The sequence below is a fragment of the Pseudonaja textilis genome, chromosome 6 (assembly GCF_049901715.1).
Source record: "Pseudonaja textilis isolate UNSWEBS1 chromosome 6, rPseTex1.2, whole genome shotgun sequence".
In the NCBI taxonomy this organism is placed as follows: domain Eukaryota; kingdom Metazoa; phylum Chordata; class Lepidosauria; order Squamata; family Elapidae; genus Pseudonaja; species Pseudonaja textilis.
In genome coordinates this window covers 7,146,718-7,435,075 of record NC_141995.1, presented here as the reverse complement: position 1 = coordinate 7,435,075, position 288,358 = coordinate 7,146,718, and the positions used below count along the sequence as shown (strand labels likewise).

Sequence of the window (288,358 nt, the reverse complement as noted above, 5' to 3'; positions counted from 1 at the left end):
GACCCTGGGGATGCTCAAAGGCCGTAACTGAAAAACAGTCATAAGTCACTGTTTTCAGTGCCATTGTAACTGTTGTAAGTCAAGGACTACCTATATAAGTATTTAAACTGATTTATAAATGTGGTAGTCTACAAGGCCTTCAGTGACAGGCTACTAGCCTGGTTAAATTTCTATGCCAGACAAGCTAGCAAACTGTGTTCATCTGCAGTTTGCCACTCCTTACCCACTGTTGGCCAGTATCCCCAATCACATCAGTAGTGGACATTCGGAAACCTGACTTCTTTAGTTGAAAAATTAAAAATAACTTCAGCCACTTCCTCTGTTCTTTAGAAAGCTTCTGGAACTTTTTTTTTTTTAAGGATGCAATGCAGTACTACATATTTCAGTATCAAGAATCAAAGGGTTGTAATAAGGTATCTTTAATACCATAAGTTTCATACAATTCTCTGTTAAATATTTCTAATGTAGCCCCTCCTAAATAGAGAAAGGCACATAATGATCTAAGTAAAGGTTGATGCTTAAAGATGTAAGATGTGATTTTTGTAGTTTTACTCTGTTTTCTCTAGTTGCATATAGAGAATACAGGAGCATTGAATGTTTACTGCATTAAGGTAACTTTTTGCACATCTATCTTGTACATTTCAGTTTAAAAAAAAAAAACATTTCACATTTCCGTTTAAATGACTTCAGTAGCCGCATGCTTCTGTTATGTGAATATCTCATTTGCTGTCTTTCCTTTTCTAGTTCCTTTTCAACTCTTGTCAATCGCCATTTTCAGGGTTTCCTTCTGAAAGGCTGGTGCGTTTTCATTTCACTGCTGGTTTTTTAACAGGAAATCAGCATCTGTTTCTCAGGTTCTCTTATGCCAAGATAAGAATACATCTTTTCAGATCACAATACATTCAGAGTTTGCTGTCTCAGTCCTGGATTTAACCTGGGTGATTAACATAACAACTGGCTACCCATGAAAAGGGTTTAACTTTACAAGAAATTACTTTAAGTAATCCAGTGGAAAGTTATAAAACAGATTTCTTGTTCCTTGAATAGGTCTGAATCTCATGGTCTCAGTTTACAGTTGTAAATAGGGAAGTAAGTGCAAATAAAACACAGGGAGATTTTAAGTCTGTTTATGCAGTCATAAAAGCCTGCAGTTAGTATGTGTTTCTGGAAAGTGTCCTGAGTAAGTTTTATTTGACTCCTTAGTAGTTTCTTGCATTGCTTCGACTTTGAAACAATTTCTGTTGTTTTCTGTTTAATTAGCCTTTCTCCCCATTCCTTTTGTCTGTGATTCCTTCCTTCCTTCCTTCCTCTCTCTGTCTTAGCTGCATTGTTTTGTCTACTTCCTTCCCGTAAATATTTTCTGTAGGATTCCATCCTTGCATTGAAATGTCTTCCGAAAGCTTCCCTTCAGTCTCCTCCAGTTTTATCCTGTTTGAATTGGTAGACAAATGAATTGTGAAGCACCACAGTTCAATTTATTAAGGGGCTCAGTATAAATTGTGACATGTTTATTCACGGTGCAGCAGTGGTATATCTCTGTGTTTGATCACCCAACATAGATAACCGAGTATCCATCCTGTACAGGGAGAGAGAATGTGAATTGCACAAAGTAAAACGTTGCGCACTTTGTGCTTGCCAAAAGAGACACTGAGAAAAGCTAGCAAGATGTAAAGTCTCGCTTTCCTTTGCTTTCTTGTTTTGCATACCCAGACATCCTTCAGAGTTTCCCAGGGACTGACCACAGTTAAGTCTTTTGGATGCATTGAGGTTCTTCAAAGAGATATAAAAGGAGTTGCATTGTGAATTAACATCCAACTTATTTATTTTTATATACTAATCAAAGCTATGTGGCTATCCATCTCTTGAAAGTGACTCTGGGTCACATACAAAAGTCCAGTAAAACCAATAAATAAATAAGACAATTGTTACTTAAGAGCATTGTATAATAATCATTTTAAAAGAATTAGAAAATTATAGAAGCAAAGCTAAAACTGGAAAAGAGAACAATAGATATTCTCTTTGATTTCCTATGTTTATTTCTTAAAACCTCACTTTGCTTTTTGGATTGATCTGATCAAGCTCTCATTATCCAGTTATTTTTCCTATATAGGTTATACGTATATGATCCCCTGCCATAAAGCTGTTCTTTGGATTGAAATGTTAAAACCCTGCGCATTACAAGGAACAGCTGAGAGAAAAATCAGTAATTTCTCTGGGTTTTCCTAAATTCTGCTACTAGATGTTCTTTGCGTGGGTGTAGGGCAAACATTCCTCCCTTCCAAAAATAAAGTTCAGCCAGTTCTTTTCATTAAGTTTGTAAGGAAGCTTTGGTGTTGTGTTATTACATCCAACAATTATTTCCGAGGCATCTGATCCTTCAGTGTTGTTTTAGCTTTTGCAACCACATACCAATATATTGTACACTTGGAGATCTCATTTACCAACTTTATGGACAAATCCATTCTTTTATTTCTTGTCCTATTTAAATGGATTTTGTGCTTTTTCTTTCTTTCAGGAGTGTAATTGTGGCTCAGCAATCTGAGCGTGTGATTTTGAAATGTGTTGAGTTTGTCAGTTTAATCAGAAGGCTGATGTTAGAAGGTCTCCAAAATCTACTATACCAACATAACAACGTTATTGGAATTGCATTCTTTTTCTCTTTCTTTTTGCTTTTTCCTTAGCTTTTTTTCTACATATATTAATTTTCTCCACTTTCTCTGAATAAGCCCAAAATCTACATTTTTTTCTCTTTTTTGGTCTACTAATATAGAATAGAATAGAATAGAGCTGGAAGCGACCTTTGAGGGCTTCTAGTCCAGCCCCCTACTTAAGCAGGAGAACCTATGTTATTTCAGACACATGAGCGTCCAGTCTCATCTTAAAAAGCTTGTTCTCACTATTAGGAAGTTTCTTATTAATTCCAGGTTGCTTTTCTCCTTGATTAGTTTCCAACCATTGTTTCTTGTCTTGCGTTCTGGTGTTTTGGAAAATAAGTTGACCCCCTTCTTTATGGCAGCCCCTCAAATACTGGAATACTGCTATCATGTCACCCCTAATTCTTCTTTCCTTCTTTCCAATTTCCATGTGGATAATTCCCATACAGTATATAGAGGCCTATCTGTCTATGGCATTATGTGTCGAAGCTGATAAGTGTCTTTTGCATTAATACTGTAAGCTTAAAATCTGTACCTTGATTGTTTTAACTACACTACTCAAAAAAATAAAGGGAACACAAAAATAAGACATCCTGTAGGGAGCAACCTTGCTTACGGGGGAGGAAATGGCCCTGATTCCCTTCATTATCTGCAGCTAGGAACAGTGTTTAAAAAGGGAAGTTGAACACAGCAAACCGTTGAGAGCAAATCGTGAATTATCTGGCATTGTCGAGGCATATCTGGGTTCCTGGTGTCTTCCCAACTGTGTGTGTTTTGCTGGCCTTTCAAGTCTGCAATTCCTTCTCCTGCCCTGTCAAGTTAATTACCGTGGCGTGGTTTGTATGAATTTTTATTTACAGTTTGTTTGTACTTTGTTTTTGTACTGAATTTCCTCCACTTAAAGAGTGTTCTTGGGAGAGTTTTTTTCTCCAGCCGAAGGTAACCTGGACAGTGGGGGCAAAGTTGGAGGTACTAAAGGGACTCTTCTTACTTATGTGACTGTTGCCTTTGTGCCACGCCCCAGGTCATCACAGGTTTCTTCATGAAGTTAATGCAGCAGTGACTTACACCTCTTTCTCTGTAAAAGAGAAATACTCTTTGCCAAATTTCGCTCTTCCACTTCTTCAGCAGAGTCCCTGTTCTCCAACTTGTACACAACTTCCTAGCTTTGATGACCATAGGTCTAATAGCTAAGGCACCTAGAAACTAGCCTAATCCTGCCTTAGATATAAAAAACTGGGTGACTTTGGGCCAATCACCAGGCATAAAAGCCAGTCACTTTCTCAGCCCAACTCACTTCACAGTATTGTATGGAAAATAGGAAGTAGAAGGAATATTGAGTTACTTATAAAATTAATAAAAGCTATATAAAAATGACCATTTTAAAAATAAATTATTTGAGGGAAACCTAATCTTTTTAGGGTAAGTATGGTATAGTAAATAATGAGGTTGTTATAAAATGTATGGATGACACTGAGAAAGTATGTGGTCAGCTTTTTTCCCCGAGTGGATTAATTAAGTTTACTGGCAGAGGATGCCAGGCAGACAAATAACATATTTTCTATAATGTTTACCAATTCACATAATTCACTGCTCTGACAGTCAGCAGCTTAGAGAATTTTAAAAAGAGATTTGAAAGATTCATTATGAACCAGTTTCTGGACTGTTTTTCCAGTTTGTCTAAGTAAGATCGTATTTTATCTTGTTTCTCCTTCATTTTTTTAAAAGAGAGGTTTGCAGCAATAGATGAAATAATTACTACTTACTGAACTCACTTTCCTTATCTTGGATGTTCTCCAGATGTTTCAATTTTAATGCCCAGATATCTCAGCATTAATTCTGGGAGTTGAAGTCAGCATATCTGGATAATTGCTTAGAATTGATGAAGGCTGAATTCAGTGGGCCTTAAAGGGTAAAATTTCAGGCAGAATATTTTCATTATTTAGTGATAGCTTTGTTCAAAACGAGTAATATTTTATAATCACCTCACTATAAACGCTTAATGTTGCTTTTTTTTTTTTAGTTTTGGAGGCCACACTATTACTTACGAAATTCAGTTATGTCTTACTCTTTGCTTGATTGCAGGGAATTAAAAAAAAAAAATCTGAGGTACTTTTCTTAACATTTGTACAGATTTTACAATAAAGTTAACTTGGTTGATCGTCAGAGAACGCTTTCTGTGTTTAGCTGAATATAAGTGACAAAATAATAAGGCAGCTACATGGTCACCGATATCCGAATTTTCATAATTGAGATTTAAATAAAATTCTGAGTGCATCTTTTACCTATTTTAGTTTTGGAAGCTGAATAGTCCGGAATGTATCAGCTGCTAAATATATGCACAAACTTTCTGCTGAAAAATGTGTCCCCTCATACTTTGCTTTAAAGTATCAGCAAAAAACTGGAAGTATGGTTTTGAATATGTAATTTAGGAAGGGAGAGACTAAGCTATGGGGGGTGGCACAGTTCCCGTTATCTCTATGTTAAAAGAGGAAGTAGACAACACAGCTTTAACAAACATTTCAGAGTTTTAAAAAATGTCGAAGGACCCTGCATTTGTCCTAAGGATGTTTTAGCGGGAATGAGATTAAAACTAACGCTTCCTTGAAGGTTTGGCTTCTATTAAAAACTAGAAATAAGGCAACCTCACTTGAAATAAACCTTCATTTCTTACCAGAACCATAGAGCCTGCCAGTTTGAAATTTGGCACGTATCTTCCTCTTGGCTTCTAGGTGCCTCGCTAAGAAAGGATTTTTTGAAATGACCATCAGAGTGTTAGTATATTATTATTAACACGTTCTGATACTAAAGAATTCTACTCTCCCTCCCCACCTGAAAAGAAATCTCTTCCAAATGTAAAACACAAGCAGAAGGAGAGGAGTTTCAGTTTCAATTTCACAGCACCAAGCAGCTTTAGTACAGAACAGTTGAGCTAAGCCACGCCCGGGCTCCTTGCTGTCTCCTTGCTCACACAGCAAATACTGCTTCAGTTTCCAAACAGCCCTCAACTCTCTCACACACTGACAGGGCACTAGCCAGATGCATACCAATGGATGCTGGTAGGCAGAGGCAGAATTCCCCCTCCCCCCCATTTTCCTCCCCCAAAATTAAGCCCAACCACATAGTTTCTTAGCGACGCACGGTTATCAAGATAGTAGAAACATATTATAGACTCTACATTGGACAGATAATTCTAAAATACATTTCCTGTGTAGAATCATAGGATGTTAAACCTGCCTATACAGGTAGCCCTCGACATACAACCACAGCTGAGTTCAGAATTGACGTTTTACTCCATTTTACGACTTTTCTTGCCACTTTTTTTTCACTGAATTCCCTGCAGATGTTAAGTTAGTAGCACGGTTGTTAAATGAATCCGGCTTCCCCATTGACCTCGCTCATCAGAAGGTCGCAAAAGGGGGATCGCATGACCCTGGGATACTGCAACCGTCATAAATATGAGTCAGTTGTCAAGCATCCGAATGTAAATCACAGGACCCTGGGGATGCTGCAATGGTCATAAGTGTGGAAAACGGTCATAACTCACTTTTTTCAGTGCTGTCGTAACCTTGAATGGTTACGAAACGAATTGTTGTAAGCCGAGGGCCACCTACAGCTGTTTTCTTTCAGAAATGATTTGTACATGCCTACTTACCCAGCATTTATGGGATATGCACCCCATAAATGTTTGGAATAAGATTATATCTCAGAATGCCTATTGCAATGCTTTGTAATAGACATTCTGAGATATAACAGGACCCTTAACACAGCCAAGTTTTTCAAGCCAAGTTGGATTGGAGCCTTTCTAAGCTCCAGGGGAGAATATTCCACAGAGCAAGATGTGATGACCCAGGGTGGGATACAAAATAAACACAGTCACAAAAACAGGTGAAGCCCCTTTTATTCCTTCACTTTCCTTCAAAGCTCCAAATATCCTTGACTGGAGACAGAAAAAACTCCCCCACAAGCAGTTGCGAAAAAGAGGAAATGCCGTTTAAACTAAAAATGCCTATAAATTATAAAGAGTAAAAACAACACAAACCACACTGAAACAATTAAGGGAACCAGGCAAGATAAGGGCTTGAAGACGTCCACCGATATCGGAACGCACACTGGGAAGGAAGCCAAACTCAGAGAGGAACGACAAACTGGAGATACCGTGTTTCTCATAAGGCCGGGTCTTTTTTTTTTTTGAGCCCCCCAAAAATGGCTAGGCTGTCTTTTCGGGGTGACTTAATTCCCCCCCACTTGTATCTTTGGGCAGGCGGGTGGCGACGGCTTGGTTGTTGACCTCGGCATTGGTGGGGCACTTTGTATCGGGGTCAACGCAGGCAGCACCATATCCGGGTGTGCAACAAAAGTGCTTCCTAACGGCAAGCGCCCCCCGCCATTTCCCCCCCCCCCATTTCGCATGTTTTAATATAGGCCTTAATTTGGGGGGAGGGGCTTAATTTCATTTCATGCCTATAAAACATGCTGGGACTTCCTATTGGGGGAGGCCGTATTGTTGGAGAAACAGGGTATTTCCACACTTTGTTTCCAGCACTGGCCCATACGCATGTCCGTCCTTTTAACCAGTTCTCACAGCTGCAGCCCATGAAGAGGATCAAGGCCCTTTCCTCCCCCGTAGACCACACCATTCATGTCTCTCAGTTATCCTCTCCTCCCCGCGTGCCATCGCTCAATGTCTACGGAGATTCTCGGTCATCCACAGTCTGCAAAAAAAACCCACCCCAGAAAGTCCAGGTGCCTCTTGAAAAAGCATCTTTGGGACAACCATGACCTGGATGAATCTCCATAGATACCTAGGGGGAGAGCTTTTTTTTTTTTAACTGCAAAATCAGGTACATGGGACGACCTGAGTTTAAACAGCAGCAGAGAACCAGGCCTAAAGCTTTTCCATCTGGGAGGTTGCTCAGTCTTAATTGTATGTTGAGTGGGGACTAAATATTTAGATGATTTGAAGAAATGCCATGTAAGCACAATAAATAATTTCCCACATTTTATTCATCGCAAAAATAAGATCATTGCTTTAACTTGCTGTGATTTTTCTTGCCCGTGCATAACTTTGGGCGTCATCAGTTTCCAACTGACTTAGGTTTTCCCACTTGTTGAAAACGAAGTGTATTTTTATTCTGTGTTTAGGAACCCTTTTACAGTAGCCTCGTCTGCACAGAAGCCATGGCCTGTAGTAGAGTCTCATGTAGCTGTGGTCATATATGAAGGGGAGTTATGCCAATCTTCCCATCTCCAGAAAATTCCACATTAATTTGAATGTCAATATTTGCCCCGTAGCAAAAAAAAAAAAAAAAATGGAGATGGAGAATTAGTGGAGTGTATATTGTTCCACCTTGGGAAAATTTAAATCAAACCCAGAATAGGGAGAAGTATATAATATAAAGCAAATTTCTTTCTAATGTAGGGTTTGCCTTTATGTAGCATAAATTTAATAAGGATGTTATAACACAGCAACATTTTCAGAGGGCAAGTATCAACGCCTAAGATACTTTTATTGTTGTATTAGACCAGGGGTAGTCAACCTTTTTATACCTACCGCCCACTTTTGTATCTTTGTTAGTAGTAAAATTTTCTAACCACCCACCGGTTCCACAGTAATGGTGATTTATAAAGTAGGGGACAAAACCCCTACCGCCCACCATGAAAGTTGCAACGCCCACTAGTGGGGACCAGTGACTACCACTGTATTAGACAATGTCCTAAATGGTGCTGTGGCCTAGAGATGGAGCTCTCACCTCACCATCAAGAAGCTGTGAGTTTGATCCCAGGTAGAGGCAGATTTTTCTCTCTCTGGGCACCATTAGGAGTTTTGCCGAACAAAACTCTGCATTGGCAACAGGAAGGGCATCTGGCCAGTAAGCACTCAACTCCATTGAGTTGCCCAGACTCCACCCTGCAAGGGATTATGGGGTCATTGAAAGAAGATGATTAGACAATGTCTTATTTTTTTTCAGGTTCTGGGCTTTTTTTTTCAGTTTCATTTTTTTTTTTTATTTTACAATATATCCATATCAATATGTGAACAGTGTGGCATCTGAATGTCATACATTTTAGTACAAATGAAAATAGTTACATTAATCATATTTTCTGCATTCTTCAAACTTACACAGTTCTAATGTTAATATACATATTTGTGTTAAATTATAGGTTTTCATTATTTTATTATTCAATGTTTCAATACGTTATTCCAATGCCAATCACAATATTATCTAAATATACCTAATAATACCATCATTCAATTTCTAATCTTCCCTCTGTCAACTAAAAAAACCAAAAAACTTCTTTGGTCTTTTTAGTTGCCATCAGAAAGGGAGTAGGGAAAATAGTGCATTCCTGAAATGCTTATGAAGCTTCTGGCACAGAAGAATATTACTGGAGAGCATGATTGATGACTCTTAGCTATGGATGTGTCCCATTGGAGAATATAGATCCAGGAGGTGGGGGAAGACTAGAGTCAAGGGGGAAATGAATGATGTATTTTAGTGTCAGCTGCAGCTAGAGACTTATGATTCGAATGGGGGTGGATTTGTTGGAGCCCTGACACCCTCTTCTTATTACTTTTGTCTTATTGTATAAAAATGCATATACTAATATTCCCCCCGCTGCTCTTATTTCTATTCCTAGTCCAACTTTTAATCGTGCCACCATTATATTTAAAAACAAATCCTTTCTAACTGTCAATCTCTTGTCCGCTTTCTGGTTCTGGACTAATTTTGAAGTTGGATTCCTTAGAAGGCTCTTTGCTTTTGGGGGTTACTTTGATTCTTCTGCCCATTATGTTTTGTTAATTGTTATTTTTGTCTGTCTTAATACTGTATGCTGCCTAGAGTTGTTTTCAGATCTGTTAAAATAAATACAGATAGTTTTCAACTTAAAACAATTTGTATAGGGACCATTCAGAGCCACAACTGCACTGAATAAGTGACCAGTCTTCACACAGTGTGCCATCCCCATGGTCAGGTGACCAAAATTTGGGCTTCCAACCAGCCAAGTAAATAGGAGAAGCCAGATTTGCTGAATGGCCACATGATTCTCTTAACAATTATGACAAAAAGGTCATAAAATGGTCCCAAACTCAATTAACAACTGGCTTAGCAATCAAAATGTTGGAGTCAATTGTGGTTGTAAGTTAAGACTACCTGCATGTGTTTTCGGTCGACAAAATATTTCCACCTCAGAATATTGAAGCCTTGAGGGGATTTGACCATCTTATGGATAATTATTTTCATCATTTTTTTAAAAAAAATCAATTGGGAGGGCTGTGGATGTCATCTAGGTTGGATGCAACAATGCTGACCTCTGAGAGACATTAATCCTATTTAGTGTAACTTTTTATATTGCTTGTGAAGGTGAGGGAAGAAATTTTTTTAAAACCAAGAACGTACGAGAATAGAATAATGAGATTATCTCCCTGCTTCTGGCGCTCAGCATCTTCTGAAGCCAAAATCTCCTTTCTCCCTTTTGCAGTGGTAGCCGCTCTTCTAAAACTTTTAAACCAAAGAAGAACATTCCAGAAGGCTCCCACCAATATGAGCTGCTGAAACATGCGGAGGCAACTCTCGGAAGTGGCAACTTACGGATGGCTGTTATGCTGCCCGAAGGCGAAGATCTCAATGAATGGGTTGCCGTGAACAGTAAGGAGAATTTGCTTTGGTTGTGTATATTTTTTTCAGCACTGATGCATGAGGAAAGCACCTTTTTGTGTGTGTGTGTCTTTAACATAATCCGTTCCTCCTGGCATTGGTCAATTGAGACATATTATTGTAGGAGGAAGTACAGGAAGTCCTTGACTTGCAACAGTTCATTTTGTGGCCATTTGAAGTTATGACGGCACTGAAAAAAGTGACTTATGACTGCTTTTCACATTTCCGACCGTCGCATCATCCCCAGCAGTGGTAGTGTTCAGCCGGTTCACGCCGGTTGGCATGAACCGGTAGCAAGGATTTGGTGTGGGTCGCCGAACCGGTAGTAACTTCTGGCTGGCCAAGCCCCCGACCCAATCGCCTCTCCCCACCCAGTCAGTCCTTATCGTGCATGTGCAACATCGCATGCATGCCCGACATCTCTGACTGCATTCTTCTCCGCCCAGTCACTCCTTAAGGTATTTCTTTTTTTCCCCCTCCCGATGATCAGCTTCAGCTGTTCCGATGATCAGCTGTGCCAGGATTCCCCTCGCTGTCTTACTGCTTCGCCCAGGAGGCTTCCCTGAGGCCCAGGAAGGCAAAAAAAATGGAAGGGGGTGCAGCACTGCCACCTGCCCCCCATATTTTGCCTTCCTCAGCTCCAGGGAAGCTTCCTGAGAGCAAAAATGCTTCCCCAGGAGGCTTCCCTGAGGCCCAGAAGGCCCCAAAAATGGGGGGGGGGCCTGCAAAAAAAATAAATAAGCCACACCCACCCAGTCACATGCCCGTGCCCATCTAGCCACACCCACCTAGCCACGCCCACAGATCCAGTAGTAAAAATTTTTGAATCCCATACTGATCCCTAGGGTCACGTGATTTACATTTGGATGTTTGACAACTGACTCAACGTTTATGACTGCTGACCATGTCGTGAAGTGTGAAAAACGGTCATAAGTCACTTCCTCTCAGTGCCGATTTAATTTCGAACAGTCACTTAACGAACCGTTGCAAGTAGAGGACTACCTGTATTTTACAATATTTCTAAAACGCTCATCATCGTGCATCTGGATGACGGACAGTCTAAGGCAGTGGTCCCCAACCTTTTTTGTACCAGGGACCAGTTTCACACAGAAACACTTTTTCAAGGACCGGCGGGGGGGACACTTTTTCAAGGAGGGGGAGGGGAGGAGTCGAGTTTGGTGGTTTGCTTGCAGATGCTTCATTACCTGACTAGATAACATCTGATGTTGTTACCTAGTCGGGTAATAAAACGTCTACCAGCAAACCACCAAGTTCAGGGAGGCTCAGGACAAGTCCCTGCAGGATGGCTGAGAAGCCCCGCCTCTCAGCCCTGCCTCCCTCAGCCTCATCCCTCAGGTGTCTGCCTCGTTCCTCTCAGTCGCTCTCTCACTCCTCCACCAGCCCAGGAAGAAACTGCTTCAAAGAAGCCGGCAGGGTGGCTTTTCCTGTCGGCGCAGCTCCTCCAAGCGCCGTTCACCCCCACCCGCCGCCCATGGTTCAATCCAGTGCTCCGTTCTGCCTGCCTGCCTGCCTTCGTTTCTGGTTGTTTCGGAGCAGCTTCGGCTGAGTAAAAGAGGCGAATAGTTATTATTCTCAGCCGAAGCTGCTCCGAAACAACCAGAAACGAAGGCAGGCAGGCAGAACGGAGCACTGGATTGAACCGCGGGCGGCGGGGTGGGGGTGAACGGGCGCTTTGGAGGAGCTGCGCCGACAGGAAAAGCCACCCTGCCGGCTTCTTTGAAGCAGTTTCTTCCTGGGCTGGTGGAGGAGTGAGAGAGCGACTGAGAGAGGAACGAGGCGGGAGGAAACTGAAGCCGCTGAGCCGGAGAGCAGGACGGGCTTTGGTTGCTTCCTCCCTCCCCTTCTTTCATTTGTGTCCTTGATCCCTGATCCCAGCAGCATTCACCGAAGGCGAAGAAAGCCGCCATTTTTTTTTTTTTTTTTCTTTGCGCCCGGTACCAAATGATCCACGGACCAGTACCGGTCCGCGCCCGGTGGTTGGGGACCCCTGGTCTAAGGAACTCTTAACGGGATAAGAGTGCCAGGGCAGAAAGCCGTTGGTTAGAAAACAGTTCAACGAAAACAGGAAGCGAAAATTAAGGCTATTCAGGGTGGCCTTCAACCCCAGAAATTTTCTCCCACTTTGAATTCACGGTGGGACGATTTGATAAGGCACATTTGTGCAGCACAAACATTAAATTTCACCTCGTTTCTGAACTTTGCTGGAAACGAAGCTGGCTTAAGAAACGGTTGTCTGGATTCAATCTGCTCCTTGGTTTTGGCAGCCACGCCAGCCAGATGTCCTGTCTGGATCCATGTTACCATGGTTCCTGATTTAGTTATTTTTAGCTGAAATGTACCAAAGAAAAACACAATAAGCAGAACTAATATTAATAATATACTGATTCTACAGTAAAAAAAAGAATGAATACTAAGTATTTGTTTACATAAAACTAAAGGACCATATAATAACATAATATGAATTCCCCTCCGTTTCCCCCTCTTCCTACTCATGCTTTTAAAGGAAGAATTAGTCATGTTTCTTTGTGGACATGTGGCCTCCGTTTACTCATTTCCACTGTGGTTTACTCACAAAAAAGACTAGGCAGTTTTGCCATTCTTGCCATTCCCTTCAGCTACTCAACTTTCAGTGAGTAGACTATCCTCATAGTTGATTGTTTTAAGCCAAATGGGTAAATTCCAAGAGCTTGAAGTCACTTTTTGTTCCAATAAACTGGGACAGCTCTGGTCAGGTTTACCGCTTTTCCTCTTCCATCATCATCATCAGATTGATGAAAGGAAAAAGAAATGACTGTTCTTATCATATATTGGTTGTCTTTTTTGCTTTAAAAAAAAGTAAATTGGCAAAAAAGTCATAAAATGGAACAACATACTTTCACTTAGCAGCCAAAATATTGGGCTCAATTGTGCTCGTATGTCAAGGACTACCTGTATACACAAATAAAGGTCACAAGAACTTTGTGTCTTCTGGACTAATGCACAAAAGTTTTTTGTCTGGATAAAAAATTTTATTTGATAACATATAAAAACTCCATTATTGGTTAACCCAGGGGTCTCCAACCTTGGCAACTTTAAGACTTGTGGACTTCAACTCCCAGAATTCCTCAGCCAGCCAGGAGACCCCTGGGTTAAACATTGTGTTGCCTGGGTACAAATATTTTTAAGAAATAATTATCAAAAGTGTTTACAACAATATTCATTACATTGATATTCATTCTATCGTAATTATCATAATAATAATACTAATATTTGCTTAACCATTTTAACAAGCCTCCTTTTTTTTCATTATTCCTTTTCTTATAGTTCCATGTTTCTAACTTCTGTTCTTGTCAGCTAACCATTGATAAAATATGGACTAATACACAAAAGTTCTATTCTGTGCTCTGAAGTTTTGAAAACTGTTGTTGGAATACATCCTGTCCTCCTTACAGAAGGGCGTGCATGGAATTACCTCAGTGTATCCAGAATTTGCAATTCCCCGATGTCTAGAGAGGAAGTCTGTATCTTCTCTGTGGCAAAGACATGGATGAGAAGCAGTCTTCATGTTTATATCAATGATGAAGAACAATTTTAAGATATACCAGCCGATAACCTGGCGTTGCCTGGGTATTTATTTATCCTAATCCTGTATTAGGCAGGAAAAGCCCTGATTTCAGCAACAATCCAGAACAAATGTAATTTCTAATGTTGGATTTTCCCCCTTACCAGAGAGAGCTCTTGTAGAGTACCATGAAGCTGTTACCATGGCAACTCCATAGAGCTGTACAGTAGAAGCCATTTTAAGGCAGTACGGTAGAAGCTATTTTAAGGCACAACAGGCTGTATCTTAACAAAACACACACCCCGAGGGGTGTTAGTGGTGTCTTACCCCCACAGTATTTGTTTCCAGAGAGTAAATAATCTGTGTACCAAGTTTGGTTGAAATTGCTCGTGGCGTTCCAGAGTTATGCTGGAACACACACACACACACACACAAACACAGCCATTATATATATTATATATATATAAGATTATTATGCAGATTACTAGTCCATGTAAATATGGCTGCTGGGAAAAAAGTGAAAAGGATGGCCAGAGGCACTCCTGTCATTTTATTTTAAAGTAATAGATATTTTTTTAATAGGCGATGACAATGCTATTTAGATTTGAGGGCTGGCCGCACAAGTGCAGAATCTCTTTGGAGAGGCAGATCATTTGGGATATTCAGCTCCTCTTTTCATTTTGATTGAGTTCAGTTGGGCAGAAATAAATAATCTGGATTGCAGGAACTTCCATTCATACACACCTTCCTTGAAGAAAGTGAATGTTTTGCTAAATAAATGATCCGACTGGCAGTAGATTAATGGCAGCGGCATTGAAAGTGTCAGGCTTTGTTTTCCCAGAGAGCCATTGGTTGTAGGACAGATATTTTTGCAGCCAAACTAAAACAAAACAAAAACTACAGAGGTTTGGCTTTTCAAGGCCAATTTACAGATAGAAGTCTGCAAACGACTTGAAAGAGCCAACTCGCAGTGAAAAGAACCACCTTCACGATTGCAGGATAGAATATTATCCTTGTGGTTCTCAAGGACATTGTATTTTCCTAGCTTCTGTACTGTCAGAACGAAAATTGTGTTTTTTTTAAAAAAATAGATACTCTGTTAAGGCATTAATTGATGAAAGCCTCAGTTTTGCACAGTTTTGTAAGCACCAGTTCTGCCGAAAAACAAATGGAAAATTTGCAAGAGCCGAACGAGAGCAAGCCACTCTATATAATGTCAGTAGCTTTCTGCTTGAATGATAGAGGAGGTGGTCGAAAGCATGAAGGATTTCTGGCTCTTTTTAGAAAGGATTTGCTCAACCTCTGCCAATGTGAATTCAATCAGAAATGTGGGCCTTTCGTGTCCAGGTAAAACATTCATTCCAACGGGCTTCATTAATTTGTCACTGGTTTGTTAACTTCTTGAAGAGATGCAGCCGCAACCTGAACTATATGCCAGCAAAAATACACTCTTGGAAAGAGCTGCAGGGCCTGCTTCAAATTGTTTTTAATCCTCCTCTTCTCCTGAAAAAACTTTTCAGAGTACACAACTCGTATAGTTACCAGAAATGGGCCAATGTGAGGGGAAGGAAGTTAATGGACCAGACTGGAATTCTGGAGAAATCTGTTATGGGCACTTTTACTTTAAGTAAATCTAATTTTTGTACCTGCAATTGTGTGAGTCATTCTATCCCGATTCTTGAGACCTTTCTAAAAAACATTGGGCTTATTTCTGACGACCGTTTCTTGTGGACCCTGTGGCCGAAAAAGACACAGAATGTTGTTTGGTTTGCAGAGGAATTTTTCCCCTAATAATTGCTTGCTAAATGGAATGTGTTTTTTCTTTCTTTCTTTGACAGCTGTGGACTTTTTTAACCAGATCAACATGCTTTATGGGACAATTACAGACTTCTGCACAGAGGAGAGCTGTCCAGTGATGTCTGCAGGGCCAAAGTAAGTACATCAGCCATGCTTACAAAATGTTGTTGTTAGTGGAGAAATCGTGTCTGACCCATCATGACCCCCATGGACAGTGTTCCTCCAGGCCTTCCTGTCCTCTACCATCTTCTGGAGTCCATTTAAGTCATGCCTACTGCTTCAGTGACTCCTTCCAGCCACCTCCTTCTCCTTCGTCCTCTTCTTCTATTGCCCTCATCGGGCTCTTCTCCAGGCAGTCCTTCCTTCTCATGAGGTGGCCAAAGTCTTTGAGTTTCCTCTTCAGGATCTGGCCTTCTAAAGAGCAGTCAGGGTGGATCTCCTCTAGGACTGACCGGTTGGATCACCTTGCAGTCCAAGGGACTCGCAGGAGTCTTCCCCAGCACCAGAGTTCAAAGGCCTCCATTCTTTGGCGCTCAGCCTTCCTTATGGTCCAACTTTCACAGTCACACATTGCAACTGGGAAAACTGGAGCCTTGACTCTACGCAGTTTTGTTGGCAGGGAAATGTCTCTGCTTTTTGGTATGCTGGCTTACAAAATAGAGGAACCAAATGTCAGCCTTTTCCCCATTTTATCATTGAACATATACTCTAATCAAGAAAACAAATTGTGCTCTTCATGGTTACCTCTTAAAAGACTGTGAAGCCTGGATTTATTTATTTTTTGTCTTCAAAAGTGATGTGTATGTTGGGCGGGGCTGTTCTATATTTGTGTAGTATATTGTGTAGTCTTCCTGACATTTGCTGGGAGTGGGTGGAATGGAACAAGACACTTTGTGCCAAGAATGGCACCCAGCCTTCTATCTCTTTGAAAAAGCAGCTTATTTTAAAAAGAGAAAAGTCTTATTGGCCATGTTTGGGGGGCACCCAAAATCAAATGCTCATATCCCAGGGCCCCCTTAAAAGCACCATAATGTCAACTGGGTGGGGAACTATGGCCCTTTTATCACTTGTGGACTTCAACTCCCAGAATTCCTGAACCAGCCATGCTTGTGGACTTCAACTCCCAGAATTCCTGAGCCAACCATGGCTGGCTCAGGAATTCTGGGAGTTGAAGTCCACAGGTCATAAAGGAGCCATAGTCCCCCACCCCTGAGGCAAATGGAGATCTATGGTTATTTGAAAAAAAAACCTATTTCACTTTCCTTCCATTCCAGATATGAATATCATTGGGCAGATGGGACAAACATCAAGAAGCCAATCAAGTGCTCGGCACCAAAGTACATCGATTACCTTATGACCTGGGTTCAGGATCAGCTGGACGATGAGACGCTGTTTCCATCCAAAATAGGTAACTCTGAAATGTGCGCTTTGGCACTATGCCAACTTAAAAATGGAATGGCCGTTTATGTTATTTCTGAAAGTACGGAAGGAAACAGAGCACCAGGCACACACACAAAAATATAAACTTCTGAAGAATACAGAATAATAGACGGGAGTCCACTCAGGCAGGAAACCCTACACCATTTCAGATGAATAGTTATCCAGTCTCTTCTTAAAAGTCTCCAGTGTTGGAGCATCCACAACTTCTGGAGGCAAGTTGTTCCATTGGTTAATTGTTCTCGCTGTCAGGAAATTTCTCCTTAGTTCTACGTTGCTTCTCTCCTTGATTAGTTTCCATCCGTTGCTTCTTGTCCCCCTTTTCTGTGTGGCAACCCCTTAGATATTAAGAGTGCCACAAAAAATATATTTAATACTGATTACAATTGGGCAGTTTACAGAAAGCCAATTTTAGCATGACATCAGAAAGATTCCAGGCGAGGTCGAAAACACATATAATTGTTTAGCAGTCTTTATTTAAAACCAGTAGATAATTTTGGAATAGATCATGTTTTTAATCCTTTCCCTTTAACATTTAATGATCTTTTAAAAGGACATTATGGATGCAAAAAGAAAAAAGGTACATTCTACCGCATGTGGTGGTCCTGCCCGGAGACCCAAAAATATTGGTTAAAAATTAAGCAATGGTTGCAAGAGATTATTAATGAACCAATAGAACTAGAACCAGAGCTATTTTTATTGGAGATATTCAAAAAGAAATACGGGAAAAATATTAAATATATAGCATTACATATTAGCGGACCTCGCCCGAGCGCGAGACAAACGCTGAAGAAAAAGAAGAAGAAGAAGAAGAAGCATTACATATTGTAACTGCAGCCAGAATTGCTTACGTCCAGTGCTGGAAACATACATGTATACCACCAGATGAATTGATCGTGCAAAAAATAATGGCTTGCGCTGAGATGGATAAATTAACTGATGTTACAAGATAAAGAGGAGACCGAATATTATAAGACTTGGGAAAAATTGTATGACTGGATTGAGCAAAGATAGATAAACGGATGATGAAAAAATTTATGATAAGCAACATATAAACTAATGTTTACATTCGCATAAATTGTATATATTTGTAAATAATCCACAAAATAGTAGTATAAGACGAATGCCACAAACTGTTGAAGTTAAGATATTTGTATTCTTTGTTTTGTTTATTTTTTTTTAAGTTATAAAAGACTAATAAAGTTTATTTAAAAAAATAAAAATAAAAGGACATTATGGGGAAAAGAAAAATAACACCACAGATGAGCTCTACAAAAAAAATGACTCCTGGTGTTCCTTGCTTCATGACCGTAATTGAGATCAGAAGTTCTGTCACCAAGCAAAGCGATCATAAAAGGCGATGTCATGTGACCACACTGCCTAGTGATGGCAGGTCCACCAGCCCCGTTAACCATCATTAAGTGGTTCACCCTGGGTCGTTATGGCCACATCACCCCGACTACTGGTTTCCTGCCAGCTTCCCCATTGACCTTGCTCAAGGGAAGCCTGCAGGGAAGGTCACAAATGGCAATCACATGATTGTTGAACGGTTGCTGAAAGCCCAGGTCGTAATTACATGACCACTGAGATGTTGCTATGGCCAGAATTTTGAGGGCAGGTTATAAGTCCCTCTCGTTCAAAACTGCTGCGGGTTCAAACAGTTGCTGAATGAGTAGTCGTTGGGTGAGGTGAAGGTCACCTATAGATGAAATTTCAAGTTTGTTCCTGAATGCATGTGTCATATTGGCTGGGGAAAACCCGACCCTGAAGGACCCGAGGTTTTCCCCACCCAAATCAAAACCCAAAGTTCTTGTCCCTAGGACACACGTCCATTTATCCATCACATGGTCCAATCAGGTCACAGTCTCCAGCTGGCTTTTGTCCACGCCTCTCCAACACCTGGTGAGGATGTTCTTGGCTCACACAGGAAATAATATTATTTTGGCTACACATCCCCCAACTATCTGTCTTCCCCCCCCCCTCCCGTTCCCACAGCTGCAACCCGTCTGGCTGTGGCAGCCCTGAAGATGCTCCCAAAATGGCTTCATGGCTGACAGGCTGCTCATTATTTCCTTAAGCTCTTTTGTCTTTTCAAAGCAATGTGAGATGCTTCTCTGCTACAAGGAAATACTTACCCTCCCTAAAATATTTTTTTTACTCCATCTTTTTATAGAAGTTGCTAAAAATGTATTGGTGTTTGTCCATTTCTGACTAACTTGGCAATCATACCGTTGGCTAATTGTATAGCAGTCAGTTGGCTAATTGTATAGCAGTCAAAAATAATAATAATTCTTTTGCTCTTTTTGCTTTTATTAACAAATTCACACATCTATAATTATGAGTCCCAAACTGAATTCTTCTAAAATTAGAGACTAGAGGATCTAGATTCTGTAAAATGGGGTTTTATCTATAGTAGGAATATCTTGAAGATGGGTTCCTTGCTAAATAAAATAAAAAATAAAAATCACTTGAAAGGCAACATCTGTCTTTAAAATAGATATATCCTGTTTTTATTTTATTAGTTTTTATTATTTTATTTTATTTATTCCCAATTCCAGATGATTCTAGGCAGAAAGCAACACACACACACACACATTCATAAAATCCAAAAATTAATTTTGCAGGATGCCTTTGGGCTACTGGGTTATGCCACTGTTCATGCCAGTCTCACATTTTGATTGACTGATTATGTGCCAACATATCAGTGTTGAATCTTAGCAACCACATACTGTAGATAGGTTTTCTCCACGAAAACCTTCCATGGACAAGGGTTTCTCCCCAAAATGGCTTGCAATATATCAGTGAAGACTCAGTCATCCAGGCCAAAGGTATCTAAAAGTTCAATCATGGCAACTGGACCAATCTTTGTTAATCTATTAATCTCATCCAAGCAACTTTGAGTGCCTTCAAGAGTTCCCAGGGATCGAAGAAATATGGCAAAAAAACCTCTCTATGACAAAATCAGTTGCCTACAAGGAAAACCTATATAAGATGCTGTACAGATGGCATGTAGCACCCTCCAGACTCACTAAAAACTTTCCCAAATTAAACCCGAGCTGCTGGAAATGCAAGTGAACACAAGGTACCTTCTTCCACATCTGGTGGTTATGCCCACAAATTAAAAAATATTGGACTAAGATAAAAACATGGATAGAGGAAATTACCCACTGTAGGTTGGAGTGGAAGCCGGAATTATTTCTCCTGGGAACCATTAAAGGAAAATATCCCCCTAAAATTAGATACTTGATTATACATATACTAATGGCAGCACAAATTGCGTTGGTGCAGCCTTGGAAGATGTCCACCACACCATCAAACAACATTATAATCCACAAAATCTTAGAATGTGCAGAGATGGATAGGCTCATGTTGAAATTAAAGGATAAGTATTATTTAATACGGAACAGAATATTATTTGGAACATTTGGTACCAATGGTTAGACAGTAAAGTATAATAAAGAAAGGTTACAAAAGGAATTTAAAAAGGGGGAATAAAATTGGAATATTAGCAAACAGACAGGATGAGGGAGAAGCTATAGAAATTGAGGAACTGTTAGAAAAAAAGTGAGATTTAGATAGACATTCAGAGTAGGATCTACAATTACATAGATATAAGGTAGAAACATACAGGAATATGTAATAATAAATGATAAAATTTGTGTTCCCTCCTCCCATATTTACGGAATATTAAACTATAGCACATAGTCTATAAATACTCTTGACGTTTGTTTTATATATATATATATATATATATATATATATATATATATATATATATATATATATACATACATGTATTAAGTGTTAATATGACAGTCTTGTTTCTCATTTGTTTTTGTTTCTTTTCCTTTTCCTTTCTTCCCTTTTTACTTGAATTAGTGACCTATAAAGATGATATAGCTTTGTTTATTAACATTAAGAACTGTGAATTAATATAGTTAATATGGAAAGAAAACCTGTCAAATTCTAAGTTGAAAGTTGTTGATATAATTTCTATTCTAGAAACCTTTGTAAAGCTTTTTAACATTTTGTTTTTTGTAAACTTTTTAATATTTTGAACTTTAATGAAGTTTTTTTTTTTAAAAAGAAAAAGAGTTTCCAGGGATCTATGCTGAGAGTTATTACCTCAGCGTACCAGGTTAGAGAAGACCTTGTCCATTTCATTCAGTTTGGACACTTAAATAAATTTTCTGGATAGTTTAAATATTTTTTTCTAGGACAATCCTGCATTTGGATATAAATTTGCTGGGTCGTTGAAATATTTTTGGTGGGACAATCCTGCATTTGGATATAAATTTGCTAGATAGTTGAAATACTTTTTTTTTTCTGGGACAATCCTGTATTTGGATAGTGCTTTTCCGGTGAACCCGGCCCTCGTATTCTTGTAAAGGGGGTAACTGGTAGAATCGGAATGATTTACATTTTGCTTGGTTTCTAGGCGTTCCTTTCCCAAAGAATTTCATGTCTGTAGCTAAGACCATCTTGAAGCGTCTCTTCAGAGTTTATGCTCACATATATCACCAGCACTTTGATCCGGTTATCCAGCTTCAAGAAGAAGCACATCTCAACACGTCCTTCAAGCACTTTATCTTTTTTGTTCAGGTAAACAAATACAGCGATCAGTGGCTCTGGTTTAATTCTGTACATACAAAATGATCCTTGTAGCTTTCAGCCATTTTAAGTGGGGGGAAACTCTTGGATTTTTCAGTAACTTAACTTAAAAACTGTTTACCAGAATCTTGACTTTGATGCTGTGCCACACTTGCATCACTTTAATTATTTAAATTCTGTGCCGCAGAATTGGGCACTTCTAAAAAATGCAGATATGTATATGCATAAAAGTAATGAAAGCAGGAAGTAACAATGCTGCTGTAATTTCAATCGTATTTCATCAACTACGAGATGAGAATTGAATGTGCAGTTCCACAGCAGAAGTTGAAATGTTTTAGGATTTGACATATGGAAACATCCATCTTGTGGATACAAAATGTTTTGTTAGTGTAACATCAAACCGAGAATGTATCTAAATACCAGATGCTCCCCATATTGTAAAGTATAATGTAATACAATGATGTCATGTTGATAGTTTACAATTGCAGATTTCTGCTTATAGTAGCAGGATGGATTAGATTTAAAACATTACTTAGAAAACTCAGTTTAATTATTAAAATTATAATTAATGGTTTTAGGAATATTCTGTAGTACCTTTTCATTAGTTTTTTTTTGCCCCTTTCGTACTGATATTTATAGCATGCATTTTAATTCCGCTGTTTCATTTATCACCACTGTTCCCCTGCAGATCTTTGAAATATTAAAACTGCATTTATTCAGAACGTGGAACATTTTCTTCTCAAAATTCATCAACAGTTGTTCTATCATTATCATTCAGTGCAGTGTAATGTGCAACTATCACAACTAATGGATTTCTATTTTCATGCACAGTGACAACAGACTAAATTACATCTATTTATTTTTTTCTAACATATACTTTAGCTCTTTCATTTGTAATTTAAAAACTATACCTTGACTTTTCTGCATATAACTTCCTTCCCCTAAGGTCAAACCACCTCATTCAGAGTTATACATCCTTCTCTTTTCCCTTCACAGACACACGGCATATCTATTTTTCTTGTAATTTGTAAATTTGTACAGCTTACTGTTTATAGGTCTTATATTCCCAAGCACAGTCATTTCAGTGCTGTCCTTGTCACCATAATGGGGTCATGGACAGTGGCCTCTGCTGCCCATCATGCTTGGACAATTGAGACTTTCACTTAACTCTTTTTTAGATAGATAGATAGATAGATAGATAGATAGATAGATAGATAGATAGATAGATAGATAGATAACCTTTATTGTCACTTTTTTCTGTGAACACACTGGCAAACATTAAAGAATGAAATTTTGATGCCCGCTGTCAAAAGGAAAATAAATATATACCCATTCCCGTACCCATACATGCATGTGTGTGTGTGTGTGTCCTAAGAGGTGGAGCTCTCGCCTCACAATCAGGAGGCTGTGAGTTCGATCCTAGGTAGAGGCAGATATTTCTCTCTGGGCACACTGAGAATATATCTGCTGAAAAAAACTCTGCATTGGTGACAGGAAGGGCATCCGGCCAATAACCACTCGGCTCCATTCAGTTGCCCCAATTCCACCCCACAAGGGATTATGGGGCCATTAAAAGAAGATGATGATGGTGGTGGTGTGCGTATGCATATGTGTGTATGTACGTGTGTGTGTATGTGTATGCACACACACATACACATCCTATATACAACCAACATACATTTTATACACATGCCCACACTCACACGCACATTATAAATATACACATCACACCTATGCATGCTCATGTATCCCCAGTAGGTAATTTCTGGCTTGCTGTGAATGCCTCTAGAGATGGATAAAGTATATTCCTGAGAAGCAGGACTTTCTGACTTTTTCTCCCTAATCTCTCCCATAAACTGATTTTTGCTTCCAGTGATTTAATACCAGTAGTTTCCCTTAAGCATCCCACTGAGACTTTGATTTTGTTTCTACTTCCCACAGGAATTTAACCTTATAGACAGAAGAGAACTTGCTCCGCTCCAAGAACTGATTGAAAAACTCACTTCCAAGGACAGATAAGCGAAAATGAAAATGGTGGAGATCCCGTTTGTTTTCTTTAAGCAGGCATGTGGGGTTTTAGGGATTTGGGCTGAAATTCTCTACGCACTTAAAGTTCCACGGGACTTAACTCCCGAGTAAGTGTGTGGAGGAGGTTTGCAACCTTACGTTCGTTTGTTTTAGAAAGGAAAGGAAGCTTCTGTTTTAATTCAGGCAACCTAGATCCATTCTCTGTGCTTTTTATTAGTGAAACCTCTTTCACTTAGTGAGATATACAGTACACACACACACAGTAAATGGTTTTCTGTTCTTGTTCATTGTTATTGTTGATTTTTAGCAGATTGTTGTGTGTTAATAAAGGAAAATGACATGCTTGTTGGGAAATGTGACACTGCTAGTTGGAAAGTGCAGGATTGCCAGTCGTATATCATTCTCAGAAGGTCCTTAAAAGAGACTTAATCTTCTCTAAGTGCCTTGGTAGATTCTCTTCTGAGGTACAAAGCACATACAAAGAACATTGCTGGAAACAGAAAACACAAATAGCTACCCAGGACATTTATTAATACTTCTTATATGTAATTTAATATGTGCAAACCTTTTCTAAAAGCCATAACGTCTGTCAGTGATCTCCAATTTTTAAGAGAAAGCAATGACTTTAGAAGTGAACATAAGTTAGGGAAAAGAAGTCAGCAAGTAGCTCACTTTATTTTTATTAATAACATACTGAGCTACCCATCTGATACATCTTTGATATCGTAAGGGCCAAGAATAATTTTGGGCACACCGCTTTTCACAATTTACATTCTGCCAAGATTTTATCTCATTTTGATCTGAAAGTAGGATTATTTTTTTCTCAATCTGTACTTTATCAAACTGAACCTTAAACTTTCCTGTCCTTTAAATCAAGAGTCCTGCAGTGGCTTCAAGTCGAAATAAAAGGGAAATAGTTTCTATGGAATAATAATATTAATAAGGAAATATTTATAAATCTACCATAGCAATTTTAAAAATGGGGATAAAACAGCCCTAGTCTTTCAACTTTTAATAAGAGAAATTGTCTCAGTCTACTTAACATAGAGTATACTTACCATTTCATTCATGCCTTCTAAATCCATAGCCCCTTTATAAAATCTCAGCTGTACAAGAATGCTGTAAAGGAAAGCATTTATCTCTGCAACATGATACAGTGATATTTTGGGATTTTTTAGTGGGTGGGCAATTAAAATAACTTACTGTAATTGGAGGCACACTAATTTTGATTAAAAATTTGCAAAGTTGTTTTGCTTATTTTCCTCTCTTTTATCATAAAATATTTAGAATTTGGGATAATCCCTGCTGAGAAATTCAAAAACAAGAAGCCTATTTCTAATTTTGTGACCTAGGATCATAAGTTATTGTTCTAAATGTCAGGGCAGCTGAAACTCACCAGTGGTTTGAGCATTAAATCCAAAATGTTCCCATTTGTAAAAAAATTTCGGGAACATCATACTTTTGTCTGCTTTGCCACAGTTTCAATGGACTGAGTGATACCAATTACTCTATATATCCTTAAATCCTAATCTTGAAGTTCACTTCCCAGATTATTATTGGGATTAGCTACACATCACATGAACATGTGCTGTGGATCCATATAAGAATATTTAAAGCCCATTAAGAATATTTAAAGCTCATTAAGAATACCTTAAAGTCTAATAAAGTCTAATATATACAACAATTTCACATAGAATGTTTTTATTGCATCTCTTCCGGATACTTTTAAGAACTGAAATAAAAAAATGCATACAGGATGTTCTTTACCCGAGAAGTAGATAATTAAAATTAGTCATATGAGAAAAAACAAAACAAATTACTATGCTTACACAATCCAGCTATACTCTTGATCCTTATAACCTGATAGCCTTTAATAACAATAGTTCTTCCTATGGATTTACTAAAAAAATGGAGTATGCTAACCAAAATCTTGGAAATGTTTCATAATGAGATTTGATCCTGGTGTTCGTAACACATTTTGTCAATATTTGATTTTAGAAGTCAGATTCCCAGTCCTGGTTTCTGAATCTCAAATTTGAAAGTTTAAATTGCTAATTGAAAAGATTTTTTGTTCACAGTTGGAATGTTGAAAAGAGTTTAGAGCTATGAGCCATTTTAAATACCTCCCATCTCCCATCTAGCGATTTTAAGATATCTGTTAAAAGACAAGAAAAATGATTAAGTATCCTCTCAACATTTTTGGATCTTGAAATATGTAAGACTTCAGAATAATGTTTAGTTACCGTAGAATATAAATTGGCCATAATAATTATCTCCCATCATTTTAGTCTTTAAATTTAAGGGACTCCTTGGAAACAATGACAAGAAATGAGGACTCCATTCATTGCTAATTTCCTTCTTGGATGATAAACACTTGGAGATCATTGACTAAGAGTGCTGTTGGGTTAACTCTTCTTATTGCATTGAAGATTGAAGCATTGACAATATTAAGACCACGATTATTCTGAACTTGATCAGCACTATAGAAGCTTTTAGTGGGATTGCTCCGGCAGTCTTGAAAATTCTTTATTGTTTAAAAGTGTACAGAGAAAGCTTCCTTGGTCTTTCAGTTGAATACAGGCATTGAAAATTGAACACTGTGGTTATTATTTAAAAAAAAGTCACAGCCTGGAATCTAGCCTTTTCATTTAAAAGGACACCATGGTAGAAATCATATATACCTTTTTGATACCAAACATTAGACAGGCACTTATTTTTCCTCCCCTTATGACCAGGCGTTAACAAACACTGTGTTCCTTCCATGAAGAAGGAATAGCCTTAAAATGTCAGAACTGGCTTCATTTTCTGTATCACCTGACAGTGTTCTCTCTTGTCTTGGTTACCCACCCGCACAGGTAACCTACCTTAATTAGATGAGGCTGACCAAGCCGGATGGACATAACTATAGATCCAAGTTCCTTAAAACCAGCTGTGTTGTGTTTTCTTGAGCCAGTGAGAGTGATTTAATCCAGAGGATTGACATTGGTGGGGAAAAAAGTTTTATCATCCTGGCCCTCAAAATTACAAGCCTACTTCACACATCTGTGTCAGGGATTGTGCTAATTGTGCAAGGATAAAAGTATCCTGCTTTTTGTCCACTAGTAGTAAGGTGGGCTTTAAAGAGATAACCTTTAAAAGGAAAATTCCCCCTTTTCAACCGCTTGCCAACATTTCTTTAACAGCTTACTATGCAAGAGTGAATTTTGAATATTCACTGGTAATCTTGTAGAACCAGAGGCTCCATTACGAATTCAGAATTGACACCGTTCTCTCAAACTTATCCCATAGGCAAAAAGTCAATGCTGCTATAGACTGGACTTTTTTTTTTTTAAATTCCCATGACTGAAAGCCTTTTCTTAGATTTCCATATAAAGATTATTTTTCTGAGGGGGGAGGGAAGTGTGTGTGTGTGTGTGTTGATTTATTTGAAAAGTAATTTTAAGACATATATTCTTTTCCCCAAATACTAAAGTGTAAGTGAAATGCCAGAATTCCTATTTTAAAATTGTAATATGAAGTTGAACCTGTCAGTTTTTCAGCTACAATGCTCTCATATTGCTTAATTCATTTTACGCAGGGAAGGTGGGGTGGATAAATTTCATTTCCTAATAGGCAAAAACTATTTGGGTTTTCCTAAACTGCATTTCTAGAACCACTAGTCACGTTAGAGGTATATTTCCATTTATGTCTATTGCACATGTGTTTCCTTTTTAAAACATAAATTCACTCCTGCGGTAGCAGAATAACTCCAATTTTAAGATGCTTTATTTGCTTATTTTCTTTCCCAAGAGCACTGTCCTTTCAATAGTTTTTTCATAGATTAATGTATTTTTAGGGAAAATTAATTTTTTATAGCCACTAAACTGTACTCATTATTTTTGTACACTTATTACTAGGTTATTTGGAACACAAATCTTTTGAAATGTCATTTGGTTCCATTTTTGAATTTACTCACTGATGTCGTGTTGCTAAATATTATCATGAGAATCAATGCATTTGAATATGTAGTGGGGTGGGGAAACAGATTTGAGAAGAAACTATTTCTGGTCCTTTCGGTATCTAGATAGATCTACCAAGGGTCCTTCTTCATGCAGCATATTAGAAAAATATAGGAGCAATCTTTTTTCTGTGCTCTCTTGGTGAAGAGTAGAGAAAGATCCCAGGGAAACTGGCTATTCCTTTAGTATAGCCTTCCAAATGGATCTATTGTGGCAATTACTTCCTTTCCTATTGAGAGAATCTATAACCAGCAGAATCAACCTGAAGCAACTCAACTCAAAATTTGAACACGTTTCTGGAGATGCGGAAAGTTTTTGGTTAACCTTCCAAGTTTCCACCGAGGAAACACAAAATCTGGAAGCTTTGGAAAAGCCATTTGATTCAGCTGATGAAATTAAGGGAGATCCTGTGTGCTAGAATTTATGCTGCATTAGGGATAGAAAGTTGACCTTCCTCAGTGATACCCTCTCTATTAAAAGAAAAAGGTAGCTGCTTATTAGAGAGGAAAAGGTAATAGTCAATGCTGGACACACACAAAAAAAAATCATTTAAAAATAAAAAATGCAACGTAATCTGTACTGTAAGCAAACTGTGCCAATATATTACTTCAGTTAAATCACTTAAATCAGTACCTGTTCTATCTGAAAAATGGCTTTTTAATGAAAAAAAAATGATTAAAAAGTTCGATGTCTGAAATTCTGCAACACATATATTGGAAAAGATGTAAATAATGTATACATATTGTTGTAAGTGATGGGATAAAAAAAAACTATATAAATTCTAGGCTTTTTCAGTAAGGAAAATGGATGCTGTTTATAAGAAGAAAAATAAATAGCTATGTTTGACATGACTGTTTTTTTTTCCCCTTCTCATACTTATAGTTTTAAATAGATGAGATTCATATGTATCTGTACATTGTGCACACCTGATCATTCCTCGATAGATGTGCCCTGCGATCACCTCTCATGGATTTGTTAACTGTACTGCAAGCAAGACGAAATGGCAATAAAACAAACCCATATCTATCCAGTTCCTTCACTCAAGTTACCAAAAGATTGATGTATAAATGGTAGAACAACTGGAAAGGAGATTGTGTGGTTGTTTTTGCCTAGACATAACAGACCCGTAATGAACCTCATTCATTTTGGATAATGATTGGATTCTTTTTATTCAGTATACACGGAATCAGAGGTGGTATTCAGCAGGTTCTGACCCGTTCTGGAGAACCGGTAGTGGAAATTTTGAGTAGTTCAGAGAACTGGCCAATCCCACCTCTGACTGGCCCCGCTCCCATCTCTTCTCTGCCTCCTGAGTCACAGCTGACTGGCTGGCTCTTCTTTTGTTGCCCTGCACAGGAGAACGGAGCTGGAAAGCAGGTTAGTGGGGAGGGAATGGGGATTTTACAGTATCCTTCCCCTGCCACACCCATCAAGCCACACCACGCTCACCAAGCCAAGCCCACAGAACTGGTAGTAAAAAAAATTGAATCCCACCGCTGCACGGAATACTTTCGCTTTTGATTTGGAACCAGATTCCAATAACATTTAGAATGAAAGTTTGGGTAGCATTCCTCACCATCTTTCCATGATGATGATGGTGATGATTCTTGCCCCAGCTAGTTCTACCTGGATCAAACAGCCCCATTTTGTTCCATATAGGAATCAACACTTTCAGGGTTGAGCCTGGACCCCTGCAGATTCAAGGCATTTTACAGATTTCTAGTATGTTTGTGGGTGTGTTTTCATGCCTGGGAAGATGGATGAAGAGTTGAATGCATGCCTACATTAAAGAACCCTAAACCTTCCCCAAATCATTTGCTAAGGGACACACACACACACACACCTGTTAATTACAGGTAGTCCTCAACTTAATTCATTTGGTGATTGTTTGAATTACAATTGCACTGAAATAAATGAATTGTGACCATTTTTCACACTTATGACTCTTGCAGCATCCCCATTGACACGTAATCAAAATTTGGACATATGGCAGCTGCTTTATATTTATGACAGTTGCCCAGGGTTATGTGATATCACCTTTGCAATGGGGAAGGCAGATTCATTTAACAACTGTATCACTAACTTAACAACTGTAGTGATTTGCTTAATAATTATGGCAAGAAAAGTTGTAACATGGGGCAAATCTCACTTAATGACTGTCTTGCTTAGCAATGGAATTTTTGGGCTCAATTGAGATTTTTAGTTGAGAACCACTTTCATGTGTAATCATCATGGTGAATTTCACAGAGCGAAGCATGCCTACCTTATCGTTCAGATAAAAATATTGGTTCATCTCATTTTAGGGAAAAATATATTATATCCTACTTACCACACCTTTCCACTTAATCCTCTCTTCATCCAAGTTGCAGTTTCCATATTGATTTTATTTTTAGCCTGCCTTTATTACTTTATAAATTCCTTAGTCAGGACAAGATGGACTCCTAGATTATTATGATTGGTTGCACAGTCAGCCAAATTAGATTTGCCATTTTTGTCCATCTCTTGAGATTGAGAAGGATCTAGGATAGGTAGGTATCGATATTTCTCAACACATGCTGGCTGGGGAATTCTGAGAGTTGATGTCCACCCATCTTAAAGTTGCCACAGTTGAGAAACCCTGGAGGTATTGTTGTTTGATAAAATCAAAGGTATCATTGCAGAATTTCCTCCACTATTCTAGTCTGTGGCTTTAAGATAAATACTGTTTAGCAAGATAGAGGAGGTATCTGCCACATATACTACACCCCCCACCAGTGATATCACCAATAATGACCAGTTTGGAACCATGATGATGTTGGCTAGGAGACAAACTCAACTCAAGCTCAATTTCTCTGCAACATTCTCATGCTGAAGAAGTCCAACATCTCACTCCCCGAGACAGAAATTTTCAACCTTGGCACCTTTCGGGAATTTTGAAGTCCATATATCTTAAAATTGCCCTGGGAAATCTATGAATTTATTGACACCAGTTTGTCCATGGACATGGCAGAAACAAAAAAAACACACTTTATATGCAGTTTCTCCTTCGCAGTGGATGCAAAGTGTTTTTTTAAATAAATTTTATTAATTTTCTATTCATTACATTCCTTAGTGCTTAATAAACATCATATTGTCTGGGTATTTAATTTGCTTAACAATATAAATGCCATTCTTACTCACTACCCCTTTTTTTCCAACCTCTGGTAAAATAAATTCCAAGTTTGATAATATTCTGTGTTGTCTTTCTGTTTGATTTTTAATGTAAGCCTGTCCATTTCTGCACAGTCTAGTATCTTCTTAATTATCTCTTCATCTTGAGGTGTTTCTTCATCTTTCCAATATTGTGCAACGATAATCCTCGCTTTCATTAAGACAGTAATACCAAATACATACTTATCAATTTTTTCTGATATAACCCCTAATATGAACAGTTCAGGTTTAAAATCTACATGTTGTTTCCCTTTTATCTTTTTCTAGCCATTTATGTATTTTGCCCGTTTTTTTTTTTTAGCACAAGTCCACCACATCTGATAAAATATTGCCCGTCTTTTGATTACATAGACGCAAAGCTAACTAGACAGAATAATGATTTGAAGAAAAAAAAAAGAACAACTCCCCCTTCTAGGGGGGAATTAATTTTGTCCGGGATGGAAAGGGTGCCTGCATCCAAGCAACCGCATCACAACTGAGCAATCGATGCGCTCGGAGCTCCCACTGCCTCTCTTTCCGGCTGAATCCGTTTTTCGGTCTACGATTAAACTTCCTTTTTTCTCTCTCAAAGTCGGCATCGGTGCCTGGCGGGTGAGTCCCCCCCACTTTGGTAATGCTGGGCTCTTTCCTACTAAGCCGCGCTGTAAACTAGACGGGGCGTTCGCGTTTCCACCTCACCTTTTCTGTCCCTCTCGGGCTCCCGTTAGCGGAGCCACAGAAGCGATTTGAGAAGAGGTCGCCTGACAACCAAGCGGGGGGAGGGCGAGCGGAAACTGGGCCAATTGGGCGGAGCTTTTCGCGTGACGTCACTGGGCGGCGCAGCCAACCTCGATTGTTCCCGCGCCAGATTCGAAATCCGGCGGAGAGGATACAAGCTGCATTTGGCATAGCCGGCGAAGTGCGTTCCCGCGGTTTTTTGTCCTTCCTGCGCTACCGTTTCTTTCTTTCTGAGGGTGGTGAGAGAGCTCCGTTTGGTTACCGGCGGGCCGTTTCCATGGCAACCCAACCCAAGCGAAGCCGGAGCACCGTGAAGAAGATCGCCATCGAGGGCAATATAGGTAAGCCCTGAAAGAGGGTCGCTCTGCAGTGAAGCCGCTTCCTTAAGTAGATAGGGGAACCCGTGTAAACGTAATATATCTTGGTTTCAGTCAGATCTGGCTCTGCTGTTTACCGTAAATTCACCGTGGTTCCTCAGCTACAGGGAGTCCTCAACTTACAACCCCAATTGAGCCCAAGATTTCTGTAGTTAGGTGAATTTTGCCCAGTTTGGAGACCTTTTTTTGCCAAAATTGTTAAGGGAATCACCGCAGTAACCCGGTTGTTAAGGGAATCTGGCTTTCCCCCCATGGATTTTGCTTTCGAGAAAGTCGCAAAAAGGGGATTGCATGACCTTAGGACCCATCAACAGTCGTAAGTATGAATCGGTCTGAATTTTGATCACGTGGCCCTGGAGGTGCTGAAAAGATTCTAATAGAAAAATGGCCATAAGTTGACATTTTTCAGTGCCATTGTAACTTTGAATGGTCACTAAACGAACTGCCGTAAGACAAGGACTACCTGTATAAATTAGTGAATTAAGTTAATTGGGTATGCTTATTCGTGCACTGGTGTATTATTAATTTTTATTTATTAAACAAAGTTATACTGCCGCCCAACTCATGCATAGGTGACTCCAGGGGGTTACAACATTCAAAAATTCAACCATATAGAATTCTTTATTTAGAATAGGAATAGAAATTCTTTATTGGCCAAGTGTGATTGGACACACGAGGAATTTGTCTTGGTGCAAAAGCTCTCAGGGTACATAAAAGAAAAGATACATTCGTCAAGAATCATAAGGTACAACATTTAATGATAGTCATAGAGTACAATAAGCAATCAAATCATACCAGGAAACAGTCAATATAGATCTTAAGGATACAAGCGACAAAGTTACAGTCCTACAATCACAAGTGGGAGGGGATGGGTGATAAGGAGTGATGGTAATAGTAGTGCAGACTTTTAAATAGTTGGACAATGTGGAGGGAATTATTTGTTTAGCAGAGTGATGGCATTCGGGGAAAAACTGAGTCCTCGTGTCTAGTTGTTCTGGTGTGCAGTGCTCTATAGTGTCGTTTTGAGGGAAGGAATTGAAACAGTGAGGGGTCTGTAGATATTTTCACAGCCCTCTTTTTGACTCGTGCAGTATATAGGTCCTCGATGGAAGGCAGGTTGGTAGCAATTGTTTTTTCTCAAAACCCGTAAGAAGTCCCCCTCCACACACCCTCTTTTTAAAGATTGGAACTGCAAATGAGATGTAGTCAGGATGACTACAGAAATCTTCTAGCTCAGAATGATAGAAAATAACATTCTACAATATTCTATATTCTAGCTCAGTTTGGCTCTAAATTCCTATTTTTAGTTTGGAAGTTGATGTCTGCAAAATGATGCACCTTCTTAAAACAGACATCGCTTTTTTTGCAGGTCCAAGTTAGGGAAACGGTTGTTAAGTGAGCCTGGCTTTCCCATGGAGTTTGCTTGTCAGAAAGTTGCCAAAGGATATCATCACATGACTCTGGGACACCTCAACTGTCATAAACATAAGCCAGCTGGCAAGCATGTGAATTTTGATCACATGACCATGGAGATGCTGTACTGGTCATAAGTGCTTTAAAAGCTTAGTTATGTGCTCAGGTATAGGGCCCCAAATGGGTTAAGGACCCCATTTCTTGGCTTGGCTGACAATTATTATAACTTTCTCAGCTGCTGTATATATTTATTTTGTAATTAATTGTTTTAGAATTGTTTGCCATCCAGAGTCACTTGGTTCAAGGTGGGTGGCTGTAGAAATTAAATCCATAAACGATTCCTTTTTCAAACTGGTAGCGATTTCTAAAGAGAAGCCCAGAATCTTACTGGTTTGATGAGTATCGTCTCTTCCTTAGCCGCCGGCAAATCTACCTTTGTGAATATTCTCAAAAAAGCCCGAGAGGAATGGGAAGTTGTTCCAGAGCCGTTGGCAAAATGGTGCAATGTTCAAGACAGCCACGATGACTCTGAGGTATGATAAATAGTGATTGTATGAATTGGCCACCATAAGAAATAGATTTTTGAGACAAAACCGAGAAGGGACAAGATACTGCATGCTGCTAGGTTCCATGTTAGATAAGTTGTATGACATGGATAAGCAACTGTCAAATTGAAGGGTGTGTCCAGAATTTGAGAACATGTAAATCTATCATTGAAGCAAAGCTGATTTTTAATTCTCACGTTAATTTTTATGAATGTTTAAACAGGAGCTGACAGCCTCACAAAAGAGTGGTGGAAACCTTCTTCAGATGATGTATGAGAAGCCGGAGAGATGGTCCTTTACTTTTCAAGCCTACGCCTGTCTGAGCAGAATCAGGGCTCAGCTCAAATCCCTTGAAGGGAAATTAAAAGAAGCTGAGAACGCTGTGGTTTTCCTTGAACGATCAGTTTATAGTGACAGGTAGCCATGTGGTTCTTGATAACAGCCTCCTTATGTCATCTCCCCTTAGTTCTGCATCTCATCCATCCTTTCAGTGTTTGGAAAAATTGAAAAGCTTTCCTCTTTCCAATCATGGAATTGGTTTCTTGATACTTGATTGGATTAGAAAAATTCAGATATGTGACGTTCAACTTCCAGCATTCTTAGCAATGGCCATTTTAACTGGGGGATTCTGGGAGATGAATTCTGAAGAGTACATACAGACTTTGGGGAAGGTTGGACTATAGGAGAGAGACAATATTGGGGGTGAGCTTCTGTCTTATTTCTTATTCTTTTGCTATAGAGAAGGTAGTATGCACAATATATATATTTAGCCTGTATGCATATACAGGTAGTCCTTGACTTAGGACCACGATTGAGCCCAAAATGTTTGTTGCTAAGTGAGACATTCAGTTTTGCAACATTTTACGAACTTTCTTGCACAGAACCATCATAAATATGAGTCAATTCCCAAGCGTCTGAATTTTGATCATGTGACCATAGGGTTGCTGCAACTGTCGTAAGTGTGAAAAACGGTTATAAGTCACCTTTTTCAGTGCTGCTGTAACTTTGGTCACTAAACAAACTACTCGTCAAGGACTCCCAGTATAAATTACTTTTAAGTAGCTACCCCTGAACAAACGCTCATGCTGTTGCCAGAGCTTTAGGATCCTGTCTTTATAGCAGTTCATTTACTCTATCAATTTCCATAGCCGCTCATCTCACAATTGCAGTGAAGAATTGGCAACAGTTTAAACTGGCTGTGAGAATTATTTTTGTTTTTAGGAACTCTTTTGTTCTAGGTTCAAAATAAAAAAATTCCCATCTTAGGATAATTGAAGCTAAATTGAATTCTTTATTTTTCTGGAAAGGTACATCTTTGCATCCAATTTATATGAATCTGATTGTATAAACGAAACAGAGTGGACTATTTATCAAGACTGGCACAGTTGGATGAATCAGCAGTTTGGATCAAGCCTTGAACTGGATGGCATTATTTATCTCCGAGCTACTCCTGAAGTAAGAAATAAAGCTTTATGAATACATATTAAAAAGCTGATATTTTAAGTTGTTGCTCTTTTCCTGTCAGAGGGCGGCATTTTGCTTTCTTTCAGTTTTGTCTGAAAATCCTATTCCATTTTTACCTTTTTTTTTTCCTTTCTTTTTAGAAATGCTTGGATAGGATTTATATCCGTGGAAGGGATGAAGAGCAAGGCATTCCCATGGAATATCTGCAGAAACTCCATTACAAACATGAAAGCTGGCTCCAGCATAGGACATTACGGTATTTTATTTCCCTGATTGTTTACGGAGATTCGCAGTCATCCAGGTCATGGTCGCTCCAAAGGTGCTTTTTCAAAAAGCAACTGGATTTTCTCTGTTTTTCCTTGAAGACGCTTCACGTCTGTAATGTCCAGAACTAAAGAAGCTTCTTGGATGAAAAGTGGAAGGTCTTCAATGAAAAACCAAGAAAGTCCAAGTACCTTTTGAAAAAAAAACATACAGATGTAGTTCCTGCTACATCTATCTGGTGACATTCTTGCAAAAGTGTGTTGCTTTGAGAGATGAACCATTCTGTCCTTTGAGATGACATTGGGCCCTAAGCAAATCTGGAGGTGGCTATCACTGGAAGTTGTGTCTTCCCTAGTGAACTAGGCAATTGGGAGGTCTAATTTCAGAATAACAGGGTTGGAAGGGACCTTGGAGGTCTTCTAGTCCAACCCTCTGCTCGGGCAGGAAACCCTATACCAGGCCTGTCAAACTGGTGGCCCATGGGCCAGATGGATCCACACCCACTCTGGCTCTGCCAAGGTAAAAAACCATCACTATATGTCACAATACGTCACGTGATGCGATTGAGTTCAACATAAATTGGACAACAAATGGTTGTCCAATCTATAGTCACATGAATTTATTAGATAAATAGATAAATAACCACTAGTTGAAATATTTCAGTCGGTGGAAATTGTCAGAGACTTTCCATTTCTAAAAATATATCTATTTTCATTACTGACTGTAATTTTAAAAGCTCTTTTATTGCTCTTTAGTACCGTAATTAGTGTGGCTATTAGGAATTATAGGCCTGGACAATTCTGGCCTTTAAAGACACATTAGCAAAGAGGTGGGTGATTCAAGGTAAATGGGGCTTGCTTCAGAACAGGTGTTATAGGATTTCTACATATTTTTGAATGAAATTCTCTACCTTTCTTAGGTTTCCAATTCAAATTGCAATTTTTTGTTGTTTACAGGACAGAATTTGAATACTTGCAAAAGATACCCGTTCTAACCCTGGATGTAAATGAAGATTTCAAAGGCAACAGAGACAAACATGAAAATATGATTGAGAAGGTAAAACTTACCAAAGAGTAATACTTTATTTGTTTCCAAGTGACTCTTAATAATCAAGAGCTTTGTCCTTGAATTTGTCTATTGAAATCTGCATGCCCAGCTAGGGAATACTTGGAGTTAAGTCTTAAAGTTGCTAAATTTGACAAACACCACGTTAGGGCATTGTTCATATACTGTCATAAAATACCAATTGGCATAATGTCCTTAAAGTCCTCAGCCACTAGTTAAGCAAATGCCCTTATTAGTGCTTCCGACAGCAGACATCCAACAAACCCAGGGTAAATTAAGATCAATTTTTTTTTCTGGTTATCATATTTATAGATCTTTAACTGTGTGCATATTCAGAATATTCTCACAACTCGGCTCCCACTTTTATTTAGCGAGTTTATTAAACTGCTACTTTCACTCTTTTATTTTGCAGGTCCAAGAATTTTTAAGTACATTATAGCATTTCCAGAAGTCTTAACTGCAGCTGAATGTTCCCCGCATTTGGATCAGTTATTCATTTTATCAATGCCTGATTTTGCTTAACCAGGTTCAACTATATTGTGTGGTTAAATATTGCTAGGACCTGGTTTTGTGTTTGCTGGGCATGAAAGTTTGTTGCCAAAAAGAACTGAAGAGAGGACTTGATATGAACAAGTGTCACGTCCTTATAGCATGAATGAAATACTTCGTTAAGTCTACTGATGTCTCTGTAATTAGCAAAACTTGGAGGGTGTGTCAAATTTCATCACATTTAATCATCTATGTTCCTGTGGGATGATATAGGGCAGCAACTCCCCCTATAAACTGGAGATAAAAAATGGTTTCCTAGCTTGCATTTGACCCTTGCATTATATCTTTAAGTGAAGCAAATTTCTGTAGCTGGATGGAAGTTAGCAAAAAGATGGATTGTAGGTAAGCGGAAACAGATTGCATTTCCTTGGAGTGTGGATATAATTGACGGGTAAACTGAAAGCAGTCACTCATTCTTTTCTGTATGTGTTGTGATGTCGCATGCCTGTTCAAAAGGAGCACAGTTTGCATTGCAGTGGTCTTGTACTGCTTGGATCTGATTAATTTTTTTCAGTCCTGAATCCAACTGTGTTCTCAAGGCAATTCCCCCAGTTTTCTAGCATAGTCTATCGACTTCTTCCTATAGAACAAAATGCCCAAAGTAAAACATTTATCGCTTCTTGGTATTCAAACTTTTGTTCTTTCCTTCACTCGGAAAGTCATGCCAAGCTATGCATCAAAGTTACAAGGATGCCAAACCGAATCACCTAGGTAAATCAGGACTATTTAATGACTTCTGCATTGCCCCAAAATGTGTGTTTTATTTAAGGTTTTATGTATTAGAATAGTCTAAGGCAGGAGTGTCCAACTTTGCAACTTTAAGATCTGTGAACCTGGCTGGCTGGGGAATTCTTGGAGTTGAAGTCCACAGAAAGTTGCAAGGTTGGCTGGACTAAGGCGTAACTGGCTGCAGCCAATTTGTATTTAACTGCTTTCTTGCTTCATGTTTATTGATTTTAACGCACTGCTAAATGTTCCACTTAAACTTGGGGAGTTCTCTTAAAACACTTGGACCTATTTTATATTGTCATAGGAATTCTGGAAAGGAACTTCAGAAGTAACAGTGTTAAAACTCTCTTTACCATTTCATGTTTTAAAACTGCAATGCATCAAATTGTATAGCCCTCTGAAATGGATTTACTCTTACATGGTGTCTTTAGGTATAGTCAAACGAGTCCATGTTTTTAGCCTCTAAAGATGTACAACATTTGATCATCTTGGAAACTTTTTTCCTAAAATAAAGATCGAAAACACCACATTTCTGTATCATTAATCATATAAATAAACCTTAACCGTGTGTCAATATAATTCTTAGGTGCCAGGCTGGATTTCTTTGGCTGCATTTCTTTTTAAAAATGCTAAGATCGCAGGACTTTAAAAAAGAAATTGAGGATACTTTGTGCTCAATATATTCTATACTGAAGCCTCAAGCATTGTTGGCTCAAACATTTATAGAATAAAGGAGTGTTTAGGATAGGGCAGCAGTCACACTTCTCTGCCAGGTCTGTAGCCACGGCCAGCTGGTCTGTGCATAAAATAGCCGTATCACCCAGCAACAATGCCCATCTGCCTCCTACTGAGCCCATAAGCATTCCTCGTATTCATTGTTGCCATTAAAACTGGTTTCACTGTCTGCAAAAAGTCCTCTTAAAAGCATGATGTATCAGTTGCAAAAAGCATGGATTAATGAGGCTCAGAGCAAGAAAAACCAACCAAATACCCCTTTAAAAAATCATCATCACCTCAGTAGCTTACCCAAGTGTGCCTGGCATATTTCCAAAACAGCCTTTGAATTTCTTGATAAATTAAGAGCTTGAAGAGAATGGTGGGCATAGGCAATGTGGTTTGGTTGATTTCATTTAGCAACTAATGAATCCGTAACAAGGCTTATGGAAGGATTACGGGGAGTCCTTGACTTAGGACCACAGCTGAGCCCAAAATTTCTGTTGTTCAGCAAGACCGTTGTTAAATGAGTTGTGCCCCGTTTTGCAACCTTTCCTGCCACAGTTGTTGAGTGAATCACTACAGTTGTTAGTAATATGGTTGTTAAGTGAATCCAGCATCCCCATTGACTTTGTTTTTGTCAGAAGGTCACAAATGTTGATAAATGTGAGCCAGTTAACCAAGCATCTGAATGTTGATCACGTGACCACTGGGTTTCTGCAGCGGTCATAAGTGAAAAATGATCATAATTCACTTCTTTCTGTGCCGATGTAATTTCACATGAATGGTTGCAAGTCGAGGACTACCTGTATGAAAGTTGAAAGAGCTTTGGACTTCACATAAACTCTCTCTGCCCTTGTAACTTTGGAACAGTCACTAAATGAACTTATAAGTCGAAGACTATCTATATTCGTAAATAGCCACTCGCTGTTTTTGTTTATAATTATACTTTATAAAATTTTTTTTGGGGGGGGGGTTTGCCAGCAGATTATTTGCAGTTATTTCTAAATCATGGCCAGAAGTCCACATTTGGAAAATCTTCCTCCAGCTCCTTCACCGTCTGTGACAACAACAGATGTCTCCCACGTGTTTCTTGGCAGGTCCTGCAAAAAAATTCCCCCAAACGGAGACTGTCGAACCACAGCTTCACAGTGGGCCACACAGCCACTTGGGAAAATGCATTGTGGTGCCACACGGGGCCGCTGCCGGCTCGCTCTTCACCAGCAGGGATTTTAAACGGTCGACCTGCGGTAGCCAAATCAAGAGAGGTCACTCTTTTCCTTCGCCCCAAAGCAGCCGCATTAAGGACTTTGTAAACGGCCTTCTGAATTGGCAAGGACTGGAAGAAAGCCGGAAGGATTTAAACAGAAATATGGTCTATATGCTGGGAATTCTCTGGCAATCTTTCAACTTCCCAGCTGTTCAGCTCTGCGGTGAGATGGAAATGCTTAGATAATGCTAATCCTGGCGTGGCTGCCTGAGAATTATCTTCCAGGCAAAATGTATCGGGCCCCCGTCCAAACAGCTGGCCCAGTCATATTTCTCCACAGGTTATCAAGCAGGAACAGTAACCACTATTATTAATATAATTAATAGAGGCACTCAGTAGTGGTAAGTCATGTATCTACCATAGAAATTAAGGCTTGCTTATCTTTAAGTACACATCGGACTTTCTCAGCCTTAAACCTACCAGCATTTTTGCATAAACTTAGGTTCTAGAAAAGGAAGAAAAGAATTCTACATTAAAAGTCTGGGAATTTTTGAGCCTTTTTATATAAAGAAAGTATAGGTAGATCTTGATTTACAACCACAGTTGAGCCCAGATTTTTCCATTGCTAAGCAAGGCAGTTGTTAAGTGAGCTTTGCCCCGTTTTCTGACCTTTCTTGCCACAGCTATTAAGTGAATCACTGCAGTTGTGAAGTTCGTAACACGGTCGTTAAGTGAACCTGGCTTCCCCATTGACTTCGCTGGTCAGAAGGTTAGAAAAGGTGATCACGTGACCCCAGGACACTGCAGGCGTCATAGGTATGAACCATCAAAGCATCAGAATTTTGATCATGTGACCATGGGGATGCTGCAATGGACTTAAGTGTGAAAAGTCACTTTTGGTGCCATAGTGACTTCGAATGGTCACTAAACGAGCTGTTGTAAATTGAGGACTACCTGTACTGGATCAGCCACAATTGGTTGATGTGGCAGGTTAAATCATGCAGCAGGACCTCAACTGGGTTTTTCTGATGTGGGTTTATAAGACACTTATCTTCTCCTTGTGACAGAAGAATGCTTGTGTCACAATTGCAGGATTGTCTTGCTCTTCTCCATAACTTTCTCATCCCAGCATCGTGTCCACGAAGTTCTAGCCTGAATCATTGCTTCCTCATTCTCAGTTTCACGTTTTCCAAATGAAATCAGTTTTTTGTCCTCACCCTCTTCACACACACAAATGCATAACACTGTTTTTCTCTCCCGGTGATGCGCTGCCTGCTCAGGAGCAACATTTCATCTGCTGATTTTTATCAGCAACCTGATCTTAATTCCTTCCATCGGTTTCCCAATCTCAAAACACGGTTCCTGCGGAATATTCCACCTATTGTCCTTTCATCACCTTAAACAACCTGAGCTGATCTTCGGAACACTAAACATGGTTGGAGGTGCTTGGAAGACATAATTTATATACCAGGTAGTCCTCGACTTAGTACCATAATTGAGCCCATTTTAACTGTTGTTAAAGTGATTTTTTTTTTACTTTTACAATCTTTTTTGCCGCAGTTTTTAAGTAAATACCTCCAGTTGTTAAGTTAGTAATGATTGTTAAGTGAAATCTGGCTTCCCCCTTGACTTTGCTGGTCAGAAGAGGGCAAAAGGTGATCATGTGACCCTGGGACACTGACCGTCATAAATACGAGTCAATTGCCAAGCGGCCGAATTTTGATCATGTGACCATGGGGATGCTACAACGGTAATAAATACAAAAAACGGTCATAATTCACTTTTTTCAGGGCTGATGTAGCTTTGAATGGTCACTAAACGAATCTAAGTCAAGAGCTACCTTTATTCGTAAAATTACAATAAGATCATTCTTGAATTATGGCCACTATTGAGCCCAAAAATTCTGTTGTTAAAGGAGAAGTTTTTAAAATGAGTTTTGCCCCATTTTTCAACCTTTCTTGCCACAGTTAAGTGAATCACTATGGTTGTTAAGTTAGTAACACCGTTGTTAAGTGAACCTGGCTTCTCCATTGACCTTGCTTGTCAAGAAGGTTGCAAAAGGGGATTGCGTGATCCCTGGATATTGCAAGTGGGAGCTTCATCACTTGAGACTTTCAAGAAGAGACTTGGGCTGCCATTTGTCAGAAATGGTGTAGGGTCTCCTGCTTGGGCAGTGGGTTGGACTAGATGACCTACAAGGTCCCTTCCAACTCTGTTAATCTGTATGGATAATGTCTTGACTGGCTGCTGGCAGCATAAGGGAAGAGCATTCTTTTTCTTATGTCATCTATCTTGAGACCAGTGAACTGGCTAAGTACATGCCAGTTGCCAAGCATCCGGATTTTGATCATGTGACCATGGAGATGCTGCAATGATGGTGAGAAAAACGATCCTAAGTCACTTTTTTCAGTGTCGTAACTTTGAATGGTCGCTAAATGAATGTCAGTCGAGAACTACCTGTGTTCGTAAAACTCATGAAGTTCATAGATTCCTTTCAGAGTCATCAATGTGCAACCAAAACTAATATAAGAGGCCATTTTCTAACATTTGATTACTTCGTGTGACACCTGCAGCCAGCCTATCAAGAAATTGCACAGCTGGGTGTCCAAATAGAGTCAGAGACGCTGACCCGATCTTGTACTTTTATATAAATATATTTTGCATTTCTATTTATATCTGTTGAGATAGGCACATCACTACATCGTGAGGTAAACCGTCAGGTAAATCACAGAACAGCCTACAGAACACCCAGAAGGAGAAAAAGGCGGGAAAAAAGGGGACCTCCCCTTTTACACCCAGCACCCAATCATAATGTAGATTGCCTCATGCAAGATCTAGCATTCTGCAGTCAATCAACTACAACTCTGTTTTCTGGCCCATTATACACTTTACTGTTCCAGCTATACATAAAACAATATAAAATAAAATAAAAATTGTTAAGTTAAAATTTAATTTTTTTAAAAAAAATTTTTTTATTAAAACATTTTTTCATATATAAATCATTTCCATTCATTGCAACGTTTCATGACGATATACATACTTTTACATAAATCTTAACTATCTGTACATTTGTCTATATTCCTTAACCTACCATTGTATCTTCATACAATGCATTCATGTCAAATAATAATCCGTTTCCTCTGTCTTTTATCTCCATAGTCAATTTATCCATCTCGGCACACTCTAGTATCTTTTCTTATCACATTTTCTTCTAGTGACATACTATCTTTTTTCCAATTTTGTGCGTAAGTTATTCTTGCCGCTGTTAATAGATGTAGCATTAAATATTCTGTTTTCTTATCATATTTTCCTGTTATTATACCTAATAGAAAAGTCTCTGGTCTTAGTTCAATTTGTTGTTTAATTATTTCTTTTGTCCATTTTTTGTCCTTATCCAGTATTTCCTTGCTACAGGGCATTAATTAAATTTCTTAACACAGCCCAAAGTCAATCCTTGTTTAGGAAGACTGTTTCTACCCAAGATGAATCCTTGCTTATGCCTGGGAACGAGATTGCCTTCAGCATGGGCCGTTCAAAGGTCTCGATTGCTTTCGATCCTGGATCTCATTCTTTGAGGCTGGGAAAGTATTAGCAAGGGATCCTAAATTTCATTTTCAGCCGATTCATATTTCGGCTGCCGATGCCAGCTTGGCAAAGTGCCTTCCAGCTGCGAATCTGTTCTGCAAACTTTCCTGCACCCAACCCTAGTTTCAACAAAGTGTGCTATGCAAATGACACCGCCCCAATGAGTAACGATTTTTGTGATCGTTTCCACCGTACTGCAAAAGACCCAGCAGGGAAAGTTTGCCTATTGCTCATACTGGGATGTGGTGTGCATACACCTGTCTACCTCTTGAGAAAAGCAACTCATTGGGGGTGTGGGAGTGGAGGATGAGGGGTGGGGGAGTTACTCTTTGGCAGGAATCTACCAGATTCCCACGAGGACTACTCAATGGAGTATAGAGGGAGTTCAGGATTCTGGGGTCCTGCTTCCTGCTGTTCGTTCTCATGGTCTAGGAATCAGGGTTGATGGGTGCTGGTGGACTGCCTAGACACATGTTGTCTCAAAGCAAAAATGGGCTTTTTTCTTTTCAGGGCTACATTTCCCCAGAGGGGTAATTTATCAAGGAGGAGGTTTTTTGCATGCCCATAGGATAGGATTAAAGAAATAAAAGAGAAGGGGCTATCTTCCTTCCTTCCTTCCTTCCTTCCTTCCTTCCTTCCTTCCTTCCTTCCTTCCTTCCTTTTATTTCTACTTCTTTTCTTTTCTTTCTTTCTTCCTTTCCCCTCCTCTCTCTTCCTTTCCCTTCTTCTTCCTTTCTCTTTCTTTTTCTTTCTTTCCTTTCTCCTTTCTCCCTCCCTTCCTCCCCTCCCCCCTCTGTCCCCTTCTCCCTCTTCTCCCACCATCTCATTCCCCTTGCTATTTTCTTCCCTCCCCCCTCTCTCCCCTCCTTTCTTCCCTCCCTCTTTATTTTTATTAGAATTCTGAATGCAAGAAAAATATACAAATTAAAGAAAAGAGAATAACAGAAAAGAAAGCAAGACAAAAGGGATGAGAAAGAACAAACAATAGATTAATTACTTCCATCCTTCTTTCTATTGAATAATTGCTATCTTATTCTTTCCCCTCCTACTTTAATCTTTTTTTTTACTCCTCAGATCCACAAATCATCAATTCAGTCTGTTGGCATCCATCATAACTTTGAATGGACACTAAGCAATAAGTCCCTAAGCAATTGGTCATAAATCAAGGACCACCTGTAATTCCTTATCGACATACTACCCTTCATTTAGTGACCATATGAAGTTAGGACACTGAAGAAAGTGACTTACAACCAGTCCTTGCACTTACAACTTCCACAGCTTCCCCACAGTCACACAATTAAAATTCCTTAGTAACCAGCATGTATTTCCACAGATCGCAACATCCCAGGATTTGGGGAATTATCAATTATAACCTTCCCAGCTGGTTTCTGACAAGCAAAGTCACTGGGGAAAGCTGGGTTTGCTTAATAACTGTGTGATTCACTTAATAACTGCAATGATTCACTTAATAACTCAGTGATTCACTTAACAGCTGTGGCCAAAAAGGGTCATAAAATCAGGTACTTAACAGCTGCCTTGCTTAGCAATGAAAATTTTGATTGTTAATTGAAGACTATTTGTACTAGTTTACATTCCTAATGGTTGTTTCATTTTTTTAGTTTTTTATTATATATTCTAAAATACAAAATAGTAGGAAAAATAAGGGGAGAAAGGGAAAAAGAAGTGTAGAAAAGAAAAGAAAAAGGAAAAAAAGCATTGACTTCTGACTCCCTTTGGTGCAGTAGAATAAAACAGTAACATCAAACCTCAACTTTTCACTTTTACATCATAATATAAACTACCCATTTCTATAACAACAAATCTATGAAAACCAATAACATCCAAAAATCAAAGTTTCATTTTTTTCCACCCCACCTCAAGCACAAAGTCCAGAAGTGGGTTCCAAGTAGAAATAAAAGTATTTGTATTTTTTTTTCTTTGATCAAAGCAGTCAATTTAGCTGTCTCTGCTAACCCCATCAACTTTTGCAGCCGTTCTTTCCATTTTAGGGATCAAAATGTCCTTCTGTTTTCGTGCATAAAGTCGTTCTTGCTGCCGTCAACATATATAACGTCAAAGTTCCAAAATTTTTCCCGAAAGTCTTTTTCCATTACACCCAAAAGAAAAGTTTCTGGTTTTATCTTTATGTGTTTCATGAAGAACTTAGTATCTGTCAATTTGTTAACTGTTCCATCAGTATGACAGGCCCGGAAAACTCAGAAAGTAGATTAAATAAACAACACTTCGCTTGTCCTTTAAAAGAAAAAGAAAAATGATGTTGCAGGAAGAACCGGTTTGCTTTGGTCACAGGACTCCAGGCTGAAATGAACGTTACTCAGGTGCATTCAGGGGAAACAGGTCATGAATTATACAGAAAAACTGGTTTTGCCTGCCTGAGTCAATTAACTGATGGGAAACTTGAGTTCCAAATTTTGAATTGATTGATTGATTCAGAGCTACCGGATCTGAGTTGCAAGCCATCATTAGATGGCAACTTATGATCTTACACTAGGCTACCATCTGGTAACAGCGTGGGGTTTGGCAGCTGTGATATGATAGCCTTGAATTGCAATATGAGCTATCCCTGAAGATTGGAGCTTTAATTTAAAAAAATCAAATGAAATCTAATTTGTAGCTACTTCTACAACCGTGTATGAAAAATGCATGGAAGTCCTCAGATTCTCTAGAAGTTTTGCTGCACAATTCAGGAGATCTTTTAGCTGGGATCTTTTGCCTAGGGTGAAGAAGACCGAGCTGGAAAAGAGTTGTGGGCTGCATCAAGATAATTGGGTTGTAGGCCCCCCGGTTCTCCTCTTCTTATTTTCAATGTATAGAATAACAGAGTTGGAAGGGACCTTGGAGCCTTCAAGTCCAACCACACGCTTAGGCAGGAAACCCTATACCACTTCAGACAAGTGGTTGTCCAATCACTTCTTTAAAAATTCCAGTGTTGGAGCATTCACAACTTCTGGAGGCAAGGAGTTCCACTGGATAATTGTTCTTATCGTCAGGAAATTGCTCCTTGGCTCTAGGTTGCTTCTTCCCTCACATCCTGGGCATAAATTGTTTCAACTCCTACCCTCAAAACGATGCTATAGGGCACTGAACACCAGAACAACTAGACATAAGGACAGTTTTTCCCCGAATGCCATCATTCTGCTAAACAACTAACTCTCACAATACTGTCAAATTACTTAGTAAGACTATTACTATTCTTCTTCTCATCCCTCCTATTACCTATCTCTTCCCACTTATGACTATAACCGTGTTGCTTGTATCTTTACAATTTGTTTTATTTGTTTTCCTAGTATGTTTTGATTGCTTATTAGTAACCTATGTATGATTTGATTGCTTATAGTAACCTATGACTATTAAGTGTTTAAAGTCGCTCTTTCCTTGAAAGGTTCGCTTTTATCGACAATCTTGAAAACCATCGCCGTCCCAATTTAAAATGTTTCCCATGTTGAGGAATACTGCATTCCAGTGAAAGGCAGGACTGCAGGCTAACTCTGTCCACTGTCTGGAGTTTGATTCTGATGGTACTCAAAATTGACTCAACCTTCCATCCTTCCGAGGTCGGTAAAATGAGGAGCCAGATTGTTGGGGGCAATGTGATGACATTTGTAAACTGCCCAGAGAGTGCTGCAAAGTACTATAAGGCAGTATATAAGTCTAAATGCTATTGCTATTAACTATTGCTAAACGGCTGTCCAATTTCTTCTTCAAACCTCCAAAAACCTTATTTTTTTTCCATGCGTTTTAAGAATGGCTGTGTTGGAGTGAAGTCCAAAGATGGAATAGAAGATTCACACATCAGCAGTTCATGGAGCTCAATCTTAGGAAGCCTCTCAAATCTCTCATCATGCTGTATATGAAGATTTGCATGCCGGAGGAACGTTTGAATCCATTCCCACGTGGTGCTTCTGAGCTCTGCAATTATTACCAGTTCCATATTATTTTCTTGTCATTCATGTCTTAATACAGCCTGACATTCCAGTTGCCGTTTTGGCTGCCGCTAGCTTAACAGATGGTAGCAGTTAATTATATCCTAATTTCTGTATCTCTATTCTATTTATAAAAACCTCAGGGTTAGTTTTTTTTTCTCACATTATATTTCATTCTCCCAGGAGACGGTTTCCTATCCAGGCTCAACAGCAGCACCGTATTCCAGGCTTACCCAGCTGGGCCCATTCTTGACTTTCAATGCCGTCCCACTTTGACAAGATTCTTGCACTGGGCCCATTGGCCCTGAGTGCTCTATGAGCGGAACAATAAAGAGGAAGGCATGTAATCATTCAACTGAATTGAAACTTAAGATTATTGACTTTAAATATGCTACCATGGTGATGGTGCTGGAGAACTGACATGGAAGACCCACCAGGAAAGGAATGGATACACACACAAACAAAAAACCTTCCATCCATCCATTTATCCAGCCATCTGTGATAGATAATTAGGTGGATAAGTAGATAGACAGATAATAGATAGATAGATAGATAGATAGATAGATAGATAGATAGATAGATAGATAATGATAGGTAGGTAGATGATAGATAGATAAATATAGATGGGTAGGTAGGTAGATAGGTAGATATCATAGATAGATGATAATTAGAGGTTGGTAGGTAGGTATATAGGTAGATACATAGATAGGCAGGTGGGCAGGTAGGCAGATAGATACCAATAGATAGAAGATAGGTAGGTAGATGATAGGTAGGTAGGTAGATAGATAGATAGATAGATAGATAGATAGATAGATAGATAGATAGATAGATAGATAGATAGATAGATAGATAGATAGATGATAGATAGATAGATAGATAGTAGGTAGATGATAGATAGATGGAGGGAGAGAGGGATGGATGGGTAGGTAATACTGTAGATAGATGATAGATAGATAGATGATAGATTGATAGAGATAAACAGTGATGGCAGAGAAGGAATTTGACCTAAGGAAAGTAGACTAATTCCAGATAGCCATGGTGCATGAAGGTTCCAGAAAGTTTATCATAGGCTGATTCTCTCCTCTCCCCCACCCTCTCATTTTTAAACATAATGGTTTCCTGTTACACCAGTCAGGAGAGATGACCTTTAAACTGGTCTGGTTTTACAGCTATTGAGATAACGGGCCAGATGTTCATAGGGGCTGGGTACCTGCAAGAAACCCATGCATTCTTGAGTTCGGATAAAATCAACATGGCTTAAGCAAGAATTTATGTGTATTATGTGGCTCTTAGAAAACACAGCAAATGATTTGTTACAAAGCAGAGGGATATAGAACTTCTGGAGGAACAAAAGGTTGGAGTGAAGTATGGAGGAATGGCTGGAATCTTCCTCCTGGATAAGCTTCCGAATTCATGGGAGATGCTCCATTGAACCACGAGTGTACGATGTTGTCCTGAATGTCATCATTTAAAACAGCATGTAGAGTGCTTTCCTAAATTGCTCAAAGTTCCAACTTTCTGGAACTACAGTATTTTACATCAACTGGAAATTACAAAGGAGCTGCAATGTTATTTTCAGATTGAAGATCTATTCCAAATACAGGTGGGAAAGAGGTGAGAAAGGGCAGTTAGATGATTCAGGGGCTGGAGGCTAAAACATATGAAGAACAGATGCAGGAATTGGGTATGGCTAGTCTACTGACAGGTAAGGACTGGGAGAGACATGATAGCAGTGTTCCAGTATATAAGGGGTTGCCTATTCAACCTATTCTTCAAAGCAGAGGTCTCCAAACCTGGCAACTTTGAGACTTGTGGACTTTAACTTCCAGAATTCTCCAGCCAGCAGAGGAATTCTGGGAGTTGAAGTCCACAAGTCTTAAAGTTGCCAAGGTTGGACACCCCTGCTCCAAAGCACCAGAAGGCAAGACAAGAAGCAATGGATGGAAACTAATCAAGGAGAGAAGCAACCTAGAATTAAGGAGGAATTTCCTAACAGTGAAGACTGGAACAGCTTGCCTTCAGAAGATGTGGATGCTTCAACACTGGAGTTTGGGTTTTTTTTTAAAAAAAAAGACTGGTCAGCTGTTTGTCTGGAATGGTATAGGGTTTCCCGCTTGAGTAGAGAGTTGGACTAAACGACCTCCAGGTCCCTTCCAAGTCTGTTATTCTATTATTAATAATTGATTTTATTATTTTTACTCGTTTATTTTATTCCTTGGATTTCTACCAGTCCCAGCTGAAAGGCAACTTGGTCGCTGAAAAAAAATACATTAAGATATCAACAGGATAATAAAAGAAAAGATCAATACAACGAGGCACGGTAACCTGCTCATGATAACGTACCAGAATAAATGAAAATTGCATGGAGCCCAACCATCCAATCATACTTGTCCCAACCTGCCCAGCCCAATCCAACTCAGTTCAACCCAGCTAATAGATGGATGGAAATATTTCATAATCCAAAGTTCTCCAAAATGTTTCTGTTTTTAACCATTTCCAGAAAGCCAATAGAATGGGAGATGATCAAATTTCCAGGGGCAAATGGACAATTAAGACATAATTTGATCTACCTCTCCCTCCCTTCTCCAAACCACAAAATTTATTTAACATTCTCTCTCACAGACACACACACCACACACAATGCAAAACTTCTAGGTCTGAGGTAATAATTCTACAATCTTCTCTCTGTTGGTAGCATCATCCTTTTTAATTTTTATTTTATTCATTTGATTTGATTTGTCAGTCACTTACAAGATAATAGGTATATTAAGTATAAACATGAGTAAGAATACAGAAAATAGGTATGATTAAATGGGGACAATAGGACAGGGACAGGAGGCACGATGGTGCACTTTTAAGTAGGTAGATGTCATATCTCATCTCCTCCCTCTTCTTTTTCATTACATTTGAGACAACCTCATGTTTGGTAGATCTGATTCAGTGTCCAGATGTCTAATGGATTAAATTAGCCTCATTCAAGAGTGTTCTAGAAAGACCAATCTGTTTCTTTCCCTCTTGGAAGCCTACTGAGGGGAGGAAGAGGAGGAGGAGGAGGATGAAGAAGAAGAATGGCTGAAGAAAGGCATAACATTGCTGCCCTCACCCCAAAAAATAGGCAGCAACTGATGGGCGATCATTAAACAGAGCTGATCATGCAGCCCAAGGAAACGATGAACTAGAAAAGCTTGAAGATGACCGACAAAAAATAAGGATCCATTTCAAACACCATTTGATTCAGTAATCCAGTGTTCTTTAACCTTGGCCACTTGAAGTTATATTGACTTCAACTCCCAGAATTCCCCAGCCAGCATCTGACTGAAGAATTCTGGGAGTTGAAGTCTTCACATCTTCAAGTTAGAGAAACCCTTTGGTAATCAAATCCTAAAATCTATTATCTTATTTAAGTCAAGAATTCTCTTAGCTTATAGCTGCCCAACACATGCAAAAAATGTACGAAAGCATCGATTAAAATGGAATACAGAACAGGGGCAAACTGTTTACTTTTATCTAGAGAGAGTTGTATTTTACCTGTTTCCACCTGGTTTGGAATAGGTTGATAACTGTACAAAGGTTTTATTATTGTGAACGATTTCGGAGATTGTTTGGTTAATTTGAAAATCAGGAAAGAAAAATTTGGTGGCTTGGCAAATAAATAAATAAATGCAGGGTCATTCATTCTCAAGTTGTGCCTTCCAGGTGAATGGGATAACAACTTCCATAAAGCTCAGCCAGCCTTGTGTGGGTGATATCGTGTGGGGTTTATAGGTATTGTGGTTGAGAAGACCATCACAAGGATCCAACATTGCAGGAGGCTGCCCTACTGCCCTTTATGTGGTTGGAAATTATTCTATAAATTGGACACATTTAGAGTTTGGAGTTTTTGTTGGATTACAGGCAAGCTCCTTTGAAATGATGTTTTTTCCGCCCCTCTCAGTACACAAACCACTCTTTCAAAAATAATCAGGCTACTTATAGATTTTCTTTCAAAAGAGTGTTTTAACCCAGAAATAAACTTTTCTTGAACACAGCGGGATTTGTTTTTCCCAGTTTGTATTATAGCTTCGTAAGAAACATTAAAAAAAATAGTAATAATAACCAGCACAAGATTGCAGGACAATACAAAGCAGTTGAGAAGCAAATACCGGTACCTCAAAGTATAAAAGAAAAATAACAGCAATTTTAAAAGAGGAAAAAATTAATGGAGTGCTGAGTCATTAGATTCCAAAAAGAGTAATCCTGCTGTGAATGATTTTAAATCGTTTTAGAATGTGTTGATAAAGTAATTAATTATGGAACACATATACATATATGGAGAGCTAAGGAGAGAAAGTTTAGAGGTAGTAGACATTTATATAAATCTTAAGCAAAACTAATGCATGTAACCAGGGGTGGGATTCAAATTTTTTTAACAACTGGTTCTGTAGGCGTAGCTTAGATGGTGGGTGTGGCCAACTCAACATCACTCACGTCGAGGCACGCATCTCCTCGCCTGGCCTCTCATGACTGTGGGGATGCTGCAACAGTTGTAAGTGTGAAAAATGGTCATGAGTCACTTTTTTCAGTGCCATTGTAACTTTGAATGGTCACTCCACACAAGCAAAGTACCAGCAAAGAAGGGGGGAAAAAACTCCAGAGACGTTCCTGTGAGACAGGAAGTCTAGTCCTGCCAAGAATGTAACAAGGGTTAATGGAGAGGCAGTTTCTGTAAGCAACACCAGAATGTTTCCTTCCTGCCTTCCTTACAGGATTAGCCCAGTAGTTTCTTCTAACAACCGGTTCTCCGAACTGCTTAGAATGTTAACAACTGGTTCTAGAGAATAGGTGTGAACCTGTAGAATCCCACCCCTGCATGTAACAGAACAACAGAGTTGGCAGGGATCTCAAAAGCATAGTCCAACACCTGCTTAAGCAGGACACCCTGGCCTATACCATTTCAGACAAATGGTTGCCCAATCTCCTCTTAAAAACCTCCAGTGCTGGAACACCTACAACTTCTGGAGGCAAGTTCTTCTACTGATTAATTGTTGTCACTCTCAGGAAATTTCTATGTTTAAATCACGATATATTTTTTTTAATACACATCTTTTGCGCTAGGGACACCACTAATATAGAATGAGGTGAGGATCGCCAGCAGAAGAGCAAGACGTGGGTGACGTTAGAAAGATTTTGCAGCTCTGATGTGTCACTGATTTACTGGAAAAGTAAGGAGAAAACCAATGGTTTGCTTTTCAATTCTAGTAGAAGACCTAGAATCATAGAGCCACAGGGCTGGAAGGGATCTTGGAGGCCTTTGAGACCAGGGTCTCCAACCTTGGCCACTTTAAGACTTGCGGACTTCAACTCCCAGAATTCCTGAGCTAACATGATTGGCTGAGGAACTCTGGGAGTTGAAGTCCACAAGTCTTAAAGTGGCCAAGGTTGGAGACCCCTGTTCTAGACCAACCCCTACTCAAGCAGGAGACCTTATCCACTCCCGGAGAAATGGTTAGTCCAAAGTAGCATGGATGATGTTACCTAGTTTGGGTAATGAAACGTCTGCAAGAGAACAACTAAGCTCAGAGACCTCCAAGGACAGAGGTGGGCTGCTTCAGGTTCAGACAGCTGCTCCTTGTTCCGATTCTACACGGTTTGAAGAATCGGCAAATCGGACCACTGGCTGGCCCCACTCCTGCCTGGTTTTAGGGCTGAAAAACTGCCTGAAAAAGGCCCCCCAAACAGTCCATTTTTCCAATCAAAATCAGCAGGGAAAATAACCAGAAAACAACCCCAAAACGGGGGGGGGGGGCAGCCAGTGGTGGAATTAGCCCCAACCAGCTGAATCCTACCTCTGCCTTTGAGGTGAGTGGCCAGGAGGCGGGGCTGGGTGTGATGAGTGACATCACCCATCCAGTCACATGACCCACCGGCCACGCCTACCGAGCCAGAGAACCGGTTGTTAAAAAAATTGCAGCGCACCGCTGACCAAGGACCCCTCATCTCAACCTTAAGCTACACATATTCTCTTTTATTGACGTGGGAGATTTCTTCCAAGGTGTTGTCGCTGTACCGCAAGCTGCAACTTCAAAAGTGTCGTTCTGGCATTTTATAAAATTGTTTATCCTCTTGTTCTCTAATTTCAAATGTCAATCTACTCCTTTCAGCACATTCCAATATTTTCTTAATGATTTCCTCCTGTGATGGTATCTTCTCATTTTTCCAATTTTATAAAATTTGGGATCTTTTCTATCAATGGTTAGATAACAAAGTACAGTAATGAAATATGTAGATTTCTAGAAAATAAGAAATATATAAAGATGTACTTTCTTATTATAACTACAAAATGATTTTAGGATAGATTTGGGATGATAATATGAACTGTTATACAATAAATTAAGTAAATTATGGTTATCTTGTAAAACATGAATGAATAAAAGTATAGTCAAATGATTGATTAATAATGATACTAAGGTATTTAGTTTTTGATTGACAATATGAGATTATATACAATGTAATTGTAATTGAAGACTACGAAATGGAAGCATAAAACAATTTGTAAACCAACCGGCACACTGTATGTACACCTATGGAAGACCAGCTTGATGTTTTTATGTTTTGTTTGTTTATGTTTATTTTTAAAAAACCAATAAATTTTTTTTAAAAAGTGTTGTTGTGGTAGTGAAGATTTGCTGCTCCCTTTGAAATGCTGCTGCTTCTCATTCTTGTAAATAAATTCCTTTTTTTCTGTGCATTTTCCTTTCCAGTTAAACAAATATTTTGGCCTTAAGACTGTGATTTGGTTGGAGTGACGCAAAAGCCTCAAACAGAGAGACAGGATACAGACTTTCTGGTGCCCTGTATGTGCAAATATGGGGAAAAAAGCAACACCAGAAGCTAACATTCTTCCTTCTTTATGTTGTGTTGAAAGGTGTCAAAATGCCTTTCCTTCGAGGATTCGATTTTTCCGCTGGGAGAGCTCCAGCGCAAAGATACGGACAACTGCTTGAAAGTTGGATCTTTTTATTTTTCAGGAAGGCAAGGGACAGCGAGAAGGCTGCGTTCCTGGGCTAGCTAGTTTCTTATGGTAGGTCCCTGGTTTTTTATACCCTTTTCTCCCTTTGTAAGTTGATTTTGTGTGAGTGTTTGTATTTGTGCCTAATGTTTCAAATCCTGTTTGAGTTTCTCTTTATTTCCGTCAGAGGGCAAACTCCGCCGGGTGGCCAGATTGTATTATTGGTTTTCTGTAATCTCTTTTAGCTTTAAGATAGTTTTTCATATTTGTTCTGTGGCAATCTCCTGTCTGGCCCTTTTGTAATTTATATTTTGTGTCTTTTGTCTGTTTGTTTTGCTTATTTGGTATGTCCTGTGTTTGTAAGGGTTTTCTAAATTACTTTTTTGTTTCCTTTTCTTATTTGTCTAGTTTTTTTAATTACTTAGGCTTTTGTCTATAGGGATTCCTTAATACCTTTTTTATTTGATTCCTTTTCCTATGTAAGTTTGTTTTCTGGCTGACCTGATGTTCCCCTTGGGCTTTTCCTGTTTTTTTGTGACACTGCTGTCTTCGTGAAGTTCCCTTTCCACACTTGTTTACAATCTTTCATGTTTAAAAGGATGCCATGAAATGTGTCAGCATGGGAAAAAGATGACAACATCATTTAGAATTTGGATTATTTAATTACTTGATCAGGCTATTTCATCATTTCCAGTTGATTGGAGTACAGTAGCGATATGTTTCAGAGTAAAACGTTTTGCAATCCACTTTAATTTCACAGGAAGGGCGAGGGGGAGAAATTTCCAGGTCTTATTTTCATATTTGATATAGCTTTTCCTTTTTATTCTTTTCCTCCCAACCAGTTGTTGGAAAGAGATTGTGTCTAGTTTTAAAACTGCATCTAACTTATGTCTGCAAGGAGTATAAATCCTTCCATTCCTCACCATCCAGTCAGAGCTGAAGAAGCTTCTGGGATGAGAAGCGAAACTTCTTCAAAGAAAAACCAGAAAGTCCAGTTGCCATTTGAAAAAAAGCATCTTTGACCTGAATGAGTGAGAATCTCCACAGACACATGTCTACTTTATCTGTCTCTGTCTTGGGAAGGACACTTCTGAAGACCAAATAGCAGAGATCAAATTTGCTGCATCTGGCTGATACAAAGGAAAACAATTCTGATTTTTTTTCTCAATGCATCCTTATGGGAGTCATAATTGGGCAGCTACTCAAATGCTCCTGATGGATTGATTATGTGCCATTTTGTCAGAATTGGCTCTTTGTCCAAAAACCGAGAAAGGCACCCACAAACTATTTTGAAGCAGTTGTTCTGACCTAGGCTTCACAAAATCACAAAGCAGACTCCTCATCACAGACCCTATCAGGCTTGGAGAGTTGCCAAGCCGATAGCTTCCAAGTGCAATGCTGTAGCAGAAAATACTTGGCAAGGAGTCAAGAACAAATCCTCACCCTAATTAAAGGAACTAATTGTCTCCTGCAAACCCCACTCCCCTTTTGCTCCTCTTTATTCCCTATGGGAGGGGCCATTCACCATCCACCTGTGCCTTTACTCCCGAGTCGACCCTTGTTCCTCAGCTGTTCCCTTCTCCTGGCAGCTCTGTGCATGCACACATCGGGAACAGGCTCCAGCTGTTCTTCTTCCCCACTGATCTCCAACTTCAAAGGCAGCTGATAACTGTCAGACGGGCCTGGCCCCATCTCTGCCTCTAATGCAGAGCCCTCATCAGAGCCTTCCCCAGACTCCAGGACTGGCCCATGTTCCTCCCCAACCTCCTCACTGTCCGAGTCTGCCACCAGCTGCACTGCCCACTGTTGGGCCACAACAGCCGTTTCCTTTGTTGTTCCACACCTACAGAGAGAAATCTTGCCAAACTAAAAGCAATGAACAGATAACGTGTCGACTTACGACACACAACTGACCACCCCCCCAAAATTTCCACTGCTAAGCAAGACGGTTCTTAAATGAGTTTTGCCCCATATTACAACCTTTCTTGCCACCCCGTTAAGTGAATCACTGCAGTTGCTTAGTTAGTAACACGGTTGTTAAGTGAATCTGGCTTCCCTATCGACTTTCCTTGTCAGAAGGTCACCAAAAGGAGATCACGCAACCAGGGGACACAGCAACCATCATAAATAGGAACCAGTTTTGATCACGTGACCACAAAGATGCTGCCATAAGTGTGAAAAATTGTTGCAGAAGGTCACTTTTTTCAGCGCCGTTGTAACTTCAAACAGTCACTCAACGAATGGTTGCAACTTGAGAAGCAGTCCTGCATTGAAAGTTGGGTCCATGAAGTTTCTAGACAGTTGTTTGAGAAATCTCCACGCTTAATCTAATAGTCATATTTTCTGTAAACCGCTCCAAGTTCAATTGCAGAAAATATGACTTCAGCAACAGGATGGTCAATGCCTGGAACACCCTGTGGTTACAGCCTCAACCTCAAACTGTCTACCGTGGACCTCACCCTATTCCTAAGAGGTCCTTAAAGGGGGCGTGCATAAGTGCACTAGCGTGCCTACCATCCCTGTCCTACTGTTCCCATTTACCTGTATTTAGCAATAGCAATATAGCACTTATTATATACCGCTTCATAGTTCTTTACAGCCCTCTCTAAGCGGTTTACAGAGTCAGCCTATTGCCCCCAACAATCTGGGTCCTCATTTTACCTACTTTGGAAGGATGGAAGGGTGAGTCAACCTTGAGCCTGGTGGGATTTGAACTGCCAAATTGCAGGCAGCCGGCAGTCAGCAGAAGTAGCCTGCAGTACTGCACTCTAACCCAGGGGTGGGATTCAAATTTTTTAACAACCACTTCTGTGGGCGTGGCGTGCCTTGGTGGTCATGTGACTGGCTGGACATGGCCAACACACTATCACTCACATCGAGGCACGCATCTCCTTGCCTGCCTCTCATGACTGTGAGGATGCTGCAACAGTCATAAGTTTGAAAAATGGTCATAAGTCACTTTTTTCAGTGCCATTGTAACATTGAATGGTCACTCCACCCAAGCAAAGTACCAGCAAAGGAGGGGAAAAAAACTCCAGAGAAGTTCCTGAGACAGGAAGTCTAGTCCTGCCAAGAATGTAATAAGGGTTAACGGAGAGGCAGTTTCTGTAAGCAACACTAGAATGTTTCCTTCCTGCCTTCCTTACAGGATTAGCCCAGTCATTTCTTCTAACAACCGGTTCTCCGAACTGCTTAGAATGTTAACAACCGGTTCTAGCGAATAGGTGCAAACCGGTAGAATCCCACCCCTGCTCTAACCACTGTGCCACCGTGGCTCATTTACTTCCTTTGCTCCTGTTTATGTTCATACCTACACTTGTTAACTTGTATATGCTTGACAAATAAATAAATAGTTAAACAAATAAACAAATAATCTTATTTCTGCAATCCAGTTCAAGGGAACAGTTGCCTTTATTCCTTTTCGATCATTTTGGAAAAGCCAGCTCCTGTTTTTAGCCAGGCATCAGTATTAACTAAATGCAGCTTCCTTTGTGCCTTTTCAAAACGGGGGTTGGTTGGAAAAAGACGATCGAAAGCAGTCCGAAGAAAGGCTCACTCCCCAGAAGAGGGCTCCAAAATAATAAAAGAAGAGCTGGAAGGAGGAGCCGTTCCAATCCAGGAAACGGAGAGGGAAAAGTGTTTCAGTGAGAGTGACAAGGCACCTCAGTGTCAGAACTGACTGGGCCAGTTTCCCGCTTCCAGGTGGGCACTCAAGCCTGGAACTCGCTGCATGCCCCCAGCAGGCACTTATGTGGCTTAATGTTTAATCCAGGGCTGTGGGGGGGACTAACCGACTGCAACAGGATGGCAATGACAAGTCCCGTCCCAAGATGTTCTTATCTTCTTGCTCTCTGTGTCAAATAATTTAATTATTTTCCTTCCTTCCCTCTTTCTTTCTTTCTTTTTCTTTCTTTTTCCTTCTTCCTCCTTCCCTCCCTCCCTCAGTCTCCTTCTTGCTCTTCCTCTTCCTTCCTTTCTCCTTCCTTCTTTCCTTCCCTCCCTCCTTCTCCTTTTCCTTCCCTCCCTCCCTCCATCTCCCTCACTTTTTCTTCCTTTTCCTTCCTTCCTTCTTCCTTCCTTCCTTGTTTCCTTTATCTTTCCTTTTCTTTCTTTCTTCCTTTCCTCCATTCTCTTTTCTTCCCTTTTCCCTCCCTACTCCTTCCTTCCTTTCCTTCCTTCCTTCCTTCCTTCCTTCCTTCCTTCCTTCCTTCCTTCCTTCCTTCCTTCCTTCCTTCCTTCCTTCTCTCTCTCTCTTCCCCCCTATTTTCTTTCTTTTTCTTTCTTTTTCCCCAGGATTACCTAATTGGCTTCAGCAATGGTATGCTATGAATTGCTACTGCAAATTACTACTTCAAAATTTCCCTGTGTCATAATGAATCAGCTTAGGAGGTAAACATAGTAATGCATGTTTACAATGTCCTACACCAAAATGAGATTGACTTACTTATAGCCTAGTCTGTTGTATAACAGAATAACAGAGTTGGAAGGGGCCTTGGAGGTTCGCTAGTCCAACCTCCTGCTCAGGCAGGAAAACCTATATCATTTCAGACAAATGCTTGTCTCACCCCTTTTTAAAAACTTCCAGTGTTGAAGCATCCACAACTTCTGGAGGTAATCCATTCTACTGATTAATTGTTCTAATTATCAGGAAAGTTCTGGGTTGCTTCTCTCCTTGATTAGTTTCCATCCATTCAGCAAATATGGCTGTGGCATTGTATGGCTTAACAACGGTTGTAAGTTGAGCACTTCCTGTAACAGAGATGCACAGGTCTATATATGACACAGTCTGCAAACATTTCTTGAATTACTGTATTTCCCCATGTATAAGCCACCCCTTTTTTCCAAAATTTTCAAGCCCAAAAAGTAGGGGGGTGGCATATACAAAGCAGGTACACTTTTTATACGTGAAAAATGCATAAAATAATAAAGTAGGAATAAACTGGTTTTCCAGCAGTATGCTATACTTTTTTTGTAAAAATTGTACGTGATGATACGATTACGAGTGCGAGTACGCGATAGAAATGCATACGCTAGGCATCGGCCTGAATGCTTCGTTCCTACTCTCGTTCCGATGCGTAGATTGCTAGCGTCGCCTGCACCGCTTTCGGCGTCATGACCGAAGTTGTAGATCTAGACGTCGAATTTTGTTTCTTTGTAAATTTTCTTTCTTCATAACTTGTTTCTCTAATAAAATATTTTTTTCAAAACTTCACAGTCCAAAAATTGAGGGGGGTGGCTTATACAAAGGGGGTGCTTATACATGGGGAAATACGGTAACCGTTCCAATCTGCTGTTTCTTGAGGTTGCCTGAAATACTGTAAATGAAGGTGAATTCCTCATTCTTTTGCCCAGTAGAGTTGTAAAATCCCCAAAGAGATCTTGCGTATCTTGCAAGGATGGAAACAAGCTTCCTGCACCAATAAAAAGGAAGAGAACATTTCAGCACCTTTGTAAGAACTGGCAGGTCTGCTTCATGAGTTTGCATAACGCCAGAAATGAAGCAAGCAAAGCTCTGGATCAGGTCCAATATTTGCCTTGTTCTCATTCCTGGCTCCGTCTTGATTGCTTCAGGAACTAACTCCACCAGGTAGACAAGGGATAAAGCACAACTCCCAATAATAAATCCTGCCAGTTCTGCCCAGGGGGGAAAAGGAAAAAAAAAAGAGCAGGAGATTTTTCTGTGCCAGGGCACTAATATTTCCTCACAGGCACTCCTTGGCTTACAACCACAATCGAGCCGGATATTTCTGTTGCTAAACAAGACCACTGCTAGTCTGCTTCACCTGTTCTATGGCCTTTCTCAGGGACGGGATTCAAAAATCCCAGCAACCTGGTTCGCTGTCCAATTGTTGGGTGGGCGTGGCCATGGTGGGCGTGGCCTACAGGAACTTCTGGGAGGGGCGTTTTTCACCTTCCCAAGGGTACGGAGGCTTCCCTTGGGCCTCTGGGAGAGCAAAAATGGCCTCCCCGGGCTCTGGAAGGCCTCCGGAAGCCGGAAACAGGCCCATTTCCGGACTTCTGGTGCTTCTAAAACGGCTCTTTCCCCACCTCCCAGTGTCTCCACATGGACCCTGCACTTACCTGCATCGAAAATGGGCCACGTGGAGACTCCTGAGAGGGGAGGGGTGGGCGGGGCCAGCCGGTTGGTTCAAATACTGGTTCGATGAACCAGAGGCAAATTTAACACCCAGTTCGCCTGAACCGGTCCGAACCGGTAGAATCCCAACCCCCCTCGGCCCTCTCTGGCCACAGTTGTTGTGAAATGCTGCAGTTGTTAAGTTAGTAACATGGTTGTTAAGTGAATCTGGATTCCCCAGGTATTTTGCTTGTGAGAAGGTCACAAAGGGGCATCACGTGACACCACGTCCATCAGAAATAGGAGCCGGTTGCCAAGTGTCTCAATTTGATCAGAGGATACGGCAATGTTCTTAAGTGTGAAAAACAGCCATAAGTTACCTTTTTCAGAACTGTCGTAACTTCAAATGGTCGCTAAATGAATGATTGTAAGTTAAGGACTATCTGTATCGTCCTTCTGGCTACACAAACCTTGCCGACACTCACAAATAGTTTAAATGTGGAGCCCAAACTGAATATACGGGTTGTGTAAAAGCTGTATAGGTAATCCTTGATATACAACCACAGTTGGGTCCAGAATTTCCATGGCTAAGCAAAATGGTTGTTAAGTAAGTCACACCCAATTTTACTATTTTTTTTTGCCGCCATTGTTAAACAAATCAGTGCAGTTGTTAAGTGAATCCAGCATTCCCCACTGACTTTGCTTGTCAGAAGCTGACTGGGAACATTTACAAATGAATCCTTGGATGCAGCAATTGTTGTAAATATATGCCGGTTCCCAAGTGCTTAAATTTTTATCACATGATTGTAGGGATGCTGAAACTCAGAGGTGGCATTCAGCAGGTTCTGACCAGTTCTGGAGAATCGGTAGCGGAAATTTTGAGTAGTTCGGAGAACCGGCCAATCCCACCTCTGATTGGCCTCACCCCCATCTATTCTCCACCTCCCGAGTCCCAGCTGATTGGCTGGGTCTTCTTTGGTTGCCCTGCACAGGAGAACAGAGCTGGAAAGCAGGTTAGTGGGGTGGGGTGGGAATGGGATTTTGCAGTATCTTCCCCTGTCATGCCCACCAAGCCGCACCCACCAAGTCACGCCACGCCCACAGAACCGGTAGTAAAAAAATTTGAATCCCATCACTGCTGAAATGGTCCTAAGTGCAAGGACCAAGTGTCGCTTTTTTCAATGCCATTGAAATTTTGAGCGGTTGCAAGCGAATGGCTGTAAGCCGAAAACTAGCTGAATGAATGGCTGTAAGCTGAGAACCAGCTGTATTTCCCCGAAATACACGGTTACAATATATTTTTACTTCAAATAAAAGTTTCTATTCAACGTAGAAAGCTTTTCTCAGTCCCCGCACTCATCCCTCTTGACTAATCTGCCTTTGGCTGTTTGTTCTTAAATCAGGGTCACCTACTTTTTGAGGATATGGGTTTGTTTCCAAAAAGTATGCCAGCAAAACACACCTCCAATTACGGTATACGATAGATAGTTCTTACATCAGAGCCTCAGAACGTTTTATACTTCCTGGATGAAAGGCTAACAAGTTTGCCTGATTAGTGTCCATTTGTGATTATTGTTACCCCAGGACACACCTTCCTTTATCGCTCACATTTTTTGGACTGAGTCATTTGGCTAGAAAGCCACAAAATTGATCTGCTTTTCTTAAAATGGTTACACCAGCTTAAGATAACTTCCTGGGCTGAAAACACCAGTCAATTGGTTCATAGACTTCCTGGTCCTTTCAAATATGCAACCAGCAATCAGGGGGGAAAATGTTTTTCAGTGGTTGTGCTTGTTTTGCTTTCCCATATCTCATGTTTACCAGATGTGTTGGACTACAATACCCAACATGCTCGATCTGCCTTGAGGAGCAGGAAGAATAGCCACAGCCAAGGCAACAACTTAAGATGAATGAAATATAAGCGTGGGATAAAAATTTTAATCTGAATACGGGCAGTCCTTGACAAATTGCCCAAATGGTGCCGTGGTTAAGAGTGCAGGTTGGAGCATTTCAGTTTAATATGGTTGCCATGTGCAACTTTGCACGCTGCCAGGATTCATTTAACGTCAAAAGGAGGTTGTAAAATTGGATGCAACTCACTTGTCAAACAAACGGCTTAGCAGTGGAAATTCTGGTCCCAGCTGTGGTCATATGTCAAGGACTACTTGTATAGGATCTCCTGCTTGAGCAGGGGGGCTGGACTACAGGACCTCCAAGGCCCCTTCCAGCTCTATTCTGATTCTATTTTTTTCCAGTGCAAGATATGATTGGCCAGGATTCAGCAATTAGATCTACTGAGCAATTGTGATATCAGTGAGAAGGATGCCTTTGGTGCTTTTTGAGTTTGGTTATTTTCTTGCAAAGGCTTCATCACCCACACTAGGTAACATCATCAGTGTTAGCAGAGAGTGAGGTTTGCTCCTCCCTACTAGCACTGATGTTGTAACTTAGTTGGGTCATGAAACGTCTGCAAGAAAACAACCCAAGGACCTTCCATGTGAACCCCGAGCCACAAATATTCTCCTTTATTGAAAATGGACACCTGTCTATCTTGGCTTGGCAATGGAACCATTGGATGGGTAGCTTCCAGAATTTGTCAAGACTATAAGCTAGATTGTATTGTAAAAGAATGATCTCCGCTTGCCTTGAACCCGCCGCTTATAAAACAAAGACTTGTTGGCAAGAAGGCTGAGCTTTTGAGGAAAGGGTGCCTGCCAATATCTGTGCGCAATGCAAAACAGACACTCAAGACAAAGATGAAAAACAAACACCAGAGAGACTCAAAAACATTTATTTCTTTGAATTCTTATTGATACAACACTCTGTAATCACCTGCATGGGTAATTTCTTTCTTTAAAGCTGCTAAGATAAGTGGCAGCAAAACGAAGCAATTAAAACCAGAATGGATAAACTGGGTGGAACTTGGAAAGCAGCCTGAAAACAGTAAAGAACTTTTTGGAAAGAACTCCTGTGCAGATTTTTAGGGTTGTGGAGCATGTGGCTATCATTCTAAGCAGCCTCTCTTTCTTTCTCTCTCTCTCCCCCCCCCTCACCCTGTATGTGTACATGTCTGTCAATCTGCTTATCCATCTATCTCAAAAACAATTGTCAGTAAAAAATGGAACTCTCTTTTTATCCAGTTGCCTGGGTGATTTTGCAGAACTGCAAAATAACAGAGTTAGAAGGCATCTCGAGGGTGGTCTATTCCAACCTTCTGTCCAAGCAAAAGACCCTTTACAAACAGTTGTCCAGGCTTCTCTTTAAAACCTCCAGTGATGGAGTATCCACACAGCTTCTGAAAGCAAGCTGTTTCACTGATTTAATTGTTCTGTCAGAAATTTCTACTCAATTCTCGGTTGGATCTCTCTTCCCGTAAGTTTTCAATTTTCTTGTCCGGCCTTCAGTTGCTTTGGAGAGTAAGTCAACTCCCTCTTCCCTGTGCGAGCCCTTAAAATGTTGGAAGACAGCTATCATGTCACCCCTAGTCCTTCTCTTCCTTAGGCTACACTTACTCAATTCCTGTAACCTTCCTTATATGTTTTAGCCTCCAGCCCCCTAATCATACTTGTGACTTTCTAGAGTCTCTTTTTTTGTATGGGGCAACCGAAACTGGACACAGTATTCCAACTTACCAGTTTGGTATAAAGCGGTGCTAATCTGTCCAATGGTTGCTGGTACTGAGTTTGTCTAATTTGATGAACAGAAGGTGACATGATAGTAGTCTATCAATATCTCAGGGGCTGCCTCAAAGAAGAGGGAGTCAAGCTATTCTCCAAAGCACCTGAGGGCAGGACAAGAAGCAATGGGTGGAAATTAATCAAGGAGAGAAGCAACTTACAACTAAGGAGAAATTTCTCGACAGTGAGAACAATTAATTAGTGGAACTGATAGACTCCAGAAGTTGTAAATGCTCCAACACTAGAAGTTTTTAAGAAGAGATTGGACAACCCTTGGTCTGAAATGGTACAGGGGTTTCCTACCTAAGCAAGGGGTTGGACTAGAAGACCTCTAAGAACCCTTCCATCCCTATGTTTCTATGAATCCTCAAGACAAAGGCAGAGCAGAAAGGTATAAAAAAGACTCCGTAGAGTCCTCTGTAGATTTATTGCATTCTCATTTGATCATTAGCTTTTCATGAAGACATTTTAAGTTAAATTTCTCTTTATCTTCTGGTGCAAGCATACCAAGAATTGGAGAAAGGTAGGAGAAATTTTGCTTCTATGGCCTTCTCTTATACGGGTAATCCTCAACTTACAACCAAATTTCCTTTGCTAAGCAAGACAGTTGTTGAGTGAGTTTTGTCCCGTGTGACGACCTTTCTCGCCATGGTTGTTAAGTGAATCACTGCAGGGTTTTTTAGCCAACCTGGTTTCCTTTGCTTCTCAGAAGGTCACAAAAGGGGAATCACATTTACCCTGGGACACTGCAACCGTCATTAAAGGCATGGCCTCTGCCAAGCATCCAAAGTTTGATTGCATTGCTTTGAGGAAGCTGCGTAAGTGTAAAAACCGCTCATTTTTTCCCCCAGCGCTGCTGTAACTTTGAATGGTCATTAAACAAATGACTGTAAGTCAAGGACTACTTGCGTGGTGTGGAAAAACAGGAAGGTCACTCCCACAATGCCTTCTTAAAGTGCCCTTGCACAAGACAAACACACGATGAACAGTTGCAGGAACTGGGCCTGGCTTGTCTAGTGAAGAGAAGGACCAGGGGAGACATGACAGCAGTCTTCCAATATTTGAGGGGCTGCCACAGAGAGGAGGAAGGGGTCAAGCTATTTTCTAAAGCACCTGAAGGCCAGACAAGGAACAATGGATGGAAACTGAACAAGGAGAGATTCAATCTGGAAATAAGGAGAAACTTTCTGACAGTGAGAACAATCAATCAATGGAACAGAAGTCGCCTTTGGAAGTTGTGGCAGCTTCATCCCTGCAAACCTTCAAGAAGAGACTGGACTGCCATAGGTCAGAAATGGGGTAGGGTCTGCTGCTTGGGTGGGGGGTTGGACTAGATGACCTACAAGGAGGTGCTTTCCAACTCTGTTAAATCTGTATTATAATATGTATCTTAATCCTCCTTAAACTGATTGCAGGTCAGATTAAGGCCAGTTGTTGCCCCAAATACAAGCCAACAATGGTGCTCTTGGGCTCTTCCATTGCTCAACTGATAAGGCTTAAGACACAACAAGTGTTGTTCACGGACCTCGAGTGTGTCAGTGAAAGAGTTAAGGGCATGATAGCAACTCTTCCTTTCGTGACCTAAACACAGTGTTTGTTTTCCCTAATAGTTAATCCATGGCTGATCTATAGGCTCACACGCTGATTACCACCACACAACACACTTTTGTTGTTTGCTTAAATGGCCCCTTTCTCTAGCTTTTGAGTCAGACCTTCCTCATCCCGACCAAACACCTGGATTTGTGTAATCTCACAAACCATACAAAAAAAACAACAACCACCCAACTTAAAACTAAACACGCCCTGCAGATATTTGGCCAATTGGGACTGCCGGGTTTGCAGCTGACCAGTTTGGTTCCTATGGCTTGAAAAACAACATTTTTCTCTGTGGCGATTTTGAAGGAATAAAGCCCCAGAGGGAAGGCATGAAAACAGCCAAGAATGTTTTGCACTCATGGCTTCTCTACGTATTCAGCAGGTTCTGACCAGTTCTGGAGAACCGGTAGTGGAAATTTTGAGTAGTTTGGAGAACCGGCAAATCCCACCTCTGACTGGCCCCACCAACCCCATCTCTTCTCTGCCTCCAGAGTCCCAGCTAATCAGCTGGGTCTCCTTTGGTTGCCCTGCACAGGAGAATGGAGCTGGAAAGCAGGTTAGTGGGGCGGGAAGGGAATGAGATTTTGCAGTAACCTTCCCCTGCCATGCCCACCAAGTCAAGCCCACCACTGGGTGGAGAACCATCTGTTTAGCAACCTTTTGAAGTTACGGTGGCCCTGAAAAAAGCCACAACCAGTCCTTGCACTTATGAGGCTTACAACATCCCTACAGTCAAAATTCAAATACAAGTAGTCCTCAACTTACCACAGTTCATTTAGTGACTATGCAAAGTTGTAACCGCACTAAAAGATGACTTTTGACCGCTTTTCATCGTTATCACTTTTGCATCATCCCCCCCCATAAAACCCCGTGATCAAAATTCAGATGCTTGGCAACTGGTTCATACTTATGACGGTTGCAGCATCTCTGGGGGGGGGGGGTCATGTGAACCCCTTTTGCGACCTTCTGTCAAGCAAAGTCAACGGGGAAAAGCCAGATTCCACTTAACAACCAGGTGACTAACTTTACAAGCTTCACTTATCAATTCTGGGAGTTGACATCCACAGGCCTTAAAGTTGACAGGATTTGGAAAACCCGCAGCCATTCAGATGACCTTTGCTGGTAGATGTCTAGGGAGATTTTCTCAGTCATCCAGGTCACAGTTGTCCCAAAGGGGCTTTTTCAAGAGGCCACTGGACTTTCTTGTTTTTCTTTGAAGACATTTCGCTTCTCATCCAAGAAGCATCTTCAGCTCTGACTGGATGGTGGGGAATGGAAGGATTTATACTCCTTGCAGACAGCTGGTTCATTTGCATCCTTTTAGAGGGTCATTGAGGCCACTTGGAAATTTATCTCTGTCCTCAGGGTCACCTGAGTGGTGCTCCTGGTTCCTGCAGTCTTCAGTTTTCATTCCTACTCCCACACCATGCAAAGGGTATTCATCCCAAATTGTACAGCTAAAAGTCTGTGGAGATTCTCAGTCACCCAGATCATGGTTGTCTCAAAGGTGCTTTTTTTTCAAGGGGCAAGTGGACTTCCTTGTTTTTTTTTTTTTTCCTTTGAAGATGTTTCACTTCTCATCCAAGAAGCTTCTTCAGCTCTGAGTGGAGGAATGGAAGGATTTATATTCCTTGCAAACAGCTGGTCATTTGCAAGGAGTCTGCAAGGAATATAAATCCTTCCATTTATCCACCATCCTGTCAGAGCTGGAGAAGCTTCTTGGATGAGAAGCAAAAAAAATTTTTTTTAATTTTAAATTGATTTGTCAATCTCTTACAAGATAATAGGTATAAGAATAAACATAGTTATGAATACATGAAATGGATACATATAAGAAAAATAAAAAAATATATAAAAGAAACAATAGGACAGGGAGGGTAGGCACGTTGGTGCGCTTATGCACGCCCCCTACAGACCTCTTATGAAAGGAGTGAGGTTAATAATAGACAGTCTAAGGTTAAAGTTTTGGGGGTTTGGGAAAGAAATTACAGAGTCAGGTAGAGTATTCCAGACATTGACCACTCTGTTGCTGAAGTCGTATTTCCTGCAATCAAGTTTGGTGCGGTTTACCTTGAGTTTGTGTCTATTGTGTGTTCTTGTGTTGTTATGGTTGAAGCTGAAATATTCATTGACAGGTAGGACATTGCAATGTATTTCATATACTGTACTTAGATCGGACCGAAGGCAGCATAGTTGTAGGTTTTCTAGGTCTAGAATTTCGAGTCTGGTAGCATAAGGTATTCTGCAATGAGTAGAGGAGTGGAGAACTCTTCTTGGGAAATATTTCTGGACTTTCTCAACTGTGTTAATATCGGATACATAATGTGGGTTCCAGACTGATGAGCTGTATTCGAGTATTGGTCTAGCAAATATTTTGTATGCTCTAGTTAGTAGTGTAATATTACCAGAGAAAAAGCTACGTAAGATTAGGTTAACAACTCTTAACGCCTTTTTGGCTATGTAGTTACAGTGGGCTCTAGCACTTAGGTCATTAGAGAGGAGTACTCCAAGATCCTTGACAGAGTTTGGATCATCAACAAGGTCTTGGCTATTCAGCCTGTATTTTATTTTCTGATTTGTTTTTTTGCCAACATGTAAGACAGAGCATTTATTTGTTGAGATTTGAAGTTGCCATTTGTTTGACCATTCCGATGCATAGTCAAGATCTTTTTGAAGGGTAGCAGTACTGTCTGTGGTGTTGAATAGCTTTACATCATCAGCGAAGAGAAAATGTCTTCAAAGAAAAAGAAAAAAACACCAAAAAGTCTAGTTGGTCCTTGGGGGAAAAAAAAGCACCTTTGGGACTTTTTTGATAGAGATTGGGGTTTGGGGGGGGGGCGCTATCCGAAGCACCTGTTCAGAAATAATTACGCCTCCCCCAGCCACCCCTTTCCTCTCGCCTTCTGGACCCAACAGCCTCCCCCCTCCCCAAATCCGGCCCGAAACAGAACCGGCACCGCTCCCTCTCAAACCCTCCACGGACCGACCGGTAGACGGACCGGGGTTCCCTCCCCTTTTCCCTCACCCGCTACCGACACTCTCGCCACACCAGAAAGGCGGACGCGGCCTGGCTCCTCCTTCTCCACCCCCCCCCCTCCTCCTCCTCCTGCCGGGGCCCCGTGACGCCCTTCGGCCTCGCTAACCCGAGGGCTGGCGGGGTGGGAAATGGGATCCGGGAGGAGGGGACGAGGGAAAAGGGGGACGGGCTCGCTGCGCCCAGCCGCGGCTTTAAACCTCGCACGGGGAAGGCTTTCGCCGCCCCGGACGACGCTTTCCAATCCACGCCGCCGGCGGCACCGCTTTCGCCGGAGGGGTAAAGCAGCTCGGGGTGGTGGTGGTGCTGGTGGTGGAAACCAAAAGGGGGGCTGGCCCCGCCGAACCTCGCACGCACGAACGCCCACCCACCCACCCCGCCGGGGGTCAAAGCCGGAGCGCTCCCCCCTCGCCAAAGACGCGAGCCCGTCAGCCGGTCAAGCGAGCCCGCCCGCCCGCCTTCGCTGCGCTTTGGCCGAGCTCGGCCGCGCTCGCTTGAGGAGGGTCTCCCCGCCTAAAACCTCCCGGCCCCGCCACAGCCGGTCAAGGGGGGTCGCGTGAGAAGGAGGAGGAGGAGGAGGAGGAGAGTCGTCTTCGGAGAAGCCGCCGACGCCGACGCGCTCTTCCTCAGCCCGCCCGGATTTCCGAAAAGTTGCCAAGAAGCGAGAGCGGCAAAAAGAGTCGCCAAGAGCCCGGCAGGAGGCGAGCTCTCGCCGGCTTCGGCCCACAGAGCTTCGGCTTCCCCGGCTCCGCTTGCCTCGTGCGGACCCTCCTCGGCCGTCTCGGTTTTTCGCCTCTGCCGCCGCTCCGAGCAGCCGCCAAGCTGGACGACCGGCGGAAAGGCGAGCCCAGGAGGTGAGGCTTTGGTTTGTTTTTGGGTGGGTGGGTGGGGGAGGCGGGCCGGGGGACAGATGAGGGGTTGTAGCCGGGCGCTTGGGGCTTTCTCTCCTTGACCCGTCCGAGGTCGACGCTCGCCGGCTGGAGCCCGTGTGTGTGTGTGTGTGTGTGTGTGTGTGTGTGAGAGAGAGAGAGAGAGAGAGAGAGAGAGAACCCGAGCTGACCCGGCTTGCCTAAAAAAAAAAAACGTGTCGTGTGAAGGCGGCCAAAGCGGGCACTTTCTCTGCAGCCGCAGCCCGCCGCGTCTTCATTCCCCCCCCTCTTTCTTTCTCGCGCGGGGCTTCTAGGGTCTCCTGTTTCGAGGCCCGGCTGCTTTGCTTCCTCCCGACAACCCTGCGAGGTAGGGAAATGAAGAGGAATCAGAATCGAGCTGGAAAGGGACCTTGGAGGTCTTCTAGTCCAGCCTCCCGCCCCGCCAAGCAGGAGACCCTAGACAGTTTCAGAGGCTACAGTAGGACAACTGCCAAACCCCAAGCAGTTACCAGATGGTAGCCTAGGGTAAGATCATTAGCTGCCATCTAATGATGGCTTGCAACCCAGTTCCAATAGCTCTGAATGAATCAATCAATCAATCAGAAAGAGAATAGAGCTGGAAGGGACCTTGGAGGTCATCTAGTCTAGCCCCTTGCTCAAGCAGGAGAACCTACACCATTTCAGACAAGTGACTGTCCAGTCACTTCTTCAAAACCTTCCAGGGGATGAAGCACCCACAACTTCTGGAGGCAAAGCTGTTCCACTGGTTGATTGTCCTCCCTGTGAGGAAGTTTCTCCTTAATTCCAGTTTCTCCTTAATTCCAGGTTGCTTCTCTCCTTGATTAGTTTCCATCCATCGTTCCTTGTCTTGCCTTCCCTTCCGGTGCTTTGGAAAATAAGTTGACCCCCTTCTTCTTTGGGGCAGCCCCTCAAATACTGGAACAGTGTTATCAATTCACCCCTAGTCCTTTTTTCTCTCTCTCTAGACTAGCCAAATTCAAATCCTGCAACTGTTCTTTATATGTTTTTGTCTCCAGGCCTTGAATCATCTTAGTTGCTCTTCTTTGCATTTTTCTCCAAAGTCTCAACGTCTCTTTTTGTAATAAAGTAGTGACCAAAAATGGATGCAGCGTTCCAGGTGCCGGCAGATGCCGAATTGGGGTTTCCCCCACACACAACTGTTGTTTGAACCTCTGCAGAGTGTGCCCACTGGCTGCTTTCACATGGTACTTTCATCCAAGTCGGGTCAAGATCTGGCAGCTCTGTTTGCAGAGCTTGCTCCTCTCAGTTGGCCATTGACCTCAGTTGGGTGTCATGCTGGGTGGTTTAGGGTTAAGGTGTGGGTCGTATAGGATGAGAACCTGGAAGTCAGACTGGTTAATCATCAGGTTTTAAGTTGGTTGTAGGAAGGCAGCCGCTGCTTTTGCATGCTAGGGGTTAGCTGTCCTCGGGCACTTTAGGTAGGCGGTAAGGGGTTGTTGGGAGTTAATTTCCTTCCACCTGGAGGCAAATGGCTTGGAAAGTCATGCTTTCGGCTTTACTTCTTGCTGTGGGTTCTTGTGATGCAAGAACTCTTCAAACACGCTTGGAGAAAGGCGTGGGAAAAGATTACTCTCTCTCTCTCTTTGCAGGGAAAGTTTTGCAGTGTCTTTTAGAGTAAGAAGAAGCTGGGACTGGAAGAAGGGCTACTGCAGGTGTAAGATCAAATTGGTGTGGTGGGAAAAAGTAAATGAGACTGGAACTTGGGAGAGAAGTTGAAATTTCTTCTAACCGGAAGAGATTTAAGCGGTCACTGGGAACAGTGGTATAAGTTGCAAAAAAGCTGACATATTTGGTGCTACTCTTTGGAAAAGATGTGTGGAGGAAATCAGATTGTCACTTGAGTAAGGTATAAGTCATGAGAACAAGAATCTAGAGATGAAAAGCCTTCCTTCCTTCCTCCCTCCTTCCTTCCACTCTCCTTCCTTCCTTCCTTCCTTCCTTCCTTCCTTCCTTCCTTCCTTCCTTCCTTCCTTCCTTCCTTCCTTCTTCCCTCCCTCCTTCCTTCCTTCCTTGCCCTTCCTTCCTTCCTTCCTTCCTTCCTTGCCCTTCCTTCCTTCCCTCCTGCCTTCCCTTCCTTGTCCTTCCTTCCTTCCTTCCTTCCTTCCTTCTTTCCTTCCTTCCTTCCTTCCTTCCTTCCTTCCTTCCTTCCTTCCTTGCCCTTCCTTCCTTCCTCCTTCCTTCCTTCCTTCCTTCCTTGCCCTCCTTCCTTCCTTGCCCCTTCCTTCCTTCCTTCCTTCCTTCCTTCCTTCCTTCCTTCCTTCCTTCCTTCCTTCCTTGCCCTCCTTCCTTCCTTCCTTCCTTGCCCTCCTTCCTTCCTTCCCCTTCCTTCCTTCCTTCCTTCCTTCCTTCCTTCCTTCCTTCCTTCCTTCCTTCCTTCCTTCCTTCCTTCCTTCCTTCCTTCCTTCCTTCCTTCCTTCCTTCCTTCCTTCCTTCCTTCCTTCCTTCCTTTCTTCCTTCCTTTCTTCCTTCCTTCCTTCCTTCCTTCCTTCCTTCTTCCTTGCCTTCCTTGTTCTTCCTCCTCCTCCTTCCTTCCCTTCCCTTCCTTCTCTCTGCTTCCTTCCTTCCTTCCTTCCTTCCTTCCTTCCTTCCTTCCTTCCTTCCTTCCTTCCTTCCTTCCTTCCTTCCTTCCCTTCCTTCCTTGCCCTCCTTCCTTCCTTTCTTCCTTTCCTTCCTTCCTTGCCCTTCCTTCCTTGCCCCTTCCTGTTCTTCCTTCCTGCCTCTCTCCTCCTCTCTGCCCTCCCCCTCCCTCCTCTCCTTCCTTCCTTCCTTCTTCCTTCCTTCCTTCCTTCCCTTCCTCCTTCCTTCCCACAAACTGAACATTTAAAGGCAGAAATATTTGCTCCATTCTGTTTCTTTTCTCTGGCAAGTCTCCCCTCAATTGTTTCCCCTCCCCCATGAGAGATATGCATATTTCGTTTTGTAAGAAAATTACAGCACACATGTGATTTTTTTTTTTTTTGTAGTTAGAAGAATTATCAGTGGAAGTGATCCACCAGGTTGAAAGCAGGAGAAATCACCTTCCCTTGTAAACTTTGATTTGATCGTGAGGTAGAAGAGCCGTTAAGGTGCCAATTGGACGGCTTTTATGTGTGCAGCTATGACTGGAGGAATTAATTATACAGCAGCGGGTTATTAATTAGGCTCATGCATCAGGCAAAGTCATGTTTTGATTAATCATACTTTTTGAGTAAGTTGTAAGCTGGTTCACATCATAATGTACCATAATCTAAACTTAGTCATATTTTGGCTTGTTGTGATCTGTGAATCAGGCCATCTTTTGGAAAACGGCACTAAATGATACATATACTTCAGATCTTTCTCTCAACCTGAGGTGTGGATAGAGGCCAAACGTTGACTATGAATAACTAAGGATAAAGCATTTTGGGGGAAAGCTATGCAATTTAGAGTAGGGCCTCAGCCTTGCAGTTACTCCTTTTAATGTACCTGACAAAAGATATATTTGGGAGAAAGACGGAGGAAAAGAAAACATGCTTTGTGTTGCAAGCAAGAAAGAAGAAATTATTTAGAGATTTTGATTACAGGAAGTCCCCAACTTTACAATCATTTGTTTAATGAATGTTCAAAGTTACAAGGGCACTGAAAAAAAATGACTTTGACCATTTCAGGATCCTGCTTACGTGATCAAAATTCAGATGCTTGATAACACACTCCTATTTATGACAGTTGCAGTGTCCCGGGGTGTGTGTGTCATGGGATCCTCTTTGGTGATCTTCTGACCAGCAAAACCAATGGGGAAGCCAGATTCACTTAACAACCGTATGATAAACTTAACAACTGCAGTGATTCACATAACTGTGGCAAGAAAGGTCGAAAAATGGGGCAAAAACTCACTTAACAACTTAGTAACAGAAATTTTGGGCTCGGTTGTTGTAAGTCAAGGACTAGCTCTACTGCAGATCATCGTGAACAGCTTGGAGGGGTTGTCATGAGGAATCACGATGCATGAGGTTGAGGTACACCCTGGTTGTGTCTAGAATTACTTGAATGGGTCTTTAGAACAGACCCTGTTTTTGCTTTCGACCTTAAACTGGAATTATTGTGTTTTCCTTTTTTATATAAAGCATTTGTCTTAATGTTGTTTGTTTCGGTAAAAAACAAAAATTGGAATGTTCAAAGCTGATTTTTGCCTATAGATCTTAAGGAGATCTTGGGGTTCACCACAAAAAAAGTCAAGTTATGCACTCACAGCTGCTAAGTTGATATTTTTGATATTCCGTGGATACCCCTAACTCTAGGATGGGGTCCCCAAACTGGGCAACTTTAAGACTTGTGGACTTCAGCTATGCTGGCTGAGGAATTCTGGAAGTTGAAGTCCACTAGTCTTAAAGTTGCCAAGTTTGGAGAACTCTGTTCTAGGACACCTTGTGTCTTTCTTTATCCTGCAAAAGAGTGGAATGTAAATGTAATGAGAGATAAATAATTAAGGTCCAAAATCATGACCATTCATGACCGGCTGTACATTGATGGCATCTACCAGTCCAGTATCTGATTTTTTTTCATATAAAAGACGTCACACATCAATGGTTAGATGGCCTAGACATTGGTATTTGAATATAGATTGGTTTAACATTTATATTTGTGTTTTATTAATCTAGGTGAAATGCTAACATATATTGCAAGTTCATACATAATATGCCATATGGCAGTGTTTGTCAACCTTAGCTACTTTAAGACCTGTCCACAGCCGGGAATTCTGGGAATTGAAGTCCACAGGTCTTAAACTAGCCGGAGTGAGCCGAATGCTAAATAAATAAGATTAAATAAATAAATGATAAACAAATAAAGCAGAGGGCGGGGAAAGTCTCAGTGAGCCCCATTATAGGTTCCATTAACAGTCTCACTGCTGGGAACTGGTTTGTTTTGGAAGGTAACACCATTAATGGACACTACTGTGTTTGTAAGAGCCATGGTGGAGCAGTGGTCAGAATGCAGTATTGCAAGCTAGTTCTGCCCGCTACCAGGAGTTCGATTCTCAACGGCTCAAGGTGGACTCAGCCTTCCATCTTTCCGAGGTTGGTAAAATGAGGACCCAGATTGTTGGGGGCAATAGGCTGACTCTGTAAACCTCTTAAAGAGGACTGTAAAGCACTATGAAGCGGTATATAAGTCTAAGTGCTATTGCTAGTGTTGAGCATTGCGAATATTACATGTAAAAGGCACCCCTCTGTCCCCATTCTCGCTTTTTTCTCAAAAACCAGCCTTCCCCAACTGCTGCATCTAACCTGTGCTGTGACTGCAACACTCAAAACTTCCAGCGAGCATATTGACCACGAAGATACTTGGTGAGCGCCGTGTTGGAGAAGGTTACTCTACGTATTTCTTGTACTTCCATTTAATTACAGCTTGATCTGTAGAGGAAGAACGAAAAGAACGTCTCCAGACTCTTATCTCAGTTTTGCTTTAAAACCTGAACTAAAGCTGCCTGGGCTATCATCCAGTTTGACTTTCAGGAACCCCGATCATAAGCTCCACAGGATTAAATTCTGTGAGTAATGACGCCTCGTTTCAGGAAACATCAGAGCTGGGCTCGAGAAAGTAAGAAATAGCGCGCTTTGATTCGATCCAAAAGGGGTGTTTGGCTGAAGGAAGCATGCACGTGAGTTCTGCCTTTGCAGGACTAGCTGTTTTTTGACAAGGCATTTGAGCCCGGGGCATTTACTCAAATGTTAACCGCCAGCACTTTGCATCATCACGACACTTCATATCAATCTGTGTTATTCTCAGACTCTGTTTGACGGGCACTTGGGAGAAATAGGGCACAGAGTGCAAAGGAGGTGCATGTGAAGGACTCATTCATGATATTGGAACCACCAGATTTTATGTATTTATATTTCTATCCCACTTTTGTTAATTAACTAGGTGGCAAATATATTCTCCTATTTTCCCCAGCATAACAGCCCTATAAGCTGGGTTGGGCTGTGATTGGCTCAAAGTCACCCGGCTGTCTTTCATGCCTAAGGCGGGACTGAAACTCACGCACTCCTGATGATTGGTCCAAAGTCACCCGGCTGTCTTCCATGCCTAAGGCGGGACTGAAACTCAAGCACTCCTGATGATTGGCCCAAAGTCACCCAGCCAGTTTTCATGCCTAAGGCGGGACTGGAACTGATAAAAGAGAATATTTGTAGCTCAGGGCTGAACTGCGGTACACTGATGATGTTACCTACTTTGGTAATGAAACGTCTGCAAGAAAGCAACCAAGTTCAGAGTATCAAGGACTCTACAGGACTGATACTCACAATCTCCTGGTTTCTCGCCTGGTACCTTAATCATCATACTTTAGGCTTTATTTTGAGGCATTTGAAGATCCTTCTTAACTGTCAGGACAACTTTGTCTATAGGTGCCAATGCTTAATGCAGAAAAAGTAGAATGGGGGAACACACTACTACCATTTCAGTGACGGCTGGGTGCATTTGTGTTCTAACAGAAGGGGAAAAGGAATTGTGCCTAGATATACATCGGTTGCTCCAGATACATCAAAATTAATCAATATCCATCTCAGGTGTCACCATGTTGTGGTAACCATCAGTGGCAATGGGAACTTGTTGCCTGCATGGCTGAAGGTAACAGTAGGGTGGCCATTCACGCAGTCCTTTTAAAACTGAGTTTTCCAAGGCTTCTGGTTTAGCTCGTGCAAAAAGTTAGACCAAGTTTGCTGTTGTCTTCAGCAGTTGGTTTGTTTGACATGCCATCTCTGGTTAACATTTTAAACCTGTTCCCATTAGGAAAGAACAAATGGAATGCAAGCCCATCAGCTGCCTGGGGTTAATTAAACTGACATCAGCTCTACATTCTAGGAAGACCTGTTTCCATAAGCTGCGTGAAATCCCAGCAATTTGTCATAAGGCTAATCAAATGTAGTCCACACAGCCTTTTCTTGCATATAGAGGAACACATTTCTTAACCTGCCCTTCACTTTCCTTTCTTTGGAAATTCCTGTTACGTCTGTGGCTCTAAGCTAACCCCAAGCTGTCACTACCCACTCAGCCTGCTGGTTTAACATTCTTTGTTCTCTCTCTTTCTCTATGTGTATGTCTCTCTCTCTCTCTCTCTCTCTCTCTCTCCCCCCCCTCCCGCCCAAATCGTTGTAATATTGTAATAAGCCTATCCTTTGTTAGCCTGCCAATCGCCTGCTCTGGACTTTGGCCAAGGCTTCATTGGCCTGTGAACTGGGAGGTTGCTCAGTTTTCCCCATATTATTTCTTGACCGTGCAGTTAGATTTATTTCCACTTTCAGTGAGGGTTTCAGTAACTTATTTTTGCTTTGTAATTTTCCTGCAGTACCCGTATGGTTTATGGCATAGCGGACTTCGTGCTTTGAGTTGGAGACATCTGAATTTCTGTGTTAATAATTGCATCTGCTCTTAATCTAAAGACTGATCTGCCATCTGCACTTTGGGTTTTCCTCCTGTGACTCCCATTAATCTAAATTACGTTATGTTCTTGATATCAGCCTAACTTGTAAAGGTCAGTTCTGAAGGCCTTGTCACTTTCGAGTGTGATCAAGAGGCAACGTTTATGTCTAGGTGTGGAAGAAAATATCCTTCGGGGTTCCGTTCCAAGTGGGGAAGAAAGACACTGGAAACATGGAGGCTGTTTTGGAAAGATGGTTTAATGGTGGACAGGCTTGGAACTTCTGGGTGAAAAAGAGAAGAGATGCTGAGAGTCCCTGGGTTTTATGCCCTCGGTTGGGATTTGAATTTGAGCTTGTGTTCTGATTGGTTGTGAGACTCCCATGGGGCCATGCAGGTACAACTCTGTAGGCTGTCCTGAGTCCCAGGTTTGTTGAGCCTTGCTGGATGATGATGTAATGAAAGGGCTTTGAGATTCCTATTATGGGTCTGCCTGAAGGAGTAGACCTTTGTTATGTAGAATAGACTGGCCCAGGCCTTAATGGCCCATTAACAAAGGGGTGGGGCTGAGTTTCTGCCACTCTGAGTTTCTACTTCTCTTTTAGGGGAAATATTCTGCCTTTTTAATCTATCCTAAAATATTTCATTTTTCTAGGAGACAGGTGGGTTTTAACTTCCAACATAGGCAAGGTTGATTTTCAGTGACTGATATCATCAAGAGTTGAATGCAGGAGGTTAACTCACACCTGCTTTGTATTCTTTTAAAATACAAAATATTGAGAAATAAAACACTGATGGCAGAAATAAAAACCTGCCATCTCTAATTCTGTGTAAGTCTTGCCTTCCTGATAGCCTTCTGGAAGAGATATCCAGTTATCTTTGCCCGGTCTTTTTGCCTTTAGGTCTTTGACATTACCAAATATTTTCCGCAGGGCGCAGATACTTTTGTTTTAATGGTGGGTATTTGGCTAGCCCATAATCCTATAAAAGTGTACAAAGTTAGCACCCACCCCTCTCCTAGAAGAATGAAATATTCTAGGAAATATTAAAAAAGGCAGAATATTATATTTCCCTGGATGAAGAAAAAGAGAAACGTGTTTTAAACAGAAATCAGTTCCCTGCCTCTCCACTTCAGCACCAGGGCGATGGGATCAGGACATGATGGGATTAGCCCTCTACCCATCTCACCACATGGCACCTGGGAAAATAGCATCACCGGCAACATTCAACCAAGCTACCCCTGCAGGACCCCATGGGAGTCTAACCAATCAGGACCCATTTCTTGCCACAGGAACAGGAAACAAGTTCAAAGCCCAGAGAGGACATAAAACCAAGAGACTCTCGACATCTCTTCCCTTTTCGCTCAGGAGCTCCAAGGCATGTGGTCCTGTCCACCGTTAAACCTCCTTAGCAAGCAACTTCCATGGTTCCAGTGTCTTTCTTCCCCTACTTGGAACTGAACCCAGAAGGATATTTTCTTCCAACAAAAGATTTTAGGTCGCTCGGTTTTATATTCGCTTGCGGGAGGTCTGAAGCAGACAGACAAATCCTACAATTGTAAATGGATCTTTAAGACCGCCTAGGAATGTCTTCGGCAGCATAATTTATATGAAAAAAAGAAGAAGATGCCGGACAGGTTTACGCCTCGGTGGCGCAGTGGTTAGAGTGCAGTACTGCAAGCTACTTCTGCTGACTGCGGGCTGCCTGCAATTTGGCAGATCGAATCCCACCAGGCTCAAGGTTGACTCAGCCTTCCATCCTTTTGAAGTGAGTAAAATGAGGACCCAAATTGTTGGGGGGCAGTAGGCTGACTCTGTAAACCACTTAGGGAGGGCTGTAAAGCACTATAAAGCAGTATATAAGTCTAAGGGCTATTGCTATTGCTATGCCTTCAGCTTACAGGTGGTCATGATGTGATCTACAGTTTGACCCGGGACCCTGCAGTCACACGGAAGGGAGGATGCTATGCCTCATTTATACAGAGTCCTGGCAGGTGCCGTGTGTGTGGTACAAATCCTATTCAGATTGTCCATTGTTGACTTGGTCGTTGAAAGCCTGGCACAGTTTTTGTGGGGTAATTGATATGTCTTCCTATGCCTGGGCGTTCCCATTTGGCTTTCCATTGGGAATCGATGTTTTTTTTTTCTTTTGAAGACGTTTTGCTTCTCATTCAAGAAGCTTCTTCAGCTCTGACTGGATGGTGGGGAATGATTCAGTCAGAGCTGAAGAAGCTTCTTGAATAAGAAGCAAAACATCTTCAAAGCAAAAACAAAGAAATTCCAGTTTCCTCTTTAAAAAGCACCTTGTTTGGGACAACCATGACCTGGATGACTGAGAATCTCCATAGCACATTTGGTGATAAGTTCAATTTTTCAGTGCTTTGAATGATCACTGAACGAATGGCTGTAAGTCAAAGATTACCTGTAATGAGACAACGTGATAATATTATTTCAGAGGAATTAAATGCTAAGGTGGTAGGAAGGTTAGATCAGGGAAGGAGTCCCCAGGAGGGGATATTTAAAGAGAAGAAAACAGGTTACATGAAAGCTTTTTCTCCAGTAATATTGTACTACTAACTAGAGCATGCAAAACATTTGCTAGACCGATTCTTGAATACAGCTCATCTGTCTGGAACTCCCATTGCATATCAGACATTAACACAATCAAGAGAGTCCAGAGATATTTCACGAGAAGAGTCCTCCACTCCTCTAAAATTTCAAGGCTGGTGGCATAAGGTATTCTGTTACGAATAGAGGAGTCTATCTTACTTATCTAAGTCTAAAATTTCAAGGCTGGTGGCATAAGGTATTCTGTTACGAGTAGACTTTGATATCTTAGAACTACGCTGCCTTCGGTCTGACCTAAACGTAGTACATAAAATTATCTGCTACTATGTCCTACCCATCAATGACTACTTCAACTTCAACCACAACAATACACAAGTACACAATAAATACAAACTCAAGGTAAACCGCACCAAACTCGATTGCAGGAAATACGACTTCAGCAACAGAGCGGTCAAGGCCTGGAATCCTCTACCTGACTCTGTGGTTTCTTTCCCAAACCCCAAAAACTTTAACCTCAGACTGTCTACTGTTGACCTCACCCCATTCCTAAGAGGTCTTTAAGGGGTGTGCATAAGCGCACCAACGTGCCTACCATCGCCATCCTAATGTTCCCTTTATATCCATTTCATTTATTAATAATCATGTTTATACTTATGTTATCTAATACATGCTAAACAAAATAAATAAATAAGTAAATAAGTACATAAATATACGAGGGAACGGAAAAAGCTGGGATAAGTAAAAATGTTAAGAGAAATGTAAGAACAAAACTTCTCAAAATGAGCTGCCAGCGGAAAGATTAAAATTTTGGGTGAGTTGATATCAGAATGGGAATATTTAGGCATTGATTTTGTAACAGTTGGGAGACCGCAGAGGAATTCGAACCATTGCCGAAGAAAGCAATAAGAGGGTTGAAGAAAATTGTGGGAAAAATGGCTTTTAGGTCAGAATGGGAGAGACAGTTTCACAGTCTCATAACTGAAGATAGTTTATGTTCACCTGTAGAACATATTGTCCTCCAAGTGTTGCTAGTAAGGACAGTTAAAGTTAAATAGAAAAGCTTTGACTAAGACAAGTTTTTTTTATCATGAACAATGAGACTGGTTTTGCCCTTTTTTAAAACATCCCTAATCTTTGCTTTTGAATGGAAAATAATAATAATGACGGCACATTGGCAGTAATTTCCACCTGTCAATTAATTACAAAAGGTCACACTGTTTGGGTCTGCACAGATACTCCACCAGTACGTTATGACATCCTAGGTCAAGTGTCTTCAAACTTGGCAAGTTTAAGACTTGTGGACTTCAACTCCCAGAATTTCTGAGCTAACACGACCAGAGGAACAAAAAACCAAAGCTGTCAAGTTTGAAGACCCCTGTCCTAGGTTCTTGGGAAGCATTTGATGTGTATGAAGATGAACAACAACTCAAAGAACCAGGAGATGTGACTTCACACTGTTGTTGTGCACATAATAATTGGATGTGGCACTGTCTGGGAGACAGCAGAATAGAAGAGAAGGAACTGTAGGCAATTATGAAATGCAAAGAGATGCAAATAGAAGTTGAATGTGGCAAGAGGAAGCAAAGGCATACCAATAGCAACAGGCATCATGGGTGCAATCCCAAAGCATCAGAGCAGCGGCCCCAAACCTTTGGGGCACCAGGGACGGGTTCGATGGAGGGAGTTTTTTTCTGTGAACTGGAGAGGCCACGGTTTTACATGCTGCCTGCATCCACAGATGGGGCTTCTTCATTTGTTTGGGTGGCCTGGTTTCTGGCGTGCCATGGCCCAGTGTTGGTTGGAGACCCCTGATCATTTGAACATCATTGGCATTGTCAGAATCTCTACCAGTCAATTGCAGAAGGCAGCTTGACTTGGAACAGCTTACATCCTGTGAGCTGGAAACCTTTAACACCGTGAAACAATATCACCAGCTCCTTGGGAAGGGCTCAAGTGATGGATTAAAAATGTTAAAATCCAGCCTAGATATTTGGCTGTTCCGTGCAACCAGCCATCATACATTGATTGCTACGGCTTTGATACGGAGAGTACAGATAGTCCTTGACGACCACAGTTGAGCCCAAAATTTCTGTTGCTTAGTGAGTTGTCAAAAGAGTTTAGGCCTGTTTTACAACCTATCTTGCCACTGTTGTTAAGTGAATCACTGCTGTTGTTAAGTTAGTAATACGGTTGTTAAGTGAATCTGGCTTCCCTGTTGACTTTACTCATCAGAAGATCGCAGAATATGACCCTGGGACACTGCAGCTGTCATAAGTACATGCCAGTTGCCAAGTGTCTGAAATATGATCACGTGACAATGGGAATGCTGCAAGTGTCATAAAAATGGTCACGTCACTTTTTACAGTGCTGTTCTAAGTTCAAACGGTCACTAAATGAACTCTTGTACATTTAGTATCACACGTATTAATAAAACTTGTAATAGTTCAGAAATCTGATACTAGCTGAACTTTGAAAAACTAAATATGAACAAATTGTGAGTTAAATTTAAAAGAGAGACAAAGTTTCTAAATAGCAAATTCTGCCATGGAGAATAAATACTTTGATCAAGTAATTCATTTATTTAACCTGGAATTGATGAGCATAAATAGAATAGAATAGAATAGAATAGAATAGAATAGAATAGAATAGAATAGAATAGAATAGCAGAGTTGGAATATGTACTATCTATTTTAATCCCCATTTATCTTAAGTTCAAATTGTTGCAGCTTGTAAGCAGCATTATTTAAAAGAATATGTGTAAATGTTGATAAAGTATTAATGTTTATCTTTATTAAAATTATAACTCCAGTGTCTAACCGTCTGTTGCAATTAAGACAGGCTGCAGAATACAGATGAATAGTCCAAATTGGATTATCTTCACTTTTGGACATAAAATGCAATATTTTTTAATCAACTCATTATAGCCCATAGATAGACATGCTCTTAGTTCTCTCTAACTTGAAAAGAGAAAATGAATCTTCACCCCTTTCTATGACAAAAAAAAATAATACTTCCTTTACTTCTGATATACGGTAAATGTATCAGAAATACAGTTACAAGACCTTCTCTTTCACAATATTTTTTAAAGAAATGCTCAAGGTTGGGAAATTATTATTATTTTTTCCCCAGGGAGGAAAAAGTTCCCCTTTCATTTCCTGGAGATTTGCGTAGCAAATTTGAATATTAACTTGTTGAACTAGATATCATGATTGCATCATTTTCCCACACAAAGTGAGATGTACTGTAGTTGAAAGGGAGTGATAGATGGGGGAAACGGGAGCCCAGAATCATAGCATGCATAGAGAGTTTATGTTTGTCCTCCAAGCGTTCTCGGCAACCTCTAATGGATGCAAATAGCCAATTGTCTGCAAGGAATATACATCCTTCCATTTCCCCACCATTCAGTCAGAGCTGAAGAAGCTTCTTGGAGGAGAAGCGAAACATCTTCAACGAAAAACAAAGACCGATTGCCTCTTGAAATAGCACCTTTGGGATAACTCTGTTTTGTTTCTCCTATGTCCTTATAACTTGGTTACTTAATTAATCCCTTCTCTGGGTTTGCATGACCTGACCGAAAGAACTGGATTAACACTACACACACACACACATTATGTCATTAACTATGTTAGCACTAACCAAATTTAGCCCGCTAGGGAAATGAGATCCATAAGGCTTTCATTGTTATGTGAACGAACATCTTCCCAGTCACATTTACAGAGACCGTATTTGCTCTGTCCTTATCTTAAATACTTGAGAATTAGTGATATGTGCTGGAGTAGCACGTGGGTGCTTATAGTAGTTGCTCTCTGAGTGGAGATCTTTAAGAGCAGGGTGACCTTAGCCTGTTGGTTGGCTACAGGAAAGAGAAACAGCGGAGGACTGATTTCTTACAAGGATATTTTGATAAGGGAAAAAAAAAACATCTGGCTTTTTCCTTTGATCAAAAAGAATGACAAAATGCGTACTATGTGGTAAATCGGAATAACAGAGCTGGAAAGGACCTTAGAGGTCATCTAGTGACCCAACCCCCTGCTCAATCAATACTGTATGGGATAAATATATTAAAAAAGTACTTAATGATAGAATTGAATTGGAATGGAATGAGTGTTTTATTTACTATTGTCTATATATATATATATATATATATATATATATATATATATATATATATATATATATATATAATCTTTTAAGAACATAGTGTGTATTCGTACCAAGCAGAACTCAATTGGAAGTTATGTACTATATTGAATGTTATAATTTTAAAGGCATAAATTGAAGTTTAAATAAGAGTTGAATGGATAAAATTAAAAGATATAAAGGTGTCATACTCTAATTAGTAACTACAGGGGAAAATTTGTTCCATGAGAAAAGATAATATGAAATTGAAACAGGACAGACGAAAGTATAAATATAATGATTGGAAAGACATTGAAACTTAGAAAAAGATATATAATTGAATTCAGATAGATAATTAATGATAAAGTTGAGAAAACCAAGGGGAAAAATTATGGAGAAAATATTAAAACAGTACTAAGATATGGAATAGAACATAAAGATGAATATGAAATTGAGTTTGTGTCTGTATGAAGAAGTGATAACCCGGGACCATGCTATTCTCAAAAAAAGATGTTTTATTTGTATTGTGTTTTTGTGAAAACCCAAGTAAAATTTATATTTAAAAAAAGCACTTTTAACTAGGCTTTTGCAGTGCTTAGCAATCAATTCAACTTCCAACTCTGTTACCCTGTTCTGTGAATCCCAGCATTGAACGAGCGATTAATTTCTTTTTTTTTTCAACCATGTGCTTGGAAGCAAGCGTGGATTAAGTCTCCCTGCCCATTCGAAACCCCCGTACTGTCTGTAAACTTTGTTTCGGGATATTCCCATGGCCCCATGATGCTTGCATAAGGCTTAAGTCCAACGATGCCACCATCTAATTTTGTGTCTTGGCTTCTCCGACAAAATCCAGTAAGGTAATACATGAGCTGGGTCAAAGCAGTGACCCACATGCAACACATTGCTGGGTGGAACATCTTGTGTTGGAAGTTAGAGATGGGATAGTTCAGGAGTCAACCTTCCCACCCTTCCGCAGAAAATGCCCAATTCTACAGGTAGTCCTTGACTTACAACAGTTCATATAGTGCGAGGGTCTTCAAAGTTGGCAAGTTTAAGACTTGTGGGCTTCAACTCCCAGAATTCCTGAGCTGGAGGAGGAATTCTGGGAGTCTTAAAAGCTGCCAAGTTTGAAGACCCTGGTTTAGTGACTGGAGTTACACCGACAGTGAAAAAAGTGACTTATGACCATTTTTCACACTTCTGACTCTTGCAGCAACCCTGAAATCCTCTGATCAACATTCAGATGCTTGGCAACTGACTCATATTTATGACGCAGTGTCCCAGGGTGATGAGGTCAACTTTGGCGACCTTCCAACAAGCAATGGGGGAACCTGATTCACTTAACAACCTTGTTACAAATTTGAACAACTGCAGCGATTCACTTAACTGTGGTTAGGTCAAAAAATGGTGCAAAATTTACTTAACAAATTTTTCACTTAGCAACTGAAATGTTAGGCTCAATTGTGGTTGTAAAATGAGGACGACCTGTGTAGGGCTGCAAACATCTGAATTACTGTGAGATGGCAGTGTATGGAGTCTTTGACTTACAATGATTCGTTTAGTGACTTTTGTTACAACGGCACTAAAAAAAACGGACTTATGACCATTTTTCTTATAATCCTTATAACCCCATTGGTTACATGATTAAAATTTGGACACTTGCCAGCTGGCTCATACTTACGATGATTGCAGAGTCCTGGGATCACGTGACCCCCTTTTGCGACCTTCTGGCAAGCAAAGTCAACGTGGAAAAGCCAGATTCACTTTACGGCCATGTTATTAATTTATCAACTGCAGTGATTCAACTTAAGGTGGCGAGAAAGTTCATAAAATGGGACAATGTTTATTTTAACAGTCTTGCTTAGCCATGGAAATTTGGGGCTCGAGTGTGGTCATAAGTCAAGGACTACCTGTAGCAAATTCGCTCTTAGCATCCCTCGTTTTAGCTCCTCAAGTTCCCATCTCAGACCTATATGAGGGATTCCTTGGGTTTCTTTCAGAATCTGGACATTGAACCTGCCGTAGATGATTAAGACAGCCTTGGAATTTGCAACTCACAAAGTGTGCCCCTGGATATGTGCAAATTGTTCCACACCTAGAAACACTTTGCTCCAAAGTACAGTTAGATCAGTCACTCCTTAACCAGAGGGTATGATCTGGCAGAGTTGACTTCTCTTTCTTGGCCTGTTTCTACATTAAATGTTGCACTCCGCTGTATAATATTTATGTAATAAACCATGAACCCAACAGACTTACCACTACCCAATTAACTCTTTCTCAGAGTTCACACAATATAGAGAATCTTCAAATTAAGAAAATAGATCCGGAGAAGTCATTCAGATTCAGTGCAAAACCCTAGATTATATTTTACTTTATTGGTTTAAGCAGCAATTTATCTGGTGCAGCTAGTACATGACTTGAACACTGGGCCCTATCTAACGAAATGAAATTCAATGTAGAGAAAAGAAAAGGCTTACATTTAAGCAAGGAAAAACAGAAGTACACGTATAGACTGGGTGCATCCAGGCTTAATAGCAGTAAGAGGAATCTTGGAGTCTTAGTGGACAACCAGCTAAATATGAGCCAGCAGTGTGCAGCAGCAGCCAAAAAAGCCAATGCAATCCTAAGCTGTATTAACAGAGGGATACAATCAACATCAGGGGAGGTACTAATACCACTCTACAAAGCCTTAGTAAGACCACACTTAGAATACTGCATCCAGTTTTGTTCACTACACTATAAAAAAGATGTTAAGACTCTAGAAAAAGTGCAGGGAAGAGAAACCAGGATGATTAGGGGACTGGAGGCTAAAACATACGATGAACAAACTGGGCCTGGCTAGTCTAGTGAAGAGAAGGACCAGGGGAGACAGGATAGCACTCTTCCAATATTTGAGGGCTACCACAGAGAGGAGGAAGGGGTCAAGCTATTTTCCAAAGCACCCAAAGACCAGGCAAGGAATAATAGATAGAAACTGATTGAGGAGAGATTCAACCAGGAAATAAGGAGAAATTTTCTGATAGTGAGAACAATCAATCAATGAAACAGCTGGCCTTTGGAAGTTGTGGGAGCTTTATCCCTGGAGGCTTTAAAAGAAGAGACTGGACTAGATGACCTACAAGGTCCCTTCCAACTCTGTTTATCTGACTTGCTGGTTATAATACCAGCAGTATCAACACATTCAAAGAGCCTTCTGAAAACATGACAATATAGGCAGTCCCAGACTTATAACCATTCATTTATTTGAAGTTGCAGTGGTACAGAAAACTGACTTATGTCCAGTTTTCACACTTATGACCATTGTAGTATTTGAATGATCATGGGGTCAAAATCCAGGCACTTGGCAACTAACTCGTATTTACGATGGTTGCACATGACTGTCCTGGGGTCATGTGATTTTTCTTTCTAACCTTCCCAGTTGGCTTCCAATGAGCAAACTCCATGTGGGGAAGCCTGATTTGTTTAACAACCACATGATTCGTTTAAAAACTGCAATGATTTGCTTAATTGTGGCAAGTCATAAAATGAGGTTGCAGTGTCCCGAGCAAGTCATGTGATCAGTTGTAAAATGGGGCAAAAACTCATTTAACAACGGTCTCCCTTAGCAATGGAATTTTGGTGGCCATAAGTGAAGGACTACCTACAATTTCGGCACTCTGAATTATAGTGTAGGTCTTATTAGAACTAAAGGTAATTAGGTAGTGCTTTAAATTGAACCCAGAACCCTTTTGCAGTGGCCAAAGAGCTGCTGCATTTTGGACCAAATGCATCTTTGGCCAATATTATTGGTGGTTTTCAGGAATTTCAATTCAAACTGCAAATTTGCAATGTTTTGCCTTCAGTCTGTAGGTCAGGGGTCAATTTGACAGCTTTAAGACTTGTGGACTTCAACTCCCAGAATTCCTCCTCCAACCATGTTAGCTCAGGAATTCTGGGAATTGAAGTCCACAAGTCTTAAACTTGCCAAGTTTGAAGACTGTAGGTCAACACCCGTGTGCCGGATAGGGGAACTCCAATAGATGAAAGCATAATTAAAAAAATATTAGACTGTGCAGAAATAGATAGGTTAACATTAGAGATAAAGGATAAAGAGGATACAGAATACTTTTAACAGGATTTGTTTTACAAAAAGTTAGATAGCAGAGGTAGAAATTAGAAGTTGGAAGAATACTGCTATATACAAGTAAATATTGCCATTATTATTGATATTATGTATTGGAAAATTGACCCAGACAATACACTGTTTATTAAGCACTTATGTATGTTAAGAAAGTTTTTTTTGTTTTTTTAGTTGCTCAATATTGGCAACATCCAAAGCAGTAAATTCTCTCCTTTTATTTGGAAGTTCCCATGATCGCAACATCCACATATTGCAACAGAAAACTAGTGTGATTTCCATGGTTTTGCTTCATGGAACTGTAAGGGGATGGAGTGCGCAGATCATTGGTGTAGGATCTGCTAAAGCACATGAAAACATTCTTCCTGGAGTAGGGATGTTTAGGAATGAGCTGCACACATAGTTTCTCTTGGCTGGGTCAGTGTGTGTTGTGAAATTCCATAGTTCCTGTAGTAGCTTCCGCATCCTGGTGATATTATCCGGAAAGGTATTTCACATAATACACAGTAAGAAAACTTGTTGTAGCCTGAAACTCTAGGGCTAAATGCTTCTGGAGCAAACTCTCAAAAATTGCCTAGTGAACTTATTTGCTTGAGCTGCGCTGATTGGGGAATCTAAAAATTGCAGTCCCAGTCATTCAGAGAAAGTTATCTAGATGACTACATCCAGTTGGAGAAGATATTCTGGGCTTGACAGACAAATAATAGAGCTGTTCAGGCGCTTCTGTTTGATTCCAAAAATACGCCTTGGCGCTTGTAATTGTGTGAACATAGCACAAAACTCCCCAACTTTTTAAAGCAGCTGTGTCTTTTTCCAGGATACTTATGAAGGGCAGCTATGTGACCTTGAAAATGGTTGTTTTAAAGTTGTGTGGAGGTCGTAAGTCACCCTGCATGCACTAGACTAGAGTACTAATTTGTAATCTATACTTTTCCTGAGCCCTATTACATAAAGGTATCTGATACAGGTAGTCCATTCAATGATCATCTGAACATTACAACAGAACAAAAAACCTGGCTTGTGACCGTTTTTATGACACCTGCAGCATCCCCATTGCCACGTGATTATAATTCATAATTCACTTAGCAACTGGCATGTATTTATGACAGTTGCAGTATTCCAGGGGTCATGTGATCCCCTTTTGCAACCTTCTGATAAGCTGTGATGACCCAGGGCGTGGCACAAAAGCAACAAAGTCACAAAAATAGGTAAAGTCCCTTTAATACCTCTGACTTGGCCCCCAATGTCCAGTTATCAGTGGCTGGAGGAAAAACTCCCAAGAGCAGTCTTTAAAGGGAAGAAATTCAGTCCAACCCCAAAGTACATATAAATTATAAATAAAAACCAACACAAACCACAGTTACAGCAATTAACGAGATAGGGCAGGATAAGGAATTGCAGAACTCAAAAGATGACAAACCACACACAGTTGGGAGGATGCCAGAACCCAGATAAACCTCGACAAACAAAGATAATTCACGCTTTGCTTGGTGCTGTGTGCAAATGCCCCTTTTAAATCCTGTTTTCCCAGCTGCAGCTAATGAAGGGAATCAGGGCCCTTTTCTCCCCCGTAACCCACGTTGCTCCCTTATCCGTTCCTCCCTGCATGCCCTAGGATGAAGAGCGGGTGGGCTTGGGTCTTCCTCTGAATGCCCAGCCGGACTGTGCCCAGTTTCCTCCACAGCCACCAGAGCCACACTCCCACTCCCTGTCAGCTGTTGGAACTCCCACTCAGAAAGCAACAGGGGCATGACACAAGCAAAGTCAATGGGGAGGCCAGATTCACTTAACAACCATGTTACTATCTTAACCTCTGCAGTGGTTTTATTTAACAGTTGCGGCAACAAAGGTGGTAAAATGGGGCGAAACTCGCTTAACGACTCTTTTGCTTGGCACTGGAAATTTTGGGCTCCATTGTGGTCATACGTCAAGAATAATCTGCATAATGCAAGTTTCCTATTTTCTGCAACAAGAAATGCTAAAGTTTTTAAACCTGCCTAAACTGAACACAGGGGCTCTTTCCCTCATCTTGATTTGGCTTAGTTTTGCTAATCTTGGTGAGAAGTATGAGAGATGGGACACCTGTTAATCTCCAGTCTGTGTTTAATATCTCAAATTTATATTGTCAACTGTAGAAATGAGAAATGTGTTCTTAAAAATGCAGACGAACAAGCAACTTCAGATGTTAGATTTTTGAATTGGTGTTTTGCCCCCAGTAGTTTTCCAAAAATAAAGGATAGATCAGGGGTCTCCAACCTTAGCAACTTTAAGCCTGGAGGACTTCAACTCCCACAATTCCCCAGCCAGCTTTGTGGGAGTTGAAGTCCTCCCAGCTTAAAGTTGCCAAGATTGGAGACCCCTAGTCTAAAGCAGTATTTCTCAATTTGACAACTTTCAGATATGTGGACTTCAACTCCCACAATTCCCCAGCCAGCAAAGCTGGTAAAGCTGGCAGGGGAATTCTGGGAGTTGAAGTCCTCCAGGCTTAGAGTTGTCATGGTTGGAGACCCCTGGGATAAATCCAATCTCTCTTAACTAGGATGGGGGTTACTGGTGGAGCACACCTTTGCTTTAATTCATTACTTTAGTTTTCTGGCCACACCTATTGCTGCTACCCTCACAAGAGGTATAGTTTGAGCACCAAAACATTCAATTAAAAAAGTGAAGAAAACTGTCCTTTTTTGCCTTTTCTTGTTTGCTTTTGTTAGAGGATAATTGACCGTATTTTGGTCGGCCTCTTAGCGCAGGTCATCCTGAGTTCAGTTTTGATTGACATTGTCAAGTATTTCACAATTTGCTTGGGCTATTAGGCAGAGCTTCAAAAAGAGAAAGGGGGGAAAATTGCAACTGAAAATTTTGTCAACTTGGTGTGTGATCTCCAGTATTGTTTTGCTTATTAAACGGCCCTTTTCTCCTTCTCTTTTGGTTTCCTGCAGCTACTTTATTTAAATAACTTTTTATTTGTTAATTCACATTGTTTCGGTGACCTCTCGTGGCTTTCTTTCTTTCTTTCTTTCTTTCTTTCTTTCTTTCTTTCTTTCTTTCTTTCTTTCTTTCTTTCTCTCTCTCTCTCTCTCTCTCTCTCTCTTTCTCTTTCTCTTTCTCTTTCTTTCTCTTTCTTTTTTGTAACATTTTATTAAATTATAGAATAAAATACAAAAACACAAAAGCAAATAGTAGGACACAAAGGGCAGGGGAAGGGAAGGGGAAAAGAGAAGTGAGGAGAGGGAAAAAAGGCATTGAATTCCGACTTCCTATTCTTGCAGTAGAATAAAGTCTTAACATTGAACCTCAACTTTTTACTTTTCCATAATAGTATAAACTAACCATTTCTGCAACAACAACCACCTCTTGTGGCCTTCAAACCTCTGTGCAGATTTCAACTCCCAGAATTCCCCAGCCAGCCATAAGGAACTCTGGGAGTTGAAGTCCACATGTGCTAAAGATTAAGAAGCCTGGATTAAAGGGTTGTTGTTAGCTCCATTAGGTCGACTACACCAAAAAATTAACTCCCACAGGAAGGCTAAAAAGTATGTTTTTTTTTTTAATTTTTAAATTTTTTATTGATCACACATTAAAATATTGGACACAGTGTGGCCGCCCTGGTATCATTTTTGCCATACATACTAAAGTATACTATACATACCTTATATACATTTATACAGTTAACTTATCCAGTATTGTCTTCTGTGCTATTAGTTTTATATTCATTGTATTATCCATCATATTCAATTATAATTATATGCATAACCTTGTTCATTCTACAAACCCTGATTAGTTTTTATTCTGCGCCTCTCCTTTCCGTTCCCACCATCGCCTTTATTTTTCAATTCCAAAGTCAGTCTATCCATTTCTGCAACCAATCAGTATTTTCTTTATCACTTCACTTTCTACGAGGATTTCTTTTCCATTACTGAGCAAAAATCATTCTTGCTGCCATAATAATATGTAATATTAGGTAGGTCACCTCGTTACTATATCTCTCTTTCGTAATTCCTAGTAGGAATAGTTCTGGTTTGTATTCTATTTTTGTCCAGTCATCTCTTCCAACCACATCTGAATCTTCCACCAAAACTCCTTTGTTGTTTTTTTTACAAGACTTATCACATATGATAATATCTGCCTGGTTCTTGATTGCATCTCCAACAATTTGGTGATAAATTTCTAAACATTTTGGCCAAAAGTATTTTTATTCAGATGAGCTACACAGATAGTCCTCAACTTAAACACAATTGAGCCCCAAATTTCAGCTGCTAAGCGAGACAGTTGTTAAGGGAGTATTGCCCCACTTTACGACCTCTCTTGCCACAGTTGTTAAGCGAACCATTGCAGTTGTAAAGCTAGTAACATAGTTGTAAAGTGAATCTGGCTTCCCCATTGGCTTTCCCTGTTAGAACGTCGCATGACCCCTCTAGGACATTGCAACCATCATAAATATGAGTGTGATGACCCAGAGTGTAACACAAACGAAACAAAATCCAAAATGTAAATAAATGTCCTTTAATGCCTCCAACTTGGCCCCACTGTTCAATAATTCTCAGTTGAGACAAAAGGTATTCAAAATAGTCTTCAAAAGAAAGCAATACAGTCTGAACTTAATGAGCAGATAGAGGTGAAATTAAAAAAACCCAAACAAACTACAGTGAATAAATTTCCACAATGGGCCAGGATAAGTAATTACCAAATTCAAGGAGATAACAAGGCACGGTCTGTTGGAAGGATGCCAACCAAGATAACTTTAGCCCCAAAATAAAACACGCTTTGCTTCTGGCAACGCTGTGTTTTAACCATCTCTCTTATATATTATTATCTCCAGCTGCAACTGATGACGGGGATCATGGCTGCTTCCTCTCTCGTAAGCCAAGTTGTTTCCTTCTCGGTTCCTCCTAGGATGCAGAGGGGATGGGCCTGGTTCTTCCTCTGACTGCCCAGCCGGCCTCTGCCCTTCCCCAGCCTCCTCCACAACCTCCGGAGCCACACCTCCACTCCCTGTCGGCTGTTCCTCCTCTCCTTCAGAGTCCGACTCTACCAAGGACATGACAATGAGCCAGTTTCCAAGCATCTGCATTTTGATCACATAACCACAGGGATGCTAAAATTTGTCAGCAAGAAATTATTGGGCTCAGTTGTGGTCATATATAGGCTGAAAAACGGCTTCTATCCCAGGGCAGTAGCTCTGTTGAATTCTGCTGTACGGTGCGGTGTTGGGGTTTTTGGGTTCAATGTGTGGAGAGTGAAGGACGTGTGTTTGTGTTTATTTTCATGATCATAATGTGCACTGAAGATGGTGTTTGATTTTGTTGTACGAGATGCAATGACAGTAAAGAAAAGTAAACGAATATGTCGAGGATCCCCTGATAGTTGTAGTTTTTAAACTGCCTTTACCAGCCCCATCAGTGGAGAATTTAATGCTTAAATGCTGGAAGATAAAGAAACGATATTTGTGTGAAATATTGTACAGCTGAATTTAATTCCAAAACTGGCAAATTAGTAAAGAATATACTTAGAAGATCTCCAAGGTCCCTCCTAGCTCTCTTCTGATTGATTGGGTGCCAAGGAGCTGCCATTGATTTCATTACACCGGTTGGCTTTGCTTTCGAGCATAATACTTCTAGGAAAGAAAAATAAGAACATGTGACTAGAAATCTTGGCACAACCGGGATCTCTAGTCCCAAGCGTACCACAGGGACACAGATAGCGGCGCCCTGTGAACATTTTCTAACCCAAAATGTGAAAGTAGGAATGGTGCAGCCTTCAGGCATTCCCAGAGCAGATGTAATAGGGTTAGTCATAGCAGGAATACGATCCTTATTTAAGACCTATGGCATGAGATTCGTTGAAGGCCGAGCTCGGATTTCTGCACGGAGCAGTAGACTAAACATAATTTTAGGTATTTGCCCATATGCTAAAGTTGGCTTTGTCCTTGAGGTGTTGGGTGTTGGACTAAAGGTAAAGGTTCCCCTTGCACCTATGTGCTAGTCGTTTCCGGTTCTAGGGCGAGGTGCTCATCTCCATTACAAAGCCGAAGAGCCAGCGCTGTCCGAAGACGTCTCCGTGGTCATGTAGCCGGCATGACTAAATGCCAAAGGCACACGGAACGCTGTTACCTTCCCACCAAAATGGTTCCTATTTTTCTACTTGCATTTTTTTACATGCTTTCGAACTGCTAGGTTGGCAGAAGCTGGGACAAGTCACAGGAACTCACTCCGTTACGCAGCGCTAGGGATTCGAACGGTCGAGCTTTCTGATCGACAATCTCAGCGTCTTAGCCACGGAGCCCCACGCTTACCTGGTGTTGGACTACAGTTCCCCAAAACCCAAGTCAGGTTCAACATTGCTGGAGGTTACCTTGGGAAAGGTGGAGATAGAGTTGTTTACAATACTACTTCGGTGGACATTATTACTTGGTGTCTGTTGGAAGATTCAGGAGGAGATTAAGTTAGAAACTTCAAGAAGGCATTTGATTTTTTGGGTGGTAGGAAAAGCAGACTGTAGGGAAGTACATGGCAAAAATGAGCCTCCATCTGCCCTCTGGGAATACAGGCAGTCCTCGACTTACAACAGTTCATTTAGTGACTGAAGTTGCAACGGCATTGAAAAAAAAGGGGGGCACAACCGGTTTTCACATGGACGTGAAAGGATCCCTGGGGTCACATGATCAAAATTCACACGCTTGACAGTTGACTCATACTTACGACAGGGTGGGTTTGAATTCAACCAAGTCAATTTAAAGCACGATTTAAATCACTAGTAAAAAGGCTTGATTTAAATCAATTCAATTTAAGTCATCATTTTTAAAGAGCAACTGTCATCTCTGCTGTGAAATTGTGTGAATGCATCAATGCACGGCATGTTAATCTCAGCTTGCAGAGCTTGGATTCATTGAATGGATTTACCCAAAAATGTAAATATTGCAGAATATATACAGCCTCATGCTACATAACTAAGCTCCATTTCATGCTGAATAATCCAAATTATTAATGTAGCTTAAACAGAAAACTATCTTTAGATAGATTTTTACTCCAAAAGCATTTTATTATTAAAATAAATTTGATAAAAATAAAAAAAATCTGATTTAAATAAAACAAATCCGATTTTTAAAAAACCATCATTTTTTTTTAATCCAACCTGATTTATGATGGTTGCAGTGTCCCAGGGTCATGGGATGACCTTTTCCAAGGAACCTTCTCATAAGAATCCAATGATAGGATGGCTGCTGTGAAGTACAGAATAGTCCTCAAATTTACAGCATTTTCATTTAGTGACTGTTCAAAGTTAGCAACAGCACTGAAAAAAAAAGTAACTTACAACCGCTTTTCACAGTTACAACCTTTCCAGCTTCTCCATGACCGTGTGATCCAAATTCAGAGACTTAGCAACTGGTTCATATTTATGACTGTTGCTGTGTCCCAATTTTGCTACCTTCTGACAAACAAAGTCAACGGGGAAAGCCAGATTCACTTAACAACCGGGTTACTAACTTACCATCTGCAGTGATTTCCTTAACCACTGGATCAAGAAAGGATATAAAAATGGGGTAAAAATTCAAATTTCTCTCTCTCTTTTCTTTTGGGCTCAACTGCGGTCATACAGTGAGAACAACCTGTAGTCCAATTTCCATCAGTCTTACTGAGTTGATTTTAAAATCTTTGAACCTACTCTCTCGTGTTATCTGGCCCTGGTCCTAGGGCATTTGTTCCATGGACTGGAGCAATAAAGAAATTCAAGATAATGGTTGTAGATAACCCTGTTATTAATTTCCTCTTCCTTTCCGTAGCCATAGAAGCTCAAGAAAAGTTGGGTGATGAAAGATTCGTGGTTGAATCAGTTTCTCTCACCAAAACTTGTTTGCGCAACTAAGGGGACTGCATAGCACAGAGATCTTCAAACTTGACAGCTTTAAGACTTGTGGACTTCAACTCCCAGAATTCCTCTTCCAGTCAGGTTAGCTCAGGAATTCTGGGAGTTGAAGTCCACAAGTCTTAAACTTGCCAAGTTTGAAGACCCTTAGCACAAGAGGCAGCAAACGCAACTGGAGGTTGATTTATTGTAGTTGCTGTGTTAAGGCTGTTGTAATCGTTATATCGTTTGTCTTTGTTTCTTGCTGGAGGGTGTAGCTGCTGCCCAGAGATAAAAAGTCTTGGCCCAAGCTTACCCTTTAAGCCCATAACCGAGTAACAATGACAAAGTCAGTTCAGATATTTTGATTAAGTCATGGGGTCTCCAATAATTGCAAGGGGCTCTGTGCCTTCTCAGCAGCGAAGCAATAAATAAGATACATATCAAGCTATCTCAGATTTTGTCTCCCATTTTATTTGCATAATCTCTCTCTCTCTCTCTCTCTCTCTCTCTGTCTCTCTTTCTTTTCTGAATTAATTAAGAAGGGCACAGCATCATGCTAACCCTTAAATCTATTAACTAAACACCTGGAATTAGTTGAGGCAATCAACTTGTTTAGAGACCTCCGTTCCAAATGCTTTCCTGGGGTTAACATCTTCCTGCATCAGGACTCTTAATAGCATATTTTAACGCTTGCATCATTGCAGGCCTCATTTGCATCCATTAGGAAGAATGAATCTGTGGCTCAAAAATAGAGGCTTGGTTGACGGATGTGTAAAAATTCAGATCTCCGTGAGATACGTCTTTTGCGAGGCTATTAGAGATCTCAAAACTGGCTGTGATTGAAAGCCTTCTTAGAATAGAATAGAATAGAATAGAATAGAATAGAATAGAATAACAAGAGTTGGAAGGGACCTTAGAGGTCTTCTAGTCCAACCCTCTACACCACTTCAGATAAATGGTTGTCCCATCTCTTCTTAAAAACCTCCAGTGTGCGAGCATTCACAATTTCTGGAGACAAGTTGTTCCACTGATCAATTGTTCTAACTGCTTGGAAATTTCTTCTTATTTCTAAGTTGCTTCTCTCCTTGATTAGTTTCCACCCATTGCTTCTTGTCCTTCCCTCAGGTGCTTTGGAGAATAGCTTGACTCCCTCTTCTTTGTGGCAGCCCCAGAGATATTGGAACACTACTATCATGCCACCCCAAGTCCTTCTTCTCATCAAATTAGACATACCCAGTTCCTGCAACTTCTTGCAGTTGAATCCTAGCGGCAGTGAGGTTGTGCAAGATTGTAATTCTCAGTCACAGTTGAGAAGTGGCCCAGCCAGTTCTTCTAAGTCAGTATTTCTCAAGTTTGGCAACAACTTTAAGATGTCTGGACTTCAACTCCCACAGTTGCCCAGCCAGCAGATCTGGGAATTGAAGTCCATACATCTTAAAAGTTTGCCAAGTTTGAGAAACACTGGGGAATTCTGGGAGTTGAAGTCCACACATTCTTAAAGTCGCCAAACTTCAGAAACGCTGCTCTAAGTGATGGGGATATGTTACCGTCAATCTGTGAAATCAATTATTTTATGAATGCCTAGGAAATTTATAGAACGCCAAAAATGGGACATCAAAGTATGAAACGCTTCTTATTTCACACGTTTCCTAGGCGTTCTATGCAATGCCAAAGGTTGTGATGACCCAGAGTGGGATACAAAATAAACACAGTCACAAAAAACAGGTGAAACCCCTTTTATTCCTCCACTTTGCTTCAAAGCTCCAAATATCTTTGACGGAAGACAAAAGAACTCCCACACAAGCAGTTACAAGAAGGAGGAAATGCCGTTTAAACTAAAAATGCCTATAAATTATGAAGAGTAAAAAACAACACAAAATAAGGGCAAGATAAGGGCTTGAACACGTCCACAGATATCAGAACACACACAGGGAAGGACGCCAGACTCAGATAGGAACAATAAACTAGAGATATTTCCACCCTTTTTTTCCAGCACTGGCCCATACGGATGTCCGTTCTCTTATCCAGTTGTCACAGCTGCAGCCCATGAAGAGGATCAAGGCCCTCTCCTGCCCAGTAGATCACGTCTCTCCCTTATTCTCACCTCCCTGTGTGCCCTAGGATGGAGAGGGGATGGGCCTGGTTCCTCCTCTGACTGTCCAGTCAGCCTCTGCCCTTCCCAAGCCTCCTCCACAACCTCCGGAGCCACCCTTCCGCTCCCTGTCCGCTGTTCCTCCTCTCCCTCAGAGTCAGCCTCCATCAGGGGCGTGACAAAGGCAAACCAGCAGAGTATAAGGTATTCCCTCTAAAATGCCATTCTAGACTTCCTCGTTGCAACAAGTAAGCCAATACAGGTAGTCTGTGACTTACAACACTTTGTTTAGTGACCATGCGAAGTTACAGTGGCACTGAAAAAAGTGACTTCTGACCATTTTTCACACTTACGGCTGTTGCAGCATTCCCATGGTCACATGAATTAAATTCGGACACTTGGCAACTGACTCCTATTTATGATGGTTGCAGTGTCCATTTTTGGTCATGTGATATAGTAGAACCAAGAAATTTGAAGGTCACTACTATTGATACTGGGTTGTCCAGTATTGTAAGAGGTGGTAGTATGGGAGGGTTGTACTTAAAGCTATACTTCTAAACATGTAGTTATCCAACGGCTTTCTTTTTTTAGCTCATATAGACATAAATGGATGATTTCAATTAACTTTGTTGTCCCCACGCTACACTGCCCATGAGTGATCAGGAAAGAGTTTATAATCTGCAGCTCAGTTTTGTTTTCTCAAATGTTGTCAAAAGATACAGCAAGGTGGACTACAGCTCCAGTATAAACAACATGATTGTACTTGTTAAATCACTTTGCACTTGCTGTTTTTTGTTCTGGAGCATGATAAAGCATTCTTCCTGTTGAGGAAGATAAGAAAATAACAGATAGATAGATAGATAGATAGATAGATAGATAGATAGATAGATAGATAGATAGATAGATAGATAGACAGAGACAGACAGACAGACAGACATAGATGGGAGGCAGGCAGGTAGGTAGATAGATGAGTGGTAGGTAGATAGATAGATGGGTGGTAGGTAGGTAGATGATAGATAAGGTAGGTAGAGATAGATGATAGATAAGATAGACAGAAAGACAGATGTGTGGTAGATAGACAGACAGATGGTGGTAGCTGGGAAGGTAGATGATAGATAAGATAAGATAAGGTAAGTAGGGATAGATAGACAGGAAGAAGGTAGGAAGGTAGGTAAATAGATGATAGAAAGATTAGGTAGGTAGGGATAGACAGACAGACAGACAATTAAGATATGTTAGTGTAGATTTTTTTCTACACTAGCTTTTTAAAACCTCTTGTAACTGTCAACCCCTTTGCATCAGCTGGCCAAAGCTATTATATCAGTGCTTCTCCACCTCACCACCTCACTATACGATGCGTGAACTTCATCTCCCCAAATTACGAGAAGTCCATACATACTTGCTGGGGAATGCTGGGAGTTTTATTTTTATTTATTTATTTGATTTCTATAGCCGCCCATTACAGCAAACGACTCCCGGAGGCTCCCAATTGAGTTGATATCTACATATCCTAAAATTTGCAGAAGTTGAAAAATAACTGTGCTACAACACACAGCTGTGTGGTAGGATTGTTTCATATCCTACCTTTGATTTCCTTTAAACATGGGAAGGGGCTTAGGAAGCAGAGCTGTTTCAATGCAAGGGTTTCCCCAGGTGTAAGGACCTATGCACATAACTTTCATTGACTGTTCCTTGGCAGCTCCAAGAGCTAGTGACAGGTAGTCCCCCAAGCTACGGTTGTAATGCAACCTGACCTTCATTGTAACTAGCGATGGTGATAAAACGATTCACCCACAGGACTGATCCTCATTTTTGCAGCGTTCCTGAAACGAAGGTCGGGGTTGTTAGGCTGTGATTGTTAAGCTGTCGGAGTTGGAGCTATAAACCCCAAGGTTCATCCCTCAGGATTTCAAGTTACAAGAATTTGAGGGAGGGAACATCAATTATCCAGCCATCAGGGAGTGATGGAAACTCTAACTTTACCACATCTGGAAGGCATGAAGCTAGGGGAAGCTGATGTAAATACCCCCGCTAAGGATACTCATGCTGCCAAGCACATACATAGTAAGAGGATATTGAGCATATGATCCGCCATGAAAGAGCTCCTTTGTAACCCCAGCGGGCAAGGGAAACAACTGTCTTGAAACAGTCCGTGCCTATCTCCTTTCTTGTTTGTTATTCATACCCTGGTTTGTCACCATCGCTCCACCTTTCCACATCTTCCACAAGATGACACCATATTCTGTTTTGGTTGGTCCTGTTTTAATTCGTGCTGATTAAGTAAGAAGGTTGTAAGAATGGGCTTGGTGGAGTGGTTAAGGCGTTAGGTTAGAAACCCGGAGATTGGGAGTTCTAGTTCTGCCTCAGGCATGAGGGCGAGCTGAGCGAGTTTAGGCCGATCATCAGGGGACTGTGAACTCTGATTGACTTTTGGCCAAACATTAGGAGATTGTGAGTTCTAGTCCTACCTCAAGCATGAAAGTCATCTGGGTGATTTTGGGCTGGTACTAGGAGACTGTGAATTCTAGTCTCACCTCAGGCATGAAAGTCAGCTGATTGACTTTCGGCCAATCGCCAGGAGATTGTGAGTTCTAGTCCACCTCAGGCATGAAAGCCAGCTGGGTGACTTTTGGCCAATCACCAGGAGATTGTGAGTTCTAGTCCCATCTCAGACATGAAAGCCAGATGGGTGACTTTGGGCCAGTACTAGGAGACTGTATGTTCTAGTTTCATCTTAGGCATGAAAGCTGACTGGGTGACTTTTGGCCAATCACCAAGAGCCTGTAAGTTCTAGTCCCACCTCAAGCATGAAAGCCAGCTGATCGACTTTTGGCCAATCACCATGAGATTGTGAGTTCTAATCCCACCTCAGACATGAAAACCAGCTGGTTAACTTTGGGCCAGTCACACACTCTCCTTCCTAGGAAGCAGGCAATGGCAAACCATTTCTGAAAACCTTGCGAAGAAAACTGCAGCGACTTGTCCGGGCAAACTCTGTGAGAATCGGACATGATTGAATGGAAGGAAGAAAAAAAAAAGGAGAACTGTATATTGGAAAAAAGTTGCATACGGTTAACCCTTTTCAATGTTCTTTGCACTACTTAGAGTCTGGCAATTAGGCCATTTAGACTGTTGGAAATGAAATGAAATAATGAAATGAAATAAAATAAAAAATATGGAGTTAGATTTCCCCGCTGGCCTGTAGATTGCTTCATGCCTTCAATTTCTGAGACAATGCCCACTTTGATCATGGCAAAGAAGAATGTTTCGAACCAAATATGTGGGCACCAGCATAGGTGAGCTGGAAGGAGGTGATCTAATAAACTTTTCAAAGAGAGGCAGCTGATGGCTATTGTTTTTGGAAGCATAAAGTTTGGGGGAGAGAATGGAAATTAATTAGTTGCATGTCTGAAGTACTTCATGCGTTTTTCGATAATCCTTACGAAAACATTGGTTGTATTTGCATGGCAGGCTTAACTGGATTATGGGTGGGGTCAGTGTCATATGAATGGCATAACCCCGTCATCACTGGAGTTAAAAGGGATTACATCTGGCTCAAAATAGTCATGAGTTATTTATGGCTAAACTAACCAGCTGTCCTATAGGGGTCACTCCTAGGCACTGGCATAAGGGTTAATAAAAGGGTTTAATTCTCCAATTCTTCCAGATGCTGGCACAGAGGCAACATTTTAGAATAGTCTTTAAAAAGGAAAATAAAAAATGACATGCCTGTTGTAGGATTATTTCTCCTCTAGTTATTTTATGTTTTCTACTTTTTAAGAATATTCATACTGGAGAACAGCCGGGAACAGCCAGGAATGGAAACGTACCTCTATCATTTTTCTCTCTACTGGTTACCAATTCGGGCTGGATCACAACCATTGTTTTACTATTTTCCCAAAAGATAAAATTGAACATAGTTTGGGAAAAAAAGAGACAAAACCAGCCAGCCAGCCAGCCAGCCAGTCAAGTGCAAAATATAAGGAAATGGCATTTTGTGAAACTAAGCCACTGGAGGAAGGGGAAAAAAGATCTCTCGCCTCAAGGCAAACACACACAATGCATTTTTAGGTAACATGCAGCTTGCTCCTAAGGCTGTAATTCTTAAATGTGTTCATGCCAGCAATGATGCCAGCAGAGCTCAGTACAAAGATTTCCATTATGTAACCTGCCTCTTAAAGAGAAAAGCTGATAAAATCTCAGGAGAGGTGCTGGCTTTTTTTCTTTAACCTCTCAAGAAGGATGTTGACAAATTGCAAAGACTTGCAGGAGTGTTTATAACAGGAAAGGAAGAAAGTTATGGAAATTGTCTTTATTAGGGAAAAAAAAAAAGGAGAGATAGCCCTGGAATGTATATTTTCCATTAGCCTGTTTCAGACTGATCTTGGATTTGCATCCGACACAGTTGTTTGTGTTTCAGGGGTCCATTCAAGAAACTTCCAGCTGATATTTTACATTTCAGTTGTTGCAAAGAAGCTCTCTAATGACTGGGCCATGATGAGGTGTACCTAGATTTTAACATAATTTCATACCCTCTCTAGCTCCTAGCAATGTTGAAGATCACAGAAATGTTTAATGTAAGTACACCGGGGGCGAATGCATATTATGTTTTATACTGCCAGGTCCATAAAATACATTGCCACATCTTCTTACTGAAAGCTGCCCTCATAATACAGGCATACCTGATTTTATTAGGCCATGCTATGTGCTTGAAACATTGCATTTTTAAACCTTTTTTTTTACAATAGCAAAGAGATTACAATCTGCTGAAAGGATAAGATGATGATTAACATTGTTTAGCAATAAACTACTTTTTAAGGTATGTAGATTGTTTTTAGGATATACCATACTACGGTGGCGCAGTGGTTGGAGTGCAGTACTGCAGGCTACTTCTGCTGCCTGATGGCTGCCTGCAATTTGGCAGTTCGAATCCCCACCAGGCTCAAGGTTGACTTAGCCTCCCATCCTTCCGAGGTGGGTAAAATGAGGACCCAGATTGTTGGGGGCGATCGGCTGATTCTGTAAACCAGCCAGAGAGGGCTTTAAAGCACTGTGAAGTAGTATATAAGTCAAAGTGCTATTGTTATGTATTATTGTACACTTAACAGATAAAAGTACTGTATAAACATACATATTTTTTCTTTGCCTATATATTTCAAAATCTCCAGAGCTTTACCACCATGAATCCTTAGCTAGGCATATTAGCCGTCTCCTGTCATTTAGCAGTAAGGGTTCAGATACTTCCTTGAAGGCATGATGGAAAGGATCGGGAGATCTTACAATGAATGGATTACTATGGGATAGAGCAGCGGCCCAAAACCTTTTGGGCACCAGGGACAGGTTCCATGGAGAGAGGTTGATTGTCCTCCCTGTGAGGAAGTTTCTCCTTAGTTCCAGGTTGCTTCTCTCCTTGATTAGTTTCCATTCATTGTTTCTTGTCCTGCCTTCTGGAAATAGGTTGAACCCTTCAACTTTGGGGGCTGCTATCACGTCCCCCCTCGTCCCTCTTTCCATTAAACTAGACCTACCCAATTCCTGCAACCATTCTTCGTAGGTTTTAGCCTCCAGCCTCCCTAATCCTCTTAATTGCTCTCCTCTGAACTCTTTCCAGAGTTCTCAGCACCTTTTTTTATTATTGTGGTGACCAAAATTGGATGCAGTATTCCACGTGCGGTCTTACCAAATTATTCTCTCTCCATAGACGGGCAGCCCCCCCAAAAGATTTTTGCAAGGACCAACGAGCCCTATTCTCCCCTTCCTACAAAATTTGACCTCTTCTGCCTTGTGGTCCAGTAACCTGTGCATCGTATCCTGCCCTTTTACACTGTTTTATAGCCCCTGGAAGGCTAGAAGGGAGATCTTATTTCACAACAGGGAGGGCCCCATCGGAGTGAAGGCTAACGTTTTCTCCATGCCTTGACGTAAAAGCTTGTGGCTATTAATGGAGCTGCTCGGTTTTTTTTCCCTTCCTTCCTTCTCTCACTGGTTGCTGAAGAAATAGCATTTCAATGGAGTCTTTTCATTGGTTACGTTTAACTCTACCCTTATAGTTTTTTTTTTTTAAGCTGGTTGACATTCTTTTCAGGAAGTTTTGCATGGAGGTTTGTTAAGTTTCTCCCCCGCTCCTTGCAGGTTTTGAAAGCAACTTTAGCAATAATCAGGGTGGTTGTTGTTTTTTTTCTTTTTTGGTAGCCATGAGTTGCAACGCCCGGTCCACAAGTTGTTACAGCTGTGGCAAGCTCTGAACTTTGATTCTGACACAGAACAGCAATAAACGTGTGTTCCAGGCTGTTGCTCAGGTACGCGCATACACACACACACACACACACATACATACACACACACACACACACACACACACACACACAGACCCACACATGGTTCCTGTGCAATTTTTAAAAAGTGAGCAAAGACGGAAGTAATGGTCTTGGAGGAAATTACATAGCTGGAACAGGAGTATAAGTAACCGTTTTCAGAAAGTGAAATGTTTGCAGGCTTTAGGCTAGAAACAGCATATTTTGAGAAGATCTGAGAGAGAGAGAGAGAGAGGGAGAGAGAGAAGAGAAGAGAGCAAACATTGTTCAAACCAGAATACTTTGCATTCACTAAACCGGTAAGAAATTGGCACAGATTTTGGGTTGAGCAACAGAAATCTTCCTGAAGCAAAATGAAAATGAAATAATTTTGAAGGTGAGATTTGGCTCTGAATATTTCATGTCGTTGTATTTAGTGCTGAATTTCAAATTTTGTTTCTGCATTTTTATAATTTTCCCTGGGCCAGCCCTAGCACTGGGCAAAGTTTGTTGAATTTTGCTGTTGGCAATCTGAGTATCCTGCTATAGTTTCAATGAATAGTGTGATTGTATTACCTTGCCAGATACAGTACAGATCACTTTACACTGTACAATCTGTTCTATTCCCTCTAAAATTAGGATGTTGTCTGTCAAACTCTAACATTACCTTTGAATGGTGGCTGTTCCTTATTCTTTTGATTGCCCACAATTTTTGAACTGTGGTTGGTGACATAGCACCATGTTGTTCTTGGTTCTTGGACTAGTCTTCGGCTGTTACCTGTCACTGTAGAACAGGGCCAAACATGGCCACTTTGAGACTTGTGGACTTCAATTCCCAGAATTCCCAGCCTTGCTGTCTGGGGAATTCTGGGAGTTGAAGTCCACAACGCTTAAAAGTGGCCAAATTTGGCAACCCCTGCTGTGGAAGATAGAATAAAATAGAAATTCTTTATTGGCCAAGTGTGATTGGACACACAAGGAATTTGTCTTGGTGCAAATGCTCTCAGTGTAACACAAAAGAAAAGATAAATTCGCCAAGAGCCAAGATGTTACACTTAACAAGCTAATGCTTATATTACAGTTTGTTACATAGTCAGCCAGATGTGGAGGTTGGATTTGGCATTTTTGTCCACCAGTCGGGTCCCTTCTCAAGAAGCTAGGATAGACAGATGTTTGATGGTGTTAAAGGTACTGTTACCTGATGTAAGCTGTTGGGAGAAATATCCATCTGGTTCAGTACCAAGCAGGAGAAAAGTCCTGGAAACGTGGAGGCTGATTGGAAAGATGGTTTATTGATGAAGAAGAACCACCAGGCACATGGTTCTGGGTTGCTGACCACCTGGAGTTGAGAGAGGGTGGCTTTTATACCTTTTCTTGGGCTTTTCATTTGAACGTCCGGTTCCCATGCAATAACACGTATTCTGTTGGCTGTTGTGAGATTCCTATGGGGTCAGGTTTGTCTGAGCTAAGTTTGGTTGAAGTTTGGACTACTCTGGGGATGGTGTAATGAAGGGGCTTATGTTCTGAAAGGGTTGGGCAATTCTATTGTGTCTTAATGGTTTTGTCCTGGCTTGGATCTTGAGTGAGGGCTAATCCCATCATCCTGAGGCTGAAGGTCTTTTGTCTTGTAGATGGGTTGGCCCAGATGGGTTCTTAATGGGCACCAAATATTTCCTGGGGGAGTTTCTGTCTACCTTAGGATCTTTATTTCTCTTCGAGGGGAAATATTTTATCCTGCCTTTTTAATATTTCTCAAAATATTTCATTCTTCTGGGAGAGGGCTATGTGCTAACTTTGTACATGAGCAAAGCTGCCTTTTGCAATTGACTGATGGGGAAATGGTCAACGCCAGTGGTGTTCCAGTGATATCCACTTGCACCCAGGGCACCTATTACTGTTGGTACTACCTTTGCTTTCTTTTGTCACAGTAGTTCTATTTCTGTTTGCACGTCTTAATATTTTGTTATCTTCTCCAGTTTTTTCTCTTCTATGTTGCTGTTTTCACGTACTGGCATGTCTATTATTATTTTTTTTTTTCAAAAGTGGAATGCCTTACATGTTTTGATCAAAGTAGATAGCAAGAAGCCATTCAGAGTTCAGTCGGATGACAATAAGTTTTTATTTTAAACCAACATTATCTTTGGATTGGTTTACAAACAAAAATAAATAAATTTTGGAAGGCCTTCATGTTACTGAGGTTTAATATCTTTAAACTCAGCCTGGCATAACTATTGCAACTCTTACAAAACCTCCAGTGCTGAAAGTCATTGTAAAAAGGGGAAGTAGTGAATTTGAGAGATCACATTCTGCTCTATTGTAATTTTACTTAGATATTTGTAATGAGCTATTAACACCTCTTGGCTCTATTGTAAGTTTCACTAAGGCATTCTTAATGGGTTATTAACACCTCTCTTAGTAGTCCATTTCCAGGCTGAATAGAACAGTTCTTTGCACAACTTATTTTAGCAGACAAAAGATCTCAAGATAACTTATGCTTTTCCAAGGTTTTTATTTGCAGCTGTTAGACTTTTTTTTCCTGTTGACAGCAAAATAAAATGAGCATGATAAGAGGCCTTTTTTATTATGTATGCTAGATTATATTTTATATTGTATCTTTTTTTATGCTGTCTGAGGCTATGGCCCGTAATAAAGTAAAATAGAAGTAGATAATTCATGAAAACAAAGTGGTGTTGCTTCAAGTGAAATCAATCGAAACGAAAACGCAAACTAAGGAAATAACTGGATAATTCCCACTGAATTCAATTAACAGTAAAGGAACCAGTTAAATCAGACATCCCCAAAACTCCTCAGTTTACTGATGCTTCATGAAGTTTCAAATTGTTCATTGCCCCCCCCAAAAAAATTTATTATATGAAAATAATTTAATAAATAGTATTGGCAGTAGTAATATCAACAACAATGATTAGTCCCATCGAGGTTGGGAGTTAATATGAGTCGTTTGGAGATAAGAGAGAGATGATAGAGATAGATGGAGATGATAGATAGATAGATAGATAGATAGATAGATAGATAGATAGATAGACGGATAGATAGAGATAATAGATAGATGATATAGAAAGAGATGATTGACAGACAGACAATCTTTGTTTCCCATGAACTGGATGATGTATCTGAAGGTAGACACTTCGCAAACATTATCCAAAGATCAGGTATTTGAAGGTGGACTCAGGATGGGGTACCTTTAAACCTTGGCTTCTATGGAGATGGGTTTGAAGGCTTCTAGTTTCCACTTTTTATTTCAAGTCATGGATTAAAATTCATCTGCTATTCCAAACAGACAGGTCTATGACACGACAGTGATGCTTTGGACCATCAGTCGTCTACATCTTTAGATTGATCCCACTGTTAGCTGAAAATTTAGGACCTATCATTGTTTAACGATCACCTTTTTGCATGGAATGTTGGTTATAAACAATAACCACAAAAACATTGATAGCGTTCGTTGTCTGAATACGTTGGCGTGAATCTCTTTCTTTGCAAGACCCAACTGATTTATTGTTTTAAACTTTTAAAAAGTCAGAGCTTTATCTTTAGGCATATCTTTTGACATCACTACAGTTTCAAAAGCTGCACACAGATACACACACACACACACACGTAACTGAGTAAAAACTAATTCTTCTGATACTTCCTCATTAAAGACATTTTTAAATGAATGATCTTGGGGGAGAAAGAGATTGTTTTTCTTCATTATCATATATCAGTGGGTTGTTTTTTTTTTAAGGAAATGACTGATGATGAATAATTTTCCGGTAAAACTTACCACTAATGGTGATTAGCGTTAGCAGTGCATTTGATTGGTGTTAAAAGTTTAAATGGGGGGGCGGGGGTGAAAATTCAAGGCTGTGATTAATTTTTTGGCCGAAAGATGGCAGCACTTCATCTGTTTAGCTGTTCTTTTCTCCAGATAAATTGTTCTGTTTCTATAAGTCTGTTTTTTTTTTTTTTGAGGGGGCGGGGAGAAATAATTTGCTTTTAAACTCTGTTGGGGATGCTTCACACCAATCAAAGAAAATATTAGTTTTCCTCAGTGATTGCAGGAGTCTTAATTAAGTGCGAATTGTTGTCCTCGTATTCTGCAGAACCCCACAGTTCAGTTCGTCCGAATTTCTAGGCCTTTAGAATGCATTTGACCGGATTTTGGGATTTAGTGGGAAGGGGAAGTGTCCTTCCATCAGAAGGAGAGGACCCAAAGGTAAGAACAAGCATTACAGGTAGTCCTCGACTTACAACAGTTCGTTGAGTGACTGTTCAAAGTTATAACGGCACTGAAAAAAGGGACTTATGACCACTTTTCATACTGTTTGCAGCATGCCCCGTCTTCAACACCATCAAAATTCAAATGCTTGCCGACTGACTCACGTTTATGATTCTACCGGTTCGGGCGAACCGGATGTTAAAGTTACAGCTGGTTCGCCGAATCATTATTTGAATTGACTGGCTGGCCCTCCTGGTAGTTCCGGTAGGCCACGCCCACCATGGCCACGCCCACCCAGCAACCGGGCAGCGAACCGGTTGCTGGGACTTTGGAATCCCACCCCTGTTTATGACGGTTGCAGTGTTCCTTGCCAAGCAAAGTCAACAGGGAAGGCAGCCTCACCTAGCAACCGTGTCGCTAGCAGCAGTGATTCGCTTAACAACGGTGGCAAGAAAGATCATACAGACATGATATTCTTCCGATTAAAATCGGAATTCCGATTTTTGGGGGAATCGCCCCCCCCTTTCCCTCCCCTTCTTCTCCTCCTTCCCCTCCCCTTGGAGGCCCCGAGTCAGGAGTTGCTATCGCCGGCGCAGCTCCAGTCCCGCGTTGCCTCAGGAAGGGAAAGGCAAAAAGGAAGAGCCGCGGCGGTGCTTTGCAACAGCAGCAGCGGCACCGGAGGCTCAGGCGCAGCAGCTCCCGGTTTTGCCTTTCCCTTCCCAAGGCAACGTGGGACTGGAGCCGCGCGGAGCCACGCCGGCGATAGCAACGCCAGACACCTGAGTGGAGCCCGGGCAGTGCAAGCGGAGGCCGCTGAGCAGCAGGAAAAGGGAGCTGGGCAGCCACGGACCAGCCGTCTCTTCGTGCAACACGCCACTGCTCGGCCCTGGCGACAGAAAGCAGCGGGCGCTCCCCGGGCGGTGGCCTTGGCCCCGCCCCCAGGGAAGCGGCTGCCCAGCTCTGGAGCTGATCCACACGTGACCGGCTGGAAAGGAAGAGTGTGTAGCGTTGGTGTTGTGTGTGTGATTTCTTGGCTCGCGGCGCGGGGTCTCTTTTGGCTGTCCCCGATTTTTTTTCAGAGGGGAATATCATGCCTGATCATAAAACGAGGCAAAATTCTACTTAACAATGGTCTCACCCAGCAACAGAAAACTTGAGGTCAATTGTGGTCGTAAGAGTGGACACCAACCTGTATAAGACTGTCCACTGAGAATCAGATAACAGCAGGCAAAGTATCTGCCAGTTCTCCCAGCTTTATCACACAGTAATCCATTCATTCTTAAGATCTCCATTGACTGTAAAGTTAGTCACATGTTTTTTAGTGAATCTGACTTCCACACTGACTATGCTTATTAAGAAGGTCGCAAAAGGGGATGGCATAATCCCAGGACATTGCAACTGTCATAAGTATGAGCCAGTTGCCAAGTGTCCGAATTTTTTTCATGTGACCACAGAGATGCTGCAATAATCGTTGTCAGGACTCCAACATGCACCCCCATTCAAATCATAAGTCTCTAGCCGCATCTCTCAGAGTAAAAAAAAGATTGATTTATTAGGAGTTGACATGTCGGCATTTCCCGGTTTCAGCCGACTCTGACATATCAATCATTTTACCCTTGACCCTGGTCTTCCCCCCACCCCCTGGATGTATATTCTCCAATGAGACACATCCATAGCCAAGAATCATCAATCATGCTCTTCAGTAATAATCTTGCGTGCCAGAAACGGTGGTTGCCAACGCAATTATCTGAAGCATTTAAGGAATGCACTGGTTTCCCCCAACTCCCTTTCTGCTGGCAGTTAAAAAGACCAAAGGAGTATTTTTTTTAGTTGACATTTAGCTCCCCTCACTTCTTGAAAGTTACCTGTACAACACAAAAAGAGAACAACTTAGGGTTGCGAAACCCCCCCCCCCCCAAGTTTGGTTGGTTTTCTGCATGGAACCTCGTCACAAGGCTATTTGGAAAGTGATCCTAAGTCCCTTTTTCAGTGCCAAACTTTGCAACTTTAGACTGCCACTAAACGAAGTGCTTTAAGTCAAGGACCACCTGCACATCAGTCTTACTTTCTTATTTATTATTGAGAGTTGAAAAGAAGCGATGAGCTGCGTATACTTGAAAGGTACGGAAGAGGAAAGGGGAGAAGAAAAAAAGAGACAGGAAGGACTGTATAAAATATTCATATAGGCTACAGCTCTGGCGCTTGGTGTGTGGCTTAATCCTCAAATGTCAGGTTTCCTTGAGGGCGACATGTGATACACAGCGTTGTTTTGCCACAAAAGTGTACTTTGCTGGTAGTAAGAGCCTGGTAGGCACCCTGGGCTGCATTCAGACCTTGCATAGACCTTTTCTATCTTGGGTTCATGGCCTTCTTCAGCAGATCTTCTTGTAGTCTTCTACTCTGCAAGGAGTCCTTGATGCAAACACCACTCCTGGCTTCCATGCGCCTGCCTTTCTTGTCACTCTGATTGCTTTAAAAAAAAATAAAATTGGAGGAAAGAAAGAGAAGACCTACTCAGCTTTGATTCTTCCTCCCTGCTGTCTCTCTCTCTCTCTCTGTCTCTGTCTCTCTCTCTCTCCCCTCACCCATCAGTTTTGCAACCTGCTCAGAAGGTTTGGAGCTGAACTGTGGGGAGCTGGCCAGAGAGCATCCCTGAGAGAAGGGGAGAGAGAGAAAAAGTCAAAAGGAAGGTGTGGCATGTCTGAAGGAAATGAGATTCTGCTCTCTCCTAACATGAGCAACAGCTGCGAGTTAATCTTCGGAGGAGTCGGGCCGGTCGAGGCAGCTGTCTGCAAGAGAAGTCTCCACACTACTCATTCTTTGTCTTCTGCAATTGCAGGATGGAGGATGAAGCTGTCCTGGACAGAGGCGCTTCTTTCCTTAAGCACGTCTGCGACGACGAGGAAGTAGAAGGTAAGAGGCTGTCTTCTCTTTGAGTATTTTAAGGTAGCTGTTTCTTTTCCGAGGCTCAGAAGTGTGTACATGAGACATCCTACAAGTGGAGTTTGTATACACCCTAAGCCTAGAACGCTACAGGGTTATCAATGTGTAGAGCCTTTGCAATTTTTTTTTTAAATAAAAAGCTTGGTTTGGAAACATTTGTGAGATGTTTTTATTAGATCTGTTAACAACAACAACAAAAGGTTTAGGGGTGATATTATAGCAGTATTCCAGTACCCGGAAGGCTGCTCAGAGGGGATCAATCTATTCTCCAAAGCACCTGAGGGGGCAGGAAAAGAAGTAGAAGATCCTTCAAGAGAGATCTAGAACTAAGAACTTAATCTAGAACTAAGAGAAATTTGCTGACAGTGAGAACAATCGGTGGGATAGCTTGCTTCCAGGAGTTGGTGGAGCCGGAGGTTTTTAAGAAGATATTGGACAGCCATTTGACTGGGGTAGTGTAAGACTCCAAGCACTACTACTGGGCAGAGGGCTGGACTAGAAGACCTCCAAGGCCCCTTGCAACCCTGTTATATTATGTTCTATGTTTAGATGCATTGTGGTGCTGTTGTTTCTCTGTGCTTCTTGAGATGGTATTTGTTTTCCTTGCCTGGCAGGTAGACTTTGGAATAGAGTTTCAGTACACAAAACACATATTTATTGAACTACATATGGTGCTGGAAAAATAATGGCCATTTAAAGACCCTGAACATGGCAGGGCTGGCTCTGGTATGTGAGATAGAGGGGAGAAGTTGGGAATTCTGTCTCTGAAGGAACCTGTTTCTGATTCTTTCAAAACCATCTCCTTTTCGTGACTTTTCTGTCTGGCCCACACTTCTGTCTCAGCAACACAGTTCAGTTTACAGAAGGAAAGTTGCCAGATTAACTTTATTTTTTTGGACAATTTGGGCCGAGAGTGAAGTTTGTTTATTACATTGCAATAAAAATTGACACTGTGCTGATCTTCAGAGACTTAAGCTCCAAAATTTTCCAGCCCAAACAAGGTGAATTACAAGGTGATAAAAGATAAGAGCCACTTGAGAGGTGTTGCTCCATATAGACAAAACTTACTGTATTTCACATCTCTGCGATTATTATATTTGAATTCCAGTCTTCTCTCTTTCAAGGCTTGCAGGTGCGTAGTCTTCACCTGTTTTATCATGGCAGCGGTTACCTCTTTGAGAGGTTAGCTAAGGTAGAAGGAGTAATATGTAGGATAGCCTCAGTCATCCAGGTCATTGTTGTCCCAAAAGTGCTTCCTTTTCAGGAGGCAACGGGACTTTCTGGTTTTTCTTTGAAGACATTTCGCTTCTCATCCAAGAAGCTTCTTCAGCTCTGACTGGATGGTGGGGAATGGAAGGTTTTATATTCCTTGCAGACAGCTGGTCATTTGCATCTTTTAGAGAGTCATTGAGGCCACCTGGAGGTTTAATCTGTGTCCTCAAGAGTTATCTGAGTAGTGCTCCTGGTTCCTGAAGTCTGCATTTTTTTCCTTTGGAAATGCATTCCTACTCCCATATTATTCAAAGGGTATTCATCCCAAATTGTATAGCTAAAAGTCAGTAGAGATTCTTAGTTCCCCAAGTCATGGTTTGTCCCCAAAGTGCTTTTTCAAGAGGCAACTGGACTTTCTTGTTCTTTTCTTTTGAAAACATTTCACTTCTCATCCAAGAAGCTTCTTCAGCTCTGACAGGAGTGCTACTCAGGTGACCCTGAGGACACAGAGAAACCTCCAAGTGGCCTCAACGACCCTCTAAAAGGATGCAAATGACCAGCTGTCAGCAAGGAATACAAATCCTTCCATTCCCCAACTATCATGTCAGAACTGAAGAAGCTTCTTGGATGAGAAGCGAAACATCTTCAAAAGAAAAAACAAAGTCCAGTTGCCTCCTCAAAACGCACCTTTGGGACATGTAGGATAGCACAATTGGATGGTAGCCTTGTTCTCTCTTCCCATTGATTCTGTCCAACTCTCTTTTTTGTTGTCCTTGGTGCTGTTCTTTCTTTGGGAATTATACGTGTTCAATAATAACTGTCTCTCTTTTGCTTGCCACAGAAATGCAAACAAAACATTCCCCATAACTGGGTTCAGTCTGGATTTCTGGTAGTAAGGTTGTTAGTTATACTTCATATGCCAGTAGGAAAAGAGATGGTTAGTTTGTGAAGATTTGTTTTATAGAGTATGTAGTCTAATCAGTATTCTATGCCCACCTCCTGACTCAGTGATGTAAAAAACAACAACTTACAGCTGGTCTGTTTTCCAATCATGGCAACTTCCAGATGTGCGGACTTCAACTCCCAGAATTCCACAGCCAGCAGGCTATTGCTGAGACTTCTGGGAGTTGAAGTCCACGTATCTGGAAATTGCCCAGGTTGGGAAAAATTAACTCTAAACAAAACACAAATGGGATATTTGTAGTCTAGTAGATATTGCTGTTATCCAGCATGTGACAGCCTTCAACAGCTTGATGGATGACCTGTATTGGTAGGTTTGATAGTCTACTTCTAGAGCAAGGGTCTTCAAACTTGGTAAGTTTAAGACTTGTGGACTTCAACTCCCAGAATTCCTGAGCTAACATGTCTGCAGGAGGAATTCTGGGAGTTGAAGTCCACAAGTCTTAAAGCTGTCAAGTTTGAAGACCCCTGTTCTAGAAGTTCATACATTCCGTAGTATTGGTTTATGAAGAGTGTTTACTAACACTTACTGTATATGCTACTTTACTCTCAGTGTCTTACAGCAGCATACATTGTAAAATCCAGACAATTAAAAGGAGCTTAATATAATATTCAATGTTTTGATGACACTGGCTAACTTAGGTAGTTACCAATACCTTCCATTTTCTGACCATCTAGTATTTACTTCCATTATGGAAATTCATTATGGTTCATTAAACCATTGCCTTATTATTTTTCATTCTTCAGAACTCATAATCACTCTGATAATGGAATAAAACACCCAGAGAGATACCTTAGGTCCTTTTGGCTCCTGTTAGTTCCTTGCACAGAGAGTTGAGAAGGAATAGTTTTTCTTTCATGTGTTTCCTGGCACATTCCTTTCTTGAAAGGTAAAATTGTGCTACATACCTAAGATGGTGGAGCTTTGGATATGTATCACAAGATAACCCAATTTGGCAAGGAACGGAAAAGTTTTGAAGGCCCTGTCTTTATCAACTCTTTTGATAAGGTTTTGGGCAGTTTTGTAATATGACTTCATAGAGAACGAAGGGCTCCAGATTTCGCAAACTGGTTGCTGGATTTTGAAAAGGAAACCAGAAAGGTTCACGTTTTTGTTTTTAAATCCCTGTAACAAGAAGGATGAATGCTGAGATTGATGCAGAGGGTTAATTAGAACATGATTATGGTGACTTCCAGTAATGAGGAGCTAAATGAACCACAAATCACTTGTAATGTTTAATGGGTGGTGCATTCATCAGATCGAGAGCTTTGAGGCTCTTATTTTTATTCTTATTCTCAGGAATTGCATTCTTTCCAGGTACTGTTGAGAATACTGGATCGGCTTTTTGTGGCTAGAGTACAAGCAGATTATCGTAACAATGCTTGTTTCTTACTTTCTTTATGATGGTAAGATAAGAGTTTCTGGGGAAGTTTAATTTGAGAGAGAGAATAATTGATGTGCTGCCCTTCAAAACATACCTTTTCAAGAGCAGTTTACCAAAGTTACCAAAGGTAGTTTCTGAAAATAGAACAACAGCTAAAATGAAAACATCTAATAACCATTATTTCTTTTCATTGTGGAAATGCAAAGCAAAGCAAAATTTGGTCCAGTTATTGCCAACCTCCTACAGCCCTGCACTTTAAAAGATTTCCCATTCAATCCTATGCAATGATCAGAACCACAATAAATTAAGAATATTGCGGTCCTCTTCTATTTCCTTCTCTCTCTCTTTGCTGTTTTTCTTCACTGAATTTTTTCCTCCTCCATTTGTCTATGAAGATTCTCAGTCATCCAAGTCATGGTTGTCCCAAAGGTGCTTTTTCAAGAAGGAACTGGACTTTCTTGGGTTTTCTTTGAAGACGTTTCGCTTCTCATCCAAGAAAGCACTGACTGGATGGTGAGAAATGGAAGTATTTACACTCCTTGCAAACAGTTTGTAATATGTATTCTTTTAGAGAGATGTTGAGGTCACTTGGAGATTCGTTGGTGTCCTCAGGGTCACTTGAGTGATGCAAATGGGTGTGGAGCCATCTTGGAACTGCTGAAAGGACCCTATAGTAGGCTAGAGATAGGTAGTGTTGTATCCCTCCCGCTTTGTTCAGAGAGGGCTGTTCAGTTTTGACACAGATGGCCTCTTTGACTCCTCTTTCAAATCAACAGTCGTCTCTGTCCAAAATGTGGACTTTGCTGTCTTCAAAAGAATGGACTTTGTCTTTGAAATGCAGGTGGACTGCTGAATCTTGTCTTCTCGTGGGTTTGTTCTCCTATGTCAACCACTTTATCAACACATGGCACAACATAGGGGAACAAACCCATCAGGGCAAGATTCAACAGTCCATCTGCTTTTGAAAGACAAAGGCCACTCTTTTGAATTGTGGTCAGCCACCCATATAATAATTGCCATTTTCCTTCTTCACAGTGTGAGGCTTAAATGGAATTGTGTTTTGCTCACTGGGAACTGATGGAACACTTGTGTGTGAGATTATGGATCAATATTTCCCTTAATTGTGGTGTTGCTTAAGCTGGGAGAGGCAAAAATAAATTAATCTCCGTTAAAGTAGGAACTGCCGATTGAAGTGTTTTCCCAACAGAGGGTTGTGGATGTGGTTTACAATATCACAGTTTGCCTATCGTTAATTTTATCTCACTGTACAGTACTTCTACCTTTTGGAAAATGCTTGGCCAAAAAACAAGAATGCTGTATGTGGCTGGCATGAAAGGTGATTTCTTCTCTGAGTGATCTGAGAAAGTTAAAATATAAAAGATATTCAAAGTCACCTTATTTGTCATGTAAGTCTACAAAGGACCATCAATTTTGGTCTCTTTTTTTTTTAGTCTAGTTTTCTCAATCTTGGTAACTTTAAGAAGTGTGGACTTCAACTCCCAGAATTCCCTGGGAATTCTGGAAATTGAAGTCCACACTTTTTAAAATCTCCAGATTTGAGAAACATCGCCTTAGTCAATTCACACCTATAAGTTGTGTTCTTCTATTTCCTCAGTTGCAATGTGCCTCAATGACACGTGTCTCCTTTTAACTGTATCTTCTTCTCCAATGCTCTGCAGCTTCGGTTAAATTTCAAGGAAAAAGAAAGTTCCACCCATTTTGAATAAAATATCGGGAATATGAACAAACAGTTAAGCACAGTCTCTTCAGTTTCAAAATCCAGAAAGATCAAAAACATTCCAGGAAAATTCTGAAAGACAGTCTCAAACATCCCAGGAGAAGAAAAAAAAAGAATAGAATAACAAAGCTTGTTTCACAGTAGAATAAATGCTTAGATCTAAGAGGGATGTCCAATCTTGGCCACTTTAAGAACTATGGACCAATTACTCCCAGAATTCCCTGTGCTGGCTGAGGAACTCTGGGAGTTGAAGTCCACAAGTCTTAAAGTGGCCAAGATTGGACACCTCTGTCTTAGATCAATAGATTGTTGTGTGCAACAGTTTAAAAGGCTTTTGATTTTTCTTTCTCTGCTGTTTTTTAGCTAGAGGGCTGTCTAACTCCTTCCTGGGACCTTTTGCAATCTGAGGTTCTATTGCAACATTTTTGGCTGTGGTTTGTAGCTGGCACAACTTAATCCCAAAGTTTTTCAGCCAACCATTGTCTCTATCCCAACTGCGAGGCACCAACCTGCTGCTTGTTAGATCTCCAGTGAGTCCATTAAAACAATAGTTCCTCTTTAAATTAAACTCTTTCTGTTTTTCCAAATGTTAATTTGGATATTTATTTTTATTTTATTTTATTTTATTTGGTTTGTCAATTGCTTACAAGATAATAGGTATAAGTAAAAACATAGTCATGAATACATGGACACATATAAGAAAAATAAAAGAAGCAACAGGACAGGGACGGTAGGCATATTGGTGCGCTTATGCACGCCCCCTACAGACCTCTTAGGAAAGGGGTGAGGTCAATAGTAGAAAGTCTAAGGTTAAAGGTTTGGGGGTTTGGGGAAGAAACCACAGAGTCAGGTAGAGTATTCCAGACATTGACCACTCTGTTGCTGAAGACGTATTTCCTGCAATCAAGTTTGGTGCGATTAACCTTGAGTTTGCATCTATTGTTTGCTCTAGTGTTGTTATGGTTGAAGCTGAAGTACTCATTGACAGATAGGACATTGCAATGTATGATTTTATATACTATACTTAAATCAGACCAAAGATGGCGTAGTTCTAGGTTTTCTGGGTCTAGAATTTCAAGTCTGGTGGCATAAGGTATTCTGCAACGAGTAGAGGAGTGGAGAACTCTTCTTGTGAAATATTTCTGGACTTTCTCAACTTTGCTAATATCAGATATGTAATGTGGGTTCCAGACTGATGAGCTGTATTCGAGCTGTATTGGTCTAGCAAATGTTTTGTATGCTCTAGTTAGTTGTGTAATATTACCAGAGAAAAAGCTACGTAAGATTAGGTTAACAATTCTTAATGCCTTTTTGGCTATGTAGTTACAGTGGGCTCTAGCACTTAGATCATTTGAGATGAGTACCCCAAGATCTTTGACAGAGTTTGGTTCATCAAACAAATATCAGGACAGAAGTTAAGTGGCGGGGCAGTTTCTTTCCTGATGGATTATATACAAGTAGATAACACTGTTGGTACCAATGCTAACTGCATAGAAAAAGAAAGCAAAACCCAATGTCTCTAGCATTGATGATGTTACCTAGTTGGGTAATGAAATGTCTATAAGAAAACAACCAAGCTCATAGAGCACCAAGATCCCTGCAGTTTTATTCCTTGAATTTTTTATTTTCTATTCTTTTCTTTCTTGAACCTGGAGAGACTCCTTATCTAATGAAAGTAACAAGGGGGATTGAGTTAGGAAAAGAGAATTTTGCATATGCTCCTATACAAGCTTAATTTTCCACAAAACTATGGATTTATCTCGCCTGGCAAATGAAGCTTGTATAGGAGCATATGCAAAGTTCTCTTTTTCTAACTCAATCCCCCTTGTTACTTCCTTCATTTTTGCAAATTCAGATTGATAAATCCGTGGGTCAGAGGCCTGTATTTCTCAGTGGCAAGGCCGCTATGAGAAATACCATATTGGACTGACATATAAATAGTAATGTATAAAACATTTCTACTTTGAAGGTCAGGATAGTTCTAGAAATGAAAACAACATCTGCGAAAGAAAACATTCTAAACCTGGACAATGGGGAAGTTGGAGGTTTTAGCGGAATGTTTATGGCCTTTTGGTAAATCTCAATAAATCTGTTTTGCTTCTGTGGTCATCTTGGTTTTAGGAATGGATTACGGTCATTCCACAGTCCTAATAGATCAATATGCTACCAATGGAATTAGATAGTCTCCTTAATCTGTTGGTCCCATAATCACAGGGTAGATTTGGTTAACATGAGACCAAAGATGGTGTAAATAGAAAGCCATCATATTGGTGGAGATTGCCGACGTGGTTGACGTGTAAACGCACAGGGAATAGTTTTCAGTTTGTCTTGTTTCTCTTTCTCAATTTGAGACTTGCTAGAAGTAAAAAAATTGATCCTTGTTTACATTGTCCAGGATAACCTAGCCTTCTGCCCAGAAATATGCAGGTACTCCTTTTCAGGTCTAAGCAGGTGGTGGGACTAGAACAGGGATCACCAACCTTTTGGACCTCAGGGATCACCAAACTCATCATTTTAAATCTCGCGGACCACAGACCCTGGGGGGATCCTAAAACAAGTCTGCAGGAAAAGTCCCCACCCCATTTTCCTACCGATCGATCGTTCTTTAATTGGGATCGCAGGATACCGTCTCCAGCTCCGTTCTCAGGGGGAGAGAGACAGAGAGAGAGAGAGAGAGAGAGAGAGACTTTTGGCTTAATGCAAGAAAAGCAGCAGAAGTCTTTCTTTCTCTCCCCCAAATTCCGCCAGAAATGAGTTTTTGTGAGACTTGTCATGCTGGCGCAGCCTCTTGGAGCAGGAGGCCTTGCAGAGTCCCCAAGACTCGTTTGGGGGAGAGAAAGAAAGACTTTTGCTGCTTTCCTTGCATGCAGCCAAAAACAGAAGAAGAAAGAAGCAGAAAGAAGCAGCCCGGTGGTCAGGCAAGGTGCGTGGGACAACTGGGGCAAGTTCCCCCCTCCGCCCTTTCCCCCCTCCCCTTTCTACCTCATGTTGTCTGCAATGCAAGCGACGCAGGCCTTGTGTTCCCATGGGCCATGTGGGCTGCGCAGCCTTGTGTTCCTGCGCAGCTTGGATTAATTGCTTTGGGAGGGTGCTTTGGGATGACATTTCTCTGCAGACCGCCAAAATTTTCTTGTGGATCAGCAGTGGTCCCCGGCCCTCTGGATGGCGAGCACTGAGCTAGAAGACCACCAAGGTCCCTTCCACCTCTGTTACTCAATTTTTCTATTTTTATCAAGTTCCAATGGTTGCTAAGTAACCAGTCCTAAGTTGAGGACTACCTGTAAGGCAGTTGAGTTTTTCTATAGGAACAAAGCCCCTTTTATTTCGATGTACTTTACCTGTAATGGATGCCAACTTTGCAAAAGGTCCATTTTTTTTTTCATTTTATTTATTTGTATGATATCTGCAGATCCTTCTTTATAGCCCTTGAGGTAAATGGTAAAGATAAAATTCTTTTAAGTTTCTTTTTTTCCTTAAATAATTTCCGTGATATTATTAATCTTAGTGGACTTTATGTGGTTTTATTGGCACTTAAATTGTAAATTAATTAGTCATGTGGCTTATCTGTTTTTAAATGAGACTAGGAATTGATTAACACTCCTATTTTTATAGTTATAATTGGTTTTAAGTGAGACGATGTATTGATTAACACTTCTACTTTTATGGTTATAACTGCTTCTTAATAGTTTAGGGTTTTTAAAATGTTAATAGGCGGACATAGATTTACAAGTGGAATTATTTACTGGGGACAATATAGGTTATAAATTTGTTTTTAAAAGCAGTAAAAACATCTTTATAACTATTCTTGCCTAAAAGATACTTTAAAATATTTTAAATAAAGAACAATGTTAGAAAAAAAGGAAAACAAGATAAAAGTAGCAAAAGTTTAAACATTGGTATAATATTTAAAATTAATGGTACGGGTAGGTGGTAGACAAAATATAGCAAAGTCCCATGAGGTGGGGTTCTCACCACATTTGATAATTACCCCTTTCTTATATCCTTTGGTGTACTCTGAGCTTGGTTGTTTTCTTGCAACTGTGAGCTACAAATATTCTCCTATATTATATCCTGGTTCTTAGCCTAATGACTTGCTGAGCTGAATACCTATGAAAATATTAGTTTGAGTGAAAGCATTCTTGATGGCCCACGAAGATAAAAACCAGCTGAGATGGCAAACTTGTTCTTACGTTTATGGGAAACGCTTATTCAGATCAACATATTTTTTAGTCCGCAATTCTCCACCCTAAACCTCTGAGAAAGGAGTGGGTAAAACCTGGATTATTTAAACACATCAAAGGACTTCCATGTTTACATTCTATATGAAATTAAGGAGACTTAGATTTACTTTTAAGTGAAGAAGATAGAAGATCAGAACATGAAGTTCATATCTGATTAATTTCTTAAGACGTGTTGCTCATGATGGCATAAACCCCATACTTTGTTACCTTTAAAAACTTTCTGGCATAGAACAGATATTCGGTTTCAAAAGTAGCATTTTTTTTAACTTCATCCCTGTGTTCACAATGTTCATATTGCTGTGTATGAAGTTATAAATCTGGATTTATATTCACATGGTCACTAACATTCTACCTCTGATGTCATTGCCACCAACAAAATGGTTTTTTTAAGTCTATGGGGCAACAAACCCTGACCTACAAGAACAGTCTTCCCCTGAATTCCATCCCTCTGCTAAATAAATAATTCCATCAACACTGTCCAACTCTTTACAAAGTCTGCACTACTATTACTATTAATCTTCTCATCACTCCTTATCACCCATCCCCTCCCACTTGTGACTGTATGACTGTAACTTTGTCGCTTGTATCCTTACGATTTTTATGGACTGTATGATTTGAATGCTTATTGTACCCTATGATTATCATTAAGTGTTGCACCTTATGATTCTTGACTCTTGACAAATGTATCTTTCCTTTTACGTACACTGAGAGCATTTGCACCAAGACTAATTCCTTGTATGTCCAATCACACAGCCAGTAAAAAATTTCTATTCTATTCTATTCTATTCTATTCTATTCTATTCTATTCTATTCTATTCTATTCTATTCTATTCTATTCTATTCATTGTTGCCTAGTATGAATTGATTGCTTATTGTACCCTATGCCTATCATTAAGTGCTGCACTTTATGATTCTTGACGAACGTATCTTTTCTTTTTACGTACACTGAGAGCATTTGCACCAAGACAAATTCCTTGTGTGTCCAATCACACTTGGCCAATAAAATAATTCTATTCTGTTCCGTTCTATTCCGTTCTATTCCATTCCTTTCCATTCCATTCCATTCCATTCCATTCCATTCTATTCTATTCTATTCTATTCTATTCTATTCTATTCTATTCTATTCTATTCTATTTTATTCTAAACAGCCTCTTTCGTGAGCCCCATCTTGTGAAGATGGCTAGTTTGTTAAAGGTGAAGGAGTAATTTTCCCATCCCATTAAATTGTTTCTCTCAATGACAACGTGTGTTCCATGATCATTGAATGGCCTTCAAACCAACTCAGACAGTGTGTTCCTATTTATTTGAAGAACATCTTGAGATGTTCTCCAAGAGTTTTGAAATTAGAAAGGCAGTGGGACTAACAGTGACAGTTCTGGATCCAAATTCTCCTCTTTCTCTAATGTTTAAGCATATCATTCATTGTCTATTGGCTTCACCTCCACATACGGGTAGTCCTTTACTTATAACCACAATTGAACCCAAAATGTCCATTCCTAAGAAAGGCAGTTGTCTCATTTTATGACCTTTTTTTGCCACTATTGTTCAGCAAATCACCACAGCTGTTAAAACCATGTGGTAGTTAAGCAAATCCGTCTTCTTCCATTAACTGGTTGTCAGAAGCCAGTTAAGGAAGGTTACAAATGGTAATCACGTGATCCCAGGACAGTGCAACTGGCATAAGTACATGCCAGTTGTCAAGTGCCCGAATTTTGATCATGTGACTGATGAGGCAACAGTTGTAAATGTGAAAACTTTGTCGTATTTATGTAATGTATATTGGAGGTGGAGACCCTTTGAGAGCTGCATGCAGCAAAATTTCATTTTAATGTATGCCGATTAGTGTATAATCAAAGTGACAATAAAGTGTTAAGTCTAATTCTTCTAAGTCTCTTTTTTCGGTGCTGTTGTAACTTCTAACAGTCACTAAATGAATGGTTGTAAGTTAAGGACTACCTATATACCATTATTATGTGGAGGCAGAGAAATGTTCCTAAACATTGTTGGGTTATTAGAAAAATGTTGATTATTGCGTTGTCACATCTGGTTTTGCTTCTCATCTGTTATATTTGGCACCTATATGGTGTCCAGAAATGAATTTCCTCCCCTTTATTTATGCATTGAAGCTATATTAATGTCATTTGATACAAACTGAAAATTGTTAAAGAATCTAAAATACTGTTCTTTTTCACAGGTCACCATACGGTATATATTGGTGTTCATGTTCCCAAGAGTTATCGGAGAAGAAGGCACCACAGAAGGAGGCCGAAGGAAAGGAAAGAAAAGGAGAAAATCACCGAATCTGATGCGGAAAATATCGATGAGGTTGGCGGGCACATCCTCAAGCCACTGAGTGAGTAATGGACTTTTGCATTTTTCTCGGGAAAGGGAAACTGTCAGGGAATATGACTTTCCGCTCTATGTGACCCTAACATTCTTTGCAAGGAGAATACAAGGATGCTACCTAAAACAGAGGTGTCCATCTTGGGCAGCTTTAAGACTTGTGGACTTCAACTCCCAGAATTCCTCAGCCTGCCATGGGAGTGGAAGTTTCCAAGTCTTAAAGCTGCCAAAGTTGTACACCCCTGAACTAAAATAAATGGGTGCAAGGAGATTTTGCTGTATTCTCTGTTCAGGATGGATCAAAATACTTGGTTTCAACATCTCAAATTTTCAGACACTTTGTATAAAATTTACACAAAATTCAGGCAGGAAATACAGATTTGCAAATACTGAAAATCACTTCAGAGTTCAAACTTGGGGAAAATTTTTATGGGTTTCTACAACGCTTTTAACCAAGACAGCAATTAATACACACACACACACACACACACACACACACACACACACACACGTATGTATGTATGTATGTATGTATGGTATTCAGCTTTGTTCGGGTATTTTCCCACGTCATTGTAGTTGTGCTTTTAAAGTTGTAGCAACGTTCCATCAGACGAACACAGTACAGAAGCCCGATGATGGCAGATGAGATTCTGCCGAAATGTTGCTACAATTTTAAAAGCACAACTACAATGACGTGGGAAAATACCCGAACAAAGCTGAATGCCATATGTGTAAGTACCCGCGAAAACTTAAGAAAATATATATATCTGAGAAGCACAGAGCCAAAGACACAAGCCTGAAGATGATGAATGAGACTTCATCTAAACTTTGCCTAGATACTTCCAATTTTACGTGGGAGAAAACCCGAATAACCAAAGATCCACACACACACACACACACACATATATATCTCAAATCTCTTTTCGTGAAAAATCGATATTTATTTTTTTACTATGTACCATATCAGTATTACATATTTTGTTACTACATATCCAGATCAATTTTTGGGTTTAATGTACTTTTTAAGTGGATAAAATAAGCTTCATTAAAGAAAAAAAATGCAAAAAATGTCCAGGAAACAAAAAGTACACATTTCTTGTACAGTTGAGAATATAAATAGCACCAGAAATCAGTGTTATCCAGAGCTTTTTTCCTACTGTGTTCTGATTCCCCTTCTGTCACTGCTTCTAAGTAACATTATTAAGACCATGCTAATGGAAAATATTTAACTAGAGAGTCAGTATCCAAGACAAGGGGGAAATCTATGTTGAAATATCGATCCCACTTTTCTATCCGGCATTTATTAATTTAGTAGCCACTGAAAATAATCCAAGAACTCCTTTCACTGTTGGCATAGGAGGTGATTTACAATTATTCCTTTTACAACTTTTCATAGCTTCAACATCACTGAAAAAAAAGTGACTTGCAACCAGTCCTCAACTTTACGACCATTAGCATCCCTATGGTCATGTGATCAACATTTTGATTCTTGGCAACTGGCATGTAGTTATGATGGTTGCAGTGGGCCTGGATCATGTGATTTGTGACTTTTCCAGTTGGCTTCCGACAAAGTCAATGCGGAAGCTGGATTTGTGAAAGGAAGAAATATCCAGGTGATTCTGTTGGTTTATTATTTGTAATTCCACTTTGATTTTTAAAAGCATCAACCCGTTTCTTTTGTATGTCCAGTGAAACATATTTTTCCATGTCATTCTTGTAGCTTGACATTTTTAGACCCATTTCCAATGCCATCTTTGTCTTGTCAAATAAAACCTGTTGTTCTTCTGTTATTTATTCCAAATATATTTTTGGACACAGACTATTCATAGTAGCAAATGTCACTCTTGACAGTGTTGATATTAACTTCTGATTCCATTTTTCAAAAGCGTCCTTTAGTATTTCTAATATTTTAATATTTTGTGTCATTCTGTTGCTGATAATCATGTTTATACATTCTTCTCCATCAATTAAAATATTTAGTTCCCTCTAGTATCCAGTTTTGAAGTTTATCATTTTTATGCTCAAAACAAATCAACTTTCCCACGGGAAGTTTTTCTTATAGTTAATTCCAGTCTTATTTCAAATTTATTTGGATCCTTAATCCGTTTAACCTTTCTAAAATCAGTTTTAATTAGCTCTTTGCTGTTTATTTCATTTTTTAAAAAAGTTCTTAAGCTTGTACTTAACATTTACTTTCTTTAAGGATTGAACACTTTTCTTTTCAGACTTTTCCCAAGTTTCGTAATACTGTAGCTGAAAAGTAGTTAATAAACAATTTCCAAATGAGGCTAGAAAAGGAAGTATGCAAATGTAGTGTCATTTTAAAGGCACCAACTGTAGGTTATTCCCTCATCTCCCTGTGCTCAAAATCTACTGGAAATCACTGTTTTGTGGACTTCTCAGAAGAAACAACTACAGGTAATCAACTTATGACTGGTCACTTAGCAAATGTTGAAAGTCATGGCAAATTTCCCCCAAAGGTACTTTTAACCTGGTTCCGAAGTTCTTACGGCCTTCACAGTCATGTGATTGATCATGGCAACTGACCTGCATTTTTGGCCCCTTGTCACATGACTGCAAGGTCTAACATATTTTACCGAAAATCTATATTTACTTCAAGATTTTGGCAAAAATGCTTCATAGCGAACGATGCATGTATAGTGGAGCCTCAGGTCGTGACTGGAATCTGTTCCTGGACTCCGGTCACGATCCGATTTGGTTGTATCCAGAAGCACAACTGACTGCGCATGTGTGCAGTCAAAAAAAAAAAAAAAATGGTGCCAAAGGAGAAATCGGCACGGAAAGGGGGAATCTTTCCGCGCCGATTTTGTTCGCCACCTGATTTGGTTCCACTGTACTTAACATTGGCTTTGCTACTCTAGTCTTCACTTAAGAACTGCCACAAAAGGAGGCTGTAAAATCAGGTTAGTAACGTAATGATCTGCTTTCAATCACCATGAATTATTATCGTAATTGGCAGCCTCCATGACAGTCGTAAGTTGAAAACTATCTCTATCCGGAGCACTTGTGGGCAATCTCCTATTCTTTTTGTCCCAAGAGGTTTCAAGATCTGGTCTACTCTTCTTTCTTCACCATTGGCATAGTCAGGTATGCTCTCTTGAAGAATTCTTCCTTCTGTTCCATCTTGCCCATTTCATATCCTCTGCTTATACGTCCATTTTTTGTTCTCTCCCTATCTCATTCTTTTTTTGAAGTTGCTTTGAGTTCTTTGAGACTTGAATTTATTTACTTGCATCCCATCTTCGTTATGTTTTGTACAAATAACCCAAGGACGTGAAAACATCCAATACACTTTCCTCTTCCTATTTTCTCCACAACAAGGGCCCTGTGAGGTCGTTGGTTGCTTTTCATGGCTAAGGCGGGAGTAGAACTCATAGTCTCCTAGTGATTGGCCCAAAGTCACCCAGCTGGCATCCATGGTTAACTGGGGAGTACACCTCACAGTCTCCTGCTGTCTACCCTGGTGCCTTAACCAAGCAGAGCAAACTGGCTGTTGAAAGGAAAAAGAATGGGAAGTTGGATAATAGATAACGGATAATCAGAGTTGGAAGGGACCTTGTAGGTCATCTAGTCCAACCCCCTGCCCAAGCAGGAGACCCTATACCATTTCTGACAGATGGGAGTCCAATCTCTTCTTGAAAGTCTCAAGTGATGGCGCTTCCACAACTTCCGAGGCCAAGTTGTTCCATTGGTTGATTTGTTCTCACTGTCAGAAAGTTTCTCCTTATTTCCAGGTTGAATTCTCTCCTTGTTCAGCTTTCATCCATCATTCCTTGTCTGACCTACAGGTGCTTTGAGAAATAGCTTGACCCCCTCCTCTTTGTGGCAGCCCCTCAGATATTGGAAGACTGCTATCCTGTCTCCCCTGGTCCTTCTCTTCACTAGACTAGTCAGGCCCAGTTCCTGTAACTATTCTTCATATGTTTTAGTCTCCAGTCCCCTCACCATCCTGGTTGCTCTTCTCTGCACTCTTTCTAGAGTCTCAACATCCTTTTTATAGTGTGGTGACCAAAACTGGATGCAGTACTTTACGTGTGGTCTTACTAAGGCTTTATAAAGTGATATTAGTACTTATAGAGTGGTATTAATTTTAGAAAACCCACCCCTTTTTTTTTCTCTTCCCCACTTCCTCCCTGGCCTTGTCAGGAAGCGTGCTATTTTTGTCACACCTGGCAACTGGATTTGCTAGCGCCTTTCCTAATGCTTATTAAAATTGACTTTGCCTAGAATGACCCATGGATGTAGGAGTTCTCTTTGCTAATAAGGCTGATCTTGTGTTTTTAACAAACAATGCTAATTGGGGATCTGTTTACATTCCAGTAATTCGGACAGACTCATATTTGATTTATTCAATTTTTAAACAGCTAATTTCCCTGCCCATCCCCCTGTGAACACTGAGGGTATTTCGATATGTTCTTCTTACTCTCATTATATTTCCTGCTTTTCCTTGGCAACTGCGTTAAAATAATGCATTGTGTGCCTTTTAATGAATTTAATGTCCACTGTCTATTATGAACCACATTTTATACTATTTGTAGTATAGTTCACTAGACACCATGGGAGAAAGTGACGGGCTATTTAATACCAGTGTTGCCTAGAATGAAATTGTACTAAGCTAGTAGTAACAATTTACTAAATAACTAAAAATACCAAATTCCTCCCCATTCTGCTGCAGAGATCTATATATGAAGATATTCCTCGTTTTTTCACCATGTGCAAGTGGTTGTGCAGATACACACATGCATAAACATCTGGAATAATTATTTGAGCCTGCAAAAAAATGAATTAGCGTTTTGAAAAGAGATGCTTTATATCCACTTTCCTTGCTTGAAAATATATCTTACGAAGCAGACTGAATGCTCAATCTTTCTGTATATTATGGGCCATCTATGTGTGGCTGAATTTACCAGATTTATATAAAGTGAAGAAAGCAGTGATACACACACACACACACACACACACACACACACACACACACACACACACACAATTGGATTCCTCATTGCAGAGGTCAGCAGATTGGAGATTTGTTGGCTCTCTTTTGCTTTTCATTAGGGTCTTGTTAGAGCCATATGCAGAGAGCCAAGTGCACAATGTAAAGCAATGTTTCTCAACTTTGACAACTTTAAGATAAGTGCACTTCATCTCCTAGAATTCCCAGCTGGACAGCATGGAGATTTGGTTATTTGGGGTTTAGGAGATCTTTTCAATATAAGTAGTCCTCAACTTACAACCGTGCTTAATGAACATTCATAGTTATGATGGATGTCCCCAGAACTACTCATATTCTGGTCACCTGAACACATTTTGGGTGCTTGGTAACTGGCTCACTTTTGCAGCAGTTTGTAGCATCCTGTGATCACGTGACTGTGAGTTGTGATGTTTTTTTCTGATTTCTGACATTTACTTCTGATTTCTAGTTAAAAAAAAAAACCCACTGGGAAAAATGTCTTCGCTTAATGACTGCCACATTCCCTGAATGAGTAAAAAGCTGTTGTAACTTCAAATCCAGTCATTTGATGCCTGGATTTAAACCGCAACAGCTTACAACCATAATTCCCCGCTCAATTATGATTGTAAGTCAGAAACTACCGGTATATAAACTAAGCTTTCTGTACTTTCACACACGTCTGAAAATGTAGAGTTTACTTCCAGCCTAATTTAGCTGGAGGTAGATAATTTCATTTTTTATAGTGTGGTGACCAAAACTGGATGCAGTACTTTAGGTGTGAAAACAGCTGAGAGAGAGAGAGAGAGAGAGAGAGAGAGAGAGAGAGATGGGGGGGGAGAAAGAGATACTGGGGGAAAGAGAGAGAGAGAGAGAGAGAGAGAGAGAGAAAGATGAGAGAAAGAGATACTGGGAGAAAGAGAGAGGAAAGAGATATGAGAGATAAAGAGAGAGAGAGAGGAAGAGATACTGGGAGAAAGAGAGAAAGAGAGAGAGAGAGAGAAAGATACTGGGAGAAAGAGAGATGAGAGAGAGAGAGAGGAGGAGGGAGGGAGAGAGAGAGAGAGAGAGAGAGAGAGAGAGAGAGAGAGAGAACTGTCTACCTTTAAACCATGGAGCCAACTCGTAGATTTTGATCTATTTTTCTTCTGCTCATCTCTGTATCTCTCATCTCTGGATAGCCTTAATATCCCCAGATCTTTTGAACTACTTTTTGAACTTCTGTTCTTAGCTACACTGATAGCAAAGGTGTGCGAAATAAAGTCCCATGTGAACGATAACTCTGTGTGGATACACGTTTACTACTTAGCAGTTTCCAATAATCCTTGTTTTGTTCAAGTAAGACCCCTCCCTCTGTGTTCTTTTTATAGCTGTGAAATGGGGTGTGTGTGTGTGTGTGTTAAGCACCGTTTTCTAGAGGTGTGTAAAATGTTCCAAATGAAAACTGCTTAGATACTGAAGTGTCCTCACAAAATTCGTTTTTCTCGCCATGTGCATGTATGTATATGAACTAGACTGTGTTTTTTCTCCTCTCCGTGTCATATAATACATGTGGGTATATGCATAATTTTGCATTTATTTATTCTGTCATGGTTATGTAGTGTCTATTGGAGGTGGTGTCCCCTTGAGAGCTGCATGCCACGAAATTTCATTTTAATGTCTGCCAATTGCTGTACGTTCAAAGAGACAATGAAATTATCCTAAGTCTTAAGCCCTGTTTTGAATCCAAAACACTTTTTTATAGTGCTTCTGCAGTTAAAATAGGGTACATGTAGTCCTTGATTTACAACAATTCATTTAGTGACTGTTTGAAGTTACATCACTGGAAAAAAAGGATTTATGACCAATTTTTCACACTTATGAGATGTTCTTGTGATCAAAATTTGGGCATTTGGCAACCAGCTCATCCCCTTTTGCGACCATCTGACAGGCAAAGCCAATGGGGAAGCCGGATTCACTTAACAACTGTGTCACTAACTTAACAACTGCAGCGATTCACTTAACAACGGTGGCAAGAAAGATCGTAAAGCGATGCAAAATTCACTTAACCACTGTCTCACTTAGCAACTGAAATTTTGAGCTCAATTGCAGTCGTAAGTCAAGGACTATTTCAATTTTGAAAAAGATTCATATACCTCACATGGATTTTGAATAAGGTTGACGGGAAAATAGGGAAATCTTGATTCGCCTCCTGGAATTTGGCTGCAAATGATCGGCTCTCTGCTGTTTTTATATGTGCAGCAAGTCCTTGACTTGCAACCAAAGGCTGTGGATTATGGGAAATGATGTCTCAGTGTTCATGTCGGGAGAGTTGAGCTAGACAAATGAACAAATTGTTTTTCTGTGTTCATGACTACACAGGCCAATCATGGAGCAGGTTTGTGATTGGTAATGTGCTATTAAAAATATACTATTGCAAAGCAATATGCTGCGGTCTTGTGTGGTAGATCTGACCAAACATCTAAAGTTGCATAAAAATAGAAGTTCCCTCTTGGGTGAGGGGCACTTGAAATGGCCTCTTAATGATCTTTTAACAGAATCACAGAATAACATTTTCTCTAATCCCATCTCAGACCACTTTTGTGTAGCTATAATTATCTAAGCCACCCAAATCATCTAATGCTACTCTATGCACATTCATGTGAATCTACTGAAGAAAAGTCAAAAGAATTTGCTGCACTGTGTGTAGCAGGAGTTTAAAAAACAAGGCCCAGATCTTACAGACCAAATTTTGTAAACTAAAGAGACTTTGATTGGGTAAGTGGATTAAACAACCTCTCTCCACAAATCCTGGGAACTGTGAGAAAGTTTGCAAACTCTACTGGGCAATTAATTGTTCTGACAAATGAATGCCAAGTGTACCTTCTAAGTACTAGAAGTGCAGGTTGGCTGACGTTGCAGGACTAGGCTAAAATACGGTATAATCAGCTGCTTTGTGACCGAGCATGTGGTTTGAACCCCAGAAAGATGGCCAGTTTTGACTTCCTTATTTTGTGGAAAAGCCAGCCAAATAATTCAATATTTTGTGCTGGCCTGGATTTAGCACTCTTAGAGCAAGCAGTCATCATGAGAAAGAGACAAATAAAGAGTGATTCTGTGGACTCCTCCTCTCCTCCTCCTCCACCTCCAAGTCACCCAGTCAGCTTTCATATGTAAAGCAGGACTAGAACTCACTCTCTCCTAGTGACTGACCCAAAGTCACCCAGCTGGCTTTCGTGCCTAAGTGGGACTAGAACTCACAGTCTCCTGGCGATTGACCCAAAGTCACCCAGCAGTTTTCATGCCTAAGTGGGACTAGAACTCACAATCTCCTGGCAATTGACCCAAAGTCACCCAGCTGGCTTTCGTGCCTAAGTGGGACTAGAACTCACAGTCTCCTAGTGATTGACCCAAAGTAACCCAGCTGGCTTTCATGCCTATGATGGGACATGTTTCCTGATATTCTAGCCCAGCACCTTAGCTGCCACACCAAACTGGCTCTCTCTTATTATTTGTGAGACACTAAAAAAATACTGTCTTTAGAATATGGTCTTTAGACTGCTCTTTAGAAGGCCAGATCCTGAAGATGAAACTCAAATACTTTGGCCACCTCATGAGAAGGAAGGACTCTCTGGAGAAGAGCCTAATGATGAGAACGATTGAGGGTGAAAGAAGAAGAAGAGGACGGCAGAGAAGGAGGGGGCTGGATGGAGTCACTGAAGCAGTCGGCGTGAGCTTCAATGGACTCCGGAGGATGGTAGAGGACAGGAAGGCCTGGAGTCCATGGGGTCCCGATGGGTCGGACACAACTTCGTGACTAACAACAACCACAACAATAACAAAATATGGAGATACAGACTGAGTAGTTAATACTATGTTGTACTGTAGAATGTGCAAGTCTGATGACATCAGGCATGGAGTGTGATGCCAACCCTTTAAAGGCAGATTCACAAAACATCATGACAGACAAATTGAGTGATATGATTCAGGTTATCAGCTAAGACAAAGATCTATTTGGGTTTTTTTGGGCTTTGGGTGACATACAAATCCGACCATTATTAAAGTTGAAAATAATCATCATGGATTAACGCTTGGGTGTGAACAAAGCCAACTTAAAAGTATGATTAGCATGCCGAATTTTATGGAGCTTTATTGCATTTTCAGATAGGGATTGGGATAATTTTCCCAGCATGTTGATTGAATATACCTCCATGTTTTTGCTACTCAAGGATTAGGACACTTTTAAGCTAATTGTTGCTGGAGCAAGTCATAGATAGTTGGAGGCAGGTTGAAAAACAAATCTCATCAGGGTGGCCTCAGACTGATTTAGCATTGGGATCGTTGTTTGCCTAACAACACTGCTCTCATCCAACTGGTACAGTTTTCCAGTGGGGTTTGTTGAGTGGGTTGGTTTTTTTTGACCTGGGTGGATCCTGCTTGGTAGTAGCAGTTGAAAATAATGACCATATCGAGTTCCTGCTGGAAAATCTTTCCTGATTTGTAGAAGCAGAAAATCAGAGTTGTAACGGACCTTATCCGACGTCTAAGCTAATCTCTCTTCTTGGTGCCAGATTTGCTGCACCATTTCCGGCAAACGACCATTCAGGCTTTGGTTGAGGACATTCACTTCATTACATCAGCTTCTTTTAGACAGTTCATATACAGGTAGTCCTCAATTTACAACCGTTCATTTAGTGACTGTTCAAAATCACAGTGGCAAAAATGTGACTTTGGACTGACTTTTCGTCACCTTCGCCTGTTGATTGGCCCAAATTCATCCAGTTGGCTTTGATGCTTAAGGCAAGACTAGAACTCACTGACTCCTGGTGATTGGCCCAAATTCATCCAGTTGGCTGGATGAATTTACCCATATGAAGGCTAAGATGGCACTAGAATTCACAGTCTCCTGGTTTTTAGCCAGGTGCCTAACCACTAGACCAGCCTGGTTCTTCGTAACATCTTTATCACTTCCATGTAAAGAAATGGATGTGATTTATGGTAGCTGACTTGTGAGAGCAAAGGGAGAGGAAGGAAGGACCACGAACCCTGGCACTAGACGCAGCTTCAGAGGATGCTTTGAAGCGGCACAGCAATCCAGGGCTGGAAGGGACCTCGGAGATCATCTAGTCCAACCACTTGCTCCAGCAGGAGACCTTATATCATTGTGTTTGTTTTGGTGCCTCTAACACAGAAAAGAAATTCCCAGAAATCCCCAGGCATTGCCAACCTCTTCCTCCCCAATAAAAAAAACAACAACCCTAGAGCAAAAACTTCATGCAGTATTAAAAAGAAGAATAGAAAAGGGGGGCTACTGTGTATCGTTTAAGGGACTGTGAAATTGGCAAAATGGACTGCTAAATCGGCCATGCCCACCAGTCACATGACCACATAGCCAAGCCCACTATGCCACACCCACCGAACCGGTAGTAAAAAAAACTTTGAATATCACCACTGCTCCTGTCCAAGACTGCTTAGTTTTTCTGAGATCAGTCAAGACTGACTTGGTGTAGCCATCTCCTGTGATACTGAGGCTAATAGAAAGATTTCATTTTTAAGCTGGATCCAGAATAAGCTGCTGCTTCTATTGCCCAGAAGATCATGGGTTGCCCTCTCCCCTCTTTGGAAGAGCTTTATAGCTCCCACTGCCTTAAGAAAGTTCAAAACATCCTTAAAGGTCCATCTCATCCTGGGCACCCTTTTCTTGAACTATTACCATCTGGCAGAAGGTATGGGATAATAAAAACAAGGACAAATAGGCTGAAAAACAGCTTCTATCCCAGGACAGTAGCTCTGTTGAATTCTACTGCATAGTGCAATATTAATGCAATATCAGGTGCTTTCAATTCAATTGCATAGAATGGGAGGATGCGTGTTTGTGTTTATTTTCAGTCATAATGTACACTGAAGATGGTATTTAATTTCATTGTACAGGGTGCAATGACAATAAACTAAACTAAACTGCTTTCCTCTACTTTACCAAGACAAATTCCTTGTATGTCCAACCACACTTGGCCAATAAAGAATTCTCTTCTCTTCTCTTCTCTTCTCTTCTCTTCTCTTCTCTTCTCTTCTCTTCTCTTCTCTTCTCTTCTCTTCTCTTCTCTTCCCTTCCCTTCCCTTCCCTTCCCTTCCCTTCCCTTCCCTTCCCTTTAGCATCTTGTTTGTGTTCTGTGTGGGGCAGAGTGGGAAAAGCAGAGGTCTCTAGACCAGCCTGTTCAATCACTCCCTGCATGATATCCTGTCAATTTGCTCCCTACTTACATAAGCAATTATTTCACGGTTAACAAGTAGCCTCTTTTTCCCCTAGGCCTGGGAAAATCTCCAACTCCATTTATTCACGCTTGGGTGATGATGGGTGTCAGAATTCATACTCCACAATTTCTTTCTATCTGGCCTTAGGTGGGGAAAACCTTCGAGGGTGCATTACTGTGGCCTTCTCCCAACTTGCCTTCCGAATTTTGTTAAATTGCAACTGTGTGGAAGTTGTGGTTGACACACTGGGAGAGAGCCAAGACCGTTTCCTTTGGGAACCAAAAGCGTTGCACCCAGCCAAATTCACGATTTACTCGTGTAAATAATTCCCAGAGTCCAGTAAGTCCTCAACTTACAACCACAATGGAGCCCAACGTTTCTGTTGCTAAGCAAGGCAGCTCTTAAGTGAATTTTGCCCCATTTTACGACTTTTTCTTGCCACCATTAAGTGAATTAACGCAGTTAAGTAACACGGTTGTTAAGTGAATCTGGTTACTCCATTGAACTTGGCTTGTCAGATGGTCGCAAAAGGGGATCACATGACCCTGGGAACACTGCAAGTTGTTTTCAGTAGATAAAATCAAACTCTCTTCAAATATATCCCCAAGGTGCTTTTTTCAAGGGACAACTGAACTTTCCTTTTTTTTTTTTTCCCTTGGAGACGTTTCGCTTCTTATCCCAGAAGCTTCTTCAGTTCTGAACTGAAGAAGAACTGAACTGAAGAACTGAAGAAGCTTCTGGGATGAGATGCGAAACGTCTGCAAATAAAAACCAGAAAGTCCAAGTTTTGGCCTCTTGAAAAAAGCACCTTTGGGACAACCATAAAACCTGGATGGCTGAGAATCTCCGCAGACAGTCTCTTCAAATACTTGTTTCCTATTATGACATCCTTTCAGAGCAACTCATGCACAATCCTTCTTGTTCTATCAGTTAAAACTATTGTAGCGTTTCCAAACTCTAAGCATGCATCTCATCAATAAAGTGATGGTAACCAGTGGATTTGACACTTCGCTGAAGGTGTGTGGCCTATAAAAATCCGTTAGGAGGTCCCTAAACAGCAGGAATTTAGGATTAGTTGACAGTCATTGATGTGTTGGAAAGGATACTCTAAATATTTGGAGCGAGAATGTTTTGGTAACTTCAATCGATGAGTAATATGCTATGCTGTAGCTGTTTTGAGTACTTTATCCTATGATGTTATCAGCTGCATTCTCATTTGAAGGGTACTGTGGTGTGAGGCAAGCCCTAATTATTACTATAGGGAAAATAAAAGTTCAGCATTTGATATGTTTGTAAAAATAAGCAAATCTTTTAATGGGACTTCTAATTGCTGTTGTAATGATCTGTTTCTACTTGGGCTTTCTTTGGTTTTTCTCGACCACACCAAAGACATCTGGGCACGATTCAATTACTGCTTCATTAGATATTTTCATATGCCAAGGTTGTAAGCCTGAAAAATAGTCATAAGTCACTTTTTTTCAGTGCCGTTACAACTTCGATCGCTAAATGAACTGTTACAGGTCGCAGATAACAGATAACAGATTAACAGAGTTGGAAGGGTCCTTGTAGGTCATCTAGTCCACCACCCCCGCCCAATCAGGAGACCCTACACCATTTCTGACGAATGGGAGTCCAATCTCTTCTGGAAAGTCTCAAGTGATGGCGCTCCCACAACTTCTGAAGGCAATTTTGTTCCATTGGTTGATTGTTCTCACTGTCAGAAAGTGCCTCCTTATTTCCAGGTTAAATGCAGATGTCCTGTATTCCTTGTTTTATTGAACGAAGACTTTCTCTTGCTGACACAACCTTTCCAACTTTCCTAAGGCAATTACGTGTTTAACGCATCAGCAAGAGGTGGTTTGGCATTTCATCTTCAGAGGCCTCCTCATCAACCCAACCCATCCTTATCTTTTTTCCTTTTTTTGTTTGTTTGGGGAAATCCTTTGTACTCTCACTATTGCACACTTTGGTCACTCATTACAATCTTGTTAGTTTTCAGCTTCTGCTCTTTACTGAAAAGAGGTTTGTGTGTGTTAGAAACTGCAGAGATCGTTAGGGGATGCATTTGGTTGGTATGATCTTCAGAAGACGTTCAAATAATGGATTGCGTGCCCTCTGCTTCATCCCTTCGCTTGGCCCTGATGGAGACGCAATCAAACAATTTTGCTGATTATTCCTGCCTTTCTTTTCATCCAGATTGGAATGTAGGATTGCCTGCTTTAGAACAAGGTAGGATATTCATCTCCAGTTCTAATTTGGCTTAATGTATTGAGTTGCTCAGAACAAACCAGCGTGAGTTTCACACATTTGCTGGAACGGGAAACAGTTGAGTTAACTTTCCTGATTAATTATATCATGAAGAAAAGGAAAGGGTTGTATGTACGAGGAAAAGACTAATTATAATTGGATGTATATAATTGGATATCATTGTGCAAATTACTGCTTTTCTTTGCTTTATGCCTTGAGTCAGGTCTTTGAGCCTCTATAGTTTCAAACTGTTTGTACAGCCTTAGCGAAAGTAAGGAAAAAGAGACTATGGCTTAAATTATCTCTCAGGTTTAGTCCCTGGTATCTTGGGTTGAAATGTTTTGGTTATTTGACAAACTAGACATAACTTGTGGCCTTGTGGGCAAAGTTTTCTTCTCCTCCCTTCCTTATCTTCTCCTGTCTTTCACTTTTGAAGATATTCTCATAAATGGCAATCACATGACCTCAGAGGACATTGCTATTCTCATAGTTATTGTTGACTAACCATTATCTGAAAACTGGTTTGTGGTCAACTCTGGTTAGATAAAGGTGCTTAACATTATCCGCAGCCCAAAGATGGAAGCAGACAGTTGAAGGAAAGGAGTAAGGAAGAGAGGGCTCTTAGTGGTCATTTTAGAACAGAGGTCTTCAAACTTGACAGCTTTAAGACTTGTGGACTTCAACTCCCAGAATTCCTCCTCCAGTCCTGTTAGCTCAGGAATTCTGGGAGTTGAAATCCACAAGTCTTAAAGTTGCCAAGTTTGAAGACCCTTTAGATAGATAGATAGATAGATAGATAGATAGATAGATAGATAGATAGATAGATAGATAGATGGATGGGATGGACGATAGACAGACAGACAGACAGACAGACAGGTATAGATGATAAATCAAGGGTCTTCAAACTTGACAGCTTTAAGTCTTGTGGACTTCAACTCCCAGAATTCCTCCTCCAGTCCTGTTAGCTTGGTAATTCTGGGAGTTGAAGTCCACAAGTCTTAAACTTGCCAAGTTTGAAGACCCTTGTTTTAGAAGATTATGATTGTTGAATGGTTAACTTAACTGTGTTATATCACACAGGCATGCTGGAATCTTACAAGATTTTGTTAGACCCACTGAGGTCTTTTAAGATTTGACCATCCTATCAGCTTAAAAAAAAAAACCCAACCCCTTTAGTTGCTGCTGGCATTGCAGGTACTCCTTGACTGTTGACCACAACTGAGCCCAAAGCAAGACATTGGTTAAGTAAATTTTGCCTCATTTTACAACTTTTGTTGCCATGGTTCTTAAGCGAATCATTGCAGCAGTTAAGTTAGTAACATGGTTGTTCAATGAACCTGGTCTCCCAATTGACATTGCTTGTCAGAAGTTTGCAGAAGGGGATCTTGTGACCCTGGGGACACTGTAACCATCATAAATATGAGTCAGTTGTCAAGCATCTGAATGTAAATCATGTGACCGTGGGGATGCTACAATGGTTGTGTGAAAAATGGCCATAAGTCACTTTTTTCAAAACTCAAAGGGCAGATTCAATGGACCAGTAGGTCTTGGTAGGTTTTCTATGTTTCTACGTTGTTAAGTGAACCATGGGGTTGTTAAATGAATCCGGCTTCCTCCACTGACTTTGCTTGTAGGAAACTACCTGGAAAAGTTGCAAATGGCAGTCACATGACCTCAAGGGGACATTGCTATTCTCATAAATACATGTTAATAATATTAACGTGTATTTAGAATATTAACGTGTGCTTAACATTATTAAGTGTTGCACCTGATGATTCTTGACAAATGTCTCTTTTCTTTTATGTACACTGAGAGTATTTGCACCAAGACAAATTCCTTGTGTGTCCAATCACACTTGGCCAATAAAAGAATTCTATTCTATTCTATTCTAATTTCTAAGCACCGAAATTTTGATATATTTTTTTTCAGTGCCATTGTAACTTCTAAAGATCACTAAACAAATGGTTATAAATCAAGGACAACCTGTAGTACCTTCTTACCTTTCCCCTTATATTAAAGTTCTATCATTGGGAAGATCCGCTCAAGCCAAAATCAAAATTCACTGATGCTTATGATGGAAGTACAAAATTGATCAACGACTGACCCTAAGTTTCTTTCTTCTGGTAACCCATTTTTAGTTGTATAGTTTATATTCTTCTCTCCTTGCTTTGTTCTATTTAGGCTGCTTGTATTATGGTTTCCTTTGTCATAACATTTCTTTCTTTTAGCCTTAATTTTACTCCTCATGCAAGCTTCAAGTAGCCAACTTCAAAGCATTAATGAGCTATCTACATTTTTTTCCCTGTTGTTCACCCATATTCCCTCCTTTGCGTTTAATTGTCTAATCATATGATCCTCTTACATTCTACTCATTCCAATTTGTTGCTTATTTTATCCAGATTGCCATAAAACCAATACCCCACAGCTGTTCTTTTTTTTTTCTTAGTTGCCTAATAACTAACAAGGTATTTAACTCCCCCAATTAACTCTAAACAATAAGGAAACTAGCACGTAAGTGGGTTGTAAAATACTACTCTAAATGTTAAATGCCATCCAATTACTAAGCACGTTAATTGCTAAATTTTCATTAACCAGAGCTTTAAAGGAGAAGGGGAGAAAACTTGTTTAAGTTGAAAATGACTTTGTTTTTCTAGTATTAAAACTTCCCAGGTAGAATCCAATCCAAATAAGTCAAGTCCACTGTAAATTTTGTGCTTTAAAGTTACTGTTTCAAACTGCACTGTGTTGTATTGGCCTAAGAGAATAGTAGAATAAGAGAGTGGAAAGGGACCTTGGAGGTCTTCTAGTCCAACCCCCTGCTCATGCAGGAAGCTCTATACCACTTCAGTCAAATGGTTGTCCAGTCTCTTCTTAAAAACTTCCAGTGTTGGAGCATTTACAACTTCTGGAGGCAGGTTGTTCCACTGATTAATTGATTAACTATGAGGAAATTTCTCCTTAATTCCAAGATTGTTTCTTTCCTTGATTAGTTTCCATCAGTTGTTTCTTGTCCTGCCTCCAGGTGTTTTGGAGAATAGAATAGAACAGAACAGAACAGAACAGAACACTTTATTGGCCAAGTTTGATTGGACACACAAGGAATTTGTCTTGGTGCAAATACTCTCAGTATACTTAAGAGAAAAGATACATTTGTCAAGAGTCATCAGGTACGACACTTAATGGTAGTCATAGGGTACAATAAACAATCAAATCATACTAGGAAAACAGTCACTATAGATCGTAAGGATACAAGCAACCAAGTTACAGTCATACAAGTGGGAGGGGATGGGTGATAAGGAGTGATGAGAAGATTGATAGTAATAGTAATGCAGACTTTGTAAATAGTTGGACAGTGTTGTGGGAATTATTTGTTTAGCAGAGTGATGGCATTTGGGAAAAAACTGTCCTTACGTCTAGTTGTTCTGGGGTGCAGTGCTATATAGTGTTGTTTTGAGGTAAGGAATTGAAACCTATTCTTTTTGGAGAATAGCTTGACCCCCACTTCTTTGTGGGAGCCTGGGATAGTATCTTCTCAAATATAATTTGAGATGCTGCATGATAAATTTCTTACTCTGTAACTCCTTGTTCATAAACTTTATATACTGCAGTGCATACTTTCCCCCTTATGCATTGAGCTTAATTTTCATCACAAACTGCCTCTTGCATCTGAAAATATATTATCAACACTGTGATTTATCCCAAGGAAGGTCTCTTTGCTAAGCTTTGTATAGTGTCATACAGGTAGTCCTCGACCTACGAACACAATGGAGTCCAAAATTTCTGTTGCTAAACTAGATAGTTGTTAAGTGAATTTCCCCCCATTTCATAACCTTTCCTGCCATCGTTAAGTGAATCACTGCAGTAGCGTGGTTGTAAAATGAATCTGGCTTCCCCACTGACTTTGCTTGTCCGAAGGTCACAAAAGGTCACAAAAGATCACACGACCCTGGGACACTGTAACCGTCATAAATACGAGTCAGTTGCCAAGAGTCTGAATTTTTGATCCAGTGACCATGGGGATGCTGCAATGGTCATAAGTATGAAAAATGAACACAAGTCACTTTTTCAGTGCCATTTTAACATCATATCAGTGGTGCTACTCAGCCGGTTCGCACTGGGTTGGGTGAACCGGTAGCAAGGATTTGGCGTGGGTCACCAAACCGGTAGTAAATTCTGGCTGGCCGCCACCCCCCCACCCGATCGCCCTTCCGCCTGATGCTCGCTTCACCCCGCCCGCCTGACATTCGCCTGAGGTATTTCTTTCTTTTTTTCCCCCTCCCGACAATCAGCTGTACATAAATCAGCTCTTCTTGTTGAGGCAGGAAGGCAAAAAATGGCTCAATCCCCCCCCTCTATTTTTTGCCTTCCTGAGCCCCAGATGAGCCTTAAGGGAGCAAAAACACCCCCCCCCGAGGCTCCTCTGAGGCTAAGAAGCTCCCAAAATGGAGCTTGGAGGGGTGTTGCATGCCCCACCCCATGCTCTGTTCCTTTTCTTCCTGAGCCTCAGGGGAGCCAAAATGTCCCCCCTAGAGGCTCCTCTGAGGCCCAGAAGGCCCCCCAAATGGGTGGGGTCAAGTAGAAAAAAAAGCCACACCCACCCAGTCACATGGCCCCCCACCTGCCAAGCCATGCCCACAGAACCGATAGTAAAAACAAAAATTGAGTCCCACCACTGCATCACTAAAAGAATTGTTATAAGTCAAGGAGTATCTGTAGCGGTTGAAGTGTTTTTGGACTAGGGATATTCACGATCAAATTGCTTTTCAGCCACAGAGTTCAAAAGATAACAGGGGCCAATGGCAGCCTATTTTTCAGTTCTGGATAAGCTGAGATACAAAAGCAACCATTGAAAAAAAGTACAGAATAGAATACAGGCCAGCGGAGCAATCTTCTAATATTTAGGGGGCTGCCATCAGGAAGATGGCAGTCAACTGATTCTCCCAAGCAGGCAAGAAGCAATGGATGGACACTAATCAAGGAGAAGTCTGTAGAGATTCTCAGTCATCCAGGTCATGGTTGTTCCAAAGGTGCTTTTTCAGGAGGAAACTGGACTTTCTGATTCCCCCACCTCATCTTTTGAAGACATTTAGCTTCTCATCCAAGAAGCTTCTTCAGCTCTGACAGGATCCATCAATCCTTCCATTCCCCACTATCCTGTCAGAGTGAAAGAAGCTTCTTGGATGAGAAGCTAAATGTCTTTTTTTTTTTTGAAAAAAGTTTATTGACTTTAACAACAAACAAAAAACACATAAAACATAAAATACGAAAACATCATCCTCCTTCATGAATTTACAGACAGTGTATCGGTTGGTTTACCACTCTTTTTTGTGCATCCATTTCATAGTCTCCATTGTAGTTATATTACGTAATAGCTCATATTATCAATCAACAATTATATAGCCTAATATCATTAGGGATTTTATGATAAATTGACTAACCTAGGTAGGATTTTGACAGGTACTGATGAGAAGCTAAATGTTTTCAAAAGAAAAAAAACACAAGAAAATCCAATTGCTGCCTGCAAAAGCACCTTTGCTTCACCTTCACCTTCAAGGAGAAAAGCAACCTAGAACTAAGGAGAAATTTCCTGACAGTGAGAACAATTAATCAGTGGAACTGCTTGCCTCCAGAAATTGTGTGTGCTCCATCACCGGAGGCTTTTAAGAAGAAAATTGGACAACCGTTTGTCTGAAATGGTATAGGATGTCCTGCCTGAGCAAGGGGGTTGGACTAGAAGACCTCCAAGGTCCCTTCCAACTCTTTATTCAGTTATGAGTTTTGTCTAGTGCTGTTGTGTATTCCTGGGATGGTGTTTGTGTTTACATGGATGTTTTTTGTTTTGTTCCCTCTTTGCCTCTCTAATATGGTGTTTGTACCATTTTTATTTATTTTATTTTGCCAATCGCTTACAAGAGGATAGGTATAAGTAAAAACATAGTTATGAATACATGGATACCTATAAGAGAAAAACAACAACAACAATAGGACAGGGATAGTAGGCACATTGGTGTGCTTATGTGTGCCCCCTACAGACTCTTAGGAAAGGGGTGAGGTCAATGGTAGACAGTCTAAGGTTAAAGTTTTTGGGGTTTGGGGAAGAAACCACAGAGTCAGGTGGAGGATTCCAGACATTGACCACTCTGTTGCTGAAGTTGTATTTCCTGCAATCGAGTTTGGTGTGGTTTACCATTTTCCCACTTTCCACCAAATCCTCCAGCCACTACTCCTGACTCTCGGCTTCTCTTCCTCTGTAGTTTGCCTTCCTTGAGTGTTAACATTTGACAGCATCACCTGCTGTTTGGGACCCTGCTGTTTGACCTCCCCTTTGTTTTGCAAAATGAACAGTTAATCCCTGGGGTTGGCTTCATCAACCCACAAGGCGGTAATGACCTCTTTAAATCTCTCCTTCTTAGGGGGTCTTCGTTTTTTATTTGTGTGGCTTGGCATAGGATTTCTTGGCCTGTTTCATTCCATCTCATGCCCTTCTTTTATCTTGGCCTCAGGGTTTTGTTTTTTTTCTCCACTGGCTTATTTTTTTTTGCTGTTGACATTTTGTAAGGACGCTTGCTGTGGGTTCCTCATTTATCTATCTTTCTGAGCCCTCCCTAATGATCTCAGAAAGACTTCTGTGACAGCTTCCCATGTTCAAAGCATGGGAAATACATGATTGTCTCATCCTGGTGATTGCAGAAGGATTTCAGAGTTGGAAGGAACCTTAGAGGTCTTCTGATCCAACTCCCCCTGCCCCAAGCAGGAGATCCTATATCATCAAGACAAATGGCTGTCCAATCTCTTTTTAAAAACACCCCCCCCTCCCTTGGAGCACCCACAGCTTCTGAAGACAAGTCACTCCACTGATGAATTGTTACCATCAGGAAATATCTCCTCCGTTCTAGGTTGCTTCTTTCTTTAGTTGAGTTTCCATCATTGCTTCTTGACTTGACTTCTGGTGCTTTGGAAACTTAACGAGGTCTTATTATTTATCACACAACACAAACTGTTCATTAGATCACCTGTTCCCCTTGCCTCCATGTTTTTTTTTTTATCCAGTTTGAGAAAGTTGTAAGCGATGTAGTGGTTTGTGGAAAGACAACGTACCTTTTGTAATGGTTGATTGATGAACGAACGTGGTCTCATTGTGTATGGCTGCAGGTGTATCTTGGCCAACAAACTACTAAGACCAGGTTGGGTGAGAAATTCTTAGAGGCTGTAACCCCAACTGGATGGCATCAAATTGAGAAGGTTACTTTACAGTTGTCCCAAAGTTGATTTTTCAAAAGACAATTGGATTTTTAGATGTTTAGCTTCTTATCCAAGAAGATTCTTTTCTGAAAAAGTGACTTATGACCGTTTTTCACACATATGATCATTGCAGCATCCCCATGGCAACTGATTCATATTTATGACGGTTGTCATGTTCTGGAGCCATAAGATAACATTTTGTGAATGTCTGACAAAGTCAACGAAGAAGCCAGATTCATTTAACATCTGTGTCACTTACTTAACAACTACAGTGACAACTTAACACAACTGTGCCAAAAAGGCTTTGTAAAATGGGCCAATTTATGTTGTTTAGCAACATAAATGTTTGGCTCCATTATGCTTGTAAGTTGAAGACAACCTGTACATTGGCTTATATCCACCACGGCAATTATTTTGAATAAACATTCCTCTCTAACAATAATGTGCTGCACTGGATTGGTGACAACCATTTTGTACATGGTAAAAGGCACTGTTTTCCTTGTCATCAAGTATTTCAGGAAATACTTCTGACCTGGCAACTAGATTAAGGGGCTTAACGTTGGTGAATGCTAGCACAGAATATTATGTTGGGCATAGTGCAGAGAACTATTTGAGCTAATCCTTTCTTAGAGTTTCAATTTCTTACGTAATTTAATTCTTAACTGAGAAGCTAGACACCTGTCACTAATACTGTTTTGCCCATTGTCCTTCTACTTGTCATTGGTTATATCTCTTTATTAATGGGGCACTCCAGATGTTTTGGAGGTTCACGCTTCTACAATACTCCTCCAACACTGCCAGAAGAAATAGTTAAATTTCTGAAAGATTTACAGAAGTGCTATGTAGACCTTTCCTGTTGACATGTGCATAGTTTTCATTTACAAAGGACTCCTATAGAAATCTATTATGCAGATTTCTTACCTCTTGTTGAAGAAACAAAAGGAGAATGAGTGGGTGGTGACTTCTATGCCATTAATTTCATTTTGAGCTGATTCACATGAATGAGTCACTGATTGACTCTTCAAAGCTTTTGATTTGGGATGTGTGGAATGGAAGGCCATATATGATTATCACAGCTGAATAAAAAATCTACAACGTATTGCACACAATATATTGTAATGCAGTTTTGTAAACACCCACTTAGCTTCGAAACTGTGAGGTAAAATCACTGTTAAAACACTGTAAAACTAACTTGGATAACTTAACTTTCAACTTAATAAATTAGAACGTTCTTCAGATCATGGATCCAGCTATCCATTATGCTTACATCCTGGGTGTCTATGGAGATACTCAGTCATCCAGGCCAGGATTGTGCAAAAGGTACTTTTTCAAGAGGCAACTGGACTTTCTTGGTTTTCAAACGTCTTCAGAGAAAAACATTTTCAAGAAAAAACAAAGAAAGAAACAAACAATTGCCTCTTGAAAAAGCATCTTTAGGACTTACATCCTAAGTTTGTCACCCCAACTCTGAGGCACCATGAAAGGGACAATAAGTAACACTTGTTTTAAAAAAAGTCCTTAATGGTACCCTTTTCAGCAGCTTATTAAGCGTGTCAAATGAAGTGAGATGCTTTACAAGCCTGGATTTAAAAAAAAAAACACAAAAGAAATTAGTCCATTGCCCATGTAGGTCCAATAGGAGGAAGGGAAAAGTCTGAAGTTCATTACTTCAGGGTGATTAGCTTGACCCCTGATTGTATGTAATACTTGCTGAGCACAATCTGTTCCCTCTGGAGGCCAAGATGAAAATATGTTGTTCTAAACTAAGGAGAGCTTGAAAATAACTAATGAATGGCCCATTAATTTCCAGTGGTACTAAAATGAACATGTGGTGGAGGTTGAGGTGCATCAGGTCTTGTGACCCAGAAAATTCTGTATTGGGACCTTTGTCATAACTCCAAGTAAAATGCAACTCAAGCCAAAGTAAAAAAGAAAAGAGAAGATAAGACTGTACAGTTGTATAACTCTACTTTAATTGTAGAAATGGGTGGATTCATTTAGAATAGAATAACAGAGTTAGAAGGGACCTTGGAGGTCTTCTAGACCAACCTCCTGTTTAGGCAGGAAACCCTACACCACTTCAGACAAATGGTTATCCAATCTCTTCTTAAAAACTTCCAGTGTTGGAGCATTCACAATTTCTGGAGGCAAGTTGTTCCATTGATGAATTGTTCTGTCAGGAAATTTCTTCGTAGTTCTAGGTTGCTTCTTTCCTTGATTAGTTCCCATCCATTGCTTCTTATCTTGCCTTCAGGTGCTTTGGAGAATAGTTTGACTCCCTCTTCTTTGGGGAAGCCCCTGAGATACTGGAACACTGCTATCATGTCACCCCTAAGTCCTTTTTTTCATCAAACTAGACATCCCCAGTTCCAGCAACCGTTCTTTGTATGTTTTATCCTCCAGTCCCCTAATCATCTTTGTTGCTCTTCTCTGCACTCTTTCTAGAGTCTCCACATATTTTTCACATCATGGCTACCAAAACTGGATGCAGTATTTCAAGTGTGGCCTTACCGAGGCCTTATATTTAAATAAGTAAACCACATGTGCGTATGGAAACTTATACAGCTGAGTCTCAACTGCTTTTCCTCCATTGACCAACCAGATGTTGGCTGAGAGATAATGAGAATTACCATCTATACATCTGGATGGCTAATCCAGATAAAGTGATATTATTATGGTTAGTGGCACAGTCAACCAGGTGTTTAGACTGGATTTGGTATTTTTATCCACCTATCAAGACCTTCCCATGGATCTAAGATAGGCAGATTTAAAATAATAATATTAAAGGTATCACAGGTTCTAAGCCAAGGATCTTCAAGCTTGGCAAGTTTTAAGACTTATGGACTTCAACTCTCAGAATTCTCGAGCTAACATGACTGAGGAGGAATTCTGGGAGTTGAAGTCCACAAGTCTTAAAGATGTCAAGTTTGAAGACCCTTGTTCTAAGCTGTTCCAAGTAAAGGTGCCTTTTGCAATTGACTGATAGTGATTTTGTCAATGTGCATGATGTTCCAGTTGTGCTCCAGAAGTTTGGGAATATCAAGATTCTCCCAAGGACCTGATGTGTTTTTTTGTACAGTCAGCCATATATTAGACTGAGTTTAGTATTTTTTGTTCACCTATCCAATCCTTTCCAAGATGGCTACAGGTATTAGCAGATTGGGAGGCATTCAAGGTAGTGGAACATTTAATGGAAGTCAAAATCAGCACCTTGGTCAGCGATCCATTGGACCAGGGATTCTTTTACAATCCTCAGTAGGGGTTTGGACACCTCAAAATCTGTGAAATAATTGGATAAGGGATGTGGGTCCTAGCTGTTACTTTTTCTGAAGCATTGTAACTTGGCAATGAATTAAGAGGCTTTCTCCAAGTTAGTAATTTATGTTCAAGGAGAGATTTCTTTCTTGGAGCAGGTTACTGGAGGTGGTGCATCTACCATGGAAGCTCCTTCCTCTGATAAAAGCTTCCCTTATCAATTAATTTCTAAGAAATCACTGGATCACTTCTTGAAGTAAAAGTATCTGGGATTGGGACCTAGGAATCGAGGAAAGAATCAGGTTCAGTCCTCCCAAAACTAGATTAGTTAGGGCAAAGGTTGGTAGAACATTTGCCAAATCTCAGCCAGCGATAGCACTTAGATTTACATATCACTTTACAGTGCTTTATGGCACTCTCTAAGTGGTTAACAGCATCTGCCTATTGACCCCAACAATTTGGGTTCTCTTTTTACCAACCTCAGAAGGATGGAAGGTTGAGTCAACCTTGAGCCTGGTGAGATTTGAACTGCCAAATTGCAGGCAGCTGCCAGTCAGCAAAAGTAGCCCTGCAGTACTGCACTCTAACCACTGTGCCATCCTGTGACTAGTTGAATGAACTAATTCGAAATCGATGAATTGGAGCCTTTCTCTCTTGTACGAGTTTTATTGAGTAGCTTTGATTGGAGTAGATTCCTTCCTTCCTTCCTTCCTTCCTTCCTTCCTTCCTTCCTTCCTTCCTTCCTTCCCTCCCTCCCTCCCTCCCTCCCTCCCTCCCATGCTTCAGTATATAGTGTGGGAAATATTACTTGTAACAGTCTTTCAATTATTGTTCCTGGAAGAATTCACAAGATCTGTCAAACTCTTTTTAAGCCATAGTCTGTGCTTTTTTTAGTCTTTTTAGCTGATTAATCAGCAAGGGAATACATTAACTGGCAGTATAGATATTAGTAATATTAATGTATACATGGAGTAACTAAAGAAAATGATTAGCAATAGAGTTTTTCCTCTTCTAATAACCTCAGTTTCTAACCTCATTAGATCCTAATCGTCTGTTGGTTTCCATGCAAATATTTTATAATTTGCATTTATACGTTTATGTAATTATAATATAGAAGTATTGCTGTCCCTATTGCTTATTTCTTCATTTCTTACAGGCTAAGGGCTCATCTCTTATTCAAAGATTACTCACCCCCAGAGGGTAATGAGATGTAGAAAGTAAAGCAATGCCTCTTAGATCAGATCTTCAAAATAGTTTTAGGTGAGTTCTGGGTTTTCTGACGGAATTCTATTTCCTCCTTTCAAAAACAGACAATAAAACCTGGAAGAACAGCAGATCTCTTTATCAAACTTTAGATTTATAATTAAGAGTTATAATCTTAATTAAGAGTTTTAGATCTAGGGAGAAGAAACCATGTCTGATGACACCTATGTTATGTAGCTCAGGTTGAGGTGCTACACAATTCTTCACGTTGGACCATACCTGTCGTATCTTTGTTTGAGACCGTACAGAGAATACACAGAGCAATTTGTGACTTATCCTCCAAATTTTACTTCCTCCTTTTTTTTTTTTTTAGATTAAAAGGAGGTCGATGAATTTCCACTTATCTGAGAACACAAGGTCTCGATTAATATTTCCTTTATTTATGTAAACATCATGTAAACCTAGTTTGATGCCCTGTGATTGCCTTGTGCCCTTTCTTTTCTCTTTCTTTTCTCTTTATTGGTGCGTCGGATAACTAAATGGACCAAAACACACAGCCTTCTGTGCAAAAGTAGGAAAGAGTCTATTTTGTTAAATATTCCCTTTGACATTGGTAATGAGTCTTAGAGGGGTAACGCGCTGCCTCGCAAGCCAATGAAAGTTCCCATTTTGTACAAAGGGAGGGGAAGTTGGCAGTGGGTTGCCACTTCCTCTGCCCCCCAGATAGTTTGGCTCGAACCGGTTCTTCGCCTGTAAAGAAAAAGTCTTGAAAAGGACCTCAGCTGACCAGAATGTGAAAGTTCCCTGGGCATCGACCACAGAACAAATTGGTGCTGAGCCCAGAAGTTCTGTTCTGGTTTTCCTTTGACCAGGAGCTGTGTGGGTTTTGTTGCTAACACCCATCTTAAATGAGCGGGGAGAGAAATCTCTTGTCCTCTTGAACTTTACCCCAAGCTTGTAAGTTTTAAGAAGTAAGTGCAAGAAGGGAGAAATAGAGACGGTAGGTAACCTAGGAAGTTTAAGGACCACCCCAAAAAAAGGAGAGAAGCCCGTGTTCCACCAAGTTAACATGTCAGATGGAAAAGACCACCAACAGAAGCAACTCAATGGCTATGGAGAGAAGGCGAAAGAGAGAAGCCGGACTTCTGTGGTTGTTCAACAGTCCGTTAACCGCAGTATTTTCACCTCTGCAGTCTCTCCCGCCGCCGAGCGCATCCGTTTTATCTTGGGAGAAGACGATGACAGCCCGGCACCACCACAGCTCTTCACAGAACTGGATGAACTTCTACCTGTGGATGGGCAAGAGATGGAATGGAAGGAAACGGCCAGGTGAGTACCGTTCGATGGGCTGGTTGGGGTTGCTTTTTTGTCCTTGAGAAGAAGGTTCAAGTCCCACGCCAAAGAATCTGGACCAATCCTACATGTTAATTGGGGGGGGGAGAATGGGGAACCCAAAATTTCCTAAAATAAGGGGTTCCACTGTATGGATAATAATTATAATCCAATGTTCAGGAAGGTGTTTCTGAACAGCAAGAATTTCATTCTCGCATTGTATTTTAAATACCTCTTTTGAGAGCTTTTTGGAATGAGTTGTATTCCAGGAAAAAGTACATTACAGTCATATTTCATATTACCTATTTCTGGGGCTTTCAACCATTGAAATAGTTGAAAAGTATTGAAATAGTTTCACTTTTTACTGATTTGATGGGAGATAGGAGCTACATGTATATGCTGAATTAAGCAGTCAATCAAATCTTGGCTCAGCTAGTAACTTATTACATATAAGTTCTTTTTCTTCCTCAAATCCCCTTTTCTAATATGGAAATAATAAAACTAGCCAACTTCATTGGGTTATGCTAAGGATTACTCAGATGTAAGCTGGTTTATAGAATGCAGTAAAGCCATAATTGATGGTTTAATTTTGGCTGAGCATGTTGCATGCGGATTTGTGGGTTTGTAAAATCCTGACTTTAAGGCTCAGCCATCCCAGAGGTGCATGTTCAAAAGGCAATTGGACTTCAGATGGTCAGAACTGAAGAAGCTTCTTGGATGAGAAGCGAAACATCTTCAAGGAAAAACAAATAAAAACCCAGTTGCCTTTTAGAAAAACACCTTTGCATGACCTGGAAGACGGAGAATTTCCATAGATATTAAGACTCAATCTATCATGTGAATTCAGCAATGTTTATATGGGATAGCATGATGTGTAAACTATTCTGTCTTTGTAGAATGTTTTGTCCGCTCGAAAAAACAACAACCCATTTATAAAACATGGGTTTTTATACTTTACAACATAATAGTTTATTTATGGAAGTTCTGAGGATCACTTATTGTCAGCCCCTATGCTTCTGAAAACCAGCTGCTGGGTCACTTATGGGTTTCCTTGTCCAAGTGGCTGACCATTATGAGAACAGGCTGTAGGTAGTCTTTGATTTCTGACCATTCATTTAACGACTGCTTGAAGTTATGATAGCACTGAAAAAAGTGACGTACAACCAGTCCTCACCCTTATGACCATTGCAGTGTCTCTGCAGTCATGCAACCAACTTATATAGGTATGATAGTTGCAGCATCCAATGATTATGGGATTGACTGCCTCAGTAATTGGGAAAGTCAACGGGAAAGCCAGATTTGCTTAACAACCACATGTTTCACTTAACAACCGCAATGATTTGCTTAACAGCCATGATCAAAATGATCGTGAAATCGGACATGACTCACTCAACAACCATCTTGCTTTGCAAGGGAAATTCTGGTCTTAATTGTCTTAATTCAAGGACTATTTGAATTGGAACTAGATGGTCCACGGCAGAGGTCTCCAACCTTGGCAACTTTAAGACTTGTAGACTTCAATTCCCAGAGTTCCTCAGCCAGCTCTGCTTAATCTCTTGAGATCCCTTCCTCTGCAATCTCTCCATTTTAATTTAATTCTCTTCAATGCTGGGAGTTGAAGTCCACAAATCTTAAAGTTGCCAAGGTTGGAGACCCCTGGCCCACGGTGTCTAGGCAAGAAGACACTATTTATATTCTTAATGATGAAATGGAATCATCTTATTGCGATGTACAGGGAGTCCTCCACTTACGACCACAACTGAGGCCAGAATTTATATTGCTAAGTGAAACATTGGCGAAGTGAATTTTGCCCCGTTTCACAAACTTTCTTGCTTCAGTTAAGTGAATTGTTGCCATTGTTAGGTTGTTAACACGGTTGCTAAGCGGGATCTGGTTTTCCCATTGACTTTGCTGGTCAGAATTTCACAAAAGGTACACACACACACACACATGATCCTGGGACACTGCAGCCGTCAGAAACATGAGTCAATTGCCCACTGTCTGAATTTTGAGTTAGTGACCACACAGGGAGGCTGCAATGGTCGTAAGTGTGACAAGCGGGCGTAAGTTTTTTTTAAAAAAAGTGATGTAACTTTGAACAGTCGCTTAAATGAACGGTGTCAAGTCGAAGACTACCTGTAACCATATACTCAGTGAGTCGGTCTCCAGACCTTCAATCTGGGTCTAATTCAAATGAAGCCCTTTTGAAGGGATGGTTGTTCAATTCAGACAAAATACGAAAACAAGCGCTGGGTTTCTCCGTTCCAACCCATTTATGGTTTCTTTGGAAGAGAAACCTAGAGATAAAATAGTTCCTGAGCAATGACCCCGTTAAGCAATAGTTAATGAAGATGCCATTAATGTAATCAGGTTAGTGATTCCACGGACCTTGCTTGGCTTAGCGGAGACTTTTAACTATGACGTTATAATAACTTATCTTTCTGCCAAGTCTGGACTCTTTATATTTTTCACTTTGGGGAAAATTACTGGGCTGATCGAAGCGCTGACTCAGGATTGTCCAGGATCAGTGACATCAATGCTTTTAAATATTAGCCTTTCAGATTTTTTTCTTTTTAAAGCTCTCCTAGCTTACTTTCTGCCTTAAGATATATTTTTTAATTGGATTTCAGTTATGGCAGATAACTTCTCCCCATGTGCGTTTCTAATATTTCTGCTCCTTAAGGCAACTCCCTACGTTATTATTATTTCCCTAAGCAAATACCAGCAGTATGAATTTATCTCTTTTGCAGTAAATATCAAGTGGTGTCTCGAATTAAAACTATTTAAAATTATTTAGTGACTGTTCGAAGTTACAAGGGCACTGAAAAAAGTGACTTATGACTGTTTATCACCCTTACAATGATTGCAACATCCCCCATAATTCAGACGCTTGGCAACTGACTCGTATGTACGACGGTTGCAGTGTCTTCAGGCTCTTGGGATCCTCTTTTGTGACCTTCTGACAAGCACTTAACGACCGTGTTACTGACTTAACTTCAGTGATTCACTGAACGGGGGAAAGAAACGTCATAAAATCGGGCAAAACTCACTTAACAGAAACTTTGGCCTCAGATATAGTCATGCGTCAAGGACTTTCTGTATGGATAACATTCGCCGTTCAGGGTGCACAGATATTTCCAGTCTACACTCATTTAACAGTATATCTCATTGGCCAATTTTCTCAAGCAAGTAACGGTTGGGAAATTCATGTATTTATAATTATTGCTGCACATTTAAGCACGCTGTGGGAAATCAATGGGCTTTTTTTGTGTGTGTGCATTGAAAATAGGAAAATGTCCTTGATAGATCAATGTTAAGAGATACTTCCTAACAGTAAGACGTTGACAGTGGAATCCTGGACATGTTTCCTTTGTGTGTTCAGGTGGAAGAAACGAGATAGCTTTAATTTGGGTTGTTCACACAGGAGCATTTTTCAGGAGACAGCTCGATTTTATTGGGTTTTTTTTTCCCCCCCTCTTTTGAAGACGTTTCGCTTCTCATCCAAAAAGCTTCTTCAGCTCTGAGAGGATAGTGGATTGATGGATATCCGCTATCCTGTCAGAACTGAAGAAACGTCCTGGATGCAAAGCAAAACCTCTTCAAAAGAAGGGTGGGGAAGAAATCACAAGGAAGTCCAGTTGCCTCCTGAAAAAGCACTTTGGGACAACCATGACCTGGATGGCTGAGAATCTCCACAGACTTTTAATTTGGGTTGCTTTACTGAGCTGAGATTTCAACAGGTAGCACCCTGCGTGCTGGAAGAGAGCTTTGTATTGCACTGTAACCCTACTTGTGACTTTAGTAAGCTGCCAGTGCTGGTTATGGGGGTGACAGGTAAGGGTGAATATATATTTTTTTCATTTTTTGAAAGAATATCTTTGACATGAAGAACGGTTGCGAGAATTGGGCGTGTCTAGTCTAGTGAAAAAAAGGACAAGGGGAGACGTGATAGCAGTGTTCCAGTATTTGAGGGGCTGCCACAAAGAAGAAGGGGTCAAATAATTCCCCAAAGCACCTGAGGGCAGGACAAGAAACAATGGATGGAAACTAATCAAGGAGAGAAGCAACCTAGAACTAAGGAGACATTTTCTGTCAGTGGGAACTATAAACCAGCGGAACAATTTGCCTCCAGAAGTTGTGGGTGCTCCATCACTGGAGGCTTTTAAGATGAGACTGGACAGCCACTGGTCTGGAATGGTATAGGGTCTCCTGCTTGAGAAGTGGGTTGGACTAGAAGACCTCCAAGGCCCCTTCCAACTCTGTTATTCAGTTATTTATTCTGGCCCTTTTCGATTCTGGGGTTCTGTGAAGAACCCATTTTTTCCCCTAGGAAAATATTAATCTGGGCATTTGCCTTATATTTTGCATTAATTCATCCCTTCCTTTTCTCAGCATTTTCTTCTATATTGACTGTTAGATTTTTTTCCCCCCAAAAAAGCCTCATTGTCTTTACTAAGAAGCTCACAACTAAGACTACTTGAGGTATTTGATCTTGATGCATTCTGCTGCAAAATGACCTGAATGACCGAATTACCTAAACTCTCTGAATTTTGCTCCCTGCTTAAAGAACCCAGGAGCAAAATCCATTTCAATTGTAAAATAACTCAGTGCATTTAGAAATGGTGGCCTGGAGGCTCAAACATATGAAGAACGATTGCAGGGATCGGGTATGTCTAATCCGATGAAAAAAAGAAGGACTAGGGGGCTGCCACAAAGAAGAGGGAGTCAAGCTATTCTCCAAACCACCTGAAGGCAGGACAAGAAGCAACAGGGTGGAAACTGATCAAGGAGAGAAGCAACCTAGAACTAAGGAGGAATTTCTGACAGTCAGAACAATTAATCAATAGAATGAAGTTGTGAGTATTCCAACACCGGAATCTCTTTAGAAAAGATTGGACAGCCTCTTGTCTGAAATGGTATAGGCCCAGGTTGCCTGCTTGAGCAGAGGGTTGGGCTATAGGACCTCCAAGGTCCCTTCCAACTCTGTTATGCTGACTTCGTTTTCCAGCTTCATACATCCTTTTGCTTTTTTCCCCCTTACTATCATTTATAAACTCTGCTTTGTGGCTGTGGATGGCAACACAATTCGTAGGCTCGCGCCAGTTTCAACTTATTCGGCAAAGCATGGTTAAATTTGTGAATGGTTTGCATGATGTGGGAATGGAGTCTCTTAGCTCAGATACTTCTCCAACTGCTGTGCACGTGTGATTTATCTCTCGTTCTATTCTAGCAAGCGCAACGGTTATTAGCCCTTAGCTGCCACGCTGGTATTTTTTGGGTTTGTTCTTTCGGAGAATGTTTACACAGCTTTCCCTGGTGCGCTGGTAACTAGATGACCCTGTAGCTTCAAAGAGCTGTTCCAACAACAAAGCAATAAAAAGTTGTTAAGCTTTGTCACTTGAAGATTAAACCATTTAAAGACCAAGGACAGTCAAGAGAACTTCTTTTGTTCTGGCCCCTGGTACCACAGCTTGGTTGATGAAGTTGTGTTGATTTGCAGAAAGGAGTTGCACAACTCCATAACTAACCCTCTGCTACTGTTTTGTAACTTAAAGAGAAGTTAATCAGCCCAAAAATGCGAGTCTGAGATGTTCTAATTCTGTGCTGTGTTTTTTTTTTGTTTTTGAAAGGCTGGGTGGTCCTCGATTTATAACCACAATTGAGCCCAGATTTTTGGTTGTTAAGTGAGACATTTGTTAAGCAAGTCTTTCCCCATTTTACAACCTTTTTTTTTTTAACCACAGTTCTAAAATTAATCACCGGAGCTGATAAATCAGCCACCTGGTTGTTAAGTGAATCTGGCTTCCCCATTGATTTTGCTTGTCGCAAAAAAGGATCACATGACCCGAGGACACAGCAACGGTCATAAGTATGAACCAGTTGCCCTTGGACAGAATCTGCAACCAAGTGGGAGTCTTAGATTCTTATGTCGCTTTGACTTCAAATGCTAATCCCAAAGGTGCTTTTTTCAGGAGGCAACTGGACTTTCTTGTTTTTCCCCTCGAAGATGTTTCGCTTCTCATCCAAGAAGCTTCTTCAGCTCTGACAGGATTAGTGGGGAATAGAGAAGCTGAAGAAGCTTCTTGGATGAAAAGTGAAACGTCTTCAAAGAGAAAAAAACCACAAAGTCCAGTTGCCTCCTAAAAGAGAACCTTTGGGATAACCAGGACCTGGAGGACTGAAAACCACTACAGACTTCAAATGCTAAGAAAAAAATAGTTATTGCTTTTTTTTTTTTTGCAAATGCTAAGAAAATTTATTTGCTTGCTTTTATCTTGTATTTATTTTAATTTATATTGGTTGTTTCAATGGCTTTTGTATACTTTTCATTAGTACCAGGAGTGGGATTCTACAGGTTCTCACCTATTTGCTAGAACCGGTTGTTAACATTCTAAGCAGTTCGGAGAACCGGTTGTTAGAAGACATTACTGGCCTAATCCTGTAAGGAAGGCAGGAAGGAAACATTCTGGTGTTGATTACAGAAACTGCCTCTCTGTTAACCCTTATTACATTTTTGGAAGGACTAGACTTCCTGTCTCAGGAACTTCTCTGCAGTTTTTTCCCCCTCCTTTGCTGGTACTTTGCTTGTGTGGAGTGACCATTCAAAGTTACAATGGCACTGAAAAAAGTGACTTATGACCAGTTTTCACACTTACGACTGTTGCAGCATCATCACAGTCATGAGAGGCCAGGCGAGGAGCTGCGTGCCTCGATGTGAGTGATATTGAGTTGGCCACGCCCGGCCAATAACATGCCCACCAAGCCATGTCCGCCCAGTCACATGACCACCAAGCCACGCCTACCACCTAAGCCACGCCCAGAGAACTGGTTGTTAAATTTTTTGAATCCCACGCCTGATTAGTACTACCGCCTACATTCACTGCATGAGATGGGCAGCTATGGAAATACAATTAATTAAATATACCGAAAGTGAAAGCATGAAAGTGGCCTTCAGTCTTGCTCTGAGAGGTTGGCTTTCGTTCTATCAACCTAAGCCTCACTTGACCAGATTTTCAGCAGGCTGAGATCCACCTTTAGATAAGTTCAACCTCATTAATTCTTTTCCTTGTTACAGGTGGATAAAATTTGAGGAGAAAGTGGAGCAAGGAGGAGAGAGATGGAGTAAACCCCATGTTGCCACGTTGTCGCTTCACAGTTTGTTTGAACTGAGAACATGTATAGAGAAAGGCTCTATTCTGTTGGATCTGGAGGCCTCAACACTCCCTCAAGTCGTAGGTAAGTCTTAACAGAGATGGACCATTCGGTGTGTAGCATCTTTGACCTAGAAGAATTGTTGGTCTTCTAAAGATTCTTCAGAATCTAATCTGGGTTGATCATTGGGAGCAGAGATTTAATCTTCTGAGTTTTCAGATTCATGATGCAGCCCATCCTCAGGGAACATCTCTCTATCAGAATGTGTAGAGAATGTGTAGAGATACTCATTCTTGAGAATCTTCTAAGCATAGCGGGCTGGAGAATTCTGGGAGTTGAAGTCCACAAGTCTTAAAGTCGCTAAGTTTGGGGGCCCCTCTTCTAAGCAGATATCAGATAATCAGAGTTGGAAGGGGCCTTGTAGGTCACCTAAACCAACCCCCTGCCCAAGCGGGAGACCCTACACCATTTCTTACAAATGACAGTCCAATCTCTTCTGGAAAGTCTCAAGTGATGGCGCTCCCACAACTTCTGAAGGCAATTTTGTTCCATTGGTTGATGGTTCTCGCTGTCAGAAAGTGTCTCCTTATTTCCAGGTTGAATCTCTCTCCTTGTTCAGTTTCCATCCATTATTCCTTGTCTGGCCTTCAGGTGTTTTCAAAGGTCTGTTTTAATACTGGAAGGGATGTCACAGGGAAGAGGCTGTTGATTCATTCTCCATAATACCTGAAGGCAGGTCGAGAAACAATGGATAGGTGTTCATCAGAGGGGGATCCAATCTGGAAATAAAGGAGGAATTTCCTAACAGTGAGAACGATTGATCAATGGAGCGCCTTGCCTTCTGGAGTTGTGGGTGCTCCATCAATGGAGGTTTTCAATAAAAGATTGGCAATCATTTGTCCGGGATGGTATGAAGACTCCTGCCTTGGACAGGTGGGCAGAGTAGAAGACCTGCAAGATCCCTTCCAGTCTTATGATTCTATGAATATGACGTTGAATTTGAAAATGAAAACCTAGGTTTAAAATCTCGCCTCATTGTTTAGTAGGCTTAGATGGCCCATCAAGTGGAATCTGAACTGCAAGATGCTAAATTCTGTCCAGAGTTTGAGGCTATCTAGCGTTCTAAGGAGCCTCGGTGGCGCAGTGGTTAAAGTACAGTACTACAAGCTACTCCTACTGCAATTTGGCAGATCGAATCCCACCAGGCTCAAGGTTGACTCAGCCTTCCATCCTTCCGAGGTGGGTAAAATGAGGACCCAGATTGTTGGGGGGCAATAGGCTGACTCTATAAACTGCTTTGAGAGGGCTGCAAAGCACTATAAAGCAGTATATAAGTGTAAGTGCTCTTGCTATTTTGGGCGATTTATTAAAATCCCACCAGATTCAGTGGATTTGCAGGACAGTTATGCAAGAAGCCATTGGACTCTATTCAAGAAAAGCCATGTTTTGTTCTCCATTTTTTTTTGAACAGCTCACTCTCAAAAAAGAAAGATAATTGGACTTCAACTCACATACTTATTATTTGTAGGGTTATACATTTCACGTCCATTGTTTACAGTTAGTTCCACAGGTAAAGAAAGCAAGCGATTCATTTCTTTAAAAGGCAAGAAGGTGTAAATTGTTTCTAATCAATTTGTACTTACTACCACTTGTCAGATTAAAACTTAGAGGTTTTAGCAAAAGAGGAAAGTAGGGGAAAAGTTGGAATTAATTAAAAAAAAAAAGTAAAATCAAGTGTTTCTATATGCCGAAACCATTTCAATAACCCTGAGGAATTTTAACAATATTAATAACCTTGAGGAAAGAGAAACTGTAATATTAAATTAGAAATTTCAGTTTATAATATTGAAGCAAGAAAAGAATCAACCAGCTGCAACTATAGAATAAAATGTCCAAACAATATTCTGATATTTGCTTTTTAAAAAAATGTTTATGATTGGTTTGGGGAAATTATATCACCTAAAGTTTATTACAATTGGTTTTGTATGTTGATGTAAGTTCTTTTTATTTCTTTTGTAAATTGCCCTGGGAATAATGAGCATCTGTACAACAAAAGCTATAAATACGTAAATTACAATAGAACAAATTAAATTCCTAGTGTGATTCGATTGAGCCTCTTGAGAGCACTTGCAAGAAGTGAGATGTTAGAATAGAGTAGGGTAGGGTAGGGTAGGGTAGAATGGAATGGAATGGAATGGAATGGAATAGAATAGAATAGAATAGAATAGAATAGAATAGAATTCTTTATTGGCCAAGTGTGATTGGACACACAAGGAATTTGTCTTGGTGCAAATGCTCTCAGTGCACATAAAAGGAAAGAGACATTCGTCAAGAATCATCAGGTACAACACTTAATGATAGTCATGGGGTACAATAAGCAATCAAATCATACTAGGAAACAGTCAATATAGATGGTAAGGATACAAGCAACCAAGTTACAGTCCTACAATCACAAGTGGGAGGGGATGGGTGATAAGGAGTGATGAGAAGATTAATAGTAGTGCAGACTTTGTAAATAGTTGGACAGTGTTGAGGGAATTATTTGTTTAGCAGAGTGATGGCTTTTGGGGAAAAAACTCCCCTTGTGTCTAGTTGTTCTGGTGTGCAGGGCTCTATAGCCTCGTTTTGAGGGTAGGAGTTGAAACAGTTTATGTCCGGGATGTGAGGGGTCTGTAAATATTTTCACAGCCCTCTTTTTGACTCGTGCAATATACAGGTCCTCGATGGAAGGCAGATCGGTAGTAATTGTTTTTTCTGCAGTCCTTATTATCCTCTGAAGTCTGTGTTGAAAAAAATAAAATAAAAACAGAGTTGGAAGGGACCTGGGAGGTCTTCTAGTCCACTTCCTTGCTCAAGCAAGAGACCCTATACAATTCCGAACAAATGGCTGTTCAGTCTCTTCTTAATATAAATTTAATATATAAAATATAAAATATAAAAGAATCATATTGCATCCTAGACTGGGCTAGTTACCAACGTGGTACATGTAGTGATAATTCCAATTTTGTGGCAGCTCAATTTTGATATGTGAAGAAATGGTCTAGTCTGCCTGATCAGCTGCCCACGTAGTGACTTTGCGGTTAGTGTAACACGCATGTTGTCATTAAGTTTAGGCATTGGTGCTGCCAACTAAAAAGATACTCCTTTGGTCTTTTTTAGCTGCCAGAAAAAGAGAGTGGGGGGAAAAACAAGGCATTCTTGCAATGCCTAGATATCAACTCAACGGCCCAAAGTTGTTGGAGCATAATAAGGTTATTGGAGAGCATGATGGATGACTCTTGGTCATTGTGATTTAGTACTGGCTGCACCCAACAACGCACCAACATGGGAATTTCTAATGAAACGAATTTACTTTTTCTGAGATGCGTCTAGAGAGTTTTGCTTTGAATGAGGGGGATTTGTGGGAGCCCTGACAGGTACCTTATCTGGTTACTTTATAAGAGAACAAAGGAAAAACATAATTTCAGGTTAATGAAATGAAGTAAGTATTTTCAGGTTCCATGGAGGCCTAATTATTACATTGCAGCATCAGGCCCTGAAGACTTGGTTCTCCCAATGGGCCTGGAAACCCCAGAGTGATATAGAGCCTATCAAATCTCTTATCTGATTGTTTCCCCCCGGGGAGAGTGGAAGGGGGTTGCTGGATTTTATATTTGGGGTTTTATTTCTCTAGGCCACCCAGAGTCACAGAGAGTGAGTTGTGTGGCCATATAAGTTTTCTTAAATATATCTCAGATTGCAACCAGTGTTATTATCCTTAGCCATTCTCACCCTTTCTGATTGGAAATGCAGGTACAAATTATGACCACAACTGAGCCCACAATTTCCATCACTAAGCGAGGCAGTTGTTCAGTGAGTTTTGACCCACTTTACGATCTTTCTTGCCACAGTCGTTAAGTGAATCACTACGGTTGTTCACAATTTTTGATGAACCAGTTGTTAAGCCGGTTGCAGCCCACCTCTGCCCCCAGGCCTTGAGACTGACAGCCCTGGTCTAATTAGTAAAACCCAAAGTTAAGAGTTTCATTCTTTTCCACCGCAAGCACAAAGTTCAGAAGCGGTTTCCAGGTTGGAACAAAAGTACTTATGTTCTTTTCTTTAATCAAATAGAATAGAGTAGAATAGAATTAGAATTAGAAATAGAATTAGAATTAGAATTCTTCATTGTCCAAGTGTGATTGGACACACAAGGAATTTGTCTTGGTGCAAATGCTCTCAGTGTACATAAAAGAAAAGAGACATTCGTCAAGAGTCAAGGATCATCAGGTACAACATTTAATAATAGTCATAGGGTACAAATAGGCAATCAAATCATACTAGAAAACAGTCAATAAAAATTGTTAGGATACAAGCAACACAGTTACAGTCATACAGTCATAAGTGGGAGGAGATGGGTGAAAGAAAGGATGGGAAGATTAATAGTAATAGTAATGCAGATTTTGTAAATAGTGGTCAGTGTTGAGGGAATTATTTGTTTAGAAGAGTGATGGAGTTTGGGAAAAAACTGTTCTTGTGTCTAGTTGTTCTGGTGTGCAGTGCCTTATAGTGCTGTTTTGTTTTGAGGGTAGGAGTTGAAACAGTTCATGTCTGGGATGTGAGGGGGCTGTAGATATTTTCACAGCCCTCTTTTTGATTCTTGCAGCATACAGGTCCTCGATTGAAGGCAGGTTGGTAGTAATTGTTTTTTCTGCCGTCCTAATTATCCTCTGAAGTCTGTGTCTGTCCTTTTGGGTAGCAGAACCAAACCAGACAGTTGTAGAGGTGCAGATGATAGACTCCATAATTCCTCTGTAGAACTGGATCAGCAGCTCCTTGGGCAGTTTGAGCTTTCTGAGTTGGTGCAGAAAATGGCCCATTTTACCATTCCAGTCAACTCCCATCAACTTTTCCCCTTTTCTTGCCCCTTCTCATCTGGTTTGATGCTCTCTTTTCGCCTCGCAGAGATGGTCGTGGACAACCAGATTGACACAGGCCTGCTAAAGCAAGACATGAAGGACAAAGTCATCTACACGCTGCTCAGGAAACACCGGCACCAGACCAAAAAATCCAACCTCCGATCGTTGGCCGACATTGGGAAGACCGTCTCCAGTGCAAGTAGGATGTTAACCAACCCTGATAATGGTAATGCAGAGGCCGGTGGGCTGTGGCCTTGCTCTGAAAAACTAACTCCGCTCCTCGCTCATGGAAGCACATCAAATCCATGAGTAACTTAGCATAGTGGCCCCCCCAACTTTGGGGGCACCAGTTCCGTGGAGGGAGGTTTCCACATGCTGCCTGCATCCCACTGATGGGGCTTTGCTTGTTTGCATGGTTGCTGGCAGGCCACGGCCCAGTTCCGGTCCATGGAACGGGTGGTTGGGGATCCCTGGTTTAGCAGATCCTACGGATTGATTTATCAGTTATATGGATTCCAAAGGCTAGTAGCACTGCGTTGCATGGCTCTTAACTCTTCTCTGCTGCAGCCTGGGAATTATTGTGGATGTGCTTTGGTTTCAATTAGCCTTGGGCTGTGCTGAAATGCAGCGCTATCCACAGGGGAGAAGGACCAAAGCAGTGTGGTGGTGCCCCCTCCATTTTAGCGGCGCTGGTGTTGGGTGTATTGCTGCCTACCTAAAATGTAGAGCTAAATGTCAACGGAGATTCACTGTTATCCAGGTCACCGTTGTTCCAAAGGTGCTTTTTTTTTCAGAGCTGAAGAAGCTTCTTGGACGAGAAGCGAAAGGTCTTCAAAGAAAAAAACAGAAAGTCCAGTTGCCTCTTGAAAAAAATGCACCTTTGGGATAACCATGACCTGGGTGGCTGAGAAGGTCCACCGACATGGATCTTTGCATTTGGGCCAATGCAAAGGTCATTTATTGCAGACTGACCCAGTGTTCTCATCCAAGAAGCGTCTTCACTTCTTCAGCTTCTTCAGTTCTTCAGAACTGAAGAAGCTTCTTGGATGAGAAGTGAAATGTCTTCAAGGTAAAACAAAGAAAGTCCAGTTGCCTCTTGAAAAAGCCTCTTTGGGACAACCATGGCCTGGATGGCTGAGAAGCTCCATAGAGATTAATCTTTGCACTGTATCCAGATTGATGCACATTCTGTTCAGCCGCAGTTTATGACCTCATGGGAGGTTCATGGCGCTTTCCAGCTATCACGATACCACTTGCATAATTATTCTGCTTTTTCTTCCTTATTTCTTTTGAATGTAGCAAGGGGAAAAAAAACACTATGGAAATACAATGGAGTCAATGCGAAAAAGCATGATCTCTTCTAAAATACTCTATTTAAGGCAGGGATACTTGCTTGATAAAACTATGATTTGAAAGTCTGTTCTTTCTTCAAGATTGTTATTATGGGGAATCGGTTTTCAAAATCTAAATCGGGGCGAGAAATGACAGAACAAGATGCTTGATCCATAAAGTGTAGAACATATTAGAAATACTTGAACTTTTACAATTTCCCAGGACCCGGAGAATAGATTCAATTTGAAGATTAAGATACAACTATCCATTTTCCCCTCTAAAAAGCTTTTTTTGATAGGAAAGGCAATGAAAGCCTCACAAACGTAATCCAGAAAGTAATACTATATCACCTTTGTGAAATGGAAATTGCAGTAAGAACAATAATAGCATTACACCACTTAAACGAAAATGACACCTTGTCTGAAATGGTACATATCTCTAATTTGCTTCTTTTGTCAGGCAAATTTGAATTGCACTTTTCAAAAGATTTTCTTCTAAGTGCTGCAAGAACTCGTGAATATGAGTGAAAAGGAAAATAGTTGAGAATCAAAAAGTGATAAGACTGTAGAAGAAGAATAAAAAAAATAACACCATGCTTTAAGAACGGACGAAATAATTTCTTAAATATAGGATTATAGTTTCCTAAAAGCCAGCTATTCTTAATAAAATAATGAGAGATAGTAACAAGCTTAGTAGCCACATGAGAAATGAGAAACCCAGTGATCCTATCCTAAAACAAAGAATCCATCATTTATTTAAGGTTGTTAAAAAATGTATCAGGGAAGTTGCAATTGTCATTAAGTTGGATTGACTTGGAGGCAGGTCAATGGGATTTTATTCTCAAAACATTACTCTGCTTTATTTCAAATAGTTAAATAATGCAGAAACTTGAAAACTAAAGCGAGGAAGAAAAGAAAAGAACAGGAGAGGATTGACAGGTTAAAAGGAGCAAGCTAATGAGTCATTGTCACGTTATTTTAAGTCATACAAAATGGAACACGTTTTTATTCATTGCCAACATAACGCGTTGGAATCACACATTTCCAAATGTTCAGGTACAAATTGTTTTTTTTCTCATGCAGGCCATTTTTCAGCATGCATTCAAATCCGGCAACAACCTGCAAAATTTTGAGCCAGGTTTATATTTTTGGCTATAGTATCTTCCATGATGAGTTATAAAATAACATGTGTTTGCATTTGTTTCAGTTTTTTTCGGTGAAATAAAACCAACAGGTTGTGCTCAGAAATTTTACCAGATAACATCTTAGGTCACTAAGCTCAGATTTGCTTGTCCTGATTTAGAACATATTAGGTAAGGAAAGTTAAAATTCAGTCCAAAGAGGAGATACAGCACCCAAGCACTATTATATTGACCTTGGTTTCATTAAACATGAAATCATCCTACTTCTCCTCCTCCTCCACATAATCATCCTCATCCTCACCATCTGTTCTGACTCAGGCCTCATCAAACGTAATTAATCACAAGCTTGTTTTAAAAGCAAAACCTATTTTATTGCGACACTGGGAATTGCTTTCGTTCCCAGCCAAAACTAATCTTAAACAGTTCCCCAAGATTAGCACACACCTTTCAGTGCTGTGGAATGCTGCCAAAAACAGAAGTACCCAATTAATTATAACAGAAACCGACCGAAGTACCAGAACAAAACAACCAGAGTACACAGAGCTTCAAGGAGGACTCGGAATCTAATTGAACTGCTTTGCTTCCTGCAAAGCTTTCGTCATTGAGGTCTGACTTTTATCCCTTATGGGAGGGGCAATCATCTCCCAGCCTTACTCCCGAGTTGCCCCTTCTGTTTCAGCTGCTTTCGCCTTCTAGCAGCTCTGTGCAGATGCGCACTGGGAACAGGCTCCCCTGGTTCCTCTGCCTCACTGCTGCCAGACTCCGAAGGCAGCACCCCATTTCCAGATGGTCCTGGCCCCATCCCTGCATCGGATGCAGGACCCTCGTCCAAGTCCTCTTCAGACTCCCTGAATGGTCCCCTTTCTTCCCCACTGTCCAATTCTACTGCCGTCTGCACTGGCTGCCAGCGAACCACAACACCATCTTGACTTTTTAAAAACCTGAACATTCTTTTTTTTTTTGAAATTTTTTTTTATTACATCATCTAAAATGGCTGGATTTAAGCTTGTGATTGAATGTGATCCAAATCACAGATTGTTTTGTAGTCAGGTGTTATAAATATGAGCCTATAGATCAGATGGGTATGCGATGGCTCAGTGGTTAAAGACTCTGAGCTTGTCAGCTGGAAAGCTAAATAGCCTAGGTTCGAGACCTTGAATGCTGCAAGGTGGGGGTGAACTCCTATCCTTGCCTCAGCTTCTGTCCACCTAGCTGTTCGAAAGCATGCAAATGTGAGTAGATAACTAGGTACCACTTTGGTGGGAAGATAACAAGTTCAGTGCGCCCCGGCGTATAGACATTTGGCCACATGACCATGGAAGTGTCTTTGGCCAACACTGGCTCCCTTGGCTAAGAAATGGGACAAGACCAACCCTAAGCCTAACCAGACATGACTGGGCAGGGGAAATCATTACCTTTACAGATCAGACCTTGGAATTTTAATTTAAATATGTGCATGCCCTAGGCAATTTCAAAACCCTACTGGTTTGCCTTTCCACAACAGCCCCAGTTTCTCATATGGCCTTTTGGGAAAATTAACTGCTCACCCCTGCTATAAATGATATTCTACCACTCAAGGTTTTAACGTCCTAACTGTCAGAATTTAGTTGGTTACGAAGGCTGGGAGTTCAGAGTTGAAGTCTCAAATATCTACAAGTCAGCAGGTTGGAAATGAATTTATGGGTCTCTTTTTGTCTTGGGATTCTTAGGAATATATAGGCCCAGCACCTAATCACATTTCAGGAATGTTTACTTCATCTTGTAGGAATATGGTTATTTGTAGCTACTCTTTATATCTAGAATGCCATGGGAAATTAAATGCCAAAATAAGTAATTTTTGTTTATTTGTTTTAGAGAGCCAGTCCCCCAAATACTGCTTATTGTTTCTCTCTAGAACTTGCTGTAATTAACCCTGCGGGAAAATTTTTCATGGCCTAGGAAAAAGACTTTAACTTTTTAAGGGTGATCGTTGTTCCTCTATTACTAGAGGCAGGGTACCTGGGTTTTGTGGTCTCAGCTCACTTGTAGTTTGGGAGAAGATACTCCAGGTCAGAAAGGAGGTGAACATATAGAGTAAATGGTACAATATCATGCAAACAGCCATGGGACTTTGCACCTTTGGGTCAATGCCAGTCACTTAATCCCCATATTTCTGGAAAAAAAAAAGGATCATATGTATAGCTCATTAAGTTAAAGAACAAAATCCTATGAACGGTTGCCAAATTCCAGCTTAGTTTCTTGTAGTCTTTTTCTGGAATGTGTATGGTTTTCTCTTCTCTTCTCTTCTCTTCTCTTCCCTTCCCTTCCCTTCCCTTCCCTCCCCTTCCCTTTTCTCCATTCCTACCCTCCCCTCTCCCCCTCCCCTCCCCTCCCCTCCCCACTCCTCTCATGTGCCAATGCAGATATTTGCAAAGAAGAATAGGTCTGAAAACTACAAATGACCAGGCGCCCAAAATGCATGCAGTGCATTTGCTAGCTATTCACTTCAAAGGCGTTGGCAAATGAATGGATTTCCCATGAACCTAGAGTTGCACGTTGTTCTCTATGACCTCTTTACACAAGGAAACTTTCACCGTCTTGATTCTGTTTCTTTACTCAGCTTTACTTCAGCCACACGCACTCCCCAACCTGAGAGCCTCTAGATATACTGGAAGTTCTGGAATTTGCAGGGCCTAACCAATCTGGAAGTTCCCACATTGGGGAAGGTGGCTCTTCTTTCTCTCCTTCCTAATCCTGTTGTCTCCTTCTCATCTTACTGCTGGCTCTTGAACGGCTGCTCTGCCTTCTGCTTGCAACGCTAAAGCTCGCTACCCACTTGAGAGCTCTGTGCCCTGCCTAGCAACCTGCACCCTGGACGATGAAATCGGAATGCAACGCAGCCCCAGCGTGGGATGGCTAAGTAAGTGGATGATGGGAAGCTGTAGACCCAGGTGGTGGCTAAGGCCAAAGATCAGGAGAAGACAATTCCCCAATCCATCCTTTCCTGGAAGAGTCACCCAGTTCTTCCTACCACCAGGAACTCCGGGGTTTCAACATCACATGGCATAGTCAGAGTGTCAGCTTTGGAAGCCATATTGACACCCGACGCTTCCACACTGCCACATTCTTGAGCCTGGGAAAACGGGAGCGGGGAATTCCTTGGAGTGTATGCGGTTAGGCATAATAGCATTCTTTTTCTAAGTCAAGGTCATGTTGTTTCTGCACCTGGGTGAGGGGACGTCTCAAGTTGGGACAGATGGTGATTGGGGCATGTGATGCAATGATTGGTGCAGGGGGGTGGATTTGTAGTTTTTACTTATTGCAAAGAAGCCCAGAACTTTCAGATTCGGGATTCCCCAGATGTGCCAGTTTACTATCCAAAGAAAACATTACTTTTGAGAAGATGTTTGTCTCAGAGTTATTGTTTGGAGTGGAGGTTTTCCGGACTGCTGACACAGAGATTAGTATCAAACTTATAAAGAGCCATGGTGGCGCAGTGGTCAGAATGCAGTACTGCAGGCTGATCCACTGCTCACTGCCAGGAGTTCGATCCTGACCTGCTCAAGGTTGACTAAGCCTTCCATCCTTTCGAGGTGGGTAAAACGAGGACCCAGATAGTTGCGGGGGGCAATATAGTGATTTTTGTAAACCACTTAGAGAGGGCTGTAAAGCACTGTGAAGCAGTATATAAGTCAAGGTGCTATTGGTATTAAGGGACTGTAGTGAAATGCTGAAGACTTAAAAGGCTGAATGCAGGAAAGGTACAGTAGTGTGCACAAACCTTTCTCATCTAGGGTTCCCCAGAGAGGAAACGCAACCCCCATCCTGCAATGCCTGTTGGCTGTATTCTCTTAGGTTGGTGATGGTGCAGATGCCCAATGGGTGTTGTGGCCTGTGGGCCACTGGCCCCTTCAGCAGCCAAATCGAAGGAGGAGGCGGTGTGGGAGTCGAAGTCAGCATCAAGGCAACCTGAGAACTCCAGGGGGGAGGAAGGAATGGAGCTGGCAGAGATAGAGACAAAGGCGGAGCCTGGGCCATCCGTCAGCCCTCAGATGGAGACTCAACAGCCCCCAGATCTGGTGGTAGCTGATGAAGAAGAGGAGGAGCAGCTGGGTCTAGTGCCTGATGTGTGGATGCGCAGAAGGCAGAGGAGAGGAGAGCAGTGGAAATCTATGGGCCGGTCCTTGGGACGGAAGAGCCACCACTGCTAGCAAAGCCCCACCCTAGCTTTGGGGATAAAAGGCAGGGGGCGGAGATGAATAGACGTGGCAGACAACTGTTCAATCTCTCTGCTGGACAGACTTGTTAGCCTATGGTGAGAGAGATTTTTTTTTCCCGGGACTGCTGACATTCCTAATAAAGGAATCATTGATTTAACTTAAGAGGATTTGTCGTGTTTGGGAGCCAGGTCAGAACAATGGGAAGTTGCTCCTCTAAGAGCATTAGAAGTGGCTCTGTAGCCCCATTCTGTGCAGGTTGGTGCAAAATTGGGATAGAAAGCTTGTTTATTTCTCAATCTCCATCTCTCAATGGTGCAGAGAGTTGAACTCGGCAGCCTTGCTTGGATATCATTTGCTTTTCTGGTGATGGTGGTGGTTTATCACGTGCCAGACATGCAATGGTTCTATTTATCTCTCCTTGGAGTGACTGGTTAGTTACTTAGGATTATGTGCCATGCTTAGTTAAACTTCCCTAGCCATGCGTGAATTGGGTTGGGATTTTCCAAGTCCACCAATCATCCAGGAGGTTTTCATGCTGCGCAACTGGCTTCACTTGCTCATACAGGCAGGCCTCGACTTACGACCACAATTTCTGTGGCTAAGCGAAACATTTGTCAGGTGAATTCTGCTCCATTTTTACCACCCCTCTTGCCACCGTTGTGAAGTGGATCACTGCCGTTGTTAAGTTAGAATCCTGGTTGTCAAGTGAGCCTGGCTTCCCCACTGACTTGGCTCTTCTAGCGGTCATAAAAAGGGGATCCCATGCACTTGGGACTCTGCAATGGTCATAAATATGAATCAGTTGCCAAGGGTCCGAATTTTAATCGCATGAGCCTGGGGATGCCGCAGTGGTTGTAAGTGTGAAAAATGGTCATAAGTCACTTCTTTCAGGGCCGTTGTAACTTTGAATGGTTGCTAAATGAGCTATTGTAAGTTGGGGACTACCTGTACAGTTTACAAATGCTCAATATGATTCAAAGGGAGAGATGAACTGAGAATGGGCGTCTCTGAGTTTAGTTAAGTTGGTGTTTCCCAATATTGGCAATTGTAGGATGTCTGGACTCCAACTCCCAGAATTCCCTAGTTAGCCCGGCCCAAGATGTCACCTCAGCAGAGAAATCTATAGGGATGGGAGAATTCTGGGAGTTGAAGTCCACAAATCTTAAAAGCTGCTACGTTTAGAGATTACTCCTCATTACCAAAGCAACGAGAAGAAAATGTATCTTACATCCAAGACAAGTAGAAAGCACCTGTTGTGAACAACTCCAGACAGATCACTTGTGCAAGTGTAAGAAGGGGAAGATGTGTAGCACAGTCAAATTTGCAAGCTTCTGTTATTAGAAGTTACTCTCGATAAAAATAGTTTTAGTCCATCTGTGGAGTTAAATCCTGTCTGATCTACTACTACTAAGAACTTTGCTTTGGCTACTGAACCTATGGACTTAAATAGAGGGAGTCAAGCTATTCTCCAAAGCACCTGAGGGCAGGACAAGAAGCAATGGGTGGAAACTAATCCAGGAGAGAAGCAACCTAGAACTAAGGAGAAATTCCCTGACAGTCAGAACAGTTAATCAGTGGAACTACTTGCCTCCAGAAGTTGTAAATGCCCCAACACTGGAAGTTTTTAAGAAGAGATTGGATAGCCGTTTGTCTGAAGTGGTGTAGGGTTTCCTGCCTAGGCAGTGGGTTGGACTAGAAGACCTCCAAAGTCTCTTCTAACTCTATTCTATTCTAAATGTTCAACCTCCTCGCTGGAGAAAATAATGTGTATGTATGTATGTTTGTTTGTATGTATGTATGTATGTGTATACATATATACACACACAGATACACACATACATACATACGGTACAATATTGCATGGAATTCCATCAAACATTATAAATCTAAAACTACTGACAGAAGATACATTTCTCTTTGTATAGAGTAGTGGCCGTTATTGTTGGAATGTACATTATTCCACCCCTGTCTGCTTTTAATACGTGCTCCTATCCTGTTAGACAGGTTTATCCTTGCTTATACTTGCTCGGTATTCCTCTACGTTCTTACTGAGTCTTTCTGCCTTTTTGGATTAATTGCGCTCTCCTTCATCCTTCTTATGTGTTTAGCTGTGTTGAAAGCTAATAATAAGACCTCATAGCTTCCTTGTATCAGTTAAGGGAAATTTTATACTTGGGAGGCGAAAGCCCTACAAAACTTGCATATCCAAAATTGGAAAGGGCCGAGAAAAAAAATGCAATGTTTTTATGCCATGGTATTGTTCAGTTATTCTTTACATGCTCTGCAAAACTTGGTTCCAGGTGCGAAACAGCAGGTCCACTTGTGAAGTCCAGTTAAACTGATATACATTAATAAAAAGCCTTTGCAGAAGACTCTTGTCATCTACTAGAATAGAGTAGAGTAGAGTAGAGTAGAGTAGAGTAGAGTAGAGTAGAGTAGAGTAGAAAATGGAATGGAATAGAATAGAATGTAGAAATAGAAATAGAAGTAAAATAGAAGTAGAAATAGGAATAGAAATAGGAAAAGGAATAGGAATAGAAATAGGAATAGAATTTTGTATTGGCCAAGTGTGATTGGACACACAAGGAATTTGTCTCTGGTGCGTAAGTTCTCAGTGTACATATTAGAGTTAGATAAGGTTGGATGGAATTCCAGTGGATGTAGACAGCTTGTGGTACTTAAGGATTCTAGACTGATCCCTCTTTAAGGGGCCTTTGGGGCTGTCTGAGCTTGGTTGTTTCCCTGCAGGCATTTCATTATCCAAACTAGATAACATCATCAATGCTAGTCTGATGCACTGATGATGTTACCTAATTTGGGTAATGAAATGTCTGCAAGAAAACAACCAAGCTCAGAGAATGTGAAGAGCTCCTCGTTTTCAACCCCGAGCTACACATATTCCCTTTTATCGATCCTCTGTTTTAAACTCCACCCCAGGTCCTGTCATTCCTTCCCGTACATTTGGGATCTTTTCCCCGGTCAACTAACCCAAGATGAATAAAGTTACTCAAAAAACAAACAAACTGGCCATTCATAGAAAAAACCTTCAAATGTCCATTTTATCCCACGTCTTGATTTTACACAATATTCGTGGGATGTTTTTAGGATGTCTGTGACTTAGAAAGGAAGGGAGTAGTCCTCCTGCAACTTTTATAGCCATCATACTATAAAGGAGTGGTGCTGATGCATGTCTGTTTACTTGGCAGTGACTCTAGTTACAACAAAAGGGAGAGTTTTAAAGCAAAAGCAGTAGAATAGGGGCATCTTAAATGATAAATAACGAAGTTTCAATGTGTCCCAAGAATCTTTATTGCTTTCGCACAATTTTAGTGACTGCTGTATGAGATTTGTATCCTCTTCCATTTGATAAAAAAGTATGTTAGTGAACATAATTTCTAATCAAACAGAAGAGGATACCTATCTCATACAGCAGTTACTAAAATTGTGCACTTGCTAACAAGTTAATGTAAGACAGTTACATCTATATAGCTTTAACCTTGTTAGCAAGTGCCAATACTTGGTCCAACTTGTCTGGACCTGAAGCTAAGCTAGGCTTAGTTAGTCTTTTGCTGGAAGATCACATACAAATTCCAGAGCTGGGAAATTTAAAAAAAAAAAAGTCCTGGAATCTGGAGAAAAATCATGCTCATTTCCTTATAGTCACCAAGAGTCAAGCTTGACTCAAGTTCTAGCTTTCCAAACTAGGTTTGTGTAAATTATCAGGTTACCTTAATCAGGCATTGTTATAGCCTTGAGTCTCTTTGTCTTAAACATATTACAAAGCGTTTGTTAATTGGTTTGGAACTTGTACTTTCAGGTAGTCCAGCCTTGACACCCAGAAACCTGACATCCTCTAGTTTGAACGACATCTCTGACAAACCTGACAAGGAGCAGGTAAGTTTCAATTTTCTGGCCATCGGTGTCCTCTTCTAAAAGGAGTACCAAGAGTATCTATGATGCAGAAGAATGAGAATGTGAGGACAAGAATGGAAAGAGATTTGAACTGTTGCTTATTGTTATCTATAGAAGCCATTACAGTACTTGATTTGTTTTGTTTTGGCTTAAGATGATGTGATATAGCTAATTTATAGAGCTGCGGTGGCGCAGTGGTTAGAATGCAGTATTGCAGAGTAATTCTGCTGACTGCGAACAGTTCGATCCTGAGTCAAGGTGACTCAGCCTTCCATCCTTTTGAGGTCAGTAAAATGATTGTTGGGGGCTGTATGATGATTTTGTAAATTGCTTAAAGAAGGCTGTTAAGCACTGTGAAGCGGTATATAAGCGCTATTTCTTTTGATATTATTTGTAGAGATACTTTTCACTTATGAATTTTTCTTGGCTTGGGGGTTGAATGTTCTGAAATTCCCACCCTTTCATTGGATGGACAAGTCACCTCCTTTTCCTGTTAATTCTTGCTCTGACTTCTTTTACCTCCAGCTGTTACTGTCAGATTGATCCAACTCTCTTTCTCTGAATGTCACTCAGTTCTGTTCCATTGCTTTAAGTAGCTTTTAGGTATTTCTCATCTAGCTCTGTTGAATATCTCTTTTAGCTGTAGCTGTTTATTCAGTTGATTTTTTTTATATATGTATGCATCATGTTTAGATGCATTTTTAAATATTTTTATTAAAGAGCCGTGGTGGCACAGTGGTTAGAATGCAGTACTGCAGACTACTTCTGCTGACTGCCAGTTGCCAGCAGTTCAGCAGTTCGATCCTGACCAGCTCAAAACTCAGCCTTCCATTCCTTTCAAGGTTGGAAAAATGAGGACCCAGAATTGTTGGAGGCTATATGCTGATTTTGTAAAAAGTTTAGAGGGGGTTGTAAAGTACTGTGAAGCGGTATATAAGTCTAAGTGCTATTGCTATTAATTTGCTTTTATTGGAGAAGTATATTTCTATTTTTAATTTTACTTCTACTGATCTAAATCATTAACCAGCCCCTCTGTTTCTTCTAATTTCAGCCAAATTCTGCTAAGAACTTTGGAATGCAATTTAATTTAAGTTAATTCAGTTTTGACTCAGATTTCAACTTTGAGTAGAGGAATCTGTCTTTTGGATTCTTTGAAATGAATAAGCATCAATTTTAAAAGAATTCTTAATTTGGCTCCATGGAACACAGGAGATAGACTGTAGTATGAGATAGTCATTCATCTGATATTTTGTACAGGTTGTCCTCAACTTACAACAGTTCATTTAGTGACCATTCTAAATTACAATGGCAATGAAAAAAGTGACTTATGACCATGTGATCAGAATTCAGACGCCTGGCAACTGACTCATATTTATGACAGCTGCAGTGTCCTGGCGTCATGTGATCACCTTTTGTGACCATCTTATGAGCAAGGCAGATTCATTTAACAACCGTGTTACTAACTTAACAGCTGCAGTGATTCACTTAACAGCTGTGTTCAAAAGGGTCATTAAAATGGGGCAAAATTTGGTTCACTGTCTCGCTTAGCGACAGAAATGTCAGGCTCAGTTATGGTCATAAGTCAAGGAACTACCTGTACCCCGTGACATATTCTTGCTCAAGTTCAGCGCTCGTAATGGCGTATCTCAGCTTCAACTCCCATAATCCACAGCCATCCTGCTGATGTTGGAGAACCAAGTGGCGGGAAAACTGAATTCACTAATATTTTTCATCATTCTGTGGATTAAATTACTGGTTTTAATCATCTGTCAGTTCTCCAGTTAAGAGTTGAGATACTGTGTCCGTGTTCTATAAAGAAACAGAGTTTTCTGCTCTTTTTAATGACTGTGTGACTCTAATGGGAATTGTCTTCATGTACCGTACTGGATTGAGAAGTAAAAGAATCTTCAGCACAGTAAGATAGTAACTAGGATCCGAGTTAATATATATTCTAGCAAGGTCTTATTAAGCAAAAAATAACACTCGTCATCTAAACTTAAATTGCTGGAGAGGCAGTTTTTTTCCTTCTTGGTTTTTTTTTTGTGTGTGTGTGATTTTATGTTCCTTCAATAATTTTCCTTCTTCCATTCCTAAACTGCATGAAGGTTAAGCAGTTTATTGATTATGTTTATATTTTAAACATGCAATATTACATCTGCCAAACGCCAGGGAAGTCAGGGTGTCTAGAGTATAAAGATTTACAGGTAATCCTCAACTTACGACCACAGTTGAGCCCAAGATTTCTGTTGTTAAGTGTTGTGGTTCGCACGCAGCAGGCACGGATGGCCAAGGTCTCAGAGAGCAAGGGCTCAGATGAGGGTCCTGTGTGTGATGCAGGGATGGGGCCAGGACCCTCAGGGAGTGGAGTGCTGCCTTTGGAGATTGTGGAGGCTGGCAGCAGTGATGAAGAGGACCCCGAGGAGCCTGTGCTCAGTGTGCGTGTGTGCAGGGCTCCTCGAAGGAAAAAGCAGTGCAGCAGCACGGGTGACTCGGGAGTAAGGCTGCAAGGTAATGGCCCCTCCCTTAAGAGAGAAAAGCCAGGTGAGAAACCGGAGTCCTTTGCAGAAAGCAAAGAAGTTCTTGCACTTCAAGCCTTGTCGGTGTTTGGAATATCTTGGTTGGTGTTTGGAGACTGTTTGTGTTTGAAATATTTCTTAGTAACTTAATCTAGTCTTCTTGGCAGCCTTTCACCACCTTGGCAAGGCTCGTTCTTATCAGAGACAATTAGTGTGAAACAGTCTTTTAACCATGAAGGAACGGAACTCATAAAGAATCATTAAAAGGTTTTGCTGTTACCTCTGTTTCGTGTTTGTTTCCTTGGAACAAGGTTTGGGTCAGAACATTAAGCGAGACACTTGTGAAGTGAGCTTTGTCCCATTTTACAACTTTTTTTTTGCCACAGCTGTTAAGTGAATTTCTGAAGTTGATAAGTGAGTAACCCGGTTGTGAAGTGAATCTGGTTTCCACACTGACTTTGCTTTATCAGAAGGTCAGAAAAAGGGGATCACGTGACCTTTGGACACAGCAAAGGTGATAAGTATGAACCAGTTGCCAAGCACCTGAATTTTGATCACATGATCATGAGCATGCTGCAAACTATAACTATGAAAAATGGTCTGTGAAACTATGAAAAACGGTCATAAGTCACATTTTTCAATGCCCTCGTAACTTTGAATGGTCACTAAATGAACTGTTGTAAGTCGAGGACTACCTGTATTGCAAGCTTATAAGAATCTGCAATACTAACGGTCAAAGCAAGTTGGCGGTAGATAAGATTCAAAGGAATTCAAGATGGGCTGGACTTAGATCTACTGTGGGTACGAAGGGACTCGAGACTGATGACACGTTTCACCCCTCCCACGGTCTCAGCCTGGCTTTTTTTCCTACAATATCACTTGATAGCACTGAACGTTTTCTGTCATACAATCGGAGGTCTCGCTTACAGACTGCTTCACTCGGTGACTGAGATTCCAGTCCCAATTGTGGTCGTAAGTCAAGGGCTTCCAGTAACTGCAGTCAGAATTTCTCTTCGGCTGGCGTTCAGGGTCTTGTTTGTTATATTTATAAATGGAAGATTGATTATGAAATGGTGATTTATTAGGGGATAAAGAATGGGTGAAGCACAGAATTCCACACGCTGTGCTGTTAAGTAGAACAGCAGGAAAGGAATCAATTCTTTAAATAAGTTGTAGGAAAAACAGAAACCAACAATCATGTTAGGCACAAAAAATCAAGTCCACAGGTGAAGGTCCAGTTAAAACTAATTTATTGCTACTCACGCCTATGCATGGGAATATTCTCAACAAATGAATAACACTTGTTTGGAGTTAGATCAGGGTCCATGGAATTCAAGGGAGGCTGGAATTAGCCTGCTTGTGGCCACAAAGGGATTCTAGGCTGATCCCTCTTTTAATTCCACCTCCACTGTCTTAGCACTCCTCCTTCTACAAGGCACTTCCAAAATATGAAGACAACAAGACACTAAAAATGTACCCAGCACTTTCTGGGAAATGCCTTTGTAGTATCTTAATGTTTAGCCTTGATCATCAGGTTTCAGACTTTGATTTTCAGAAAGCCTCTTAGGCACAATCCAGAGAGGGAGGTTGTGTGCGTGGTTGTTTGGAAACTGAAGTCAGGGTTGCAGCTGGTGAGATAAAGGCAAGAGACATTGACAGGGTGGAAGCAAATAGATTTTAGGCAGAGTCTGCCATAAAATGGTAGTCTGACCGAATCAGGTCTTTATTTTTAGAAGGTGGAGTTCAGATCATAGAATGAGGAGGAGGAGGAGGAGAATGGGAAGAGGAGGAGAAGAGGAATGGGAAGAGGAGGAGGAGAGGAATGAGAGGAGGAGGAGGAGGAGAAGGAGGAGGAGAATGGCAAGAGGAGAAGAATGGGAAGAGGAGGAGGAGAGGAATGGGAAGAGGAGGAGGAGAGAGGATGAGGAGGACAGAAATGGGAAGAGGAGGAGAAGGAGAGGAATGGAAGAGGGAGGAGGAGGAGGCGGAGAGAGGAGGAAGAGAGAGGAGGAGGAGGACAGAAATGGGAAGAGGGGGAGAAGGAGAGGAATGGGAAGAGGAAGAGGAGGAGGAGGAGAGAGGAGGAAGAGAGAGGATGAGGAGGAGAGGAATGGGAAGAGGAGGAGAAGGAGAGGAATGGGAAGAGGAGGAGAGAGGAGGAGAGGAATGGGAAGAGGAGGAGGTTATTTGTGGAAACTCAACCAGAAGAAAAGTATGGTGTTTTGGTGTGGTAGTGGAATACCAAACATACTCCTGAAAGCCTAGAATTCAAGACATGTAGGGAAATAACTAATCTTGACCACTATTGGCCTTCCTGGTCAGAAAACAATGGAAGTTACCCTTGATTAAGGATCTCTTTCTATGTGTGGTAGCCAAGCATTCCTACCTATTAGGCAGCTGTGAACTCCAGGCCTCCTATAAAATCCAGTACCCTTACCTAAAATATCATTCCTGCTTGAAGTGACAAATTCAGCCTTTATCTAGGTCAACATTAAAGAAATTTGAGTAAGCATTATTTTTGTATATATATATTTTGTAATCTTTTTTTAACAAAGACCATGGTGCCCTTCCTGACTCTGATAAGCATAGCTATATATGCATTTGTTACCTAAGCTCAACTATTATACAACATTTCTTTTCAGGTGTAATGAAAATAAAGTTCTAAACCTCCCTTATTCTTTGTTAACTTATCATTATCTTGCTAGCTTCCCATCTTTTCATCTTCAGAGAAAATAGATCTGCTGTTCTTGCTTGCATCTACACTTGCTCAAATTTGAAGTGAGTTTCCCTATTTAGTTCTACCACAAATAGAGTTGAGTTGCTGTCACAGGAGGGAAGTTGAAAGGAAAGGTTGCCAGAAGCCGAAGAGATTTATATTTTGACTATTACTATTCAGGATGACTTTGCATACATGAATGGATGGATGGACGCGAAGACATAATTATAAGTAGCTGTATAATTTATGGCCAAGATAAATTGAGCAGCCAGTTTGGTGTAATGATTAAGATGCTGGTTTTAGAAACCAAGAGCCCGTGAGTTCTAGTCTCACCTTAGGCATGAAAGCTGCCTGGGTGACTTTGGGCCATTCACCAGTAGACTGGGACTTCTGCCTAGACTGTGAGTCCTGTCCTAGGCATGAAAGCTGGCTGGGTGACTCTCTCTTTCTCAGCCCAACTTACCTCACAGGGTTATTGTTGTGCAGAAAATAGGAGAGGAGGGAATGTTAGGTACGTTTGCTGCCTTGAGTTACTTATAAAGTAATAAAGGCAGGATAAAGATAGACAGATAGAGGGATAGATAAATAGAGAGAGAGAGAGAGATACAGAGAGAAAGACACTGTAGATGGATAAACAGTTGGAGAGAGAGAGAGAGAGAGAGAGCAGATATATAGGTAGATAGACAGGTCTGATACTAGATAGAAAGACAGAGAGAGAGAGATGGATAGATAGATAAAAAGACACACACACAGAGAGAGAAATGGATGGATAGATAGATAGATAGATAGATAGATAGATAGATAGATAGACAGACAGACAGACAGACAGACAGACAGATAGATAGATATATAGAGAAAGACACTGTAGGATAAATAGTTGGAGAGAGAGAGAGAGCAGATATATAGGTAGATGGACAGATCTGATACTAGATAGAGAGATAGAGAGATAAATAGAAAGAGAGAGAGAGAGATGGATGGATGGATGGATAGATAGATAGATAGATAGATAGATAGATAGATAGATAGATAGATAGATAGACAGACAGAGAGAGAGAGAGAGATGGATGGATGGATAGATAGATAGATAGATAGATAGATAGATAGATAGATAGATAGATAGATAGATAGATAGATGGATGGATGGATGGATGGATGGATGGATGGATGGATGGATGGACGGACAGACAGACAGACATCATTTTAGACTTTCTGCAAGAGTATTATTTTTTACTTCCATCCGGCAGGTTGCAAATCTCCCCCAAATCCCTTGAAACTCACGAAGGCAGGGACCCCAGTTCAGAAGAGAGCGTGTGCAAGCGTGAGTTTTGTGACTTGCAGGATTTCCCCACCCCACCCCTCAAAAGAGACTATCAGGTGTCCTCTGTGTTTGTTTGGAAACAGAATCAGGCTCCAGCAGAGCAGATGCACAAATTATCCTTGCTAATGCGTCTCTTTATTTTTGAGGATTAGGTGAATTTTTTTACAGGAAATTGGACCCTGGTCCTCCCCACCAGAAAGCGTTGCCAATCTCCAAGGGCTCCGTTCTTTGGGCTTCGTTTCCATCTCCTTGACAGACCTCCTCCTCCCCTCCCCCATCCCCTTGCCCTCCCCCCCCCCCAAGTGAATCTCAGCGGCCTCTCCCTACCTTCCCCCGACGGCTTATATTTTAAATCTACGAAGTTGCAGAAATGAATGGGATAGGACTTTGGGAGGGATGGGGGAAGAAAGGGAATGCTTTTTAATTCAGTTTCAGACACAGATGAAAGTCTGTATTCGAGCGGACCGTCTTCCAACAAAATTCACGAGCATCGGGTTTCTCTTTTGGGGGGAGGATGGGGGAACACCTGCTTAAGATGCAGAGTATGTTTGGATGCCCTTGGCCAGCTGAATGGTAGACAGAAGCCTCTTGTCTTTGTGTTTGAGGCACTTTCCTGACTTCCCCTGCCCCCTCCTCATTTTGTCCGCACCAATTCTGAAGTTTATAAAGAGGTTGCCTTGGTGGAAGAATACCTCTTGCTTCGCCGAATAAAAATGTAGACAGCGCCTTCCTGCGTGGGAAGCTTATTCCTCGGGTGAGTTGTGTAAGGCCTTATTTTCAGCCCCTTTCTTTTCTTTCATTCATCAGCGATTGGCGATTGTCTAACCTTTCATTCGCCAGCAACAAGCGTTGGTGCCCATGTTTGCTCTCGTGTCCTGGATTCACCCCCGGCGATGAAGCAAGAAGGGCACACCTTTTGCACAACGGTGCTCTTCTCACACCTGTAGGCAGTAGGGTACGGCTAGTCCTCAACGTACAATCCCAGTCAAGCCCAGACTTTTATGTTGTTGAGCGAGAAATTCGTTAAGGGAGCTTCACCCCTGCTTTCCTGACCGCTTTCCTTTCCATATTTGTTAAGCGAATCGCCGAAGTGGTTAAATTAGTTGTTAAGTGAACCTCAGTGGCTTCCCCCCCGTTGTCTTTGCTTGTCAGAAGGTCACAAAAGGGGATCACGTGAGCCTCGGTGTCAGCTTTGGAAGCCGTATTGAGATCAGATGCTGCTCCCACGCTGCCACATCTGAGCCTGGGAAAGTGGGAGGGGGGAATTTATTGGAGTAGATCTAGTTCGACACAATAACATTCTTTTTCTGATTCAAGGTCAGGTTGTGTTGCACATAAGTGAGAGGAAGTCTTAACTTGGGATGGATGGTGATTGGGCCATGTGATATGATGATGGGTGCAGGGGATGGATTTTGTAGTTTTTAGTTATTATAAGGAAGCCTGGAACTTTCAGATTCAGGATTTCACAGTTGTGCCAATTACTATCCAAAATAAAAGGAACCTTTGAGAAGAGGTCTGTCTCGGAGTTATTGGGCGGAATGGAGGGTTGCTGGAATGCTGACTCCTGGGACACTGCAACCGTCATAAATAGGACCCAGTTTGCAAGCATTTGAATGTAAATCACATGACTGTGGGGATGTTGCAATGGTTGTAAGTGTGAAAAACAGTCATAAGTCACTTTTTTCCATGCCGTTGTAACTTTGAACGGTCACTGAGTGAACTGTTGTAAATTGAGGACTTCCTGTAATCCATTTGCAAAGTGACAATTTCATAATCCCTGCTTCTTCTAAAGGAGTCAGCATTTTGATTCCTGCTGGACATGACATTAGTCAAAGAAGACTAACATTAGTTACAATATTATTTTGGAGGCATATGATATGGCATGGATTAATTTTTTGGAGGGAAGGGCACAGCATGAGAAATTGGGGGAAACAATAGCCTCAAATATCTGTCTCTTGGCTCAGAATAACAGAGTTGGAAGGGACCTCGGAGGTCTTCTAGTCCAACCCCCTGTTGAGGCAGGAAATCCTATACCATTTCAGACAAATGCTTGTCCAAATCTCTTCTCAAAAACTTCTAGCGTTGGAGCACCACAGCTTCTGAAGGCAAGTCATTCAACTGGTTAATTGTTCTCATTGTCAGGAAATTCCTCCTTAGTTCTAGGTTGCTTCTCTCCTTGATTAGTTTCCATCCATTGCTTCTTGTCTTGTGGTGCCATGGAGAAGAGGTTGACCCTCTCTTCTTTGTGGCAGCCCCTGAGATATTGGCAGACCGCTATCATGTCTCCCTTAGTCCTTCTTTTTATTAGACTAGACATACCCAGTTCCTGCAACCGTTCTTCCTATGTTTCAGCCTCCAGCCCCCTAATCATCTTTCGTTGCAATAAAATTATAATGAAAGATTATGACTCTTTCACTACAATTTTATAATAGGCATTTCCGTGAATATTGGCCGGTTGGGGACAGGATGAATAATCACAGCTATATTCTTTCTCATCTGTACTTATTTTTCAATCAAGTAAGTGGAACTTCTTGTTGGTCGCCATCCTCTACTCTATAAGCCTCTGCATCCAATTTACCAGATCAGGTCAGATCATTTATTATACAGTTTCCATCAATAATGTATCAGGGATCGGTAGAATTGTATTTCACTTGTCTCTTCCAGATGGCCCTCGTGATTGACAATTGGTGTGACTGTTGCCTGCAGTTCATGTGGAAAATGTGCAAGCAGAGAGACTGTGTTCCTTCTCTGGTCCGCCTCTCTGGCATGCAGGAAAGACTTCTGTGTGGCTGTAGCTATTTTTGACAGCAATTTCTCCATCATTCTTTGCTCTGTATTGAGTTCTCTTCTGTAGAGATGCTGGCTGATGTAGTCTTCCAATATCTCAGGGGCTGCCACAAAAAATGAGGGAATCAAGCACCGGAGGGCAGGACAAGAAGCAAAGGGTGGAAACTAATCCAGGAGAGGAGCAACCTAGAACTAAGGAGAAATTCCCTGACAGTTAGAACAATTCATCAGTGGAACTACTTGCTTCCAGAAGTTGTAAATGCTCCAACACTAGAAGTTTTTAAGAAGAGATTGGATAACCCTTTGTCTGAAGTGGTGTAGGGTTTCCTGCCTAGGCAGGGGGTTGGACTAGAAGACCTCCAAGGCCCCTTCCAACTGTCTTATTTTATGCTGGTGGACACATCTAGGAAAGCATTTTATCTACTGGAGCAAATATGACAAGTTCTGTCTAGGAGCTGGATCTGTCTAGGAACCTGATCCATTCTCGGATTTTAAGCAGTGTTAGGAATACAGGCAGTCCTTGACTTATGACAGAGGTCTCCAAACTTGGCTATGCTGGCTGAGGAATTCTGGGAGTTGAAGTCCACAAGTCTCAAAGTTGCCAAGTTTGGGGATCCCTGACTTAGGATCACAACTGAGCCCTAACTAAGCAAGTCACCTACTTGTTAAAGTGTGCCCCATTGTATGACTTTTCTTTCTGCAGTTGTTAAGGGGATCACCACAGTTGCTAAGTGAGTGACATGGTTGTTAAGTGAACCTGGCTTCCCCGTCGACTTTGCTTATCAGAAGGTCACAGAAGTGGATCACGTGACCCCTGGACATTGCAACCCTCCCCAAATATGAACCAATTGCCCAGCATCTGAATTTTGATCATGGGACCGTGGGAATGCTCCAAAAGTTGTCAGTGTGAAGAACGTCCATGAAACTTTTTCCAGTGCCTTGTCACTTTGTAACGGTTGTATGTCGAGGATTAGCTGATAACTTTCAGACAGGGAATTCATAACTTTGAACAGGGAGTGCCATTTATCTTGGTTTGCAGGTAAGATTCATACAGTGGTACCCTGGTACTCATCGTTAATTGGTTCTGGGAGGTATGACGAATGCTAAAAACAGGTGCCACCTGACTAACCCTTTGTTTTGGCCAGCAAGAGTAGCGAGACACGAGGTAGCCAACGCTGCTTGCTTACCAAGTACTAAACAAATGATGAGTACCAGGACAAAAATTTTCACATCAAAATGCATCAAGTACAAAATTTGGCAACTTTCAGAGCAGTTGAGTACCTAGGTGCCACTGCATTAGGAATCCTGTATTGGTGAAACCAAATTTTCAGCCCCTGTAGCGAGTGGTGCTCTGTATTGGCCAGGAATTAGGCCTTGTAGATTATTACTCCATATGGCAAAAGTCTATCTGTTATAACCAAGCATCTTCAAACTTGGCAAGTTTAAGACTTGCGGACTTCAACTCCCAGAATTCTTGAGCTGACACAACCGGAGGAGGAATTCTGGGAGTTGAAGTCCACAAGTCTGAAAGCTGTCAAGTTTGAAGACCCCTGGTTATAACCATAAGCCTTTGGGCTCTTTGTACCCTGTTTTTTGCTATCTCTTAGCCTTCCATCCTTCTGAGGTGAGTAAAATGAGGACACAGATTGTTGGGGGTAATAGAGGCTGACTCTGTAAACTGCTTAAAGAGGGCTGTAAAGCACTGTGAAGCGGTATATAAGTCTAAGTGCTATTGCTATCTCCCCTTCCTGCTTATCTTTATTTACATTACACATTTCCAGAAAGTTTTTGTCATATTCTGTTTTTTTCTCCATATACAATATCTTTTTTTACGTTGGGTGAGGGGCTGGGGTTTTAAATTTTTATTAAGAGATATTTAGTGTTTAATGAACGTCATGTTGTCTGGGTATTTAGTTTGCTTAACAATACATACTACATTCTTAATCTCCACCCCCTTTCCCCAACCATTGATAAAATAGATTCCATGTTTGCTAATATTCCTTATCTTCTTTCTGTTTAATTCTTAATGTCAATCTGTCTACTTCTGCACACTCTAGTATTTTTTAAATTATTTCTTCATCTCGTGGTGTTCCTTCATTTTACCAGGATTGCGCAAATACATTCCTTGTGTGTGTCAAAACATTCAATATTAAAATATTTTTCTTCTCTAGTTTACCTGGTATGATACCTAATGAAATAATTCAGGTTTAAAATCTACATGCTTTCCTCTCATCTTTTCCAGCCATTTGTGTATTTTTCCCCATGTGCAATTTCTGATCATACAGTTTTAGATTCAATTGCATGCATTAAAAACACATGCTAGCGTGAAGGATGGAATTCTTTCTTATCAAGTACTCACAGAAATTGTTTCAATCTCTCTCCCAATATTTGGACTATTGAACATTCAGTTCCTGACAAAATGTTTGGTCAGCATCCCCACCAAGTATGGTAATTTTTCTTCTCAGCGAGAATTATTTTTAAGCATTAAGAGGACGGTAACCACACCATCTCTCTGTGGCGCAGTGGTTAGAGTGCAGTACTGCAAGCTACTTCTGCTGCAGCCAGCAGTCTGCAATTTGGCAGTTCAAATCCCACCTGGCTCAAGGTTGACTCAGTCTTCCATCCTTCCGAGGTGGGTAAAATGAGGACCCAGATTGTTGGGGGGCAGTAGGCTGACTCTGTAAACCGCTTAGAGAGGGCTGTAAAGCACTATAAAGCGTTATATGTCTAAGTGCTATTGCTGTCTGCAAGTTGCTTTCTGGTTTGATGCTAAGGAAATTCTACAGGAGGATTAGCACTTCAAAACATCCGTTTTTCTCTTTTTCACTCAGCTGAAGAACAAATTCATGAAGAAGTTACCTCGGGATGCTGAGGCCTCCAATGTGCTGGTTGGAGAAGTCGACTTTTTGGAAAACCCTTTTATTGCCTTCGTGCGGTTACAACAAGCAGTCATGCTTGGCGCTCTGACAGAAGTCCCCGTACCCACTCGGTAAATGAGCGTTTTCTATCTGTTGCTGTGCATTTTTTTAAAGAAAAAAATAACATTTAAAGTGTAAAAAATGAACCTACAATCAAATGATTGTTTTATTAAGCCATGCCACAAAAAAATATTATTTTCCACAGAGAGTTTCTGAAAAACGTCTTTTTTTTTTCATTGCTGTTGAAATGGTCGCTTAGAGATTTTCCAGAAAGTCTCCATGGATGTGTCAGACAGCATGGCCTCAGTAACGTGTGGATGTCTGTTCTAGGAAGATTAATTTTGATTTTAATGTAGCTGTCTGTAAAAATGTTAATTTCCCTCATGTTGAGTTTGCTGTTTGCTCTCATTAAAAAAAAACCATGGCATTTACTTTGTTGCAATATAGCCATTTGCTTTCTTCGGAACCTCTTTATTTATTTAGATGGCAGTTCTAATTAGCTGATTGAAAATAAATAATTTATGCCGTTGGCTTCTGCAAAGTATCACAGTGAAAGCTTTCATTTCTCCAAGAATTGCACACATAGCACGTATTTGCATAGTAGTTGTCAGCCAATGTCACTGAAATTTGTTGTTGCAACAAAATGAGGAAGAAGGTAAGAGAGAGAATTTGTTTTTTTTTTTTTTTGAGAAGGAAGTCATTGGTTTTAATCTAAAGAAACCTCCTGGGCAAAGCTTATGGCCATGAGTGTATCACTTGGCTAACTTGTGATGTCCCTACCTGGAGAGATTGAATTAATCTTTATGTGACAGCTGCACATTAGCTTGAATGTCTGATTGGAGGCTAAAACATATGAAAAACAATTGTAGGAACTGAATACATCTAGTTTGTTGAAAACAAGGATTAAAGGTGACATGATGGCACTATTCCAATATTTAAGGGGCTGCCACAAAGAAGAAGGGCTCAACCTATTCTCCAAAGCCCCTGAAGGCAGGAGAAGAAGTAATGGTTGGAAATTAATCAAGGAGAGAAGCAACCTAGAACTAAGGAGAAATTTCCTGACCTTGAGAACAGTCAGTGGAACGGCTTGCCTTCAGAAGTTGTAAATGCTCTAACACTGGAAGTTTTTAAGAAGAGATTGGATAACCATTTGTCTAAAATGGTATAGGGCAGTGGTGGCTAACCTTTTGGGGCTTGTAGCACCCAGAAGGCAATGTGCAATCCTCCATGCCCCCCTGCGCATGCGCACGCAATCCCCCCGCTGCCCCTTTACCTGCACTGCACCTCCCAGCTGATTTTTGGCCCGTTTGAGGCCTTTTTCGGCCTCCCGGAGGCTTGAGGACAGCTCCTGCAGCCTTTGCAGGCCAAAAAATAGGCCTGTTCGGAAGTGACGAAAACGGGCCTATTTTTCGGCCTACAAAGGCTGCAGAAGCTGTTCTCAAGCCTCCGGGAGGCTGAAAAAGGCCTCAAACAGGCAGAAAATTCCCGGAAGGCGTGCGCGTGCTCAGTGAGGTAAGTTTGCCTGCGGCTCACGTGCCGGCACAAATGGCTTTGCGTGCCACCTGTGGCACGTGTGCCAGAGGTTCACCATCACGGGTACAGGGTTAGACTAGAAGACCTCCAAGGTCCCTTCCAGCTCAGTTATTTTGTCTTGGATGGTCGTATGGGCTAATTTATAGGTATTCCTCACTGGTGCAAAAAAACTGTGAGACTATTGCTTCTCTTTGAAATTATTTCCCATCACCAAACTGTCAGTCTTCACAGGTAGCTCAGACAGGAAACCCAGCCAGATGAGATAATTCCATTCATTGCAAGGTTATATTAACAGAATCTTGCAAGTCCGAAAGTACAAATCTTACTCTGTCTTCTTTACAGTCTGAGTATTTCAGGACAGCCCCTTCTGAGCCTCTATTCTCCATCCATTATGTGGCTGGAGGCTATGCCTTCTCTTATCTAACCATTCCCTCTTTTTTTGCTATTTTTTCTCCTTTGTATTTGCTTTTCGTTTGAGTAAACAATCTTAATAAACGATGTGTGTGGATTTCCACATGATAATAACACTGCTTTTCTTCCTGGGGTTCAGGTTCCTGTTCATTTTGCTGGGCCCAAAAGGCAAAGCAAAATCCTACCACGAAATTGGTCGCTCCATTGCCACTTTGATGTCGGATGAGGTAATTTTCCTGTGTGCCAATATGTGTGTAGTCTCCCCGAGACCACGGTGTGTTAAACTTTTAATGCTTTCCTTCAAAAATCGTGGGTGTTCCATCACTGGAGGTTTTTAAGAAGTGACTGGACAGCCCCTTATCTGAAATAGTATAGGGTCTCCTGCTTGAGCAAGGGGCTGGACTAGATGACCTCCAAGGTCCCTTCCAGCTCAAATAATTCTTTACAGATAATGAAGGCTTCATTTGGACATATAGATGGGTGTTACTTAAATAGGATGAATATAATGGTATAAATCTCTGCAAAAAATATCTAGATGGCCTTTTTTTCTCCTGCATCTGATCTCTTCATTCATTCATCCCTTTATAGGTATTTCACGACATAGCCTACAAAGCCAAAGACAGGCAGGACCTGATCGCTGGGATTGATGAATTTCTGGATGAAGTAATTGTGCTTCCTCCTGGGGAGTGGGATCCCGCCATAAGGATAGAGCCTCCCAAGTCTCTTCCGTCTTCTGACAAAAGGTAATTGAGTGAGAGAGAGAGAGAGAGAGAGAGAGAGAGAGAGAGAGAGAGAGAGAGAGAGAAAGAGAGAGAGAGGGGAGAGGAGGAGAGAGGAGGAGAAGAGGAGGGGAGAGAAAGAGAAGAAGAAGAAGAAGAAGGAAGAAGAAGAAGAAGAAGAAGAAGAAGAAGAAGAAGAAGAAGAAGAAGAAGAAGAAGAAGAAGAAGAAGAAGAGGAGGAGGAGGAGGAGGAGGAGGAGGAGGAGGAGGAGGAGGAGGAGGAGGAGGAGGAGGAGGAGGAGGAGGGGGAGACAGAAGGAGAAGAAGAGAGAGGGGGAGAGAAAGAGGGAGAGAGAGAGGAAGAGGAAGAGAACGAGAGAACTTGTTCATTAATAATCTGGTGGTTGGATAAACAGTAGACCTAAATATGTGTTACGTGAATGGTTGTCTGAAGAAGACGATACTGTCTTCTCCAGGATGTGCGTTTCAGATTCCTTAACAATCTTGATCTTGAGGATGGAAGCTGACATTGACTTTTAAAAAGTGGTAAATGTAATGGCTCTAGAAAAAAAATCAGGTCTTATGCCCAAATCTTTCCTTCTTGGGAAAAGTGAAGGAAAAAATAATAATAATAATAGGAAAAACAGCATTGAGGAAAGGTAAGTGACTGACTCAAAAAAATGGCAACATCCTTAAGAGCAGAGTGTTTTATTCCTGAACTCTCCCAAAGTTACTTCTCCATAGGATCAGCAATGCCAGATGGAAGGTGTGGATTTTAGCATTGTTGGGGGTTTTTTTATACCAGCCCCCACCTCTCTGAGTCACAAAACAACTTCCATCTCATATAAAATCTATGGATTCTTTTACCTTCCAGTCATCTGCAAAATGAAAAAAGAAATTGCTTTACAGCAATGCCGTTGTCACCACAACTTTTGTGGCATGAATTTTGCTTATATTTGATAAAAGTTTGGATATGCAAAAATGCACATTCCAATTATTGTTGGAGATAAAAGATTAAGAACACCGTCCTTTTTCCAGAGGTGGACTTTCTGCTTGTGGTATCCTTTTTTTAAATATTAAAAGTATTTCTGTACCATGTAATACAATTTACAAAATCTCAGTTCTTTAAAAAAAAAAAATCTGTGAACCAAACATTAAGGAAAAGGCAACTTTCAGGCATCCTTTGTGCTCTCTGAGTTTGATTGTTTTCTTGCAGACATTTCACGACCTAGCTAGGTAACATCATCAGTGCAAAAAAAAAAGGGCAATTTTTTTTAAAATAGTATTTTTATTCTTTCACAAACCGTTTATCAAAAGGCAAATGTTAGGGGAATTAACAGCCAGAGAGGGCTAAACATAATTAGATCATTTAAAAAATAATATGACTAAAATGTATCATTGCTTGAGCCGGTGTTCTACACAGGACAGGTTAGTTCACATTGTTAATAGTATTTGCACAGCTGCCCACCTCATGCAGTGAATTTGCGCAGTAGTACTAATCAGGGGTGGGATTCAAATTTTTTAACAACCGGTTCTGTGGGTGTGGCTTAGTTGGTGGGCATGGCTTGGTGGTCATGTGACTGGCTGGGTGTGGCCAACTCAACATCACTCACATCGAGGCACGCAGCTCCTCGCCTGGCCTCTCATGACTGTGGGGATGCTGCAACAGTCCTAAGTGTGAAAAAGGGTCATAAGTCACTTTTTCAGTGCCATTGTAACTTGGAATGGTCACTCCACACAAGCAAAGTACCAGCAAAGGAGGGGAAAAAAACTCCAGAGAAGTTCCTGAGACAGGAAGTCTAGTCTTGCCAAGAATGTAATAAGAGTTAACGGAGAGGCAGTTTCTGTAAGCGACACCAGAACGTTTCCTTCCTGCCTTCCTTACAGGATTAGTCCAGTAATTTCTTCTAACAACCGGTTCTCCAAACTGCTTAGAATGTTAACAACCCGTTCTGATGAATAGGTGCGAACCTGTAGAATCCCACCTCTGGTTAAGACCAAATGTAATTTCTGAAGATTACAGAAAGCTAAGCATACATGTCCGGGAGTGGGATTCTACTGGTTTGGACTGGTTTGAGTGAACCGGATGTTAAATTTGCATCTGGTTTGCTGAACCGGTATTTGAACCGACCGGCTGGCCCCACCCACCCGACTCCTCCCCTCCCAGAGTCTCCATACGGCCCATTTTCTTGGAGGTAAGTGCAGGGTTTGCAATGGAGGCTCTGGGAGGGGGAAAAACGGGCCTTCCAGAAATCCAGAAACAGGCCTGTTTCCGGCTTCCGGAGGGCCTCCAGAACCCGAGGGAGGCCATTTTCACCCTCCCAGAGACCCGGGGGAAGACTCTCGACCCATGGGAAGGCGAAAAACGGCCCTCCCGGAAGTTCCAGTAGGCCACGCCCACCACGGCCACGCCCACCCAGCAACTGGGCAGCGAACCGGTTGCTAGGATTTTTGATTCCCACCCCCTGCACATGTCTGGGTAATTGTGTTTGTGTGCCTGTGTACCTGCGTACCTGTGCGATGTTTGCATCAAACGTGTACATTCAGTTCTGTTCTCTTTCTATTCGTCCAGGAAAAACTTGTACGCAGGTGGCGAGAATGTCCAGATGAATGGAGATACCCCTCACGAGGGAGGAAATGGAGGAGGGGGACACGGGGATTGTGAGGAATTGCAGCGAACTGGCAAGTAAGGGAGAAAAATTCATATATCTTTGCTCGTGTGTTACACAGGTAGTCCTTGACTTACGACCAGTTGCTTAACAACCATTTGAAGTTACAACAGTCTTCCCTGGAACTATTTACAATTTGTTTTGGGAGTTACAATAACTGCACACATACATCCCCAGTTATGTGATTGCATTTTGGGCATTTGGCAACTGGTTGACTTTCACCTCCATTTGCAACATCCTGTGATCACATGACCCTGATTTTTGTGGTATCCAGCATTTATGTTCAGTTTCCAGCAAAAAACCAAACAAATTTCCCATTGGGGAAAACAAATTCAATTAATGTGCATAGTGTTAACTTGCAAACTGCAGCCTTTGCTTAGCAAATGTGGCCGAAAAGCTACCAAAAAACTCTCAGGTCTGATGACATGACGCCTTGATTTCTGACCGTAATACCTTACGATCGTAATTCTAGGCTCAGATGCAATCATAAATCAAGGACTACCTGTAAATGATCAATTTTTAAAAATAAAATAAAATAAAATCCTCCTTCAGATAGTGTTATACTCGCATCCTTCTTGGGGGAAGCCATTAGAACAGCCCTCAAATTATGTTTTGGGATGCTGTTTCCAAGCTCTCCTTCACCATGTGGACTAATGTCACTGTGACACTTTGTCATGCCCTTGTTAGAGTCAGAATCTGAGGGAGAGGAGGAACAGCCAACAGGGAGTGGAGGTGTAGCTCCGGAGGTTGTGGAGGAGGCTGGGGAGGGGCAGAGGCCAGCTGAGCAGTCAGAGGAAGAACCAGGCCCATCCCCTCTTCATCTTAGGACATGCAGGGAGGAACGGAGGAGGAAACAACTTGGCTTATGAGAGAGGAAGCGGCCATGATCCCCCTCATTGGTTGCAGCTGGGGGGAATAGTATATAAGAGAGATGGTTAAAACACAGTGTTGCTAGAAGCAAAGCATGTGTTATTTGGGCTGAAGTTATCTTGGTTGGCGTCCTTCCAAAAGACTGTGCCTTGTTATCTCCTTGAAGTTGGTAATTACTTATCCTGGTCCGTTGTGGAAATTCCTTCATTGTAGTTTGTTTGGCTTTTTATTTTACCTTTATCTGCTCATTAAGTTTGGACTGTATTGCTTTCTTTTGAAGACTATTTTTGTGTAAGTGTTATCTCCAACTGAGAATTATTGAACAGTGGGGCCAAGTTGGAGGCATTAAAGGACATTTATTTACGTTTTGGATTTTGTTATGCTTGTGGTACACTCCGGGTCATCACATACTTCCTCTTTTTCTTCTTCTTCTTAGATTTTTTGGGGGTTTAATCAAAGACATCAAGAGGAAGGCCCCTTTCTTTGCCAGCGACTTCTATGATGCCTTCAACATCCAAGCCCTCTCTGCTATCCTCTTCATTTACCTGGCGACGGTAACCAACGCCATCACTTTCGGAGGCCTGCTGGGAGATGCGACAGAGAACATGCAAGTGAGTCACGGTTTTGAAGAAGCCAATTGCAACAGGATGGAATTGGGCAACGCACCTTGGCCTGAAGCCTCATCCCACACTGCATGGGGCTGCCATGATTCACGTGGTTAGGAAACTGAGTCAGAGGACCATTGAATAGTTTCATTGCTCGTAAGTTCGAAACCCGAGAGTCCAAGCCACACGACAGAAAGAGCTTCCATCAGTTTGTCCCAACTCCAGCCAACCAAGCAGTTCGAAAGCATGCAAATGTGACAAAACAGTTTCCCCAACACAACAAACCCTCTGAAATTAACTCAAAGATTCCTTTAATAGGAGCGCCAGCAGCCCCGGCAAAACGTTTCTCTCTTGCCGCAAGCTAACAAGTCCAGCTGGGAGATGAATAGTTGTCTGCCACACTTATTCATCTCCGTCCCCTGCCTTTTATCCCCAGAGCTAGTGTGGGGCTTTGCTAGCAGCGGTGGCTCTTCCTTTCCAAGGACCGGCCTATAGATTTCCACTGCTCTCCTCTCTTCTGCCTTCTGCTCATCGGCACAACAGGGACTAGACCCAGCTGTTCCTCCTCTTCCTCATCCACCATCTCCAGACCTAGGGGCTGTTGACTCTCTATCTCAGGGCTGACAGACAGCCCAGGCTCTGCCTCTGTCTCTCTGTCTCTCTCTGCCAGCTCCATTCCCTCTTCCCCCTCGGAGCTCTCAGGTTACTCTGATGCTGACCTTGACTCCCACACCGCCACCTCCTCCTCTGATTCGGCTGTTGGAGGGGCCGGCGGCCGACAGGCCACACCATGCGAACAGACCAATAGGTACCACCTTGGTGTGGAAAAAATAACAGGGGCACAAAAGGAGCCCCCTCAAGTGTCTCCTGGGCAATGAAGATGTCACTGGCACCCACAACTTCTGGTGGCAAGCTGTTCCACTGGTTGATTGTCCTCCCTGTGAGGAAGTTTCTCCTTAATTCCAGCTTGCTTCTCTCCTTGATTACTTTCCATTCATTGTTTCTTGTGTTGTCTGCTGGTGCTTTGGAAAATAGGTTGACCACCCACTTCTTTGTGGCAGCCCTCCAAATATTGGAAGGCTGCTATCATGCCTAGTTGGAATGGTCTACAGGCGTATGATTTGAATTCCCAACTGGAGCGACGGGAAATCCTGTCCTCCACATGCCCAAACTTTCTGCCTTATCAAATTGTCTTTTATATTTTAAATGATCTTAATGCTAGGGCACATGTTTTGCAGGGAGTTCAGTCTCCCATCACAAAACCAGCAGGAACTGCTGATGGTCAGTGTAGACAAATGGACCATTGTTTTTGCTCAGGCTATTCTGGTGCATAAAAGCCAAAAGAATTTTCTAGCTACCAAAGTAATTTGGTTCTCACGATTGGCAAAACTGAGTGAGGCTAATAGAAGTTGCAATCCAGGCTTATTAAGAGTGCTATTTGAAGAAGGCAAGTGTAGCAATAGCATTTTAGATATATATCACTCTTCATAGTGTTTTACAGCTCTCTCTAGAGTCCGCCTATTGCCCCTAACAGTCTGGGTTCTCATTACCCACCCAGAAGGAAGGAAGGAAGGAAGGAAGGAAGGAAGGAAGGAAGGAAGGAAGGAAGGAAGGAAGGAAGGAAGGAAGGAAGGAAGGAAGGAAGGAAGGAAGGAAGGAAGGAAGGAAGGAAGGAAGGAAGGAAGGCTGAGTCAACCTTGAGCCATCAGGATCAAACTCCAGGCTGTGGGTAAGTTTGCCTGCAATACAGATAATCCTATGGCCATAATTGGGCCCAAAACTTCTATTGCTAAGTGAAACAATCGTAAATTTTGCCCCATCTTATGACCTTTCTTGTCACAGTTGTGATTCCCTGCAGTTGTTAAGTTAGTAGCCCGGTCGTTAAGTGAATTGGGTTTTCCCATTGACTTTGCTTGTGAGAAGGTCACGAAAGGGGATTGTGTTATTCCCCCGGGACACTACAACCGTCATAAATATGAATCGGTTGCCAACCCTCTGAATTTTGGGGGATGCAGGAAGAGTCAAAAGGTTGAAAAGTGGTCGTAAGTCCTTGCTGGCTGGGGAATTCTGGGAGTTAAAGTCCGCCAGGCTTAAAGTTGCCAAGGTTGGAGACTCCTCCACTAGTCCTGTAGATTTCAGGTAGATTTTAATCATTGTACAGTACTGGTTGATGTACATCATTGCTGTGCGACCTTTAGTTGATTGGAAGTTGAAATGTCTTTGAATATTAATAGCTCAGGTTGGTTGTTATGTTGTTGGTTGGCGCTCCGAGCTTGGTGATTTGGTAGCAAACGTTTCGTGCCCATTCGAGGAGATTTTTTTGGGATTGTACAAAATCCGAAGCGCTCTGAAGAGGTCTCTTCGAATGGGGACGAAATGTTTGCAACCAAGTTGCTAAGCTCGGAGCTCCAACCAATAATATAGATATGGAAGTTTTAACTTGTTTAATCACCACAAGGTTAGAGGTTGGATTTGTCCCACAGACACATGCAAAGGGAATTGTGCAAAAATATATTTTCACATAGGAGTCTAAATCAGACACAGTCCCTGCTAGTTTTTATTTAGTTTACTTTATTGTCATTGTACCTTGTACAATGAAATTAAATGCCATCTACAGTGTACATTATAGCTATAAAAATAAAACCCAAATACCCATCCTTGAATTGAAAGCCCCTGATATTGCATTAATATTGCTCTATACAGTAGAATTCAATATAGTTACTGTTGTGGGATAGAAGCTGTTTTTCAGCCTATTTGTCCTTGTTTTTATTATCCTGTACCATCTGCCAGATGGTAATAGTTACCATCTGGCAGACGGTATTACCATAGTTTTTTTTAAAAAAGGGTGCCCAGGATGAGACAGATCTTTCAGAATGTTTTGAACTTTCTTAAGACAGCAGGAATTATAAAACTCTTCCAAAGAGGGGAGAGGGCAGCCCGTGATCCTCAGGGCAATGATGTTAACCCTCTGGAGTTCTTTCCTATCTGCCACTGTGCAATTGGCAAACCATACAGAGGTGCAGTAAGTTAAAATACTCTCTATGGTGCAGCGGTAGAAGGTCACCAGCAGTTTTTCATCCAGTTGTTGTTTCCTTAGAAGTCTCAGGTCATATAATCTCTGCTGGGCCCTTTTGACCAGGGCTGCAAGGTGAGCACCCCAGGTCAGGTCCTCTTTTAGGGTAACACAGAAACTTAAAACTGGCCACTTGCTCCACTTAAGTCTCCATTGATAAGCAAGAGCTGGATGCAGTGGTGGGATTCAACATTTTTTACTACTGGTTCTGTGGGTGTGGCTTGATGGGCGTGGCAGGATACTGCAAAATCCCCATTCCCTCCCCACCTGCTTTCCAGCTCCCTTCTCCTGTGCAGGGCAACCAAAGAAGACCCAGCCGATCAGCTGGGACTCAATGGGAGGCAGGGAATAGATGGGGTTGGTGGGGCCAGTCAGAGGTGGGATTGGCCGGTTCTCCGAACTACTCAAAATTTCCGTTACCGGTTCCCCAGAACTGGTCAGAGCCTATTGAATACCACCTCTGGCTGGATGTCTGATCTATTCCTTCTATATAGTCCACTACCAGCTCCTTGGTCTTACTGGTGTTAAGGACCAAGATATTGTCTCCACACCACAAAATCAACCAGCCTACCTCATCTTGATAGCATACACAATCAAGAAATACTGTTGTTGTCTTACTTGGATATCCTCTGTTCACGCTAGTGCCTCTTCCCTGCAGAACAAACTGCCCATTATTATTTATATTTAATGGGACAACACAGTCCCACTAAATCCCGAGATGTATTTTTTTTGTGTGTTATTGTTATTTTTTATCTCTGCAAATAAGAATGTCTATCTGAGGAGCAGTGTTAGCGTTCTTGGTGTTTCGTTCTTCGTGTGCTAATAAGTTCAGATCTGCAATGGTTCAGAAGGACTTGGGGTACAGAAACTATTATTGCTCGTCCAGTGTTTTGGCTCATGAGGATGGAAAGGATGTTAGGTAGTAGTGATACAAGTAGTTTTGGCTTGTGGGGATGGCTTCAATCAAGGTTTAGCGCTTCCTGGAAAACTGGCTTCTTTCTGAGCAGGGAATACGTTAAATGCCTTGAACCAAGCGCTAGATTTATCTGTTTATTTACAGAGTCCTGGTCCTGAGTTTTGATGTAAACGCCCCAGAGGCTACTGAATAAACACAATAAATATGAATCATAAAAGCCTAAAATAACTACAAGGATAAAAATAGGGGGGGAAACAATAAAAAGAGCAGCTTTCAGAAAGGAAATGAAAGTACCATTCAATCTTTAAGGGAGATAGGGTGTTTGCTTGTTTTGGATTGAGTTCCTACCAGCGGGCGGCTGCAACCAGTTTAACAACTGGCTCTGTGAGTGCATGCTGAAGTTCTATATTTTTTATCCCAATGGAATAGGAAGAAGAAGAAGAAGGAGCTAAGGCCCAGGCAGAGCCTGTTGTTTAAACTAATTTATTGTTCATCCTCTGAACGGCAGTGTCACAACAGAGAACCTCATATAACCCTGCTTTCCAGGAATGGGAAAAGAAGTTTGCTTCGTGGGGTCCAGAATTGTCTCTGGTGGGACATGCTGTGTATTTAAAACAATGGCGTGGGAATGAATTTAATGAAATGGATGGATGTATTTGCTTGTTTTTTGTTTGTTTTTTGTTTGCATCTAGGGTGTGTTGGAAAGCTTTCTGGGCACAGCCGTTACAGGAGCTGTTTTTTGTCTATTTGCTGGCCAGCCACTTACTATTCTGAGCAGCACTGGACCTGTTTTGGTCTTCGAACGGCTTTTATTTAACTTTAGCAAGTAAGTCTGAAAGGAAGAGAGGCTGGCAATACCATGGCGATTTCTGATAGAAAAATGTATAGCAACCTATTCTTGGAAGCGTCCTCAGTTCCTTGATTCCCAGCCTGCCCTTCTGAAGGACCTCAATTCTGGAATGACTAGTTATTCCCCAAAATATATAAATGCTTGACTTACAACCGCATTGAACCTCACACTTCCAATGCTAAGCAAGTGGATCTGGCTGCCCCATTGACTTGGCTTGTCAGAAGGTCACAAAAAGTGATTACAGGACCCAGGGACACTGCAACCGTCATAAATATGAGCCAAATGTCTATGGAGATGCTCAGTCATCCAGGTCATGGTTGTCCCAAAGGTGCTTTTTCAAGAGGGAACTGGAGACTTCCTTCGGTTTTTTGGTCCCCTTGAAGATGCTTCGCTTCTCTTCCAAAAAGCTTCTTGAATGAGAAGCAAAACATCTTCAAGGAAAATAAAGAGTCCAGTTGCCTCTTGAAAAAGCACCTTTTGGATAAATATGAACCAGGTTTTTTTTAACAGATTAACAGTGTTGGAAGGGAGCTTGTAGGACATCTAGTCCAATCCCCCCCGCCATCACCCAAGCAGGAGACCCTACACCATTTCTGACAAATGGCAGTCCAATCTCTTCTTGAAAAGCGTCTGAATTTTGATCAGATGACACGCTGCAACAGTGGTGTGAAAAACAATAGAACTACGCCGCCTACGGTTGGACTTAAGCAAAATTAACTGCTGCAATGTTCTGACAGTCAATGACTACTTCAGCTTCAACCGCAACAATACAAGAGCACACAACATATACAAACTCAGCGTAAACCGCTCTAAACTTGATTGCAGAAAGTAATAGCAACAGAGTGGTCAATGTCTGGAATGCACTACCTGACTCTGTTGTCACATCCTCTAACACCCCCACTCCTTTAACCTCAAACTATCCACTGTAGACCTCACCCCATTCCTAAGAGGTCTGTAAGGGACGTGCATAAGTGCACCATCGTGCCTACCCTCCCTGTCCTGTTGTCCCCATTTATTCGTATCTATTTCCTGTATTCTGACTCATGTTTATATTTATACCTATTATCTTGTAAGCGATTGACAAATAAAGTAAATCAAATAAAAAATAAAAGAAGGAAGGAAAGGGAAAGGAAGGAGAACAGGGAAGGGGAAGGAAGGAAGGAAGGAAGGAGAGAATGGGAGAGAATACCCATTCCTACGAGGTCTGTAAGGAGTGTGCATAAGTGCACAATCGTGCCTACCATCCCTATCCAATTGTCCCCATTTATTCATACCTATTTCCTGTATTCTTACTCATGTTTATTCTTATATCTATTATCTTGTAAGCGATTGACAAATCAAATAAATAAATAAATAAATAAATAAAACAGTCACTAAACGAAAGGTTGCAAGTCAAGCACTACCTGTATTACCATTTAAGTAGTTGTGTGCTATTTTCCCCTCTTTCATCGTCTTTATTTTCAGTCTCACTTGATTTCTTCCTTTGCAGAGACCATGGCTTTGATTATATGGAGTTTCGTCTCTGGATCGGCTTGTGGTCAGCCTTCCTGTGTTTGATCTTGGTTGCTACCGATGCTAGCTTCTTAGTTCAGTACTTCACCCGGTTCACAGAAGAAGGCTTCTCTTCTCTGATCAGCTTCATCTTCATCTATGATGCCTTCAAGAAGATGATCAAACTTGCCGATTATTATCCCATTAATTCCCATTTTAAAGTGAATGATATTACACTTTATTCCTGTACCTGCGAACCACCAGATCCAGGTAAGGGTGGAAAACGTTATTTCTTTGTTTGAAGGGTGAATTCTTAATAAATAATTATTTTATTAAATTCTAACAAAACCGCGATTTCTTGCTTCCCTATTTTGAAGTCTCAGGCTGTCATCCCTCCAGACAAAAGCTTCGGGTACCAAATGTTCATCCTTGTTCCATTAGATTTGTGGGACCAGGAGGGTGAGTTTTGCCCCCAATAGCTAATTGTGGCCTTGTGCGTATTTGCCACTCGGAAGTTTGCTCCCCATAATTGTTCTCCCCACAACCTGCTGTGCCAAGTTACTTACCTTGTGAAGATCTAGCAAGCTGTCTCTTCTCCAGCCTCTCAGCCACGTGCACCCTTCTGAGCCTTTGTGGGCCTCACCTGGCAGGTTGCCGGGTGAAATGGAGCTTCTGAGATGCGGATCCAGCCTGCTGACACTCTCTGTTCAGCTCTCCACAGGCCTCCCCCCATCTGTTGCAGGCCAAAATGAAGCTTCCAGGGGCCGGATCTGGCCCTTGGATGCTCCATTCGGCTCTCCGTGGGCCTTCCCCTGCATGTTGCAGGCCAAAATGGAGCTTTCAGGGGATGGATCCAGCCCTCAGAAGCTCCATTTCGGCCTGCAATGGGTCGGGGGAGGCCAATGGAAGCCCAAACGGAACTGCAGAGGGGCCCACATGGCTGAGAGGCTGGAGAGGAGGCTGCTTGCTAGATTTTCACAAGAAAAGTGACCCTGCGCAGCAGGTTGGGTGGGTGGGGTGAAACAATTGTGGGGAGCATGAGGTATTTCAGGGGTCAGGAAGCCTTGGGTGGTCTTAGGCAGGTGGCCTGTTCCATCAGTAGCCCCCCACCTCACTCCGAAATACCTAATTGCACTTAACAAGCTTCACATTCAATTAGCGAATGCGTGGGCGAAAGGAGGGAGTGATTTCGTTCAAGTTACGAGATTCACTCCCACAAATCCTTGGGTTACGAATGGAATGGGCAGGCTCCATTACATTCATAATTCGAGGTCTACCTGTACCTGTGGCCTGAGATAAACTCTCTAGAAGAAGCTATAGACCTGTAGTGTAAGAAAATTGCTCTTTATTGTCTCACAGTAAAGGGAGATTTATACTGTAATTCAGAGGCAGTGATTGGATGAATAGTTCATGATACAGGTCTCTGCTGAGAAAGAATAGAGAGGGGATTGTGGGAGTTGGAAGTTGCAGAAATCTAAAGCATGCCAACCAGCACACCATAAAATATTTATAACTAGCTCAATACCTGTGCTTTGCTACGGAACTATGTGGTCAGGCTTAGTTTTGTGGGAGGAAAATAAGGGGAAAAAATTGTGCCTCTACTGACCAGCATCCATCGGTATTCATCTGGCTAGCGTCCTGTCAGTGTGTGAGAGAATTCAGGGCTGTTTGGAAATAGAAACAGTATTTGCTGTATGAGCAAGAAGGAGACAGCAAGGAGACTGGGCGTGGCTTAGCTTAACTGTTCTGGACTAAAGCTGCTTGGTGCTCTGAACCTGAAATTCTTCCCCTCTGCTTGTGTTTTGCATTTGGAACAGATTTCTTTTGAGGTGGGGAAGGGGAGTAGAATTCCTTAGCATCAGAGCGTGTTAATAAAATATAGGAAATACTAATGCTCTGATGGTCATTTCGAAAAATCCTTTCTTAGCGAGCACCTTGAAGCCAAGAGTGCCAAATTTCAAGTTTGTAGGCTTTACGGTTCTGGAGATTTTGTGATGATGCGTGAGTGGTATTTCGCTTTTATAGAGAGAGATTTTAAAAACCCACAGTTGAAGTTGGCGTAGAAGGCATCTTTTCAGCATTACAATGAATCTTATGGCTGAAAAATGTAGGACTAAAAAACAAAAACAAAATTTAAATAACGTTGCACAGGTGATCTGATAATGGCTGTTAAGTTGAGGTGAATCAGACTTTGGCAGGGGTAAAAGGAAAAAGAAACCTTGAGTATCTGGTCTCCTGCCAAAAAGGAAGATGAGTTGTTATCCTGTTCTGAACCTTACCTGTTTGCCCAAGTTGACCTTTGCTGGATGCTTTTCAATTACGCCTTAAATACAAAGGTGGCACGTACAGTCTTCCAAATGACTTCAGGTCCATCTGGAAGATGTCGAAGAAGGATTTCTCACCAGGAAGATGTAGGAAGATTGCTCACTACTAATATAGCATTTTGGGATGGCTCCTAATGAAATCTTAGACCCAGAAGAGGAATTACAAAGGTCATTGTAAAACTCTGAGTTGAAACCCAGCCTTTCTTACCTTGGTTGCTTTCAGATGTGTGAGTTGCTTCCAGATCGTTCTGGGGGTACCTTAGTTGGGCCACACATCTGCTTTGACCATCCAGGATGGATTCCGTTTTTAATCTAACTTCACAATATCTCCTCTGATGGTTTCTATGAAGCGGAAAGTATAAATTACATATTTCCCTCCTCCTCCTCCTCCTCCTCCTCCTCCTCCTCCTCCTCCTCCTCCTCCTCCTCCTCCTCCTCCTCCTTCTTCTTCATAAGTCTTTTTCAACAGTGTGTCCCATTCGTTTTCTCTTCCCATTGGAAGAAAAAGAGTCCGAGCTAATCCCAGTTTAGGGATGGGGTCGGGGTGGGCTTCAAAACATTTTTAGCAATGGGTTCTCTGCCCTGTTGCTGGGTGGGTGTGGCCATGGTGGACGTGGCCCAGTCGGCTTCCAGCACCACGCCGGGTGGGGGCGTTTTGCGCTTCCCGGGCTCCAGAGGCTTTCCTTGAGCCTCCAGGAGGGTGAAAACAGCCTCCCTGGGCTCCGCAGGCTCTCTGGAAGCCAGAAACGGGGCCATTTCTGGCCTTCCCAAACTTCTGGGAGGCCCGTTTTTCAGCCTCCCCGAGCCCCTGTGCGCGCCCTGCACTTCCCTGCATCCAAAATGGGCCATGATTCACTTAACGACTGTGGGAAGAAAGGTCAGGGAAACTCACTTAACAAATGCCTCACTTAGCAACATAAATTTTGGTCTCAGTTGTGGCCATGAGTTGTCCAAATATAATAATCCTAAGCAGAACACCACAAATTCACTTTATAGTGTCCCTATTTTCCTGTTGGAATTATTTGTGAACTCTTGCTCTTGTTTACTCCAGTAGAAGAATGTGGGACTTAGGATGACTTGGAGTGTAACACAAACGTAACAAAATCCAAAACGTAAATATATGTCCCTTAATGCCTCCAACTTGGTCCCACTGTTCAATAATTCTCAGTTGGAGATAAAACTAATTCAGAAATAGTCTTCAAAAGAAAGCAATACAGTCCGAATTTAATGAGCAGATAAAGGTAAAATAAAAAACCCAAACAAACTACAATGAAGGGGAATTTCCACAACGGGCCAGGATAAGTAATTACCAAATTCAAGGAGATAAGAAGGCACAGTCTGTTGGAAGGATGCCAACCAAGATAACTTCAGACCAAAAATAAAACACGCTTTGCTTCTGGCAACACTGCGTTTTAACCGTCTCTCTTATATACTATTCTCCCCAGCTGCAACCAATGAGGGGGATCATGGCCACTTCCTCTCTCATAAGCCAAGTTGTTTCCTTCTCCGTTCCTCCCTGCGTGTCCTAGGATGAAGAGGGGATGGGCCTGGTTCTTCCTCTGTCTGCCTAGCCAGCCTTTGCCCTTCCCCAGCCTCCTCCACAACCTCCGGAGCCACACTTCCGCTCCCTGTCAGCTGTTCCTCCTCTCCCTCAGAGTCTGACTCTACCAAGGGCATGACAGGACCCCTCTGAAGCCCTGTCTAATATCCTTCTGATATTCTAAAATATATCATTGAAACTAGTTCCACAGAGATGGTCTCCCTTACGCTGCGGGTATTCAAGTGACTGCCACCCGCTGGGAACATTTTAATTTGGATTCTCGGCCTTGACTTTATGGCCTCTTCTAGCTCCAGTATTCTGTGATTATACTATTTAACTCATTAAGGATTTTTAAAAAAGAGAGAGAGAGAGAAGGGATTTTAATCATTCAATCAATTCATCTTTAAATGAATTGACAGGGGTTGCCCTAGAGTAACTTACAACTTCACAAGCATGCTGTATATAATAAAGAAGCAATATAAAATGAAGAAGGCCGTCATAAAAACTAATGGAAGTCTTAATAGTTCTACCAAGCAGAGAAGTATGGCGTGAAGGTGCTTGGCTAGGTCTCACTAGCATTCGCATGATAGAATCAAAGAGGATAGGAAAGGACCTTGGAGTTCTTTTAATTCAACCCTTCTGCTCAAGACAGGAGTTCTTATACTATCCTGTCCAATCTTTTCTTGAAAACCTCCAGGGATGAAGCACCCACAACGTTGGGAGCCAAGCTGTTCCATTTATTAATTGTTCTCACTGTCAGGAAATTCCTCCTTCATTCTAGGTTATATCTCTTTCTACCTGTTTCTTCTTGTCCTGCCCTCAGGTGCTTTGGAGAATAAATCTCCCCCTGCTCTATGACAGCCCCTTGACTACAAGAAGACAGTCCTGTCACCCCTAAGCCTTCTCTTTGATGGTTCCCTTGAGCATTCATCCTACAGTTTCACCTCCAAACTTATCATCTTTGTTGCTCTTCTGTGCGCTCTTTCATGCTATATACATACATACATACACATATATATATATACATGCACACAATGTTCTGACCCAGCTCCCCAAACACAACAAACCTTCTGACGAGAACTCAAAACTTCCCTTTATTAGGAATGCCGGCAGCCCCGGCAAAAATTTTCTCTCTCAACACAAGCTAACAAAGTCCAGCCGGGAGATGAATAGTTGTCTGCCACATCTATTCATCTCCGCCCCCCGCCTTTCATCTCCAGAGCTAGGGTGGGCCTTCGCTAGCAGTGGTGGCTCTTCCGTCCCAAGGACCGGCCCATAGATTTCCCCTGCTCTCCTCTCCTCTGCCTTCCAAGCACCCGCACATCAGGCACTGGGCTCAGCTGTTCCTCCTCTTCCTCATCAGCCACCTCCAGACCTGGGGGCTGTTGATTCTCCATCTGAGGGCTGATAAGACAGCCCAGGCTCCACCTCTGTCTCTCTGTCTCTGTCTCACTCTGTCTCTGTCTCTCTTTCTCTCTCTCTCTCTCCCTCTCCCTCTCCCTGTCTCTGTCTCTCTCTTTCTCCTTCTCTCTGTCTCTCTCTCTGTCTCTCCCTCTCTCTGTCTCTCTGTCAATCTCTCTCTGTTTCTGTCTCTCTGTCTCTGTCTCTCTCTATCTCTGTCTCTCTTTCTCTCTCTCTCTTTCTGTCTCTCTGTCTCTCTCTCTGTCTCTTTGTCTTTGTCTCTGTCTCTGTCTCTTTCTCTCTGTCTCTCTCTCTCTCTGTCTCTCTCTGCTAGCTCCATTCCCTCTTCCCCCTTGGAGCTCCCAGGTTGTCCTGATGCTGACCCCCATGCCTCCTCCTCCTCTGACTTGGCTGCTGGAAGATCCAACAGCCAACGGTCAACAGGCCACAACACACACACACACACGCACCATATTAATCACTGTTCCTCTACACAGGAACAGAATACATAGCAGAAAGAGGAAACTTGAGAGAGCCCCCAAGGTCAATGCTATATGGACAAAACTGTGACTGAATCTGGATGTTCTGCTTCGGGGACCACAAAGCCACCGCCCAGGTTGTAAAGAGGATGGGTAGCGTCCCAGACAATCCTGTGGAGCCTGCTCAAGCTCAAACGGCACACGTGGCTGGCCCCTGTGTCCCAGGCAGCAGCTTTACTGCTCTTTTTGACAGGTGCTGCCAACTGAGCCTGAAATTCTTCCACTGAAAAGAAACACCGTGAAGTTGCCAGATTTCGTGATTGGATTACAGTGTCTCCTGCTGCTCCTCAGTCCATACCGATTAACGCTGTCGTGTGGGAGGCTGGCTGGCTGCAAAGAGAGAAGCAGTCTAGCTGCCTTTAAAGAAAAGATTTACAGCCACCTCCTTCGGTTTCTTCCCTGTGAATTTATAGTTGATGTTCCCCCTAGGGATGGGCACGACTTTTAAAAATTGCTGGTTTAAGGACAGCATAGAAAGAGACAATGCCGTGTTTGTTCTTGTTCCCAGCGTTAAGGAAAGTTTGACTTCACTGCCAGTGCCTTTAAAACCAAAGTGTTTCTAGTGGATTTGACATGAATTTAAAAGATTCCTGGTTTGGTTTGGTCTGTGCTCTTGGGAACCTGGTGGAAGGTTTTAGCACATGGCCCTGATGCAACCGGGGGGTGGGGGGCATGATGGCTCAGGGGTTAAAGTTGCTGAGCTTGTCATCTGGAAAGCTGATGGCCCAGGTGTTCAACTCAAAAATATTTCTCTACCCACCCTAGCTCTGGTCTTTTAGAGTTGTGAGCAGAAAGGGAGTGGGGGGAGCGATGCATACCTTAAATATTTTCATAGATAAATTGCTAGGCGGGTGAAGCTTCTGGCACGCAAGATTATTACTGGAGAGCATGATTGATGATTCTTGGCTAGGAATGTGTCCCATTGGAGAATATACATCCAGGGGCTGGGGGAAAGTCAAGGGTGAGATAAATGTTGTGTCTCAGTGTCAGCTGCACCCAGGTAACGCCGACATGTTGACTCCTAATAAATGATTTTTTTTTTAAACTCTGGGAGATGAGGCTAGGGACTCATGATTCGAATGGGGGTGGGTGGGTTTATTGTCAGAACCCTGACACCAGGTTTGAGACCCGCAACAGGGTGAGCTCCCGTTGCTTGCTCTAGCTCTTGCCCACTTACCAGTTTGAAAGCATGCAAATGCGAGTAGATAAACAGGTACCCCTTGGGTGGGAAGGGAACAGCGTTCTGTGCGTCTTTGGTATATAGTCATGCTGGCCACATGACCGTGGAAGCATCTTTGGACAACGCCGGTTCCCTCGGCCAAGAAATAGAGATGAGCATCGTGCCCCAAAGCATCAGGCATGACCGGGCAGGAAAACATTTACTTTTTGCCTGCTGCAATGAGGAGATTATTTCGTTCCTTCTTTCTTCTTTTCCTACATGTGGAAACTGGGAAGGATTTTCAGATCAGCAGGCTAATTTAGTTCCTTTCTGTAAAGCGTGGGTATATTTGGGCTGTTCAAGTGTTCCGCTTTTCCCTTGGTTTTACAGGCAAAAATTGTAAGTGTTGCATGGTGCAAAAATGAGCAAGACAGGGTGGAAATAAAAATGTCCCAGGACTTTAAATATCTTCCCCCTGCTTTCCACGAAGGCCCTAAACTGAAATATTCATGTCTGTCTGTCTGTCTGTCTGTCTGTCTTCCTCCCTCTTTCCCTTCTTCTTTTCTCCCTCCCTCCCTCTTTCTTTCTTTCCTCCCTCCTTCTTTCTTTTCTTTCCTTCCTCCCTCCCTCCCTCCCTCCCTCCCTCTTTCTTTCTTTCTTTCTTTCTTTCTTTCTTTCTTTCTTTCTTTCTTTCTTTCTTTCTTTCTTTCTTTCTTTCTTTCTTTCCTTCCTTCCTTCCTTCCTTCCTTCCTTCCTTCCTTCCTTCCTTCCTTCCTTCCTTCCTTCCTTCCTTCCCTTCCTCCCTCCCCCTTTCTCCTTTTTCCTTTCCTTTTACCCTACTCTTTCCTTTCCTATTCTATCCTGTTTTTTTTTCCTTAGTTCTTAGCATAATCTCACCTAAGATGGAGGGTTGTTAAACAAAAATAGGTTTTCTAACAATTGGAATGAATACCGAAAATCTTTGAAAAGGTGCTTTTGTTTTCTCTGTATATAAGGCACGCTGCGGTTATGGTTCAACCTTTGCTGAACCTCTTGGGGGGCAGAGGCTCTCCTTTTGAACCCAGAGAATGGAAATGCCACCCCATTTTCTTAATTGGAAGCTGAGCCATTTGTTCACACTATTGTGCCTGTATAAGGAAAAGGATAACATGGCATAACATTTAATAGTTCAGCTTTTCAGTGTAGATAAAAATGCACTTTCATCTCCTGGGTGATGTAAGAATTCTAATGATGAATTTACACTGGGAAGTATTGTCGCCCCATTGTCACTCAGGCATCAACATAATTTGAGTCAATTAGTCTTGTTGTGTTTTTTCTTTATTTTTCCCTCAGCAAATGGTTAAGAAGCACAAGTGATAGAATAATAACTTCTTTTTACTGTATATAATGCAGGATCATAATTGATGCTTCTGATTACTGATTAGTATAAGAGGATTATAAGGCTTAACTGTATTTTAATTTTCGGGAGGTGGGAGGGATTGTGCGTTTCAACTTAATTGCAGCTTTCCCTCATTATTTTTTTTACAGTGGTATATTCAAAGAGTGGCATTTCTTTCTTTCTTACAGTGAATAGTTCGTTAATCAATGAGACGGTCATGTTATCCCCATCTTCGCTCAGTGAAATAATGGTAAGCAGAAATCATGTTATAATATTTGAAATAGTTATGCCCAGTGCCATTACGCTGCTTGCTTTTAATACATTCTCTTTCCTTTTGTCTTATTTTGCTTTAATCTCCCGAGTTGAATTAACACCTGTTTCATAGGATTACTGTATTTTGAACAAAATCACAGTACAGACTAACAACAGTTCACGTAGTGACTTAAATTCAAAGTTACAACAGCACTGAAAAAAGTGACTTACGACTGTTTTTTTTTTCACACTTACGCCCGTTGCCGCATCACGTGATTTACATTCAGGTGCTTGATGACTGACTCATATTTGTGACGGTTGGAGCGGTCCCCGGGCTCATGTGATCCCCTTTTGCAACCTTCCGACAAGATGAGTCAACGGGGAAGCCAGATTCGCTTAACAACTGTGTTGCTAATTTGACAGCTGCTGTGATTCGCTTAACAAATGTGTGATGACCCAGGGCGTGACACAAAAATGACATAGTCACAAAAGTAGAATAAATTCCCTTTAATGTCTCCAACTTGGGCCCCAATGTCCAATTATCCTTGGCTGGATATCAAACTCTTCCAAAAACAGTCTACAAAGGGAGCAAAATGCAGTCCGAACCCAAAGTAAAGATAACTAGAAATTAAAAAGAACCAACACAAACCACACTAAAGTAATTAACACGGCAGGCCAGGATGATAAATTGCAGACTTTCACAAGATAAGGCAACAACCAGAGTTGGGAGGATGCCAAAACTCAAATAAGCCTTGACAAAGGTAATGCACACTTTGCTTCCAGCAAGGAGCTGTGTGCAAATGCCCTACTTATATTCTGTTCTCCCAACTGCAACTAATGAAAGGGTTCAGGGCCCTTTCCTCTCCCGTAAGCCATGTTGCTCCCTTCTCCATTCCTCCCTGGGTGTCCTAGGATGAAGAGGGGATGGCCCTGGGTCTTCCTCTGAATGCCCAGCTGGCCTGTGCCCTTCCCCCCTTTCTTCCACAGCCACTGGAGCCACACTCCCACTCTCTGTTAGCTGCTCAATCTCCCCTTCAGAATCAGACTCCAACAAGGGCGTGGCAAAATGTGTCAAGAAAGGTCATAAAATGGGGTAGGACTCACTTAACACATTTCTTGCTTAGTAACATAAATTTTGGGCTCAGTTGTGGTCATAAGTTGAGGACTACCTGCGCAAAGCGATGAGCCCCGGTGGCGCAGTGGTTAGAGTGCATGCTAGTTCTGCTGACTACCAGCTGACTGCAATTTGGCCGTTTGAATCTCACCAGGCTCAAGGTTGACTCAGCCTTCCATCCAATGAGGAGCCCAAATTATCAGGGACAGTGTTGAAGTATTAAGATTTAAGAGCTGACTAGCAGCAATAATAGCTGCCAGATGCTATAAGTCTGATGCAATGTTAGGCCGAGGAAATGGTGATTCAGCAGAGCATGGGTATTTTCCCTTTAAGACTGGGGATGGGTTCTACCCCTTTAATCGGTGTTTATATAAGGCAGCCATTATAGAGTGTGTATTCTCTCTCCTTGTGTCCAGAATTCATTGCAGAGTTCTCCATGTGTACAGTTAAGAAGAAGTTTGTTTACTTAGAAGATATTTGCCTACCACATGTATTTCTGTATATAACTGTTGTAATATAAACTGCTGTTAAATGTCTAAGTCTGTGAGCTGTGTTTTGCTCCTGGGTTGTTTCATAATGGTAGTCATGCTTCAAACACTCTGACAGACAAGATGCTGTAAACAGCTTAGGACTGTAAAGCACTGTAAAGTGGTATATAAGTGCTATTGCTATTTGTGTACAGTCAATTGTGTACATGTTTATTCAGCAGTAAATCCCACCGAGGTCTTTAGGATTTATTTCTAGGTCGGCAGACATAATAATTTAACTTTTTTTCCACACCTGTCAACCATCCCATTGGTAAATGCAGCAAAAGAAATTTTTACCAATTTTATACTATTTTACCAAGAGTATAACTTTATTGATAATTCCATACAGGCACAGAAGTAGCAAGGCCTATGCAGCCTCTTAAATTGGGCCACTTTCTGGAATGTGTTGCCCCCGTGCTTGAAAGCTGCAAAGTGATTGCTGAGATTCCACACACACACACACACACACACACACACACACACACACACACACACACACACACACTTTCCAGCTGCACATTCCATCACCTGGTTAATATCAAAATATCCACAACAAAACAAGATAAGCACCACTAAAGCACTACTTGGACGCTATCGGCATTGACGAATTCACTCTCAGTCAATTGCGGAAGGCAGCTTTGCTTGCAACAGCTTACATCCTGCAATGATATTTTTATCATTGAATAACATCTGCCTATACCGCAAGTTCTTGGGAAGGGCTCGGTAGGCAGACAGAAATGCCAAACCCAAATCTGGTTGTCCATGTGACGAACCATAACTAAATAATACTTACAATTGGCTACAGCAGTTTTTAAAACAAAATGTGCCCACCTTAAAAAAAAAAAAAACCCAACCACATTGGTAGACCCAGCTGGATAGCTGTACCAAAATCAAATGGCTCAGAAATTTAATTAGTCGATATAAAATATACCCATGCATTTTTTTTATAAAATCAGCAGTGCAACAACAACACACAGATCACAGAGGATGCTCTTATCACTTCTGAGTGGAAAAATGAGAATTTTGTCAAATTCTTTTGCTCCCTCTGGGCTGTACAGTTATGTTGTTGAAAAGATATCTGTGAAAATTGTGAACTGATGCAAAGAATCTGTGAATGCTTTTATCACTTTTAGTCTATTAAAAATTCTTCCCAGTTGAATAGGCGGTAGCTCAGGGGAGGAATATCCATGCATTCAGAAGGTTGAGTTATGTACAGGTAGTCCTCAACTTACAATAGTTCATTTAGTGACTGTTCAAAGTTACAGTGGCACTGAAAAATGTTACTTATGACCGTGTTTCACTCTTAAGACCTCTGCAACATCCTGGCGGTCACATGATCAAAATTCAGGTATTTGGTAACTGTTCATATTAATGACCATTGCTGTGTCCCAAAGTTATTAATTAATTATTACTCTGTGATGACTCAGGGTATGGCACAAAGGCAACACAGTCAGATAATCAGTAGGAGTCCCTTTATTAGCTCCAACTTTGCCCCCAGTGTCCTGGTTATCTTCTGGCTGGAGAGAAACTCTCCCAGGAACAGCCTTTGGCTGCAGAGAATCAAGTCCAAAACATGGTCAACAAAAACTGTAACTATAAGTCCAAACAAGGCAAAACGAGATAATTAGTCCAGCAGGGCAGGAGAAGGAATTCCAGACGTGAAGGCACAGCAATAACTCAACATGGTTGGGAGGATGCCAGGAACACAGATAACCAAAGTACACAGAAGATAAACTCACATTTGTTTCCATCAGATGCCTCACTCCACATGCATCTCTTTTAAAGTCCCTTTTCAGCTGTGGCTAATGAAGGGAATCAGGGCCCTTTCCTCCCCCGTAAGCCACGCAACCCATGTTGCTCCCTTCTCCATTCCTCTCTGCATGCCCTAGGATCAAGAGGGCGGGGGGCTGGGTCTTCCTCTGAACTCCCTCTGCCTTGTTCTACCTCTCTTCTGCTCTGCCCAGCCGGTCTTTGCTCTTCCCCAGTTTCCTCCACAGCCAATGGAACCACACTCCCACGCCCTGTCCGCTGTTTGTCTTCCTCCTCGGATTCAGACTCTGACAGGGGCACTCATAAAATGCTGGGATTCACACGCATTATACAAAGGCAACTTTTCAAGCATGTTGGGACTACAGCTCCATAATGTCTGAAAAGTAAAGGCCATATTGTTCTAGGTAGTCCTCAACTTATAACCATTCACTCAATCATTCACTTAATGATCATTCCAAATTACAACAGCACTGCAAAAAGAAAGGACTTACGATCACTGTTCACGCAGTTGCATAATCCCACTGGTCGCACGATCAAAATTCAGGTGCTTGGCAGCTGATTCATATTTATGACCAGTGCAGTGTCCCAAGGTCACGTGATCCGAGAATCTAGCATGGAGGGAGAAAACGAGAATGTTTGCTCTAAAGATGCCATTTTTTCCCCCTTCCTCTTTTGTGTTTATAGCACAATGATACCATTGAATGGTCATCCCTGACCAAGAAGGAATGCTTGAAGTTTGGAGGAGAGCTCTTGGGGAATAATTGCAAATATGTCCCTGACATCACACTCATGTCCTGCATCCTCTTTTTGGGAACCTACACATGCTCCATGGCTTTGAAGAAATTCAAGACCAGTCGTTATTTCCCAACCACTGTAAGTCGTGTGATTTCTAATAAGGTTTCTCAGCTAATTTCTGCAGTACGTCCAGCACCATTTGTTCAAGGTCAAGAATTAGCTTTGCATTTCGGCTGTTTCTCATTGTAGCCAGTAAGTGGGAGGATGGATGGTGCACCTACAGACATGAGTGGCAGTGTGGTAGTCTGTCCACTTCAGTGGTGGGATTCAAATTTTCTTGCTACCGGTTCTGTGGGTGTGGCTTGGTGGGCGTGACAGGGGAAGAATACTGTAAAATCTCCAGTCGGAGGCGGTATTTGCCGGTTCTCCGAACTACTCAAAATTTCCACTACCAGTTCTCCAGAACTGGTCAGAACCTGCTGAATACCACCTCTCGTCCACTTGTATCCTGGCAGCACACCTTCCTATTGTGAACCACACACCATAAGTACTTGGTTAAAAGGGGATTTGGAAAAGACACTCACTCCTGTAGGTCCCTGGGTGCTATCTGAGCTTGGCTGTTTTCTTGCAGACATTTCATTACCCAACTAGGTAATACCATCAGTGCTACTGATATTACCTAGTTGGGTAATGAAACATCTGCAAGAGAGCACCAAACAATTCAACACTAAGCTACAAATATTCTTTTTTATTGGTTCATTTATTCCTGTTAATCCAGTCTTCTTTGTGCCTTATAAACCAGTAAGTTTATATATGAACTTTGCTCAAACAGCAATGTTACTACCTGAGCATTTAAAGTTTATGTTAACTCAACATGGTTCACTGCATAATGTTGTAAACCTTAAGATTAAACTTAGATAAAAGGTAGTATGTTGCATAAAACTCTTTTTTATTACTTCCTCCTTTGATTTATGAAGTACCGAACATATTTGAGTCCTAACCACAGAGATAACATTTCTGGGACCAGAGCCAAATTAACAAATGAGGAATGATTAGAATTTTGGCAACGGCTTGCCATATTTAGAATGGTATCTGGTGGATAGAAAGGTAAAGGAAGAGTATCTTTAAAAATGATTATTATCCTTTTTTGGGGAGGGATAATAACAGTTTGTAAAAACTGAGCTTCTCTCTTCATAAAGTGCCCTTTTTTCCCCCATGGTAACATTAATGGGATCTTGGAGTCCTAGTGGACAATCACTTAAATATGAGCCAGCTGTGTGCTACAGCTGCCAAAAAAGCCAACACAATTCTTAACAGAAGGATAGAATCAAGATCAGGTGAAGTGTTAATACCACTTTATAAGGCCACACTTGGAATCCTGCATCCATTTTTGGTCGCCACGATGTAAAAAAGATGTGGAGACTCTAGAAAGAGTGCAGAGAAGAGCAACAAACATGATTAGGGGACTGGAGGATGAAACATACGAAGAACGGTTGTAGGAACTGGGTATGTTTAGTTTAATTAAAAGAAGGACTGGAGGAGACATAATAGCAGTCTACCAATATTTGAGGGGCTGCCCCAAAGAAGAGGGAATCAAGCTATTCTCCAAAGCACCTTCAGGCAAAACAAGAAGCCATGGATGGACACTAATCAAGGAGAGAAGCAACCTAGAACTAAAGAGACATTTCCTGATAGAGCAACTTGCCTCCAGAAGTTGTGAATGCTTCAACACGGGAGGTTTTTAAGAAGAGATTGGATAACCATTTGTCTGAAGTGGTGTAGGGTTTCCTGCCTAAGCAGGGGTTGGACTAGAAGACCTCCAAGGTCCCTTCCAACTCTGTTATTCTATTCTAATGTTTGATTGTGCACCGAATTGCACTTAGTAATGTTAGTTTTAAAAGAATCAAGGGCTTTTGTTCCATTTGGTATGCATGCTTTCTTGTGCATATGCTCCTTCTTCCAGATTCTCATTCAGCTTTGCACAAGTTGGATGCAGTCAGTTGAAGAAATCCTGAAAAAAAACCAGGATTATGAATGAGTTTGATGGGAAGGGCACTTTGAGGTGGTAATGTTGTAACCTGGGCTCTTTTGTCTGCCCAAATGGATGCCAGCGCCTTCTGGAATGTTCTTCAGCTGGACAGACGGAGCGTTTCTAGTTGCTGATTCTCTATTTTAGTTATTTTAGTGTTGATTTTTTTCTTTTCCGTGCATATTTGTCCGGCCCCTTAAAATGGGCAAATTTTAAAAACTGATGTAATTGTCTTTTCTGTTTCAGGCAAGAAAATTGATCAGTGATTTTGCCATCGTCATTTCTATTCTGATTTTTTGTGGAATCGATGCTCTGGTCGGTGTCGATACACCAAAACTTCTTGTGCCAAGTGAATTCAAGGTATGTTAAACTATTGTTGTTGTTGTTAGTTGTTAAGTCGTGTCCAATCCATCGCGACCTCATGGACGACGTTCCTCCAGGCCTTCCTGTCCTTTACCATCCCCCAGAGTCCATTTAAGCTCATGCTGACTGTTTCAGTGACTCCATCCAGCCACCTCCTTCTCTGCCGTCTCCTTCTTCTTCTTTTGCCCTCAGTCGTTCCCAGCTTTAGGCTCTTCTCCAGTGAATCCTTCCTTCCCATTAGGTGGCCAAAGTCTTTGAATTTCAACTTCAGGATCTGGCCTTCTAAAGCAGTGGTCACCAACCAGTGGGCTGGGGACCACTGGTGGTCCGTGAGAAAATTTTGGCGATCCACAGAGAAATGTCCCACCCCCAAAGCACTTCCCCCAAAGGTTATAGAATCTCCATAGACACTGTTTTCATTGTGGATTGCTGAGTAGCTTGTGCAAGCTTTTCTCTGACAATACCTATGAAATAAGAAGTGCAAATGCATATATATATGGATATGGATACTGTGAAAGTCTGACTCACAGACGAATACAATACAAAAGCCTGATGATGGCAGATGAGATTCTGCCAAAACGTTGCTACAACTTTAAAAGCACAACTACAGTGATGTGGGAAAATACCCGAACAAAACTGAATACTATATATGTGTGTGTGTGTGTGTGTGTGTGTGTGTGTGTGTGTGTGTGTGTATCTTTGGTTATTCAGGATTTTCTCCCGCGTAAAATTGGAAGTATCTAGGCAACGTTTCGATGAAGTCTCATTCATCATCTTCAGGCTTGTGTCTTCGGCTCTGTGTTTCTCAGAGTAATGTAAGCACAGAGCCGAAGACACAAGCCTGAAGATGATGAATGAGACTTCATCGAAACGTTGCCTAGATACTTCCAATTTTACGTGGGAGAAAACCCGAATAACCAAAGATACACATACAAATACCCGCGAGAACCTCAGAAAACAAATATATATATATATATGTATGTATGTATGTCTAGGTGTGTTCGAGTCTTTTCCCCTGTAAGATTGAGAGTATCTTGGTGATGTTTTGGCAAGGTCCCACTTGCCATCCTCAGGCTGGTGCTTTCAACTTGCACTGGCACAAAGCAGAAAGAACCAGCCTGAGGATGGCGAGTGGGATCTCGCCGAAACGTCGCCAAGATACTCTCAATCTTACATGGGAAAAGACCCAAACACACCTAGACCTACATACCTGTACCCGTGAAAATCTACAAAAACAAATATACATACACACACACACACACACACACACACACACACAGTGGGTGTGAGGATCTAAACATGCAAAGGATATGGGATTCTTTGCCCCATTCTTGCAATGTTTGTGATTGTGTGTGTGTGTGTGTGTGTGTGTGTGTGTGAACTTGGGTTTACTTCAGAAACTCTTCCTTTGACTTGACATGTTTTGAAGTGTCTTTCTGATGCCCTTTTCTGTCTTCTTCCCTCTGAAGCCAACACATCCAGATAGAAGCTGGTTTATCACACCATTTGGAGGCAACCCTTGGTGGGTATACCTGGCCGCAGCTATTCCTGCTCTCCTGGTCACCATCCTCATCTTCATGGACCAGCAAATCACAGCTGTGATTGTCAACCGTAAAGAGCACAAGCTGAAGGTTGGTGCCTTGTTATGTAACATTAGAACCGGGGTGGGATTCAACCGGTGTAATTTGTCAGGATTCCAGCAATCGCTCTTATTAAATCATGATTCTCGAGCCAAGCTTCAAAAAACTTCACAGGATTCATTAGAGGTGACATACTGGCCCTGCCCTGTATGCAGCCAACTCTGGCCTACGTAATTTACAGTCATCTGTGACCCTGTTTCCCCCCTTCCCTCCTGGGTTTGTCATAAATCAGATTCTCCAATTGAGCACGTTCACGGGCTGGGTGTCATCATTCACATTCTCCAATTAAATATACTCGTGGGCAAAAACTCTGGTATTTTAGTTACAATCTTTTAAAGATAAGAGTTGGATTGTATTTTCACTCCTCACCCCGCTTTTTATGGCAACTACTGAAACAGGCATAGGAATGTTTTATGAGTTGACATAATAACCAGTTCGTTGAGCACCTGCTTCGTGCACAGCCTTTCAAAACTCAGCGTTTCAGCTCTAATACTTACCTTCTACTGCAGCCCCAGTGAGTTAAAGAGCTGGGACATATAATCTGCTGTGCCGCGCGAATCAACTGAGCTGCAAAACATGGAAATAAATGGCAGACTGGGGCAGGGCCAAATGATCGCTGGAACTACCAGTTCGTCCGAACTGGTAGAATCCCACCCCCTGATTAGAACAGGGATTCGACAAATTGTTTTAAAGGGAAAATTGTGGTACATCTCTCCAGGAGATTGGTGCAGATAACTGTTCTGAGAACAAGGGTGATAGCTTCTAATGAGGTCTCCTTGGAAGCAGCATATTGCTTAAAATAATGCATTGAGGGATGCGTTATTGAACACGAGCCAGCAGTCTGAGACAGCAGCCAAGCAAGCTAATACAATCCTTGGTTGTATAAACAGAGGCATAGAATCAAACTCACATGAAGTCTTCGAACCGTTTTATAAAGCCTCAGTAAGACCAACCCTAGAATAATTCTGTGTCCAGTTTTGGTCACGACATTACAGGAAAGATGTTGAGACATTGGTGAAAAAAAAGCGCAAAGAAGAGCAACTAAGACGATTAATGGCCTGGCAGACAAACACATATGAAGAACGGTTGCAAGTCTAGAGAAAAGAAGGACTAGAAGTGACATGATAGCAGTATTGCAATATTCGAGGGGCTGCCGCAAAGAAGAGGAAGTCAAGCTATTTTCCGAAGTGCCAGAAGGCGAGACCAGAAGCAACGGATGGAAACTAACCAAGGAGGGAAGCAACCTGGAATTGAGGAGAAACTGCCTAACAGTGAAGACAATTAACCGCTGGAACAGTTTTGCCTTCACAAATCATGGGCACTCCATCACTGGAGGTTTTTTTTTTTTTTTAAAAAAAAAGATTGGACAGCCACCTATCTGAAATGGTATAGGGTCTCATGCTTCAGCAGGGGTGGGGTTGGACTAGAAGACCTCCAAGGTCCCTTCTAGCTCTATTCTGATTGGCCTTATGGTGCATTTAGACATTTTAGATAATGATTCCCAGAAGGCCTGAACAATTAAGATGATGAGGTTTTAATCCTAAATTCTAGAAGACTTCAAGACATTGAGATGAACATTGGTTTCCACCCATTAATTCTTGTCCTGCCTTAAGTGCTTTGGAGAATATAATTCTCCCAAATAATTTGGAGAACGCATCTCCCCTTCTTCAGCGGCATCTTTGCTGATCTTCATTTCTAAGGCCTGACCACCCTATTCCTTGCTTTCTGTGTGACTGGAACAGAAATGGGATTAAATCAACATAGATCCTCCACAGTCACCTAGCAATTGCCCCTAAGAGGGGGGAGGAAATTAGTGAGAAATGCTTTCTGAAGAAATATAAATGGGCTTTGTCTTGGCTTTGAATCAGGAAACACAGCTGGAATAACTGTTCAGCCTGGAAGGAAGTATCTTTGGATTCCATCAGCTGCTTATCATTGCAACATCAACATTTATCTATTAATTTCAACATTTATCGTTTATTTCATCTCAGTGTCTGATTAGCATTTTTCTCCAAATGTGGAACTCTACCCTGACTGCTCTTTAGAAGGCCAGATCCTGAGGATGAAACTCAAATACTTTGGCCACCTCATGAGAAGGAAGGACTCGCTGGAGAAGAGCCGAATGCTGGGAAAAGTTGACGGCAATAGAAGAAGAGGGAGACGGCAGAAAAAGAGGTGGCTGGATGGAGTCACTGAAGCAGTCAGTGTGAGTTTAAATGAACTCCAGATGATGGTAGAGGACAGGAAGGCCTGGAGGAACGTTGTCCATGGGGTTGCGATGGGTCGGACATGACTAACAATTAACAACAACGAACCACAGTGTTCGGATAAATCAAGGATCTCCCATTTTTGAAGGCTGGGAATTCAGAATCTTTGCAGGTGGCTGAAGGTGTGAACGGAATCCCAACGAAAAATAACAAGAGAAGGTCAGATGGAGGAAGACACATTCAGAAGAGCATGCTGGATCTGTATTACTGCAGCCCAGGTTCAGGATAGCTATGTTTATCTTCCATTTTTATCCAGCTGGTTTACCCACCTGAAGTTGAAGAGAAGATAGCAGGCCAGACAAGGAACAATGGAGGGAAACTGAACAAGGAGAGATTCAACCTAGAAATAAGGAGAAATTTCCTGACAGTGAGAACAATCAACCAATGGAACAGTTTGCTCTCAGAAGTTGTGGGAACTTCATCACTGGAAGCTTTGTAGAAGAGACTGGACTGCCCAACTGTCAGAAATGGTGTAGGGTCTCCTGCTTGGGCTGGGGGGTTGGACTAGATAGGTCCCTTCCAACTCTGTTAATCTGTTAATAGAGTTTTAGCACAAACCTTTTCGAACGCCATTTGAGAAACTTGTTTGGCCTGCCTGCATTAACAAGAATTTCCCAAGAGATGGCTATGCAAGGTTTTATGAACTTGAGCGATACTGGAACATCGAGGTGAAATTTTCACACCACATGGCTCTCCCATCTCACATTTTTCTAGTCGATTCCTTCCTTATCAGCTGTTCTTTTAATTGACAGATAGTGTCTGGCGAAATAAGATTACCAATCCTTGATACATGATGGCAGGATAAAGCTTGATGTCCCCATCGGAAAGCATTTTCGCTCACATGGCGCCATGTGCTTCCATCGACCGTCCTGCACGACAAGCATAAAAAGATACCATTGACTGAAAGTCTCTGCTCCTGTGGCTCAAGAGACGTGGAGACCGTAGGACACATACTCCTTCGATGCTCTTTCTATAGCAGGGGTATCAAACTGGACTTCTTCAAGGGCTGGATCAGCATTGTAGTTCTCCTCCGTGGGCCAGAGTGTCAGAGTGTTTGCAGTGTGACTATTATTATGAGACAACCCAGAGCAAAACACAGCACACCGAGACTTAGACATTTAACAGTGGTTTATATACAACAGTTATATACAGACATATACGTGATAGGCAAAATAACTTACAAGTAATCTTTCTTCTACACTGAGAACTCTGCAATGAATACCGCACACAAGGAGAGAGAACCAAGCCCTCTAATGGCCGCCTCTTATATAAACACCTCTTAAAGGGATAGAACCCATCCCCAGTCTTAAAGGGCAATACCCATGCTATGCTGAATCATCCTTGTTGTATCAGTCAGCTGCTGCTGACTGCTCTTAAATCTTAATACCTTAACATGGAGAAGGGGGGAGGGAGACAGGACGGATGCTTCCTGCAGCACCCTACCAGCCAAAACAGGGCACGGGGGGCATCATGTGCCCCCCGCACCCATTTTTGGCCTAGACGGCCTCCTGTAGCACTTTGCCGGCCAAAGCGCGGGGGGCAGAGTGATGCAGGAGGACATAGAGGCTGAAAATGGGCTGCCCGGGGGCCGCGCATGGCCCCCCTGTGGGCCATTTTGGCCGACAGAGGCACTGCCAGCCGGTCCTTTGATATTTCCATGCCAGACCCGTGGGCCAGATCTAAGCATCCCATGGGCCAGATCTGGCCCACAGGCCTTGAGTTTGAGACTCTTATTCTATAGGTAAAGGTCCCCTTGCACATACGTGCTAATTGTTTCTGGCTCTAGAGGGCAGCGCTCATCTCCATTTCAAACCCAAAGAGCCAGCCCTGTCTGAAGAGGTCTCCGTGGTCATGTGGCCGGCATGAGTAAACGCTGAAGGTGCACGGAGCACTGTTGCCTTCCCACCAAAGTAGCCCCTATTTTTCTACTTGCATTTTTACATGCTTTCGAACTGCTAGGTTGGCAGAAGCTGGGACAAGTCACGGGAGCTCACTCCATTACACAGTGCCAGGTATTCGAACCGCTGAACTGCCGACAAGCTCTGTGCCTGAGCCATCTGTGCTATAGAGATATTCAAAAATAACATGTCCTCCCAATAATTGATAGGCATCCTAGCCTTTCCGACCACGCTTATCTCTAGTGGCTGCTTAAGGGGGAACAGACTGTGATTACATCTCAGGTGGCTAGATTCTGCACAGCAGCACTGGGGGTTCATCGGAAACACGTGATTAACCCACCGCAGCTATTTTACACAACTAATGTAGCAAACCTTTTTGCATTACTACTTGTTTGCATTTTTAGTGTTTAATGACTATGAGCCTCACAGTTTTAAGGATTGACATTATAGTATAGTTAGGCCACGTGTAACTGACAGATTGGATGCCAAATTGTGATTTTAATATAGATTTTATCTGTTATTTATTATTTTATTATTCTAGAGTTTATAACTGGTTGTGACATGCCCTTGTGGGAGTCTGATTCTGAGGGGGAGATTGAGCAGCTGACAGGGAGTGTGGCTCCGGTGGCTGTGGAAGAAACGGGGGAAGGGCACAATCCGGCTGGCCATTCAGAGGAAGAACCAGGGCCATCCCCTCTTCATCCTAGGACACACAGAGAGGAATGGAGAAGGGAGCAACATGGCTTACGGGAGAGGAAAGGGCCCTGAACCCTTTCATTAGTTGCAGCTGAAGGAACAGGATATAAGAAGGGCATTTGCACACAGCACCTTGCTGGAAGCAAAGCGTACATTATCTTTGTCGAAGTTTATCTAGGTTTTGGAGTCCTCCCAACTGTGTGTGCTTTGTTATTTTTTGGAAGTCTGCAATTTATCATCCTGGCCTGTCATGTTAATTACTTCAGCGTGGTTTATGTTGATTTTGTTATTTTTAATTTATCCTTACTTTGGGTTGGGACTGCATTTCTTTCTTTTGTAAACTGTTTTTGGGAGAGTTTTTTTTCTCCAGCTGATGATAACTGGACATTGGGGACCAAGTTGAAGGTATTAAAGGGAATTTACCTATTTTTGTGACTTGGTTGCTTTTGTGCCACGCCCCAGGTCATCACAGGTTGTTCCTTGAGTGTTTTTATTTGTTCTGGTCTCTAGTCTTTTGATCAAACTTATTTGATTTGATGCTTAACATCCATGTGAAACCTACTGTGACATACCAGCTTATGAGTTTGCCAAAACCAGTAACATTCAATCACATCCATTTGTCTTCTAGAGATACCATATTTTACATCCATCCATAACTTAATTGCCAAGCAATCATTTACAATTCACACTTAGGGAGTGGAGAAAGCTCTGTGGAACAAGCTAAATGCCAGATTCAGGAAATAGCCCTTTTGAAAAGCAAGCACAGATAGTTCTCAACCTACAGCAGTTCATTTAATGACCATTCGAAGTTAGAATGGCACTGAACAAAGTGACATGACCGTTTTTCACAGTTACAACCACTGCAGCATCTCTGTGGGCACGTGATGAAGATTTGAACACTTTTCAACTGGCATGTACTTATGACAGTTGTACTGTCCCAGCGTATGTAATCACCTTTTGTGACCTTTGGACAAGCCAGATTCACTTAAACAACTGTGTTATTATCTTAACAACTGCAGTGATTCATTTAACAACTGTGGCAAAAAAGGTCATAACACAGGGGGAAACTCATTTAACAACTGCCTTGCTTAGCAGTGGAGATTTGGAGCTCAGTTGCGGTAAGTCGAGGATTATCCATATTTTGTAAGTATGATACTCACTCAACCTCAAAAATAGGAAAACCTCAGCACCTGATTAACAACAGCAACCACAACAAAAAAGCTAATTACTTGGTACATCAAGACCCAGTTCTCTCCCAGGTGGTATCTGGCACTGTGCATTTCCATCTGCAGGCATGTGGTCTCATAACTGGATGGATATTCCAAAAATAATAAATGGAGCAGCAGTTGAAATGCTTCTTCTGCAGTTGCCAAAAAAGCCAATGCAATCCTAGGCTGCATTAACAGAGTGATAGAATCAGGATTACTTGAAGCATTAGTATCGCTTTATAAAGCCTTGGTAAGACCACACTTGGAGTTTGGTCACCACAACACAAAATAGATGTTGAGACTCTGGAAAGAGTGCAAAGATGATTAGGAGACTGGAGGATGAGACATACAGAGAACGGTTGAAGGAATTAGGTGTCAACTCGTAAAGCATTCCTATGCCTGTTTTCAAATTGCCATAAGGAGGAGGGGGGGAAAACCTGAAGGAGCAGTACGGCAATTAAAACCAGAAGTACATTCCACACTTATCTTACAAAGATTGTAGCCTAGGCTACCAGATCTTCTGCCTGTGAAAATCCTTCATTGGAGGAGGTGATTGATGACACCCAGCCCGTGAACGTGCTTCGGTTGGAGAATCTGATTTATGACATGCCCAGGCGGGAGGGGGGAAACAAGGTCACAGGTGACGGTGAATTACTTGTGGCAGAGTTGGCTTCATATGGGTCAATGCCGACATATTGCTCCTAATAAATCTTTTGAATTCTTTCGAAAAAACAACAACCCTGGAGACCATTTCTAAGGACAAGAACACAGCAGCCTTTAGTTGTGCTATGGGGTTTCATTGGCTGAGCTCCTACTCTATAAGTCTCAGACTTCTTATGGAATTGCTGGACGGGATGGTTTCCCACGGGAGACATCCCTCCCTTGTCCTGTCCTCTTACACCTAGGAGTATCTCTTCTCTCCAGCAGCCAAGGTGTCCATGTGCTTTGATATTTTTCCCACCTCCTACTACATGATGTCTCCTTGGGACTTGGGGCTTTTCTCAAAAGTACCAACCAACATGGGGAGGCCAGGTCTGATGTTCGAGTGAGCTGATACCTGGCTGCCATGTTTTACCTTTTCCATTGGCCAGATGAAAGGAGCGCTGGTCAACTCAGCAAAGGACCACTGAGGACAGCCACATGATGAGGTGAAGTGAGATAGCAAACCTCTTAAGCCGTCACCACTTCTGGCGGTGCACTTGACGACTGCTAGAAGAGAATAGGTGCAGCTCAGGGTTGAACTGTGGAGTCCTTGGTGCTCTCTGAGCTTGATGGTTTTCTTGCAGATGGTTCATTACCCAACTAGGTAACATCAAGGGTTGGATTCTACCAGTTTGGACCAGTTTGGGCGAACCGGGTGTTAAGTTTCCTCTGGTTTGCCGAATCAGTATTTCAACCAATCGGCTGGCCCCACCCATAATGCACCACCCATCCCAGGAGTCTCCACGCAGCCTATTTTCTTTTTTTTTTTCTTATAAATTTTATTGAATTTACAATTAAAAATAACATAACAACATTACATATGCAACAGAGAGAAAAAAAAAGAAAGAAAGAAGAGAAAGAGAGAGGAAAAGAAAAAGAAAAAACGCCGGTCTTGCGACGAGAAAGGAGAAAAAGAAGTATAAAGAGAAAAAAACAAAGAGACGGAAGAAAAAGAAAATACGTTAAAACCAAACAGATATTCTTTTTGACAGTCTGCAAGATCCAATTCTCCTACCTTACTTTAAATATACACATCTTATTACTATTTATGCTTAAATTACCCATTATTCCTTGAACAGTTTATCTCTGATATAACCAATTATACCACGCATTCCAATTATTATCAAATGCTGAAGACTCTTTATTTTTAAGAGCTATGGTTAAATTGTCCATTTCTGCGCAGTCACATATTTTCTGAATGACCAATTGATCTGTAGGTAAACAGGATGATTTCCAGCACTGGGCAAATGCTAATCTGGCCGCAGTTAGAATATGAATTATTATATATTTCGTCTTTTTAGGAAAATGTTTATCAGAGATCCCTAGTAGCAGCCTATTTTCAATGCAGGTCTGCAGGGAGGCTCTGGGAGCCCACAAACTGTTTACTCTTCTTCCATCTGGAAGGAGGTTCAGGTGCCTGCAGTCTAAGACCAGCAGGCTAAGGAACAGCTTTTACCATACAGCGGTTTCCTTGCTGAACTCCTCAGTTCGTTTGTCCCCACACATATGCTGATGCTTCCCTTGATTATATACGATGTATTTTGTATCGTTCTCTGTGCATCTGTATTTATATTCAACGTGTCCATAAACATTTTGTACAGTTGAATATGTTCATATATGTGCACTCACACTTATCTTTGTGGGCTCGTGTACATACATTTTGTCGTGCTTTCCGTTGACATATTCATAGATGCCTTGCATATTTGCATACATATATTTATATTTTACTGTTGTCTTGCACTCTGGTTGGATGCTAACTGCATTTCGTTGCCTGTATCCATGGCAATGACAATAAAGTTGAATCTAATCTAATCTAATCTAAAAACGGGCCTTCTGGAAGTCTGGAAATGGGCCTGTTTCTGGCTTCTGGTGGGACCTCCAGAGCCCGGGGAGGCCATTTTCACCCTCCCAAGAGGCCCAGGGAAAGCCTTCAGACTCTTGGAAAGGCAAAAAACAGCCCTCCCGGAAGTTCCAGTAGGCCACGCCCACCCAGCAACCAGGCAGCCAACCAGTTGCTCGGATTTTTGAAGCCACCTGTACCTGTTAGCATTTCTGGTTCTTATTCCCATTTTTGAATTAGTTTTTGTCTATTGCTCTGAAAATATACCATTGTAAAGTAGGGTAGAAATACTGTCAATCAAATAAATATACCTGCTCTGTTGTAGAGCGGTGGAATAACCTGAGGCGAACACGGAGCGAACTTCAGCTTTTACCGTATCGTAACAATAAAGGCTTGCTGCGGCTGCTGCGCTAACAAGGCAGCCAGCTGGCGGACAGCAGCTGATGCCGTTTGACAGCTCCCTTTTATAGGCGGCTGTCAAACGGCATCAGCCAATAGGAACGGTCCATGTTCCTGCTGGAAACATGGACCTGAGTGAAGACTTCAGCTCAGTCTTTTCCAAACGCCACACTGCTATTGATAATGGGTACCTATCGGACAGATACTTGTTTAAAGACTCTCTTTTACAACATTGGAAGCAGTGAAAAGGTTGCGCTAATTTTTAAAATTATTATGTTTGAAGGTTTTGGATAGAGATGACAGATGAGTAAAATAAGAATATATTTTCAGTGGAAAGCAACGTTCTCCTTTGAATCTGTTTTCAATTATCCCTACAGCTGTTAATGCACTCAAAATACAAAATGCATGAAGTTCAATCGTATTTCCCCTAACAATATGTTTCTTTATTTTCTGTACTTCTCCAAGTTCTGCATATTTCCAAAGTCCTCTGATCCATTCTTTTTGTACTGTGATTTTCACTAGTTTGAATCTTTATTCTTTGCCCCTTACTTGAAAACACTGGCAAGAAAGGTGTTATTTTTCTTTTAAGCTGCATGCAAGGCAGAAATACAGCACAGAATGTGAGAACAAAATGACAACCCGATTAAATTTACTTACACTGAGGTGGGGTGTGGGAAAGGGACAAGAACAAGATGCAAATCTTGGTGCTAATTAACTTCTTTTCAAGGTTTGCAGAGTGTCTGCTCTGCTTTACTTCCAAAAGCTATATTTATCTCGGTGGATAACTCTGTCGTTTGCAGGTGAATTCTAAATTTCATTTAATTTGCCTCTGTATCCTGATGGCTGAAGAGAAACTTAACACCTTAATTGCCCTAACTCACTGTGTCTTACTTTCTTTCACACGTTTCGGATGCATAAGGCCACTTCGTGTAGGATTAAAAAGGTGTTTATTTGGTGGGTTCTTGTCGTAAAGTTTTATCCCTTAGTATCTCTCAGCTCACTTGCTATCATGCCCCTGTCAGAGTCTGAAGGCGAGGAGGAGGCCCAACAGGGAATGGGAGTACGGCTCCGTTGGCTGTGGAGGAGGCTGAGGAAGGGCACAGTCTGGCTGGTCAGAGCTGGGAAGACAGTTTATTAGAAAGGCAGGCTGCATGTGGCACGTTGTTGGGAGCAAACGTGACTTTATCCTGTGTTGTCTTTGCATATCTGCGTTTCTGGCCTCTTCCCAACCCTGTGAGTTTTGCTATGCCTTCAAGTCTGAAATTCTTGCTCCTGCCCTGCCAAATTAATTACTTCAGTTTGGCTTGTTTGGGCTTAATTTTCTGCAATCTAAGGCTGTTCCTGGGAGAGTTTTTCTCCAGCCAGAAGGTAACCCGGACACCGGGAGCAAAGTTGGAGATAATAAAGGGACTCTTATTGATTATCTGTCTGTGTTGCCTTTGTGCCACGCCCCAGGTCGTCACATTTGCTGTGGGAGCAATGTTGAGATTAGAACCACCTGAGTAGCTCCCTTTATACTGCCGGATCCAATCTGGGTTGGTTGTTGGGACCAGCGTTTTAGTCTTCCAAGTTTTTGGACTCGTGCCGGATCCCATCTTCAGGGAACTTCTCTCTAGCGGCATTTGTGCTTTAGGCTGTTCTGTGTGGAGTATTTATATGATGCCTGGTTGTGTGGGTGGTTTTCTAGTTGTTGATTGGTGGTGTTGATGACCGGCTGTTAAATTGTTGGCTGTTGTTTCCTTGGGCTACCAAGCCCTCAATTCCTAAATACTTGATAAGAGGGCAGTAAATGGACAAGGAACAATGGATGGAAACTAATCAGAGAGAGAAGCAACCTAGAACTGTTGGAAGAATTATCCTTCTGGGTTCAGTTTCCAAGTGGGGAAGAAAGACACTGGAAACATGGAGGCTGTTTGGAAAGATGGTTTAATGGTGGAAAGGCTTGGAACTTCTGGGTGAAAAGTGAAGAGATGCTGAGAGTGCCTGGGTTTTATGCCCTCTGTTGGGATTTGAATTTGGGCTTGTATTCTGATTGGTTGTGAGACTCCCATGGGGCCATGCAGGGGCAACTCTGTAGGCTCTACTCTACTCTACTCTACTCTACTCTACTCTACTCTACTCTACTCTACTCTACTCTAATTCTACTCTACTCTACTCTACTCTACTGATCAGTCAATAGAAACACCGATTTGCTGACACTTTATTTAAACTAAATGTGTATATCAGTGATTGCATGACCTCTGTTGATGCCGTACGCTAAATAAAACAAATTTAAAAAGCAATGACTTTGATCTGTTTTCTTACATTATAGCTAGAGCCACTCTGTATCTAAGTTTATGTTCATTAATGTAGAAACTAATGAAGGAGTGAACAAACTTACAATTCAGGAGAAATTTTCTGACAGAACAATTAAACAATGGAACGATTTGCCTCCAGAAGTTGTGAATGCTCCAACACTGGAGGGTTTTTAAGAAGAGACTGGACAGCTTTTTGTCCTGAAGTGGTATAGGGGTTTTCTTGCTTGCTCAGGGGGTTGGGCTAGAAGATCTCCCAGGTGCCCTCCAACTCTGTTCTTCTGTGTTCTAACTCCATAGACCTTTTGGGACCATGTGATCACCTTTGGTGAGTTTCCCACTAGGCTTCCCATGTGAGCAAAGTCAATGGGCCAAACTGGATTTAACTCTTGTTATTCTGCCGAGTTACTCTGTTAACGCATTCTTCTTTTAACTGAATTTTTAAAAGCTTGTTGCAAAGGCAGTTACAGAACGGTTCTTGGTGTATGTGTCTTTGAGTTTGTTTCTGTGTCCTCCTGGCTTAAACAACCAGTCAATTAGTGAAAGTTCAAAGTTTATAATGGCACTGAAAAAAAAAATGATGCATGGTTAGTCCTTGTTAATTATAGCCATTGTACCATCCCCATGGTCACCTGATCAGAATTTGGGTGCTTGGCAAACTCCTGAGAAGCAAAGTCAGTCTCAGCCAGTCCTTGAGTATAGAAGATTAGTCCTGAAATGAATACAAACTCCAGCTCCTTTGTCGTGCAATGGTGGTTTATTCATTAGATCAGCAAACAACAAATACTCTTATCTGACAAGATAGGCTAAAAGCCAGGCAAGGTTAGAGTTGGGTTTGAGTTTGCTCTCTTTCCTTTTATCACCATTATCATGAGACACACCCCACCACACCCAGGTCTATACACAGTTCTAATTCTGGCCACGCCTAACCCATTATCCCTAAATGCTGTTAGCCCTATAACATGTCTAAATCCCTACCCTATTCCGACCCTCACTAACTGATCCCCACCTGGGGCCACCTTCACCATGTTTTAACCTAAGGCTTAATTACCACCTATATCTGCCCCAACCCCCTTTAACAATATGCACCACATCAGTACATGGAAAGAGCCATTTCCAGCAGCCCCGCCGTTGTTTCGGAATCCATCCTGCAGCCCTGCAGTTGTTGCAGAATCCATCCTCAGCTCTGCTGAGTCATTCCAAAGCCATCAACTAGCACACAAGCAGAGATACAGATCCAGCAGCAGCAGAGATAAGGTGACATGGCTCATAAGGTGATTTGCTGCGAGGCATATTCGGAGCTGACAGTCTCTGAGTGAACTTGGAGCCCAACAGTTAGTGAGGGAAGTGACAGTGTGGTTCATTTAGCAACAGCAGTGATTCGCTTAGCATCCATGACAAAATAAATCAAGCATGACCCACTTAATGACTGCTTTGCTTGGCAACAGAAATGCTGGTCCAATTGCCTCCTAAGTTGAGGACCACATGTAGATGCTAACCAATGGGCAGTCTCTCCAGATATTTTCTCACTTAAATTCAAAGCTTAATTCCCCAAGGGAGAAAAATCTAATCAAAGAAAGGGTTCTTCCAACTATTGTGGTAAAAGAGCCTCTTTAAAACCTAAGGCCTACAGTTTTTAACACTGTTGTGTTCACATCACAGGCTGTGTCCCCCCCAAAACCATGCTGTAACATATTACTGTCAACTCGTAAAGCAATAATCCTATGCCTGTTTTCAACTTTGCCATAAACAGGAGAGCGGGGGGAAACCTGAAAGAGCTGTACGGCAATTAAAACCAGAAGTACATTCCACGCTTATCTTACAAAGATTGTAGCCTAGGCTACCAGATCTTCTGCCCCTGAAAATCCTTCATTGGAGAATGTGATTGATGACACCCAGCTCATGAACTTGCTTCGTTGGAGAATCTGAGGGTTGAAACAGGGTCACAGGTGACCGTGAATTGCGTGTGGCAGAGTTGGCTTCATATGGGTCAATGCTGACCTGTTGCTCCTAATAAATCTTTTGGATTCTTTTGAAGCTTGACTTGAGGCTCATGATTTAATTAGGGCAATCGCCGGAACCCTGGCAATTATATGACACACAACAAGTTCAGGTAACATCTGGAATCTCATGACGTGCTGAACCTCAAAGTACCTAATCAAATGTTATCCTAGTTTAGAGTATTGTTCAAAGCCAGTATCTCAGCTCTAGGCTGACATCCTCACAGCAAAGACTTCACACTTAAAATTAACTGTCCTCTTTCTTTTTCCCTTCTTACCTTTGCAGAAAGGTGCTGGATATCACCTGGATCTGTTCTGGGTGGCTGTGTTGATGATCATCTGTTCCTTCATGGGTCTGCCTTGGTATGTTGCTGCTACTGTGATTTCCATCGCTCACATTGACAGTTTGAAGATGGAAACAGAGACCTCGGCACCTGGCGAACAACCCAAGTTTCTGGGAGTTAGGTATGCTGATCTGGTGGGAAGAGAGATTGAATACTAAGTATTCTAGGAAGCTGCCTACCAGGGCATTCTGTAAGGTCTGTAGGGGGCGTGCATAAGCACACCAACGTGCCGACCGTCCCTGTCCTATTGTTTCTTTTATTTTTCATATATGTATCCATGTACTCATAATTATGTTTTTAGTTACACCTATTATCTTGTAAGCCATTGACAAACCAAATAAATTAATAAATAAATTCTTCACAGGAGAGAAACTGTATTTTCCCCTGAACTGTTGGAGCAAACATAGCTTAGAGCTATGAGTCTTAGACATAGACGCGGGGGTCTCCAACCGTGGCAACTTTTAAGACTTGTGGATTCAACTCCTAGCAAAGCTGGCTGTGGAATTCTGGGAGTTGAAGTCCACAAGTCTTAAAAGTTGCCAAGGTTGGAGACCCCCGACTTAGACAGCCTAGAGTAGATTGTGGGGTCCTTGGTGCTCCCTGAACTTGGGTGGGTTTCTTGAGAGACGTTCTATTACCAAACTAGGTAACATCGTCAGTGTTAGAAAGGAGTGGTGTTTATGGAGAAGAAGGGGAGGAAGAGAAGGACTGTGGGGTCCTTGGTGGTCTCTGAGCTGGGCAGTTTTCTTGCAAGACGTTCTATTACCAAACTAAGTAACATCATCAGTGTTAGAAAGGAGTGGTGTTTATGGAGAGGAAGAGGAGGAGGACTATGGGGTCTTTAGTGCTCTCTGAGCTGGGATGGTGGTTTCTTGTCAAACATTTCATTACCAAACTAGGTAACATCATCAGTGCTAGAAGGGAGTGATGTTTGTGGAGAGGAGGAGGAGGAGGAGGAGGAGGAGGAGGACGACTGTGGGTCCTTGGTGCTCTCACAGCTTGGGATTTTTCTTTAAGACGTTTCATTACCAAACTAGATAACATCATTAGCGCTAGAAGGGAGTGATGTTTATGGAAAGGAAGAGGAGGACGACGACTATGGGGTCCTTTGTACTCTGAGCTGGGGTGAGGGTTTCTTGTAATATGTTTCATTACCAAAGTAGGTAACATCATCAGTGCTAGAAGAGAATGGGGTTTGCTCTTATTTTTATATACTATTGGCTTGCTCTGTCAGTATTGGTGGGAATGTTGTTGTTGGTTCCTTGGTAAAGTAGTAGATTATTGATTTAGCATGCCATAAGCTGCAGAATGTGGTGGAATCTCCAGCCTAGTCTGGAGGGAGGTGTTAAGAAGGGACCAAGCTTAGAGTCTTTGCACTGGAGAAAGTGTCACAGGCCTGACCTCCCCCTGAATCCATGAAGCATTCCTAAGAGAATAGTCCATTGGTGAGATTCTTGTAACATAGGCAACCAGCAATAAAGCTTCTGCTTGAGACTATTTACAAGTGGTTCTGAGTGCTTTGACAAAAGTCTTTGTTTAAAACAAATTGGTGGCAGGAGATAGTGGCTCTATCTATCTATCTATCTATCTATCTATCTATCTATCTATCTATCTATCTATCTATCTTCTTTTCTTCCTGGAACCTTGGAGATATTGTAACCTCAAGTCATGTATACAGGTAGTCCTCAACTTCCAACATTTTTTTTAGTAAAATGTCCTTCAAATAAGAGTCGGTTATATTATTCCTGGGTTTGATTTCAGGGAGCAGAGAGTGACTGGATGTATCGTATTCCTTCTGACAGGCATTTCGGTGTTCATGGCACCCATCTTGAAGGTAAATATACTTTTTTAGTTTGCTTATCTCTTCCATATCCTTCTTAGAATTCTGAAACAATAAGCCCTTGTTTATTTATTTATTTATTTAATTTTATTTATATTGCTGCCTATTCGCCTATGGCGACTCGAGGCAGCTTACACAATGTAAAACCATATTTAAAACAAAAAAAAATTAATAAAAATAAAAAACAATAAAAACTAACAAAAAGAATCAAATAAATTAATAAAGTACAATAGAACAAAATTTGGGGGAAAACCCCCCCAACTCCCACCCCTCCCCCCCGACTCCGACGACAGCAGATCACGCTAGCCATTTGATGGGCTCCATCCCACTCTGGGTTCCCCAGGCCTGCTGACAAAACCAGGTCTTCAGTGTCTTCTGAAAGAGTGTTAGAGTGGGGAATTTAGCTAGGAATTTCAAAAAAGGATTATACGTACATGCATACATACATACATACATACATACATACATAAAGGGATATATAAAGGGAACCCTCTGCCAGAGAAAACAGAGCTTGGGCAGGCTTTGCGCGGCCCACATGGGCTCCATTCTTGGCCACGACAGCCTCCTGCAGCCTCCTGCCAGCGAAAATGGGCTCCAGAAGGCCATCAGCAGATGAAAATGGAGCCCTGGAGGGCCACGTGCAGCCCTCCCGAGCTCCATTTTCACTGGCAGAGGCACTGTGGGGCGGTTCTTTGTTGGTTCCATTGGCCAGTTCTAAGCACCCCATGGGCTGTATCTGTCCTATGGGCCTTGCGTTTGATACCCCTATTGTAAAGTGTTAAGATTTGGTGGCATGTCCGTATTTCTGAGGATGCAGCTGTGCCCCATGGTTGAAAATAATTGCTTAGCAGGACCGTCCGTAGATTAATTTGTACAGTAGCCATGGTAGTTCTGGTTTGTATAATTTCTAGAAGAAGAATAGCATCCTTGAATCTTGAAATCAATGTATGGAACTGCCTTCAGAACTGCAGTGGATCATAGCAAACTCCAAGGGATATGTTGCAGTTGTAAACAAACAGATCCATCATCTTAATGTGGGGTTTTTTTTTCCCCTGCTGAGCATGAAAAACCAGAGAAAGTACAATTAGGATATTGCTCATTTCCTTGTTACTTTAAAAAAAACAAAACCTCTTTCTGGTGCTTCAACAGCTCCTTTGTTGTTTATTAACAGACTGGTTAGGATTGCATAATTACTGTTGTGCAGAAGTGTCTGCGTTAGACACAAACATAGCTTGGAACAATTCTGCGTTGAAGCGATTTCCTTAGATTGTAGAACAGGGGTGTCGAACCTCGGGAAGTTTAAGGCCTGTGGACTTCAACTCCCAGAAATCCTCAGCCAGGCACACTGGCAGAGGTGTCCTGGGAGTTGAAGTTCACAGGTCTTAAAATTGCCATGGTTGGGCACGCCTATTGTAGAGTGTGCTGGAAGGTATCTGTTTTGCCAAGGATCAGGTGTTCAGGGTCCCAGACAGTCGGTTCTTTTGGATCCAGAGACAATAAACAAAGCACTGATTAATGGGGTTTTAAGCTTTATTATTAGCTCAAGCAGACAAAGAGTTAAAGCATAACGTAAAAGGCCGACATACCAACCAAGATAATGTCCAAATCTCTTCTAGGCTATTGGGAACACCATAATAAGGATAAGCACACCAAGGGGTGGGGCAGAGCCCACAGAATCCAGTGCTAGGTTCTGTGCAGAAACTCACAACAAACAACACAACCCCAATGTGGTTTTTTTTTTTTAAATTAAAACCTGGCTCCGTAACTTCACGGCCCTGTTATAGTCAGGAGACTGCAAAGACGTTGACTGACTGGCACATCACTCTGGGATGGGAATGAAAATGTGAGTTTTTCACTGCAGAAAAAGCTTTGAAAGCTGTGTGAAGATTCTCCCACCTTCTTCTTTATTTAGTAAACAAAAAAGTATATAAAACCAAACACGCTAGCTAAAAATGAGCGATAAAAATCTAGGCCAGGAGTATCAAACTCGATTTCATTGAGGGCCGTACCAGGGTTGTGTTTGATCTGGGGGGGGGCAGGTGGACGTGGCCAGCTTGATGTCACTCGTGTCGGGGTGTGGGTGGGGGCTTGTGGTGGCCTAAACGCTTGTGGTCCTCCCGAGCTCCGTTTTTGCTAGCCGAGTGTTGCAGTAGGCTGTCGCAGCTGAAAACTTTTATTGTTCTTATATTTATCCATGTATTCATAACTATGTTTTTATTTATACCTATTATCTTGTAAGCAATTGACAAACCAAATAAAATAAATAAATAAATGAATAAAACGGAGCTCAGGAGGGCTGCACATGTGGCCTTCCCGAGCTCCATTTTTGCTGGGAGAGTGTTCAGAGTTTTGCAGTGTAAATTCAACTCCAGAAAAGTAAACACAGATGGCTGAGGCTTCATGTAACTTCTTTACAAATATAACATCAGTAATTTTTACAATACCAGTTGTAGATTTCTCCAACATGGAGCAAACTCAAACAGAAGCAGACCTATTACAGGTTCAGAGCGGAGCTCTAGTTTCCAGCAAGCAACTCAACTTCAGCAGACAAGCAAGCAAGTTAGTTTCTCTTTCACTTTAGAGCTGAACACAGAACAGAGATAAACCACGCCCAGATTCTCTGTTTAAGTTTCAGCCCTCAACTCATCTCTTATTGACTGACCTTGTTTACTAAGCTCTATTCCAGTTCATGAATAGACTCTTGACACAGAGGCACTGTGAGCCAGTCCTTGGCTGTTTCCAGGGCAACCTCACGGGCCAGATCTAAGCACCCTGCAAGCCAGATCCGGCCCTCCGGCCTTGTGTTTGACACCCCTGGTCTAGACTTTTCTTAATTTGAAGCGGAAATCAAAATATGCCACTAAATGCCTCAAAATAGCAACGGTGTTCCTCATTGCCAACGTAGTATCTTCTCAAAAGTACTCTATGCCACTTTCCCTGTACTTCCCAAAGTCCACACATTAAAAACACGCACAGATGCAAAGTGAGGAGAGAGCACAAATATACTTGCACGCACAAATCCACCCGGATCGCACGTACAGGAAACATACATACCCACCCTGATTTGACTCACAGGAACCCAGAGAAACAGACACGCTATTTTGCTACACAAAATGAAGATACGGATGCCTCCTATGACCATTGCTGGTTTAGGGTTGGAAAACCAGAATCGATATTCCAGATGTTTCTCCTAAGTTAAGGAGCTATCCAGATTCCAAAAGGCAAGCCCCTATGCAAATATGGCTCCCTCGGGTCTATAATTATCCTTTTGAAATGAAAAGAATTGCCAAATTTTAAAAAACGGCAGCCAGAGCAAGTCATCTAGGAATGTTGGTTAGACAATAATGTGGGTTCCCCTATGTAACTATGTGGGAACTATGTGGTGATATAGGAAAGAAATGGTAGAACCTGGGATGGAGACAAAAGAGGGATTAGCCTACAATCCGTATGTAGCTGCAAATCCAACCTCATTAATTCTGTTGACCCTTATCTAAGTCCAAGCAGTTGCTAACCCTTAGTTGATAAGATTCTTATGCATAACCATGCATATAAATCAGTGTAATTGGAACTTTACATGTTGCACCTGATAGGTAAAGAATTTAGATGACGGTTGTATGAGTCGTGGACTTTTATTTGTATAAATGAGTAAATCAATGCACATAATTTATGAATCAGAGAAGGGATGAACTGTAGATTCATACTAAGGATTCATTAAATTCATCATCCTTCTGATTCACCATCCCATGGTGGAAGTTCTGTTTACACAGGGCGTGGGAAGGATTTCTAAGAGCCCGATACATAGCTGGATGGTTTGAATTTTGAAAAACCATACCCATCCTCAGGACAACTAAACCTAGAATTGTTTGGCTTGTACCTATAATCAAGACAGATATCAGGTTAACGATCACCTGGTTGCAAGTTCGTGAGGATAAATGTTACTGGACAACATGACAAGTAGGAGCAATGGGTTGTTCTGGTTTGCCAGCAGCAGGTGCAGATGGCTGAGGTCTCGGAGAGCAAGGACTCTGATGAGGGGCCTGCATGTGATGCAAGGATGGGGCCAGGACTATCGGGGTGCTGCCTTCAGAGCTTGTAGAGACTGGCAGTAGTGACGAAGAGGACCTCGGGGAGCCTGTGCTCAGTGTACATGCGTGCGGGGCTGCTTGAAGGAAATAGCATCTGAAGCAGCATGGGGGACTCGGGAGTAAGGTTGCAAGGTGATGGCTCCTCCCATTAGGGATAAAAGCTAGACTTTGGGGTTGGCTTCTTTGCAGGAAGCAAAGAAGTTCATTCAATTCCAAGTACTTGTGGAAGTCTTGTCTGTTCTGGTTCGTGTTTGAAGGATTTTTGGTTTGGAATATTTCTCTGCAGTTAATCTTGTATCCTTGGCAGCCTTTCATAACCTTGAGAGGGCTTGCTCTCATCTGGGACGATTAGTTTTAATGACTCTTTGCTGTGAATGAACAGAATTCACAGAGACCCATTAAAAAGGTTTGCTTTTCTATACGCTTTGTGTTTATTTGATTTGAATGAGGCTTGGATCAGAACAGTGGTGGGCTTCCAAATTTTTTTCCTACCGGAAAAACCATGGGAGTGTGCTTCGTGCGCATGCACAGCACTCAAATCCAGTCTGGTGCGCAAATCAGCTGAGCTAACAAGGGAATAGGACAGGAAAGGGTGGGGGTGGGTGGGTGGCGCCAGCCAGAGGTGGTATTTGCCAGTGCTCCGAACAAAGTCAAAATTTCCGCTACCGGTATGCCCAAACCGGTCCAAACCGGCTGAATACTGCCTCTGTGTTTAAACCCCACGTGTGATAGAAAGAACTTCATGCTGCCAATCAACTATTCAGCATGTCTTCCTTGTAGCTTGCAGCGAAGATTCCTATCTAACCATATTATGTCAAGTGACTGATAACTTGGTCCGATCTGAGGCTGGCACAACCATGATTTACACAGTGGTGTGTTTCAAAAAAAAAAAATTCCTCTCAGTTCAGAGCTGGCTGAACTGAAGGAGACTAACATGTTTTTAAATCCCCTTTCTTCCCCCCTATTTCCCCCACAATAGCAACCCTGTGAAATGGGTTAGGTTTGAGTGAGAGTATCTGGTTCAAAGTTATCAAACCAGTTGTCATACCTAAGGCAGGTCCAAAACTCACAGCCTCTTGGTGATTGGTCCAACGTTAGCTGGCTTTCACACCTAAGGTGGGACCAGAATTCCCAGTTTCCTGGTGATTGGCCCAAAGTCACTTGGCTGGTTTTCATGCCTAAGGCGGGACTACAACTCACAGTCCTGGTGATTGGCCCAAATCACCTAGCTGTCTTTCATGCCTAAGGTGGGATTAGAACTTCCAATCCTCTTGGTCATTGGTCCAAAGTTACCCAGCCACTTTTCATGCATAAGGTAGGACTAGAAATCTAGAACTCACAATTTCCCGATTTCTAGCCTGGTGCCTTACCAGTTTACACCAAACTCATCACAAAACCCTGAGATTAGTTAAGAGGGAACACAACCTTGTTCCCCCTGTCCCACACCTGATTGTATAAGGTTCACAAAAATGGGGACCAGTGGTGGGGTTATTATTATTTTTACTACCAGTGCTGTAGATGTGGCTTGGTGGGCGTGGCAGGGGAAGGTTACTGTAAAATCCGCCTTCCCTCCCCAACCCACTAACCTGCTTTCCAGCTCCATTCTCCTGTGCAGGGCAACCAAAGAAGACCCAGCCAATCAGCTGGGACTCAATGGGAGGCGGAGACGAGATGGGGACGGAGCCAGTCAGAGGTGGGACTTGCGGGTTCTCCAAACTACTCAAAATTTCCGCTACCGGTTCTCCAGAACTGGTCAGAACCTGCAGAATGCCACCTCTGATGGGGACTCCGAAAAGCCAGGAGACAGATCTTTTGGGGTAGGAAAAACTTTTTTTTTTTTTTTCAAATGCCAGGTTCAAAAAGGTATGATGTTTCATCCCGTATCTCTTCCTTCCTTATAGAATGAACCAAATAAAAAATGGATTTCAAGAATATTCACTGTAAATTATCTGGGGGTAGGGGGTGGGGGGGAATCTCATTTTCCTTGTACTTTCAGCTGTTATTCAGAAGATAGAGAAAGACTTTGTCTCCTGATCTTTTATGTTCCTGCTGATTTTGGCTTTTGTGTTATAAAAACCTTGTGCAACGCCTCATTTCTCTTTCTGATTTTTCCTGGTTATTTCTTTTTTTTTTTTTATTGCTTGCCCCGGTTCAAACCTTTGCTGCTGCCAAACGTTTAAAGCAGGCTACAGTACTTGCTTTGTATGCAAAGGTCGTGTCTTCAATCATTACCTTTTCCAGATAGGACTAGAAGAGGTTTTGTGCCAGTCCAACCTTCCCAAATAAGGGTGGGCAGAGATGCGTCAGAAGTGGCAAAATTGATTTATTCATCGCAAGCGCAGTCATGTGGCATATGTTGGAAACATCCTAAATGTCATTTTCCCAAGGATAATTGCAACATTTGAAGGAGGGCAGCCAATTAGGTGTGCATCCACCTGTGCTCCACATCACGTTTTGCTTTTAAATCTCTGTCTTGCATGAGCCTAGACCTCACCAGATGCTGTGGATGGCTCTCAGCCAGTGGGAATTCTGAGAGTCGTAGTTCCGGCTCATCTGGAAATCAGCAGCGTGTACCGATAGCCCTCGACTTACAACCACAATTGAGCGCAACGTTTCGGTTGCTAAGCAAAACAGTTATTGGGGGAATTTCCCCTCATTTTACGACCTTTCTTGCAGCAGTTGTTAAGTGAATCACTTCAGTTGTTAGTCACACGGTTGTTAAGTAAATCTGGCTTCCCCGTTGGCTTTGCTCGTTGGAAGGTCGCAAAAGAGGATCACGTGACCCCCAGGTCATAAATATGTGCCAGTCGCCAAGTGTCTGGATTTTGATCACGTGTCCCTGGGGGGGATGCTACAATAGTTGTAAGTGTGAAAAGTGGTCATAAGTCACTTTTTTTCAGTGGCATTTCAGCTTTGAAACGAAACTGTGATAAGACAAGGACTATCTGTATAAGAATGCTGTTGAAAATATTGAGATAGATCAGTGATGCCTAACCCTTTCGTTGTCACATGCCGAAAGTCTGTGCGCACACACACATGTGCGCCTACACCCATAATGCGTGCGACCTCCCCTGCCCCCTGCGCATGCCCATACGACCTCCCGTGTGCACCGCGTGCCTCTGCGTATGCGTGCTTGACCCCGTGTGCACCATGCATTTCTGCACATGTGCGCGCAACCCCCTTGTGCCGTACACCTCTGCACATGCACGCATGTCTCACGTGCACGCACCACCTTCTGCGCATCCGCGGCAGATACCCAACAATCAGCTGGCTGTTGGGAGGCACGCGCATGTTCAGTGCATCTGTTCCAGGCAACGGCTCGCGTGCTGGCAGAAATGGCTCTGTGTGCCATTTCCGGCACGCATGCCATAGGTTCACCATCACGGAGATAGAACTTCAGTGGTGCGATTCAACCGGTGTAACAACCGGTTTGATGATTGGCAATGAACGACTGAACTCCATTTGAAAAGGAGGAATATGTTGAATATGTTCACTGATGCTCACTGATCGCGCACATGCCCACCCTTTAAAAAAGCCAATTTTTAACTATAATACCTTCTGTTGCAGTCCCGGTGAGTAAATCAGCTGAGGCGTGGTAAAACCGTTCTACCGCGCGAATCAGCTATGCTCCAAAACAAGGAAATAAAAGACAGGGAAGATCAGGGGAGGGTGGGTGATCTCCAGAACAACCAGTTCAGCTGAACCAGTCCGAACCAGTAGAATTCCAATAAGGCGATTTGTTGATTCCTAGATAATTTGAGAGAAATAATTGGCACTCTTGACTGAGGGAATTGTAGTTATCACCTTCTGAAGAGAACTTGTTCATATATGCATATTCATAGGTCAAACACTCTATAAGCTCTCGACCTAGGACTGTTATATTAATAGTGCTTTGGAGGGTTTTATTTTATATATCTATATCCTGCTTTTATTATTTTTATAAATAACTCCAGGCAGTGAACATATTCAACGCACCTTCCTCCTTTTCAAATGGAGTTCAGATGTTCACTGCCGATCATCAAATCTATAGCAATCAAGTTACCAAATACGAATAGATTTTTGAATGTAAAGATTGTCAATATATTATTAGCAAGAATATCAAACACAGTGTTGCCTTCATGGACGGACAAATGGCAGCGGGTGGGTGGCGAACGTATTTAATTTAATAAATAAAATAAATGTTCTGTTCCTAAATCGGTCTTTCTGCTCAAGGTTTTCCAGTAGGTTCTGTCTTTGAATTCAGCTCTCCATCATCTAGCATCTAAAAATATTACAAATTTTGTAAATAACATTTGTTGCTTGAGAATAGCAGATATCAGATAGTGGTTGGGAATATCCAAACTACTTGTCTGAGTTTTTATTATATGACACAAATTTAAATATGATTTAGTAATCTTGTGCTAAGTGTGGGGGAAACACCACTAGGAAAGATATCTTATTTAAATTTACTTTTTGTCTGTGACTTGTGAAAGTTTAAGTCTGGCATGAAGCACTTTGTAATCAGAAGCATCGACCCCATAAAACGTGCACTTCGTTGCAAATACAGTTTGTGCTCTAAAGATTAGAATGGCACAACATTTTTGGCGAGGAATGGTGATGTGCAGATGTCATGTTCTATGAAAGATGGGAAGGTTCTGTCTTTTTGAAACGCTGTCATGGAACAAATTTGTGAAAATATTAGACAAGCTTTGCATGTCATATAAGATGATAAAATCATGCTGATTTCCTGCCTCCTGAATGATAAAATTGTGTTGATTACCTGCATCTTGAATGGCACGCTTTATGTGTTCATTTTTTTCCCCCTTGGCAATTTATGATTCTATACATTCATTAAATGACAATTCAAAGAGTGGTGTGGTGGCTTAGAGATGGAAGTCTTGCCTCACAATCAGGAGGTAGAGGCAGATATTTCTCCCTCTGGGCACAATGAGAATATATCCGCTGAACCAAACTCTGCATTGGCAATAGGAAGGGCATCCGGCCAGTAAATATTCAACTCCATTCCAGTTGCCCAGACTCCATACAGTAAAGAATTATGGGACCATTAAGAGGAAGATGATGATTAAATGACCATTCAAACTTACAGTGGCACTGAAAAAAGCGACTTATGTCCAATTCTCACACTTACGACCATTGCAACCTCCCCATGGTCAATTGATCAAACTTGGGGTGCTTGCCAACTGGCATATATTTAGGATGATTGCAACATCCCAGGGTTCTGGGATTGTTATTTGCAACCTTCCTAGGGAGCTTCTGGCAAGAAAAAAATCAATAGGAGAAGCCGGTTTTGTTTAATGACCATTTGATTCACTTAACAACTGTACTAATCCTCTCAACAGCCATGGCAAAAAGGTTGTAAAACGGAACATGCTTCACTTACTAACCGTCTCGCAACAAACAAACAAAACGACCTCAGTTGTGGTCATAACCGTATCTCTGTTCATTTACGGTCTGTGGCCTTTGTTTCAAAATCATTTTTCAATAAAATATTTTACTTTAAAAACAATCAGACACCAGGGAAGCATGTGTAGAAAATGTGAAGGTTATGTATTGCTCTGTTATTAAAGCTTTACATTTGTTTTACTCCAGTTTTTTCCTTCGATTTCTCTGCTTAGTTTATTCCCATGCCTGTCCTGTATGGTGTGTTCCTCTACATGGGTGTTGCATCTCTCAACGGAGTGCAGGTAAGTGTCAACCTTCCCAGCACAGCTCTTTTTCACAGGTGCAGTAGATATTCTGGAGGCCCAAGCTGGGAAAGGGGTCAACGTTAGTCCATGTTGTCTTCCTTTCACAATAGGGGTGTCAAACTCAAAGGCCAGGGGTCGGATCCGGCCCACAGGGTGCTTCGATCTGGCCTGCGGGGTTGCCCTGGAAACACTGAAGGAGCGGCCCACGGTGCCTCTGCCAATGAAAACGGAGCTCATGAGGGCCGCGTGTGGCCCTCCCAAACTCTTGTTTTCGCCGGCAGAGGGTTTGCAGGAGGCCGTTGCAGGTGAAGGCGGAGATCAGGAGTCTGTTTTTGCTGGCAGAGCCCTTGGGCCGCCACAGGCACCCCCGACACGAGTGATGCCAAGCTTGCCACGCCCCCTGGCCACGCCCCTCCAGAGGTCAAACACAACCGTGTTGCGGCCCTCAGTGAAATTGAGTTTGACACCCCAGTTCTACAACCTAGAAATGGCCATTCGTTGTCCACAAAAGCACATTTAACTAGTTGCTAAGTTGCAACCACTCATCACACACACACACACACACACACACACACACAGAGGGCCCTAAAGAGTGACATCATATTTCCACATGGCTTAGTGGCAACAATCCCAGGAGTCCCTATTGCCATGGTTACAGCGAATTCCATGGCGTCGTGAAGCGCAACCTCGTATGATTGCTATTTGTGATTTCCCGCTGGCTTCCCCATTGACCTTGCTAGCCAAAAGCCAGCAGTTTCCCGGTTTCTAGCCTGTGCTTTGATGACTCGACCAAACTGGCTTTAAAGCCATCTCATTCTTCCCACAGTCATAGGATTTAAGATTTGGGGGCTTTGCAACCTAGAGGCATTTAGGATCACTGCATGGTCCTACAGCCATGTGACTGCCATTGGTGCGCTTCATAGCCTCCAACTATTCAGAGTCAATGGAGAATCCGGCAATAAAAGCTCAAGTAGCGGTCACATGCTAATTGCTAATTAACCATGAGGAATTTGCTTAATGACCCTTATGGAAATGAGGCAAATCCATCAAGATCATGGGAAATTCTCTCTTCTCCTTCCCTTTCCCCTTCCATTTACATCCTCTCCTCTTCTCCTCCTCCCTTCCCCTCCCCTCTTCTCTTCCCCTTACCCATCTACTTCCTTCCTCTCCTCTTCTCCTTCCCTTTCCCCATCCATTTACTTCCCCTCCTCTCCTCTTTCCCTCCCCATCCATTTATTTCCTCTCCTCTCCTCTTCCCTTCTCCTCTTCCACTTCCCCTTCCCCATCCATTTGCTTCCTCTCCTCTTCTCCTCCTCCCTTCCCCTCCCCTCTTCCCTTCCCCTTACCCATCTACTTCCTTCCTCTCCTCTTCTCCTTCCCTTTCCCCATCCATTTATTTCCTCTCCTCTCCTCTTCCCCTTCCCCATCCATTTATTTCCTCTTCTCTTCCCCTCTTCTCCTCTTCCCCTGCCCTTTCCCCATCCATTTACTTCCTCTCCTCTCCTCTGTTTTGCAATTGTGGGTATTAAGCGATTACTATCTATATGCCAGTCAGCATACAGAAACTCAAATCTAGAAATACCCAGCTAAATCTCCTGTGATTATTTGAAGTTTATCAGCGCCTTGTTGACCTTTGATCATTTATTATTGATTATCAAGTTTCTGGAGAAAGCATGAAAGGAGTCATATGGTGTTTATGCAGGTCCATTTTCCCCCCTTGCCTAAACCATTGTTACATATTTATTTCCGCGAAGAATAGTTTAAAAAAACATATTAAGAAGCGAGATAGTCCTGCCCTCTGCAGAACTTGGAATTGATTTATTGAATGCAAAGTTTGCCCTCTGGAGATGATAAACCTTACCTGTAGCTTTAGATAAGGTCTGCAAGAAACACACCCTGCTCTTTTAGTAAATACCCACAATGTTCCTTGTGAAACAAATGCATGAGAAAGAAAAATAAACTATTTAGTGTGGACTTTCTCTCTCAGATCAAGTTCACTTCCTGGTGAATTCAGGGCTACATCTATGTGGTTTTCTTGACAACACTATAGGAGTGGTTGGTCACATACTTGGTACAATTTTTCACTTTCTGCATTTGAGCAGATCAAACCAGTTTAGTATTTCAAGATCAAGATCAGCTAGATATATAGACATAGCCGTATATTATATTGCGATGCTTGCCTTAATTAACGCAGTGTTTGAATATCCAGAAAACAGCAAGAGAGTCTAGTAAGTAATAAAACAGAATGAGAATGTTCTAACAAAGAAACAGCCAGGTGGATCTTCTGGAAAATGTATGCCATAATTCTGGTTTCTCATCGTGAATATTCTGCTGCATCGGGGAGCAGATTCAACTGCCTTGTAAAGTAGGGTCTTCTTCGAAGAAAGAAGGGAACATAATCCATAGATATATATTAAAGAACATTGAGACTTTAAACAGTCTGGGAACAGAGTTCTTGAGTTTTTTAGTATGGAATTAGGAGCATGTTCAAAAACTTCATAGCTGTTGTTTTTGCACAGGTTCATGTAGAATCACAGGTAGAATCACACAACTCTGGTATTAACACAGATATCAGTATTAACCAAAAATCAAGCTGTGTAATATCCCTCTCCCTCCTCCTCTCTCCCTCTCCCTCTCCCTTCCTCCTCTCTCTCTCTCTCCTCTCTCTTCTTCTCCTCTCTCCCTCCTCCTCTCTCCTCTCTCCTCTCTCCTCTCTCCCTCTTCTTCTCCCTCTCTCCTCCTCCTCCTCTCCTTCTCCCTCCTCCCTTCCTCCCCCTCCTCCTCCTCCCTCTCCTCTCTCTCCCTCTCTCCTCCCCTCCTCTCTCTCCTCTCCTCTCTCCCTCTTCTTCCTCCCTCTCTCTCTCTCCTTCTCCCTCTCTCTCCCTCCCTCCCTCTCCTCTCTCTCTCTCCTCTCCTCTCCTCTCTCTCTCTCCTCTCTCCCTCCTCTCTCCTCCTCTCCCTCTCCTCTCTCCCTCTCTCCTCCTCTCTCTCCTCTCTCTCCCTCTTCTTCTCCTCTCTCTCTCCCTCCCTCTCTCCCTCTCCCTCTCCTCCCCTCTCTCTCTCTCTCTCCTTCTCCCTCTCCCTCTTCTCTCCTCTCCCTCTCTCTCTCTCTCCTTCTCCCTCTCCTTCTCCCTCTCTCCTCCCTCCCTCCCTCTCCTCCCTCCCTCTCCTCTCTCCCTCTCCTCCCCTCCTCTCTCTCTCTCTCCTCCCCCCTCCATTCCCCTCCTCTCCTTGATAACTTGAGGGAGAGATTGGGATAACATATGGAAGGTGAACACTTGACTTCTACAGCTAGAAGTGATCCCTTGCTCTTTCTGCACCGTGATGGGACCTTGGAATGTTCCTTTCTCCACCTCAGTTCATGGATCGTCTGAAGCTGCTCCTGATGCCTCTGAAGCACCAGCCTGACTTTATCTACCTGCGGCATGTCCCCCTCCGCCGAGTCCACCTCTTCACCTTCCTTCAAGCCTTGTGCTTGGCTCTCCTTTGGGTCTTGAAGTCTACAGTAGCTGCTATCATATTCCCTGTCATGGTAAGTAGAAATGTTCACACCGATATTCTTTTGCCTCTTTTGGAGCTATCAGATGTTGCGTCTTACCGTTATCCTATCCAATATATTGACAGGAACTGGTAATTTTCTTTAAACTTTAGAAATCAAAACCCATTAAGGATTATCTGGACAATCTAAGCTTGTTTGAGGCCTCAAATCAGTCTCCAAGATTTTGTTTACAGTGGCCCTCTCTTTTATGGGTTTTGTAAGGGACGCGGTGGCTCACCGGCTAAGACGGTGAGCTTGTTGATCAGAAAGGCCAGCAGTATTATGGCTTTGATTCGATGCCTCTGTTTATACAACCAAAGGATTGTATTGGCTTTTTTGGCTGCTGCCACACACAGCTGGCTCATATTCAAGTGATCATCCACTAGGACTCCAAGGTCTTTCTCACAGTTGCTATTTTTTCTCAGACAGGTAGTCCATAACCCACAATCATAATTGGGACAGAATTTTATTGAGGGTTTTGCAGCATTAATTCAGCGCCAGAAAAATAAACACAGATGGCTGATGCTTCATTTAACATCTTTATAAACCTAAGCAGATTTTACAAACCAGTTGTAGATGTCTCCAACATGGGGCAAACTCCAACAGAAACATGTTGCAAGTTCAGAGCAGAGTTTCAGTCTTCAACAAGCAAGCAAGTTAGTGTCATCTTCAATAGACAGACTCAGAGCTTCAACATAGCTGCACACCTAATATAGCTTCACACCTAGGCTATATTTAATTTCAGTTTCCAGCCTAGGCTACTTCTAGTTTCAGTTTCCAAACAGTTCTCATTGGCTGATTTAGTTGCTATGCTTATTAATTGGCTGACCTTGTTATCAAGCTCTATTCCAGTTCATGAATATACTCTGACAAATTTTTATTCCTAAGTAAGGGGTTTTTAAGTGAATCACAATCGAGTTTATGACCCTTTTTTGCCACAGTTATTAAGTAAACACATGCTGGATCAGGTGTGGCAAATAAAGTACAGGTAGCCTTCGATGTACGACCATAATTGAGCCCAAAATTAATGTCGTTGAGTGAGAATTTTGTTAAATGAGTTTCCCCCACTCCATTTTTATGTCCTTTCTTGACAGTTAAGTGAATCACCGCAGTTTTTAAGTTAATAACATGGTTGCTAAGTGAATCTGGCTTCCCCGTTGACTTTGCTTGTCAGGAGGTCACAAAAGGAGATCACATGACCCTAGGACACTGCAACTGTCATAAGTATGAGTCAGTTGCCAAGGGTCTGAATTTTGATCACACGACCAACAGTCGTAAGTGTGAAAAACAGTCATGACTTACTGTAACTTTGGGCAATCGCTGACTGAACTGTTGTAAGTTGAGGACTACCTGTAGAAGCTTAGACGATTGAAGTTGAAAATACCTCCATGCCAATGAGGGAATGTTGAATTTTGTCTTGACAGATCCTCGCCCTTGTGGCAGTCAGGAAGGGGATGGATTATCTCTTCTCCCAGCATGACCTCAGTTTCCTTGACGACGTCATTCCAGAAAAAAGACAAGAAGAAGAAAGAAGATGAAAAGAAGAAGAAGAAAAAGAAGGGCAGCCTAGACAGCGACAACGACGACGTAAGCATGTCTGCTCTTTTAAAATAAAAGGGGACAACTTTACCTTGACTAGTTTGTAAGAGCCGAGAAGGACCAGAACTGCGGGAAGCTGTGGAGATTCTCCGTCATCCGTCCCAAAGGGGCTTTTTTTTTTCAAAAGACAACTGGACTTTCTTGTTTGTCCTTTTGACGACGTTTCTCTTCTCATCCAAGAAGCTTCTTCATCTCTGACTGGATGGTGGGGAATGGAAGGATTTATATTCCTTGCAGACAGCTGGTCATTTGCATCCTTTTAGAGGGTCGTTGAGGCCACTTGGAGATTTACCTGTGTCCTTGGGATCACCTGAGTAGTGCAAATGGTTCTTGTAGTCTGCAATTTTTTTTTTTCCTTTTGGAAATCTCTTCCTACTCCCACACCATTCAAAGGCTGTTCATCCCAAATTGCATAGCTCAAAGTCTGTGGAGATTCTCAGTCATCCAGGTCATGGTTGTCGCAAAGGTGCTTTTTCCAAGAGGCAACTGGACTTTCTTGTTTTTTCCTTGAAGACATTTCACTTCTCCTCCAAGAAGCTTCTTCTCCTCTGACTGGATGGTGGGGAATGGAAGGCTTTATATTCCTTGCAGACAGCTGGTCATTTGCATCCTTTTAGAGGGTCGTTGAGGCCGCTTGGAGGTTTATCTGTGTCCTCGGGGTCACCTGAGCAATGCTCCTGGTTCCTGTAGCCTGCAATTTTTGCCTCTGGAAATCCCTTCCTACTCCCCCACTATTCAAAAGGGTGTTCATCCCAAATTGCATTGCTAAAAGTCTGTAGAGATTCTCAGTCCCAAAGGTGCTTTTTCAAGAGGCACCTGAACTTTCTTGTTTTTCTTTTGAAGATATTTTTGCTTCTCATCCAAGGAGCTTCTTCAGCTCTAATAGGATGGTGGGGGAACGGAAGGATTTATATTCCTTGCAGACAGCTGGTCATTTGCATCCTTTTAGTGCAGGGGTGTCAAACTCAAGGCTCGCGGGCCAGATCCGCCCCATGTGGTGCTTAGAGCTGGCCCATGGAGCCAGCCTGCAAACAGTGAAGGACCCGCCCGTGGTGCCTCTGCCAGTGAAAATGAACCTAGTGTGTCTTGCGAAAATGCAAAACCCCACGCTCCCCTCAGACTTACCAAAACCGACAACAGGAAAGTCTCACTGAGCAACATAAATTTGGGCCTCCATTAATGGCCGTAAGTCGAGAACTACCTGAGTAGGAAATGCTAAAATTTCCGACGTGGAGAAAGTATCCTTTATTGGTCCTTAACTCTGGTCTGAAGCAAGGAAATGAAAATAAATGATGCGAAATAAGATTGTGAAACAATTGAACTGTTTTCTTTGTAGTCTGACTGTCCCTTCACGGAAAACGTGCCCAGTATTAAAATCCCGATGGACATCATGGAGCAGCAACCTTTCTTGAATGATGGGAAGGCTACTGAGAGTGAGTAGCACTGATTTCTTGCATGACTTCCTTTACACGGAACTGAACAGGAGATGGATAGACATCCTTATATGTCTGCATGGCCATAAAATATCCATGTATATTTTTGTTTGTTTTCTTTTAAAAAATCTTGTTTTGTAGAGGTTGTTTTCCTCCTCTTTCTTTCTTTCTTTCTTTCTTTCTTTCTTTCTTTCTTTCTTTCTTTCTTTCTTTCTTTCTTTCTTTCTTTCTTTCCTTCCTTCCTTCCTTCCTTCCTTCCTTCCTTCCTTCCTTCCTTCCTTCCTTCCTTCCTTCCTTCCTTCCTTCTTTCTTTCTTTCTTTCTTTCTTTCTTTCTTTCTTTCTGCACCTGACCTGTGGAATTTTTGTTGACTTTCAAAGAATGTATTTGCTTTGAAGCACTTAGACCTGTTGGGGTGTTTGACCTCTTCCCTCCCTCCCTCGCTGAGATTCTGGCTTTAGTTGCTTGGAGGCAGCTACTAAACGGGCAGTAACTAGTGCTTCCCTAGCTCAGTTCTCTTTTAAGCTTTCAACTCATCCAGCCTGTGGATTTGCATGCTTTCTTTTCCCCTGGAGTTTTATACTTCTGCTATCTAATCTTCTCATTTGCGGCATATAGAAAACATTCTGTTTGCAAAGAGGATCACTGATTATTTAGAAAATATCTTGATAACGGCAAATTAATATAGTTGATTAGAGCCTCTCTCTCTGGCCCCTTAGAAGAGTGTTTCAGCCCTCAGATTACCTGGTAACCTGTCTCTCAATTCTTCCTCTTTCTTTCTTTCTTTCTTTCTTTCTTTCTTTCTTTCTTTCTTTCTTTCTTTCTTTCTTTTTTTCCTTCCTTCCTTCATTTCTCTTTTTATTTCCTCCCTTCTCCTTTCTTCCTTCCTTTTTCTTTTTTCCTCCCTCCCTCTTTTTTCTTTTTCTTCTTTCTTTCTTTCTTTCTTTCTTTCTTTCTTTCTTTCTTTCTTTCTTTCTTTCTTTCTTTCTTTCTTTCTTTCTTTCTTTTTTTTTCCTTCCTTCCTTCCTTCCTTCCTTCCTTCCTTCTTTCCTTCCTTCCTTCCTTTCTCTTTTACTTCCTCCCTTCTCCTTTCTTCCTTCCTTTTTCTTTTTTCCTCCCTCCCTCCCTCCCTCTTTTTCTCTTTCTTTCTTTCTTTCTTTCTTTCTTTCTTTCTTTCTTTCTTTCTTTCTTTTTTCTTTCTTTCTTTCTTTCTTTCTTTCTTTCTCTTTTTATTTCCTCCCTTCTCCTTTCTTCCTTCCTTTCTCTTTTTCCTCCCTCCCTCCCTCCCTCTTTTTCTCTTTCTTTCTTTCTTTCTTTCTTTCTTTCTTTCTTTCTTTCTTTCTTTCTTTCTTTCTTTCTTTCTTTCTTTCTTTCTTTCTTTCTTTCTCTTTTTATTTCCTCCTTCTCCTTTCTTCCTTCCTTTCTCTTTTTCTCCCTCCCTCCCTCCCTCTTTTTTCTTTTTCTTTTTCTTCTTCCTTCTTTCTTTTTTTCTTTCTTTCTTTCTTCTTTGCTTGCTTGCTTGCATGCTCACTCGCTGTTCTCATTTTCTCAGAATATCTTAAAGATCTGTTGCAGAGGTGTCTGCAAAATCTGGACTCAAAAGATGGCAGCCCTAATGCACATAAAAAGGCCTCTTGACTGCCAACTTGTCTTAATTCTGGGAAATGATATTTTTTAAAATCTGGGGGCTGGCCCTTTGGTTTGAAGCATGTCATCTTTCTTCTGATTAAAATCATACTTCCAAAATTTGAAAAGCCCAGTAGGGCAGGGAGCATGGAAGGGAAGGCAATGAAGTGCCATAGTCTGTATATAAAGAGTTGTTTTACTACCATGTAATATTTGGTTTATTTCGAGAGAGCTTTTGTTAAAGTATATTAGGAACCAGCTGGATACTCGTGCTTCGCTATGAAACTATGTGATCAGGCTTAGTTTTCGGGGAAGAAAATAAGGAATGGGGGAAAAATTCTGCCTCTGCCTACCAGTATCCATTGGTATTCATCTGGCTAGCGTCCTGTCAGTGTGTGTGTGAGAGAGAATTAAGGGCTGTTTGGAAACTGAAGCAGTATTTGCTGTGTGAGCAAGAAGGAGACAGCAAGGAGCCTGGGCGTGGCTTAGCTCAACTGTTCTGTACTAAAACTGGTTGCTGCTGTGAAACTAAAACTGAAACTCCTCTGCTTGTGTTTTGCATTTGGAAGAGATTTATTTTCAGGTGGGGAGGGAGAGTAGAACTCCTCAGCATCAGAGCGTGTTAATAATAATATATGAAATACTAATGCTCTGATGGTCATGTCGAAAAATCCTTTCTTAGTGAGCACCTAGAAACCAAGAGGAATATATATGGCGAATTTCAAGTTTGTAAGCTTTACAGTTCTGGAGATTTTGTGATGATGCAAGAGTGGTATTTCACTTTTATATATATAGATTAATTAATAACCAGACCAGAAAAATAACAACATGTTTTATTTCAGTCATGTGAATTTCTTCATATAGAAAAAAAGGATTGGTCTTTCTAAGTAAAATGTTCGTTTTTTTTCCAATAACATAGAAGAAAAAGCAACATTCCTTGAACGCCATACATCATGCTGATCAAATTCCTCACTTCCATTCCTACATGCCAAGGTAAGTCTCTTTATGTCTTTCTAAATTTTACACACACACACACACACACATGCGCACACACACGCACACAAACCCCAAATGAAAACACCAGGATATCTGTTTCAAACAGCTTTCATCCAGAATGATGCCTTCAATAAATTAGGCGTAAACTTCACGGAATTTCTCACCGGCTTAAAATTTCTTGTGAAATTTATTGCGTTTGACAGGTAGTCCTCGACTTAACGACCACCATTGAGCCCAAAACACCCGTGGCTAAGCGAGACCATTGTTAAGTGAGCTTTGCTCCATTTTACGGCCTTTCTTGCCACAGATGTTATAAGTGAATTGCTGCCATCGTTAAGTGAGCAGCACGGTCGGTCAGTGAATCTGGCTTCCCCCTGGACTTTGCTGGCCAGAAGGTCGCAAAAGTAGAGGGGGGTCACACCTGACCCCGGGACACTGCAACTGTCATAAGTTCATGTCAGTTGCCCAATGTCTGGATTTTGATTCAGATGGGACTATGCAGATGCTGCAATGGTTGTTGTAAGTGTGGAAAACGGTCATTAAGACACTTTTTTTCAGTGCTGTTGTTTCGAACAGTCAATAAACAAATGGTTATAAGTTGAGGACTATCTGTATTTTTGCCCTCCTTGCGCTTTGGAGGCTTTCCTCGAGCCTCCGGGAGGGCGAAAACAGCCTCCACGGGCTCCGGAGGCTCTCTTGAAGCCAGGAATGGGCCTATTTCTGGCCTTCCTGAACTTCCGGGAGTCAGACTTTTACAGTTGTTTCAGTTTTAAACTTGGGGCTAGCCTACGCTGTGCCAGAATGTGGCTAAATTTGGCTAGCCCCAAATTTAAAACAGAAACGGCTGTGAAAGTCTGACTCACAGACGAACTTACATGTATGGCATTCAGCTTTGTTCAGGTATTTTCCCATGTCATTGTAGTTGTGCTTTTAAAGTGAAAACTGAAACGCCGCAACAACTTTAAAAGCACAACTACAATGACGTGGGAAAATACCCGAACAAATATATATATATATATATGTTTGTTTTCTTACATTTCACGGGTATTTATATGTATGGTATTTAGGTTTCTTCAGGTATTTTCCCACGTCTTAATAGTTGTGCTTTTATTATAGCGACATTTCGGCAGAATCTCATCTGCCATCCTCAGGCTTGTGTATTGGGTTCTTTTTAACCTTGTGTGTCAGGCTTGGCAATCCAATACACAAGTCTGAGGATGGCAGATGAGATTCTGCCGAAATGTCGCTATAATAAAAGCATAAATATTAAGACGTGGGAAAATACCCGAAGAAACCTAAATACCATACATACATACATACATACATACATACATATAAAATTTATGTATGTACGTATGTGTTTGTTTGTTTATTTACCTACCTACCTACCTACCTACCGGGCCTGATCAGTGAGGGGGATAAAAGGAAATACCTTGAACTTTGGAGTGAACTGGTTCACTGCCAGCTGATCTTTGGAGCTACCGGTTTGCTCGAACTGGGCTGAACTGTGCAGAATCTTATCTAGGGGCTCTCCTGAACCCCTGCGAACCCCCCAGCATCCCACCCCTGGTTGTCCCTAAGGCGTTTTTTTCAGGAGGCAATGGGACTTTCTTCTTTTTTTTCGGAAGGTGTTTCGCTTCTCATCTTGAATCATCTTGGATGAGAAGCAAAATGTCTTCGAAAGAAAAAAAAAAGAAAGAAAGAAAGAAGGAAGGAAGGAAGGAAGGAAGGAAGGAAAGAAAAAGAAAGGAAGGAAGGAAGGAAGGAAGGAAGGAAGGAAGGAAGGAAGGAAGGAAGAAAGAAAATCCAGTTGCCTCCTGAAAAAGCACTTTGGGGACGGGCTCTCTTATTGTGACCTCCAAAGAGTCCAAAGGCTATGCAAGACCTCATCTCCTTCTCACATGGTCTCCACAGCCTCATCAGAACAAGGTGGTCTTTCAAGGAGAGTTGTCAAGTGTTGGCCAACGCTGGTGGGTCACCCAAAACATCACGTCACGCGTGTCCTAGGTGTTCCCCATCACTGGCTCCCGGAGTCCTATTGTGCTGCCTTTCACGGAGGTGTATAATCTCTTCATGACAATTGTGTGGTTTTTCCTTCTAGGCCTCTGAAAAATCCTGACGGATGTTGTGCCTCAGATTAGAATAGAGCTCAGCCCTGAAGACCATGCCTACTTTCGGAATAGCAAGGGAACAGAACACACTTTCTTTCACAACTGCGTCTTCATCCTTTATGGCAGGAGCTTTCCTCAAAAACCTGCAACACTTTAAGACTTGTGGACTTCAACTCCCAGAGTTGAAGTCCACAAGTCTTAAAAAGTGGCCAGGTTTGGGGAAGACCACTCCTGCTTTATTGAACTGGATTTTCTTCGTTGTCTTCTCTAGTCGATTGTTCAGTTGCTGTTATCTATCTAGATTTTTTTTTAAAAAACCCTACGTGTATCCCTCTTCCTTTAGATTTTATTCTATTTCTTCTCTTCCTTGCTTCAATCCATTGTGTGTTTTTCATCGCAAATGATTTCTCTTCCCTTTCATTTCTGACCAATTCTTCTTTTCCCTGCCTTTTCAATATATGCGCCTCCCTCTGTTGCTTTTCAGAAGTGGGTGCAAGTATTAAGGATATATTATTGCAACGTGGTTTGCTGTCTGAAAAAAAAACCAGACTGTTTCCCATCCTTCTGCTCTTTGGGAGCATTTGTCGATATTAAGATTGTTGGGTTTTTGGGGTTTTTTAAAAATCTTTCTTTCTCTCTAAGCAGAACAAAACTGACTTTCAGGCAAATTCCTGATAATTCTCGATTCCTGCAAAAAAACAAAAATGCTGCTATCTTATAACATGCTCTTAATGTCACCTCTGCTTCTGTATTTTGGTGCAAAGCAATCGGAAAGATGCAAGCCCACACAGATGCATTTCTTTTTCCCCCCCGCCATTACTACGTGAAATTTGTATAACCCGCTCCTATGCAACTTTTATTCCGTAACACTGAAATGGATTCTTAAGCTGTCGGCTGTGTTGACAAAGTGTTGTCTGTTTTAAATTATGGGGGTCCTAATCTGTAACATTTTCTGGGGTAGGGAGGGGTGGGGTGAGAATGGTCGATTTTTAAACATTTTTTTAAAACTTAGTGTAAAAAAAAATGACTTTTTTTTTTCCTGCAGCAGGAAATATTAGTTTTGAGTAGTTCTACCTCTCGTTTCTAGATTTGGGCCTTTTCTTTAAAAAAAATAAAAATAAAAATAAAATAAAGAAAATGTTTTAATAATAGTAGTAGTAATAATAATAATAATAATAATTGAATAATATATTATATAATGTGATTTTTACAAAAAGAACAAAAAAAAACCCACACCAAAAATACAAGCTCAAGGGTATATACCTGTGTTTTTTTCAAATTTGGCGACTTTAAGAGGTACGGATTTCAACTCCCAGAATTCCATGCAGGCTGGGGAATTCTGGGACTTGAAGTCCCCGCATTGTAAAGTGGCTGAGTTTGAAAAAGAGGGCTAAATAGCATAGAACTTAAATCAGCTGTATCAATACTTTTGTTAATCGTCTTTCTTTCCTTTCCATTTCTTCTTTCCTTTTAACCATCAGGATGCTTGTTCAAAATACTCAATTTTTTTTTCCCCAGCTGGTATCTGTTCAAAAGCGAGTGGAACAATCTGCTGAGCCCCTTTCCTGTTTCTGCAGTGCCTGTCTTGATCGCACAGAGATTTTTTTACACACACCCAGGGGCGGGATTCAAAAATCCCAGCAACCGGTTCGCTGCCCAGCTCCCACAACTTCCAAAGGCAACTTCTATTCCAAGGATTGATTGCTCTCACCATCAGAATTTTTCCCCTTATTTCTAGGTTGAATCTCTCCTTGATCAATTTCCATCCATTATTCCTTTAGTCTGGCCTTCGGGGGCTTTGGGAAATAGCTTAACCCCCACCCCTCTGTGGCAGCTCCTCAAATATTGGAAGACTGCTATCCTGTCTCCCCTGGTCCTTCTCTTCACTAGACTAGCCAAGCCCAGTTCCTGCAACTGTTCATGATATGTTTTAGTCTCCAGTCCTCTAATCATCCTGGTTGCTCTTCTCTGGACTCATTCTAGAGTCTCAACATCTTTTTCACAGAGTGGTGACCAAATCTGGATGCAGTACTCTAGGTGTGGTCTTACTAAGGCTTTATAGAGTGGTATTAGTACCTCCCTTGATCTTGATTGTATCCCTCTGCTCTGTTAATGCAGTTTAGGAGAGCATTGGCTTTTTTGGCTGCCACTGCACACTGCTGGCTCATATTTAGCTGGGGGATTTCTGGGAGGTGAGGTCCACACTTCTTAAAAGTTCCTAAGGTTGAAGAACTCCCCTCTAATTCCTATGACAGAATTAGAATGGAAGAAGTAAAATAATGAGAAACTGGTTTAATGGCCTGCAGGGAAATTAAAGATCTCAAACTAGAATCCAAACAAATTCCTTCTGGCGGGGATAACTTCCATGGAATCACCTCAGGTGAGTTTTCAGGTAATGGGAGACATTTGGTACCTCAGCTGAGGTACCAAACCATGGCTTGGGTGGTTTTTTGGGGGCTCCGTAAATTGTGAGAACCCAGCTATTGTAAGTTGTAAAGCGGTCTACGGCTTAGTGCATGGATGTAAATAGTAAGGTGCTTACAGGTTGTGGTTTAGTCAAATCACGGTTACATGAATAATGGCTTTGTATGAATGCGGTGATAACAACCCACAAATACTTAGGAATTGGAGCTTTGAAGTAGGGGACCTTTTGGCACAGGAACAATATTAGGGGGAAAATGGCATCGGAAAAAAATGGCAATATTAGGAAAAAAAGATTGCTTTTTATCGGTTCAGCAGAATTTAGGATTGTATCAGTTCAGCTTATTGTCACTGCCAGCAAATTGGTATTTGAGTCAACGTACAATTGCTAAGTCGCTGGATTAAATTTCTAATGTGTGGGAGAACAAATTCTGGTAGCTATTCACCCAATTGGGCTTTGGAAAATCCATCCTTGAGTGGCATGGCCATTAAATGAGGCTTCAAGCGACATCCTCACACACCTGATTTTACTGCCTTGTTGGCTAAAGTCATTAAGTGAGACATCACATGATCCTTTCTTGTGACCTTCCCTGCTGGGTTCTTGTTATAAAAATAATCCGGTAAAGGAAAGACGCAGACAAACCACAGGCAGTAAATTTTACTTTGAGATCAGATGTTTATTTCATGAGCAATTTGGAACATGAAAAGCCATCATAACACAACTTGGCCCCTTGCAATGAGGTCCAGAGACAGTTGCTAACTCCAGAAAGGATAGCTACTATCAGTGGCCCTGATTTGAGATTTACCCCCTTCTTTTACACCCTTTTTCTTCTGAAGCCCACCCAGTGGTATGTAATCTTACTTCCGTACGAACTACTTCGTACTTCCCGGTTCCCTCATACTGTCCATCACTTAATACCCACTTGTAGGTAGATGCCAACTCGCTTACCATCTGCTATTTTCAGTCCCCCTTTTTTTCAATGACCCAGACATTCCTGATCCAAAACAGTTCTACTTTTGATTGTCCAGCAAATGTATGCTTTTTGCAGAAGTAGCAGATAGCAAACACATTGCTATGCCCGCAAATTCAGCTAGCAGATTGCAAATACGTCGCCATGCTTGTGAAATCACCTGAGTGAGTCGGCGTTGTTATATATTGTTAATTTTGAGGCCTTCAATTAAGCTGAGGCCTACACCAAACTTTAGGGCCTAGTTGTCCTTTTCTCACAGTTCCCCTTGGACTTTAGCCATCAGGAGATGGCTAGGAAAGTCGCACTTGGTGGTCGTGTGAACACGGGACACTGCGACCGCCATAAACGAGTGATCATGTGATTACCAAAGGCCCACATCATGATCACGTGGCCGTGGGGGACACTGGCACGACCACGGGTGCAAAAGACCAGTGCGCAAGCTGTTGTAACTTCGAACAGCCGCTAAACAAAATGGTCGTAAGTTCAAAGACTTGTCGTACTTTTATTACCTGGCTATACCTCGGAGCACCCTGCTGCTAAAATTAAACGTTGAGAAGCACAAAAGGAAGGAAGTGTAGAATTTTGGAAAGGAGCCGTGATGTTTTTCAGCAGTAATGTAAAAAAACTCTGGGCTTTTGCAAACGTCCCCAAATGTGCGCAGAGGCAAATTAACTTGTTGAAGTCTTCAATCTTCCTCTCCTAAATTATAGGAAATGTACTTGAATTCCCTTTGGTAACTAATGCTCATTAAACAAAACTTGTGTTGTTATTGTTGTTTTTGCACTAAGTCTGGCATTGTTGACAGCAAGAAGAATAAACACCCCTTGTTGGGTTCTTCTTCCCAGGGGCCTCCAACCTTGGCAACTTTAAGCCTGGTGGACTTCAACTCCCAGAATTCCCCAGCCAGCAAAGCTGCTTCTTACTGTTTAAATTTAGGGAAAGGAAATAGAGACAGAGAAGTGTCTCGTTTTATGAGTTCCAGGTACTAGGAGCACTTAAACTGCACAATTTTATTTTATTTATTTTGTGTTTAAATGGCTGGCCGCATTGACCTTGCACTTAAAATGGTCTTTTTAAGGCCCGTTGAATTGGCACAGCGTCCTGCCACAAAAGGAAGCACAGTTAGTCCTCAAACTGTCAATCGCAATTGAGCCGAAAAATTTCTGTCGCTAAGCGAGTTGGTTCGTCAATAAAGTTTGGTCCCATTTTTAACCTGCCACCGTTGTTCAGAAAATCACTGCCATTGTGAAACTAGTAACACGATTGTGTTAAGTGACCTCTGGCTTCCCCACTGACTCTGCTTTGTCAGCAAAAGGGGATCGCCCTGCAGCCGTCATAAATACGAACCGGTTGGCAAGCATCTGAATTTTGATCACATGGCCGCGGGGGTTGCTAAAACAGTTGTAAGTGTGAAAAACCGGTCATAAGTCCCTTTGTTCACGAGTCAGTTTGCCGCTGTCACTAGGAAGGGTCATTAAACAAACAGTTGTAAGTGGAGGACTACCTGTATTCTTGTTTATGGAGATCCTCAGTCATCCAGGGTTGTCCCAAAGGTGTGCAAAGTGTGTGCACGCATGCAAAGTGCACCCACCAAGCCACGGCCACCGAACCGGTGGTTAAAACTTTTTGAATCCCAAGCACTGGATAGGATTACTATTGGCCGCTTGCAGTGCTTGGAATTAAAAAAAAAACAATTTGAGGGGTGAGTGAGGAGCCAATGAACAAATCCCAAATCAGTTGCTGTGTTCAGATCATTGTTTCCCAACCTTGGCAACTTTAAGATGTGTGGACTTCAACTCCCAGAATTCCCCAGCCAGCTTGGCTGGCTGGGGAATTCTGGGAGTTGAAATCCACACATCTTAAGAGTTGCTAAGGTTGAGATATATTGGTTTAGACAGCCTCAACCATTTCAGATGTTGCAGGCTATATTATGGGTGAAATGTTTTCCCTGCAGGATTGCTAAACTGACCTTGCAACCCTTAGAAATGTCTTTTATCCCATGCAGTCAAGAAAGGTACGTAAAGGTACATGATCTTAATATCAGGTGCAATCAACCAGAGCCCCTCGTAAACAGCCAAAGTCAGAAACTTTATTGTTTAACACCTACGTTGCAAGAATCTCCCCAGACAGCTTGCCTTCTCCTGGGAATGACCAGATAAGGCTTTATGGAAATTGGGAAGGGAAGTCAAGCTTATGCCCCTTGCGGCTTCACAAGGACTCCAAGCTAGAACCTTGCTTGACTCCTCCTTCCAGCCTAGTTAACAGTTTTCCAACAAATAAGGAAAACATGGAAACCAGGCTATTGCCAATCTCCAAAGAGGATATATAGCTTCATGTAATTTTTTTAGGACTACAAGTAGTCCTCAATGTACTACCATCATGGAGCCCAACGTTTCTGTTGCTGTCCACGACCGTTGTTAAGTGAATTTTGTCCCTTTTCACAGACTTTCTCGCCACAGTTGTGGTGAGTAACACAGCTGTGAAGTAAATATTCCCTGCTGTTGCTTGTCAGAAGGTCACAAAAATGATCATATAACCCCAGGACATGTCATAAATATGAGTCAGTTGCCAAGCACCTGAATTTTGATTAGGTGACCGTGGGAATGCTGCAACGGTTATAAATGTCCCAAGTCCATTATTTAGTGCCATTGTAACATCAAATGGTAACTCATTGAACTATTGTAAGTTGAGAACTACCTGTCGTAGAATGAGGTCCTCATTCAAATGATCCAGGGCAGGGGTCTCCAAACGTAGCTGACTGGAGAATTCTGGGAGTTGGAGTCCACAAGCCTTAAAGTTGCCAAGTTTGGAGACCTCTGATCCAGGCGAAAGGCACAATGCCTTTCACCATAGAGAGGGCAGGAATTGAGTGGCCTCCTTCTGCATCTATAGAACATGCCAAGCACTCAACAGCTGGAGCAATGCCACTCAATTCCTGGCCCTCTCTATGGTAAAAGACATGATTGGGCTTCACATTTTTTTAGCAAAGTGTTCTCTGCCTGGTTGCTGGGTGGGTGTGGCCATGGTAGGCATGGCCTAGTCGGCCTCCTGCACCACAGTGTGTGTGTGTGGGGGGGTGTTTTCACCTTCCCCGGACTCCGGAGGCTTTCCTTGAGCCTCTGAGAGGGTGAAAAACAGCCTCCCCGGGCTCCGGGGGCTCACTGGAGGCTGGAGACATGCCTGTTCCTTCCAGAGCCTCCGGGAGACCCATGTTTTGCCCTCCCTGAGTCTCCGTACAGGCCCGAACTGGTGCAAACTGGTAGCAGCCAACCCCTGGACAACTTTCAGGTTCTGTAACAACCACCATGAATTGCAAGGCAGGGAAGGAGGCAGAGAAGGAAGAGGTTAGGTCCATCCAGCTTAGCACAACTTCACAGCCAAACTCTACCAAGTATATTTCTGCTCAGGGCTAACATGGAGTCAACTTTTAAAGAGCCAGAGATGATTTTTGTCACAATGTGAAGCTCCTGTCCACCTATCTCTGTCTCCCTCTCCTCTCTCTTTTTTCTCTCACCCTCCTTTACACAACTGCATAGATGTTGTTTCCGCAAATTGAAATGCACTTTCAGATAACTTTGTACTGTTGTTTGGGGTAGTTATTTGTTGTTATTTGTTATTGTTTGTTGACTTTAAAAACGATTTAAAAGTCTGTATTTGCTTTGGAGGAGTGACTGATGAGGAAAAGAAAAAAAAAACACAGCCACTTTATTTAAAAATGAAGATTGAGACGATGGAACAAATAGGAAACTGGGGGAAGGAAACTCTCAGAGGACGCCATGGTTTCTGTCAATAATACTATAAGAACTAAAACCGTGAAATTCCATATTATATATAACACGTGATTTTACACTTTTATGAGGCTTTCTATTGTGACTTTTATGGAATCAAGAAATGAAGAAGATGAGATATTTTAGCATTTCTATTTTTCGAAATTACATGTATACTGAAAATAAAGTAATTTTATGCATTTTTCGGTCTCTGGCATTTTTGTACGTTGGATGGTCATCTAATATAACTTGGATATGTGTCAAAAGATCAGATCTACATGTGAAGATCCAATTAAAATGATTTGTTGCTACTCATGTCTATGCAGAGGACTATTTGTCAACTAATAGCACCTGTTTGGAGTTTTATATGGTGAGCAGAATTCCAAAACGTTTGTTCACTTGTGACTACATAGGGATTGCAGGCTGAGTCCTCTTTTAACTGCCCCCAGGTTCTGCCAATCCTTCTTCCACATGTGTCTGCAGTGGAAAATGAATTATTCAGACACAGTGTGATGACCCAGCGTGTAACACAAACATAACAAAATCCAAACGTAAATAAATGTCCTTTAGTGTATCCAACTTAGCCCCACTGTTCAATAATTCTCAGTTGGAGATAACACTTATGCAAAAATAGTCTTCAAAAGAAAGCAATACAGTCTGGACTTAATGAGCAGATAGAGGTAAAATAAAAAAAACTACAACAAACTACAGTGAAGGAATTTCCACAACGGACCAGGATAAGTAATTACCAGCTTCAAGGAGATAACAAGGCACAATCTGTTAGAAGGATGCCAACCAAGATAACTTCAGCCCAAAAGAAAACATGCTTTGCTTCTGGCAATGCCGTGTTGTAATCGTCTCTCTTATATACTAGTCTCCCCAGCTGCAAATGATGAAGTTTTCCAAAAGAAGACCGCGATTGTTGGACAAAGTTTGGAAACAAGACTTTTAAAAGCAGCCCAAAGTGTGTTAGAATCGGTTGTTCACATTGGCTTACAGCAGATGTTAATATGCTTGAATTCTCCCTGGAGCTTCTTACAAGGTTCTTACAAGGTTTGCAAAAGCCTGCATGATGGGGAGATGAATAATTGTGGAATGATGCAGATGGCTCAAATAATGCAATTATATCAATTACATGATTATGCAAACAATGTACATTTAAGTCAGTCATCTGGATTGCTTTGGCAGCCTTTGGTGGCATTTTCACAATGCTGCTCCCATGAGTGCCTCCAAGGTGCCCAGGGAACCCGTGAATGCCCTTGCCAAGATCTCTGAGCTGTATTCAACGATCATTTTTGTTTCTGAAAATGCCTCTGGGCTTTTGCTGTAAATAAAACTGATGACAAAGCCAGCGCTTTGCAGTGTGCAACCTTTGCACTGAATACCGTTTAAATGATAAAAAGTCACACAAAAATCAACTTGAAGCTAAATCAAGATGGCCCTATGCTTTACACGACCTGCATGACAGCACTGGTGGCGCAGTGGTTAGAATGCAGCATTGCAGGCTAATTCTGCTGATTGCCACCAGTTTGATCCTGACCGGCTCAAGGTTGACTCAGCTTTCCATCCTTCTGAGGTTGGTAAAACAGGGACCCAGACTGTTGGGGGCAAGAGGCTGACTCTGGAAACCGCTTAGAAAGGGCTGCAAAACACTGTGAAGCGGTCTATTGCCCTTCCTTCTTTCCTTCTTTCCTTCCTTCCTTCTTCTCTTAATTCCCTTTCTCATTCTCCTTCGTGGTGATGCAGTGGTTAGAATGCAGCATTGCAGGCTAATTCTGCTGACTGCCAGCAGTTTGATCCTTATCGGCTCAAGGTTGACTCAGCCTTCCCTCCTTCTGAGGTGGGTAAAATGAGGACCCAGATTGTTGGGGGCAATAGGCTGACTCTGTAAACTGCTTAGAGAGGGCTGTATAACACTGTGAAGTGGTATGTAAATCTAAGTGCTATTGCCCTTCCTTTCTTTCTTTCTTTCTTTCTTTCTTTCTTTCTTTCTTTCTTTCTTTCTTTCTTTCTTTCTTTCTTTCTTTCTTTCTTTCCTTCCTTCCTTCCTTCCTTCCTTCCTTCCTTCCTTCCTTCCTTCCTTCCCTCCCTCCCTCTCTCTCGTAATTCCCTTTCTCATTCTCCTTCATGGTGATGCAGTGGTTAGAATGCAGTATTGCAGGCTAATTCTTCCAAGTGCCAGGAGTTTGATCCTGACCAGCTCAAGGTTGACTCAGCCTTCCCTCCTTCTGAGGTGGGTACAATGAGGACCCAGATTGTTGGGAGCAATAGGCTGACTCTGTAAACCGCTTAGAAAGGGCTGCAAAACACTGTGAAGCAGTATATAAGTCTAAGTGCTATTGCCCTTCCTTCCTTCCTCCTTCCTTCCTTCCTTCCCTTCCTTCCTTCCTTCCTTCCTTCCTTCCTTCCTTCCTACCTTCCTTCCTTCCTTCCTTCCTTCTTCTCTTAATTCCCTTTCTCATTCTCCTTCCTAGTGGCACAGTGGTTACAATGCAGCATTGCAGGCTAATTCTGCTGACTGCCAGCAGTTCAATCCTGACCGGCTCAAGGTTGACTCAGCCTTCCATCCTTCCAAGGTCAATAAAATGAGGACTCAGATTGTTGGAGGCAATATAGGTAGTATTAGATACTATCTCTAATATTGTATCTGTGTATTTATCTCACTCTCATATCTATATCATATCTATATCTATGCATATAATTAATATATATCTACTTGATCTCTATCTATCTATCTATCTATCTATCTATCTATCTATCTATCTATCTATCTATCTATCTATCTATCTATCTATCTATCTATCTATCCTGACCCAGCCTTAGCAGAATCAAAAAACAGACTCCTTGTCCCAAAAAAACCTCTTTATCTCCTGTGAATTAATAACATTCACACATCAGAATGTCCAGGCAATAGTCCTTCAAAGAGTTTAATGCAGTAACAGATCTTATCAGTTCCTTGAGATAATTGCAAGGCTCTCAGAGGTAAAGCTGAAAATTAAGTTCTGGCAAGCAGCCTCTGAGGCACGAAACACGATAAGCCAAATCTTCAGAAATCCGAACTATTGTCTCCTGCACCTACCACTCCCCTTTCCTTCTATTTATTCTCCAGGCACAGCGGGGGCCATTGAGCATCCATGTGTGCCTTGCTTCCTGAGTTGTCTACTTGTCTGCAGTTCTGCTCTCCTAACAGCTCTACGCATACGCCCATCTGGAACAGGCCCCAGCTGTTCTCCCTCCCCACTTTTCTCAGCCTCCAAAGGCAGCTGCCTCTCTGGTGGCTGGTAAATGTTGGATGGCCCTGGCTCTTTCTCTGCGTCCAACATAGAGCATCCATCAGAGCCTTCCCCAGACTCCAGAACTGGCCCAAATTCCTCCCAAGCTCCACATCATCCGAGTCTGGTACCAGCTCTGCTGGCAGCTGGCAGGCCGCAACACTATCATCTATCTATCTATCTATCTATCTATCTATCTATCTATCTATCTATCTATCTATCTATCATCTATCTATCTATCTATCTATCTATCTATCTATCTATCTATCTATCTATCTTCTATCTAACTGACCTCTATCATATCTATCTCTATATCTAATTGATCTCTATCATATCTTTGTCATATCTATAACATATATATCAATCAATCTAATTGATCTCTATCATATCTATCTCTTTATCCATCTAATATCTATTTCTCATATCTGTATATCATCCCCTCTATGTCTGTCTGTCTGTCTGTCTGTCTGTCTCTCTCTCTCTCTCTCTCTCTCTCTCTCTATCTATCTATCTATCTATCTATCTCTATCTTTTCTTTATTTCTAATGTTTTCTTGTAGACTTTCCTCAAAGCTTTTGTTACAGACCATAGGATCTCACTGGCTCCTCCTTTAACCAACTTAACTATTAATTAATATTAATATTAATAAATAATTAAAATATTAATATTTAACTGTCCTTAAATATCACATTTCGGTTCTTACTATGTTACAGAGCCCCTGATTATGACATTGAACATGCAAACAAGCTAAATACACTACTAACATGGGCAGCATCCTGCCCACACGCTTTTATCTTTCTTGGTGACTTCAACCTACCTCATATTAACTGGACCCTCATATTAACTGAACCCATACATGCAACCTTCTACAATGCAGTAACAAATCTGGGACTAGAACAACTAGTAACCACAACACTTAAGACTTAACAACTGCCTCGATCTCATCTTTTGCAATAGTTTGAATTCAATTTACGGAATACAAATTAAAGAACCCTTTTCCAAAGTGACCACAACATGATTGACTTTTGTCTCAACATACATCCACACAAAAATCATCACAACGACGGAATCCTCAATTATAACTTCAAAAAAGGCAACTATGATCTTATAAACAATGATCTCTCATCCCTTTATTGGCAATTTCTATTCTCTGGATGCAATACTGTAGTAGACCATTACAACATATTTTTACTTGAAGTCAAAAGAGTCATCAAACTATATGTACCATTAACAACTCAATCAATTATTAATTAACCCATCATCCTCCACTTAGAAACAAACAATCTACTCTCTAATAATTTGGTTTCAGGAAAAAACTATCATGTAATCTGCAACTCTTACACTGCAAAAACATATGGACTACACAACTCGATCAGGGCAAAGAAATAGACACAATCTACATAGACTTCTGTAAAGCCTTTGATTCAGTGGTACATGACAAACTACTAAAACTAAAATCTTACGGTATCTCTGGACACCTGCATTACTGGATAGAAGCATTCCTGTCAAACAGACAACAAATGGTCAAAATTGAGCCCTATCAAATTCTGTACCTGTCAATAGTGGTGTCCCCCAAGGCAGTGTTCTAGGACCAACTCTCTTCATACTCTACGTAAATAACCTCTGTGATCATATCAAGTGCAACTGCGTTCTCTTCGCTGATGATATAAAGCTATTCAACACCACAGACAATACTGCTACCCTTCAAAAAGACCTTGACTATGTATCAGAATGGTCAAACAAATGGCAACTTCAAATCTCAACAAATAAGTGCTCTGTCCTACATATTGGCAAAAAAAAAAATCAGAAAATAAAATACAGTCTGAATAGTCAAGACCTTGTTGACGATCCAAATTCTGTCAAGGATCTTGGAGTACTCATCTCTAATGACCTAAGTGCTAGAGCCCACTGTAACTACATAGCCAAAAAGGCATTCAGAGTTGTTAACCTAATCTTATGTAACTTTTTCCCTGGTAATATTACACTAATAACTAGAGCATACAAAACATTTGCTAGACCAATACTCGAATACAGCTCATCAGTCTGGAACCCACATTACATGTATGATATTAACACAGTTGAGGAAGTCCAGAAATATTTCACAAGAAGAGTTCTCTGCTCCTCTACTCGTTGCAGAATACCTTATGCCACCAGACTCGAAATTCTAGACCTAGAAAACCTAGAACTACGCTGCCTTCAGTCCGATCTAAGTATAGTATATAAAATCATACATTGCAATGTCCTACTTGTCAATGAAAACTTCAGCTTCAACCGTAACAACACAAGAGGTACAAACTGAAGGTTAAAAACTTGATTTTAGGAAATACGACTACAGCAACATAGTGGTCAATGTCTGGAATACTCTGCCTGACTCTGTGGTTTCTTCCCCAAACCCCAAAAACTTTAACCTTAGAACTGTCTACTATTGACCTTACCCCTTTCCTAAGAGGTCTGTAGGGGGCATGTATAAGTGCACCAATGTGCCTACTGTCCCTGTTCTATTGTTTCTTTTATATTTTTTTTATTTTTCTTATGTGTATCCATGTATTCATAACTAAGTTTTTATGTATACCTATTATCTTGTAAGCAATTGACAAATAAAAATAAATAAATAAACTTTCATCACCAGCCTGGCTTGGAGGCCCTGTAACTTCAAGGGGCTTTGTCTGTGGGGTATAAAGGTCCTTACGTCACACTCCTGACCTTTTGAGAAAATTATTCTTCTCATTTCCTACAGCTCAGGCAATGGCTATTTGATTGATGAGCTCCAGGACATGCTGAGATACAGTGCTGAGTTTCATTCAGGTGTCAGATTTTCCAATTTTAACCACGGGAGAAATAATTATATGGCCAGACACCGCTGATCATCACTGAGTTGGAGGTCAATTTCATGAAGAGCTCTTCCTGGAGCTAGTCTTAGAAGAAGCTTATATTTGGGTCTGCAAAGTGATTGTTAGGTGGGGGAGTTTAGCCATGGTGCCTCAGAATCCATAACTACAAAAAGAAATGCACATGCAAACTTGTGTCGGGAAGTAAACCTGTGAGATAGGGGTGTCCAGTCTTGGCAACTGTAAGACCTGTGGGTTTCAACTCCCAGAATTCTACAATAGGGGTGTCCAATCTTGGCAATTTTAAGACCTGTGGGCTTCAACTCCCAGAATTCTACAATAGGGGTGTCCAACTTTGACAACTTTAAGATTTGTGGACTTCAACTCCCAGAATTCTACAATAAGGGTGTCCAACCTTGGCAATTTTAAGACCTGTGGGCTTCAACTCCCAGAATTCCCCTTCCATTCAACATCAGGTTGGCTTTGAATTTGAAAAACTGCCCTTCAGTCTTTGCAGACAAGTTGGCTTCGCTTCAAGATCTAAGCGAACGGGAAGATGTTATTCATAAATAAGATTCAAAGCAAGAAAAACAAACTTGTGCTTTGGGCTTCATATGATTTATAGCAGATTGCAAAACCGGTTGTTTGGATAAACCGAAAGAAGCACAGACGTTTGTGGCCACCATAAGAGAAAATATTTTCCACTTGAAGAGATGGAAATGTTGCTTTTCCTTCATGGGAGAGGGGAAACAAAAAGGAATGTTATCACAGGGCATTTCACCTAAGGAAAATAAATAGGGGATAAAGTTGAAAGGATTTTATTACTCCATATTTGCCAGCTGACTGATAGCTAAGCTGCTAAAAGGTCTGAGTCGTCCCGCATTATGTAATGATTTGTTTTTATTCAGTGTCAAAATTGGAGAGGATGCTTCAACAGGCCATCTACTGGCAAAGCAAATATTCTGAGTTTCTTTGTTAGGGACTGAGGTCGGGTGAATAAAGCAATGGTTCAAATCCGATCACTTTGATCAGTTCAAATTCAAAGGAACTCAATCAATCGGGAGGTCTTCTGGGCATCATTCCATGCAGTTAGAACATAGAATAATAGAATTGGAAGGGACCTCAGAGATTTTCTAATCCATCCTTCTCCTCAAACAGGAGATCCTATAGGGAGCAGGAGACCCTAGAGAGTTTAAAACTTGATAGCTTTAAGACTTGTGCACTTCAGCTCTCAGAATTCCCCAGCCAACATGGATGGATGGATGGATGGATGGATGGATGCAGACAGACAGACATTAGGACTGAATACTAGTTTGGGAGACTGATGGATGCAAAAAAATTAGTAGATGATGGTAATAAATGGATGATAGATGGATGATAGGTAGGAAGATAGGCTGGTAGGTAGGTAGGTAGATGGATGGATGGATGGATGGATGGATAGATGGTTGGATGAATGGATAGATGGATGGATGGATAGATAGATGGATGGATGGATGGATGAATAGATAGATGGTTGGTTGGATGAATGTATAGATGGATGGATGGAAGGAAGGATGGATAGGTAGGTAGATAGATGATAGATAGATAGATAGATAGATAGATAGATAGATAGATAGATAGATAGTGAGTGAGTGTCTCAGCTACTCTTTGGCACAAATGCAGGGATAAAATAAGACATTCTTTGCTTCAGTATTTGATAACACAAAAGCTTATTGTTTATTCCTTCCTCTGCAAGGGGTCTGAGATAATACCTAAGCAAACAAAATAAAGGTAGATCAAACCTGAGTTTCCTGGGATTTTATATTTATGATAATTTCCCCTCATTACCCTTCATTACCCCTGATTACCCTTATTACCCATGATTACCATTATTAATAATTATTCCTATGAACTCAATCATATGAATCGTGGTTAATGCATAGAAGCTTCACCTCACAGCATTTTACATAGACCAGGCATATTATTATGATAGTTTATTCTGATGAAGAGGAATGCCATCCTTCAGGTCACTGTGGCTTCAATTCAAACGCATGTGTTGCATAGTTGTGACAGACAGACAGATAGATGGTTGGATGAATGGATAGATGGATGGATAGATAGGTAGATGGATGGATGGGTGGATGGATGGATGGAAGGATTGATGGTTGGATGAATGGATGAATAGATAGATGGTTGGTTGGATGAATGGATAGATGGATGAATGGAAGGAAGGATGGATGGATAAATAGATAGAAAGATAGATGGTTGGATGAATGGATAGGTGGATGGATACATAGATAGATCGATAGATCGATCGATCGATTGATCGATATAGATAGATGATAGATAGATAGATAGATAGATAGATAGATAGATAGATAGATAGATAGATAGATAGATGGTTGGTTGGTTAGATGAATTGATAGATGGATGGATGGAAGGATGGATGGATGGATAGATAGACAGACAGGCAGGCAGGCAGACAGATAGATAGAAAAATAGATGATAGATAAACAGTGTTGAAATACAAACCAACTTTCCACCCAGTGGAACAATCTCTTGGTGAGGACTTTTACTCCCAGCACAAATTCTGTTGAAAGTTGGACAACCTTCCTGACAGTAACAGCAGTTCAAAATTGGAACAGATGGTTTAGGAAGATAGTGAACATCCCTTTTTAGATGTGTTCAAGCAACAGCTGGACAGCAGTCTGTCCGAGTTGCTTTAATTGGAGTTGCTCCATGGCATCTGAGGGCAGGGCAGGAAGCCGTGGGTGTTTGGAGCATCTTCAGGGCTGCCACAACTACGCTCCCCTCCTCTCCACTCCTGCATTCCCCTCCCTCCCCTTCTCCTCTCCTCCCCTCTCCTGCCTTTCCCTCCCCTCCCCTTCTCCTCTCCTCCCCTCTCCTGCCTTTCCCTCCCCTCCCCTCTTCTGTCTTCCCCTCCCCTGCTCCCCTCCCCTGCTCTCCACCCCTCCTCTCCCTCCCCTCTCCTGCCTTTCCCTCCCCTCCCCCCTCCCCTCCTCTCTTCTCCTCTCCTCTCCTGTCTTCCCCTCCCCTCCCCTCTCCTGTTTTCCCTTCCCCTCTTTTCCTCCCCCTCTCCTGCCTTTCCCTCCCCTCCCCTCTTCTCCTCTCCTCCCCTGCTCCCCTCTCCTCCTCTTTCTCTCTCTCCCTCCCCTCTCCTGCCTTTCCCTCCCCTCCCCTCCTCCCCTCCTCTCCTGTCTTCCCCTCCCCCTCCCCTCTCCTGTTTCCCTTCCCCTCTTCTCCTCCCCTCTCCTGCCTTTCCCTCCCCTCCCCTCTTCTCCCCTCTCCTCCCCTGCTCCCCTCTCCTCCTCTTTTCTCCTCTCCTCCCCTCTCCTGCCTTTCCCTCCCCTCCCTCCTCTCCCCTCCTCTCCTGTCTTCCCCTCCCCTCCCTCTCCTGTTTTCCCTTCCCCTCTTCTCCTCCCCTCTCCTGCCTTTCCCTCCCCTCCCCCTCCCTCCTCTCTTCTCTTCTCCTGTCCTCCTCTCTACTGCCATTCCCTCCTCTCTCCTCTTCTGTTTTCCCCTCCCCTCTTCTCCTCTCCTCCCCTCGACTGCCATTCCCTCCCCTCCTGCCTTCTGCCTCCTGATTTCTCCTGTCCTATCTCCAATTGTTCATCCTCAATATTTGGCCTGGCCTTCTGCCTCAGGTTGGCTTAGAAAGCCGGTGCAGTGCAGAGTGCAGATTGATGACAGCCAGAATGTTGTGCAATCACCCTGTTGATAAGGATCTACGCAAGTGGCCCATTCTATCTTTAACAAGCAGGAAGTCTGTCATTGCACAACAGCTGCTTTCCAATGTGGAAGAAAACCAGGTCAATGGCCAATTTGCTTGGCTGTTCAGCCCATGAATGAGTGTTGCCCAATTATTTTAGAATTGTGTAAAATCCCAATGCCTATACAAGGTTTAAAAAATCCTCAAAACACGTTAAAAGACACCTGTTATTATTGCATGGCCTTTTCTGGGTGATGGCACACCTTCCTAAATGTGGAAGTTGTTCTCCTGATTTACAAATGATATGCAGGAAGTCCTCAACTTAGGATTCACAATAGGAATCGGAGGTTCCACTGCTAACCCAAGGATGGTTAATTGAGTCTCACCCAATTTTATCACCTTGTTTACCATGCTTATCAAGTGATCTGTGGGGTCATTAAGTGAATCCATCTTGCCCCACTGACTTTGCTTGTTGGAAGCCTATTGAGAAGATCACTAATGGTGATCTCAAAAGGTTTATGGAGTTGGAACACAGAATTAGTTAGATGGGACCTTGGAGGTTTGCTAGTCCAGGGGTCACCCACCTTTGGGACCTCAGGAACCACCAAACTCATAATTTTAAATCCTGCGGACCGGAAACCCTGGAAAAATACCCCCCAAAAGTCTGCAGGAAAATCCCCTACCCCGTTTTGCTACCGATCGATCCTCCTTTAATTGGGATTGCAGGATACCGTCTCCAGCTCCATTCTCAGGGAGAGGGAGAGAGAGAGAGAGAGAGAGAGAGACTTTTGGCTTCATGCAAGGAAAGCAGCAGAAGCCGCAGAAGTCTTTCTTTCTTCTCTCCCTTTTGAATAGTGAGGGAGTAGGAAGGGATTTCCAGAGGCAAAAATTGCAGGCTACAGGAACCAGGACCTCTACTCAGGTGACCCTGAGGACGCAGATAAACCTCCACCTGGCCTCCATGACCCTCTGAAAGGATGCAAATGGACAGCTGTCTGCAAGGAATATAACTCCTTCCGTCCCCCGCCATCCAGTCAGAGCTGAAGAAGCTTCTTGGATGAGAAGTGAAATGTCTTCAAAAGAAAAAAAACAAGGAAGTCTAGTTGCCTCCTAAAAAAGCACCTTTGAGACAACCTATGACCTGGAGGACTGAGAATCTCCACGGACCGATGGAGGAAGGTGCACTTTTAGTAAGCAGGTGGAGAGGGAAGACAACATGGTCCATGTTTGCTTTCAGGATTTGGATGGTAGCCCTTATTGTCTCTAGAGTAAACAGAAGTTGTATTATCAGGTCTTAAGTAGGTCAAGGGAAGGACTAAAGATATTAACGACGTCAAATAATGCCAGACACTAATCCACACAGAGGATTATCTCTACTCCGAAACAGCTCTAGATCACTTTGGGACTCTGCAACTTGTTAACTTCCTATTACACAACAGAACCGTCCTAAAAGTGGCCTTAGAAAAATAGGGTTGCCTCCATCAACGCTTTCTTAAGCTTGAGGACTTTAAGGCATGTGGACTTCAACTCCCAGAATCCCATCAGCGTTTCTCGAGCTTGAGGAAGTTAGGCCATGTGGACTTCAACTCCCAGAATCCCATCAGTGTTTCTCGAGCTTGAGGAAATTAAGCCGTGTGGACTTCAACTCCCAGAATCCCATCAGCGTTTCTCGAGCTTGAGGAAGTTAAGCTGTGTGGACTTCAACTCCCAGAATCCCGTCAGCATTTCTCAAGCTTGAGAGTGAAGCCATGTGGACTTCAACTCCCAGAATCCCATCAGTTTCTCGAGCTTGAGGAAGTGAAGTCATGTGGACTTCAACTCCCAGAATCCCATCAGCGTTTCTCGAGCTTGAGGAAGTGAAGCCATGTGGACTTCAACTCCCAGAATCCATCAGCGTTTCTTGAGCTTGAGGAAGTTAAGCCATGTGGACTTCAACTCCCAGAATCCCATCAGCGTTTCGAGCTTGAGGAAGTGAAGCCATGTGGACTTCAACTCCCAGAATCCCATCAGCGTTTCCCGAGCTTGAGGAAGTGAAGCCACGTGGACTTCAACTCCCAGAATCCCATCAGCTTTCTATGCAATAAATGGATACATTCATCATGAGGCTTGGTATTATTAAATACAGTTTGTGGCCTCCCCTTTCTTACTGTCATGCAAGCCATACAATGCTCCATTTAAAGCTGCAGTTACCTTTTTTGTTATCTCTTTCCAGTATGCACTTATTATTCTTAATATCACAATTGCTAAACATGGCCAGTTCAAAGGATTTCTTTGGCTTCTTTAAATTCTGGCTTTTTCCTTTTCTGCAGAATCTTGCCAAATGTCCTCTGCCTCCACAATTAAAACACTTTTTAATTGTGTATGCCGATGAAAGATAACTTCTCTTCTTCCGGGTGCTTTACTCTACACAGCTGGTTTCTCTCAGAGCTTTGAAGATAATTTCTCTTCCTTATTCTTATCTTCCCTCAGCTGTTGATGTTCACTCCTTCTCGTGGCTTCCTCTAATAGCCTGCCGGTTATCTCAGTTACTGATAAACTGTCTTTTGGCAATACTTCCAATGCAGTCACAAAATCATCATAGCTTCGATCCAGAGAAGACAGTATGATGTATACTTGTTACCAACTCATTAAATATAAGCTCTTTTTCTTGCAGTTGTTACGAAAAATGCTTTTCATACAGTTTAAATGAGTTAACATGTCTCCATTTATCTCAAGATGTGTTCTAAACAGCTTCCGTGTAAGATTGATATGAGCTCCTACACTGTCTCGAACATAAATCCTTTTAAGACTATCCCAACAGTCTGCAGCATTTTCCACTCCTCGGATATGAATGAGTTGCTGGTCAGACAGGGTGAGACCTATGATGCACAAAGCCTGTTCATTCTTTCGTTCATAGTCCTGTATCAGTTTATAATCCTCTTCATCATTAGGATTTAAGTTTGATATATCTGGTGGGTTTGTTATTATGTCCCACAAACCTTCTCTTTGTAGCAGTAAACTACATTTCATTGACCATGAAACATAGTTTGTTCCATCTAATCTGGATATCATGGACAGACTTGGCAAATTTACTTGTGCCATTGCTCTTGTGAAAAATAGCTATTTAACAAACAGTTTGTTCTTACAGTAATGTGTAACTCTTGACCAAACTCTCACTGGTATAACCTGGTTAGCTAGACTGTGCACACTGCTGGGCCCATAACCAATGTTAGTGTTTGGGGATAAACCCCCTAGCAGAGTGTGCAGCAGCAGTCAAGCCAGGCAGCCTAATGAGAGTGAGGCTGGGCCCTAGAGTATACACACACTTGAGACAAATACACTGTTTGTGGTTTAAATAGGTATTTAATTCATACAGAGATTAAGAATAGTCATTCAGTCCATATGTCAGTATCCAGTTTATCAATCCAGTTATCAAGTCCATTTACAGTAAATACAATGTCTTTATCTGCTTGTAATATCTTCTTCTTAAGATACCTTTCTCTCAAGTACTAACGCTGAATCCACAGCTCACCAGTAAACAGTCCTTGTGTTCAGGTGAATTTGGTATCTGGCACAGTAGCCTCCAAGGTAAGCAGATAGACGTTCCAGCACAGCAGACCAGGAACAGAACCAGGTGCATCCAGAAGCTGGACTCAGACAGTTGCATCCAGAAGCCGGGCTCAGACAGTTGCATCCAGAAGCCGGGGCTATTACGTTTCCCCTCCTACCTATATGGCTGCCTGCAACCGCACCCACAATGACATTGCAGTTTCTTGTGCTTAAAGCTACATAGCACTTAATCCTAGGTTTACATATTTATTCAACCCAAACCAGTTGGAGTATTCATATACCCAACAGTGTAACACAGACATAACAAAATCCAAACGTAAATAAATATCCTTTAATGTCTCCAGCTTAGCTCCACTGTTCAATAATTCTCAGTTGGAGATAACACTTATGCAAAAATAGTCTTCAAAAGAAAGCAATACAGTCTGGACTTAATGAGCAGATAGAGGTAAAATAAAAAAACTACAACAAACTACAGTGAAGGAATTTCCACAACGGACCAGGATAAGTAATTACCAGCTTCAAGGAGATAACAAGGCACAATCTGTTAGAAGGATGCCAACCAAGATAACTTCAGCCCAAAAGAAAACATGCTTTGCTTCTGGCAACGCCGTGTTGTAATCGTCTCTCTTATATACTAGTCTCCCCAGCTGCAAATGATGATGGGGATCATGGCCTCTTCCTCTCTCGTAAGCCAAGTTGTTTCCTTCTCCATTCCTCCCTGCATGTCCCAGGATGCAGAGGGGATGGGCCTGGTTCTTCCTCTGACTGCCCAGCCGGCCTCTGCCCCTCTCCAGCCTCCTCCACAACTTCCGGAGTCACACCTCCACTCCCTGTCGGCTGTTCCTCCTCGCCCCCCAGAGTCTGACTCTAACAAGGGCATGACACATAGGCACACTGGCCCTTGCACACTCACTGTGTGCTCCCCAGCCTTGCAAGAATCCTAAATTTCATTTTACACAGTTTCCCATCCTCATGATTATGGATCTACCTGGTAGCATTTGACCTGCACCAATAAAACATTGTAGAAAGGCAAAGTAACCAAAGTTTTCCAAAAGAAGACCGCGATTGTTGGACAAAGTTTGGAAACAAGACTTTTAAAGGCAGCCCAAAGTGTGTTAGAATCGGTTGTTCACATTGGCTTACAGCAGATGTTAATATGCTTGAATTCTCCCTGGAGCTTCTTACAAGGTTCTTACGAGGTTTGCAAAAGCCTGCATGATGGGGAGATGAATAATTGTGGAATGATGCAGATGGCTGCAAATAATGCAATTATATCAATTACATGATTATGCAAACAATGTACATTTAAGTCAGTCATCTGGATTGCTTTGGCAGCCTTTGGTGGCATTTTCACAATGCTGCTCCCATGAGTGTCTCCAAGGTGCCCAGGGAACCCGTGAATGCCCTTGCCAAGATTTCTGAGCTGTACTCAACGATCATTTTTGTTTCTGAAAATGCCTCTGGGCTTTTGCTGTAAATAAAACTGATGACAAAGCCAGCGCTTTGCAGTGTGCAACCTTCGCACTGAATACCTTTTAAATGATAAAAAGTCACACAAAAATCAACTTGAAGCTAAATCATGATGGCCCTATGCTTTACACGACCTGCATGACAGCACTGGTGGCGCAGTGGTTAGAATGCAGCATTGCAGGCTAATTCTGCTGATTGCCACCAGTTTGATCCTGACCGGCTCAAGGTTGACTCAGCTTTCCATCCTTCTGAAGGTTGGTAAAACAGGGACCCAGACTGTTGGGGGCAAGAGGCTGACTCTGGAAACTGCTTAGAAAGAGCTGCAAAACACTGTGAAGCGGTCTATTGCCCTTCCTTCCTTCCTTCCTTCCTTCCTTCCTTCCTTCCTTCCTTCCTTCCTTCCTTCCTTCCTTCCTTCCTCCTCCTTCCTTCCCTCCTTCTCTCCCTCCCTCCCTCCCTCCTTCCTTCTTTCCTTCCTTCCTTCCTTCCTTCCTTCCTTCCTTCCTTCCTTCCTTCCTTCCTTCCTTCCTTCTTCTCTTAATTCCCTTTCTCATTCTCCTTCGTGGTGATGCAGTGGTTAAGAATGCAGCATTGCAGGCTAATTCTGCTGACTGCCAGTAGTTTGATCCAGACCGGCTCAAGGTTGACTCAGCCTTCCCTCCTTCTGAGGTGGGTAAAATGAGGACCCAGATTGTTGGGGGCAATAGGCTGACTCTGTAAACTGCTTAGAGACGGCTGTATAACACTGTGAAGCAGTATATAAGTTTAAGTGCTATTGCCCTTCCTTCCTTCCTTCCTCCTTCCTTCCTTCCTTCCTTTCTTTCTTTCTTTCTTTCTTTCTTTCTTTCTTTCTTTCCTTCCTTCCTTCCTTCCTTCCTTCCTTCCTTCCTTCCTTCCTTCCTTTCTTCCTTTCTTTCTCTTTCTTTCTCTCTCTCTCTCTCTCTTTCTTTCTTTCTTTCCTCCCTTTCTCCTCTCCTTCCTTCCTTCCTTCCTTCCTTCCTTCCTTCCTTTCTTCCTTCCTTCCTTCTTCTCTTAATTCCCTTTCTCCTTCTCCTTCCTAGTGGCACAGTGGTTACAATGCAGCATTGCAGGCTAATTCTGCTGACTGCCAGCAGTTCAATCCTGACCAGCTCAAGGTTGACTCAGCCTTCCATCCTTCCAAGGTCAATAAAATGAGGACTCAGATTGTTGGAGGCAATATAGGTAGTATTAGATACTATCTCTAATATTGTGTCTATGTATTTATCTCACTCTCATATCTATATCATATCTATATCTATGTATATAATTAATATCTATCTACTTGATATCTATCTATCTATCTATCTATCTATCTATCTATCTATCTATCTATCTATCTATCTATCTATCTATCTATCTATCTATCTATCCTGACCCAGCCTTAGCAGAATCAAAAAACAGACTCCTTGTCCCGAAAAACCCTCTTTATCTCCTGTGAATTAATAACATTCACACATCAGAATGTCCAGGCAATAGTCCTTCAAAGAGTTTAATGCAGTAACAGATCTTATCAGTTCCTTGAGATAATTGCAAGGCTCTCAGAGGTAAAGCTGAAAATTAAGTTCTGGCAAGCAGCCTCTGAGGCACGAAACACGATAAGCCAAATCTTCAGAAATCCGAACTATTGTCTCCTGCACCTACCACTCCCCTTTCCTTCTATTTATTCTCCAGGCACAGCGGGGGCCATTCAGCATCCACGTGTGCCTTGCTTCCTGAGTTGTCTACTCGTCTGCAGTTGTTCCCCTCTCCTAACAGCTCTACGCATACGCCCATCTGGAACAGGCCCCAGCTGTTCTTCCTCCCCACTTTTCTCAGCCTCCAAAGGCAGCTGCCTCTCCAGTGTCTGGTAAATGTTGGATGGCCCTGGCTCTTTCCCTGCGTCCAACACAGAGCATCCATCAGAGCCTTCCCCAGACTCCAGAACTGGCCCAAATTCCTCCCAACCTCCACATCATCCGAGTCTGCTACCAGCTCTGCTGGCAGCTGGCAGGCCACAACACTATCATCTATCTGTCTGTCTGTCTATCTATCTATCTATCTATCTATCTATCTATCTTCTAACTGATCTCTATCATATCTATCTCTATATCTAATTGATCTCTATCATATCTCTATCATATCTCTATCATGTATATCAATCAATCTAATTGATCTCTATCATATCTATCTCTATCTTTATCCATCTAATATCTATCTCTCATATCTATATATCATTACCCTCTATATCTGTCTGTCTGTCTGTCTGTCTGTCTATCTATCTATCTATCTATCTATCTATCTATCTATCTATCTATCTATCTAACTGATCTCTATCATATCTATCTCTATATCTAATTGATCTCTATCATATCTCTATCATATCTATCTCTCATATATATCAATCAATCTAATTGAACTCTATCATATCTATCTCTATCTCTTTATCCATCTAATATCTATCTCTCATATCTGTATATCATCTCTCTCTCTCTCTCTCTCTCTCTCTCTCTCTTTTCTTTATTTCTAATGTTTTCTTGTAGACGTTCCTCAAAGCTTTTCTTACGGATCATAGGATTTCACTGGCTCCTCCTTTAACCAACTTAACTATTTATTAATATTAATATTAATAAATAATTAAAATATTAATATTTAACTGTCCTTAAATATCACATTTCAGTTCTTACTATGTTACAGAGCCCCTGATTATGACATGGAACATGCAAACAAGCTAAATACACTACTAACATGGGCAGCATCCTGGCCACACGCTTTTATCTTTCTTGGTGACTTCAATCTACCTCATATTAACTGGACCCTCATATTAACTGAACCCACACAGGCAACCTTCTACAATTCAGTAACAAATCTGGGACTAGAACAACTAGTAACCAACAACACTAGACTTAACAACTGCCTTGATCTCATCTTCTGCAATAGATTGAATTCAATTTACGGAATACAAATTAAAGAACCCTTTTCCAACAGTGGCCACAACATGATTGACTTTTGTCTCAACATACGTCCACACAAAAATCATTCCAACATATTTTTACTTGAAGTCAAAAGAGTCATCAAACTATATGTACCATTAACAACTCAATCAATTATTAACTAACCCATCATCCTCCACTTAGAAACAAACAATCTACTCTCTAATAATTTGGTTTCAGGAAAAAACTATCATGTAATCTGCAACTCTTACACTGCAAAAACATATGGACTACACAACTCAATCAGGGCAAAGCAATAGACGCAATGTACATAGACTTCTGTAAAGCCTTTGATTCAGTGGTACATGACAAACTACTAAAACTAAAATCTTACGGTATCTCTGGACACCTGCATTACTGGATAGAAGCATTCCTGTCAAACGGACAACAAATGGTCAAAATTGGGCCCTATCAAATTCTGTACTTGTCAATAGTGGTGTCCCCCAAGGCAGTGTTCTAGGACCAATTCTCTTCATACTCTACATAAATAACCTCTGTGATCATATCAAGAGCAACTGCATTCTCTTCGCTGATGATGTAAAGCTATTCAACACCACAGACAGTACTGCTACCCTTCAAAAAGACCTTGACTATATATCAGAATGGTCAAACAAATGGCAACTTCAAATCTCAACAAATAAATGCTCTGTCCTACATATTGGCAAAAAAATAATAATCAGAAAATAAAATACAGGCTGAATAGTCAAGACCTTGTTGATGATCCAAATTCTGTCAAGGATCTTGGAGTACTCATCTCTAATGACCTAAGTGCTAGAGCCCACTGTAACTACATAGCCAAAAAGGTGTTAAGAGTTGTTAACCTAATCTTACGTAACTTTTTCCCTGGTAATATTACACTAATAACTAGAGCATACAAAACATTTGCTAGACCAATACTCGAATACAGCTCATCAGTCTGGAACCCACATTACATATCTGATATTAACACAGTTGAGAAAGTCCAGGAATATTTCCCAAGAAGAGTTCTCTGCTCCTCTACTCGTTGCAGAATACCTTATGCCACCAGACTCGAAATTCTAAACCTAGAAAACCTAGAACTATGCCGCCTTCGGTCCGATCTAAGCATATGTGATATAAAATCATACATTGCAATGTCCTACTTGTCAATGAATACTTCAGCTTCAACCGTAACAACACAAGAGCAAACAATAGGTACAAACTCAAGGTTAATTGCACCAAACTTGATTTTAGGAAATACGACTTCAGCAACAGAGTGGTCAATGTCTGGAATACTCTACCTGACTCTGGTTTCTTCCCCAAACCCCAAAAACTTTAACCTTAGACTGTCTACTATTGACCTCACCCCTTTCCTAAGAGGCCTGTAGGGGGCGTACATAAGCGCACCAATGTGCCTACCGCCCCTGTCCTATTGTTTCTTTTATTTTTTTTTATTTTTCTTATATGTATCCATGTATTCATAACTATGTTTTTATGTCTACCTATTATCTTGTAAGCAACTGACAAATAAAAATAAATAAATAAACTTTCATCACCAGCCTGGCTTGGAGGCCCTGTAACTTCAAGGGGCTTTGTCTGTGGGGTATAAAGGTCCTTACGTCACACTCCTGACCTTTTGAGAAAATTATTCTTCTCATTTCCTACAGCTCAGGCAATGGCTATTTGATTGATGAGCTCCAGGACATGCTGAGATACAGTGCTGAGTTTCATTCAGGTGTCAGATTTTCCAATTTTAACCACGGGAGAAATAATTATATGGCCAGACACCGCTGATCATCACTGAGTTGGAGGTCAATTTCATGAAGAGCTCTGCCTGGAGCTAGTCTTACCTCCCCAAGAAGCTTATATTTGGGTCTGCAAAGTGATTGTTAGGTGGGGGAGTTTAGCCATGGTGCCTCAGAATCCATAACTACAAAAAGAAACGCACATGCAAACTTGTGTCGGGAAGTAAACCTGTGAGATACGGGTGTCCAATCTTGGCAACTGTAAGACCTGTGGGCTTCAACTCCCAGAATTCTACAATAGGGGTGTCCAATCTTGGCAATTTTAAGACCTGTGGGCTTCAACTCTCAGAATTCTACAATAGGGGTGTCCAACTTTGACAACTTTAAGATTTGTGGACTTCAACTCCCAGAATTCTACAATAAGGGTGTCCAACCTTGGCAATTTTAAGACCTGTGGGCTTCAACTCCCAGAATTCCCCTTCCATTCAACATCAGGTTGGCTTTGAATTTGAAAACTGCCCTTCAGTCTTTGCAGACAAGTTGGCTTCGCTTCAAGATCTAAGCGAACGGGGAAGATCGTTATTCATAAATAAGATTCAAAGCAAGAAAAACAAACTTGTGCTTTGGGCTTCATATGATTTATAGCAGATTGCAAAACCCGGTTGTTTGGATAAACCGAAAGAAGCACAGACGTTTGTGGCCACCATAAGAGAAAATATTTTCCACTTGAAGAGATGGAAATGTTGCTTTTCCTTCATGGGAGAGCGGGAAACAAAGAGGAATGTTATCACAGGGGCATTTCACCTAAGGAAAATAAATAGGGGATAAAGTTGAAAGGATTTTATTACTCCATATTTGCCAGCTGACTGATAGCTAAGCTGCTAAAAGGTCTGAGTCGTCCCGCATTATGTAATGATTTGTTTTTATTCAGTGTCAAAATCGGAGAGGATGCTTCAACAGGCCATCTACTGGCAAAGCAAATATTCTGAGTTTCTTTGTTAGGGACTGAGGTCGGGTGAATAAAGCAATCGGTTCAAATCCGATCACTTTGATCAGTTCAAATTCAAAGGAACTCAATCAATCGGGAGGTCTTCTGGGCATCATTCCATGCAGTTAGAACATAGAATAATAGAATTGGAAGGCACCTCAGAGATTTTCTAATCCATCCTTCTCCTCAAACAGGAGATCCTATAGGGAGCAGGAGACCCTAGAGAGTTGAAAACTTGATAGCTTTAAGACTTGTGCACTTCAGCTCTCAGAATTCCCCAGCCAACATGGATGGATGGATGGATGGATGGATGGATGGATGCAGACAGACAGACATTAGGACTGAATACTAGTTTGGGAGACTGATGGATGTAAAAAATTAGTAGATGATGGTAATAAATGGATGATAGATGGATGATAGGTAGGAAGATAGGCTGGTAGGTAGGTAGGTAGATGGATGGATGGATGGATGGATGGATAGATGGTTGGATGAATGGATAGATGGATGGATAGATAGATAGATGGATGGATGGATGGATGGATGGATGGATGGATGGATGGATGGATGGATGGATGGGTGAATAGATAGATGGTTGGTTGGATGAATGTATAGATGGATGGTTGGAAGGAAGGATGGATAAGTAGATAGATGATAGAGATAGATAGATAGATAGATAGATAGATAGATAGATAGATAGATAGATAGATAGATAGATAGATAGATAGATAGATAGTGAGTGAGTGTCTCAGCTACTCTTTGGCACAAATGCAGGGATAAAATAAGACATTCTTTGCTTCAGTATTTGATAACACAAAAGCTTATTGTTTATTCCTTCCTCCGCAAGGAGTCCGAGATAATAGCTAAGCAAACAAAATAAAGTTGGATCAAACCCGAGTTTCCTGGGATTCTATATTTATGATAATTTCCCCTCATTACCCTTCATTACCCCTGATTACCTTTATTACCCATGATTACCATTATTAATGATAATTATTCCTATGAAGTCAATCATATGAATCGTGGTTAATGCATAGAGCTTCACCTCACAGCATTTTACATAGACCAGGCATATTATTATGATAGTTTATTCTGATGAAGAGGAATGCCATCCTTCAGGTCACTGTGGCTTCGATTCAAACGCATGTGTTGCGTAGTTGTGACAGACAGACAGATAGATGGTTGGATGAATGGATAGATGGATGGATAGATAGGTAGATGGATGGATGGGTGGATGGATGGATGGAAGGAAGGATTGATGGTTGGATGAATGGATGAATAGATAGATGGTTGGTTGGATGAATGGATAGATGGATGAATGGAAGGATGGATAAATAGATAGAAAGATAGATGGTTGGATGAATTGATAGGTGGATGGATACATAGATAGATCGATAGATAGATAGATAGATAGATAGATAGATAGATAGATAGATAGATAGATAGATAGATAGATAGATAGATAGATGGTTGGTTAGATGAATTGATGGATGGATGGAAGGATGGATGGATGGATAGATAGACAGACAGGCAGGCAGGCAGGCAGGCAGGCAGACACATAGATAGATAGAAAAATAGATGATAGATAAACAGTGTTGAAATACAAACCAACTTTCCACCCAGTGGAACAATCTCTTGGTGAGGACTTTTTACTCCCAGCACAAATTCTGTTGAAAGTTAGACAACCTTCCTGACAGTAACAGCAGTTCAAAATTGGAACAGATGGTTTAGGAAGATAGTGAACATCCCTTTTTAGATGTGTTCAAGCAACAGCTGGACAGCAGTCTGTCCAAGTTGCTTTAATCGGAGTTGCTCCACGGCATCTGAGGGCAGGGCAGGAAGCCGTGGGTGTTTGGAGCATCTTCAGGGCTGCCACAACTACGCTCCCCTCCTCTCCACTCCTGCATTCCCCTCCCCCTCCTTCTCCTCCCCTCCCCTCTCCTGCCTTTCCCTCCCCTCTTCTCTTCTCCTCTCCTCCCCTCTCCTGCCTTTCCCTCCCCTCTCCTGTCTTCCCCCCTCTTCTGTCTTCCCTCTCCTGCTCCCCTCCCCTCTTCTCCTCTCCTTCCCTCTCCTGCCTTTCCCTCCCCTCCCCCTCCCCGCCTCTCTTCTCCTCTCCTTTCCTGTCTTCCCCTCCCCTCTCCTGACTTTCAATCCCTCCCCCTCCCCTCCTCCCCTCCTCTTCTCTCCTCCCCTCTCCTGCCTTTCCCTCCCCTCCCCTCCCTCTCCTGCCTTTCCCTCCCCTCCCCTCCCCCTCTCTTCTCTTCTCCTGTCCTCCCCTCTACTGCCATTCCCTCCTCTCTCCTCTTCTGTCTTCCCCTCCCCTCCCTCTCTTCTCCTCCCCTCGACTGCCCTTCCCTCCCCTCCTGCCTTCTGCCTCCTGATTTCTCCTGTCTATCTCCCATTGTTCATCCTCAATATTTGGCCTGGCCTTCTGCCTCAGGTTGGCTTAAGAAAGCCGGTGCAGTGCAGAGTGCAGATTGATGACAGCCAGAATGTTGTGCAATCACCCTGTTGATAAGGATCTACGCAAGTGGCCCATCCTATCTTTAACAAGCAGGGAAGTCTGTCATTGCACAACAGCTGCTTTCCAATGCGGAAGAAAACCAGGTCAATGGCCAATTTGCTTGGCTGTTCAGCCCATGAATGAGTGTTGCCCAATTATTTTAGAATTGTGTAAAATCGCAATGCCTATACAAGGTTTAAAAAAAATCCTCAAAACACGTTAAAAGACACCTGTTATTATTGCATGGCCTTTTCTGGGTGATGGCACACCTTCCTAAATGTGGAAGTTGTTCTCCTGATTTACAAATGATATGCAGGAAGTCCTCAACTTAGGATTCACAATAGGAATCGGAGGTTCCACTGCTAACCCAAGGATGGTTAATTGAGTCTCACCCAATTTTATCACCTTATTTACCATGCTTATCAAGTGATCTGTGGGGTCATTAAGTGAATCCATCTTGCCCCACTGACTTTGCTTGTTGGAAGCCTATTGAGAAGATCACTAATGGTGATCTCAAAAGGTTTATGGAGTTGGAACACAGAATTAGTTAGATGGGACCTTGGAGGTTTGCTAGTCCAGGGGTCACCCACCTTTTGGACCTCAGGAACCACCAAACTCATAATTTTAAATCCTGCAGACCAGAAACCCTGGAAAAATCCCCAAAAAATGTCTGCAGGAAAATCCCCTACCCCGTTTTGCTACTGATCGATCATTCTTTAATTGGGATCGCAGGATACCATCTCCAGCTCCATTCTCGGGGGGAGGGGGGGAGAGACTTTTGGCTTCATGCAAGGAAAGCAGCAGAAGCAGCAGAAGTCTTTCTTTCTTCTCTCCCCCAGAAATGAGTCTTTGTGAAACTTGTCGCACTGGCGCAGCCTCTTGGAGCAGGAGGCCTTGCAGGGTCCCAAAGACTCATTTCTGGCAGGGTTTCGGGGGGGCAGGGGAGAAAGAAAGACTTTTGCTGCTTTCCTTGCATGCAGCCAAAAGCAGAAGAAGAAAGAAGCGGAAAGAAGCAGCCCGGTGGCCAGGCGAGGCGCGTGGGGCGCGTGGGGCAAGTTCCCCCCTTTCCCCTCTCCCCTCACTACCTTATATTCGCAATTCAAGCCTTGTGCTCCCACGCAGCCTGGATTAACTGCTTTGGGGGTGACATTTCTCTGTGGACCACCAACATTTTCTCAAGGACCCCCAGTAGTCCCCGGCCCACTGGTTGGCGACCACTGTTCCAGTCAGCTGTTCTCCTCATACAGGAGACCCTATGCCATTTCAGACAAATGGCTGTCCAGTCTCTTCTTAAAAGTTTCCAGGGATGGAGCACCCATAACTTCTGAAGACAAGTTGTTCCACTGATTAACTGTTCTCACTATCAGGAAATTTCCTCCTTAACTCCTAAGTCGCTTCTCTCATTGATATTCCCATCCCTCGTTTCTTGTCCTGCCTTCAGGTGATTTGGAGGTTGACCCCCCCCATCCCCAAAGGGCTTCTTCAAGAGGCAACTGGACTTTCTGGGGTTTTTTTTTCTTCTTTGAAGATGTTTCTCTTCTCATCCAAGAAGCTTCTTCAACTTTGACAGGGTGGTGGGGAACGGAAGGATTTATATTCTTTGGGACAACCCCTGGATGACTGAGAATCTCTACAGACTTTTAGCTGTACAATTTGGGGTGTGAACACCCTTTTGAATAGTGGGGCAGTAGGAAGGGTTTTCCAGAGGGAAAAATTGCAGACTACAGGAACCAGGACCTCTACTCAGGTGACCCTGAGGATGCAGATAAACCTCCACGTGGCCTCCACAACCCTCTGAAAGGATGCAAATGGACAGCTGTCTGCAAGGAATATAAATCCTTCAAGCAGGTGGAGAGGGAAGACAACATGGTCCATGTTTGCTTTCAGGATTTGGATGGTAGCCCTTATTGTCTATAGAGTAAACAGAAGTTGTATTATCAGGTCTTAAGTAGGTCAAGGGGAAGGACTAAAGATATTAACGACGTCAAATAATGCCAGACACTAATCCACACAGAGGATTATCTCTACTCCGAAACAGCTCTAGATCACTTTGGGACTCTGCAACTTGTTAACTTCCTATTACACAACAGAACCGTCCTAAAGTGGCCTTAGAAAAATAGGGTTGCCTCCATCAACGTTTCTTAAGCTTGAGGACTTTAAGGCATGTGGACTTCAACTCCCAGAATCCCATCAGCGTTTCTCGAGCTTGAGGAAGTTAAGCCGTGTGGACTTCAACTCCCAGAATCCCATCAGTGTTTCTCGAGCTTGAGGAAGTTAAACCATGTGGACTTCAACTCCCAGAATCCCATCAGCGTTTCTCAAGCTTGAGGAAGTGAAGCCATGTGGACTTCAACTCCCAGAATCCCATCAGCGTTTCTCGAGCTTGAGGAAGTGAAGCCATGTGGACTTCAATTCCCAGAATCCCATCAGCGTTTCTCAAGCTTGAGGAAGTTAAGCCACGTGGACTTCAACTCCCAGAATCCCATCAGTGTTTCCTGAGCTTGTGGAATTTGAGATGTGTGGGCTCCAATTTCATCTTTTATGGAATCCTGGAAGTCCATACGTCTTAAAATTTGGGTCATTTAATTTTTGCCTCCCTTTCCATTTTTGTCCCTTTCCTAGGTCATAGAAAAGAAGCAGAAAGGAATTAAGATAAAGGAAGCCAATTTACAATGGGACCTGCCCATTGTGTTTTTACTGGGTGGAGAAGAGTTGGAAAATGAACGACTTCCTGGTTGACATGACCATCAGTCAACCATGCTCTGCTGGCAGCACTGGGCATGAGCCTGGAGAACGGCTGACTTGCTTGATTAAACACACAGCCACAAAAGCATAGAGACAAACCACAGAGAGTTTCTTCCAAAGAGTTTACTTTTTCATTTTGATAGCGATTGAGATAAGTAAGGCACAGGCCTGTGAGAAAATGAAGTTTTGGTCACCACACTAGAAAAACGATGTTGAAACTCTAGAAAAAGTACAGGGAAGAGCAACCAGGATGATTAGGGGACTGGAGACTAAAACCTATGAAGAATGGTTACAGAAACTGGGCCTGGCTAATCTAGTGAAGAGAAGGACCAGGGGAGACATGATAGCAGTCTTCCAATATTTGAGGGGCTGCCACAGAGAGGAGGAAGGGGTCAAGCTATTTTCCAAAGCACCTGAAGGCCAGGCAAGGAACAATGGATGGAAACTGAACAAGGAGAGATTCAACCTGGGAATAAGGAAAAATTTCATGACAGTGAGAACCATCAACCCATGGAACAAAAGTTGCCTTCAGAAGTTGTGGAAGAGCCATCACTTGAGACCTTCAAGAAGAGATTGGACTGCCACCTGTCAAAAATGATATAGGATCTGCTTGGGTGGGAGGTTGGACCAAGGGTGGGATTCAAATTTTTTAGCAACCAGTTCTGTGGGCGTGGTCATGTGACTGGGCGGCCATAGCTTCTTTTTTCCCTCAGCACCTGCCCCCCTCCATTTTGGGGGTCTTCTGGGCCTCAGGAAAGCCTCCTGGAGGGGCATTTTTGCTCCCAGAAGGCTTCCCTGGAACTGAGAAAGACAAAAAATGGGGGCAGGTGGGTGGGTGGGAGTACTGCACCCCCTTCCATTTTTTTTTTTGCCTTCCTGGGCCTCAGGGAAGCTTCCTGGGCGAAGCAGTAAGACAGCGAGGGGAATCCCGGCACAGCTGATCGAAGGAACAGCTGATTGTCGGGAGGGGGGAAAAAAGAAGGAATTCCTTAAGGAGTGACGGGACAGGGAAGAGCACAGCCAGTGATGTTGGGCACGCACATAATGCTGCGCATGCGCGATCAGGACTGACTGGGTGGGGAGGGGAGTGGTGGGGTGGAGAGGAGCGGGGCCAGCCAGGGGCACTATTTGCTAGTTCTCCAAATTGCACAGAATCATAACAACCGGTTCTATAGAACCGGTAGAAATCGACCCCCTGAGTTGGACTAGATGATCTACAAGGTCCCTTCCCACTCTGTTAATCTGAAGTCACGAGAGGCAATTGTTAGGTTGAAACACCTGTAGAAAACCAATCCCCCCCCACCCTTCTGTCTTGTAAGACCTCAACTTACAACCACAGCCGAGTCCGAAATTTCCATGGCTAAACAAGACATTTGTTAAGTGAGATATGCCCCCGTTTTTTTAACCGCTCTTGCCACCGCAGTTAAATGAATCGCCACAGTGGTGAAATTAGTGAGTTGGCTGTTAAATAAATCTGGCTTCCCTACTGGAAGGTCGCAAAAAGGAGATCGCAAGACCTTTTGCAACCGTCATAAGTACGAATCCGTTGACGAGCATCTGAATTTTGCTCACATGATTGTGGGGGTCAGTGGTGAGATTCAAAAGTTTTTACTGCTGGTTCTTTGGGCGTGGCTTGGTGGGCATGGCATAGCTTGGTGGGCGTGGCAGAGGAAGGATACTGCAAAATCTCCATTCCCTCCCCATCCCACTAACCTGCTTTCCAGCTCTGTTGTCCCGTGCAGGGCAACAAAAGAAGATCCAGCCAATCAGCTGGGACTCAATGGGAGACAGAGAATAGATGGGGTTGGCGGGGCCAGTCAGAGGTGGGATTTGCTGGTTTTCCGAACTACTCAAAATTTCCGCTACTGCTGAATATCACCTCTGAATGGGGATGTTACAATGGTTGTAAGTCTGAGGTTCGGATGTAAGTCATTTTTTTCCAGTGCTGCTGTAACTTCAAAGGGGCATTAAACAAATGGGGGTAAATTGAGGATTACCTGTGTTGAGGTAATTCCCTGTTAGGAGAATGAGCGCATACAGGGAGACATATTTGAGAGTAGTGTTTGAATAATACACATACAGCACACAGATACACTGTACAGTAAATGTAGGTTTTTTACTTCCAGACAGTTTAAGCAAAGTTCAAGATAAGCAGTCCAAAAGTCATTCACAGATAAATCAGTCAGTTTTTCAATCCAGGGATAATCCAAATATCAAAGTCCAGTGTGAAAAAACAGTTCAATATCAGACTTACATTAAATCCAGAAATAGCAGTCAATTAGGAAAAATGGAGGAACGGCAACACTTTCCAACAGAAGGAAACAGAGATACACCCACACTCTCTTCTGAGACTCAGACTAAGACTAAAACAACCCAGATTTCTGGTTTATGGCCGTTTGAGTAACCACACCCAATTGCAGTTTTTAGCATGCTCTTAAAGAGACAGTATTAAAATGTCTATCCTGGTTTATATATTTCGAATCCAAATACCTGTTAGGCGACTTATATTCCTAACAACCTGTATTCCTAATGGGAAGTTGAGGTGCATGAGAGAAGATTGGATTCGTTATTCTCCAGGTTGCTTGACAATAGGCTGGAACAGGTAGGGGAGCAGCTCAGTTCAAGAGGGGGCAAAATTAGTCCCCTGTCTACAATGAGCTGCGTACTCAACCATAATTAGCAATTATCGCAACAACAATGTATTATGTTCACATGGAGATCAGAATCAAAAGGAGCCAAAATATCATTTTATAATCCTGTCCGGTTCACCGAATTTTGCTCTGGCATTTTTAACCTATTGATGTAGCACCCCCTAGTGGTCCTTGGAAGAAAATCATCCCAACAGAAAAAAAACATCTTTTGCAAATCTTTAGCTAAAAATGATCTTGATCATTGAGACGGTGGCTTAGAAATCCTCAAGAAGAATCTTGAAGTAAAGATTTTTCTAAAGATCAAACGTTTGCTTTATTTTGAAATCAGACCCATACCTTTAAAAGGTATTTTGGTGTCATTTCTGATAGCGCGTATGAAGTTTGGTAGTCTCCCAAAATGTTCCGCCTTATTTATTTAGTTCCTTATTTATCCTAATACATTGGTACGCTACTTTTTTTTGTTTGTTTTAGGAATAGACTTAGATCCTGCGTGCTTCTTACTCATATATCAGGCTGTAGAAAGTTAGTACCCACCCCTCTTCTAGAAGAATGAAATATTTTGAGAAATGTTTTTTTAAAAAAGGCAGAATAATATGTACCCCTAAAGGAGAAACACGCTCTTGGAAAGCAAACGCCACCTTTCTTAATAGCCCCAGAAAGACTAGGCCAGCCTTTTTCCAAACAAAAGACCTCCAGCAATTTCAGCTCCGGGGTGATGAGATTAGCCCTCGTTCAAGATCCAAACCAGGACAAAGCCATTCAGACACAATAGGAATTGCCAGTGGTGGGATTCAAAACATTTTACTACTGGTTCTGTGGTCATGGCTCGGTGGGCATGGTATTGGTTTGGTGGGCGTGGCATTGTTTGGTGGGCGTGGCTTGTTGGGCATGGCAGAGGAAGGACACTGCAAAATCCCCATTCCTTTCCCACTCCTGTGGGAGGGTTACTACAAAATCTTCATTCCCTCCCCACCCCACTAACCTGCTTTTCAGCTCCATCCTCCTGTGCAGGGCAACCAAAGGAGACCCAGCCGATCAGCTGAGACTCGGGAGGAGGAGAAGAGATGGGGGTTGGCAGGGCCAGTCAGAGGTGGGATTGGCTGGTTCTCCGAACTACTCAAAATTTCCACTACTGGTTCTCCAGAACTGGTCAGAACCCTCTGAATGCCGCCTCTGGACCCAAGCATCCTCCTGACATCATCTCAGAGAGTCCAGGCTTCGACCAAACTTATCTCAGACAACCTAAAAAGTTAGCTATGACCTCTACAACAGTCAGTAAAATGCACAGGAACAGGAAGTTCAAAGGTAAGGTCCAAGAGAGGGTATAACTGCCCCCCCTCTCTCTCCACTCCATGTGGTCAGCTGCCCAGGACCTCAAACCCATGTGGTCCTGTCCACCAATAAACCATCCTTACAATCAGCCTCCATGTTTCCAGTGACCTTTTTCTCCCCACTTGGAATTGAGCCCCAAAGGATATTTCTTCCAACAGGGCTCAGTGTGCATTTTCGTACAGCGCATAAGTGTATTTGTAAATTCACAGAAGTGGGAATATTAGAGGATAATTGCGTTTCAGTTGGTGAACTCAACAAGGCAGCTGTAAATTGTGTACAAAATGAAAATCCAACAAACACTTATATTAGGGCTTGGCATATTTTTGAGAAGGATTTGGGAAGTGTGAAGTTCTGGGGATGTTATCCATTCAAGTTGTATCCGATTTT

General features: G+C 41.7%; 3 protein-coding genes across 3 annotated transcripts in view; all 3 read left to right on the top strand.

Annotated features, from left to right (window-relative positions):
* MOB1B (MOB kinase activator 1B) overlaps positions 1–28,597 on the top strand; it is a 39,802-nt gene extending 11,205 nt beyond the window's left edge. The window contains exons 2-6 of the mRNA XM_026717123.2: positions 10,140–10,306; positions 15,716–15,809; positions 16,949–17,082; positions 21,550–21,713; positions 23,664–28,597. Of these exons, the coding sequence (XP_026572908.1) occupies positions 10,140–10,306; positions 15,716–15,809; positions 16,949–17,082; positions 21,550–21,713; positions 23,664–23,741 (637 nt within the window). The 3' untranslated portion in view covers positions 23,742–28,597. The remainder of the gene's footprint in view (positions 1–10,139; positions 10,307–15,715; positions 15,810–16,948; positions 17,083–21,549; positions 21,714–23,663) is intronic.
* Positions 28,598–31,477: 2,880 nt separating this feature from the next.
* On the top strand, positions 31,478–38,586 carry DCK (deoxycytidine kinase). Its single transcript, XM_026717215.2, has 7 exons — positions 31,478–31,995; positions 33,862–33,977; positions 34,213–34,406; positions 35,297–35,444; positions 35,594–35,709; positions 36,674–36,773; positions 37,195–38,586. The coding sequence occupies exons 1-7, from the start codon at positions 31,932–31,934 to the stop codon at positions 37,219–37,221; spliced, it is 765 nt and encodes a 254-aa protein (XP_026573000.1). The 5' UTR covers positions 31,478–31,931; the 3' UTR covers positions 37,222–38,586.
* A 30,467-nt stretch (positions 38,587–69,053) lies between these two features.
* On the top strand, positions 69,054–251,203 carry SLC4A4 (solute carrier family 4 member 4). Its single transcript, XM_087935768.1, is given in 27 exon segments — positions 69,054–69,738; positions 111,258–111,331; positions 123,092–123,250; positions 149,581–149,716; positions 156,795–156,955; positions 161,813–161,992; positions 172,256–172,332; positions 184,519–184,676; positions 186,689–186,776; positions 187,138–187,292; positions 189,841–189,954; positions 191,244–191,418; positions 196,094–196,227; positions 197,741–198,012; positions 206,272–206,333; positions 210,431–210,619; positions 212,757–212,870; positions 214,343–214,504; positions 228,104–228,282; positions 229,923–229,995; positions 239,702–239,770; positions 243,132–243,305; positions 244,736–244,822; positions 244,824–244,898; positions 246,247–246,343; positions 248,888–248,961; positions 251,066–251,203. Coding segments are annotated over 25 exon segments (3,204 nt in total). The 5' UTR covers positions 69,054–69,738; position 111,258; the 3' UTR covers positions 248,929–248,961; positions 251,066–251,203.
* Positions 251,204–288,358: the final 37,155 nt, after the last annotated feature.

Excerpts from the sequence above, each read along its gene's own strand:
- DCK (XM_026717215.2), top strand. The coding sequence starts at position 31,932 with ATGGCAACCCAACCCAAGCGAAGCCGGAGCACCGTGAAGAAGATCGCC. Across the intron at positions 35,710-36,673 it reads CTCCAGCATAGGACATTACG|GACAGAATTTGAATACTTGC; the intron begins GTATTTTATTTC and ends TGTTGTTTACAG. Across the intron at positions 36,774-37,194 it reads ATGAAAATATGATTGAGAAG|GTCCAAGAATTTTTAAGTAC; the intron begins GTAAAACTTACC and ends TTTATTTTGCAG.